The 261,068-nt window shown below is 35.6% G+C and overlaps 14 protein-coding genes, 1 non-coding gene and 4 pseudogenes across 20 annotated transcripts in view; 9 read left to right on the top strand and 10 right to left on the bottom strand.

Moving 5' to 3' along the window:
* Positions 1 to 554, bottom strand: part of LOC145634158 (transcription factor MYB36-like) — a 1,746-nt gene extending 1,192 nt beyond the window's left edge. The window contains exons 1-2 of the mRNA XM_081685567.1: positions 322 to 554; positions 1 to 109 (exon numbers count right to left, since the gene is read on the bottom strand). The exon at positions 1 to 109 is cut by the window's left edge and continues 21 nt beyond it. Of these exons, the coding sequence (XP_081541693.1) occupies positions 1 to 109; positions 322 to 457 (245 nt within the window). The 5' untranslated portion in view covers positions 458 to 554. The remainder of the gene's footprint in view (positions 110 to 321) is intronic.
* A 22,184-nt stretch (positions 555 to 22,738) lies between these two features.
* LOC145635484 (large ribosomal subunit protein eL33y-like) lies at positions 22,739 to 24,437 on the top strand. The gene is made up of 4 exons (XM_081686770.1): positions 22,739 to 22,895; positions 23,284 to 23,512; positions 23,601 to 23,662; positions 24,226 to 24,437. Exons 1-3 carry the CDS (start codon positions 22,828 to 22,830, stop codon positions 23,640 to 23,642), a joined length of 339 nt encoding a protein of 112 aa, XP_081542896.1. The 5' UTR covers positions 22,739 to 22,827; the 3' UTR covers positions 23,643 to 23,662; positions 24,226 to 24,437.
* Positions 24,438 to 24,939: 502 nt separating this feature from the next.
* Positions 24,940 to 35,055, bottom strand: LOC145635483 (RAF-like serine/threonine-protein kinase 20). 2 transcript variants are annotated; one of them, XR_014113851.1, is made up of 9 exons: positions 31,979 to 35,055; positions 31,778 to 31,879; positions 31,277 to 31,429; positions 29,616 to 29,779; positions 29,298 to 29,445; positions 27,859 to 27,981; positions 27,700 to 27,787; positions 25,620 to 26,015; positions 24,940 to 25,228 (listed from the first exon to the last, which is right to left on the bottom strand). XR_014113851.1 is itself a non-coding variant. In XM_081686769.1 (9 exons), exons 1-8 carry the CDS (start codon positions 34,427 to 34,429, stop codon positions 25,849 to 25,851), a joined length of 3,396 nt encoding a protein of 1,131 aa, XP_081542895.1. In that variant the 5' UTR covers positions 34,430 to 35,055; the 3' UTR covers positions 24,940 to 25,228; positions 25,820 to 25,848. The 2 variants fall into 2 exon arrangements, 1 of the variants encoding a protein (XP_081542895.1); XM_081686769.1 differs by having other exon boundaries at positions 25,820 to 26,015.
* Positions 35,056 to 38,385: 3,330 nt separating this feature from the next.
* On the top strand, positions 38,386 to 48,287 carry LOC145635482 (26S proteasome regulatory subunit 4 homolog A-like). The gene is made up of 6 exons (XM_081686768.1): positions 38,386 to 38,995; positions 40,223 to 40,468; positions 46,575 to 46,744; positions 46,851 to 47,067; positions 47,174 to 47,314; positions 47,929 to 48,287. Exons 1-6 carry the CDS (start codon positions 38,519 to 38,521, stop codon positions 48,010 to 48,012), a joined length of 1,335 nt encoding a protein of 444 aa, XP_081542894.1. The 5' UTR covers positions 38,386 to 38,518; the 3' UTR covers positions 48,013 to 48,287.
* Positions 48,288 to 52,444: 4,157 nt separating this feature from the next.
* LOC145635481 (uncharacterized) lies at positions 52,445 to 62,413 on the bottom strand. The gene is made up of 15 exons (XM_081686766.1): positions 62,116 to 62,413; positions 60,581 to 60,660; positions 60,254 to 60,371; positions 59,957 to 60,135; positions 58,376 to 58,458; positions 58,118 to 58,302; positions 57,318 to 57,379; positions 57,038 to 57,146; positions 56,847 to 56,966; positions 56,380 to 56,499; positions 55,193 to 55,313; positions 54,952 to 55,108; positions 53,583 to 53,655; positions 53,063 to 53,190; positions 52,445 to 52,934 (listed from the first exon to the last, which is right to left on the bottom strand). Exons 1-15 carry the CDS (start codon positions 62,189 to 62,191, stop codon positions 52,812 to 52,814), a joined length of 1,734 nt encoding a protein of 577 aa, XP_081542892.1. The 5' UTR covers positions 62,192 to 62,413; the 3' UTR covers positions 52,445 to 52,811.
* A 3,052-nt stretch (positions 62,414 to 65,465) lies between these two features.
* Positions 65,466 to 66,071, top strand: LOC145636044 (uncharacterized). Its single transcript, XM_081687480.1, has one exon. The coding sequence runs from the start codon at positions 65,466 to 65,468 to the stop codon at positions 66,069 to 66,071; it is 606 nt and encodes a 201-aa protein (XP_081543606.1).
* A 5,596-nt stretch (positions 66,072 to 71,667) lies between these two features.
* LOC145634157 (pathogenesis-related protein 1 pseudogene) lies at positions 71,668 to 72,329 on the top strand (annotated as a pseudogene).
* A 392-nt stretch (positions 72,330 to 72,721) lies between these two features.
* Positions 72,722 to 73,706, bottom strand: LOC145634156 (pathogenesis-related protein PRB1-3 pseudogene; annotated as a pseudogene).
* Positions 73,707 to 76,120: 2,414 nt separating this feature from the next.
* Positions 76,121 to 101,997, top strand: LOC145635479 (uncharacterized). Its single transcript, XM_081686764.1, has 10 exons — positions 76,121 to 76,883; positions 78,608 to 78,675; positions 78,934 to 79,004; positions 79,144 to 79,422; positions 99,829 to 99,992; positions 100,081 to 100,136; positions 100,237 to 100,289; positions 100,404 to 100,524; positions 100,857 to 100,954; positions 101,632 to 101,997. Exons 1-10 carry the CDS (start codon positions 76,477 to 76,479, stop codon positions 101,701 to 101,703), a joined length of 1,389 nt encoding a protein of 462 aa, XP_081542890.1. The 5' UTR covers positions 76,121 to 76,476; the 3' UTR covers positions 101,704 to 101,997.
* Positions 101,998 to 103,392: 1,395 nt separating this feature from the next.
* Positions 103,393 to 106,555, bottom strand: LOC145635480 (CBL-interacting serine/threonine-protein kinase 21-like). The gene is made up of 12 exons (XM_081686765.1): positions 106,243 to 106,555; positions 106,082 to 106,144; positions 105,896 to 105,967; positions 105,704 to 105,811; positions 105,325 to 105,396; positions 105,172 to 105,225; positions 104,796 to 104,921; positions 104,618 to 104,707; positions 104,411 to 104,539; positions 104,218 to 104,325; positions 103,748 to 103,996; positions 103,393 to 103,653 (listed from the first exon to the last, which is right to left on the bottom strand). The coding sequence occupies exons 1-12, from the start codon at positions 106,402 to 106,404 to the stop codon at positions 103,621 to 103,623; spliced, it is 1,266 nt and encodes a 421-aa protein (XP_081542891.1). The 5' UTR covers positions 106,405 to 106,555; the 3' UTR covers positions 103,393 to 103,620.
* A 2,228-nt stretch (positions 106,556 to 108,783) lies between these two features.
* LOC145635477 (xylose isomerase-like) lies at positions 108,784 to 116,051 on the top strand. 3 transcript variants are annotated; one of them, XM_081686762.1, is made up of 21 exons: positions 108,784 to 108,970; positions 109,996 to 110,073; positions 110,170 to 110,271; positions 110,393 to 110,467; positions 110,570 to 110,699; positions 110,783 to 110,874; positions 111,104 to 111,154; positions 112,937 to 113,013; positions 113,094 to 113,148; positions 113,234 to 113,335; positions 113,574 to 113,625; positions 113,792 to 113,837; positions 113,927 to 113,982; positions 114,352 to 114,403; positions 114,521 to 114,600; positions 114,682 to 114,752; positions 114,834 to 114,874; positions 115,252 to 115,351; positions 115,444 to 115,515; positions 115,609 to 115,686; positions 115,817 to 116,051. In XM_081686762.1, the coding sequence occupies exons 2-21, from the start codon at positions 110,014 to 110,016 to the stop codon at positions 115,850 to 115,852; spliced, it is 1,428 nt and encodes a 475-aa protein (XP_081542888.1). In that variant the 5' UTR covers positions 108,784 to 108,970; positions 109,996 to 110,013; the 3' UTR covers positions 115,853 to 116,051. The 3 variants fall into 3 exon arrangements, with proteins under 3 accessions (XP_081542888.1, XP_081542887.1, XP_081542889.1); XM_081686761.1 differs by having other exon boundaries at positions 109,993 to 110,073; XM_081686763.1 differs by lacking the exon at positions 108,784 to 108,970 and adding an exon at positions 109,753 to 109,880 and having other exon boundaries at positions 109,993 to 110,073.
* Positions 116,052 to 117,215: 1,164 nt separating this feature from the next.
* Positions 117,216 to 126,495, top strand: LOC145635476 (ADP-ribosylation factor 1). The gene is made up of 9 exons (XM_081686760.1): positions 117,216 to 117,374; positions 117,473 to 117,660; positions 117,779 to 117,817; positions 117,947 to 118,009; positions 122,930 to 122,948; positions 125,399 to 125,510; positions 125,729 to 125,776; positions 126,034 to 126,164; positions 126,256 to 126,495. Exons 2-9 carry the CDS (start codon positions 117,558 to 117,560, stop codon positions 126,287 to 126,289), a joined length of 549 nt encoding a protein of 182 aa, XP_081542886.1. The 5' UTR covers positions 117,216 to 117,374; positions 117,473 to 117,557; the 3' UTR covers positions 126,290 to 126,495.
* A 6,301-nt stretch (positions 126,496 to 132,796) lies between these two features.
* On the top strand, positions 132,797 to 134,234 carry LOC145637734 (25S ribosomal RNA; annotated as a pseudogene).
* A 10,681-nt stretch (positions 134,235 to 144,915) lies between these two features.
* Positions 144,916 to 145,071, bottom strand: LOC145637387 (5.8S ribosomal RNA). The gene has a single exon (XR_014114178.1). It is a non-coding gene; the product is annotated as a 5.8S ribosomal RNA (ribosomal RNA).
* Positions 145,072 to 145,709: 638 nt separating this feature from the next.
* Positions 145,710 to 147,114, top strand: LOC145637733 (25S ribosomal RNA; annotated as a pseudogene).
* An 8,624-nt stretch (positions 147,115 to 155,738) lies between these two features.
* LOC145635475 (zinc finger protein CONSTANS-LIKE 3-like) lies at positions 155,739 to 157,769 on the bottom strand. 2 transcript variants are annotated; one of them, XM_081686759.1, is made up of 3 exons: positions 156,784 to 157,769; positions 156,495 to 156,673; positions 155,739 to 156,177 (listed from the first exon to the last, which is right to left on the bottom strand). In XM_081686759.1, exons 1-3 carry the CDS (start codon positions 157,639 to 157,641, stop codon positions 156,159 to 156,161), a joined length of 1,056 nt encoding a protein of 351 aa, XP_081542885.1. In that variant the 5' UTR covers positions 157,642 to 157,769; the 3' UTR covers positions 155,739 to 156,158. The 2 variants fall into 2 exon arrangements, with proteins under 2 accessions (XP_081542885.1, XP_081542884.1); XM_081686758.1 differs by lacking the exon at positions 155,739 to 156,177 and having other exon boundaries at positions 156,203 to 156,673; positions 156,784 to 157,768.
* A 20,151-nt stretch (positions 157,770 to 177,920) lies between these two features.
* On the bottom strand, positions 177,921 to 183,768 carry LOC145634155 (putative receptor-like serine/threonine-protein kinase At5g57670). 2 transcript variants are annotated; one of them, XM_081685565.1, is made up of 9 exons: positions 183,604 to 183,768; positions 183,240 to 183,358; positions 182,989 to 183,107; positions 182,180 to 182,688; positions 179,836 to 180,090; positions 179,472 to 179,629; positions 179,136 to 179,357; positions 178,832 to 178,981; positions 177,921 to 178,480 (listed from the first exon to the last, which is right to left on the bottom strand). In XM_081685565.1, exons 1-9 carry the CDS (start codon positions 183,740 to 183,742, stop codon positions 178,319 to 178,321), a joined length of 1,833 nt encoding a protein of 610 aa, XP_081541691.1. In that variant the 5' UTR covers positions 183,743 to 183,768; the 3' UTR covers positions 177,921 to 178,318. The 2 variants fall into 2 exon arrangements, with proteins under 2 accessions (XP_081541691.1, XP_081541692.1); XM_081685566.1 differs by having other exon boundaries at positions 183,240 to 183,355.
* A 49,860-nt stretch (positions 183,769 to 233,628) lies between these two features.
* LOC145635474 (diacylglycerol kinase 4-like) lies at positions 233,629 to 243,749 on the bottom strand. Its single transcript, XM_081686757.1, has 12 exons — positions 243,053 to 243,749; positions 240,973 to 241,095; positions 240,120 to 240,257; positions 239,870 to 239,955; positions 238,629 to 238,716; positions 238,314 to 238,389; positions 237,537 to 237,619; positions 236,754 to 236,824; positions 236,242 to 236,319; positions 235,982 to 236,069; positions 234,891 to 235,007; positions 233,629 to 234,065 (listed from the first exon to the last, which is right to left on the bottom strand). The coding sequence occupies exons 1-12, from the start codon at positions 243,464 to 243,466 to the stop codon at positions 233,907 to 233,909; spliced, it is 1,521 nt and encodes a 506-aa protein (XP_081542883.1). The 5' UTR covers positions 243,467 to 243,749; the 3' UTR covers positions 233,629 to 233,906.
* Positions 243,750 to 258,004: 14,255 nt separating this feature from the next.
* Positions 258,005 to 261,068, bottom strand: part of LOC145634154 (uncharacterized) — a 4,491-nt gene continuing 1,427 nt past the window's right edge. The window contains exons 4-9 of the mRNA XM_081685564.1: positions 260,705 to 260,900; positions 260,516 to 260,608; positions 260,026 to 260,085; positions 259,841 to 259,915; positions 258,902 to 258,982; positions 258,005 to 258,437 (exon numbers count right to left, since the gene is read on the bottom strand). Coding sequence (XP_081541690.1) covers positions 258,066 to 258,437; positions 258,902 to 258,982; positions 259,841 to 259,915; positions 260,026 to 260,085; positions 260,516 to 260,608; positions 260,705 to 260,900 — 877 coding nt within the window. The 3' untranslated portion in view covers positions 258,005 to 258,065. The remainder of the gene's footprint in view (positions 258,438 to 258,901; positions 258,983 to 259,840; positions 259,916 to 260,025; positions 260,086 to 260,515; positions 260,609 to 260,704; positions 260,901 to 261,068) is intronic.

Here is a 261,068-nt window from a genome sequence, read left to right as displayed (position 1 = left end):
AGACTGAGAATGATGTTGTCTTCCTCCTCGGTAAAACCACCATGTTTGATATTAGGCCTTAAGTAGTTCAACCACCTTAGTCTACAGCTTTTTCCACATCTCTTAAGCCCTATAATCAAAAAGAACAATTCAATACATAAATGACAAGAACCAAAGTCAAAAAACACCAACTTTTGAGATAATTTTTCCTAGCTAATATGTATTATTGTTGTACTATTATTGTTTCTTTTTTTTAAATAAACTACTAATTAATTAAGTTGTAATTAGATTAAATACGCCGTAACAAAGATAATTAAGACGCGATTAAGAGTAGATACATACCGATCTTTTGAGGAAGCGCGATCCAATTGCCACCGGTGCCATACTTCTCAATGTAAGCCTTAAGCTTAACATCTTCTTCAGGAGACCATGGACCTTTCTTCACATTAGCTTTGTCACAACATGGAGCTCTTCCCATCTTTTTCTTTCTTCAAAATTTTCGATCTTCTTTGATTCTTCTTCACTCTCTCTAAATTTCTTTCTCTTGAATGGTTGTTGTTGATTTTTGCTGATGCTTGTTGTTGGTGTTTATGAAAAAATGGAGGAAGAGAAGACCTTGTTTTATAGGTTGAAAAATGTGACTAATTATTAGGAACATAAAAAGTCTTAAGCATATCTCACCTTCTCCTTTATTTTCATTTTTTTTTAAATCTTCAAACATTGCATTAAAATAATCTATATAATTATTTTTTTCTTCTAGGGTTTGTATCATTTTATGCATTAATTTATTAATTAATTAATTAAACTTTGAAATTTGGATTAGTTAACGTAATAATAGACTAAAATAAGATGACGTACAACTCCTCACTCCTTTAATTAATCATAAAAGTAATAACAATAATTAATTAAATTAAGTATTATATAAGTGTTTTTTTTTTTTTTACATAGTAGTAATCATATAATTAATATAAAAATGCATGGCTTTTTAAGCTTTTGAGTTGTTTATTAGTAGGTAGTAAGAGAAAAATGTAACCTATTAAGTTTGTCCTTAAGTAAGATTGAAAATGTTCCTAAATCTTTTTTGAAATCAATTAGTAGCTGCCTTGTACTGTCTGCTGTATTCATGCTTGCATTCATTGGATGAGTTTAATTTAAAGGATAGAAAGAATAATCCATATTCACAACAGCTCCAAAGTCTAATTAAACCATTTACAAGAATCCAATCCAAGTGATTAAAAATTGCTTAATTTGGGATGCGATTTTTTATATGCTTGTGTTTGTGGGAGCTGTGTTGGTTATGTTTCAATTCAATCTGTTAAACGTACACTGGCCTTGAATCATAGATAACAAGGCGATCATGTTCAATTACGAATCATATATAGTATTCGAGTTTTTATTTTTATTTTTCAATTGAGTTATTGATTCATTCACGAAAATTTTGTATATATTACTATATGCCATGCATGAGAGAATTGAAAATTGACACGCATGCGTAGAAAACGCATTTCCATTTCGATGTTTATATAATACTAAAACGACATTCGTTATTGTTATAATGGATGTAAGAAAGATTAATAAAAACAACAAAAACATACAGTTAACGTGTTGATTACGTATATTTTAAACGATCAATTTTTAATATAACTGAAATTGATTTGATATGTTGAAGATAACATGGCCTATGCCTTACTTTTATTGACCAATGTGGCAAGCCTTAAATTGTAACCATATGCAATATTATTAATACTATTAATTATAAAACTCTCTATAATCACCAACTTATTGGTCTTACATGTTGACTTTTAATTAATTTTTGTTAAATCATATTGCTTTTAAACCTAGCCCGTACAATTATATGCATATCATTAATTATTTTACATTCACCTTTTTCCTCTTAGCTTGCTTTGCTAAGTCAAAAGTAGTTTAAATTAAATTGAATGAGAGATAGATGGATTACTGAATTTATCACGACATAGTACAAAGTTGAAAGATGGTATCTTGGACTAACCTTTCCTTTGAAAAATGTTAAAAGGACTCTTTAATTGATAATATCGAAACTTATTTCTAATAATGGATCAGAAAGACAATAAAAGAATTTACTCCTCGATCATTAACATAGTTGACTCATATATATACTCTTTAGGAAAATTTGCTAAAAATAACACCACCTTTCACCGGTCTTCCCTAAATAACACCACCTTTTGATTATTCCACAATAACACCACCTTTGACACACATCTGCCAAAAATGAAACAAAAAACCGGTCACCTATTTTACAGGTTACCCTGGGACACGTGTCCTAGTATGATTTGTCAGTTTTATTTTTAATTTTTGATTTAAAAAAAAACCTAAAAAAACTAAAAAACTAAAAATTAAAAAAAAAAAAATTTAAATCCCCCATCTTCCCCCTCCCCAGCTAGCCTAGCCCCCTTTTCACCGAGAACCACCACCCCCACCAAACCATCCCACCTGAAACCCCCCTCCTTAGCCCCCCTTCCCAGTTTCAAACCTCCCTCCCTTCTCGTCCCCTCCCTTCCCTGTTCCCAATTTTAGCCCTCCCTTACTCCTCGTAGCAGATTTGACCCCCATCCCTTCATTATCCCTTGGAACCCTTCCCCTTTAAATAACCATCATTTCTGGCGAGAAGGTTTCGAGGAAGGAGAGAGGTGGTAAGCTCGAAATGGAGAAGATAAGGAGAGAGGAGGGGCACCACAACTGGAAGGGAAGGGGACAGCGGAAATGGAGAAGATAAGGGGAAGGAGATCGAAAATGGTAATGTAAAATGGAAGGGGCCCAAAAACAAGGACGGGAAGGGGAAGAGGGGGTCAGAAATGATGACGGAAAAGGGAAGGGGGATCGGAAACGGGGATGGGGGCTAAGATGGGGTGGTTTCAGGTGGGCTGGGTCGGTGGGGGTGGTGGTTCTGGTAAAATGGCGGGCTGGCAGGGGGGTTAATTTTTTTTTATTTTAATTTATTAGATTTTTTATTTGTTTAAATCAATATTGTGTAAAAAAAAATGGCCAAAGATATTGTGACACGTGTCATAGGTAACCTGTTTTACAGGTTACCAACCGGTCATGTACCATTTATGGCGGAAGTATGTAAAAGGTCGTTTTATTTTGGAATAATCGAAAGGTGGTGCTATTTTTGGAAGACCGCTCAAAGGTCGTGTTATTTTCGACAAATTTTCCTACTCTTTATACTCACATTATAGAATACGTGTTTTGTAGGATGTCTTTTAATTACTATGACAACGATTATATGAAATTACCTAGCTAGCTAAGCTTGATCTAGTGGGAAAGATTGCACCTCCGGGTTTAATCCCCACTAGATCGAAGCACTTTGAGGGTGGGGATCCCTTACCCATCCCTCTTTTTTCTCAAAGTATCCGACCCGTAAATATTAAACCAAAAAATTGTGAGAGTTAAGATTCGGTCAGGGTCAAAAAAAAAAAAAGATGATATGAAATTAGAACCCCCATAAGATAATTTCATGTTATGTACTCTAAAATTACAATTTTTCATGGTTACACATAAGACTTATACATTGATTAGAGATCAACTTAAGGTGTGAGACTTCCAAATACTCAATCATTTCATCTCAAATAATTCTATAAAATGTTAATCAAAAAGCTCTTTTTATTATGAATAATGGAGTACAAGTGTACAAGTAGAAGATATATTGGCAAAACCATACGAAAAGTAATCTGATAAATCCAAAATTGAGGAACATAACTAGTTAACTACATAAGTACCGTTAGGGCGTTAGCTAAAAAGACTTAAATTATCTTCAAATACTTTTTGAGCATAGGTAGGATTTTACATTTAAAAGCATAGAAGGATATGCGCAATTTGTGCACTACATTTCTCAGCTCTTTGGGGAAACTTTGTCATACAATTTTACAAATGTACGATAGTTTATGAATGGATTTTTTAATTAGTTACTTCTAACATTATTTGATGGGAGAGCTTAAGATATTGACAACATGATTAATAATAAAGACATAAAGGGGTAGTTCAGTTTGATACATACGACTAATAATGTAGAATCACTTCATAGGTATCTACAAATACGAGAGGTTGAGACACCCTCTGAAAAGTTATCATTGATTTTAATCTAGGGGCTTAATTAGGTTATACAACAAGATTGATCCTTTGTCCGATCATTGTTCTAATACAAATAATACTTCCTCCGCTATAATAATATCGCAATAAGGATGAAATTACGCATCTTAAATCACATTTTATATGTTAAATATCTATAATTGTATAACAGTAAAATTATATAAAGTTGATATTGTGAAAGTATTTTATGAGATGAATCTAACAAGATCCTACGTGACTATATTTTGCTTAACGTAATAATCATATTATATGGCCAAACAAGAGTGATGAATAGCACAAAAGTCTCATTGTTGCAATATTATTGCAACAAAAGAAGTATTACTATTCCTTTTATTTCATGGGCAAAAATTATTTTTATAATCTAAATTTTGGTCAATTTACTTTTAATAATATCAACTTTCGTTTATTCTAAACGGAATAATCTCAACTTTCACTTGCGTTTTCTTAACTTGCAAAAATAAACTTTTATTTGGTCAGGTGTACATTGATAAGCTTAATTAACTTACTACACTCACATCCCCTATAGGGATACTTAGAACTTTCAAATAGTGTAGCTTTATTGAATTCCGAAAAAAAAAATAAAAAATAAAAAACACTAAGGGAAAAGGGTCGGAAATAGCCAAAAATCTAGAGAAATTTGGCTATTTCCGGCTTATGAAACACTTTTTGAAAGAACCCTAGATAGAAAAAAATAGGGAGGGGAATAGGGTTTTAATATTCAGTATAAATTATTAAAGTTTAGTAAAATTAATTTTAATATAGTTCAATTGAAACAAATTAACTTTAGCAAAAATAAGTTAAGTCCAATTCAATTAAAATTTCATAAGTTCAAATCTTCTACGAAGTACAATTAATACAAAATAAAAATTAAAGACTGTATTTATTTATTTATTTTTTTTTTTTTTTTCAAAGGTAGGCAACATGTTTATCTGAGGAAGGAATGAAGGGATAAATTTGTGAAATTCCCTTAATAAAAAACAATCATACCCTACAATAATGTTCTTTTCTTTTGAGCCAGTGATGAAATTTAGCTTATGTTGTTCTTCATTTTCTTACAAGTGTCATTATTGTCCAATTATTTTAATAAGCCCCATTAATATATATGGCCAAATAAAAGGGAGAAAGATATGAAAAACTAAATAAATAAATTGTATGCCAAGTTGTATAATCCTACTTTACTAAATAAATAAAGTTTTCAAAAAAATCAAAGCTAGTGAATATTTTAATTCTAGCAGAAAATAACAAAAGGAAAACCCCCAAAATTTTCAAACTTATTTGCACCACTCATTGACCTTGGTTTAAATTAATTTAATACACTAATTTGGACTAATGTTTCTTGGCTAATTAATTATTATTACTATATAAATTACTTAAGGTCAAGAACATATCCCTACATGAAAATATACAAAATAGAAGCTAACAAATTTTAAAAAGCACTCACTCCCACAAATTAACATTTTATTATGTTTGGGTTTTGTTTTATTAATCCTCAAATTGACTCGGATCTTTAGGAAGAATTAAACATGCTTCTGTTTGTCTTTTTTCTAATTCCTAGAATCTATGTTATTGAGGCTTCTAATTACATCATCATCAAAGACCAAACTTATTAGGTTCTTCGTTATTTTTATTAAATTAATTTAGGAGGCAGCTGGTAGAGGTTGTCTTGATAACAAGATAAGCTTGAAATTATAGTATTCATTTGAATAGTTTTATTAGTATAGTTCAATGTATATTATGTTGAAAATGTAGCCATATAGGAGCTAGGCTTGGGATACCTTATACATTTAAGGGAGTTTTTGGGATTTGAGCTTGAGGGATTATGAAACAAGCTAGGGTGATGAGTTACCTTGGGTAATAATCTTAGCTCAGGAATGTTTCTTAGACAATGCATGAAGTCGAAACACACGTATTTTCAAGAAAAATAAAGTAAAGAGAACGGGTCTAGAAATTACTATACACTTGTAGTGCACATGCCTACGTTACTATTCATACAGTACATGCATTGTTAGAACAAAGTTATGTTGTTTGTTTTAGTGCGATAAGAGATGGTAAGGATGTCCTGACGACTATGCTTGTGAATTATGACTTCTAACGAGAGCATGCACATCTTCCTCCAATTATATTGAAGAATGGGTTAATACTATTCAAAAAAAAAAAAAAAAAAAAAAAAAAAAAAAAAAAAAAAAAAACCAGTATGCATAAATTATAGATGAACTCTACAAAGTAGACATACATACATATAAAAACAGTCCATTGGTGTAAAAGCCTTGTTCAATTCAACAAAGTAAATATGTTAGTACATCAATGAAATTACAATAACGCATATACTACTTCCGTTACAGGTTATGTGCAACGATTAGACATTTTTCCTCTCTGCTTTATGTTGCAAAAAGAATTTTACGTTACACACAAAATTAGAAACTTCAAAGAAAATTTATGTTGATATGAACAAGGCTTATACACCATACCGATGACTGATATTATCTTACGCTAACATATATACATATACTACTTTCATTTCATAATGTTGATTATATTTCTTCTTTATATTATATTATGATCTCCCTTACACATTTCTGACAATTAATATCTTTAATTTTGTACAAGTAAAAATTATATTTATAAAATTTAGATTTTGAATGCTAAAGTTTTAAACAAATGTAACAAAATTATTCTACATTATTTTTTCTTATTTATGGTCAAAGTTTTCTTTCTTTGACTGCAAGAGTATAAAACGGTAGTACATACATGGTGTGGAATAGAACTATAGAGGTGATAGAACCTGTTATCAAAAAATTTGATCCTTATCATGCTGATTTCATGTTAAATTTTAAATTTCAAATAAAACACTTCAATTTGTATATCATAATAATCTTATCATTGACCTTAGCTTACTACTAAAAGAGTATTTCTCAAAAGAGATCAACATTTAATTTGTTAGACATACAAAAACTAACTTAAAATCCCATCTATCCGTTGGTGATAAGCTATTAAATCCCTAAGCTAGTGATAATCACGATATTAATAAAGTTTAATAGCATTGACTTAATTTGTTATAGTGATAAGATCATATTAATTAAGTCAAAAGGCTCTATATTTCATCACGGAAGTTGACATAGATGCTGTATAAGCTGAATAAAAACAGCAAGTACAGTCCATATTTCCTCAAGCACTCATTTATCATGATGACCTAATCTCTTTATAAATATCTTGGCTCCTTAATATATATTATACTTCTTAGCTAACTTCTAGATATCTTGATGAGTAGCCTTTTAAGTAAATATTTGTGTACTTCTTTATAAGTAACTGGATAATTTCTTGGTTGAAGTTACTGTTTCGAGTGAAAACAATGGGACCTTGCCGAAGGTCCAATGAAGTGGATGAAGACTTGTCCGGTCCAAATAATACTGGGCCGAGGGTTTCCTGCACAGCAAACACACGTAAACTGGCCTCGGGGGTGGATCCGAGGAAGACCCCTCCGATGCCGAAGTCAGATAGTGTTTAGAGAGAGAAAGCTATGCAAGAGATTTAATGCTTGAGGCTTTAATGTGTATGAATGACAAATGGTGTAATTGAAGGCTTTTATACCTTGGCATGACAAAGGGAGGAGGATGATTGGGCCGGATCAAGTCATGGGCTGACCATGACAATTTGGACCAATTGACACATAGCTGACTTGGCTTGCTTGGAGGCTTGGGCCTTGACCTTGGAATATTGGATCATTTAATGACTAGGCCCAATTAGCTTAATTGGACCCAAACAACTTGCCCCCCAGACCCGATTTGGAAGGATGACGGGTCGGGTTTGAATCCAATAAAAAATGGAGGGAAGTAAATGATTTAATTAAATCAAAAGATTTAAATTTTAAACAGTCATTAACTAAATAACTGTAATTAGGATGATTAATGGGAAGTTGAGTGGATAGTGGGCGGTTAAGTAAGGGAGATAGTGTTTAACGGTTACTTAAGGAGGCTTTTAAGAGAATTTAAGCATTTTGGCTTTCTGAATTCCCATTTTCTGGAAATATAAACCAAATTCGCCATTTCTTTCCTCATTTCTTCACCAATTCACTTTCGAACTCCCTGAAAACCCATTGCTTCCGCTTCGAAAACCCGTTCCACACCCGAGACCAGAGCTTGGTATTCGATCCCGCTGCTCCGACCCATTGAATCGGCAAGTTTCGGTCCTCATAAAGGTAATTTCCTTCGAATTTCCCTTGATTTTCTTAATTTTTTCAAAGAATTCCTCTTTTCCCGACTTCCTTTCTTGCGAATTCATTAATGGCTCGCTTAAGAGGTCGACGGACTGTGAGGCGAGGCCAGGTCAGGGACCCTAGGGTCCGTGCCGATGTATGGAATGGGGAACGCGTCGAAGAAGACCCGAAAAGGGGGATTCCGGCGGTCCCCTTGAACGCGGCTGCCCCTCAGCAGGGTGCAGAGGCTGGGGTTGCCGAACAGGAGGGAGATTTGCCCCCTGCGCTGTGGGATCTGCTGCCTGGGCATGCTGAATGGCAGGATGTCGAAGCCCAGAGAGCCATGTCTGATAATATCCCTTATTACTGGTGGGTTCGGCACGCCGAAGCTTATCGGTTTGCCGAACAAATCGAATTACACTATGGCATCCTTGAAGAAGATGGGTATTGGTGCCGAATGCCTTCGCCTACTGACCAAATTCATCGCCCTCCCCCTGGATATGTGGGGGTATACACTCGGCAATTGCAGTACGGGCTTCGGTTCCCCTTGGACCCATTCGTCAGAGACATTCTGATAAAATACAGGATCTCTTTATGCCAGTTGACACCCGTCAGTATTCGGCGGGTGATGACGTATCTCTGGGTATGCAGGTTCTTTGCTGTCGAACCGACTCTGCACTGCTTCCGAAGGATGCATCAGCTGGTGCAGAACACCCAGAGTGTGTATGGTCAGCATGGGGCTGGATGGTGGCGAATTGAGAGCCATCCCCAATATTTGACCATGTGGCCGAATGATTCTTCGGATAAGGACTGGAGAGGCCAGTGGATTTGGGTAAGGGCTCCTGTTGATCCGGAGCATCCCTACTTTTTCGGGGTCCCTCGCTACCTCTCTAGGCCCGATCCGAACATGCAAGATTTGGGTCCAGAAGACCCTGATGCTGCCAGCCACCCGAGCTACGTACAGATGAACTTCTTTGGGAAGCAGAAAAATCCTGGGGGGACTGGCCGAATGAAGTTCCTCCCAGCCCGATGGCTTCCCGATAACCATTACGTCTTCCAAGAGAAAATGTTGGCAGTTGTCGGCCTCAGCCGAAAGTATAGAGACGGTAAGTATCTTCGGCAGGGGCCGGGGACTTTATTTTGTTATTGCCTTATTTGTTTTGTCTGTTTTAGGGCTAACCTTCGACTTCTCCTTTCAGAGTTGAGCGAGGCTACCTCTGGCATTGACTACGGTCGGCTGGGAGTGAACGCTGAAAGGGTCATCCTAGACCGAGCTCCAGCTATCACTGCTCCGAAGGATCGTCCTCTGCACCTACACTCGACGGGCCTTCAGATCGAGGCTGCTGCAGATTATTTGAGGCAGAAGTCTCTCAGCGCTTGCGCTTCTTTTTTTTTTTGATGATCCCTTCTTGCTCCCCCACTTCTGCAGTCTGAGGAAGAGGGCAGAAGAAGAGAAGGAAAGAGTCCGGCATCGTCAGACGACCTTTCAGAGTTAGAAACTTCAGACTCTGACGATATGGACGATCAGCCACTGGAGCAGAGGAAGAGGAGAAGGACGGGCCCAGCTGTTATGGGTCCGGGAGAGTTTACGCTGGGGCCGAGGCCTGGCGTAGTAATAAGGGAACCGGCTGCTGGACTGGGCAGGGTTCCGAGAAGTACAGGGGGTCCTCCGCCCCCGGTTCAACCACCACCGCCAATCCCGTCGCCGCCGAGGACTCCTCCTCCAGCTGCTGATATGGAGGTGGACCAGCGGACTCCTGATCCGAAGGCGGGGGTTCCTGAAGCGGTTTCCAACAGGGGGAGTGCTGCTGAGCTCCCTGAGGTTGAGATTGCTGAAGTAGCCGAGGAGGCGGCTAGTGCTGTAGACGGGGCCCCTAGGGGCTTCACCGAAGAGATCCAGCGGGAGGTTGACGCCTTGATAAGTCAACCTCTCGGCGGGGCTGAAGGGGTCCAGGCTGGAGGGGACCAGACTGAAGGAGGGGAAACGACTGAGCCCGAGAAAGCTGATGAAGTTCCGTCAACTTCATTCCCCTCTTTCAAATCCTTCCAATCTAGGGACATGGGGTTCTCAGCCAAGAAGTGCTATATCCCTGCTGGCGTTAGGGCCGAGATTTGGGGTAAGCACAAGGAAAGCTCTGAGGCTTATTTCGACGTGTGCTCCGACTTATCTGAAATGGAGCAGGTCCGAGAATGGTCTGTTCGGGCCACTGCTGGAATAGCCGAACCTGGTCCCTCAGTACCAGATCCTGCCCGAGACAACCAGAGGCTGCTGATGCAGGTATGCAACAAAATTCTGCACTTTCAGCGTCCCCCAATTTACTCCATGCCACTTTTGTTTGACTTAGATTTAATTTTGGTGCTGTAGGTTGTCTACAACCACACCATGACCTGTGAGATGATTGACACGCTCCAGGAAAGGGTGGACATTGCTGAAACAGAGGCAAAGCTTGCCCAGCTGAAGCAAGAGAAAGCCGAGCACAGGGCTCAAGTTGTGATTGACTCCTTCAACACCTTCTGCGCTGAAATGGAGCAGGACATCCTGCCTCAAATGGATGAAGGTGAGGCCCTGCTCAAAGCCTTCGGCGCGGTTGATGTTCCCAACCTCAAGTCCAAGATCCAGCAAAAAATTGACACTGAGGTCAAATCTCAAGTGCTGGCCCGAGATGAGATATCTCGGCAGAAGATCAAGATCTTGGAGGGTAACGTCAAACAGCACCTTGAAGCCTACAAAGTGAGGGAGAAGGAGCTGGTTGAGGCTGGGATTCAGCTGGAGTCTCACTGGCAAAGCATCACCGGTCTGGAGGTTCAGCTGAAGAACCAGGAAGAGCGCTTTTCCCAGGCCCGAGCCCAGGCTGAGCAGACTGAGCAACGGCTTGCTGATGCCGAGGCCCAGTTGAAGAGACAACAAGAGTCTTCCCAGAAAGCCATGGAGGAAGTGCAGAAGAAGCTGGCCGATGCTGAGGCCCAGCTAGCCCTCAGGGTTTACACCCAGGAGGAGTACTCGACTGCCTACCTCAACGGTTATGGGGTAGCTCGGAGACTGGCTCTTCATGCTGCGCCTGACTTGGATTGGTATCAATGTGAATTCTGGGATGAGGACCCCGCGGATCCTCATATGCAGCAAGCCAGTTAGGCTGAAGTTGACTTGCTGGCTCGCCTCCAGGCCGAGGATGCTGAGATGAGGGAGGCTGAGCTAAAAGAAGCTGAGATGAAGGAAGCTGAAGTCCAGGCTTCAGTTCGACCTGCTTCTTCTGCAGCTGGGGCTGATGTCGCGCTGGATTCCACCCCCATAGGGATGCCTGACCCTCCAGCTGAAGCCTAGGGACTCGGGCAGTCGTCTTCAGAATCTTGCGGATCAACGTGCTCTTAAAATGAAAGATGTCGCTTTCTGACTGTTTTTTGCCTTTGTTTTTGCTTCAGCTTGCCTCAGTGTACAAACTATTTATCTTTTGTCTTGTACGCATTTCGGCAGCTGTTATTTCCGCTTGTGGGCGGCTGCCGATATTATATTACTTTGCTTGAACATTTGTGCTTTGTAGCTCGTAACGTATTTATGCATTTGATATTTCCCTCGTACTACTTTGCTTTGAACTTGCTTTTTTTTTTTTTTTTTTTTTTTTTTTTTGCTAAGTACAAAGCTTCAGCTTAGAGGTGTCAGCTGAGGCAGTCTGCACTTGTGCTTCTTGCCCTCCCAGGTATCTGAAGACTTGTTCTTCGAACTTCTGAGGTTGTTATCATTTTCCTTGTCTATTTTCTGCCGGTTTATGCTTTTGCTCTTGATTTTTCGTCTGCCTTAAAAATGGATATCTCAAACACAGGCCCAACTGAAGGCAGTGTTTCAGATAATGGCTATCTGGGATGCAGAGCTCAGTTAAGGCAACATCCCAGATTTGTCCATGGACTCATTGCCTTGCAGAACAAGTCCTATTGGGGTTCCTACCCCAGCTGAAGGACCAGAGTTCCTTAAAAAGGCGAGTTTATCGGCAATCCGAAACCTGATGCTCTGAGAGCGAAGGTTTCGGACAGGGCCGAAGGAAACCCTTAAAGAGTAGACAATATAAAGAAAAGCAGAAAACATTGCAAATGTTTGTAGAAAATAGTGGCTCTGAGGCCTTTCATTAATAATTCAAAATGTACTTACAACGATTGTTCTGCCCCAAAGGGTTTACACATGATATTTTTTAAGTACATCAGCATTCCAGTGATTTTTCAACTCAGTCCCATCCAACTGCCGAAGTCGGTATGTTCCTGGCTGAAGCTCATCATAGACTTCATAGGGTCCCTCCCAGGCCGCTGAGAGTTTCCCATGGATTCGGTTTTTTTGCACTGCGGCAGCATTCCGAAGGACGAGGTCTCCAATTTTGAGGGGCCTCGCTTGGACTCTTCGGTTGTAAAATTTGTTGATTCTCTGTTTGTATGCAGCCATTTTGACTCGGGCTGAGTCTCTCACTTCATCGAGAAAATCGAGGGATTCCCTCATAAGATCCTCATTCTCAGCCGAGAAGTGATGCACTCGCAGGCTTTCTGTACCGATCTTCACGGGGAGAACGGCTTCGGCGCCATACACCAGTTCAAAGGGTGAGTGGCCTGTTGCCTTTTTTTCGGTTGTCCGAAGGGACCAGAGGGTTCCTGGGAGCTCCTCCAGCCACTTGGACTTCTGATCTTCCACCCTCTTTTTGAGGGCGTTCAGGATCTGCTTATTTGCAGCTTCGGCTTGTCCGTTACTTTGCGGGTGGAATACCGCTGAATATGCCAGTTTGATGCTGAACTGATCTGTATACCGCTTCAGTGGCAAGTTATCGAACTGCCTCCCATGATCGAAGACAAATACTTTCGGGATGCCGAAACGAGTGATGATATTCTGCCAGATAAATTTCCTGACAGTCTGCTCTGTAATGTTTGAGGCTGCTTCGGCTTCAATCCATTTACTAAAATAGTCGACACCGACTATCAGCCATTTTTTCTGGTATGCGGCATCCGGAAATGGGCCCAGGATATCCAGTCCCCATTGGGCGAAGGGGAGTGGGTTCAGCACAGGCTGAAGCTCTTGGGCTGGCTGATGGATGACTGGTGCGAATTTTTGGCATTTTTCGCATTTTCTGACCAGTTCCTTAGCGTTTGAGATCATGGAGGGCCAATAGTACCCCGCCCTTAATGCTTTGTGGGCTAAGGTCCTTCCCCCAATGTGGTTTCCACATATGCCGAGATGGATTTCCCGAAGGATGTAATATGCATCCGTCGGTCCCACGCATTTCAGAAATGGGGCTGAGAAGGACTTCCTCAGTAGCTCCCCGTTGAAGACAATGAACCTTGAACCCATTCGTTTCAACTTGGAGGCTAAAATTCTGTCTTCGGGAATTTCTCCCCGAAGCTTGAAAGCCAGGATGGGATCCATCCAGCTTGGCTCTTGATCGACGCAGCACACTTCAGATGCTTCGTCGACACTTCTTTCTCGGCGCACCTCCACATATACAGGCCGGTTCAGCTCAGTGAGAGTTGAACTAGCAAGTTTGGAGAGTGCGTCGGCTTGAGCATTCTGACCCCTGGGGATCAGCTGAACCTCAAAAGTTCTCAGCTTTGCAATAACTGACTTGATCTTGGCAAGGTATGAAATCATTGAGAGCTCTTTGGCCTCGTAGCTGCCACCAATCTGATATGCAACTAGCTGAGAGTCTGTCTTCAGAAAAACGTGTTCGGCTTCCAGCGAGATGCACAATTCTAGGCCGGCTATGGCCGCCTCATATTCGGCTTCGTTATTCGAAGCTTTGAATGAAAATTTTAGTGCGTACTCGAAGGTTTTGCCTTCAGGAGAGGTTATGACCACCCCTGCCCCCGAACCGTTCATGGTGGAGGATCCATCCGTGAACACGGTCCAGGTTTTCTTTTCGTCGTCCAACGTTTCCTGGTACGAGCATTCAGCCAGGAAGTCTGCTAGAGATTGTGCCTTTATTGCTGCTCTCGGCTGATAGCTGATGCTGAATTCTGTGAGCTCAAAAGCCCATTTAGCCAGCCTACCAGATTTTTCAACCTTGCCGAGAACTTTTTCCAGCGGTTGATCGGTCAAAACCACTATATGATGACAATCAAAATAGGGTCTTAACTTCCGAGCAGCTACCACCACTACATAAGCAACTTTTTCGAGTAAGGGGTAGCGGGTCTCGGCATCCGTCAGAGTGTGACTGACGAAGTAGATCGGTTGTTGAACCTTATTTTCCTCCCTCAGCAGCACTGCACTGATGGTGGCTGGGCTGACAGCCACGTATAAGTACAGGGACTCTCCTTCCACTGGACTAGCCAGCGTTGGGAGTTGAGCCAGGTGCTCCCGAAGCTGCTTGAAGGCTTCTTTTTGCTCGTCTTCCCAGACGAGCTCTTTTGTTTTCGGGAGTTTCAGGGCTTTGAAGAAAGGTAACCCCTTATCCGAGGCCCTGAAGATAAACCTCGAGAGGGCTTCCATCCTTCCGGTGAGCCGCTGAACATCCCTCTTTGTTTTCGGCTCGGGAAGATCGAGTGCTGCCTGCACTTTGGCGGGATTGGCATCGATCCCCCTCTTGCTGACCATGAAGCCAAGGAATTTCCCTGACTTCACGCCGAAGACACATTTCTTCGGATTCAGCTTCATTTGGTGCTTTCTTAAGGTGGCGAAAGTTTCGGCCAGGTCCTTAACATGGTATTCGCCTTTTTTGCTTATGACGATCGAATCGTCAACGTAGACTTCCATGTTTCGGCCCTTTTGCTCGGCAAAAACTTGATCCACCAGCCTCTAATATGTTGCCCCCGCATTTTTCAATCCGAAGGGCATCATTTTGTAGTTGTACACCCCGACGTTTGTAACGAATGCCGTTTTTGCTCGGTCGTCGGGGTGCATGAAGATCTGATGATACCCAGAAAATGCGTCCATGAAACTAAGCAAGGCGTGGCCACTTGTCGAGTCGACTAGCTGATCGATCCTCGGCAAGGGATAAAAATCCTTCGGACACGCCTTATTTAGGTCCGTGAAGTCAACGCACATTCTCCAGGTGCCATTTGCCTTCTGAACCATCACCACATTAGCCAACCATTCTGGATACTGACAGGGTTCGATGAAGCCTGCATCCAGTAACTTTTTGACCTCGGCTGCGATGTCTCGGTTCTTATTTGCGGAGTAGTTCCGCTTCTTTTGCTTAACTGGTCGACACGTGGGGTCGACATTAAGCTTATGGGAGATGAGGTCTGGACTTATCCCAGGCATGTCAGCTGCCGAGAAAGCAAACACATCTCGGTTGTCCCGAAGGAGTTGGATGAGTTCAACGCGGACTTTCGGATCAAGGTCCAATCCGATTGTAACGCATTTTTCAGCGTCTCCTTCGGTCAACTCGACCGTTTCGGTCTGATGGTCCAGCTCCATCGCCATGGGGCTGGACTCCTCATTTTCTGGTCTGCTGTCTATGTCACCAGGAGTTCCAGATTTTTTCCTATTCGGCTGGCTCTCTGAGTCTTTCGGCTCAGATGATGAGCTAGCCTTTTCTTTCCCTAGCCCTTTTTCCTTGGCCAGGTCTCCTTGAGCCGAAGCGCTTAGGCCCTTCGGCTTTTTCGCGCTCGTCTGATTATCTTTCTCCTCCTCAACCTCGTCGTCCTCTTTTGTACGACTGGTGGACGGCTTGAGGTAGTTGCACCTTCGGGCCTCCTTTTGGCTGCCCTCGATCCTTTCGGGGTAGCCAACGTCCGAGACATATATCATCAGCTGATGGTATGTCGAGACTACCCCCTGGATCTCATGAATAATGGGTCTCCCCATGATCACGTTGTATACAGAAGGAGCGTCGATGACCAAGAATTCCGTCATGACGTTCCTGGCTGCCTCATCGCAGCCGATGGTGATAGGAAGTGTTACCTTCCCGTCTGGATAAGTTGAGGCCCCGTTGAATCCGGATACCGGGTAGGGTACTGGCGTGAGGTGCTTGGGCTTCAACTTAATTTGATTGTAGGCCTTTCGGAACAGAATGTTTGCCCCGCTGCCACCATCAACAAGAACTTTGCTGACGTCGTGGTTGGCCACCGTGGCGATGATCACCAACGGATCCTCGTGAGGGAACGTTACCCCCCGGTAGTCGGCGGCTGTGAACGTCATGTTCAGCACCGGCGACTGAGGAGGCTGAATGCTAGCATTGTTCACCTGGTGGGTCAGATCCCTAAGGTGTCGTTTGTGTTCCCTCCGAGAACATATTCCTCCCGAGATAACATTAATTGGAGGGAATTTTCCCTCCGCGTTTTTACTGTTCTTCCGGGGGAAGTCAAGCTCCTGCCGAGAGTCCTTTTCGGATTTCTCAGCCTCTTTTTTCTCGCGGTGATCCGCGATGTATTTTTTCAAGTACCCCTTCCGGACCATATCTTCGATCTGGTCCTTCAGCTGGATACACTCTTCAGTGTTGTGTCCCGGTGATTCGTGGAACTCACACCACTGATTTTTATTTTTGCGCTGATACCACTCGGGGAGTGGTCTCGGCTTCCTATAACTCTGCTCTTCCTTCGTTACGCTGTAGATCTTAGCGCGCGGAAGGGCTAACGGAGTATAAGACTCATATCTGCCTGTAAACGGGGCAGATTTTTCCTTCTTCGGCTCGTTGGCCGAAGATTGTTTCGAGGCTTTCGCCTTTCCTTTCGTCTTCTGGCCTTGGCCTTCGGACGATTGTTTTTGCTTCCCATTCCTGGATTGGGGTTGGGACTTTGTTTTGTTCCACTCTTCGGCTCGGATGAATTTATCCGAGGCATTCAGAGCTTCCTCCAAGGTCTGCGGGGTGTGCATGACCATGAAGTCTAGGAACTTTCCGGGCTGAAGGCCGTTCTGCATTGCAAAAACTGTCAGCCCTTGGTCCAGCTGAGAAACGCTGGATGACTCGTTGCTGAAACGGGTCAAGTAGTCCCGGAGACTCTCGGTCTCCCCTTGCTGCAGGCCCATGAGCTCAGCAGTGGTCTTCTCTCGGCGGTTTGCCGTGGAGAATTTGCTCTTAAACTTGGTGGACAGGTTGTCCCACCCCGTTATAGAGCCTTCCTTTACTCCCTTGGAGATCCACGCTTGCGCGACCCCCTTGAGAGTGGTGGGAAAATATTTGCACCAGGTCGCTTCGGACCTTGGGCAGAGATGCATGTGCCCCTCGTAGGAGGCGATATGGTCCTTCGGATCTGAAGTCCCATCATATGTAATGTGCGACGGTATTTTAACCGTAGGCACATGCTCTTCCAAAATCCATTTCTCGAATTGAGAACTGATGGGTAGCATAACGGCCTTGCCTTTGTTCCTGGTCGAAGGGACCGCGCTCCGCCCTCTTAGAGAGGTAGGAGTGGTTTTCGTCCCTGGCTGGGAAGTTTGGGCCTCGGCTATAGGGAACGAGAGGCGGCTGTGCACGCTCAGCTCCCTGCCGCCGAGTCGGTCGAGTACGCTTCGGCGAACAGTCTCAGGTCGCTCTCGGTGGGCAGATTCCGGCCGAGAGGCTGAGCTGCTGCTCTTGTGCGTTTCTGGCCGAGAGGTAGAGGATCCTTTGAAAAATTGAGGGTTCTTTTTCCTCTCTCTTTCAGTTCTCCAGGTATCCTCTTCCCACTCTTCCAGCTCCCGGAAGGAGGGAGGCTTCCCCCCATCATGGTCTAGCTTCCTCCGCTGATGCCTGGTATGCGGGGGAGTTCGATCACAAGATGGAGGCATATTTTGTGCCCTCATTGCCTCCATGAGTACCACCAACGCTCTCGCCACTTCTTCCGAGCTGGGCCCTGTCAGAGGGGTCCTCGGCTGAGTGTGAGAGTGAGAGCGGATGGTCAAAGGTTGGCTTTGGGGCACTGATTGAGTCCTACGATCGGACTGACTTCTGTTAGACCGAGGGGGACTCGGTCTATGATGAGAGTTGTGAATTACGGGAGAAAGTGAATCCTCCCGGTATGATCCTCCCCCCGAACTAGCACCCTTCGAAGAGTTCCGGTCCGGCGAAGGTGACGGTGTAGGAGTCTTAGGCCTTTCGCCTGCTCCTTGACTTATTCTTCTGTTCTTGCGATTCTTAGCCATTGCTACTAAGATGATTGCAAGATGATTTTGATTGGCTTAGAGATTTTTTGAAAGTCTTCCCCACAGACGGCGCCAAATTGTTTCGAGTGAAAACAATGGGACCTTGCCGAAGGTCCAATGAAGTGGATGAAGACTTGTCCGGTCCAAATAATGCTGGGCCGAGGGTTTCCTGCACAGCAAACACACGTAAACTGGCCTCGGGGGTGGATCCGAGGAAGACCCCTCCGATGCCGAAGTCAGATAGTGTTTAGAGAGAGAAAGCTATGCAAGAGATTTAATGCTTGAGGCTTTAATGTGTATGAATGACAAATGGTGTAATTGAAGGCTTTTATACCTTGGCATGACAAAGGGAGGAGGATGATTGGGTCGGATCAAGTCATGGGCTGACCATGACAATTTGGACCAATTGACACATAGCTGACTTGGCTTGCTTGGAGGCTTGGGCCTTGACCTTGGAATATTGGATCATTTAATGACTAGGCCCAATTAGCTTAATTGGACCCAAACAGTTACTTTCCATACATGATACATACAATAATTTGCGCATGTTAATTATTATGCAAGTGAAAACAAATAGAGAAATATGAGTAGTGAATGTGGGATCCAACTAAAAAAAATACATACAATAATTATATTTTTGTAAAAGGAGAGATATATATTGAGTTATTGACACCTTAGAAGGAAAATAATGAAAGTAAAAAGAGACTAAGGTAGTATCAGAATTAGAATGAGAATTTGTTAGAACTATATATTGATACAAGCTTATGATTTTTGTTTAAATGTACGTAATCACAAATTAATGAACTTATTTGAATTTATTTTCCACAAACTATTGTGTCAGTCCAACTTGATATTTCGTCAGTCCAACAGGTGTTTAATTTGTTGTATACCAATGATAGCTCCCATTGGCGGCATTGTTATTGGCGATGGTATCGTCAATGACAAGAAACTCGTTGATTGTTGATTATATTTGTCCACGATTTATGCTTGGAATGGCTTGATAATTGCTTGAGATTCTCGAACATTTCCGAACATTTCGAAAAATATATACCCAAAAAAAAAAAATTAGATTTGGGTCTTTCTTGTGTGATGTATAATTGTTGTAATTGATTGTCCTATGTGGTTGTATGTTGAATTATGAGCGTTTTTTATAACAAATGCATGTATTTTGGTTGAGAAATGAGCATGTTATGTTGTACCTATGGACTTAGTACAACACCTTTAATGGTGGTTCCGCCATTGTTGACCTTTTATTATTTTTATAAAATAAATTCTATTGTCTAGATTATATCATCTATAATAAGTTGGATGATATCTTCTATAACAGGATGTGATATTATGTATATCAGCTAACAAAATGAACATATATTAGCTGACAAATGAAGCATATATATCAACCAACAAACAGAACATATATAACCGCTAATAAAAGATAAATATCATCTAACAAAACACATCAGCCAACAAATGAAGCATATAAGCCAACAAAAGGATGAAATCAGCAAACAAAATCAAGGAAAGCCAACATATTATAAATATCCTCCATCAAATAATATATATCCTCCAATAAACTTACATATCCTCAATCTATTAAGTAATACATATCCTCTAACAAGTTGTACATATCCTTTAATAAACTGTACGTATCCTCTGACAATTAACACATATTCTTCACCAAATACTTCATCATATCCTCTAACAAATTGAACGTATCCTCTATTAAAGATAAGTTGTACATACATATTCTCTATCAAATACTACATATCCTATAGCAAACAATAAATATCCTACAACAAATTGTACGTATCCTCTATCAAATAACACATATCCTTTAACAAATTGTATATATCCTCTATCAAATAATACATATCCTATATCAAATACAGAAATACTGCATATCATACTACCTCCGGTCCAAATTACTCGCAACTTTGGGGGTATTATTTATGAGATATAAAATATTCCAAAATTGCGAGTAATTTGGACCGGAGGTAGTATATACTTGACGCACGAATTATTTAATTGGTGCGCTTGCTACGCCCAATACCTTCTCTTTATTTTCCCAATTGTCAAATCTATTGAAAAAACTTAGCAACGCCATTACAAATAGTACATATATTCGTGCAATGTACTAAATATAACATGTTGGGTTGCACTTTAATTAATAGTACGTTGGTAGTATAGTGTGTCTGCTACTAGTCAAAGTTTGAAGTGCTGGATGCACCCAAGCTATAGTTTAGCTAGAGTGTTGAGGCCAATTTTGCCTTAAAATTTTCTAACCTTATTTCTTAAAAGTAAGTTAAAAAAAAAAAGATAAATAGAAAATAGCCTTGGACCTTGGTTACATAATGCCCAATTGCCAATTAGGGTATGCACATGAATAATCTATCAACTTTTCTTTGATGGAACATCTGAGAGAAGTTATTTCATAGCAAATCAAATTTCGCCAAAGAATTTAATTTGGGAGAGAAAGGCTTATCAACAAACCCAAAAGAGTCAAATTAAAATCGATATATACATACTAGTTTGTTAAAGACAATCTTGTTTACCTCCCTAGGATTCCCTCTCATTTCACAACAAACTCCTCTAGAACTATACAAGACACAATACCTTAAGAAACAAGCCAAACAATTTGACTTAGGTCTAATAAAATACATAAGGTCCAAGTATTAGGTTAATCATCATCAAATTTATAAATCAAAAGGTACCACGGATTATTATAGACGATGACTTTTTTTTTTATACAAACATAGTTTTTCTTGGCCATGATAATGACCTACATACAATATACTATAATACCTATTAAAAAAACAATGCAAGGATTTTAATTAAAAGAATCATAATCATGCAATTTAAACATTTCAAAAATTCAACGTAAAAAATTGGAATCATGCAATTCAGCAAAAAGTCAACTCGAGTTTAAACAAGAAATCAACAATATATAACTTCATTAGTTAGATTACAAAATCAAAGTATATATTCACCTGCAACAGGGAATATAAATGGGACCATTTGATTGATTTATATTCACCCTAACAGCTCCATATAACTAAGCTTGCACCGGCCAATATGGCGTTTTCCTCTTCTTCCTCTAATTATTTTTGCAATAGTAGTAAGTGTTACTATGTGCCCTTTGTATACATGTAAAACATACTTCCGCCATTTCTTCTTTAAATTATGTCTCAATGTGGTGTGCTGTTAAAAGGAAGTAGATCGAAGAAGTATACATCAATGTTTGTATATTATGTTTCACGACTCATGTAAATGATATAGGAGTTATGACAATAAGAATAACAAGTAGAATTGAGCAAAATTGAACATCTATCATTTTACCATAAAATTAAATCTGGTTGAAAACAAACAAAAAAAACATCATCATGATCTACGGAGTACTCAAAAGAAGAAAAAAATGTGAGCTAAATAGTTACTTACATGCATTGAAATGTCGATAATACACATTAAATTTATTTCCAGCCCTTTGAGAAGTGGAAGAAGAAAATAATATCCCCATGCCCTAAGTAGTAAGTACCATGTAACTTTATATGCATGATATCAAAGGGTGTACTCAGTTATATATACACAATGCAAGTATGTTAGAGGGATCATAGTAGAGGGATTTTGATTTCCCATTACACATCATGGTACGTATAATGGATGGTGAGATTCAAGTAACAAACAACACAAAATAATTAAAATCAAGGTAATTAATTTCCTTTCTTCAAACCCCCCAAACCAAACCAAACGTGCCAAGCCCCAAGAATTTGATGATATGATATACCTAAAGTTAAAGAATTTGATATACATGATCTTACACTGATAATTACTTACTTGATATTATTAGAACTTGATATTCAAAAGTCAAAACTTAACAACTTTAATTTGAGATCGATTACAATAAACGTGATTTATACACGGTCCCTAATCCTTATAATATAACTTGACCAGTGTTAAAATATACTCTCTTAGTTCAAAATTACATGCACCATTTCAACCTTATGCACTATTTACACATCTACTCTTACCCCCTTTTTCTTAATATGTGAAAGTAAATATTACTCGTACTCCGTACATCGGTGACAAAATCGATCCCAATATTTTCTAGGATCGGGAAAGGAGCTCTAACCACTTGACCTATACCTCACTCTCAATGGAGAAATGATGTTAGACACTCAAAAAGTTGATTTTGTCACACCTCTTTATGTAAAGAACATTAAAAACTGCCCACGATAGGTGTGCCACAATAGAAATGATTTTAGCACACAAAAAATTGACTTTGTCACACCTCTCTATGAAAAGAGCATTGAAAACTTTCCACCATAGGACTGCCACAAAAGAAGTTAAGGCCCTTTTTTTGAGCTTGTAGACAAAATTGACTAACTCTAGAACATGGGTTAAAGCCCATACCCGGATTATAAACATACCTCACTTAGTCAATAGTCACTAGGGTTTATCTTTATCGCCTTGCTCATTCTCCTGTAACACAAGTTAAGAAACCGCAAAAATGGTGAAGGGACGTCAAGGTGAGCGTGTAAGGCTGTATGTCAGAGGATCAATTCTTGGCTACAAGAGGTAATCTTTCTCTCTCTTCAAATGATTCTAATTACTGGGTATTGCTTAAAATCATCTTATAAATTGACAATTACTACAAGATGTGTAATTTCTGTATCTTCAATTTGTTCTAATTACTGGGTATGCTAAATCATCTTCTAAATTGTAAAATACTACAAGATTTGTAATTTCTGTAACCTCGATTGATACTAATTACTGGGTATTGCTTAAAACCATCTTATTAAATTGTATAATACTAAAAAGAGTATAATTTATCTCTTCAATTGATTCTAATTACTGGGTATTACTTAAATTGTAAAATTCCAAAAGATGTATAATTTCTGTCTCTTCAATTGATTCTAATTACTGGGTATATTCTTAAAATAATCTTTGAATTGTAAAATAATAGGTCGAAATCAAACCAGTACCCAAACACATCGTTAGTACAGATCGAAGGAGTAAATACACAAGAAGAAGTATCATGGTATTTGGGAAAAAGGATTGCTTACATTTACAAAGCTCAAATTAAGAAGAATGGATCCCATTATCGTTGCATTTGGGGTAAAGTTTGCAGACCTCATGGTAATACTGGTGTTGTTCGTGCTAAGTTCACTTCCAACCTTCCACCTAAATCTATGGTATATCTCTTTTTCATTTTATTCTATTTGTTTTATTATTTTTGGGTTGAATTAATGATTTGATTTTTAATTTTTGATATTATTGCAGGGAGATAAGGTTAGAGTTATGATGTATCCCAGCAACATCTAAGAAGCATCTGCAATTGTTAGGTATTTGTGATTTTTTATTTTATTTGATTATATTGATCAATAATTTGATTTTGTTGGGTGATATAAAATTTAGAAGTATATAGTTGTACTATGTGAATGTTATGAAATCAAATTTACCATTGTTACTGATGTTTTGATTGATGTGCTTAATGTGATGAATTCACTACTTGTCCAATTTTCCTCCAATTTCTAGGATTTTAGATTTTAAATTGGATATCTCTTTGGCCCTTTTTTTGTTCTTGGTTATTAAGTTTCAATCGCTTAATTAATGAGTTGTTTATGTATAAATTCTATAATATTTGATTTCCAATTTCATTCTTGTATGATTAAGTGCTCTTGCCCTCTTTTCAGCAAGCAAGCCCTAGCTCATCTGGTAGATAAACAGTATAATGCTCTTATATGATTCGCCAATTTATGGTTTTGTTAATAAGAAAACAAGTAAATTAGACAATAGTATGATCTTTTGGTGTGATCGCAGGGCTTGTTGTGTTACTTTCAGCTAGTGATTACTGATTACTTAACTAAATTCAGGTACTAACTGAATGCTAAATGTCCTCTTGCAGATCGAAATTGCATAGGCAGGACGGTGAAGTGATATTTGACTAGAGCTGTTCAGTGTTCACTAGAGTTTCAAGCCAAGTCATTTTAGATTTTATCTAGTTTGTTACAAGATAATTCTGTGTTTGAGTTAAAAAAATTGTATTAGGTTCTGAAACCTGAAGTTTTGGATCTAATTTTTCACACTCAGTATACAAATATTACTGGTTTTGTTCAATGGTGAAGAGTTATTGCCCCAAGTTAATGATGGTTGTTTATTTGTCGTTCTCAAATTCCTGATTGTTATCTAATGGAGGGAACTTAGTTGCTCTCTAAATTTTGTTGTTGTAGTTATGCAACTGCGGATCATCTATCAAGGTAAAAAATGTGAGATGTTAGTTCTTATATTCACCTCAGACACTCAGTTTATGTCTTTGACCTCAACTGTTACGCGCATTCAAATCGATACTTGCATGATTGGCTTTTAATATACAAGAACATGCTTTTAAAGTTCAAGGTTAATATTTCTTAAAATAAGACACTTGAGTGATGATTTGAAAAAAAATAAGAGGAAAAACATAAATAAGGTAATTAATCAAAAGTTCAAAACTGCCAAGGTGTCAATTGAAATCTCACCAGGTTTCACAAAAATTATGCCACAATTTCTTTTCAGCTCAGCTCTCCTCTCAGACATCTACCATAATGCTCGACGAGTATAAGATGTCAATACATCAGTAGTATGAACTACAAAGAGCTGTTGAAGCAAAAATCATATGTACTTTTTTACAACAGCATACTAGATTTAATGTTTTACACAATTTATTCCTAATCTACAATATAAATATAAACCAAAAGAACTTGACCACTTTAGCGATCACAACCTAGCAAGTTATGGTACTATTTGTTCCTTTATGGATCATGCTATATAATATATTGGCTTATATATACAACGGAATCCACTACTTCAGCTTAGAAATCAAAGAGCCCTTCTCTCTACGAATTGACCACCAGTATTGTAAGCATGACATTCTGCAAAAAGGGGATGCAATTCGACAATCAAACTTCAAAGCATAATTAAAGGTTCTTTAGTGTGTTTGGATGGAAGGATATTAAAGAGCAGGGAGGAGAGGGGGAATGCAGGATTAATTCTCTCATGTTAAGAAAAGGAAATGGAGAAGGGATGGGAATAGAATCACAGGGATACACTTTCCTTCCTTTTTTTTAATAAAACAAATCCTCTCAAGATTTGGAAGGAAAATGCAACCCGCAGTACTATCTCCACCCTTCCATTCCTCATCAATCTCCTGTCTTCCCCTCCTCATCCCCTCCACATTTTTCTAGCAACACACACAATTAGTCTAGCTCAGAATTTTAGAATAACGGTATAGCCCATATAGGTCTTGCACACAGGAACACTTACATTCGGTTTTGGGATGGCACTCCCAACTTTCTGATCTTTCTGAATGTCAGCTAGAGTGTGCGTAGTGACACAAAAGAATTATATATGATGAAATGCTAAAACTATTATACTTCTTCATAGTTGTGTCTGAAGCAGAATGCAGCATAATAATTAGCTTTCCAAAACTTGAGAGATCGGTGTCAAGCTAATAGACATCAAACCTGGAAAGTTCATGAACTGCCTAGTGCCCTCATTTGACATTCATTGCTGCAGCCATACTCCTTAGCTTTTGGGAAATCTCTGTAAATGATGGCCTATTGACCGGGTCAGGTGCCCAACAGCTTTCCATCAAAGACTTCCATTCAGGATCACACCAAGTTGGAATTTGGGGACGCAATGTATTGTTCACGATACCACCTGGAAGCAACATGCAGGGTTCGTCAAATGTCTACAGCTACAGTCATCTAGTGATATTCACACTCGGACAATCCCAGTCAAATCAAACCGATGTCTAAGTGCCCATTAAAACTATGGAACAAATATACTTTAAAAACCTTAACTAATAAAACAGAAAATTATGATCCCTCTTTATTCAGATATCAGTCCTCTACAAATACACCTGGCCATATCAAGATGGCTCAAGGTGTACAGAGCTCCCTGGGCCTGGTGATGAACGATGATTTTTTTAACCAGAAAAACAGATTAATTCTCCTTAGCTGCTACTGCATACTGCTGTCAACCATGCTTAACGGTGACGAAAGGAACGCCGAGGGATTTAAAAACAAGAATGATCCTGTGTTTAAATAACAAATTTTGGTGATAAAAGTGTGGGAGGGAAGAAAATGTTGGGACATGAAACTGACAGCAATCTCTTTCCAGATCTGGAAGGATTTGATATTATTATTATTATTATTATTATTATTATTATTATTATTATTATTATTATTATTATTATTATTATTATTATTATTATTATTATTATTATTATTATTAATAATAATACAAGGATAATAAAACCTCCCAAGTTCCACCTATTCCTTTTCTTCCTCTTCCCCAACCCAGCAAGTAAAAAAGGGAAAATAGATTCCTCACTCTCCCTCCCTTTCCTCCAAAACCCCAACTCTTATCCACTCTCAAAACTCTTAACTCCTTTTCTAAAGAAAAATCCTTTCAACCTTCAGTAAAAATAAAAAATTTAGAATATATATACATGTGATGAGTTTGTGTGCTTTTTTGTTGGACTATTGGCTACTATAAAATCTGATAGAAAGGAAATATGCAGAGAGAAGACTATGGTCACTGTATAACTCACCTCCCGTATTATAAATGAGCTACAGGAACCAAAAAATATATACACTTTAAGGGAGTTAACAGGTTCTTCAAGTGGATGCTGAATGAATTTGGTTCATGACAGAATTGCACTATACGAGTAAACGGGACTACAAGAGCAATCTTTTGCCGAAGTAGGTCATCCTTTCACTAGAGACCAGGAAACACAAAGCTGCTAGGGAAAAGGCTATGGTAGACTCATATGTTGGTATAGCTATTCAGCGTACTTAAATAAACCCATACAAAAACAATTCTCGGCTAACAAAGGCATGAATTTTGCCTTACAAAGAAGGAAAACAATGAACTGAATTATAAAGAATAAGAATATCTCTCGTAATCCTACAGTCTGAAAAAGGAACTTTGATCCTATCAACCAAGCAGCATAAGAAAGCCACCTTTTCATCCAAGTGAAAATGACAGAAAGTCAGTAGATGAATTTGAAAGAACCATAACAAGAATGTTTAATCAGTTAAATTTTTGGGAGATAAGAGGTAAACATTGTCATTGCACCATACTGGACTTATCTGATATGTGATTTACATGTTCCAAACACAGAGCACAATCATCATTATAATTCCACGGGAATTAATAACATTACCATCTTTAAAGCATCATTCTTCTTGTCACTTAAACATACATCAGAATACAAATAAGCATTTCAAATTTATATCAGAATACAAATAAGCATTTCAAATTTATATCAAAAGGAAGCAGCAAAAAAATTAACAATCGTAGTAGTAAAGCACATAGAGCGTCTACAAGATTTACGTACCAATTATTGAAGCACAATGCATATCTGAATAAGGTTCCTCCCCAGTGAGCAACTCCCACATTACGATCCCAAATGAGTACACATCAATCTACATCACACAAGTGTAAGTAAGGTTAATATCAAGGAGAGGATTTAACAGGGAATAATTCCAATACTCACCTTTTCAGTCACCATGTTACTCTTTCCACTGAGAAGCTCAGGGGCCATCCAGGGTAAAGTTCCACGAACACCACCTGACACTAATGTATGTTGCTTCACCTTTGACAAGCCCAGATCACCAATCTAGGATACGAAAAATAAGGTCAAATGCTACTCTACTCATCTTGATATTAGGCACAATTGGTGCAATACACAATCTTAGTTATTCCCTGATTACTAAAAATGACAAACTACTGTATTAGCACCATAAAAGCCAAACAAGTTCACTGCCTTTCTCAAGTTTCACCCAGTATAGAGAGAATTCTTAAGAAGAATTAATGATAAGAAATTACAAAAGGGAGGACAAACCAGGGGCACTCAAATTTAGACTAATAAACCGACAAAAAAAATGCAAAGCAAGTTAAAACTTTGATTTAAACAACATTCTGAATAAACCCCAGAAACATGAACTAAGAGAGGCAGGGAAAGCCAAGAAATTAAAAGTACGATTTTACAAACATATCATCAGATATATACTACCTCCATTACAGGTTATGTGCAACGATTTGACATAAAGCAGAGAGGGAAAATGTCTAATCGTTGCACATAACCTGTAACGGAGGTAGTATATAATAAAAAAAAAACAAAATAATAAAAAAAAACTAAGGCACAGAAAAATTACAATGTTCTAAAACATCTCTTGTTAAATACTATTTCAGATTTTCACAAGATGCAGGCTGTGAAGCCGGGGCACAGCCATCTTTTTATACAATCCGGTCCCCATAAGTTGTATATTACCATATATATCCTCTAAATTCTTGGGTTTGCAGGTAGGCTCTAAAAAATTCAGCTATGAATCCATCACCATAGATACATGGTGCAATGATTTTTCAAAGAGCTTCCAGCATCTCTTATTAAAATCTACTTTAGATTTTCACATTTAGATGCAGGCGGGTAAGCCAGGGCAAAGGCCCAGCTTCACAGCCATCTTTTTATACAATCAAGTCCCCATAAGTTGTATATTACCATATATATCCTCTAAATTCCTGGGTTTGCAGGTAGGCCCTAAAAAATTCAGCTATGAACCCATCAACATAAATATAAGATGCAATGATTTTTCAAAGAGCTTCCAGCATTCGTAAATAGTTATTTTGATAACAATATATATATATATTCCTTTTTTCTCTTGCTAGCGGATCACATCAAATAGTTAAAGTAAAGTCTTCACAACAGATCATCTAAGAACTCAGGTAGGCATGAAATAGAGATGAAGGGAATCAAATTTCATGATAAAATTTTCACATTTAACTGTGCACAGAAAAAAGAAAAAAGAAAAAAAAAACCAACAGAAACACGGCCAGTCCAAACGTAGCAGGCATAAAAGAAAATTATAGTATTAACTCTCTCTAGAAACCTCATTAAAAGAGCATAAATGATCAAGATACACAAGAAGCACATACCTTACACACTGGTCGATGAGGATCCCTCATGTTGACAAGAAGATTTTCACATTTCAAATCAAAATGCACTATGTTCTTCCCATGCAAATACTCCATTCCAAAAGCTGCATCCATAGCTATGATTAGCCTTTTACGCCGATCAATTGTTCTGTATAGAAAAAGAAATTTTACTTATTAATTACTGAGAAATAGTCCAAAAAAAGCATCAAAATTTCTCCTTCCCTATCCAAAGAGTGAAAATTGTAAAAGTGCAGTCTACACACTCCAGAACAACTAGCTCAATACTATTGTGGATCAGTAGTCATAAGTTGTAAATACCTGTCCTTCTTTTGCAAGTACTGTTTCAATGATCCATTAATCATGAATTCGGTGACAGTTGCTAATGTCCCATCAGGGCCATCACGTACTATACCATAAAAGGAAACTACATTTGGATGATGCAACGAACTCAATAAGAAAGCCTCCTTCCAAAAGTCCGCGATCTATAATAAAATCATTAATTAAGTCATCAGTTTCTTAGATACTGCAATTTTATATAAAGTACAAATATACTTGAAGTCATAATGTGCAGGCCAGCTCGCAAACTAAATAGTCAAAGCATGCTCATACATAAATAAATAAAGGGTGTTTTATTTAAGATGCCAAAATCCATTATCTTCTAGCGTTCGACCATTGACTTGTTACTCATTTATTAAAAAAAAATATTGATGTACATATGGTAACAAATTATCGATAAAATGTGTTTTAAGAAAATACTCAAACAATTGCACTTATATAATCTTTTACGTTATCTTCCTTAAGAGTGTGTTTGGATTGAAGGAAATGAAGGGAAGGGAGTATCTTTTATTTGGATAACAAACTAGGGATGAAGGGAATTGGAGTGGGGGAGAAATGGAGGGATTAAATTCTAAGAAATTGATCCCTCCAACAATAGAGAGATTTGGAAGGAAAACTCATCATTCTTCCCTCTCCTTCACCTCCCTCCCCTTCTTTTCCTTCCCTTAACATTACCCAAAAAAACTGTAAATAAACTTTTAACTTTTCTTTTTTTCACTTTCTCTCCTCCTACATTTAGTGACGTATAATTTTATGTGATGTACCTTGAAAGAAACAAAGGGAGTATAATAAAACAAAGAAACAATTCCCTAAGTATGACTTGCAACAATCCATGTAAGTTGATTTTAGGGGATGAAGGAATAATTAATTGCCTTAATGTGATTGTCCAAAAGAAAATTTTAACAAAGCATACACATAAGGTAAAGCCAAAGGCGGTGAGGGAAGGGACGAATATTAAATCCACGACAATAACTTAATATGGATCCCAATCACCCAACTTCCAGTAGGGTTTTACTGAAATTTGTATACATGCGGCCTTACCCCTGCCCTTGCTGAGTCAAAACAGGGGGGAGAGGGGCAAAACCAAAAAGAAATTAAGCGTGTGCCCATTAAAAAAAAAAAAAAAAAAGACTAAAATGGTTAAAGTAACCAAAGTTAGAACGGATAAAAGAGTGCCAAAGTAAGAGCAATTTTAATTTCTTTCAAAAACAAGGAAAATGGTAATCATAAAGTAGCAGTTAAGATAAAATTTAATAAGGGTAGCAAAAAAGAAAATTTCAATAGTTATACAACAATGAGGGTTTCACATTACCTTTTGCAGATTTCAAGCAATATATTAGGCACATCCTCCGCATATTACAAAAATCTATTACTCACTTTTCAATATTTAATCCTAATTGCTAAGTTTATAGCTAAAATTTCATTATTATGCCTAAAAAAGAAAGCTATACATTCTCAGTAAATCAAGCACACCCATAAAGATCAAGATTACTGTTTCAGATTCACTGATCTGCTTCATTCATTATTGTTTCTGTACAAAAGGGCATCACAATATAAAAGGGTCAAGGTGACCAAAATTTATCACCACAACATATAAAATAAAATAATACTGATAAGGAAATTCTTAAATGGAAATAACATACAAGACGCTCTCTTTCAGAAGGTCTTCCAGCAAAGCAACTAGCTTTGATTCTTTTTATAGCTACATCAGAACCCTTCCACTTCCCATGGAAAACAGCACCATATGTACCAGAACCAAGCATACGAATCTCTTCGAGATCATCATTGAATATTATCTGAATCAACAAAAGTGAAGAGTTAAGTGCTAGTCATAAATTATATTTCACAATCAGTAATTACAACGCATTCCATAGAATGTCTATCAAATCTAATGATTGCAAATAAGTAATAGCATGTTTAAAGGAAAAATGTAGGAATGAAAGCAACCAAAGTCCTGAGCTCAACCAAGACATTTGATAATAATGGCTTTCACCCTAAACAGTGACATAGGCGAAAGCACATTGCCTGGATACTCTGCTACTCTGCTGGAAGGACTGATGCTTGAAGGTCTCTATTGCTATTCTTCTCAATAAGGAGAATTTGTAAAAACAGAAGTAAAAGAGAAGGGGTTAATAAGAAAGCACCTGAAGTCCTTTAGCAAGAGCTTCATCTTCAGCCTTTGTGCGCTCAATCTTAGACGTATCAATGTTTTCGTCAGAGTCACGCTCAGAATTACCTTCAACATCCTATTACACAGCTCGTAAGTTCATCATAGAAGTAATTGAATTAAGAAAACTTCCACATAGATGTGATTTAAACAAAAATCAAGTCAGTCAAACACTGACCGGTGATCCTGTTTCATTAATATTAGCAATTTTTGCAGGACTGTCATGCAAGATAGCAGGATTGCCACCTTCCTGAGCTCTGGCTTTCACCCTTTCGACACTTTCCAGTTTAGCTTTCTTGGCAGAGGCTACCAATTCAGGCAAGAAACTCAAGTCTGCCTTCTCTACCTGTGGGCAAGTATTGGTTTCTCCCAGTTCAATACCATATTTAATATCTTCACCACCAGGTCTTGTGTTATTTACCTTGACAGTATTAAGTGAAGCCACATTGTAATTATTCTCTGCATTATTTTCTTGAGTACAGATGAAACCATCTATATCTGGGCGCTCAGCTTTTCTCAAGTGAGTAGTTCCATTGGATTCATGATGAATGTTTCTTTCATCTAACCTGACCACAGCATTACTAGCATCTATTCTTTGTACAGGAGTGTGATCTCTAGCTCCAGAAGAAAGCATATTATCATTCATTATAGTTGAAGGTCTCAGAGATTCAATAGGAGAAATACTACTGATATTAGGTGTGTTTCTTAAAGGATCTTGAGGATATGTTGGGTGAATTTCCTGCATAGGAGCACCAGCACTCAATTTTGAAAAATGGCCATAAGGACTTTCTGGTGTAGCAGATCCTTCAACTCCTAACCTACTCCGGGAAGATTCACCCCAAGGACTTTGATCAACTCCAACGAAGAATCTGGGACTGGCTTCAACATTAGCCCTGGGAACTGATGGGCTAGGCATACCATTTCTCAGCTGAAGATTAGAAGGGTCATACACTGGAGGCACATGCACTGGGGTTGAGACATTCCTCCACATAGCCTGTGAAGACGGATGGCCATGCAATACTTGGTGAGGAGTATCTGTGCCATAAGAGTATGGCAAGTTTGTAGCATGGACACCTCGCTCCTCTAAAGGAACATGAGCTTGTGAACCAGCAGCAACAGTTTGGCCATGGAAAACCTCACCTCCCAATTCAGCACCAGGTCGGGGGTAGCGAGAATCTTCAAGGGGAGCATAAGGTGGTGGCACAAGGTGCCCCTCAGGTAAGTTGTTTGGTCTCATAGTGATGTTTGCACCAGGACCATCTAAGTTATAATGTTCACCCATCCTTCCAACTCCAGCTATGCTATGCTGCAACTTTGGATCCGTGTTCAACATAACAGGTTCCCTCTTTGGAAAGCATTCAACACACTGATTTGCAACATGAGGATATCCATTGGCAACAGCTGACTGTTCCACATGACTCTGACCTTCAGGCCTCCACTGATAGTCAGAAGCAGCTGGATTCCTTTGAAAAGTCATTTTGCAATTCTCACAGACGCTTGGTCTATCCAGAACGCTATGCCCATTAAGTATATTGCCAGGGAACCCACCTCTATCAATAGGCATACCTCCAGGGGGCATCCAGGCTACATTGTCAGAGTATTGCTGTTGAGGATCAAATGGGATTTGACCATTTCCTTGTTGAAGAGAAGACTCATCTGGCATCCTATCCACACATTTATCTGGCACTTCTTGAAATGGCATACGATAACGAGCAGATGACGGTGAAGATGGATACTCAGTATAAGTGCGTGTATCATGAGGTCCACCACACCTTGGGGAATAGAAAGCCGGACTCCACGGAGTTTGAGTTTCCTCATTATACCGTTGTGCAGCATGACCCAAATGCTGCCCTGAACCCATACTAGGAATGGCAAGCTTCCTTAGATTATACTGTGGCATACCCATCTCAAAGTTCCTCTGATTATGCACACTCCCCTCCAGATTCATCGAACTAAACATCTGATCAGCAATATGCACCTCATCAAGAGGAGTCATAACCGGGGAATCATTAAACTGTTGTAGTCTCCTACACTCAGGGGACTCACACAGGCTATTCAAAGCATCCACATACCGCCTCTCCGTATCCCTCTCATCCCCATCCATATAATGCAACGACGAATCCTGCTCCGGATGAGAAAACAAAAATATCCTAAGCCTCGTAAACCCGTCCCCAGACCCTAACTTATCATACTCCTCCATCATATTAGTAACATCATCATCATTAACAACCGAAACAAGTGCATCTAGATCCTCCTCGGGTTGCTGATACTTAAAAATCGCGGTTGCCTCGTACAACTCCCTCATCTTCCCCATCAATTCCTCATATCTAATATCTCTTGGTACACTCACAATCCTCGTCTCTCCCCCAACATACCTAAGCTTCCCATCTTGAGGTCGCGGCAATATACTCCCCCCAAAACTACACAGAAACTTAACCCTAGATGCCGAAGATTCATCATTCATATTCAGATTATTAAAATTATTACTACCAATAATACTACTATTATTATTATTCTCCATTGCAACAAAAACAGCCTGATTTTGCAGCTGATTATTATTATTAGATTCAATTAATAAAAACTCTTCTCCCAAACATTCAACCTCTTTATTATTACACATTAGTTTCATACAATTCCCAGATTTTCACCATTGAACTCAACAATACAACCAAAATCACGCTAATTTTACACAATAATCTTACAATTAAACCAGAAATTTCCAAAATCAAATTACCTGACAAGTGAAAACTCGATTGAAACCCTAAAAAGCGAAGTTTTTTTTCGTTTTTTTTTTTTTCAAGAATCAAATTGTCGTCATCATCACTATCATCATCAAAATCAAATCAAAATTGATAAAATTTTGACTCAATTTAGAACATTTGAGAAGATGAAAATGAAGACATTTGCAGAAAATTATGGTGATGATGCTGATGATAGAGGTTTTGATTGGAGGAGAGAGAAATGACCGCCATAGCTTCGCTCCTTCGTTCGTCGCTTATGGTGGTTTTTATTTTTATTTTCTATTTTTTTATTTTCATTTTTATTATTTTATTAAATTTGATTTAATTTTGATTTTATTTTGCTGTGCGATGAATGAAGCTCTGAGAAGATGCGATGCTTTTATGCCAGGTGGGGACACACGTGGCACTTCCTGGTTTACTGGAACATTTTAGTACGTTTTTTGAAACATTGTTTACGCGCTTAAATAGCGCGTGTTGTTTGCGTGATCAGTGATTGGTTAAAATGGCGCGTGGATTTGAGACTGTTTTTTTAAAAAATAATTGATTTATTGGGGTTTGCGTCATCAGTTACAAGTAGTAGTCACCACTAAAAATGTTTGATTGTTAAATTGTTGTGTAATTGAGAATGAATTTGGGCCATAACGATTTTGGTTGAATTTTGTTTTTAGAAACTTGATAAGTGTAAATGCCCAACATAGGGATGGACAATTTGGGTAAAGGATATTCCTTTTTGGTCCCTTGGTTGAGTTTCTTGGGTGGCGTTCCTGTTTGGCACGTTGTACGTAGTTCAAGAAAAAAATAGTGTGTGGTCGAGCGATGTCCCGAATTGCTAGTTTTGTACTTGTTTAACTTGCTAATCAAATTCGATTGTTTAGATAGTAAGACTTGTTGGGTTCAAGTTTAAGTCTTGCTATAAATATTTTTAATTGTCAAACTCAATCAATACATAATGGAAACAAATAGTATAATAACACACGAATTAACTTATCTAAGTTAACTACTAAGGGGCCGTTTGGTTGGGGTTAATCATCAAAGGGAATGGGAATCAACTGGCCCCATTCCCTTTGTTGTTGTTTGTTAGCCCATTTTTCCCATTCCCTTTACCCCCTTCATTCCCCCAAATCCCTCTAACTTCATTCCCCACCCCCCCCCCTTAGGTATTTCCATTCCCTACCCACCTTCACATCACCACATCACCACCTTCACACCACCACATCACCACCGGAAAAGTAGCCCAGACCACCGCCGCCCCTACCCTTACCATCGCCGCCCCTCCTCCGACCACCGCTGACCCTCCCCCGAGCCTCGCCGCCCTCCCCTCCCCCGAAAAAACCTCCCCAAGCCCCGAAAAACCCTAACCCCGATCTCCCTTGACCCCGAAATCCGCCGCCCAGCCCTCCCACCACCCTCGAAACCCTAACGGCTAGGGTTTTGAGGGTGGTGGTGGTCAAGGCAGTGCGGCAAGGGGTGGTGGTGGCGCGGCGAAGGGGGGGAGTTGTGGAGGAGGTGCGGCGAGTGGGTGGAGTGCCTAGGTGGTGGCCAAAAATGGTTGAAAGTGAAGGAGAGTGGTGGTGGTGTGGTGGTTGGACTGGTGGTCTTCCATTCATTTCATTCCTTTGTTATTCAAAACAAGCAACACTCCAAAATTGGGGGATTTTCATTCCATTCCATGTCTTTCCCTTTGTTCATTCCATTTCGATTCCCTCATGCGAACCAAACGGCCCCTCAAGGGGTTGTTTGATTGGGGTTAATAATCAAAGGGAAAGGGAATGAACATGCCCCATTCCCTTTTGTTGTTGTTTGTTAGTCACTTTTAATCATTTCCTTTACCCATTTATATATTTGAGTTCACCCAAAACCCCTCTACATTGATTCCCTACCCCCTAGACTGTTCCATTCCCTTCCCTTAGCCACCATTACACCACCATGCCCCACATCCGTCACCACCCACCCTACCCCCACCGCACAACCAAGGCCGGCCCTTATGGTGTGCAGCCAGTGCGGCCGCACAGGGCCCAAATTTAATTGGGGCCTCAAGTGGTAAAATGGATAGATAATATGTGCTGCATTAGATATACATACCTAATAATTGTGGTCTAGTGGTTAATGAATTCTAGTGTATTGTTGGAGACAGTGACCCAGTAGCAACTTTTTTTATTTTTATTTTCTTTTATTCCAAAGCATTCTTTTTCCAAAGCATTCCCACTAAAAGCCTTAATTTTCAATATTTTAGCAAAATGTAAGTGACAATATCCTTTATATTTCATTTTTGATGATTATCACATTTATATATTTGTTTTTTAAAGGGCGGGAAAAATAGCGATTTTGTTTTCTAGTATAAAAAAAAAGCCGAGTAGAGAAATTTCATGTAGTACCAAATTATATACTTCATACTTGCACAGGGCCTCCAAAAAGGTTGGGACGACCCTGCGCACAACCACCACCTAGCCACCTCGCCACCCATGCTTCGCCTCTCGTCGACCCTCGATAAGCTCGCACCTCCCTTAAAAACCTTCCCTGACCCCTCCTCGAAATTCATTGCCCCTGTTAGCACCTCCTCTATCCCTAGTCGGAGGTCATCGTACCTCCCTCATCCTTCCCCTACCCCATAAAATATCTCCTTTCCCGAAAAACCAATGAGCGAAGTTCGGATAATTGGGGTTTTTGTCGGGTTTTAGATGATGGATAATTAGGGTTTATGGGCGGGTGGAGGTTTTCCGGGGAGGGGAGGAGTTATGGAGGTGCGACGGGCTCCGGGGGATGCCGATGAGGTGGTGGCTCAACGGTGGGATTGCTGGAGAAGTGGGATTAACGGAGAAGTCAAGGAAAAGGGGGTTATGTGGTGGTGTTGGTGGTGGTGATTCCCTTTGTTTTTTGTAAAACAAATAACATGCTATATGGAATGGCTTTCATTTCATTATCTTTGAATCCCTTTGTTCATTCCATAATGTTTATCTTGTGCGAACCAAACGACCCCTAAGTTTATTATTATTTTCAAACTAAAATTTTATAAATTTTGATTTTCATACCGTCGCTAGTTTGACATCTTACCTTCACTATCAACTGTATGAAAGTTATTCTTATGCTCACAAGATCAGTTTCAACTACCAAATAGTGGTCGGATAGCTATTTGCAATACCCATAATCGCTAGTTTTTTCAACTAGATTAGTGCTAAAATATTAAGAGTGGTACCCACCTATTTAATCCAAGTATCTAACACTTGATATTGAATCCCATCTAAAGATGGCTCTAGGTCGTGCTGATTTGATCCTCGGGTCAGGCCAACGTGCTTAGGGTTAGTTAGGCTCGTGCACGACCCAAATCCACAGGCCATCGCGTCGGGCAAATTGTGCGTGCCGGGTAGTGCCAAGCTTGCGTGCCTAAGCAAAATTGCATTGATTTTAGCATGCTTTTGTTGTGCCGGCCTGGCCATGCCATACCTTATCGTGATTCTCCCAAATAAAGGTGGACCTAGCCCGGCCCACACGCACAACATCGTGTCGTGCGGTACTAGGCTTCGGGCTGGCCCGACCCAATGCCATCTTTAATCCCATCTACCTGCCATAATACGTCGTAAATCTTTATAGGAGTCTCGGAGGTGTCAAAATTTACTCGACTAGCCGACCTGTTCTGACCCAAAAAATACCAATTAGAAGTTTGACTCACATGAACATACTTTAATTTGACATAATTTAATTTTAAAATAAACTCGACCGACCCAACTTCAACAAACTCGACCCAAATATCCGAATTGAGACCTCTCTTAACTCACATTGGAGCGTTAGTTGGATTCCTCCTCAAGAAACCAGTCCAAAGACCAAAGCAATACACTCTTCCCCTTAAGGCCCTAATTCCCAAAGTTTGCCATAGAAAACCCCTTTCTCTTCACTATTCTTTTCTTCTCCAACAGGATTCAATTCAACCTCTCTCTTCTCTCTCCTCTCTCACTGCAACAACACTCAGACACTCCACAACAATGGGTCAAGGACCATCGGGTCTAAATCGCCCTCCAAATTCCGGCGACAAAAACCAAAACTCCGACAAGAAAGACAAGAAATTCGAACCCGCCGCACCCCCATCTCGTGTGGGTCGAAAGCAGCGCAAGCAACGAGGCCCAGATGCCGCCGCACGGCTTCCCGTCGTAACCCCACATACCAAATGCAAGTTAAGGCTTCTTAAGCTTGAAAGAGTCAAGGATTACTTGTTAATGGAGGAAGAATTTGTCGCTAATCAAGAAAGATTGAAACCCCAGGAAGAAAAGACTGAGGAAGATCGATCTAAGGTTGATGATATTCGTGGCTCTCCTATGAGTGTTGGGAATTTGGAGGAGTTGATTGATGAGAATCATGCTATTGTTAGTTCTTCTGTTGGGCCTGAGTATTATGTGGGTATTATGTCTTTTGTTGATAAGGATCAATTGGAGCCTGGATGTTCAATTTTGATGCACAATAAGGTAGTTTTTTTTTTTACTTAATCTATTGAATTATTGATTAGTTGTGATGATCTTTTATTGGTGTAATTTTGGATCTAGTATATTATGGAAAAAGTAGAAGCTTTCAATTTGATTTTACAATTAGGTTTTATGTTGTATTACTTTGCTTGGGAGGTGAGGAAGTATGTGAATGCGATTGAGGTATTGGAATTGATACGGCCAAATGGTATGAGTTTGAGGGGGTGGATGAACTACATTGGTGGGGGATATTTGAGGTGAAAAGCATTAGTGTCTAGTGACTTGAGGTGCATTTGTATGTTTCTCTTAGGTAAAGTGGAAACATTCAGTTTAGTGCTTTTATGTTGTATTAGTTTGCTCTGGAGGCGAGGCGGTTGGAATTGTATGTGAATGAGGCTATGTGTGCATATTTTAGCTTTAGGGCCTTCGCGTGAGGTTAAAGGGTTAACTTATGCTCGGGTCATAGGGATTGGGATTCAAATTGAGATTGAATATGGCGAAATAGATATGAATTTGAGGGTTCTTTGAATTATATCAGGGGAGAAACTTGGGATAGTCTAAATAACTTTGGTTGGTGATTTGAGTTAAAGGAATTTTTTGTTAAGAAGATTTTTGAATTTTATGATGATTTGATTTCGAAGTAAAGGAACTGGTATGTAGCTCCATTCTTATTCATCAGTATAAATAATTATTTATGTAGTAGGAACTATAACATAGGGAGGATGCGCGTTGATCGAGGATCGGATTGGGTGTTGTTAGTTGTTATTTCTTTGTCAAATTTGAATTGTCAATGTTTCGAATCATATTTGAGGCTTGGAGTTAGGATTTGGGAACTTCTGTTTGAAACAGTCTTAACATATGGTGGAGCGATTGGCTTGTGTAGTTCAGTTAATATTCCAGTTAATGAAAGTTTGTGTTAATAGTTTTTCATTGATATAACTAAGTGATGATTTTGATACATCATCTTAGCATGTAATGCATGTGGTTATGACAATGAGATGGAACTTCATATTTTTGGTCTGAGTAGCACAGCTCTTACATTTTCCAAAAAAGAGATGGTTTGGAGAATCAAAGTATAGGTAGATGACATTTTGATGGAATTCTGTTTTAACTTGGCTGCTTTGGCAATAATAGTGTTTTCTCATTACTCCATCTATCTGATATACTCTTAATGTTGTGACCTTGTTTCTGAATTTGTGTGCGTTAATCATGTCAAAATTTCTATTTTAGGTCCTTTCAGTTGTTGGAATTCTCCAAGATGAGGTGGATCCTATGGTGTCTGTCATGAAAGTTGAGAAAGCTCCATTGGAGTCATATGCTGACATTGGTGGGTTGGACCCCCAGATTCAGGAAATCAAAGAAGCAGTAGAACTTCCCCTTACTCATCCCGAGCTGTATGAGGACATTGGAATTAGGCCTCCTAAAGGGGTTATACTGTATGGAGAGCCTGGTACAGGGAAAACTTTGCTGGCCAAGGTAATTTTTATGCCTGACTGCTGTATTATTACGTATGTTTTCTTCAGAGTAGAGATTCTTGTTTAAAAGCTATGACAAAATTTTATTTTCTATGTGTATCTTCTTTCTGTTATTGTTTCTAGTCACAAAACTATGCAAGGTGAACAACCCTACTCATGATATTTGTCATTGCATATTGTTGTGTCCTCTCTCCTTTGTTTGAAGTCCTGCCTTTATAAAGTCTCCACATACAAAGTAAAATTTTAGATGTTGTGAATGAGTTTTTTGTTTTGTAATGCATGGGCTAAAGGTTTCTTTCTTATTGAAATTGACTCTGGCATAAGAAAGTAATTTTTTTTTTATAAGGGTAGAAATATGGTGTGGGTTTCTAAAAAAAAGCTACTCTTTCCAAAAAAGCTCGACTTTGTCCCAGCCATAGTTATCTTTCTGACACTAAATTTTATTGGGGAATCATGTCTACTGATCTGTAAGGCTTAAAAATCACTTCAAAAATCTTCGGGCTTCTGTAATATTAAATTTTTCCCAGTGCACGCAAATTTCTGAAGAATTTTTTAAATACGAGGAACCAAATTTAAGGGACCCTTGGTATTTAGCACCTAACCTTTGGTGTTCTTCATAAGCCATAGCATCTATGAAATTGTCAAATAAACTTTGCTACACACAACATTTTCATCTTGATTTTGTATGATGGCTTTTGATCAATTGTATTTCTTCTGATATATTTCAAAAAGGTTCGTACTAATTGTACCACACAAAGGTGGTTTATCTGGCAAGGCCTAAGCTAGTGAGATGCAACATCGTTTCTTGTTGAAGCCAAATGTTTATCCAGTAGATTTTTCCTTCAGTAAGCAAATGGTAAAGAGGGAAGGTTTTTACTTTTTATTTATTTATTTATTTATTTTTGGATTAGAGGTTTGTGGTGATTAGTGAGGAAGTTGGTGGTAAGGTTGATCTTATACAGATTGAGTTACTTAAAAATTTAGGTGGGTTAAATATGTGGGAAAGTTAGAATGAAGCTATCATATACTAAAAGCTATTATGTAAGGATGTGTTGCAGCTTTTTGGAAACATCATATATAGGCAAGTGTTACATTTATATGGAAGTAGAGGAAACAATTATTATAGCCCCCGTTGTCCCCAATATCACACGTTTGCTGGATAATAGAGATGTTATGTGTATAAGTGTATTTTTAAAAGAATGCGGTGAGGTAGGTCTCTTGGATTTTCTTTTAAATGAGATCTCTAAATTAGTTTCATAAGGATTGATATCTCCTTGATATGCATTACATGTAATCTAAGCTTATTCCTTAATTGGCATAGATCTCAGATGAAGAGGAAGTTTTAAGTCACTATCTATTATCTAAGAGTCATCTTGGTACGTCCATCATCTGTTTGCTTTTGAAATTGGTGACTCTCCTTTATGGGTTTTAATTTAAGTTTGAAAGTTGTGGTTATAATGTCAGGTGGTATTTGGATGATTCAAATTTTGTTCAGGGAGATGGAGGAAGTAGATGTTAGTGTTTGAAGTGGATGCAAGATAAAATGACGAGTGAAGATTCAATGACTTAGAAAGACAGGAAGATAGTTTCTTTAAGGTTACTATAGAGATCATGTAGGATGCGATGAATATGCTGTAGGAGATCTAAGTGAATTAGTGAAGTAGTTGAAGAAGTTTCTTCCTCCCTTATTAAACATTGCAACATGTGGTGGATGCACCCACAACCTCATACACATTATGTCTCATCATTTAGATCTCTATCTCGGGAATTTCTAGCATCTGGTCTAATATATCATTACTTTCAATCACATTGTTTACCAACACATTAATCATAATACCCAGAGAATTTTGAGACCTGGACCAGAGCACCTTGGACAACCAAGCCTATTCAACTAAAGAACCTTTTTTAATCATTGTACACTAATGAGGAGACTATTACACATAAGATTTAATCCTAATAAATGATCTTTCTAAGGAAGGAAGGCGATGAAATGACATTCATAATTTTTTTATGAATATCACTATTGAAACAAACCTTTTGGAAACCTCAACTAATCAGTTTACCCCCACATTTCTAGAACAAGGCAGCATGAAGAAGGTTTATGATAAAGGGAGCTTAGTTTTTGAATGATAAATTGGAATATTAAAATTTTTGGGTAGGTGGATCATCTATATGTTACCAAAACTTCGAGTAAATTGGCAGTTTAGTAGAAGTTTTGTACAAGTTCTTATCCATCTACAGCAAGTATATTTATCCGCTCATTCTATATGTACAGAAAGTACCTTGTGCCTTGTCCTTGATCAAAGGCGTAATGTGGCATGCACCTTGGCTAGTCTTTTTAATTAGTGCAGTGCCTGGCACTTTGTTTTGTTTTGTTTATTTTTTTTCCCCAGCTCTGTCTTTCCTATCTCCTAGGCACATGTTTTGGGATTGGGCATACCTTTTAGAACTATGGGCTATCTGGATCTTGAATCAGCGTGGGTGGTTTTTCTCGTTACTTTTTTGTCTTTTCCCTTAGCTCCTCTATGTTGGCCAAACAGGGTTGAGTTCTTTGTCCTTTCCTCTTTTCAACCTTGCTTGGAATCTTATGCTCTTGATTTGCTGACTACTTGCTTCTTAAGTGACTAATTGTCTGTGCCCCTTGTCATGTATCATGCACTTAATATTGTTTTGAGAATGTCCTTTATTTCAATTTGAGTTGTTGCTTACCTTTCGAATAGGTAGCTTGAGGTTTTTTAAAATTGTTTGGTGTGTTTGGGAATTGGGAGTTGGTTGTTGTAGTTACTGTAAGCGATCTCTTTGGAGTTTTTGGTGTTATCTGTATGAATGAGAAATGTAAGAAAATTCCTTGGAGATTGATACTTATAGCCTTTGTAGGTGATAGATCTCCTGATCGTTTAGTGGCAGTAGTGCACACACTCTTTTTAATCGTTACATTTGGAGATACCTTGTGGAAATTACAGACTGTGTGTTGGTGGCCATGGATAAGCTCATTGGGCATAGGCTTCTGCTGGCTCTTAAATGATTGGAGGCAATATTTGTTGTCATGGCTGTGGGCTGATTTAGATTTAGGGGAAGGGCTATAGCCTATAGCCTATAGGTGGGAGGTAGTTGACAAGGGAATAAACGTGTCGTCAATCGTCTATCCCTAGATCAAATACAATTTATACAACCTAAACAAACCTAATACGAGTATAAGGCAAGCATAGGGGTCAAACCACAGAGAACGGATAAACACCACCAAATGTTATCGACAATTAAGCTAGTCTGGAATAGGAGATAAATAAACTAAAGTCTAAAGATGCTAAAACAAGAAATAAAACATTAAGGCACCAAGGGAAATGGGTAGGTGAAGTTGACGCTTGATCATGCAATAACAAAGTAGCATATCAATGGTAAACTAAACATGCATGAATATCGAAGTAAAGGGTCCAATCTAGCCGCCTTCCGGGGTCAATTGGCTTCTCCTAACATAGCCTCTATGTTTCCATATTAGAACCATATACTAGGAGGTACTATTAAATAACAATCGATAGTAATGAACCTCAACTAAGTAAACTTCCGTTACTTGTTAGCAAAGACTCATCTTTGATCAACTAACAAAGTGCACAAGTGCACTTGCAAGAAGACCAAAGAATATCAAGCATGCAAAGACTTTAATCACCATTAACATAACCCCAACATTAAAAGCATGAACAATTAGCAACTACACCATCCCCACACCCTTGGCTAGGTGACTACTCACAAATCATATTGAAAACAATATCAATCATCAAATCAATAAGCATCAACATGATTAATAAGCAAAGAAGAAAAATCAAAGCAAATAAGCAAAATAAAAAACAAAGGTAAAGAGAAAGAGTAAGAGATTGCTCATTAATTGAAGATGAAGGTCTACAAAGGATTGAACAAGCTCCTTCTTCAAAATCCAAGTTCATCAATGAAGAAAACCACACTTTCTCTCTCTACCAATGAAGACTAATCCTAACCTAAAACTAATTAGAGAGTAGAATAGATAGTTATTGAATGTTTTTTCTTTCTAATTACCCCAAAAATGGGTATTTATACTAACTTAATAAAACTAGGAAAAATAGAAAAAAGAAGGAAATAAATAAAGAAAGAAAAGGAAATAAAAAGAAAATAAAAGAGAAAAGAAATAATAGAGAAAAGAAATAAGAAAAGGAAAAGCAAAAGAAATAAAAATAAAAGAAAAAGAAAAAAAAACCCACAAATCCCCCAAAAACCATCAGACCCCGATTTCCCCTTCTTCGAATTCTATGGCTGCTGCTATCATCATCGAACAACCATCATCAACGGCTCAAATCACCTTATCAAAACACCATCATCACCGACATCTTCATCAACCAGCAATCAATCAAGGCCGTTCAATTTTCATTAAACATCATGTGCGAGTCTCGTGAAATGGTTCGATCGAACCGATGGTTGGTTCGACCGAACTACGGGGTTGGTTCGGTCGAACCATGGGTGTGTTCGACCACTCCTCTTCGAATAACAAAACCTCCAAAGTCTCTGACTCGTACTTCGACCGAACCCTCAACGGTTTGCTCGAACCTTGAGAATTTGCTAATTGCTCTGATTTTTGGCCGTTGTGCGAATTGGTGGATTGATGTGGCGCAAAGTGCTGCTGCTGGTGATTGTTGCGAGTGCGGCTGATTGTGGGTGTAAATTGGGGCGGTGGTGAAGTTGGTTGCTGCGGTTTGGGCTAGTGGAGATGCGGCTGCAATTGGGTGATGGTGGTAGGCGTGGGAGGCGCAGCAACTGCTGCGGGCTGCTGCGGGCTGCTGCTATAGTAGCTGTTGCGGTGATGATTGCTGGTGGTCAGGTGCGTGTGAGTGGAAGTAAAAGGAGCAGGGGATGTTGATTGGTTTTGGTGGGCTGATGTGTGTGTCGATTTGGGTGGCTAAAGGTGGAGATGTGCGTGTGATTGTTACGGCTGCTGTGTGGTGGTGTTGGCGGCAGCAGCTGGTGGTTGAAGGTTGGACTGGTGGTGAGTGGCGTTGTTGGTGGTGAGGCTGGAATGCGTGGTGGTTGATGCGTGAGTGAAGGAGAGGGAGCAGGGGAGTGAGATGCTGTTGCTTGGGGTGGTGTAGGATAGTGAAGGGTGTGGTGATGGTTAAGATTGGGCAGCAACTTTGGGGCTTGAAAGCTTCTTGGATTGACACCTTTGACTCGAGCCTTCGACCTCCGAGCACGATCCTACACAACCAAATAAAAACAAGGGAGAATCGGGACAAAGATAAAATAAAATAAAATGAAAATAAACAAAGGACGAAATAAAACAAAACCACGACAAATAGAATAAAATAAATAAAATAGAAATAAATAAAATAAAATAGAAAATAAGAGACATAAAACTAAACTAAAAACAATTAAAACTACGCAAGCAAATAAAATAAAATAAAATACGAAAATAGACTAAAACTAATAAAATAAAGAAAATAAACTAAAATGCTCCAAAATTACCAAAATAACTAGAAACTTTATTAAAGAGAAAACAAAAGAATAAAAGGAAAATAAGGGAAAATAAACACGGAAAAGACTCTAAAACTACTCCTTAGGAGTGACATAAATGTCACTCATCAGTAGTAAGAGGCATTTCCTTGAATTTGTCCCTGCAAGTTATCTTTCTGACACTTAATATTACCGGTGAATCATGTCTACTGATCTTTTGGCTCAAAAATCACTTCAAAAATCTTTGGGCTTCTGTAATATCATATTTTCCCCAGATCTATGCTGTTATCAGATATATGGCCAAGTTGTTGAATAATAGATAAGACATACAGTGCAAATTCGGCTAAATGGCCTAAATATATGGCACTGTTTGGTTTTTAAGTTGCCATGGTTCTTTGTGATGATTGGAGTTTGTGTTTATACACTCTTTTTACTACCTAGCCACTGTCTGTATGTAGTAATTGTAATTGAGTCAGACGTTTAGGAAGGAACCATTCTCAAAATCCTTTAGTTGAAGAGACATACTATATAACTCTTTATTATCTTACATCTTAATATTAGCAGATGGCATCATCTCTCTTATTTATGTTTTTGTCCTCTGCTGTTATAATTATGATGGATGTTTTCTTATTTAGGCTGTAGCAAATTCAACTTCTGCCACATTTTTGCGTGTCGTGGGAAGTGAATTGATTCAGAAATACTTGGGTGATGGTCCCAAATTAGTGAGGGAACTATTTAGGGTTGCAGATGAACTTTCACCATCAATTGTTTTCATTGATGAGATTGATGCGGTGGGCACAAAGAGGTACATATCATTCCTGGTTTATCTAGTGCTGTAAAATCAGTTGATAATCATATATACTGTTTTTTTTCCTAAATTGTGTTGGTTTTTCATTTGATCAATTCTGCAGGTATGATGCTCACTCAGGCGGTGAGCGTGAGATTCAGAGGACTATGTTGGAGTTGCTGAACCAATTAGATGGATTTGATTCTAGAGGAGATGTGAAAGTCATTCTTGCAACTAATAAAATTGAAAGTCTTGACCCAGCATTGCTTCGTCCTGGGCGAATAGATAGAAAGATTGAATTTCCTCTGCCAGATATTAAAACCAGGAGACGAATTTTCACGGTACTTGTCTAAACCAAGAAAATGTTCATCTGTAATTAACATTATATCTTTATGTATTGGAAGCCTGTAACATGTGTAATCACAACTGTGTTTGCTTTTAATATAGATCCATACGTCAAAGATGACATTGGCTGAAGATGTCAACTTAGAAGAATTTGTGATGACAAAGGATGAGTTTTCTGGAGCAGACATTAAAGCAATCTGCACAGAGGCTGGATTGCTTGCTTTAAGAGAACGGCGAATGAAGGTAATGCTTTTATACTCTATTTGGCGAATGAATACTTCTGCTTTTGGTTTGTGTTGTCTGGGACTCTGGGAAATTATTGAACCTGTCAGTTATCTCATATGGATGATTTTGTCTTTTGCAATGTTGCTGTAGTGCTCTATAATTGGCCATTGGTTGACCATTTGGGTAGGCGGTGATAAACGATTAAATTATGCTAATTGTAATGAATTGATATGTTTTTTGCAAGTCCCATGCCAATGTTCATGGCAATGCAACTATGAAGAACACAAGTATTAGATGTAGAAGCATAGCCATGAACATTGGCATTAGACTCAGAAAATTACTTATGTCGATGTACTCCTAACCATTTTTTACCGCCTATCAAACGGGACATATAAGTGCTTCTATTTTACATATCTAATTGTCACTGGCCTGGTTCATGCAGCATTTGTTGAATAGGTTCTAATATCTTAATGTGGTTTAGTATTATTATCACAGTGAACTATAACTATACAGGTGTGGTTATTTTGAAAGTCTTCTTTTTAACGGGTCATATTCTTGTACATAATTCTGTGCTGCGATTCACGTAACGCTCAATAAGGTTGCTGATTAGTACATATAATAATATGGTTCAGGTAACCCATGGCGACTTTAAGAAAGCCAAGGAAAAGGTGATGTACAAGAAGAAAGAAGGTGTTCCAGAAGGGCTTTACATGTAGAGTTGTTTCTGGAAATATTATTTCACAATTTATGGTAACGTGCAGCTGTTATCGAGTTTCATCATTATTACACCATTATTTTTTTTCTTCTCAATACATTGCAATGTTTTTAAATAGATTATTAACTCTCATTTAGATGAAGTTTACATTCGTAAAATCAGCTGATTGTTATACCATTTGAAATGTACAAATTTTCTTAAGATGAATTTTGAGCATCTTAATGCTCATTTTCTACGGTAGATCTCTCAGTGGTTCTTTTACTATGATTATTTTTACATCAGTGTATTGTATTTTGACTTTTTCCTATTTCCTTCTTCCTCCTCTTTCGTCTTCTACCTTCGATCTCCAGCTATAACCAACCAACCTCCATCTTCTTCCTCCAATCCCAACCCATGACCACCTCCATTGAAGCTGCTCAGGCTTTCCTCTCAAGAATTACCAATTCTACCACCATAAGCCGAATTAAACTAAAATCATAAGAAAAAATGGTGAATAAATGGCTTAGTTAACCTCGAAGGGTAATGATATCATCCTACTCCATTGACGAACATTGTCATGTTCATTTTTTCCATTAAAGTTTACTTTTTTCTACATTGACGTTCTTCGTTTTCCATTGAAGCCTTGGATTTGTTTTTCCTTGAAAATTCAGTTTTTCTACAGATTAGGCTCGTCTAGTTTCAAAGAAGCTCTTCTGAATTTTTTTCATCGGTAATTACTACCATTTCTTTAAATTGTTCTTATTTGGAATCTTTATACATGTTGCTTTTCAGTTTTCACAGTTTAACTTTGATTTATGATTTGACAATTAACATTCACATCTTACATACAAGTAAAAGAAGTAAAACTGATGTTAACGTTAATCTATTTACATACACATTGAAACAATTCAAATAAGAGAGATGTCCCAAAAAATTTTTTTTATTAAATAATCTTGATGATAATTCATCTTCAAAATTTTATAGAGGGAGTACACTTTATTCAAAAAGAGATATGTAGGTTTACATATATATACATACATATCCCTAACTATACAACCTCAAAATTTAGGATAGTAGAATAAACAAAAAAAGTGTTACATTTGATATTATTAATATTATTACATAGTAGATTAATAAATATGCTACATATTTACTATTCTACTATATATACTACCTCTGTTAATTTTTATGTGTAACTTTGGGGTATTATTTGTGAGATAAAATATTTTAAAGTTGCACATAAAAACTAACGCAGGTAGTATATAATTTGTTTAATAAAGATAAAAATCCTTAATTCATAGTTCCTTGTTTATCACCTTTAACTGGAGCACTATTTTGATCATCTCCCGGATTTTTACCACATTGGGTACCCTTTTCACATCCTCGAGTATATTTGTTAGCGGGACCACCAAGTTGTTGATTTCCTTTTCCGTAAATTTTATTTCCTTTTCTAATTGCACCATATGACACAAAATTATTTGCTTCACATATTATTGAACTAAATAACACCATTACTATGATTATTGCAACTATATTCTTTCTTGAGATACCCATTTTCTAGATTTTGCTACCTTTTTTTTTTTTTTGGTAAATTATGAGATGGAATCTAAATGCTTGTGTTTTGATGGAGAATGTTTTATTTGTTATTACAAGGACGAAAAAGATTTTCAATTTATAAAGGAAGAATGTAGGCTAATTACGGCGTTGTGGAGTGAGAAATGAGGTGAAGCAATTTATTCGTTAATTCGTTAATGCATAAACTAAATTTATGCGATTTTATCTTTAACTAAAATAAGGTTTGTCTATAATTTGGTGAATGGTATATTTAGTTTAGGCTTTTTGTGTTTTTTTTTTTCATCATAACTTAGTATAGGGAGTAGGGTAGATTAATATAATGCACTTAAATTTAAGCACAAAAGTCATAAATATTGACAATCTAGAGAATTACAACTAACATGGAGGATAAATAACTAATCTAGACATGAACAATTAGCAATCAAAACTATAATCATATGATGCATTTAAAAAAAAAAAAGAAGAAAATAACTGTAACGGTGTAAATAAGTAAACACTACAAATAACAACCCTAAAATTAATTAGCACTAAACAAAGGAAAATAAGCAAAATAAATAGTCACAATAACATGTATGTATATGTTAGAGATATCGGAAAATATATGTGTGATATATTTTCCGTAGATATCATTTAAGAGAATAATATATTTAATTAGGATATTTATGTTAAGATATTATTTTGAGAATATATCTTTAAGGTTTATGGTTAGACATATATCTTTTAGGAATATTGTTTTCTATCTTATGAGCTTAGGTTTTGTATAAATACTCAAGCCATTGATGAATAATAATCAAGTCATTCTATTCTATTTCTCTCTAATTTGTCATGGTATCAAGAGCAGGTTAAATCTTGGGACCGCTCAAAAAAAATTTCCCCCCTGCCGGTGGGTTAGAAAATTATACTCACCGGCGGGATTCATAAATTTTACCGAAAAAATTCCGCTGTGCAAATTTATTTTTTTGTGAGTTGATTCGAGCATGATTTTGCTCTTTTGGATATGAGTTTGGTTTTACTCTAAAAGACCAATAAGAGAATTGAGTGTGGTTTACTCTGAAAGACCAATAAAAGATTTGAGTGTGGTTTACTCTGAAAAACCAAGATTTGAGTGTGGTTTACTCCGAAAAACCAATAAAAGATTTGAGTGTGGTTTACTCTGAAAAACCAATAAAAGATTTGAGGGTGGTTTACTCTTGAAAAACCAATATTTGATTGGAGCTCGGTTTTGCTCTAGAAAAACCAAAAATTGTTATATTTACAGGTTCGAAAAGAATGACGTTCCTGTTTGATTGAAGACTGATGAGTTCGAAAAGATGAACGTTCTCATCATTGAAGATTTTTTTTTTGAAGGGGGCATCACAAGAGTGTGCATCTCGACTTCAACAAAGTGAAGAATTTCCAATCGCAACGTTCGTGTTACTGCCGTTACGATTGCGGGAGGGTGTTAGAGATATCGGAAAATATATGTGTGATATATTTTCTGTAGATATCATTTAAGAGAATAATATATTTAATTAGGATATTTATGTTAAGATATTATTTTGAGAATATATCTTTAAGGTTTATGGTTAGACGTAGATCTTTTAGGAAGATTGTTTTCTATCTTATGAGCTTAGGTTTTGTATAAATACTCAAGCCATTGATGAATAATAATCAAGTCATTCTATTCTATTTCTCTCTAATTTGTCAGTATAGCTCATAGGTAAAAGTGAGGGTGAGAAGGACTAATTGATACAATTTGTATGTATAGACCATAGGTAAAAATGAGGGTGAGAAGAACTCATTGATACAATTTAGATACGAGTATGTGACCATTTTAAATGTTTTATGAAGCCTATAACTGTAGTTTTCGACGATTAGTAGGATAACGTCATGAAATTAAATAGAACAATATAATTTTTAAATTAAAAATCTAATGGACAAAAGGACATAAATTTGCGTTACTAACCTTTAACTAATTTTTTTGACTAGAATAAATTTTAAAAATTTAGCAATGTAAATTATTAAAAACATAATATGATTTAGTACATAAATTTATTTAGTTTGTGATATTAATTATATGTAATTGAAGTTATCATCAAGCATAAATCAGTTTTTTTTTTTTTTTTTTTTTTTTTTTGATGAGAGAACAATGAAGATAAAGGTAAAAAGGTTAATAAAAAAGAACCCAATAAATTGTTCGTTTTAGAGAAAAAACGTACGAAAAATAAATAAAGTTTTTATTAAAGGTGTTGGTGTAATTTTTTATTCTTCAAAACCTTCTTTGTTTAAGGTTATTTTCAAATTTATTTAGCAGATGCTAATATACTATTAGTCTATTACTTGATTACAAATTTTGGCCAGTTACATCATTAGTTAATAGTATGACCATTTTACAAAGAAAAAGTATTGTGTGAATCGAATTAAAGGTATCCACCCCAACACTCAAATAAAATTGACATTAATAATTGCATAATTTCCTGTAACAAGTGAAATTGTCAAAACAAAGCCCAATTCACACACTTTTCTCCGTCTCCTACAAACTGTCCAAGGAATTTCACGTTCTTAACACCACTGCCTCTGGACAATCTCCGGCAACCCCCACCACTGCCACTTGGCCCACCAATTGCACCCCACTTGGCTTGCGAGAGTATCATGTTCAATGTCGTGAAAAGTAAGTGGTTGTTTGATTGACATCTAAATACACAAGAATTACAACTTCAAAATTAAAAATTGTAATCCTTGGTTTATTAAGAGATTTTAAAACAAACGAAATTGATAACTGACCTAAAAAAAGTAAAAAAATAACTAGCTTCAGGTGTACCAGTTCCAAGCCATACAACTAAGAATTTGTAGACAATGATGTAGTTGAATTTCATTGCGGTGAATAGTAAACAAAAGAATAGCAAATAGCAGCAGTTCCCTTAAATTAGAAACGTGAAGCAAGAGTTCATAAATCTATCACCGCGAAAAGTAGGTACTAAGCTTTACATAACCCGTTTCCTTGTTATAACTATAATCAATAAGTTAAGAAGGCAAAACCAGCAACGAAGAACAAAACAAACTGGCTATACAGTAAATAAAACCCCAGAAAAGAAGCAAACTAATAAACGAGTGAGAAAAATTAAGAGGAAAAGGAGAAAGTGAAATGTACAACTCCATATGGTAAACAATTCCTTTTGAACACGAAAGTGTGTATGAGCAAGGAAGTCACAAACTTATAAGCTCAGAAGGACTCTCGTCTCATAGCTGAAGATACTACCATACCACCTAAGCCAAAGCTTCAGCAATGATGGACCGATATGAGACTTGTTTATCATAAAGGTCACGGAAAATCCTATACTTCGCATCGTGGTACTTGTTCACATTGGGATCTTTGGATGGATTAATGACCTACAACATTAAAGGGTTAGTACTAGCAGAATGAATCAATTGTCATACATGGAAAACATGCATGAGTGAATGAGTGATGGGCATATACACCTTCTTATTATTCCAAAGCAATATACATAAGTTCCTACCTGGCCTGCTGCATTCAGTGCCTTCATTGCGTCATGTAGGCTGGGATATTTCTTTGCTGCAACAGCACCCAGAATAGCGGCACCCAATAATACAGACTCATTTTCCCGAGGAAGAATTACTGGGTATCCTGTGCAAAAAATTGATTTTTTTACAGACTATTTTAATAAAGTTGATAAAGTACTAGAGAATATCAATATCATTATATCACTTCGTGTGTTCATTACTATAGGAAGAATATAAACACAGTTAAACACACTCTGCTTTACAATAAACAAACATAAAGGAGTTAGCGGTTCTACTTTTCATCTCCAACTTCCTCTTTAGAAAAAAGTGAAGGGAATTAGGTAGGTTCGACAAATTCAGACAAAGAACAGACAATACTAGTTTGATCCGATTACCATTAAGCAACTAAATAAATATATCTGGAATTTCAGAAGGCTTGTAGCATATATTTACTGAAAAAATTTATTTAGTTTTTAGGGAGGGGGAGGAGGTAGAGAAAGATAATCAGGTACAAACCAGTAATATCAGCATGCTCTTGTATGTACAAAGGATTCTTTGCTAGTCCACCACAAGCAAGAAGTGTGTCTATCTGTTGAAAGGGAAAATTTAGATTTAGGAGCATAGCACATCCTGGGAAAGATCATAACAAACCAAAAGATTATCAAACAGGAATAACAGCCACGGCAGTCAGCACACTAGAAGGTGTTTCCAACAGAAGTCCATGCGAAACACATTCAGGCATTCAGCTAGCTGAGTCTGATAACTTGAGCAACAAGAAAACAAGCCCTCAACTCTTTGAGCAACAATAAAATACATTATGTCAGTTGGCATATCTTAAGCAGACTTTCCTCTTTTTCAAGCCATTTATCCTCACTAAAAGTTTCCCATACACACCTCTAAAAACCACAAATTTTCTTGGTATGGTCAAGTAAACAATATCCCATAATCATCATATTACAATAATGAAAATGATGATGATTGATGATGATGAATATTCACATAAAACACTCTGATAAGCATTGATACTCCAAAAAACTAGAGTTTACACTATATACCCAGCTATAGGTGGTTAAACAAATACGTGAAAAATATGCATATAAATATATTGACCATAGCCTAACAAAGGTGCTTAGCATGAACATAGTTTGTAAATTACCCTATTGGAACGCTAATACATTGTATAACTTTATTTATAAAATTAATTGAAACTTGAACAAAAGAAAACAAATTTCTGAATTGTAGAAAAAAAAGTTAAATAAAAGAAATTGACCCAACAACCTCCTGTACTCTACTGCCTATCACCTGATATATGCACAGTGCACACTACCCCATCCTCACTCAGTTCCCATCTGCAATTATAACAACCCTTCAACTTCACTATCCCTCTCTAAATGTCCCTAGAAACCACCAGTTTCTGAAAAAACACAATTACTAGCCCACCCAAACTATCCACCACCTATATCCTAACCAATCTAATAACTTTACCTCCGTCAAACCCTCCCTCCCCCCCCCCCCCCCCCCCCCCAAAAAAAAAAAAAAAAACAAACACAAAACTGAATATATTTACATTGATTAGGGTAAATTAACAACTAATTATGCGTATTGACATATTAAGGTCATTAAATTCACTTTTGTTCACATTGTTGATAGTTGAGATTAATTTTCCAAATTGTGTATACATTTGTAGTTTGTTCTCGACACATGGTTGTATATATGCACATCACCTTTACATATACCCGGGGTTATAAAGTAATACAATCATATAGTCCCACAAAGTGATATCTTATGAGTATTACACTCATGAAAGCAGTCTCATAAAGTAGTATAAAGCCCCTTTTATGTTGCAATTTGGGATGTTAAACGACGACAAAATATACATACTTACTTTATGGCCATTGGCATTGCATTGCTCAATGATGTGACGGGTGCCATACGCAATACCTTGTACAGTGGCAAGATATAAAAGAGCAAGTTGCTTTTCACTTGTGTCAAGTGTTAGACCACTGACTATCCCTTTTGCGTTAGGATCTGCAATAGGAGACCTGAACCAATATGCAAATTTAAAGATTTATATTCTTAGGTACCCATAAAAATTAGAAATCAGACTTATTTGCATTCTGATTTACCTATTCCCATGAAAGTCAGGAAGGACATGCAAATCCTTTGTCAGAGCAGAAAGAAATGAAGCATCAAGCTCCTGCATCATTGATTCTAACATTTTGTTTAGAAGTGCAAACACTGTGGTCCCTGAAAGATAAAAGAAACCAGTCAATCACCAAATTTGAACTTGAAAAGGCTGATTGTGATTAAACCAAGATTAAATAATCAGCATGACCCAAGGTTAGTGAGGTGTGAGATAGGGAATGGTTGGCGCATTCATTTTTGGGAAGATATTTAGAGAGGAGATTTGACTATTTGTTCTGGTTTCCAAGGTTTTTCATGTGTCTATTGACTCTTCCCTCCATAATGCACCGGTGTCAATTTTTATCGCAATAAGCAGATTACAATATATATATATTTATGAAGGCCACTACATGATAGGGATTTAGAGGAGCTTTCTTCCTTAATATAGATTTGGGAGATTCTTTTAGCAGATGTGGTGGATTCTAGGGTGCGATAGGAAACTTGTCAGGATCTTATACTAGTAAATCGTTTCTTTTCTATTTGACTCAACCCCCTCATAATCCAGTTTGTCCATCAGAAAATTTGTGGAAGCCAAAGGTTCCTCTTTAGGTGAGGTCTTTTGTGTGGGACTTTGGCATTGGCTAAGAAGGTAATATTAATACTTATGACAAGAACGGAAGACCGGTTTTGGTTATTTCACCTGATATTTGTATGCTTGTCGAGCTACTGGAGTTCTGGTGAGTCTTGTTTTCATTTATTTACTTTGTGACGTGGAAAGATAAATCTAAAGGAGGATGTTATCTTTGTATGAGGATTCTTATGTTTTACTTTTAGAGGTTGTGCATTGGCAACAAGTTAGATTTCAAGGATTTGGAATCAAGAGAGGTTGAGGCACAGTGCTATTACAAAAATAATGTGGCGTATTTTGTGTGTATGGCTGGAATTCAAGGGTATTTTCAGAAGTCTCTTTGTCTTCTTAAATATTATGGAAAACAGTAACTTATTAGGTTCGTTAAGGGCTAAAGTAGCTGAGACTTTTAAGAGTTGTTCAATTAGGGAGGTTCAAAGAAACAGGATTAATATGCACTTTTGGTATCAGTTTAGAAGACTGTTTGTCAACTTATTTTTAACTTCTTATTACATCTGATAAATATAGTTTATTTATTAGTTAAAAAAAAATCAACATTACCCTGAGAGGCAGTACGATTTGCCAGATGTGGAGAAGCTACATGGTTCTCAATTATGTGATCCAAGAGTGCCCCAGTGGCACTTTGACCGCCCTCTGTAAGCCAGAATTGAGGTACCATTGCTGAACATGCGGAAAAGATAATGCGGAATCACCTCTCCAATTTTCAGATAGACAATCAAACAGCAATAATCAACAATAGAAAAAATAAGTCTTCCACACAGAGGAAAAAAGATTTTTGTGTATATAGTATATGCTGCAATCTGCTATATTATGACACATTGACACAAGATGTTTATGAAACACGATGGAAGTAAAAAAACAAAAAATTGATTCTGCAAAGCAATAATTAACATGAAGTATGAACATAGCGTCATAGCTTCAGCCTGGAAAAGAGACCTAGCACTAGAAAGGTTCAGCAGGTAAAAAAAAAACTAAGGAAATAACATGGTGAAAACTGAAAAGCATACCAGACCAAAATGGTCCCCAGACCCCTGGAATGAACAACTTGCTCTGAGACACAGCCATGTGGCAAGTAGATGTTCCACAAACCAAGACCATACGATGGCAGATTCCATCCTTCTCATCAGCTGAACAACTAAATTTTTATCAGACAGTGTAGTCTATGAGCTAACAAGACTGTTAGAAGAGCAAGATGTACCTTCACATTTCAAGTCAGATGCTGGCAAGCTTTCCATGACCCCAACTCCACCTGCATGGGCATCAATTAAAGATGTTCCTACTGGAGTGCCAGCTTCCAAACCTAGTTCCTGAAAAACAAATATTCCTGAAAAAATGAAGCAGCAACACTTATCTACAATGAGCACGTAGAATTTCCTCCCAAGCCCACTAAAGGAATGTAGCTACATATTATGTTGAATGGATTCCCAAGGAAACAGCACTTGAAATCATTGTGAACTCTTCAGGACAAAAAATCTTGCCTTTGCAGCAGTTGGTGTCAGACCAGAGCCCAAAGAATGCCCAGGGAAAGCAACACTCCGCCCTATTAGAAAATTAAGAGAGCAATGTAGGGTTCATAAGATACTACATATATACAAATAGGAAAAAGAAAATGAACATAAACCTTAAAAAGTAGTACTTCCTCTGTTTTTTTTTTTTTTTTTTTTTTTTGTTTTTTTTTCCCAGTTGCATCACTTTCCTAAAACGGAAGTTTCAAATTAGTTGCATCACTTTCATTTTAACAAATAAATTCTCTCTATCTCTCTCCTTTCACATGGGCCCTATCTATCTTTTCTCTCCACCTCTCTCTACCTTTTAACTAATAATTGCCCTATCTCTCTCTACCTTTTAACTAATAGTTGCCTAGGAGTCCATGAAAACCAAAGTGACGTAACTAAAAAAACAGAGGAGGTATTAAAAAAAAATTAAAAAAAATAAACTACATCAATAAATGTTTACCAAACAAGCCTAAAATACGTGAATGACTGTACAGGTATATAATGCACATATCCAGAGGGAATTCTTCGATTGACTTGGTAGTGTAGACTATCAGGTATCACCTTAACTTTGTTATTGACAATACAGAGATGAGAAACTTTAGACAGGAAGCTCACCCTGTGCACTATTAATACACGTATTATATTCTAATCAGCATAAGTAGTCTAGGTCTTAAGATTACTAAGTTGATATGTTCAATCGAAAGGGTTTTATAAATTCATAAAGCAGAGTGAAGTAGTAGCATTAAGCAGTTTGGCACAATAAAAAGAAGCATGAAGTATACCAATCTTGGCATGATGTCCATCGACCAAATCACCTAAGCCAATCTCCTCCCAAAATTCATCATCCCAACCACAAGCTTCCATATCACGGGAATCATTCTCATTCAATTGCTCCAGGTGTGCATGACCCAGATATGTCCATTTGCAAACAGTGGTGCAAAGGCTCCTCGTATCATCACCAGTTGCTCTAGAAAGATATGTTAACTAAGAATTAATTCAATGTTAAACCACACTAATATAAGAACAAAACAGCCAAGTACCTATAGGACAGCCAGTCACTTAAGTCCATCCACCGAAAAGCCATTGACCAGGATTCCTTGAGGTTTTCCTTAACCCACAAAAGCTGCAGAAAAGCACTCTTATAAATCATGTCCCACATAATTCATAGCTTAAATGTGATGCATTTCAGGAGAAAAAAAAAAGGTTCATAAGCTGATTATTTTTGCTAAAATTTGACTTTGAAGCTAATGCATTGGGTCAAGGTAATCCAAAAGCAGGGAAAATAACAATTCTGGTATTTTTTAGCAGCTCTGTCCCTCAAAAGATGCTCTAAAGCACTGACATTAAAAGAATAAGGATATCCACTATTTATACAGTTTCAATACAATATAGCTTAATCCCCATAACTTCCACAAGTTCCACCTTTGCAAATCTAATTGCTAATATTGATCTCGACAGAATTGAAGATACATGGTCAATTCTATAATTCTATCTCCCCTATCTCTCGAGTATCTCAAATTCATTATTCATATGTGATGTTCGGTTGATTCTATACCCATAACAGCTAAGGCTTGGTCTCCTCACAGTCATTGCTCAGCTAGCATCCTCAAGTAGCTATAGAGCTTGTTGATTGAGTATATTTTTCAGCTGTACCAGTATGCATTAATCCACTTGCTAAATAGAAGATGCTAAGGAGCAAAGACCTTCAGCAATTAGCATAACTCGCAACCATTTTGTATCCCAATAAAATTATTTGTCCCATGCTGTCAAAGGAAATATTAAATGAGCCCAAAATACTATCAGCCTCAATAGGCAATTTGTAGCCACCATTTTTCAATTTTTCAGTTGGCTTGATGCTTCGAAAACTTTGGTCCACAGCCCACTTCAAACACTTTTAGTTTCACAATATAATATGCCGTCTGAATGAATGATCCACAAGGAGAACCCAGATAAATATTATAATGCTGCAGAAAGCCAGAAAGGTGTTGGGAAAAAGGACTACTAGATTGACTATCAGTCTAATCCTAATGTTTGTAGTATCTAATTGGGATTCGAACAGAGTTCCCTAAGTTGTTCAGACACCTTATATTGTCAAGAAGATGCTGCAAGGCTGCAAAAACAGTTAGCAATGCATCTAGAAGTAGCAGTATGTTAACAGCCTAATGGCCCTAATGAAACTGAAGCATTATCTAGAACCTTAAGCGATGGTTAAAGAAATTATCTCCAAATAAAGAAAAACCTAAAAATAAAATAATAATCTGGCATGTTTGAGTCTTTCAGGCTCAGCATTTGTTTGTTTTACAATCCTCATACAGCAGTGGCAGTGTGGCACACAAAACAGAATATTAACGACTCTTATAATAATGTTCCTCTAACTTATCTACATAGATGCAGATATACTTAATTCTCTCTTCTTATTTAACTTTGGAAAAATAAACCTTTTAGCACAAGCTCCTATATGGTGGGAGTGAACCATGCCTGTTTGCAACATGGATGCTAATTACAAGTTTTTCTGAAAACCAGATTCAGTGTGAGGTTTAAGCATCAAAAGAATTTCACAAATTTGCTGCCCATGAAGGGTATTGCACACCACAAAAAGAATATATTGAACAAGCAGATACCTTTGGTGGTTCCATCTCAGGAGAAAGAGATCCCCCACAGTATTGCAATACAGGTGAGTTAGAAGCATTGATCCTTTCAGCTTGCTTTACAGCTCTATGGTCCATCCAAACAATAACATTTCTTCTAGAATCACCACCCCAAGAAACTGTAACTGGGGAACCATCAGAATCTACAGCCACTGGAGAAAATAAGCGACATTAGTCAAATTTCAGAAAGTAACTATATAAAGCAGTAAAACCTAACCTTAGTTTTCAAAGACAAACTGACAAAGTACAATTATGAAACATTTTACCCACCAAGGGAACACGTTGCTGCAAACCCAATCCCCACTACTTCTTTTCCATCAACATTTGCAAGAGTGCATGCTAATTTAACAGCTGAACAGACAGCAAGCCAGATATCGGTTGAAGATTGCTGGATAAAATCAGGAGAATTAAACCTCCGAAAAATAATAAATAAAAAAAAAAAAAACCTTGAATGTAATTATAAATAATATAATGTACTCTGTATCTCATACAACTTCTTTATAAGAATTGCAACACAGATTTTCACCAATTAGACACCAAGTAACAAAGAGAAAAGATGGTGTTGGCTTACTGTTATATCTAAGATAACTTTCTCACCTCAATACAATCACCCTCCTTCCAAATTTGTATGGGACAGTTTCCAAAACCTAAAAGCTTACCATTCGCATCAAACAAACCTATATCAGCACAAATGTGTTAGAAACAGCCTAGGATAAAGAGCTAGACTACATTAAGCAACAAATTTATAAGGAAACTTTGCTATACTTTTTACAGTAACTAATAGAAACAATGTAAATTTACAGCAACTAATAGAAACAAAGTTATAAAGTTTGTTGATTGGAATCATGGACCCTCTGAAGCAATGTAAATTTCTACATCTCATTGATGATCTTTCCTCTTATCTCATGATTCTCATCTAGAACAACAATTACATGACAAATAGATATGAACTTATATTCAGTTATTTACAACCTAACGTCACTAAACTGATGCCATTTACTAGTTTATAGAAAAAAAATAATAATCTACTTGAATCCGGCAAGGATATCTATAAAGGCCATCAGATATCAGATTGTTGAGGTGCGTAGCATTTTTGCAGATTTCCTCACTTATCTACATTAACATAAAACGAGAAAATATTGAAATATAACTAGAGACATAAATCCCTAAAAGAGTTTGATGTTGGGTGATGAAAGAGCAAAAGTCTCTCCAAACCAATTTACTTGCTATCAGAATCCTAACCAATACAAGCATACACAAATATGTAGTCTAAACATTTCGATCCTTCAACTTTCAAGTCTACAAGTTACGCAAAAATTCAAAAACATGTTAAGCGGCAAAACAAAATCATATACTCCATAAAAGCTACATTCTTTAAAATCTCCTAGTAAGCAATGCCTTACTATTAGAGATTTGAATGATTAACTTAAGAGCTTGTACTTTTTGCACCTATCAATAGTTTTTATTTTTGGTAAATTAAAAGGCTTTTAGGCAGCATTTTTAGATATATTGAGGCTGAGGGCCTGAGGCACAAGGCGTTAGGGGTCATGCGTCTTTTGTGGTCTAGGCAAGGCAATTATGATGCCTTGGTGCGCCTTGAGCCTTTTTATACATCGGTCCATACTTCCATGGTTCCGCTTCACTCAAATAAATAGTTGATCAAAGAAGAGAGCATAAATTGCAATTTTTGCAATTAACCTATCAAAGCTTAAAATAGCAAATAACAAATGTCTCTTCATTGACTTATCCACCTAAACTAACTCAAATCACTAACAATAACACTATACAGCACAATATCAATACTAATCTGTACAATTCATTGACCTTCTCATTTCATATGAATCACTAAAAACAATGTTCTTATACCAAATGTATATCCTATAGTTTATTTACATGCAATCAAAAATTAACTTAAGCATTACAAATTAGCAGCTAATGCAATAAAATCAACAGCAACAAATTAAAAAACAGAAAAAGTGAAGTAAAAAAAATACAAAATATTCAAAACAAAGGCATTTTACAATTTACAATAAAAACAGTGATTACATTGAATTATTTAAAATAAATTAGTGTATGATCGCATATATAAGAAGGAAACGACGTCGTAAGGAGGAGAGAGAGAGGAGGAGAACCTGCGCGAGCGCTGCCGGTGCCGACGTCGACACCGAGGAAGACGGAGCGAGGAGGGGCGTCATCGGCGCCGGACATTTTATTCACGACGGAGTAATAAAGCGTTCAAGGGGTGGCGTTGGTTCAATTACGGGGTTGTTGATTATTTTTGTTTTTTTTGGCCGTACATTATTATTTATTATTTTTTTTTTTGGAAATGTTCTTTTACTTTTATTGTATTTTTAAAAATCATTAAATGTATGTATATCTTCCTATCTTATCTATTGTGATGGGGATTGATGACGAGATTATTGATTAATGACTATTTAAGTTTTTTTTTTTTTAATCACTCGTTTTATTCAAGTTCCAATCAAGTGTAAATATAAAGTGAAACTAAGAACATAAGGTTATTTTCTAAAAAAAATAAATAATAAAAAAAAAAAGGCTAACAAAGTAACAAGGTTATACATTATATTTCCTCCATTGTTATAATAATTAGGACACTATGACTAACATATATGTCAATGCACAAAATTAATTATTAATATTTGTAATTAAATATTTTAAGAAATATAAAATGTTAATGTAATAAAAATATACTTCATACAGAGTATGTTTATATGAAAATATAACGATGAAAGATATAGTCTAGACAAGCATATAAATAGTGCAAAAATCAAACTGTTACAATTATTATGAGACAGAGGTAGTATAAGTTTAGTTTGAGTGAATAAAATGCACCTTAGAATGTTATTTATTAGGATATTGAAAAGAAAAAAAAAATTAGTTTTGGAAATTTGAGTGATTAGGTTAGTTTACGTTACTCATGACTGATATTATGAATTTTTACAATCTTATAAAAATGTACCATGTTATGCTTTGTAAGTTCAAAATCTTAACTTGAGAATATGTAAATTTTAGCTAAATTAAAAATATTAATTGCTCCAAAATTCCTAAAAATAGTTGATGGATTGATAATTAATGAGATGGCTCAATTCGTTTTGAAAATTAAAGTTTGGGTAGCTTCAAAAATGTTTCTTTAGGCAAAAAGACATGCTTTTGCTTAATAATAATTGATATATATGAAAGAATCTCTAGTGAGAGAAAGAAGTTCTAGTGAGAGAAATACCTCTCTTTCTTTTCTTTAGTTCGATAGATAGATCAAACTCAAAATTCAATTGTCTACCTTTTAATTCCGGAATAACTTTCCTTCTATCTCTTAGTATATTTTTCTGTCCTCTTAGTTTGTTAACCTCTTGCTAATCATGTCTGATAGAATTTTTCCTCGTACCTTTGTCTACCCTCATGTTATAGGAACCTATGAATTTCCTCCTCCTTCTTTTGAGGAAGGGAATTTTGACTGGCGATGTACTGTAATAGGTAAATTCTGGGATTCTAGGAAATTTTCAGTAGCTCTGGTGCAACGTTTGGTATCTCGTTTCTGGCATCTACGGGGTCCGGTCAAGGTCTATGAATATGGATCAGAATTTGTTTTTTGCTGTTCAAATTCGTTTGACGCTGATGAATTAGACCAGAGAGGCTGGGTTCATTTCAAGGGTAGTTTGATGGTCATTCAGCGCATACCGGGACATGAGGTTCCGGAGAATATGAACCTGAATTTGGTGCCGATGTGGGTTCAAGTTCAAGGTCTTCCGATCCGCTATTCAGTACCTCAAGTGGCCTCTTCAGTTCTTAATCGGGTTGGTGATCTACTTATGGAAGAAAATCATAACGGTCAGTTTCCTATTCCGAGACCTAGAGTTAAAATATTAGTTGATTTGTCGTTACCATTGATTGCGGGTTGTTTCTTTCCAACCCACGACAATCATGTAACATGGGTCAGGTTTAAATATGAAGGGATATTTCGCTTTTGCAAAAAGTGTGGTTTTGTCGGACATGGTCGGGCAACCTGTCCCAAATCATATGAATTAAGTAAGTTCCTCTTGGAGCGTCGCTTTCGTAAGCTACACGAAAACGGCGCACGTGTTTTATTTGGTCCAACGGATGCTTCTCTATACACCAATTTGATACGGGGTATTGCTCCAAACCCGGACAATTGGACTACTGAATTGTGGTTTGGAGATAATGATGAGGATGACCCATTTGAATATCCTGCTGACTCTCATCCGTCGGACTGGGATCAATTAAGTGATATTATTGACACCTTTTCTACAGGATCAGTGAGTTCTCCTTCTCCGCCTGCTAGGAATACTATTCCGGGTTTATTCCTCGGACCACCAGGCAGTGGGTTTCGCAACTCCAACGATGAGGTATGGCGGCGGGATTTGGGCATCAATCGGTGCATCAGGGAGGATCTCGAAGTTGATGAAGTTCAGCCACCTCCTCCTTCTCTGCAAAGACGTGGCAATCATGCAATCAACCCACGTGAGGGGTGGCATCAAATTCATAACTGGGAAATGGGGGCACGTGGTATAGGTGATAATTCTGAGACTCAGATTAATTATCCTAATCCTATCCCACGTGCTACTACTCTGCTACCCCACCAAATTTACCATGGGCTGCCTGCACATCAGATTAATGCCACGCCCATTAATCCGGATCCACCTCCTAATGGGCTAGCCCGAAATGGAGTGGGTGAGCCGGATCCATATTTAACAGCTTCAAGAATTAGGCTTTCTCGTCCTGGACCTTGTGCTGAGCCTCAATATCGTGGCATTTTATTTCGTGATTTGGGTAACCAGAACCTTGAGCCCACTCCTATGTTTTCTCCTCCGCCCTTGGGGCCTGGTGGGCCAATCTACCCTGATCCATTTGGTGCAGGTCCAAGTAATTGGCTGGGCTCAAATGTTTCTTCTGTTGCCAATCCAATATTACAGATCGAATCTCCTTTACCTTCACTTGGGTTATCTTTTCCATCTCATAATGAGGCAAACTCGGGCTACCAGCAAGATTCATCTTCCGGGGGTGTTAATTTATCTCTTTCGCCGTCATTTATTCGCTGTGAACCGTCGGAAACTACGGTGGAATCAGCGGGGGAACTTGGTTCTGACTCCGGTGAAGCTGTTTCTATGGAGTGGTCGCCTCAGCATGCTCAGGCTAGTCCAATTAACTATGCTATTTCTCCTATGTCTAAAACAGAGGTGTCGGGAAAGCGTACAGCTCCATTAAAGCTGAAAATGGCTAAGGGTAAAGAGAGAGTTTGGCAATGGGTGAAGAATACTTGTCCTTCGAAGCGTATGGCTTCAATCTCTGAACCTGATACTCCACCTGCAACGGCATCTCAGGGATGTTTTCCTTGTCTTAAACAAATTAAGCGTCGTAAGGGCTCTATGGGTGAACCGATTTCTGACAGTGCTTCATCTCCCTCTGACCAAGGTTCGGTGGCTCACCTTCAAGGGCCACCTCGAGGGCCATGAATGTTGGTGCCTGGAACTGTAGGGGTCTTGGATCGGCGGACTCCCCGAAAGTTCCGTATGTGGTTTCGTTAGTCCGCTCCTTGGGTGTAGATATGATGTTTCTCATGGAAACCTTAGTTTCTGTTGATGTAGCTGTACAAAAGTTAAACTCGGTTAGTTTTGATGGTTTTTGTGGTTGTGATGCGTTAGGCCTTAGTGGAGGTTCAGTTGTGTTTTGGTTTGCTCCACTAGTAGTAACTCCTTTAGTCTTATCTCCTAATGTAATTTTTTGTAAAGTTGTAATCCCTGGTCAAGCAATAAAATATATCCTCTTTGTGTACGGTTCGCCTCATACTTCAGTCAGACATTTGGTTTGGGAAAAAATCACCAATATTTTAAATTCAGTTCCACATGTAGTTTTAGTAGGTGATTTTAATCAGGTTGAATATATGGATGATAAAATTGGGGGCTCCCTTGAAATTCCGGGTCGTCATCAGTTTATGGAATGGAAATTGCAGAATGATCTTATAGACATTCCGTTTACGGGACCCCATTTTACTTGGACTAATGGACAGATCCAGAATCCCACCTATGAAAGGTTAGATAAGGGTTATGCGACTTAGGCATGGTTTGATATGTACCCAAATGCTGCTATCTTCCACCAGCCAATTCTATTCTCGGACCATGCTGCTATTGTTTTACGGGAAATTGGTTCTATTTCTGCAAGACGAAGTCCATATAAAATTGAAAACTGGTGTCTGGGTATCAAAGAGGTTGCTACTATATTTAATTCTGACTGGCAACAAGTTCACCCTGGTTCTTTTATGTTTTCGGTCTCTCGAAAATTGGATGCAGTGAAAGGTCATATGCTTCGTTGGTGTGCTACTAATAAGCGGAAATGGGGTATAGATTGGCAAGATTTGGAGAATTCTGTAACTTCTAATTCTCTTCATCTACAGAGTGATCAGCAAAGATCTGACTTCCTTTTGTTGCGAAGACAAGATTTCCAGAGCCCAGACAGCTTTTCTTTTTTGGAAACAACGGTGCAAGATTCGTTGGGATGCGTTAGGTGAGTCTCATTCCAGTCTCTTATTCCGCTCGGTTCAAGCTCGTCGCCGAAGAAACAAAATTATGAGCCTTAAAAATGGTAATGGTGTTTGGGTTTCTGATCAAGCTGGGATTGCTTCTGTCTTGGTAGATCATTTTACCGAGCTCTATAATTGTCAGGGAATTCATTCTTCTGCTTCCCCATGTAAATGGGAGGATTTGGATCTTCCTACTATTTCGGAGCTAGATTTCCAGGTCCTTATGAATCCTTTTTGTGACAAAGAAATTAAGGAAGCTATGTTTCAAATTGGGAATGATAAATCTCCTGGTCCAGGTGGCTTTACTTCGGCGTTTTTTAAACTTCATTGGCCTACGGTTGGTCCCCAAGTTATTGAGGCAGTTCAGTTTTTCTTTGTTCATGGTTATCTGCTAAAAGAATGGAATCGTACCTTCTTGGTTCTTCTCCCAAAGGTGGATCACCCTGAATTGGCATCCCAATTTCGTCCGATTGGTTTATGTAATGTGGTGTACAAGTGCATTGCCAAGTGTATTACTAATCGACTTCGGAAGATTTTACCATCTCTAATTTCTGAGTCTCAGAATGCTTTTGTGCCAGGTCGGTTAATGACGGACAATGGGTTACTAGCCCATGAAATACTTTCATACATGTCTTCTTCGCCATCTAAGACGTGTTCTGCGGCTTTAAAACTAGATATGAATAAGGCTTATGATAGGGTTAACTGGGATTTCCTCTGGGAGGTTCTGCGGAGGTTTGGGTTCCCTCCTTATTGGGTCCATATTTTACAACAATGTGTTACTACGGTTTCGTACCAGCTCCTGATTAATGGTTCTCCTTCGCAACCTTTTATTCCTAAATGTGGACTCAGACAAGGGGACCCTCTTTCTCCTTACCTTTTTGTTTTATGCATGGAAGTTTTTTCTTTAATGCTGCGACGTGATGAAAGCCGAGGTTTATTTCGTGGTCTTCGTGTTTCTCGAAGGGCTCCTACTGTTTCGCATCTGTTTTTGCAGATGATGCTCTGCTTTTCTTTCAAGTTTCTCCCGAGGCTTGTGATAATGTGCTTTCGGTGATAAATGAGTTTTGTTCGAATTTTGGTCAAATGGTTAATCTTCAGAAATCCTTTGTTAGATTCAGCTCTAACACTCCTGATGATTATCGAGATTACCTCGCAACCACTCTAAAGATGAAGGCCTGCTCATCCATTGGCACTTACTTAGGTCTTCCTGTGGATATTGGTCGTAGCAAATGCAAAGAGTTTCAGTTTATGGTTGATAAGTTGGTTCGGCGATTATCAACATTTTCCTCTCTTAGACTGTCGCCTGCGGCTAAGTTGGTTGTTATAAACTCGGTTTTTATTGCTTCTTTTAACCATATTCTTTCAGTGTTCAAGATCCCCTCGACAATTTGTGACAGGTTGAATTCTCTTCTTCTGCGGTTTTGGTGGAAGTCTGGGGAAGCTGCCAAGGGTCTGGCTTTGGCTCCTGCTGCTTCTGTTTTTCTCCCGAAAGGTTTAGGTGGTCTTAGAATCCGTCATCTTCATTCCTTTAATGTAGCTTTGCTTGCTAAGCAGGCTTGGAGATTGAGACATAATCCTCAACTTTTAGCTTCTCGGGTTCTCTCAGCTAAGTATCCGAATCTTCTTCAGCACAGGTCTCACATTTCTGGGGCCCGTCCTTCTTGGGGAAGTCGAGGGCTTATGGAAGGTAACTTAGCTATCTCGGAAGGTGTTGCTTGGAAGATTGGTTCAGGGAATAATATAAGTATTTTAAATGATTGTTGGCTTCCCAATGTTAAAGTGGAATTCAAGGAGTCGACTCTAGTTAATGATAGACCTATTTATGTTTCGGATCTTTTAGCCCCTTCCTCTTTCTCCTGGAATCCCTCTAAGGTTCGTTCTCTTTTCCCTCAGCAGGTGGCTACAGCTATTTTGAGTTTAGAACGTCCTACGAAAGCGGTTGATGATTTTGTTTACTGGAAATATACTCGGGATGGAAGATTCTCCACAAAATCAGCCTATTTACATGTTTTATATCAACACTTTAATTCCCCAGTTACTGTGCTTCTTCCTACCTGGTGGAAACGCCTGTGGGGATTACCAATCCTTCCTAAGTGGAAGATGTTAGCCTGGAAGATTGTTCACAATGCTCTTCCTTCTATGGAGGTGCTATCCAGGAAAGGTATTTCTGTAGATTTAACTTGTGTTTTCTGTCACAATGCGGTGGAATCAAGGGATCATTTATTCCGTGATTGCCCCTTTGTTGGGTCTTTATGGCCTTCTATAGACTGGGGTTCTTTTCCTGCTCCTGATTTCCACCTTTCCTTGAGTGGTTTACAGGTATTGTCTCTGGACTTAGTTCGGCCAGATTGTGGACTATTTTGGACTATTTCTTTGGAATCTGCTGGGCAATTTGGTTAACAAGAAATAATGTTAGATTCCGATCTGCGGTTTACTCTCCCAATTCAATCTTAGCTTTGGCCTCTGATTGTAGCCTCAGAAGTCAGAATGCTCGTATTCTACTTTCTGATTCGACGGGTAGGCCTCTGGGTTTTCCATCTCCTTCTACTACTTATGTTCTTTGTGGTGCGCTGACTGACATTTGTGAGCTTTCTATGCTATTTGATGGAGCCTGGGATAGGGAGACTAACAATGCTGGTACTGGTTGGTGTTTTTGTGCTTCCGATTCGATGCAACCTATGGCTGGAGGTGCCAAGGCTTGTGTTGCTGGGTCGGCTCTTCATTCAGAACTGCTTGCTTGCTTGTTTGGTCTTCAACAAGCTCGACTGCGGGGTTTTGCTCGGCTTCTGCTTCTTACTGACTACTCTATTATTTCTACGTTAATTTTGTGCCAGGAAGTGAAGGATATAGCAGTAATTTGGACTATTCAGGAGATTCGGAACATTTTGTCAGATTTTACTACCTGCCTTATTCGAAAGGTTCCAAGGACTTCTATTAGGGAGGCTCATTCCCTGGCTGGAGCGGCACGTTGTAGAGATCTTCTTTCTTTTGTTTTTTAAGTTGTTTTTTGTGTTCCCTTTGTCAAAAAAAAAAAAAAAAAGACATGCTTTTGCTTGGAGAATTGTTGCCATTTTGTCTTTTTTGAGTTGACATGACTCTTTGCACTGTTAATCTAACACATTCTAGTGTTTGTTCAAGTTTAGTTCAAAATTTTTCAGCAAATGAACATATTTAGTTCCTACATAATTTTTATATACTACCTCCGATTTTTTTAAGTTGTAACTTTTAAATATTTTATATCTCACAAATAATACTCCAAAGTGCAACTAAAAAAAATCGGAGGTAGTATATATAAAGGTAAGAAAAATAAAAAGGCATTAGGAGACCCTCCTCACAAGGAAAACTCTTAATTCCTATAGAGGGCTTGAACTCTAATATAAAGGAACCTCTTAGTTGAATAGTAACCATGTAACATGTAAGATCTTTAGTATGGCTAGCAATGCTAATAGTAGCAACATTAAGTCAATGCTCACATTGCTAGATTTTTTTTTAAAAAAAAAAAATTTATCGAAATTGTTACTTTGTTTATGTCTTTTTTATGGTGTTTAGAAAGCCGTAAAAACAAGTGATGAGAATTGATTTCAGAATCTCTTAAAAACGGTTAAGAATCTCTAACCACATAAGCTATCCATCACTTTCTGTTTCTTGGTAGGTGTAACATGAGGATGAGGTGTGTGGACTAGTTTTATTGATTACAAATTATTTTTTTTTTTTTTTTTTTATTTTTTTTAGGGATGATTTTTGTTGGATAAAATAAAGTAACTTTTACTTGTTTATTTATTGCTTTTTATTACATTTAAAAGGTTGAGACCTCATTGTAGTATTCCATATGGGAGAAAGATGAGAAAATTTAATGATCTCTTAATAGCTTTGAGGAGTTATAATATATAGTCACTAATAGCAATAAAATATATTGTTAAATGTGTATCTATAGAAAGCTTCATAATATTAACTTTTTTTTATTTTTTTTTATTTTTTTTATATTAATCATATGTATTACTTTAAGGTTAAACTTGTGTTGACATATGTACTAAGTGTGATTGTATCAATTATTTAGGTACCGAGGAAGCAATTAAATTAAACTTAACAAAAATACTGTACTTGGTAAAATAAAGTAAAACAAAGGATTAAAGTTGTATGCTGAAAAGTTAATTGGTGTGTTTGACAATAAGGGTGTTGCATGTTGACATTATCTTACAACACAATTTGTGGCCCTCATCACGTTACATAGATAGGTTTACACAATTTATTTAAAAAGCTATCAAATCATCGGCGTGATAAACTCCAAATTGGAAACTTGCGATACATAAAATTCTTCCAAATACTCATGAATGCTCACTACTCACTAGCTTAGGCCGATTATAATCTGCATGTGTTGTGTTCTATCATCTTCTTTTAGTCGCTTTTTGATCAAGTACTCTGCCCTACTTCTATACTTCATATAATTTGTTAAACTTATTTTAATGGCTAATTTGCAGCTAATTTACCAAGTTAAGTTTGGTCTAGTGGGAAAGATTGTACCTTCCAATCTTGAGATTGGAGGTTCAATCCCTATTAGAGACACTTTGAGGGTAGAGATCTCTTACCCTTCTCCCCTCAATAAAAAATTGCTCTTAATTTAGTATTAAGGGGTAATTTTAGACTTTCCTAACCAAAAGTTATGTATTAGATTCATTATCAATGTTACTTTTTATTAGTGACTCAAAATGGACTAAAGATAACGTACAAGCAGTTAACTAAAAAGAATTACTATTAAAATACTTGTTTATGTTATTGAACAACAAAATAAATCATTTTATCACCCTAAACCGGCCAAATTTTTTTCCATGTTGATGCATGTTGGAACTTTGACATAATTATCTAGCAATTGGGTTTATCATAATTAAAGGAATAATCAATAATATTTTATAGGTTAAATTACTTTTTAATAGGAAATAAATTAAACGTCAAACCCAATTTGTATGAAGAAACGAATCACATTAATCTCAATTTGACATAAGGTCATACTAATCCTGAAAGAACATGGGTTGCCACTAAATGCTACAGTTTTTACTTTGACAAATTATCTTACACCTTTGCCTTTATATAAGAGCAACATAATTCTAACCTTCTTCATAAACCAAAACCAAAACCAAAACCAAAACCAAAAGAAAAAAAACTAAAAATGTCTACTAACATTTTATGTGTTTCTATCTTTGTTCTTTTACTACTCTCAATGTCATCTTATGCCTATGAAAGCAGAACATATAGTTATAGTCCTTCACCTTATCATGGTTCTCCATACATATCTCCGGCCCAGCCCACGAGCGACATTGATCTTTACATGAAGGTTCAAAATGATGCTCGAAATGTTGTTGGGGTGCCGCCTTTGTCATGGGACAATCGGTTGGCTGCCTATGCCCAATGGTGGGCTAACCAAAGGCGGTACGATTGTGCCCTACAACACTCTAGAGGTCCTTATGGGGAGAACATATTTTGGGGGAGTGGTGGTAGTGATTGGTCACCAGCCTTTGCAGCCCAATATTGGGTTGATGAGAAAAAGTGGTATGACTATAATTCCAATTCTTGTGCTTATGGCAAGGATTGTGGACATTATACCCAAATTGTTTGGAAGAGTTCTACTAGAGTTGGTTGCGCTAAAGTAGTCTGTTATAATGGTCTTGGTGTTTTTATTACATGCAATTATGATCCACCCGGGAACTATATTGGTTCAAGGCCCTACTAAGTACGTAGAGCCTAAATAGACCCAATTTCAATGACAAAGCCTAGTACGTTGTCTTGGTCCAATCTATTGTGTAATAAGTAATAACTGACTTATTAAGAACCACAAGATGTGCTTGGTGCTTAATTATAAACTTTGATTAATATTTTAATTTACTTTTGCATCAATTAAACTAGTTTTATTGATATGACAATGTTTGTAAGTTGAAATTGTTTCTTGTACTGATGGGGATATCTATTAGATCAACGAGTATGAACTCTTGGGAGATGTTTATTTGCCCTATGAAAGCGGTTACTCTTAGATGAAATTAAAAATCCATTAATGCTAATCACTCCGTATTATGTAACTTTATTTCTTTCAAATTCTTGATGATCAATTATTTTAGTTGGTCAAAGTCTTGAAAGATTGTTTGGCAAAACTAGCCGTTGTATGGATTATATAGCTATAAATTGTAAGTTTATGAGTATAAAAATCGAAATCATAGTTACTGGTAAGTTGTATTTATTAATTCAAGTAATCTTCACTTATATGTTCCAATCAACTTCTTCATTCATAGATTAATTTGCTAGCAATGTAGCGTATAGATAAGGGTGTTCATTGATCACTATAAACACAATAAGCTAGCATACAACACATTTCAATCCAACACATATATTATGACTTTAATGAGTTTGACATGTAATAGTACAATATACGTAGTACATATAATTGCTATATATTCAAAATATATATGCCCTTTGCTTATATATTTGCCTATTTGGGTTTATAATTTCTTGAAACCCAAATAAAATCAAAGCTAAACCCGAGTTAATAAGGTCGTTCACCCACATAATTTCCAGGAGGATAATAATTACAGGTCATAAACACGTCCCCATTTTCACAAACGCTCCTAGCACATCCAACACTCCTTGTTTTACTCCAAACAATTTGTGTATAATGTCCACACATTTGGCCCTCAACACAAGTATTTGAACCATAATCATAATATTTCTCCTCATCAGCCCAATCTTGAACAGCATCCCTAGCCCTCCATTGTGATCCACTCCCCCAAAATATGTTCTCCCCTAAGGTAAACCCGCCCTCAGGGAACGAATGTTGTAACTTACAATCTTGGTACCTTTGCCCTGCCCACCACTTGGCGTACTTCTCAAGTTTAGTGTCCCAAACAAGGGGGAACTCAAACTTTTTGGCTCGTACGAGGTTTTGGTACGCTAGGAACTCTAGGGCTTCTCCGAGGCAGCCCCAACATAGTTGCTTGGAGAGGTTGTACACTTGTGGGAAGTTGTAGTTAGGGTTTAGTGGGGTGAGTTCTTGGGTGGAGAATGATGGTTTTGGGTAGGAAGTGAGGATTATTAGTAAGGTAAAGAAAGAAAGGAAGAAATAATAACAAGGTTTCATGGCTTTTATTTTTTGGAAGTTATATGTGCCAAAATGCCAAAAAATATGGTTAGAAATAGAATAATGTTGGAGTTGTATATATATTGGTCGAGTAGCTATATTATATGGTGTGAAAGTAATATTTGGTGTTTGATATGTGGAGTAGAAATATTAATGAAGTATAAGATAAATTGGATTTTATTCAATGCACGAGAATGTGGTCGTACGGTTGTGTTAGATGATAGTGTATTATTGATAGTCACATGCTTAGAAATGTTAAGTCCCTTTTATAATTCTTCATATAAAGTACATATAATAAGGAATGATGTAGTTGCCGGTTTGCCACCTTTAATTTGGTCCAATTAAGAACTAGTGTCACGAAAATAGAGTCATGAAAGGTAATGAAATAGATGAAATTTGATTAGCGATCATTGGTTTTAACTCTTTTAAGTATATATTACTCCAGAATATTGATTAAGGATGTTATATAAACTTATTTAATTAACGATTACCCTTAATTTTATGTTATAGGTACAATTGTTTAGTCCTGATTAAAATTAATTAAACTTGAAATTTGTTAATCTTTTGTAAGGTGAACTAAGCACACCCTAAAATAAACTAATTAATAGACATTTAATTCATTATAAAACTTGTATATATATATATATATATATATATATATATATATATATAGTGGAGTATTTTTTTAATGCATGTATAAAGATCTATAAATGATGATGATAGAGACGAGATTTCATAAAAATAAAAAAAAGATAAAGACAATATTTTGATCAATTTAATTTCTGATTTAGTTATTAATCCGTAATATCTCATTTACACGACTTTATCAAGATAGTTGACAACCACAAAAACTGAAGTACATACGATTGGTGGTGGGACGGCCGTAGGTGCCAACATATTCTCTCGTGATTGCGAGTTTGTAAAACTATAAACCCGTGAAGCTCTACAATGTTTTTTTCTTAAGACATCATGGACCACCTACCATTAACAATAACAATAACAATCTGGAAGACTCTACTCATCACATGACTAATAGAATTCATTAAATTAGTATCCAAACACATAAACGCTAATTAGCTAATTATGTGGTTTTGTTTGATTTGTCGTTAATTCTTTTAATAATTATAGACGAGAATAATTAGTTGAAACATCAGTACATTTTTGTTCACAGCTTAATGGATCCTATATGCGTCAACTTCGAGCTCTACTTGTTTAAGATCTTTGCATTGGTCTAATCTTTCTTTCCCAAAAACTAAAAATAAAGAAGCTTTAAAAACCATCAATACGAGAGTGAACAATAACTTAAATGGTTAGATCTTTTCTCTAGTTTTAGGAGATTTTGAGATCGATTCTCATCACTCGCCCTTGTGACTCTTTTAAACACCAATACGAGAAATGACAAGTCTATTAGGATGTCATCATCTCGAGAGATACACCTTAATTGTTCTTGTAGGGCATCGAGAGGATTTGCAGGCTATTATATTGTATATCTACACTTTTACGTGTCAAAAAGTGCTCCCAAAAATAAAGAGGGAATAACCTCAACAATTCCAAGACAATACAACGGTACGAGTAATGGAAAATTCAATTAGGATGTCATCCTCTTGAGAGTTACACTTTAATTGTCCTTGTAGAGCATTGAGAAAATTTGCAGGCTATTATAGGTATCAATGTATATCTAATTATATATACTTTATATATTAAAAGCGATCCCGAAAATAAGGAGAGAAAAAACTTAACAATTCCAAGACAATTGAACATTATTATTATTATTATTATTATTATTATTATTATTATTATTATACTAACATTATGTATTTATATATTAAAGGCATTCCTTCCTTCAAAAAAAAAAAAAAAAATTTGCTAAAAATGTCTGTGTTCTACGTGTACTCCTTTTTACACTAGCATCACAGCACATCATCTATCTTTCAACAATTTTTATCCATGAGATCATAAACTAAAAATGGATATAAAGAATTTTGAACACCAAACCTCATAGAATGAAAACCATATATATTACCATTTTAGCTAGAAATTATCATGAGTTAGATTAAAAATAATCCAAAATAATTTATTGTGTCATTATATTCTAATTTAATTAACAAGTCTTTTTAAGCGTAACGTAAAAAAGAATTATTTAAAGCATATCCGAGAGCAAAGCGCGGTTCACACCCTAGTTTAAGAAATTATAATATGTATGTTATCGAATTTAGTGCTCTATTGGTTTCTCTATAATGATTTATTTCTGAATGCTCGAACTTTTGGAGAAGTATCTTTATGCTAACGAGGATGCTTTGGATCAAATTCCAATAAGACCAAATTCCTTGAACTAAATTTACCATTATTAGATCGTCGCCTTCAATTCTTCTATTACAAGTCTTAATAGATAAATCATTCACGTTTTATTCTATTCGTATTGTTGTTAACCGAAACGAACAAAACTAAAAAATACCAACTTTATATGAAGTAGATCATATGCAACTCAAAGTCATCAAAGAATCAAATTCTCTCTATTAACAGAAGAATCTAATTCGTTAGTGTTAGAAATAGAATTGGTCAAAAATTACTCAAATCCTAATGTTTATGACAAGATCTTTGGTAAACTTGATATTCACACAAACTAATCATCATACATATCGTTCAAGCAAAGAGACTTTAACAAAAAAAAATTGCAGTCACATTACAGTGCCACCATCTACACTCCACTCTTCTTCCACCACTTTCTAGTTGTCACTTCTTCAGAATTCCTCAATTTTATCTTTAATTTATTTATTTTTAATTAATGTACCCTTCTTCTTACTTTCCCATTTTGTGTATCTCATGATATTCTTGTATCCAAGTTCTGCACTTTTAATCAAACCCTCAAATCCCATTTCATGGAGATCTGATTGTAAGCTTAAAAACAGCAAAAACCCAGTTCAATTTCCTGCTTTAACACCCATTTCTTGCAGATTTCAGCAGAAAAAAGGGTTCTTTCAGCACAAATTTTTAAGCATTAGCAGTAGTAGTATACAGAAAAAATCTGATAGTTTTTTGATGATGGAATTTCTTAGTAAATTGGGAATTGGGTGTTTTGGGAATAGGAAAGATAAGCAATTGCAACAATTAGGGCAGAAGACAGAGACTGAATCTGTTGCTGGTGGGCAGGATATTGTGGATTCTGCCATGGTTGAGTTTAACCTCTCTCCTAAGCATCTTGTTGTCATGGTTAATGGTCTTATTGGAAGGTCCTCTCTCTCTTCTCTCTCCTATTCCTTACATTTGTTTTGCAATTCTTTTAGTGTTCATTGATTATAGTAAATTGGGTGTTTTGTAATGATATGATGGATGATATTGCTAGGTTGATGATTAATCCATTATTGCATAATATGTTAGAGGGTTAAGTTATAGTAGTGATTGTTTTTGAGGGTAGCGACTAGGGAGTAACTCAACTGAATTATTGAACTCGTTTGTAAGCTCTAAAACTCGAGTTTGAGAGTTTGTACCATGTTGAAGAACCAATTTTAGCTGAAAATTTTAGAGAGCCAATTACTTATTGTGCGTATATCTTGCTGAGAGAATGTAGTCGCAAGGGATTGCTTGATGGCAATGCCAATAGGAAGTTGGATATAAATAATGGGAAGTTGAGGATAAAAGATATTTACAAATGCTAAGAATGTGCTCGTTGTAATTTTGATGATAAAAGGGTTTTAGGAAGCATATCAATCCTTTAGTGGAAATCTTATGAGACAAATTACCTTAATGTGCTTATTAAAATTTGTTTGATAAAGGATTTTGGTGCTTTTAGTCAAGAGAATCATATGTTGGATGATAAGACAACTTTTTGTAGTGTTACATTGTTGAAACTATGAATCTTGTGGTGATGGACCATCAATTTGAAGTTATCAAAAGAAATAGGAAGAGGGAGAGTGATGTGAAGGGGGGTAGTAAAGATAGTATTGGTGAATGGGGTATGCCTTTATGGCCATTTCCTTAAAAATTGAGTTAATGTGAAGATGAGAGTGATTTAGATATACGTTTTCTTAAAGACCTTGTGAAGGATGAAATAGAAGGCTCCTTTTATTGGATTAGGGCCAAACAAATGAAAAGAAATGAGTCCAGTTCAGTCATTTGAAGCAGGGGATAATAAGTGCAACTTTAACTAGTTTAGTAAGCAATTTTGTAAGTAATCTGGCTGGCCATTATTTGGTAGGTGACAAAATGACATGTATGAGGAAATTATGGGAACTAAAGAAATAGCTTCTAGGTCTGTTAGTTGACACATAGGATGAGATATTTTTGTTTGGTGTTATGTTATATGGAGTATGTATGAGCAGACAATTTTTTTCAACTGATGTCAGCGATTGGGCTGTGTTCATGTTTTATTTTCTTACATATTATATGTGCTTTGCAGCCTTCGCTAGAAAGGTTATTTCACTCTTTTATGAAATAGCTTCTTTTTGTAAAATTACTGATACAAAATCATTTACGTGTGTTTATCGGCATCAGTGGTTTAATGTGTACTTGAACCACTGACTAAGTGATAATATGTATGAATTTGTTATTCCTTGTCCCACAAAATGAAAAAAAAGAAAAGATATTAACTGAGAAGATTGAACCTTCCATCATGCCTTGTCACCCATTATCGCTTAGTGCTGAATTAGCCAAAAGATAGTAGTTGTTAATATCTTGTTTTTCTACCCTTCTATATGCCTCTATAATCCTATAACTCACTATTCTCTATCTGTATAAGGTGCTTCAGTTCCATTGTTACAGTTTTGTACTGCTAAAACTTGTAAGAAATGTTTCACCATGCATATTGGTCACATGCTTTGGCAGCTTGTTTTTTTGTTTAAAATTTCTCCATTCTGAAATCTATAGTACTTAATAATATATATTTTTTTGGTGTCCCTATGTATAATTATACACTTGCTACACATACTTACTTGACTTGTGAACACTTATAATGTAGTGCCACTGACTGGAAATTTACTGCTGATCAATTTGTGAAGCAGCTCCCTGACAAAGTAATGGTGCATTGTGAGTTCTATTTCGCCCCTCCTGCTTCATACTTAAGTAACTTTACTTTACAGGGAGGTGTCCTACTCTAGTCATATTACTGATCTATCCAGAAATTATTATAAGCTTTTCTTTTTTAGACATGAATTGTTACCACTTACCAGCCTTTCATCCATTCATATTAAAGAGTTATTATTTTTTTTTTTTCGATAGGAAGCTATTTTACTCTTTATATTCACCAAAATGATTTGCCAAAGTTCACATTCGTCTTTGCTGCAGGTAGTCAATGCAACACCGCTACATTGACATTTGATGGTGTTGATTTGATGGGTGAACGTCTTGCTGATGAGGTATTTGGGTAATAGCTATTTCATCCTCATAGCCTAAGTTACCTGTAATTGTTTGCCTTGTCTTCCTTGTGAATAGCCTATGCTTTCCGCTCCTTACAAGACTTCAGTGATGATATTTTCATACTTTGCACAACTGCAGGTATCCACTGTTATTAGCCGCAGGCCTGGGTTGCAGAAGATTTCATTTATTTCACATTCTTTAGGGGGTCTTGTTGCAAGGCATGCTATTGGAAAGCTGTATGAACCTCAGGAAACATCGAACATTTTGGTTGCAAAGGGAAACTACTTTGAAGATGAGACTTTAAGTTGTAGCGTTGAAAAGGTTGGAGAAGACTGCCAAGGTAGAATTGCTGGACTGGAACCCATGAATTTTATCACTGTTGCAACTCCACATCTGGGTTCACGAGGACACAGACAGGTAGGTACTTTAGCTAGACTTGCATAATGTTTCTTCTTAACTTGTGCGTACTGTTATTTCTCATATGAATTCCTCAATAGCCATTTAGAATGTTAATTTGAGCTTGTGAGTTGTGACTACAAAACAAGCCTGATATTAGTATATGTTGAGCTTACTTTTCAGTTTATAGTTCAGGAATGCACTGTGAAAACTAAATAGCACTTTTGACCATCCGTGTCTTGACACTGTCTTGCTGCAGTCATATTATGTGGCGGAGCCAGAAAATTTCAAAACGGGGGAACAAATAGACATCGTTTAGTATGATAAAATTGTTGGAACAAATAGATACTTAAATAAATAGTTGAAGCTCTACAACTCAAAAAAAACCAAAATATGGAGTACTTAGTCAAAAAACCTACATTATATACCAATTCTTCCTCCATAAAAGTATTTGATTACGGGTTCAGAATTTTTGAAAAATCCAAACATTAAGAATGATTGAAAAAGTCAAACATTAAATTATATAGCTTCATATTGCCCTATTACAAGTTTACAACCTTAGTTTGGGGTAATGACGTAATGTTCATGGTACAAATAAAGAAAGTAAAATTGCAGTATCAAGGATTGAACTCTAATCTGTTGTATATAAGCTCATGTCAGTTGAATGATTGTTGTAATAGTCCTGTGGATTGTAAATTATATTTAATCATTCTGTACTTATTAAAAAATAAGAGATGAAATGAAATACCGTGGGATTTGATCCCGCATTCACGAGGCTCTACAAATGCTACTTTGACCTCTGATCCATTTCATTTGGTATAAATCATTATGCACAAAATAATCTATTTGAATGATTTTTTTTTTGAAAAAAAAAATAAAATAAAAATAAAAATAAAAATAAAAATTGGGGGGACAACTGTCCCTCCTTGTTCCACGTTGGCTCTGCCAGTGGTAGGATGTCTGGAGTCATTTTTACAACACTGTCGTTGGATAAGCTCTTCCTCTTTTCTTTGTCAAACTTGGTGGATGTCATGCCTATTTTATTGGGTGCTCTGTGCCTAAGGTTGAACAGAATTCAGTTTAGAGTGTCATACAAAGTCTATGCTAAGATGTTGGCTAGCATATATGTTTAGTATATATTTGCATAGTAAGTCTGCTGTATGGAGTAATGTTTATAAAGACCTTGTATGTGTTGTTCTCCAGAATACTCCTTTTAGGATACTATCATTTCTTGATTCGAATCTTAGTTCTTTGTCTTAACTAAGTACGTAGACCAAGGCCAACCAAAGTTCATGATTTGGTCATTTAACTCCCATGAACATTCATATTATGATTCAATTTAGGAGTCCTGCTAGCATATTCTCTTGGATGATTTGACTTTATACCGTGCTTGAGACCTTGAGAGATTTGTAAGCATATGTTGTCCTTTTCATGTTATATGAAATTATGAACATTATAGAAGGAAATTTTGAATTCATCTCATGGAAATTTCTTTTTGCTCTATGTTTCTTACCTCCAATGTTGAACCTATGTTGTACAAAAATGGATACGGGGACAAAAACGGCACTGGTCTGGAGACGGGGTACGGCAAAATCAAAATTTCTAAAAACGGGTACGACAGTAGTAGTGCTGTCAATTCGGGTAAACGGGTCGGGTTTGAGTGGGTCGGGTCAACTCAGTCGGGTCAATTCATATTAATTCCATAACTTATGCGGGTCATGCTTGAGTCGTGTCACGTCGGGTCATACTTCTTATCGGATTTGGGTTGGGTTTAGGTCGGGTTACATTCGTGTCGGGTGAACAATGGGTCGGGTTTAATTCGGGTTTTCACGGATTAAAACGGGTTAAGGTAATTCTCGGGTTCGAGTCGGGTTCGGTTCAAGTCAATAATTTGCAGGTAAGAATCAGGTCAGGTCATTCTCGGGTTTGAGTCGGGTTCGGTTCAAGTCATAAATTTGCGGATTATAATCAGGTCAGGTCATTTTCAAGTCGGGTTCGGTTCAAGTCAATAATTTGCGGGTTATAATCAGGTTGGGTCATTTCCAAGTTGGGTCATTCTTTGATTCAAGTCGGGTTATGTTCAAGTCAATAATTTGCAGGTTACAATTAGGTCGGGTCATTTCCAAGTCAAATCATATTCGGGTTCAACTGACTATAAATAAATAATTATCATTTTTATCAAGCTAATTATTTTCTTTGACTATAATATATATGGCAATATACTAGGGAACTATAGTCTATAATTTAGGAAGATAATTATCACCTTTGACCATACAACAAATATATAATATATTTAACTCTTAAATTTGAGGATGATGCTCCTTTCTTTTGCTGCCTGGACAACTTGGTCTCCCTAGACAAAATATTTTGATCAACAATAATAAGGTGGTCTAAATTACATGTAGGGTGATTTGACATCAGGTGAGGAACAACTTGGGTTGAATTTAGGTTGGGTCAATAACAAGTGTTAATTTCGAGTCGGGTTAGAAACAGATTGGGTTGAATTTGGGTTGAATTTGGGTCAGGTCAATAACAAGTCAGGTTGATTTCGGGTCGGTTTTATAACAGGTTGGGTTTAATTCGGGTCAGGTTAGGAACGGGTCGGGTTGAATTCAGGTTAGGTTAGTAACAAGTCCGGTTAAATTCGGGTTTTGAAAGGTTAAAACGGGTTTGGATTAATTTCGGTTCAAGTCGGGTTCGGTGCAAGTTAATTAAATTGGCCGTTGTAAACCGGTAAATCTGTGCTAGTTGTAAACCGGTAAATCGGTGCAACTTGTAAACTGTTAATTGGCCGTTTAAAAGCAAATTGAATGGTTCCACACACCCAATTGAACTCCCGGAGGATATAAGAGACCATGGCAAACATTTCGGCGTTTTTAAATTCCGGGCAAAAAAAGTCAAAAAATCCAAAATTGAAATATCCACGCTTTTTGAGAAATTTTGGAGGTTTCGGGGCCCGGTGTCGAAAAGGCTTGAGATTTTAGGGGATACATCTTGGGGCCATATAATGTTGTTTGGAACCATTTATGATCATTATTTGTTGTCATAAATGTTCGTGGTAGGCTTAACTTAATGAAATCGGTGCAAGTCGTAAAACGGTAAATTGGCTGTTTAAAGGCAAATTGGATGGTTCCACCTAACCAATAGGACTCCCGGAGGGTATTAGGGACCATAGTAAACATTTCGACATTTTTTCTTTCGGGATAAAAAAAGTAGAAAAATTCCAAAATTGAAGACTAATATCCACACTTTTTGAGAAAATTTTGAGGTTTTAAAGCCCGGTGTCGAAAAGTCCTGAAATTCTAGGGGATATATCTCGGGGTCATATAATGCCTATTGGAACCATATATGATCATTATTTGCTGTTATTAATATTCGTGGTAGGCTTGAGTTAATAAAATTGTGCAAGTTGTAAATCGGTAATTATATTGGCCGTTTAAAGGAAAATTAGATGGTCCCACTAACCCAATTGGACCTCCGGAGGGTATTAGGGACCGTGATAAACATTTCTGCAATTTTTATTTCCGCGCGAAAAATGTCAAAAAATTCCAAAATAGAAGTCTAATATACACGCTTTTTAAGAAATTTAGGAGGTTTTAGGGCCTGGTGTCGAAAAATCATGAAATTTGAAGGGATACATCTCGGTGTCATATAATATCGTTTGGAACCATTTATGATCAATATTTGTTGTCTTAAATGTTCGTGGTAGACTGAAGTTTAAGAAATCGGTGCAAGTTGTAAAACGGTAAATTGTCTGTTTAAAAGCAAATTGGATGGTTCCACCCAACCATTAGGACTCCGGAGGGTATTAGTGTAACACCCCCAAAATTCGAGTCTTTAAAAACAATAAGAGTAACCTTTAACTTTCAAAAGCCCAACCATCGAACTCTGGAAGTGTTACTGCTACACTTATTTTCCGTAGAAAATAAATGCAAAGCAAAAATAACATGATATTTAAAATAACTAAGTGGTCTAAGTTGTGGCAAAATAAAATAGGCATTACATCAAAACTGCAATTATTTGAAACCAATAATTGAGAGGAAATAATTAAATTCGGGGATAAACTAAATTGTTTTAGCTACGTGATTATTCTAACGTCTCCTCACACGTAACCGAGTGCCCTTTTTACCAACCTGCAAAATAAATCAGAAACAAGAAAAGAGAGAAGACTCCCAAAAATCAGATAAACTGAGTAATTCCAACTCCATCCCGTAAAATAAATAATTTTAGTTCAAAACATTTTATACATAATATAGTCTCATAAATATTTTAATACTGAACCAAGTTCAAATAGTCACATAACATATTATTACTTTAGTTAAGAAAGGGAAAGAGAACGCCAGTAAGCCGGGACTAGTCCCTGTCACCACCTACTTACAGAGGGTCGCGCGTAACCTTAATTGGCCACAAAATAAGACAGAATGTCCCTAGTGTGCACACCCCTCACTAATACCCAGTGATTAGGAGGAAGACTAACAACAATATACAATAATTTTAACCAACTAGTAGCAACCATCACTACTAGTGGGCAACCTGTTCTTCACCCTTTCGGGTTTCATTTCCCTTCTTAAATTAAATTTCACTGTACATTTTATTAGATTATATCATCCAATTACACTGTACACAAGTATTGCACAAATCAATTTAATTTCAAGTAACAATACTTCAATTTCAGTATTATTAGACCATGGTCATCCATATAGACCGTCAATCACGTATAATCAATCATCCAATACCCAAGGTTATATTTAAAAAAAAAACTCATACGATAACAAATAATCATATTTTCGAAATTACATATACTAGTACACAAAATAGAAAACTCATATATAATATATGATTCCATAATATCATACGATAACACACTCATCACATATAATTACATAAGCACGTATTTGACACATAATATTTCAAAACAATTTCCTAACGGGATTCTAAAGATGATGGACATTGAAAATTACCTTGATCGTGCGTAAAACTCAAGGTAATTAACCTCCGAACGTTCACCTACAAGCCTCCGTCTACCAATAAACCAATAAATAGGTCCAAGTTAGTCTTACTATATTATTGATCGAAATAGTTAGTCAATTAGTAGTTTATAATACCAAGTGCTAGAATCCACTAACGTTGTCAATACACTACAATATGGGTGTATGCATGAATTTATTTAACTAATTAAAACAAAATTATTTTTTTTTTCTATCAAATTCATTTGACTAAAAGCTGCAACTTCATGACTTTATTAGAGAAGAAGGGTAGGCGGCATGGGCATGGAGAATACAACGAAATTGACGATCGATTGCAATTCATATTGGTGAACATAATTCTGCCAACTCGTATTGCAATTCTTTGAGTTTGTATACAATGGATTAAGAAGGTAATATATATTGTAGAAGATTTCCTTTAGAATCATGGATGGAAAGAGGAGAAGAAACATGATTTACCTTTATACCAAGACAACTATGGTGATGGGTTTTAGCGAACAACGCAAGATAGAGTAGGAAAATGGCTTCTTGAGAGTTCAATGGTTTTCTCACGGCAATTGGGATGGAGTGGTGTATTTATACATAAAGTATGGTTAGGGATTAATTAAGTATCTAGAAGGCTCTTATGTAGGATAAGATTAAATTTAAGATGGAGTTGTTTTCTTTTTTTTTTTTAAAAAAAAAAAATCCAAAAATGAAAATAAAAATAATAGTCATACAATTTGAAAATAATAACAATTAGTTTAAAAGTTTATTTTTGAAAAGAAATTTGACTAAAAAAAATACTCCAAAATTAATACTCTAAAATTTGGGGTATTACAATTAGGGACAATGGTAAACATTTCGGCAATTTTTATTTTCCGGCCAAAAAAAGTAGAAAAATTCCAAAATTGAAGGCTAATATCCACATTTTTTGAGAAATTTTAGAGGTTTCAAAGTCCTGTGTCGAAAAGTCCTGAAATTCTAGGGGATATATCTCGCGGTCATATAATGCCTATTGGAACCATATATGATCATTATTTGTTGTTATTAATGTTCGTGGTAGGCTTGAGTTAATGAAATTGATGCAAGTTTTAAACCGGTAAATTGGTCGTTTTAAGGCGAATTGGACGGTTCCACCAACCCAATTCGACTCCCGGAGGGTAGTAGGGACCATGGTAAACATTTAGGCAATTTTTCTTTAAGGGCAAAAAATAGTCAAAAAATTCAAAAATGAAAACTAATATCCACGGTTTTTGAGAAATTTTGGAGGTTTTTGGGCCCACTGTCGAAAAGACTTGAGATTTTAGGGGATACATCTAGGGGTCATATAAGGTCGTTTGTTACCATTTATGATCATTATTTGTTGTCATAAATGTTCGAGGGAGGCTTAAGTTAATGAAATCAGTGCAAGTTGTAAAACGGTAAATTGGCTGTTTAAAGCCAAATTGGATGGTTCCACCCAACCAATAGGACTCCCGGAGGGTATTAGGGACCATGGTAAACATTTCGACATTTTTTCTTTGGGGCTAAAAAAGTTAGAAAAATTCCAAAATTGAAGACTAATACTCACACTTTTTGAGAAATTTTTGAGGTTTTAAAGCCCGGTGTCGAAAAGTCCTGAAATTCTAGGGGATATATCTCGGGGTCATATAATGCCTATTGGAACCATATATGATCATTATTTGTTATTAATATTCGTGGTAGGCTTGAGTTAATAAAATTGTTGCAAGTTGTAAACCGGTAATTATATTGGCAAATTGGATGGTCCCACCAACCCAATTGGAATTCCGGAGGGTATTAGGAACCACGGTAAACATTTCTGGAATTTTTAATTCCGCCCGAAAAATGTCAAAAAATTCCAAAATTGAAGTCTAATATACACGCTTTTAAAGAAATTTAGGAGGTTTTAGATCCCGGTGTCGAAAAATCATGAAATTTTAAGGGATACATCTCGGGGTCATATATTTAGAGAGAGAAAGTAGAGAGAAGGGAGAGTAAATGTGGGGGGCATTGCCCTTGGAGAGAGAATTGGATCCCCTGAAACTGATGTAATGATCAGTATTTATAGAGTATTGGGATATGTGCCTTTTAGGTTATTTAACCTAAGTAGATTGGCTTCCCACCGTTTTACGGTTACTAGGGTTGTGGGCTTAAAGCCCATTTTCACCCTTCTATCATTGAGTGACACGTGTCATGCTCTAATTGGCCCATTGAGCCCTGAGCTTAGGGACACGTGTCGCGGTGGCATTGGTCCACATATAGGGGGTATTTTTACCCCCAAACATTAGCCCCTCAGAAGGGGTAATTTCTCTTTCAAGAGGAATTACTCCTTTCGAAATCAAGGCTTTATTTTCCGCTTGTTCAAAATCTCTATGGGCGGCATATGTCCAGTTCAATAAAAGAGAGATTTGATTAACTTGGAAAATCTGATACCTTAAATGGTATGATATTTTCTAAGTTAATCAATCATAATAATGATTGCCGCCTGAACTAGGCGGATGACGACTTTTATTTCTTTTAGCCTCACTATGGTGGTCATATGACCTTTGGGAGACTTAGAATATTTTTGAGACGTTTGACATCCCATAAGGCAGGAGGCAAATGGCCGCCTGGGGCAGGAGGCAAGTGGCCGCCTGACTCTTCACAGGGCAGGAGGCAAATGGCCGCCTGACTATTAATAGGGCAAATGGCCGCCTGACTATTAATAGGGCAGGAGGCGAATGGCCGCCTGACTATTAACAGGTCAGGAGGCAAATTGCCTCCTGGACTCTTCACAGGGCAGGAGGCAAATGGCCGCCTGACTATTCACATGGCAGGAGGCAAATGGCCGCCTGGGGCAGGTAGGAGGCAAATGGCCGCCTGACTCTTCACAGGGCAGGAGGCAAATGGCCGCCTGACTATTCATAGGGCAGGAGGCAAATGGCCGCCTGACTATTCACAGGAGGCAAATGGCCGCCTGGGGTGTTTGTAATCCAATTATACTTTCAATGTCTTTCTACACCATTGGGAGGACTTGTATAATTTCGGAAGGTAATCTAGGTTAGAACTTTGGTCGATCACCGGCTGATGTCTTTTGGACATCCGGTGTTCCGAAAACTTAGTCGTTCTTTAGACTGTTCTGGTCAGACGGCTATGAGTTGACCAATTTGGTCGTTCAATCTTTGCCGTCTGCATAGGTACGTAGAGCAAGCAAGTAGGCTGCTCTCTGCGACGATTGCACCCGGAGGGGTGTTGTCGGACGCCATTGTCCATGTTGGGACAGACGATTTTATGAAAAAAGCAACCATCCGACCATTGGCCTCTGGTCTAGGTTGAGACCGGCTGTATAGCCACTAAGCGGTTTTGTGCCTAGTTTAGTTATCTGGCCATTGGCCGCATGTCACTCAGACGTTGAAATCGCTACTAAGTTTCAAACTTAGTTTATTATCCGGCCATTGGCCTCACGTCACTTGGACGTTAGTTTAGCTTCAAACTTAGTTTATTATCCGGCCATTGGCCTCACGTCACTTGGACGTTAATTTAGTAGCTACTAAGTTTTTAACCTAGTTTATTTTAATGCATCAACATTATTTAGAGGAGAGTAAGTCAATTGTTACCTCAAATATTCAATGCTTGATGCTTAACCCATGTAATTGGGTAGCTTAGCCCTTGAAGAACCTTGGAAGGCCGGCTGCCGAGCTTAACCAAATGCGAAGGGTGCTCGACACTTATGCCGCCTGACCATTATACTCCCAAAGAGTCGATCTCCATTGTTGCTTTCAACATCATCATTTTCCGACTCGGAGGAGCTTAAGCTTAATCATAAGATAGCATGGGCTTTGATATGATGCCGCCTGGCTGGTGACATGCAGCTTGAGACCAAGAACTCAAGTTCACTATTTTTTTTTTTATTTTTATTTATTTATTTTTTTTAAACAAAATAAAAATAAATCATAATAATGATATTTCATGATAAATATTATCATGAACAAGTGAACAACACTCAAGCGGCCTTTTGAACAGGTAGTTGTCCAGCCATATTCACATTAGCTCTTGACATGGTACTTGGTACCATGGTCGGATGTATGCCTTGCTCAATCGTGCCGGCTTTTAAGCTAAGATTCAGTCACCAAAAATGCCGTTTGAACAAAACAGCCCTTACAGCCGGCTTTGAGGGTGAACAAAGCAGCCATGGCAGATTGGCAGCTGGCTTTCAGGTTGAACGAAGCAACCATCACAACCGGTTTTGAGGTTGAGCAAAGCATCCGCTAATTTTGATGCATACAACAACCCCACAGTTGGCTTGATTGATAAATAAAACAGCCCTGCGACCGGCCTTAACTTGAGAGCAAAGTAGCCTTGCAGCCGGACTTAATTGAAGAACAAAGAAACCCCTTCAATCGGCTAAATTGACGAGCAATGCTGCCCCATGCCGCCTGCATTGGAGTTGGCTTGGGCTGTGGTTGAGGGACGCTTGTTGTAAGAAGTAGCAGACATCGAGAAGCTTGCCGACGCCTATGTAATACATACAAGCTAGCTAGTAATACTGTCCATCATATTGCAAGCAATCTATGGCTTGACTTGTATATACATAGCCGGTTTTACAAGCGGCTTAAATGATCATTCTTCGATTCCACTTATACTCAATCAAAAATGGCTCGATTTTGCTTGTTGGCTATGCTTGCCGCCTGTATGCAAGCTTCCGGCATGATACTTCATATTTTCATATTATAATCAAAATAATGATGATTATTGGCTTGAACAAACCTCAAAAGGCCACCCAACTCATGCACAAACTCTTAAACGCTGGTCGGCTTTGATGACCGTCTCATGAGAACTCAGCAATAAGTTCTCCGCATGATACAGCAACACCATGGCCGGATGCTTTCATCTCCGCATCTCGACCTCTTGGTTTTTAAGAACCGACCATTTGATACAGCAATAATTATCAAATCTTTTTTTTTTTTATTTTTTATTTTTTATTTTTTAAATCATAATAATGATATATATTGACGTTAACAAAACTCATACGACCATGCCTTCATGAGACTCTGGTTGTTAGTGCCTAGCAGCTTCCGCATGAACTCATTCGCCTCAGTATTAATACCGCCTAACCATTATACTCCCAAAGAGATATATACAAGTGGCGAGGCTTCTTTAAATGCTCATATAGCTGCCTATCTCCACTTATACATGTGAGCTTCTTCAATGATAATACAACCGGTAATGAGGAACGACTCACTACCTTGCTCACCCTACAATTTTTGGGTGAAAAGATGACCAGACAGCCCCTTCAGGCGGCTTTTGAGGATGAACAAAGCAGCCCAGCAGCCGGGCTTGGTTGAGACAGGTAACAACCCCTACAGCCGGAATTAGTTGATGAGCCTGGGTGCCCATACAACCGGGATAAATTGATAAGCATGGATGCCCCTACAGTCGGACTTAATTGACGAGCAATTGAGCCATGACAACCGCTTAATTGAGGTAGAAAACAACTCGGCTACCACTGTTCATAGCTCTGACCGGCTGCCACCATTAATAGCGATCACCGGCTGACACCATTGGAGCAAAGCTGCCCCATGCCGCCTGAGTGCACTAATGTAAAAGATGATAGTAGCCGGCTGTATGCACTATGATGTGCAAGCTCACTATAATAATAGTGGTGTACATAGAGCTGCCATATAAGTTTCATGGTCGGTTGTATCAATTAGGCATCCACTTTCTAAGTGTCGCCTGACTATCATTGTATAAGTCGGCATATTTGCCGCTTGATCAAGATTACCATCGAGCTCTTGCTAACTTACATCACAGCCGTTTTTGAGGTTGAAAAAAGCAACCATGCCGCCTGACTAGTTAGACATTCCAACTTTTCGACGGATAATCGGCAATGAGTACCTGACATCATAATAATGATAAGTAATATATATCAGCCATTGCAACCGGCTTTGATAAAAGAACCGAGCAGACATGGCAATCACTCAATTGAGGCATGAAATAGCCATGCTTAAGTGATGCATACAGCAGCCATCACAGCCGGCTTGATTGATAAACAATACAGCCATGCGGCCAGCCTTAACTTGGGAGCAAAGTAGTCTTGCAGCCGGACTTAATTGGAGGACAAAGAAGCCCCTTCAGCCGGCTAAATTGACGAGCAATGCTGCCCCATGCCGTCTGAGTGATTTAATTTAAAAGTTGACAACGGCCGGCTGTATGCACTTTTGATGATGATGCTTAGCCGGCACAAAATCTGTCTGCATATGCTAACACAAGAACCGCTTGTGTATGCTAACACAAGTACCGCTTGAGTATTCTAACACAAGAAAAAACTTGGCCGCTTGTGTATGCTAACACAAGAAAGAAAGCTTGGTCGCTTGCGTATGTTAACACAAGAAAATGCTTGGCCGCTTGTGCTCATTCTTAAATGATGAGCCATCATGATCAGGTGTCGGCTGCCGCTTATGTTAATCAAACAATCAAGCAGCCAGCTTTGAGGTTGAACACATCAGATATGGAAGCCGCTTAATTGATGAATAATTGATGAATATTGCAGCCCTTACGACTGAGCTTGGTAGGAGCGCAAAGCAGCCCTGCAATTGCCTGATGACCTTATTAATAATGATGTTCGGCTGCCACCATTGATGGTGGTAACCGGCTGACCTTATTGATGAAAGTAACCGGCTGCCACCCTTGGTTGATAAATTGATGTCGGCTGACTTGTTTGCACTAAATTTAGTCATGCCGCTTGTATTTTAATGGTGGAGCAGCTAATTTGTGACGCTTGGTAGCTTACTTGCGTGTGAAATGATTCCCACTACAAGTTGGAACTTCCTCCTCTTTCATAGATAATGAAGGAGGATTGGTCAGCTCCTGCCGCATGCATACGATAGTGCTTAACAACACTATTAGTTTAGTTAAAAATCTTTGCTTTTTATTTCTCTTTTTTACAAAAGATAAATATGCTTGTTCCGTTAGTTGTCAAAACTAGTGGAATCTATAGAATGCCGGCTGTATGCATCCGGCTGCATAGCATGCGACCAACTCATTAAATGAGTTGGTTTAAAATAGTGGAGTTGGCCAATTTAGCCGTCTCACCCCTGATAAAACTTAGATTAAACGGCATTTCCCTTTAACCTTTAAAAGTGCATGACTTAGTCTGACATGCCTTTTTGGCCGCCTGACCCTCGATATTCAGCCTCATGACGCCTGCTGTACTTGACATCCGGCCTCATGACGCCTGCTGCCTCCTAAAGGAGGCTCTCTCTCTTGAGTCGGTGATCCACCGTTGTGCCATTACAAATGTGTCTCCCCACAGACGGCGCCAAATGTTTTGGGGTTTTTAGTACGTACCCGAATGGAGGGTGTGTACGTCCCTCGGGAGACAGATCTGCAATGCAACACTCGAACGGCCCGATCACCTGCAAAACAACGGACCCCGGGGGGGCCGGAGGTCCGCCTCCGACGATCAAGTCAGTGACCGAAATAATGTATTTTAGAGAGAGAAAGTAGAGAGAAGGGAGAGTAAATGTGGGGGGCATTGCCCTTGGAGAGAGAATTGGATCCCTGAAACTGATGTAATGATCAGTATTTATAGAGTATTGGGATATGCGCCTCTTAGTTTATTTAACCTAAGTAGATTGGCTTCCCACCGTTTTACGGTTTCTAGGGTTGTGGGCTTAAAGCCCATTTTCACCCTTCTATCATTGAGTGACACGTGTCATGCTCTAATTGGCCCATTGAGCCCTGAGCTTAGGGACACGTGTCGCGGTGGCATTGGTCCACATATAGGGGGTATTTTTACCCCCAAACAATATCCACGTTTTTTTGAAAATTTTGAGGTTTTAGGGCCCGGTGTCGAAAAGTCTTGAGATTTTAGAGGATACATCTTAGGGTCATAAAATGTCGTTTGGAACCATTTATGATCATTATTTGTTGTCATAAATATTCGTGGTAGGCTTAAGTTAATGAAATCGGTGCAAGTTGTAAAACGGTAAATTGACTGTTTAAAGGCAAATTGGATGGTTCCACCCAACCAATAGGACTCCTGAAGGGTATTAGGGACCATGGTAAACATTTCGACAATTTTTACCTTCGGGCCAAAAAAAGAAGAAAAATTCCAAAATTGAAGACTAATATCCACACTTTTTGTGAAATTTTTTAGGTTTTAAAGCCCGGTGTCGAAAAGTCCTGAAATTCTAGGGGATATATCTCGGGGTCATATAATGCCTATTGGAACCATATATGATCATTATTTGTTGTTATTAATATTCGTGGTAGGCTTGAGTTAATAAAATTGGTGCAAGTTGTAAACCGGTAATTATATTGGCCGTTTAAAGGCAAATTGGATGGTCCCACCAACCCAATTGGACTCCCGGAGGGTATTAGGGACCGTGGTAAACATTTCAGCAATTTTTATTTCTGCGCGAAAATTTTCAAAAAATTCCAAAAAAGAGGTCTAATATACACGCTTTTTAAGAAATTTAGGAGGTTTTAGGGCCCAGTGTCGAAAAATCATGAAATTTTAAGGGATACATCTCGGTGTCATATAATTTTGTTTGGAACCATTTATGATCATTGTTTGTTGTCATAAATGTTCGTGGTAGACTTAAGTTGAAGAAATCGGTGCAAGTTGTAAAACGGTAAATTGTCTGTTTAAAGGCAAATTGGATGGTTCCACCCAACCATTAGGACTCCGGAGGGTATTAGGGACAATGGTAAACATTTCGACAATTTTTATTTTCGAGCTTAAAAAAGTAGAAAAATTCTAAAATTGAAGGCTAATATCCACACTTTTTGATAAATTTTGAGGTTTCAAAGTTCTGTGTCGAAAAGTCCTGAAATTCTAGGGGATATATCTCGGGGTTATATAATGCCTATTGGAACAATATATGATCGTTATTTGCTGTTATTAATGTTTGTGGTAGGCTTGAGTTAATGAAATTGGTGCAAGTTTTAAACCGGAAAATTGGTCGTTTTTAGGCGAATTGGATGGTTCCACCAACCCGATTCGACTCCCGGAGGGTAGTAGGGACCATGGTAAACATTTAGGCAATTTGTTTTAAAGGGCAAAAAATAGTCAAAAAATTCAAAAATGAAGACTAATATCCACGTTTTTTGAGAAATTTTGGAGGTTTTAGGGCCGAGTGTCGAAAAGGTTTAAGATTTTAGGGGATACATCTTGGGGTCATATAATATCGTTTGGAACCATTTATGATCATTATTTGTTGTCATAAATGTTCGTGGTAGGCTTAAGTTAATGAAATCGGTGCAAGTTGTAAAACGGTAAATTGGTTGTTTAAAGGCAAATTGGATGGTTCCACCCAACCAATAGGACTCCTGGAGGGTATTAGGGACCATGGTAAACATTTAGGCAATTTTTTTTAAAGGGCAAAAAATAGTCAAAAAAATTCAAAAATGAAGACTAATATCCACGTTTTTTGAGAAATTTTGGAGGTTTTAGGGCCGAGTGTCGAAAAGGCTTGAGATTTTAGGGGATACATCTTGGGGCCATATAATGTTGTTTGGAACCATTTATGATCATTATTTGTTGTCATAAATGTTCGTGGTAGGCTTAACTTAATGAAATCGGTGCAAGTCGTAAAACGGTAAATTGGCTGTTTAAAGGCAAATTGGATGGTTCCACCTAACCAATAGGACTCCCGGAGGGTATTAGGGACCATAGTAAACATTTCGACATTTTTTCTTTCGGGATAAAAAAAGTAGAAAAATTCCAAAATTGAAGACTAATATCCACACTTTTTGAGAAAATTTTGAGGTTTTAAAGCCCGGTGTCGAAAAGTCCTGAAATTCTAGGGGATATATCTCGGGGTCATATAATGCCTATTGGAACCATATATGATCATTATTTGCTGTTATTAATATTCGTGGTAGGCTTGAGTTAATAAAATTGTGCAAGTTGTAAATCGGTAATTATATTGGCCGTTTAAAGGAAAATTAGATGGTCCCACCAACCCAGTTGGACCTCCGGAGGGTATTAGGGACCGTGGTAAACATTTCTGCAATTTTTATTTCCGCGCGAAAAATGTCAAAAAATTCCAAAATTGAAGTCTAATATACACGTTTTAAAAGAAATTTAGGAGGTTTTAGGTCCCGGTGTCGAAAAATCATGAAATTTTAAGGGATACATTTCGGGGTCATATAATATCGTTTGGAACAATTTATGATCATTGTTTCATTGTTTGTTGTCATAAATGTTCGTGTTAGACTTAAGTTGATGAAATCGGTGCAAGTTGGAAACCGGTAAATTGTCTGTTTAAAGGCAAATTAGATGGTTCCATCCAACCATTAGGACTCCGGAGGGTATTAGGGACAATGGTAAACATTTCGACAATGTTTATTTTCGGGCCAAAAAAAGTAGAAAAATTCCAAAATTGAAGGCTAATATCCACGCTTTTGAGAAATTTTTGAGGTTTTAGGGCCCAGTGTCGAAAAGGCTTGAGATCTTATAAGATACATCTTAGGGTCATATAATGTCGTTTGGAACCATTTATGATCATTATTTGTTGTCATAAATGTTCGTGGTAGGCTTAAGTTAATGAAATCGGTGCAAGTTGTAAAACGGTAAATTTGTTGTTTAAAGGCAAATTGGATGGTTCCACCCAACCAATAGGACTTCCGGAGGGTATTAGGGACCATGGTAAACATTTCGACAATTTTTACTTTCGTGCCAAAAAAAGAAGAAAAATTCCAAAATTGAAGACTAATATCCACACTTTTTGAGAAAATTTTGAGGTTTCAAAGCCCGGTGTCGAAAAGTCCTGAAATTCTAGGGGATATATCTCGGGGTCATATAATGCCTATTGGAACCATATATGATCATTATTTGTTGTTATTAATGTTCGTGGTACGCTTGAGTTAATGAAATTGGTGCAAATTTTAAACTGGTAAATTGGTCGTTTTAAGGCGAATTGGATGGTTCCACCAACCCAATTCGACTCCCGGAGGATAGTAAGGACCATGGTAAACATCTAGGCTATTTTTCTTTACGGGCAAAAAAAGTCAAAAAATTCAAAAAATGTAGACTATCCACGCTTTTTGAGAAATTTTGGAGGATTTAGGTCCCGGTGTTGAAAAAGCTTGAGATTTTAGGGGATACATCTTGGGGTCATATAATGTCGTTTGGAACCATTTATGATCATTATTTGTTGTCATAAATGTTCGTGGTAGGCTTAAGTTAATGAAATCGGTGCAAATTGTAAAACGGTAAATTGGCTGTTTAAAGGCAAATTGGATGGTTCCACCCAACCTGTAGGACTCCCGGAGGGTATTAGGGACCATGGTAAACATTTCTAACAATTTTTATTTTCGGGCCAAAAAAATAGAAAAATTTCAAAATTGAAGACAAATATCCACACTTTTTGAGAAATTTTTGAGGTTTCAAAGCCTGGTGTCGAAAAGTCTTGAAATACTAGGGAAAATATCTCGGGGTTATATAATGTCGTTTGGAACCATATATGATCAGTATTTGTTTTCATAAATGTTCGTGGTAGGCTTGTATTATTGAAATCGGTGTATGTTATAAACCGGTAAATTGGTCATTTGAAGGCAAATTGCATGATTCCACCCACCCAATTGGACTTCCAGAGGGTATTTGGGACCAAAACTGAAGAATAATTCCAAAAGCGCTGAGATTTTAGGGGATACATCTCGGGGTCATATAATGCCGTATGGATTCATATATGATCATTATATGTTTTCATAAATGTTCGTGGTAAGCTTGAGTTAATGAAATCGGTGCAAGTTGTAAATCGGTAAATTGGTCGTTTAAAGGCAAATTGGATGGTTCCACCCAGCCAATTGGACTCTTGGAGGGTATAGGGACTATGGTAAACATTTCAGCAATTTTAATTCTGGGTGAAAAAAAGTCAAAAAATTTCAAAATTGAAGTCTAATATCCACAATTTTTGAGAAATTTTGGAGGTTTCGGGTAGAGCTATAGTCGGGTCACGTCGGGTCATAATTCTTATCGGGTTTGGGTCGGGTTTAGGTCTTGTTAATAACAGGTCGGGTTACATTCGGGTTGGGTTTTGACGGGTTAAAACGGGTTATGGTAATTCTCGGGTTTGGTTCAAGTTAATAATTTGCGGGTTAGAATCAAGTCGGGTCATTCTCGGGTTTGATTTGGGTTCGGTTCAAGTCAATAATTTACGGGTTATAATCACGTCGGGTCATTTTCAAGTCGGGTCATTCTCGGGTTCAAGTCAGATTCGGTTCAAGCCAATAATATGCGGGTTATAATCAGGTTGGGTCATTTCCAAGTAGGGCGGAGTCAAGTCGGGTTATGTTCAAGTAATTTGCAGGTTACAATCAGGTCGGGTCATTTCCATGTCAGGTCATATTCGGGTTCAACTAACTATAAATAGATAATTATTATTTTTATCAAGCTAAATATTTCCTTTTACTATATATATGGCAATATATTAGGGAACTATAGTTTATAATTTAGGAAGATAATTATCTCCTTTGACCATACAACAAATATATACTATATTTAACTTTTAAATTTGAGGATGATGCTCTGGACCGACTTGGTCTCCCTAGACAAAATGTTTTGATCAACAATAATAAGGTGGTCTAAATTGCATTTAAGGTGATTTGAAATCGGGTTAAGAACAATTTGGGTTGAATTTAGGTCGGGTCAATAACAAGTCGTGTTGTTTCGAGTCGGGTTATTAACAGATCGGGTTGAATTTTTGGGTTGGGTTGGTAATAGGTCCGGTAAAATTCGGGTCGGGTCAATAACAAGTCGGGTTGAATTTGGGCCAGGTCAATAGCAAGTTGGGTTGATATCAAGTTGGGTTGATATCAGGTCGGGTTTGTAGCAGGTTGGGTTTAATTCGGATCGGGTTGAATTCATGTCAGGTCGGGTTGATATCAAGTTGGGTTGATATCAGGTCGGGTTTGTAGCAGGTTGGGTTTAATTCGGATCGGGTTGAATTCATGTCAGGTTAGTAATAAGTCGGGTTAAATTCGGGTTTTGACGGGTTAAAACTGGTTGGGTTAATTTCGGTTCAAGTCGGGTTCGATTCAGGTCAATAATTTACGGGTTACATTTGGGTCGGGTCATCTCCAAGTCAGCTCATGTTCGGGTTCGGGTCTCACATACTCGGGTCAACTCGGGTCTAGGGTTGGTTTTAGGTCGGGTCAGGTCGGGTTTGGGTCACCAATTTTTTGGGTTCAGATAGGTTGGTTAATAATCGGGTTTGAGTCTTTATTTCGAGTCGGGTCAACTTTTGACGGCTCTAGGGAGTAGGCTGGTTCAGTTTGACCCCTTTCTCTAGGTGATGCCGAAGAAAAGCTAGCATGGTTGTTCCCCATGCATAAGTGGCAGATGTATTTGGATCACTTAGCATTTAGCCCATCAGTGCACGACATTATGAAGCACCACACGATGAGCATCTGCCTCTCTCAATTGAGCTCTTTGTTGTAGATAATCTTATATAATTTGGTTGGTAACAAGAGTGATCTCCTCATCTTCTAATACAACAATATAATGCTTATTACTGTATTGTTGGATGAGCACTGGTTTGTCGTCAATGGGCAATTTAACTAGAAATGACACATCTTGCAGTGTTATTCCTAGTTTTTGCCCATGAATGTCAAAGGTGGTGGAAATGTGATTGTAATAACTCAAACACCTTTGACACAAAAGACAACAAATTTGACCTTGGTTTGTTTGATCGATTTGTCTTTAATTTTGTCATTAATGCCTTAATGGGAAATTCAGTCAAATAAATCGATTTTCCCTTCAATTTTGTCATTAAAGGGCAAATCGGTCAAACACACCTGGGTAAAAAATTTGTCGTTTTTTGTGTCAAAGGTGTTAGGGATATTTCATACTTCCAGCACCTTTGACATTAATGGGCATAAACTAGGAATAACAGTACAAGATATACTCCTACTTAAATTGCCCATTGATGGCAAATCGTTCCTTATCCAATAATACAGTAATAAGCATTCTCCTACTATATTCGAAGATGAGAGATCACTCTTGTTTCATCAGCCAAATTGTATAAGATTACTTCAACAAGGAGTACGACTGGAAGAGGCGGAAGATGGCACTATTGATGCTCGTTAAATTGTGCTTTATAATGTCATTCACTGATGGACTAAGTAGGTATGTTCCCTTCTTTGAAGTGCTTAGTGATCCAGATACTACATCTGTCACTTATGCATGGGGAGCAGCCATGCTAGCTTTTCTTTAGCATCACCTTGAGAGATGGGGTCAATTTGAGAGGGATAATAATATAGCTAGTAGGACAAAGTAGCATGGCTAGTACTTCGTAGATCACTAAGATTGATAGAGGTAGCTAGTAGGCTGGTTTAGTTTTCAAGCTAAGTTTACCTTTTCCGGTGTGACCTTGAATTGGCTTAGTCTAGGTGTAAACTCTTAAGTTAAGGGCTAGATCCTGAATATTGCCCGGATGATGTTAGTCTAAATACACCCACCTGAATATAGGTTGATGGATTCAAACTTTATAGAACGGGTTATGAATTACATTAAAAAAACTCAAGAAATGGGATAGATAACCAAAACTCAAGAACACACTCAAAGTTATAGGATCTTAGGCAAGAAATCAAGACACACTCAAAGCTCACCCTAATCTTATAACTCAAGAATAAACTCAAAGCTATAAGGAAACACTAAAAACACTTTTTTTTTTTTTTATTATTATTTTTTTTTCAATAATCAAAAGTTGTCATTCTCTTATTATCGCCCAATTTATAGGAAATATGGGCAACAAGGCAACTGAAAGGTTACAACTTAACATCTCCCTAAAACCGCCCACATTCAACAGTTACAAAAACTAAATAAAACTCTCTTAATTCACTCCTTTGTAACACCTATTTAAATGGATAGTAACGAATCAGCAATTAAGAGTTACACTTACTCTTAATCACACATAATCTTACGGCTAAATAAGAGAGGAAGTTAGTAACTCCTCTAAGCCTTATTACAACCTAAATAAAAGATAAAGCAAACTAAATTATATAGCCCAAAATAGCAAATGGCCATGCACACATAAATAGCACTCCTTTGTGGGCTTCAAGTGATCTCCCAAGTGAGCAAATGGACTAAATCCAAGAGTTTCTAACACAAGGACAACTCGTTCTTGATCCATAGAGCTTCTAAGTGGATTGCTTAATCTTGGATCACTGGATCAGCCTAGGGCCCCTAGGCACAACCTGGTTCATTGGACTGTCTTTTTAAAATATTGAAGGACTTGGGAAAAAAAAAAAGGATAAAATACCCAACCTCAAGGGTCTGTTGAGGCCTGGTACTGGTCCAATTCTGGTTCAGTGTGTTCTGAACCACCCAGTTTTGTACCTTGTCCATCTAAGTCTAGGGCTCTGTGTCCTGCTATGCTGATACATTTCTTGATTTGTTTTGAACATTTTTTTGAGAGCCATCTAGAGTGTAATTAAAAACCTTAATCTCATCCACAACTTGTTTTAACCACAGTTGCCTTTCCTTTGTGGCGTCCTTTTCTTGGAGAAACAAGCTTCACAAACTGCGCACTTGATTGCTGGAAGGTCTGGAAAGCATCTCTTTCTAACTGATACCGAAGAAGGCAAACCTCCACTTCTTGTTCGTATGGCTTCTGATTCATATGAACTAAAATTCATGTTGGTATATCATTGGTTGTCTCGTGATTGACATGTAAATATTGACTTTTTCATCAGTATAATCTGGTTATTTTTTGGACCTTCACAGTTCTGCTTTACGATCTTTCAAGCGGCGTGTTGCTTATGCCAATGTTAACTTTGATCGTATCCTTCCCTAATTAAAATTTGATTTTCCCTTCTTTTGTTATGTGAGCTATATAAGCCATTGGATGCAATTATTCTGTTGTTCCTGACTGCTTCTTAGATGTAGTTGGGTGGAGCACCTCTTCAATCCGCAGGCGGCATGAACTACCTAAGGTTGATGTTTCTTTGTCCTGAATCTCCTTATCATATTTCACTTTTACCAATATATTCATTAGTCTTTGATAAAAAAAATGTGTCACTAAACTTACTTTTTCTCTTTATTTTTAGTCTAATTTACTCGCAAACGATGACAAGTACCCTCATATTGTTTACGTTGAGCATGACACTCCGGATAATGGTCGCCATAAAGTGTCTTCATATGCTGATAACCAGACACTCGACTATGAAGGTCTGTTTTAACCTGCAATTTGGATATTAGGCTCTGTGCTGGATAGATCCCAGCTAACGGTTAATTCAGTTTTTTGAATGGAACTATTAAATATCTCATCATATACACATAATATTCAAGGACATTATTGATTCTTTTCCTATGTTAAAAAAGGACATTATTGATTCATAAACTTTTTCATACCTGGGGGCAATATCATTTGCAAGATTTTTCTATTAACGAGTATGTGGTTCAATACTGAGGGCACATTGTTTAAAACGAGCGAGTTTTCTTTCTTTTCCTTGTCAGTTTCTTATTCTTTTTAATTTTTTATATTTTCTGGCCCCTTATAGAGGAGATGATCAGAGGTCTTAACCAAGTACCTTGGGAACGTGTAGATGTCAGCTTCCATCAGAGCAGACAGCGATACATTGCACATAACACCATTCAGGTAAGTGACAAACCAAATGCATGTGCTGCATTCTCAGTCTGCTACTTAGTACTGTTGTATTTATCCTCTCCATTTATGTTCTACTCAGTTATTGTAGATACGCAAGTTAAGAAAACTCTCGTATTGAAGAATGTGAGTGAGTGTAATATAGAGTAGGATAAAGTAAGAGAGAATGCAAAAGGTGAATAAAGTAAAAGAGTGTATCTAAAAGTAGATGTGGTTTCAAATCTATTGGAACTCTGGTAAGGGTTTATACCATATCCCCTGGCGGACCCTATTATCAAGATAGATTGAAAGAAGTTATATGTGAAGTTCTGTTTGAGCTTGACCTCCGCTGATATTTTTTTCCTTCTTCTGTTTTCCTGGAGGGAGTGCTCCGGAACTGTAATTGCTTCTTTAAAAACTATAAAGCTGAAAGGCTAGTCCGGATAAATAACATATACTACCTCGAAGCTGACTGTAAAGTGCTCACTATTTATTCATCTTTTTTTTTTTCATGATTTTTTTTATTCAATTTTTTGTGGAGTGCATAAATCTTACAATGGTCAATCATTACATGGAATAATCAAATTTGGTTCATGTAGCCGACCCCACTTATGGGATTAAAGCTTTGATTGATTAATGATAACTCTTACAATGGAATGGTACTAATAGTTGCATGTCTTCGATAAACATAGGTGAAGAGCTATTGGTTGAATTCTGATGGTGCGGATGTTATCTACCATATGATCAACAACTTCCTGGTTTAATCTCCGTCAATATCGCTCCTTATCTTGCACTCCATGGGTTTGTCTGAATTGTAAACTTATAATGCTTTACTCTGCATTTCTTAGACTAGATATAGCTGCTCATGTTGTATTTTACTGAAAATTCTGCTCATGTACATCTATTAGACGTCATTTTTGGAATTTAGAACGCTCTTACTCTCTATTAGTATTAGTATATGATCTTTGTAATTATTACCTTTCTCATCTATCACAGCCAGTGTTATGCAAGAACCTAGAGCTCTCACTTTTCCTGCAATAGAGCTGTTTTTTTTTTTTTTTTCTCTTTTCCTGTTCTCTCTCATGACAGTATAACTTAAAGTATTCAATATATATAAAGATATGTATTTTCTGATGGTGTTGAATTTTTGATATGCAAGGATGACTCGGACAGAATATACGACTTTGTAATGTGTCTGTGTTGGTTATGGAGAATTGGAGAGAGTAGGAGAGAGAGTGTTTAATTGGAGGCAAAAGTGAGTGAATTTAGGAAAAGGGGGTGTCATTAGGAAATTAGTAATCACGTGAACATCAGTCAATGTTGGAAAGTGGGACTTGGTTGTCTAGAACCAAAAAAAAAAAAAAAAAAAAGTTTAAAATTGGTTTCTCCTAGCCAATAGTTTTTTAAAAGGTTTTCTGAACAAAAAGGTGACTTTACTAACATAAGGATCACAATTTTTTATATGCTGCCTACCGTAACGTGCGACAGGGGTTACTTGAGTTTCTTGATCAGGGTTACTTGAGTTTCTCGATCATGGGTTACTCGAGTTTCCGGGATTACTTGAATTTCTTGGTCAGGGGTTACTCGAGTTGCCGGGGTTACTCGAGTTCCTCGGTCAGGGGTTACTTGAGTCAGAATTTTTTGTATGCAGCCTGACGGAGAAACTCGAGTAACCCCTAACCGAATAACCCCTAACCGAGTAACTCGACTTCTCGAGACCAAGTAACTCCTGACTGAGTAACCCTTAACCGAGTGAACCCCTTGAGTAACCCCTAACCGAGTAACTCGACTTCTCGAGACCAAGTAACTCAAGTAATTCCTGACTGAGTAACCCTTAACCGAGTGAACCCCTCGAGTAACCATGTCCGAACCCTTCAAGTAATACTTGGCCTTCTAACTCAAGTAACCCCTGACTGAAACTCAAGTAACCCCTGACAAAAAAACTCGGGTAATCCCTACCGCATGATGTGGCCTGCTACACCAAAAAATTGCTTATTCTTAAATTAGAGAGTAATTTCAGAATTTGTTGGTGCAGAATTTGATATAATGATGAGGGTAATGGATCCAGGCTATAAGCCTGGTTTAAGTTCAGCAATGGAACCAGGCGTAAAAGTTATATCGAACTTTATTTATTTATTTTCTGAAATTAATCCTTTAAAGTTATCTTTTGTTGATCGTTTCTCCACAAATGGCTGAAGCTTTGGAACCAATGCTGCCACTATTTGGATTTTGTAATCACGTTGATAGTGTAACATGGAGTACAAACTAGCCATTGAACGACACGGAGGTCGGAAGGAGTAATCAACACTCTAGAACCTGCTACGGTCTTAAATAATCACTGCAAAGATCACACCAACTTCAGTTGGACGAAGTAGTTCATTCAACTTACTGATTTTACCTTGCTGCCAATAGCATTAGAAGTTGGAATATAATGAACCAGAGAACATACTAAATGGATCAACTGATCAAGCTTAGTTTTATTTAATAACTGCCTTTTACTCTCATTTCCTTGACTGTCACAATACAACTTCACTCAACTACAACATAATTAATTCCCGGAAGCTTGAAGCTATCAATCACTTTGGAGTCGATATCAAGTGATCCATCTTCTACGCGTTTTTTTCCTTGAGCTAGTGGTGTTTTTATCATTTGATACCTCATAATAGATGTTGGCCTGATCCTTATGTCAGCAAAGTAGACAAACTTCGACAAAACTGTTTCAGAACATATCAAATATTGTTAGTTCAGCATTTTTCAAAGATATTAAGTTACCCTGAGAAAATTTCACAGTTAGAATCCTGAAATTACCTCTTGATATAGTTCTGATTCTCCAGCAGGTTTCGATACTTCCACAACACAATCTGTTGGTGCCACTTCAACCACCTCTGCCAACAGATTAAAAAATGAACGGAACTTCGATTTTAGCTTTATTTGCATCTTGCTGTTATTCATCCTTTCAACTGAAAGACTCGCATTGTTTGCAGCCTCCTCTATTTTGTGTACAGTTTCAGTGATTGTGTATTTGGATCCCAGCATTATCCTGTTCTCCTTGTCGCCCTGTTTTTATAGTTAATCAACAAAAGCGGTTTGAATCAGTAAAAGAAGTTTCAGTCGAGTAAAATTAAGGGAAGAGAACAAGGCCTAAGACTGCTAATTTACAGTTTCTTTATGTTTTTTTTTTTGAAGGATTTCTTGCCTACTTCAGCCAATAAGAAATATGCATCTTTTTTTCAAATAATTTATTGTCTTGCTCATATTGTTAGTGTAGATGAACTTGCCTGCTCTTCAAACATTGCTGATAGATCAAGGTCGCATGACATTGCTATTAGTTGGAAGGCATTGATAAATCCTTTAGTTTCAGCGATGGTTACATCTTCTGAACTTTCCTGCAAGGTAGCCTTGGCTATTAGCTGGTATGTTCTTTTTATTGTAATTAGTCAATCGCGTTTCTTGTATTGGCATTGTCATTACCTTTTGTGACTCAAAAAATTCTCGAACAACACCATCTGTGTTGTTCTTTCCTTGGAAGTCCATTCCTGCAGTAGGCTGATAATCTTTCTGAAACCACTCATCTTCCAAGATTTCTGCTACTGTAATTCGCTGCAAATGACAGAAGATGAGGCTGATTAGATTGACCTTTTGTTTTCAGTGCTGATATATGAAGATTAATCCGCTTACCTTCTTTGGACGAGGATTCAATAATCTTCCAATAAGGTTCTTATGACTTGGTGTAAACCATTTCGGACATTCATACTCAGCTCTCAATATCTATGCAGAGGAAAATATGTCAGATGAAGATTTCTTATGTAATACCAGAATTTTCATTCTTGCTTTCCTTTTTTGTGAGGGAAAATACCTTTGTGTACAGATTCAGTAGATTGGCGTCAGTGAATGGTAGATAGCCAGCGCGCAGCTCAAATAAGATCACTCCACAAGCCCAGACATCTGCAGCTGCCCCGTCATAGGTTTTATGGTTCAGCAGCTGTCAATTAAACAAAATTAGAGCTCTTCTTTCAATCGCTTTTGTACATGTTATCACTTCTCAGTCATCTATATTTGTCTGCTATGTAAATTGATAGTTGTAGTAGTTCGCACCTATTTTTGATTCTAAAGTCTCATTAAGGTTTAGGGGTTCAACTTGTGAGAAGGGTTTCCTAACGTTTTTTCCCTTACAATTATTTGTTTGAAAAATTTTATCTTAGCAATCGAGGAATATAATATTTTGCTCTTACCTCAGGTGCAACGTAGCTTGGAGAACCACATGCTGTAGATAATAAGCTTCCAGGCTATCAGCATTAATTAGAGCTTTAGTAAGTTGAACAAATCAAACAATAATTCATATATTATTCCAGAAAAAAATGATGATACACCATTTAAATATGTACCTTTTGTAAAGCACTGAGTCCAAAATCTGATACTTTGAGGTTTCCTTGGCTATCCAAAAGCAGGTTTTCTGGCTGCATAATATATATAGAGACAAGTCAAACAGGTCGGTCAGGTTGAGTACATATCAGGGTCAGTTAATATAAGTATTGGGATTTTGACAGGATCAGTCGGGTTACTACATATATGCTATTCTTTTCAGGTCAAGATCAGATTAATCAATCTCAATTTCTGGTTTAACATGTATTTTCTATGTATATTTTATGGGAATTCAGGCTTTCAGTCAGTTTGGCAGAATTTTTTTTAAGACAAGGTGAATTATGAAAAAACTGATAGTTTTCAGAATTCAGAATAGGTACATCTTGCAGATATTCGCGTTACCTTTAAATCTCTGTGATATACTCCTCTGGAATGGCAATAGTCTACTGCATCAATCAACTGCTGGAAGTATCTTCTTGTTTCCTCCTCACTTAAATTCTCCGCGTAAGTCTTGACAATCAGGAACAGAATCAGGTAACCGAGAAATAATCGAACTGAGAACTAATTACCAAGTTAACTAAGAAGTGTTCTCACCAATTTGTCTGAGAGCTGCCCTCCTGCAACATATTCCATGACTATGTAAATCTTTGTCTTTGAGCCAATAACCTGTGACAAATGGTTGGTGAGTTAAAACTTTGTTCTTTTCTCCTAGGAAAAACACATGTAAATCATATGAAATAGGGGGTGTGAGTGTGATGAAAGGTACAAACGAACACTTGCCTCGTGTATTCTTACAATGTTCGGATGATTCAAGAGCTTCATCGTTCTGATTTCTCTCTGCACCTGTTGCAAACATGTTTATAAATACCTTAATCAGTACTATAAACGTAATGATTCTTGTAAATATTATGCATGATCCAAAACTTTGTTAGGAAATTCACCTGAGACATAAGTTTCTTTGACAGGACCATCTGCTTGTCAATGATTTTAACAGCAACAATTTGATTGTTGGTGATGTTTCTACCGAGCTTAACCTTGGCAAAAGTCCCTTCACCAATCGTTCGACCAAGTTGGTACTTCCCTATAGTCTTTGAGACCACCATCTTCTGTTATGGTACCGTAAATTTCCCTCCTTGTACTTCCTCCTGATCAGCTCACACTAATATACAGATTTTAAGCGCGATTTTTGAGTAGCTAATGTTCAATGTTATGACCCTTATATCTGAAAATTTTCTCTGTTGCATTGGCCTACTAAGCATTTTAGTTTTTTGGCTTTCAGTTGACGTCTAATTAAGCCATTTTCTTGCAATTTCCTTGTCAATTTCATGAAGATGTTTATGGTGGTAGGGACTATTTAAGGAAGTTTCCTATATAGGTGTAATGAGAGATTTTTGCATGAAAGTTGAAAGGCTGGTGACTTTGTTTGGCTCTGTGTTAGTTTGTCTTAACTGCATTGAATGGAAGGTAAGGGTAGCTTCTAGTTTTCGCCTCCTACCAATATTTCCTCACACTATTTTAACGAAAGATATATTTTCCTGTTTGCAGAGGTGGTTAACAAGTCAATTGTTTCTTCGAATTAGGTCAATTCTAGGTTAATTCAATTTGTGTCGTATTAAGGTGTGATAAGCGGAGTACTCAAATTGAAATCATAAAAAATGTATGGCATTAGAAATTAAATTGGTAACTATATTTTTTATGTCATGTTTTATTTTTTTGAAATACAAAATTTAGATTTTATGTACTCATAATTTCTTTCAAAAAAGTTACTTTTATTTTTAACTTCCTTAACATACATTTTTTAAAATTATTTTATGAAAAAATGAGACATTTTTTAAGATTATTTCAACAATTATACTTATTTTACTCCGTATTATGGAATATAACCATAATCTAGATGATGTCCTAATATAAATGAATTTTTTTTAATTCATATTCTAAAATTCAGGATTCAAGATATTCGAAGTATTGATTTTGCTTAACCTTTTTTTTTTAAAACATTCCAATTAAGAGACAATTCTTGAAAATAATATGGAGTATATTTTTTCCATATTATTTTAATACACACTATAATGATAAAATAAATGGAACTTTTCCTAGTATAAGTGATTCCTATTTTATTATTCTTTCTAAAACTCGGGTTTTGACATTGTTATTAAGGCTAGATTTTTTTTAGGAGAGATTGTTATTAAGGCTATTTGCATACTCCCTCTGCCAATGACTTTTTTGAGGAGTTTTCACAGGTATTAAGAAACTTAAATGAGAAGTACAAGTGTATGAGGAAGCTAATATAATTACATTAGAAAGGTAAATTTACATGAAATTTGCAAAAGAAGTAAAGAGAAAAGGTAATAAAAGTACATGGAAAATACAAAATTTACAAGGGAAAAATAATTTTGCACAAATATTATTGTGAAGTGGAGGGTATTTAATTTCAAATGGAATAAATATTTTGAGACTAAAATTTGACTAAGGGCCTGTTCATATTTATTGAACTGAGCTGAACTGAACTGAACTGAACTGATTGGAGCTGAACTGAATTGAAAAATTAAAATGCATAAAACTGAACTGAACTGAACTGATTAGAACTGAGCTGAATTGAACTGAACTGAATTGAACTGAACTGAAATTAGTAAATATGAACAGGCCCTAAACAAATCATTATTTTAGGGACGGAGGAAGTATAAGTAATTATCTATTTTGACATTTACCATTGTCTTGTTGCTACCATTTTTTTTTTTTTTTTTTTAATGTGAAGAATAGGGACACGTCCTTCACCACATGCATAAAATCATAGTGTAGCTTTCGCAGTCTTATGTTTTTATTTATCTCTAAACACACATAGAATTAGGCTATGTTGGAAGTTTGTAACAAGACCGGATATGGTCACATTATTTTTTATTTTTTTTTTGAGGAAATGGTCACATTATTTTATATTGCCTCTAAAGGAGTTAAGAGTACAATTAGGTACTCAATTCTTCTATTTTTTACCTTTTAGGTACTGACTTTTTTTTACTCACCTTTTAGGTACTCTAATTTATTTTCAGGCCAATTAACTCACCACTAACCATACCTAATTAAAAAAATAATTTTTTTTTAAAAAAAGAAATTTTCTTATTTTTTTTTCCCGGGTTCTTAGAGAGCCATAGATTATTAATTTCTTTTAAAATTAAATAATTCAAATGCCATATAAGCAAAATTATCGAATGAGATTTTTAAATTTAAATTATTTAAATATAAAGTACTCCTTATTATCTTTTGATATGAATTTAGTTGGTATGAAATCTATGAATTTATCAATATTATCAAAGGTGCACGAAAGATATGTGTGAACTTATCCACGTCATTAAATGAGTATGCATTTTGCATTAAAAGATAACCTCTAATCCTCTATATTTAAAAAAAAAAATTAAAATAAAAAAAATTAAGAGCAACGGATAAACTTTCGGATTAATATAAAACTTTTGAAGTATATCCTTGTTTCAACTGACTGATTAGTGATCACCTCGTATAGCTTAAAAAAAAAAAAAACTCAAAATATGCCTGATAAATTGGTTGAAACTGATAAACCAAATCTATCTTTATAAATTCTCTCTTTCTTCTCAAAATCTCCTATTTGGCTATTTATAATTTGCTTTCATAATTGATTATACATTTATATTAGGTTGATTGGTAAGTTTTACCTTTTTCTCTTGGTTAATTATTTCTATTATTGGATTTTGCAGTAAACGATTCTTGGTGGGTTTATTTAATTCGTGTGTTTTTCTATGATTTATGTTTCTGGGTATTTAAAATAGAAATTTCTGCGAGTTGATTCCATTAAAAATTTAGTCTTTTGATTGAATTTTTATGCTTTTTGTTCCCTTTCAGCTATTTCAGGTGTTTGATTTGATTAAAATTATCATCTTGTTGTTTGTGTATATGTTCCCTCCCCGAAATTAATAATAGTCGCGTTAATAGTGTAATTTGATCTAGTAACGTGACAATGTGACCAAGTATTGAACCACCTACCTCTTGTGGGGGTTTGTTAGGTTCAGTAAGCAATGTTTCTAAATTTAAGGGTTTTAGAGATATTTCTTTGTTATTGTTGATTGGTATCATGTCCAGTTATGAAAATTAAGGTAAAAAATATCTCAAAAATATCTTTCTTTTTCACCCTTTTGTCTTTTAGGCTTTAGCTGCAATTTCTGATTGTAATTCAAGTACTGCTCAGTAGTTGTTATTGGTTCTAATATAGAATTGGACTGTGTTTTGATTTGCTTGTTACCGTGACATTAATGATTCGAAAGCGAGTTTATAGCAATTGTTGTATGAGTTCATTTTCACGGTATAAAGGACTGACTATAGTCTGTAGGACAGACTTACTCAATGCGGCCGAAATGTAGTTGGATCAATTTTTGTAGTATCCATAGTTTTGAACTTTTGATCTTTTGATGTTGGCTTTAATTAATTTCGTTTTTGAATCATGAGGAGCACCTAGTAATAGAAATTGTTGTGCTGGAATCTGTGCAGTGAGCTTTGTTTGTGACCTTTTTCCTTTTTAGCATACTGTTCTTGATTCGTGCTAGGATCATCTAGGAGAGTAGGGTTCTTCTCTTTGTCTAATTCTTGTCATTGTAAATTCCTATTTACTGCAACTTAATTTGTGATAATAGTTTTTTTTTTCCTGATGATTCTTGTTGCTCTTATGGCAGAAGTGTGCGAAACTGATCAGAATGGGGTTGCGAATGAATTTATTGCTCCTATGTTGTTTAAATCTGGCTTTATCTGCAGTGGTAAACACGCTGCTCACTTTTAACTTTTCATATGTTTTTCATTTTCAGATTAATTAGTATAGCTATCTTATTCACCGTGTTTATATTTGTATGTAGATGGCAGTCGGTCCACCAACTTGTCCTGCTGAGGGCAGTGGGTGTGATACTGATGAGTGGGTAGGGGAGTTCTTCCCTGAAATTCCCAAGATTAAGTATGAGGTAAGTTATTAGTATTTGTGTGAATGCAAGCTTAGATATCATAGTAAGTCTATAAGTTGTTCTTCTTACACCTGTTATGAAAAACAATGCCTTAAGCTCTTTGTATTTGCGCCACTTTTAGGGACCTAACAGCAAGAACCATCTGGCATTCAAATATTACAATGCTGAAGAGGTGATCCTAGGAAGGAAAATGAAGGTTGGTTTCAACTATCTTCCAAATGTTAGGTTTATAGACCTTAGAAAAAGGAAAATTTTGTATATATAATGTGCTCCTAATTATTCTTTAATGAATTTACAGGACTGGTTTAGATTCAGTGTTGCATTTTGGCATACATTCCGTGGAACAGGAGGTGATCCATTTGGTGCTCCCACAAAACATTGGCCATGGGAAGATGGCACCAATTCTTTGGCCATGGCAAAGAGAAGAAGTAACATTGATGCACTCTCTGCCTTCTAATTTGGATCCTATATCAGAGGTCAAATTAGGCTAACATTGCCTTCTTTCTTGCAGTGAGAGCTAACTTTGAATTCATTGATAAGCTTGGAGTTGAGTTTTGGTGCTTCCACGATAGGGATATAGCTCCAGATGGTAAAACTTTGGAGGTACACTAACTTTCTTAGACCTGGATATGAAATTGAGTCTATGGCTTGATACTAAATAGGGCTGTCAAAAATGTTGGGCCTGGAGTGAAACAGCCTAAGTTTGATGTGCAATTTTCTAAGATTAATAATAAACCTATATGCTAGCTAATTTGGAGTTGCTGTATGTTTTTTCTTCTTTATTTTTCTCTGTTTCATTTGGAGATTTAAAGATTTCAATTGTTTGTTTCAGGAAACTAACAAAAATATGGATGAAATAGTAGCTTTAGCTAAAGAATTGCAGGTATGTTGTATTGAGTCTTTGGCCCTCTTTTTCTGTATGCTAATTCGTACTATATGATTCAGGGATAACTAATGTTATGCAAATTGGTTTTGAGGGTATCATGAGAAACATAAAATGACTTGAGGATATACACTATGGTAGACTAAAGGAAGTTAAACTTCTGAATTCTTTTGTCTGATGTCTTAGTGAATTATATTGCATTAATAATCTGCCTCAGTGGCTAGCAAGTTGCTGAGATGAGGCACAAATCTGCTCAAGCCACACTTGATTGATCAATTATTTCAAATATTGCAACTTAACAATGTGGCTTTCTTAAGTTGATACTTATATTTACTAATATGATCTCTAAAGTTTCATGTAACCTTCCACTCATGTGTCACGTTGAAAATATGTGAATATTTACCGCAAACCTTTTAGAAATCATATCCTGTAAACTTATTTGATGAGTCTTGGCTCAATTTTCAACAGGAAACATAGTGTATGGTTCTTGAGTGTGCTTCTATCACAACAATATATGTAAACTAATCTGCTCATTGAAAAGAAGCCTTACCTATATCAATCTATTTCTAGTCGAAATGACATTGACTTCTGTAATGATTTGAGGGAATTTATTGTTAAAGGAAAGGTCATATACAACATATGTTCTGCTTAACTTATGTACTTGTGTAGGAATGTATTTTGCTTTGTTATTTTAATTAGTAGGAATGTATTTTGCTTGTGTAGGAATGTAAACTAATCTGCTCATTGAAAAGAAGCCTTACCTATATCAATCTATTTCTAGTCGAAATGACATTGACTTCTGTAATGATTTGAGGGAATTTATTGTTAAAGAAAATGTCATATACAACATATGTTCTGCTTAACTTATGTACTTGTGTAGGAATGTATTTTGCTTTGTTATTTTAATTAGTCAGTCTGTCCATTGATTAACCCTGTACCAGTTTGCACATTCCAAAAGTTATTTACCTAGGGACTGGTGGGGTGTGGAATGAACTGGATAACTAGGAGCTACAGTTGGCTCCTTTGTGTATTTCCCTAAAGTGTTACGTATCCACCATCTTACAATCATTGATCCTCAGTTAAAGCAACAGGGTCTAGTAGTTTACTACTTGTGCTGTAACATTAAATCCATCACCCATGTAGAATTTTATTCACTGGTTAATTCGTCCAGCATCCTTCATTTAATGTGTATAGCTGTCCAGAATCTATAATTAAAATAAATCACTTTTCAACTATTTGATGTTTTTCATGCTGATCTGCTACAGCCTATCTCCTGACTTTATAAACATGTTTTTGATGTATTAGTTTCTTTGCATCATCAATCTTTGGCTCTTGTATCTGTTTTGGAACCATTAAAAACTGTATTTTCTAGCCAACAGCTTAATAAATACATTCGGAGTGTTACATTTTTCGCTTGTTGATGGAGAATCGTATCTGTGCTTACTGTTGTTATACTAGTCTGTAATTTCCCAATGATTTCAATGATCATGCCTAGTAGGGGTCATTAAATCTATAGCAATTACTCAATTAGTCTGTTTTGAAGATTCTTATACATAGAATCTCATTATATTTCTGATATGTCAAAAGTATTATATTATAGTCTTTGTTGTGCATGCCCTCCATATAATTTTGTTATGTTTGAGTGAACTTATCCCTATACTGTTGTCTTGTGCAAAATATCTGTAGACTGTTATTCTTGATTATTAAATAGTAGGACCAGCTGGGGAGTCTAGTTGGCATTCAAAATCTATGGGTTCTGATTGACTTGTATCTGAAAAGCAGGGTTCCAAGATTCATCCCTTGTGGGGTACAGCTCAATTGTTTCATCATCCTCGTTACATGCACGGAGGGGCTACAAGGTATGAATAACCATCTTCCTCATTTATGTTTGTTAAAAATATTTGCTGCTACCTTCACAACTTTGAGCCTCTCTTTGCAGTCCTGAAGTCGGGGTATACGCATATGCTGCTGCTCAAGTAAAGAAGGCGATGGAGGTGAGTGATTGCCACAATATTGACAGGAGAAGCTGTTAGGTTTCAATTTGGAGAATCGTGCTGATATCGCATTTACATGATACAGGTGACTCATTACTTAGGTGGTGAAAACTATGTTTTCTGGGGTGGCCGTGAGGGTTATCAGACACTTTTAAATACGGATATGGGAAGAGAACTTGATCATATGGTACGAGACATAATCTGATTATCAACTTTTGTTTCTACCTTTTAATGGTTTCTGTTCTTTTATTTGTCATACAATATGATCTTCATTCAAATTTTTGGTATGGGACGTTGAAAATTGCACATCTTCTTCCCCTTTTTTCATTCTTTTGTGTAATTTCGTCAGCATCCTATTGTTTTTCCATTTTCAATCACTCACTTCGGGAATAGCCATTGATGCACAATAATCTCCTGTTTGACAGGCAAGGTTTCTTGAAGCTGCTGCCAACTATAAGAAGAAGATAGGGTTTAATGGTAATGTCTTGTTTGTTTACATTTTTTAGTCTAGAACAAACGAATACTTGATAAATATATGTAATTAATCTTTTTATATGTACATCATGTCTTGCATTTGCTCTATCATCAATAATAATTTTCATGTTTGCCATGATGCAATCTTTTTTGTACTCTTTTCTGGCAGGAACTTTGCTTATTGAACCTAAACCTCAGGAGCCTACCAAGCATCAGTATGTTTTTCACCTAGACTTCTACTCTCTCTCTCTCTCTCTCTCTCTCTCTCTCTTTTTCCTGGCATCTGAACAAGAATATCTTTTAGGTATGACTGGGATGCAGCAACCGCAGCTAATTTCTTGCGTAAATACGGCCTTATAGGTGATTTTAAGATTTCCTTTTCTTTCAATCTCTGGTCTTTTAGCTTCTTCTCATGCAGAAAACCTAATATAAGGGTTCTCCTTTGCCATTGAAGATGAGCAATAAAAGAATCTTTTTGCCAGTTTCCGTGCTTGTCCCTGAATCATACATAACTTGTTGCTTTAATACTTAAACTGGATTTCATATCTATTTTGCTTTGTTTCTGATGTCTATTTTATCATAGTTGTAAACAAAGAAGTACTCGACTAATCTTAGCAAGGTTTAATTTGTTTTGGATCTGGATTTTTGGTGGTTTGATGGCTGGAAATTATCGTTGCATATGTACATGACTTGACGATACTGATACATGGATAATATTATTTTTGACAGATGAGTTCAAACTTAACATTGAATGCAATCATGCTACACTATCTGGTCACAGGTATTTCATGAATTATTGATTGATTTGTGTCTGTAGAGTGTAAGATTTCATTGCTCCTTTGAATAGCACAAAGGCATGTATAAATTTCTTGTTATAATATAATGCGGATGTTTGCAGCTGTCATCATGACCTTGAGACTGCTAGAATAAATGGCTTGCTTGGAAATATTGATGCAAACTCTGGAGATCCTCAAACTGGTATAGCTTTTTTGTTTGTTTGTTTGTTCATATATACGTAAAGATAATTTTGTTGCCTCTCTGTGAATTGGGTTGTTACAGGCTGGGATACCGATGAGTTCATGACAGATATTGCAGAAGCTACCAAGGTTATGCTCACTGTCGTAAAAAATGTAAGTCAAATGCCTCCTAGACAAATTCGTGTAGGAATTAAGAAGACCTGTTAGTGATCTGACCTTTTTTTTCTTCTATAGGGTGGGTTGGCTCCTGGAGGATTCAACTTCGATGCTAAACTGTAAGTTATTCTTGTTTGTTTTTCAAAAGGGAACTTTGTGTACCCTTCTTTGTTGAATTCAAGACTATGTTGTACAGAATAGAAACATGAAGTAATTAAGATCTAAAACTGAACTGGAGGCGCATCATTTTCTAAACTTATAGGTGAAGGAAAATTCCTGGAACTGTTTTGTAGGGGATATATAGGTTTATATAGTACATTAATTATATAATAATGTTTAAAATTGACTTTAGTAGTTATTATGACTAAGAAAAAGACAGAAGGCAAAAGTGAATACATGAGATCAAGCGGTCCATGTAAAGAAAGATTTTCCGTGCATTGTTGGGTTTAATATTTTGGCCGATCTTATTAATGCTTGATGATTTTTTGTATTTCAGCCGAAGAGAGAGCACAGATGTGGAGGACTTGTTCATTGCACATATTAGTGGAATGGATACAATGGCTCGTGGACTCCGAAGTGCTGCCAAGTTAATTGAGGTAATGGTGCAAACTTATGCATTCTACGCTTGTTCATTTTCTCTTTACCTGTTACACCTAAGCAATATTGTGGTTTATATTTCATAATGAAGGATGGAACACTTGACAACTTTGTGAAGAAGAGATATCAGAGCTTCGACTCAGAGATTGGGGCTTTAATAGAGGTAATCTTTCTTCTGTAATTGTTAAAACGGAACATCTATCCTGTAGTATGAATATGCATCATTCAGACATTAACTTGACAATCCCTCATCCAGGCGGGCAAGGCCGATTTTGAGTATCTTGAGAAGAAGGCCATTGAATGGGGTGAACCTAAAGTTCCATCTGGCAAACAGGTAACTAAGCCATTGCATTTCTCTTTTTTCATGGAGTGATTTTTTCTTGTAATTTTGTGGTTCTTTAACCAATCATTCATAGCTTTTATTCTGACATGTTGCTCCTTTGTTATGTTGTCTGATTTGGCAGGAGTTCATTGAGATGATTTTCCATTCCGCGTTGTAGAGTGTATAGGAGAGGCCGAAAGAGCATTCTACACCTTGTCTATTTAGAATAACACATACGTAAGGGTTTAGAAGAGTTAGGGAAAAATGCATCAAATGTATGTTAAATCGTTGATCGACATTGCTCTTGGCAGAGTACTGTGAAATAAATATTTATGTTCGCTGGTTTCAAAAAAAATATTTATGTTTCAGTCTCAAAATTGTTTATGATGCTGAACCTTCTCAGTTTTATATAGATTCATAACATAACTAGGGTCTCAGAATACAGAAGCAACTAATTTATGCAACTTTTGAATTGGTGTTTACACATGTCATCTCCCAAATGAGGCCATAAGGGTTTATAAAAAAAGGCTAAAGTAGAGATAAGTTTATGCAAGTGAAAGTCGGTCAAATAGGACTGCACCCTACTAGACTACTACTCGTGACCGATCAAAGACCTCTGATATAGCTAACGGCAAGTTATGGCCCGAATAAGTTGGTTGGGTCGTCCACTAGTACACTACTACACTCGATAGACTACAAGGTCCATCGAGAACTATGGACACACCTTATTTAGATAACATATTTTTGGACTACACCATATATGATTGTGCACATTGATAAAGTACTTGTTGAATTTAAAGCAATTTCACACCACACCGGCTTCTCTCATATTATCAACAACTGCTTTGATCTTACCATGATACTTGTATTCTCTCTTGAAGAATATTCCCAATTTTTAAGGCAGCTGCCACATCACGCGTGATGCCCATGTTTGATCTCCTGTGAGCTTGCAGAAGCAGCCACTGTGGCTGTTGGAGAGTGAATAACTTGTTCGAGCATGAACAAACATTTTTAGCATGTATGGCTTCAAAAACTCTACGATTCTAACCGGTAGAGGGATCACCATCTTGCCCTGCAATAATTTATGCTACTCATCACTCATTACCAGTATCAAATTAACCAAGTAACCACTGTGGCACTTGGGGCCTTGGGGGTGAGGATCATTAATTCTTTCCCCTCACTTTTGGTTTGTAATGGTAGATATCAATTTCCTTAAAAAAAGAAAATATATCACATTTTATTCCTTACTTTTAACATTCATGTTTCTCTTCCTATATGACTTTTCTGTCATGTTGATAAATCAATAAGTCAATTACATAAGTTTCAATGTGTGGACTATAGAGTCATACTCATCTAATATCAATTGTTTCGAAATAGCTGTTTGGATAGATCACGGGTATAATTGTCCATTATCATTCAAAGTTAAATACAATTCAAGCACGAATAGAGTAATTCGGATTAAATTGGATTCATCGGTCTAAAAAACACATGTTAAACAAATGGAAAATAAAATTAAAAAAAGAAAAAAATACTCCGTAAGAGAGAGGGGATCAGGGGAATAGAATATAGAGGAAAAGGAAGAATTTGGCATTTTTCCACACTTCCTTCCTTTCATCTTCCGATTCTATATTTTCTTGAATTAATTTCTATGATTTGCAGAATTCTTCTGCCCAGATCACCAGTCTCTGTCTCTCACTCAGGCACACCCTTTCTCCTTCAACATTTTTCTCATGCAATTTTATTTAATCTCTTTTATTCTTCATTCTCACTTGATTGCTTTCTATTGATTTTGTTGCAGTGGCAAGAAGATAAGATACCCAAAGAATTTCTGCAATTTCTTAGATCTATCCCATTTGATGCACTGATTTTCTGCCAATTTACAAATGGGTATTTTGTTTACTCGTCTCTTTTCTTCTCTCTTCGGCAATAAAGAAGCTCGAATCCTCGTCCTTGGTCTTGATAATGCTGGAAAAACCACCATTCTCTGTATGTTTTTTTTTCCTTAATTTTTATTACAACCCATGTTCTAATTTTCAGTTTTGTGATCTGGGTAGTTTTTAATTTTCTATATTTTGATGTTTTGTGTTTGATCTTATAACCCCAGATCGGCTTCAGATGGGTGAGGTAGTTTCTACTATACCAAGTAAGTGTTCTGCTCTTAATTTATCATGATTTATGCTTTGATTTGAGTGTTTATTCTTGTGATTAGTGTTTAATCTTGTGATTAGAGTGTTAATTGAGATTTGGTTTTTTTGGGGATCGTCATTTTCAGCTATTGGATTCAATGTGGAAACAGTGCAGTACAAAAACATTAAATTCCAAGTGTGGGATCTGGGTATGTGACCTGCTCTATCTTATTATTATGTTGTCATGCCTGATTTCGTGTCGTTGCATTGTTTAAGATGGGTGATTAGAGTCAGTGGTGGGCTTATCAGTTCACAATTTGAATTTTTTTGACCATTGATTTAACAATTGAAGGAAGTAATCCAAAATTATTATTTATTGCTTCATGAATCATGTGTGTATCAGTGAAATATTATACTAGGGTATTTATGTATAAGATGAAGCTACTGCTGTTCTTGCTGAGGTATGGTCCTATTGATGATAAGCTTTAAGTAGCTAACCGTGCTGGTTTATACATTCAATGTAGTGACTGAGGAATAAGAATAACAAGTTCAATGGTATTTGATGAAGATTTACAGTTTTCATTTTTCTACCAATTTACCGAGCAGTAGTTACAAGTTTATTGCACTATTTATATTGAGTGTTTGAATCCAAACATTTACTCTTGTTTCATTCTCTTTTTTTTTTAAAAAAAAAACTTGTACAATTGAACCCTCGGAATATATGAATGATAGATGTAAATATTGTAATCTCAATGCCTCAAACATTTTGAAACAATATTGTTGGGATTAATATGCTGCATAACAGTGGATGCAATATATGGTGTAATAGGAGAATTGCAGAAATTTTATTGCCTGCTATATGGGATATTTTTCATATCTGGGATGTTAGCTGACACATTTCAAGGATTTGTAGAAAATAACAACTAAGTGAGGCCTGATTTCAAAATCACCCTTAACTGAAATGAGTTCATGTGGAGACAATAGTGGGGTGATGTGGAATGGAAATTGACTTTGGAGTAGATTGTCAAATAAATTGTTTTGGATGGAAACTATCATTCGTAAAAAAAAAAAAAAAAAAAAAAATCGATGAAAATTTAGAAATTAATTGTCACATTGTCAATAGAGATTGCCTATGGTTTTGATCTTGTATTGGCCTATCATCTTTTTATTTCTAAACTGATATTATAGTTTTTGCATCATCAACATAACTAAATTGAAACTCAATCATCGTGTAATCATGTATATTGAACGACAGTGTTTCATTCCTATGACTTATGTATTTTGCATTTTCAATGTAATTGTTCTCTTTTGGGATCCATATTATTAGTGGCATGTGTATATCTTAGAAATTCATTGGCATTTGTAAGTTGCCATGACTGAGGGGTTTTTGGAGTTATAAAAAGTATAGGTAGGAGTGGTTATGATGTCTGTGTATTTGGTGACTTTAGCATCATATATGGAAGTTTTAACTGAAGGAGATAATGAGGGAGCTATATATAGAAGAGATCCTGACTAAAAATGATGGGAAAGGATAGGAAGTTTTTATGTGGCGGACTGGGGTTCTTTTAATAAGTCAAATTGTGTGAGTATTATGGTGCTGGGAATTAGGTGATAGAATTGGGTGAATGACCATGGTGGATGATCGAAAGTTGAATTGTTAAGGTTGATAGCTTTAAGGTTTGGCTATTTTGGAGTAACAAAAAATGTTTTTGGACAATAATTCATGAAGCACATATATACACCATACCATAATTACATGGTTTTTATTTTAAGCATAGCTATGTCACTATGTGCAAAGAAAGTAGCCATGTTATTGGAGAGTGAAGGTACCAATCTATATTTTATTTTTCCTTGGGGTGAGGAACATAGATTATAAGGTGACAATCATGATGTTTGGATTGAAATTCAAAGGAAAGACTAAAAGGCTACTCCAAATTATAAATGGTGTTTTGGGTTACAAAAATAAGTTTTAGCACAAGGGTTAATGAGTTTGCGGAAATGTAGAGCTGGTATGTTAAGCGAATTGATGGTATAGATGAAAAGGAATTGAGGGAGTTTGAGGGAAAAACCAGTATTAAGTTATTAACCAAGGATTGAGGCTTTATTATTTGAGGATCCTGTGATTCTTGATTTGGTATACAGGACCAAGCATGACTTTATAGGTTGAGTGGTTTTGGTTTGAGAGACTTGTAAATGCTTTGATCTCTTAATATTCTGACCCTAGCTCTCCTTGTGTATATGGTTGATAGTCCTAAGAGGCACTAAAGCGGGGACGGGGACAAAAAACGGGTACGGGGACAGAAAACGGCAAAATTAAAAATGTAAAAAACGGGTACGGCAAAAAAAACCTAAAAATATAGAAAATTAAAACTATACATAAGTCATTACTACAAATTCAAGATTAAAGTTTTTGACAAAAGCATGTAAAAAAACAAAGAACATCATTCTTCAACAATCAACTCGATTACCAACTCGGGCTCATCAAGTGAGAGTTCCTCAAACTCTAAAAACCCCACATCCTCCTTAGAATCAAATGCATCTCCACCAACATCCCACATCTTCGTGTTATCATCTCCATACTCATTGGAATTTCTTGAAGCGAGACGAAGGTTATTGTGGATGTAAACCAAATCTTAGGCACGACTTGGATTTAACTTGTTCCTCTTAAGTGAGTGAATGAAGTTGTAAGTACTCCAATTCCTCTCACAACAAGAGGAAGTAGGCTGTCCAAGTAGTTTAAAAGCCAAAGATTGAAGAAGAGGAGTTTCCGCACCAAAGTTAGCCCACCAACTCCTAGGCTCCATAGTATGCATTCTTGAAATGCAAGTTTAATCCTCAAAAGGGCCACTCTTCATAGAAAATTGTGCGAATTCATCCATCACTTTGTTTTGATCATCAAGAAGTGGAAATAATCTACGAAAGCACTTCCATCACTGACCCACTAACCGTGCTACTACCAACATTATGAGAGGCCATTAAAAAAAAACACATAAATAGGCTGAAAGAACAGATTGAAAGAAAGAAGAAAAAAAAAAGTAGAAAGAACAGATCGAAAGAAAAACAGAAGCAAAAGACAAAAAAAAAAAAAAAAAAAAAAAAGAAACCAGAGAACTTACCGGTCACCGCGGCGCCGCCGAGCAGATGGAGTGGTGGGGGTTCGGCTACTTCAGTCTTCAAGGTTTCAAAGAGAAACTATAATGACTAATGAGTGCCCTAGTCCTGCTCCCTTAGATTCAAGGAGTAAGTGGTTTTTTTTTTTTTTTTTTTTTTTTTTTATAAATCTGGGCCCTTCTTTTTCAATTATTTTTTGAACTGGGCTTGGGCTTTCAAAGTCAGAAAGTTCAATTTGCTCTTGGGGACATCTAAAATAGTAAAATATGCTGAACCGTACCCGAAACGTCTCCAGATTTAGCGTGGGCCGTACCCAAAATTTACAGCCGTACCCAAAATTTTGGAAACGTCCGGGGGACGTATTTTTGCCGTCCCCGTACCGCACCCTGTACGGGAAACGGCCTACAACAGCCGTACCCGTGCTTCCTAGGTTGATACTGCCCTTGGTGTAAACTAATAATCTGTATTATTCTTTTCCTTCCAAATTCTTGATATATAAGGAGGGAAAATGGTAAGAATTGGTACGTAGTTCCTTTGCATTTTTTTTAATCAGCACAAAACAAGCTCTAAGTATGAATATGGAATCAATTGGTCCAAATGTGAAATTTATTGGAGCCTACCCCAACTTCTGTGATAATTGGTCAAGATCTTAGTAAATTTTTTCTTATTTCTTTTCAAACACGACTTCAGGCCAACTAAACTACATATTAGTCATATAGCCTTGCACCATCACCAAAATACAAGGGACCCGACTTTATATGGTTTTGTTTGTTTCAAATCAGAGCAATAATATATTTTAGTGCTTTCTGACATTTTAATTAAAGTTGGAAATAATGCGTTAATATAGCCACATTTGCTTCCTGATTTCAAGAGCCATTGTCTAATACTCTAATGTCTAATCAGCATCTTGAATGAGCTAGTAGAATTGTGGAAATAATGATATCTATCTTATTACTACCTATGTTTCATATTAGTTGCAACTTTGGACTATTATTTGTGACTTGTGAGGTATAAAATATTCCAAAGTTGCAACTTATATGAAACGGAGGTAGTAGTTATTGATAGTGATGTGGGTATAAATGAAAATTGTAAGGACTTTTTTTTTTTTTTTATCATCTTCTAATTGAAATATTAATCTGGTTTCAATGCCTGTTGAATTTATCTACTGGAGTATATGTTTTTTCTTTATTCTTTAAATTTTAGATAATAGGACTCTGGATTCAGTAACCTCATTCACGAATCAGATGGTCCTTATTATCTACGTTACTTCTGTACCTCCCTGATTGGCACACACGCCCAAGACATTATTAGATTTTTCTCCTTTGTGTCTTCCAGTACTTTCTTTATAACTTGCTGTTATTCCCCATAATGTGCAGATATCAGTGTGATCACTTTGATTTACTTACTGACAATTGCAGAACTTATGTTCTATTTCTTGATGATGTCTTTAATATCCCCCTTGAGTAGAGTTTGCTTCCTTTAGCTGACATACAGTAATATTCATGTCACATTGAGTATCAATTCTTATCTTATCCATAATAGTACTCCTATTTTTAACTTTCTTGTGGGTTCATATTCATTTAAGCTTTCAGACTTTGACTCTATGGCTTGCATCTTCTGAACCATCTTTGAGCAAATTTGGCAATTAAAGCCAGGATGAATATCTCTTTTCGCTATTAGATTCACAATTTGCCTTAATATTAAGCTTGTTTCTGTTTGGTGAGATAATGGAATATGTAGAACCAAATCATCTTTTTCGTTTATTCTTGGCTGAGTTTTGTCTGCACCTGTGCTGTATAGGATGTACAATTTAAGAAATTTCTTCAAGTATGTATTCTGGAACATGTTAATAGCTTCTTGTTGGACCTCTTTTTGTTAGTCAGAAGCTGCAATAGTACTTTTACAGTATGTGATTTATGCATGTATATTGGTATTTCATGCATGTTTTTGTTGGTCAGAAGCCTATATATTTTGCTGAACTTCACCCCTGATATTTGTTATTTTTCCTGTTGACACAGGTGGGCAGACAAGTATAAGGTACCTCCTAATACCCGATCTCTATGTCATAAAGCTAAAAGATTTAGTTAAGTATATTAGTGATAATGACTCCTGTTTGTCTGTATGCATTGAGTAATATGCCCTTTTATGGTGGCGCTGGAGGAGCATTTCTTAGTCTTTAATAATTAGTGTCATCAATGACTCTAATAATGCTTGTTGGTATGAAATTGTATTTAGATGGTATTGTTTAATACCAACAAAGAGATCTAATGATACGAACAAAACATTTTTCTTCTGTTGGTATTAATGAAGAAGTATTTTGGTATCATGGTAATTCCATCTAAGCACAAATAAAACCAACAAAGCATTATTAGAGTCATTCATGACTCTAATTATTAGAGCCACAGAATTTCTTGGCACTGGAGATCAGTTTCTGATGTTACTGCAAAATCAGACAACTTGTTAGTTTTTCCTTGTTGACGGCTAACTATATGAAAGCTTCAGATATGTCTCTCTGTTTGTATAAGGGCATGCTTTCTGGATTTTATGTACTATCTATATCGTTGAACTTCAAATAATCTTAAAACCAAAAATTAAAAATTGGCAGTAATAGTTATTAGGCTCTAAGGTGTCAAATATATATATAGAAACTTGACAGTATATTTTATTACTAATAAAAGGGTAAACTTCTCTATAAAAATGCTGAGCTTGACCCCTTGGAGACACGCATCAGTAATTGACACTACCAGCTGACTTTGAACAACATAACCTCCACTCCAGTTATCACTGTCATTAGTGCTTCCTGCAACGGCATTGCCACTTCTAGCTCCCACTTCTCTTTGCATCTTTCACTAAGTGCACCACCACCATGTTCTCTTATTTCCAAAACTGCCATTTAAACTGTCGCTGACATTGTGGGACACTGGCATATCTATCTGCACTGGTGTTCCAGTGGAAATTCTGCCAACATTATTATCATGTTTGAACTGATTGAATTTTGTTGTTGGGGCTTTGAGGATGAGAGAAACAAGGAACCTTGATCTTAAATAATTTGGGAGTGGGCCAATATAAGTTCAGTGAGAAAGATGAAAAGTGGATTTTCAAACTGGACAAAAGTGGATTTTCAAACTGGACAACTCTGAGCTTCTCTACGGTTTCACCCCCTTATTTTACTAACTTGGGATTAGGATGTGTCTTGTTAAATCAAAAGTAAAGGACATTTGTGCCATTCAATTTTGTAATTGGAATGGGTGATTGGGCCTACACTTAATGTATTTAATGTCTTTTTTTCTGTAATGTAATGACATTTGCAGAATATGTGGCTCCTCTGTAGTGTAATGACATTTACTTGTAAGGCTATCTACATTTGAAACCATTTTATGTGTCCAGTGTCCTAAGTGGGAACCTATCTATAGGCGTTCTGGTAACACTATGATATACTTGGCAGTCTAAGTTAAAATGTATTAGAGTTGGTAGAACCTTATTGAAAGTTGGTTGCCCAGTTAGGCTTGAAGAATCATGTATCTTTTAAAGTTCAACCTTGCACTCAATACCAAAGGAAAGCTAATTGGAAATTGCTTGTCCTCATTTCTTCATAAATTATAACCTGCTGCTTACTCAGTATTATGCCCCCTTCCGGTCTGTATGTAAGGTAATGGGCTTTATGGAAAATCTGAAAAGCTATAATAAAAACCTTGTGCTCGATGCATATCACAGGATTCACAGCTTGTAACTAGTGCCCATCAATTCATCATCATATTAAACCTGCTTTATTTGACGTGCAGTCATCAACTCATCGTGAAGTTTTAATCCATCTAAACAAAAACCTAGTTTGAAGTCCATTCATCACTGTTTTTGATTTGGTCATCGTCTCATTATTCCAACTTAGAAGATGGGTGTAGAAATAAAAAGAAGAAACTAACTAGGGGATAACTTGCTGTAAGGGCATTGTTTGTGCCCATCTTGCTGGAATCCCTAGATACATCAGTTTTAGCATGCATTGGAAGAGGGAATGCACTTTATTATCTCATGTTAAGCAACTCTATTGTGTTTGGCAGAAATAGGCATGGATAAAGAAACTCGTAATGCTTTATTTTGAACCACTCTGTCAAAATTAGTTTATACATCACCTGCTTAACTAACACTGCCTTACTGACTAATATTTTCAGAAGGTAGTATTTATTTTTGAGAATCCCCTCCAGAAATATTTCCTGCTGTGTGCAAGCTTTAATATATTTACTAATATACTTTCAGAAGGTAATATATTGGACACTATCTCGAAATTGTTTGGTTTGCTTTAAATGCTGTATTCTTTTGGCACATTATGATATTTTCCGATTGAATTTTTGTACACTAAGCTTTTACAGGAGCCAAAAGAAATTGTTTTGTCTAAGTTTTGCAGTTTCAGTTCTATTGACTTTTAGAGTGTGACATGCTCACATCTTATTAATTTTCTTATTTTGTTACTCTATGTGCCCTTTATAAACCAGGCCTTACTGGAGATGTTATTTTCCAAACACTCAAGCCATAATCTATGTGGTGGACTCAAGTGATACTGATCGGCTTGCAATAGCCAAGGATGAGTTTCATGCAATTTTGGAGGTATTGTCTCTAGTTATTAAATTTTATGTATATTGTTGCTACTATCATATACTTAAAAGGATGTGAAGTTGAAACTGATGGGATTGTGTAATCTTGTTAGGATTTATAGCAAGCTGCTACATATCTTTCAGATGTAATATTTTTTTGATTTATTTCTGATGTTGAAGTGACTTGATGAAGATTTATAAATGCAAATCATGAGCTCCATTCCTTTTCAGGAGGAAGAACTGAAGGGCGCCGTGGTCCTAATTTTTGCTAACAAGCAGGTTGGTTGTGTTACCCTGCTCTTGGTTATCAATAATGTGTCATTTAATCATCTTTAAATGGTTTGATTTTTCTGTATAGATTGCATAGTAGTTATTATAACTAAATTGAGATAACTAATTTGTACGGTGGGTGATTCTACCAAAACTAATGTTGCCTTGTTTGTCTGCTGTAATTTAGTGGCCTCAAATATACTTGAATTCAAAAATCACCAGCCACTTATCTAAGTTTTTCTTCCCAAATTTCTGTTGCATGATAGGATCTGCCGGGTGCACTTGACGATGCTGCTGTCACTGAGGCATTGGAGCTTCACAAGATCAAAAGCCGACAATGGGCAATCTTTAAGACTTCTGCCACTAAAGGAGAAGGCCTTTTTGAGGGCTTAGATTGGTATGCTTTTGCTTTTTATCTAATGAACTCTTCCTTTTTCAGCTGTCGACACGATATTTCTGATTGTAAATATTCTCTTGACTCTTTTTAGGTTGAGTAATACGCTGAAATCTGGAAGTGGTTAACTTCTCTTTGAAAGAAGGTACTGGAAAATCATGTAGCTGAAGCAAAAATGAGATTTTATTCGATAGGGAGTGTTACTTTGTGATCGAAATTTGAGACTGGAGGAGGAAACCATTATTGTTCATCTTTGGTGAATTTCACCACCAATAGACGTGTATAATTTTTTTGTCACTTATATATGAAAAGAAAAACATGGGAGATTCCATCATTGATCGCGGTCCATAACCATGGTTGTTGCTTTGCCTTAAATATTGGTCTAATGGTGCATTGCTCTAATGAAGCTATACATTATTCCAGCATCTTGCCACCTAGTTCATTAACATAAGTTGCCAATATTGCCGTATCATGTAGGCCCACACACATGACCTTCTCACAGTAACCAACCGAAGCTCTCCACACGGCCGTGCAGAAGCAATGTCTCTTAGCTCAATGAACTAACAATTGACAAACGCCAACAGACAGACTCCACTAAACCCAGCACCAATAATTAAGCAATGTTTGGCCTAATATGCCTAATACTAATAGATAAGGTTTAATGTGAAATTGTGTGACCAAATTTCATTATAGGGAATTTTTGATTGGGAAATGCCCTTAACTCCCCTCCCCTCACTTTCAACTTTCAAGGGACCTCAAACTAATCTACTATTACCAAAATTTAAACTCAATATGACATACTCCATATTTATCCAATAAAGTAATACTCTATACTTCAAGATATGAAATTGAATTGACTCTTACAACATATACTCATACAATAATTCCGTATCGTCTAACTCTTTAAAATCCATATTTTCAACTTGTAAACATATTCAAACAAAGTTATTTTTAATCAATTAAAAATTAATTTAAAATAGTAGCAAATCAATTAAAAAAATCATTTTTAATTCACTACAATCAATTTTTTTTTTGAGGATCCATAATAATCAATTATGAATAAGATGAATTGAACCGAGTCCGATGTCATTAATCCTATCCCCCATTACAATAACAATATAATTTATAAGAAGATAATAATACATTAATACATCCAAAGTTTAGAGTCTTAAAACGTTATCAAACTCACCTAGTCACCTATATCAAGGGTTTGATAGAATAGAAAACAAAATTTAAAAAAAAAACAATTTACGAGATGAAATATGGGGTAAAGCCAAAACCCCATAAAAGGCACCTAACTTAAAGAAAAAGTTGAGTTGTAGTATTTCAACGGCTTCAAAAAGCAACTAATTGGATTATCTAAAGCAATAGTCAAGTAGAATATGCTCATTATCGTGATTCACTTCAATTTTTTAATTGCTTTACTATATTGGTAACAAGACATGCATCTACTTCCTTTATGCACCCAATTATCCTTTCTTTCAAGGGAAACTCTCTTTTTCTGGAACCTTCCTTAACTAGCTTCATCCCTCTTTACTTTAAGGGGTAATCATATGATTAGTTGAGTATAAAATATTTAATATATTTCTTAAACTAGGATTCGTTATATATATACTGAAATTTAGTCATATGTCGCTTCGATTCGTCCCTCCCCCAACCCTATTCCCTAAAAACACCTATATTTTGGAAAACTAGATTAGCGTTGCTTCTCATATGCTAAAAAATGCTAAGTAGTGGATTGAGACAAGTGACAAAGCCAAAGTGTTAAGGTGTGAGATGGTGCAAGGGGGGGGGGGATGTGTGCATGTGCACAAGACATGTGCACCCAAGGACAAGGCATACAAACAACTAGTTTTGTTGTTTGAGGGTATGCCATCATATCGTTGCCTTAAGACATGGTGATTAAGGATGAATTAGATGGTTCTGGGCATCATCCATGACTCCCAAGGCCCTTTGGGAACCCATGGAAGTACTTGGATGCATAATCTTGCCGGGTGAAAAAAATGATGTACGGAAGCCAAATTTGAAGGCTATAATACACGAAATCGGAGCAATTTAGTAGGTGTCCGGACCCGGTGTCTAAAATTCACATAATTTTACGGGATGCATCCCGAGATCATATGATGTTGTTTAGACCCATATACAACCATAAGTCGGCAACATAAAGGCTCCATGAAAGCTTATAGCCAATACAAGTGGCGTGTACGAAAACTGGTAAATTGGATGCTTAAAGGCAAATTGGATGGTTTAACTCACCCAATTCGACTCCCGAAGGATATTAGGGTCTATAGGTAGATTCTTGTCAATTTTTGTTTTCAGGTCAAAAATAGTCAAAAATTGGCAAAATTGAAGGCTATAATACACGCTTTTTGGCCAATTTCGGAGGTTTCGGGACCCAGTGTCGAAAAGTCTCGAGATACCAGGGGATACATCCCAGGGTCATATAATGTCATTTGGAATCATATATGATCATTATATGTTGCCATAAATGTACGTGATATCCTCAAGTTTATGAAATCGGTGCAAGTTGTAAACGGGTAAATTGACAGTTTGAAGGTATATTGGATGTTTTTACCCACCCAAATGGACTCCCGGAGTGTATTAGGGTTTATGGGAAGCATCTCGGCAATTTTTATTTTCGGGTCTAAAAAAGTGAAAAATTATCTAAAATTGAAGGCTATAATACACGATTTCGGGTCAATTTTTGACATTTTTTCGAAAAGTGAACATAATACGTGGGGTGACTCCTGGGCTCATATAAGGTGGTTTGAAACCATAATACACTTAAAAAGATGTCTATAAAGTACCAAGAATGAGTTATGTTTCTATTTTGAAATTTTGGAATATAATTGTAGGGAATATTTCAAGCATCCCACACTTGAGCCCCACTATGATCATACACTTAAGCATGGTGGCGTCCAAAGGGAAAGAAGCTAAAGTAAAAGAGTCGCCAACAAGTTTTAAGAACTTGTAAACCGTTCACATGGTGAAGGTTACACCCTTTAACGATTTAGGAGATCATTAACTCCAATAGGTCTGAAACTATGACTGGAAGTTCGGGGATAAAGGTACAAGTCCAACCTAAAAGAGATTGAACTTGCCATAAAAATAGGCATCTACTTTATTCTTCTCGTTTTCATGTGCGCTTTTTGACTAACATGCAATCAATAGATTAACCCTAAATCTGTTTATCTATGTTGGTTGAATATTAATGCACAAACAAATCTATTATTGGCGATCACTTGAATTACAATCATATTAGCCTAAACAAGATTATTACTTATCTTATTAAGCGTGATTACAAGTACAAATTCCCTTTAAACATGCATAAAAGGCGTGATCAAGCAATAACAATAAATAATATCAAGCAACAATATATAATCATGTTAAAAATAAAGCATAATAATATTAACAAGTAACTAGGCATGATACTAGCAAGATTAATAACAAACCCTAGCATGTCACTAAACATTAAAAATCAAAGCTTTATCCCTAATACGATACTAACATGATAGAAGAATGAAAATAGGAAACATCATACATAATATCAGAAATATTTGTTAACCTTAAACATGATACTAGGAAGCAATAAAACATTCTAACATGATACTAGAAATCAACATAATCTAAGCATGATTTCTATATCAAAAGAGCAACAATTAAATTACTTACTTGGATGCCTCATATCTCTTTCTAATACACGGGTTAGTAACTTCAAGGAAAATAAAAATCAAACAATTAAATTAAATAATTGAAATACAGATTTGGGACCAAACCCTCAGAAATTATTAAACGTTTCACGTCTAGGGCAAAGGCAACTTCGAACTTAGCTAGGTGTGTCTAGAACTAATGAATGTGGAATTTTGTGAGAGGGAAGGTTTAGAAAAAGAATTGAGAGAGAGAAAGCTTCTAGCCTTAGAGAAAGAATAGAGAGAGATGATTGTTGTGAATGATGAAAAACGGGGAGATACGACCCCTATTTATAGAAAAAATAGCTCGGAAACGAATCAAGTCATATTCGGAATAAAATACCTCCCGTCACCAACGACAAGAGTTAGCGCTAGACGACAGGAGCAGCGCCAGGAGCAGAGATGATTGTCATCTCGCGCTAAGTCAAAATTAAAACGCTCTTTGTACGCAGAATCATCTTCTTAATACGATTTAGCAGCTAATTCCGTGTTAAGCATATTAAAATCATATTTGTGACAAATCACATATTATATTCAAAATAAAACATCTTTAAAATATAATTATCAATCCTAATCTTATTAGAATTAAAAAGAACCTTCTAGATATTTCTAGAAGATTAAAATCAATCCTAATAACTTTAAGAATAATATTTAATAGGCCCTCATCTAGATCATTGGGCCACACATAAAATCATTTTTTGTCAAATCTAATTTAATCCATAACTTCCTCATTATTCATCGGAATTGGGCTTATAATATATCGTTGGAAAGCTCTTTTCGAGCCTAATCCAACTTACACTATTATTGGATCCTTATCACGGACCAAGATAAATTGGACTGGCTATTTTCATTAATAGAGTAAGAAAAGAAACATTTTTGAAAACAGAAAGAGAGATATTTTAATTGTTAAATTGTGACTAAAAATCTAGTAAGGTTGACTTTGAACGCAGATATATCTCAAACTAAAACTTATTTTGAAGTGATTCAAGTTGGAGGTGATATCTTGGTTCAAGACCTTTCCAACTATAGGTCATATGCCCAATTCCAATAAGAAACGAGAAAGTTATGACCGTTTTAAGAAAACCTGACGAAGCTGGAAATTTGCAACGAGGCTGCGAGTTATAGCTCTATGCGAGTGAGCTATAGCTCGGCCCTATGAGGACTTTCGGCAGGCATGAGCTAGCTTCCGAGCTATAGCTCGGTAGTTAGGTTATTCTAGGATAATTTATGGAATATTTCCTGAAATTATATCTTTTCTATGACGGCTATTTGATTATACATGGGGAACAATCTTAGGGTTTTATTAGGGTTTCCTTGTGTTATAAAAGGACCTTTTAGTTGATCATTTAGATTATACCTTTTTTGAGCCATTAGATTTAGGACTACTTGTATTATTCTCTTGTTTCTTTCTCCATTATAGTGAAGAAGCTATCGAATCCCCCACCCGTGGATGTAGGTCTATTTTGACCGAACCACGTAAATCCTTGTGTTGTTTGTTTATCTTCTTTATTGTTTTTCTCGTCCTTAATTTCATTGACTTGTTCCTTATTAATCAAACACAATTACACCCTCATTTCCTAACATTAATAAAAAAAACATCCACATCACTAGTCTTTTCACATTTTCACTTCGTTCGATAATCAAATGACGTGAAAGATATTCATCACTGGGTTTGGTTTTGGGGAGACACATTTGGGTGTCTACAATAATGATGTCACAAAAGTATATTAAAGTGATAGTACTTGACAATAATGATGTCATATGAATATTATTATGTCATATGAATATAATGATGTCATAAAAGTATATTATGATGTCATAAAAGTATATTAAAGTGATGTGACTTGACAATAATGATGTCATATGAATATAATGATGGAAGTGATTATAATTTACCATTCTTTGATGTCTTACGAATATAATGATGGAAGTGATATTACTTGACAATAATGATGTCATATGAATATAATGATATCATGTAAGTATATTGAAGTGATGTGACTTGACAATAATGATGTCATATGAATCTAATGATGTCATATTATGTAATTATATTTATAATGATGTAATGTTATAATATAATGGGACTTGACAATAGTGATACGATGTGACTTCACAGTTCACACTATGGTTTGGAATTGGAAAAGAACACATGTTATATATAATGTAACTATGAATAATCATACTACTATTCCATCACGAGTGCAACTAGGCGCATAGCTCCTATATGTTTAGGATTCATATAGGAGGATTAATTGGTAAATTCACTTAGTTTTTGAGATTTTTTTATTGCTACAGTGGTATTTTTAATGTACCATTATACTTATAGTGGAACGTTTAAAGTACTAATAGAGTATAAGCTATTTTACTAGTACTATTACAGCTATTATAGGTAACAGTGGTACAAATATTGTACCACTAGGGAAAAATAATAATTCACCACTACTTTGTCGTATAGCTGCTATTTACTAGGCATGTAAATAGCAGCTATGCGACAATACTTAACCTTCCATCACATGTGTGTTAATTGATGTGTCGATTGATAGACTATGGATAGTAATTATACTTTTATGGAATCATCATAGCAGTACTATTCATGTTTGTAATCTAAGTATCATATCTCATCTCATATTCTATCATCAATTAACACAAAATGTCCCTCAATCTCCATGTCCCGGGGTCAATTGGCACCTTCCCTATATTAAACAACATCGAAAAATGAGCAGTAAGGGTAATATGGGATGTACCAAAGTGTCAAAAATACATCCCCCCTACCATTCCAAACCTTTTTCCCATCTTTAGGGGTTGTTTCAGCAACTTTTCCAAGTTTACAACTTGCACTGATTTCATTAACTCAAGCCTACCACGAACATATATGACAACAAATAATGATCATATATGGTTCCAAACGGCATTATATGACCCCAAAATGTATCCCCTATAATTTTAAAACTTTTCGACGCCGGGCGCCAAAACCTCCAAAATTTCTCAAAAAGCGTGAATATTATACTTCAATTTTGGAATTTTTTTGATAATTTTTTCGCCCGGAAATAAAAATTGACGAAATGGTTACCATGGTCCCTAATAGCCTCCGGTTTCGGGGCCTTTCCCGAGCGTCGAATAGTCAACTCAGAACTAGTACGGACAAGGGGAATCCGACTATTTAATTAAAACAAAGTATTGCGATGGTCCCTACGGATGTTAACGCAAGGTGAGTTCTGCCCAGTGCTCTAAATATCAAAGTGAAGAAATTCAACCAAGTGCGGGTAAACAGTGGGAGTAACTATGACTCTCTTAAGGTAGCCAAATGCCTCGTCATCTAATTAGTGACGTGCATGAATGGATTAACGAGATTCCCACTGTCCCTGTCTACTATCCAGCGAAACCTCAGCCAAGGGAACGGGCTTGGCAGAATCAGCGAGGAAAGAAGACCCAGTTGATTTTTACTCTAGTCCGACATTGTGAAATGACTTGAGAAGTGTAGGATAAGTGGGAGCTTCGGCACAAGGGAAATACCACTACTTTTTACGTTATATTACTTACTCCTTGATTCGGAAGCAGGGCAATGCCCCTCCTTTTAGACCTAAGGTCCGCTTTGCGGGCTAATCCGGGAGGAGGATATTGTCAGATGGGGATTTTGGCTGGGGAGGCACATTAATTAAAAGATAACGCAGGTTCCTAAGATTAGCTCAACAAGAAAAGAAATCTCGTGTGGAACAAAAGGGTAAAAGCTCGTTTGATTCTAATTTTCAGTACGAATACGAACCGTGAAAGTGTGGCCTAACGATCCCTTAGACCTTTTAAAATTAAAGCTAGAGATGTCAAAAAGTTACCACAGGGATAACTGGCTTGTGGCAGCTAAGCGTTCATAGCGATGTTGCTTTTTAATCCTTTGATGTCGGCTCTTCCTAACACTGTGAAGTAGAACTCACCAAGTGTTGGATTGTTCACCCACTAATAGGGAACGTGAGCCGGGTTTAGGCAGTTGTGAGATAGGTTGGTTTTACCCTACTGATGATAGTGTCGCAATGGTAATTCAACCTACTACGAGAGGAACCGTTGATTCACACAATTGGTCATCGCGCTTGGTTGAAAATCCAGTGGCGCGAAGCTACCGTGTGCTGGATTATAACTAAACGCCTCTAAGTCAGAATCTGGGCCACAAACGATACATGCGCCCGCCTCTCGATTGTCGTCCTATAATAGGGACTTCGGCCCCCAAGGGCACGTGTCGTGGTGTTAGAATCCAACTTCTTTTGATGTATTAGTTTTCCTTTAGGTGCTCTCTTATAGTTTAGTTTATGTTTTCTTAGCTTGAGGTCCCGTTATTGTGTTACTGTCAGTTCAGTGTTCACTAGGGATTCTCCTTGTAATCAAATTAAAGTTCTTTAGAGGGTGAATGATTAATGAAATCTTAAGCCTTCTACCAAGTGTTGCTTTGGTTTTATGCTTGTTTGTTGTTAGACCTTTATAGATATTATGTCTTACTAGCATACTAGCTCCCCTCCAAACCAACTTGATGCATTGAGAACTCGTGGTTCAGACCCGCTTGTGCCCGCCTTGAAGTATCGGCCGTCACAAGCTCCGACCACCCGTACTTCGTCACCCAAATAGACATGAGTGCTCCTTTGATTTAATTGCCCGCTTGTGTTGCTTTGTGCTCACAAGCCCCTCTTTCGCTCAAGACTAGCGTTCTTGCAGCCAAAAGGCTAGAGCGCGCCACATGTTTCGGGGTTGTTTACCAATGTCCCTAATACCCTCCGAGAGTCCAATTGGGTTGATGGAACCATCATATTTTCCTTTAAACGGATAATTTACCGTTTTACAACTTGCAACGATTTCATTAAATCAAGCCTACCGCGAACATTTATGACAACAAATAATGATCATAAATGGTTCCAAACGACATTATAAGACCCCTAGATATATTCCCTGAAATCTCAAGGCTTTTCGATACAAGGCCCCAAATCCTCAAAAATTTCTCAAAAAACGTGGATTATTAGCCTTCAATTTTGTAATTTTTTTTATTTTTTTCGCCCGAAAATTAAATTTGCCAAAATATTCACCATGATCCACAATACCGTCCTGGAGTCCCATTGGGTGGGTGGAACCATCCAATTTGCCTTTAAACGGCTAATTTATCGGTTTACAACTTGCACCGATTTCATTAACTCCAGCCTACCACAAACATTTATGACAACAAAATATGATCATATATGGTTCCAAGCGACATTATATGACCCCAAAATGTATCCCCTAGAATTTAAAAACTTTTCGACACCGGGCCCCGAAACCTCCAAAATTTCTCAAAAAACGTGGATATTAGACTTCATTTTTGAATTTTTTGACATTTTTTTGCCCGGAAATAAAATTTGAGGAAATGTTTACCATGGTCCCTAATAATCTCCGAGAGTCCAATTGGATGGGTGGAACCGTCCAATTTGCCTTTAAACGGCTAATTTATCGGTTTACAACTTGCACCGATTTCATTATACTCAAGCCTACCACGAACATTTATGACAACAAAATATGATTATATATGGCTCCAAACGACATTACATGACCCTGAGACGTATTCCCTGAGATCTCAAGGATTTCCGATACCGGGCCCCGAAACCTCCAAAATTTCTCAAAAAGCGTGGATATTAGCCTTTATATTTGGAATTTTAAACTTTTTCACCCGGAAATAATAATTGCCGAAATATTTACCATGGTTCCTAATACCATTCGGGAGTCCAATTGGGAGGGTGGATTAATCCATTTTGCCTTTAAACGACCTATTTACTAGTATATAATTTGCACTGATTTCATAAAATCAAACCTAGCACGAACATTTATGACATACATATAATGATCTTATATGGTTCCAAACGTTATTATATGACCCCGATATGTAGTTCATAAAATCTCAAGGCTTTTCGACACCGTGCCCCGAAACATCAAAAATTTCTCAAAAAGCGTTTTCGCTCTGAAATAAAATTTGCCGAAATTTTTACCATGGTCCCTAATACCCAACGGGAGGCCAATTATGTAGGTTAAACTATCAAATTTTCCTTTAAACAGCTAATTTACCAATTTACAACTTGCACCGATTTCATTAAATCAAGCCTACCACGAACATTTATGACAACATATAATAATCTTAATGGCTCCAAACAACATTATATGACCACGAGATGTATCCCCTAGAATTTCAAGACTTTTCGACACAAGGCACTAAATCCTGAAAAATTTCTCAAAAAGCGTGGATATTACCCTTCAATTTTGTAATTTTTTATTTTTTTCGCCCGAAAATAAAATTTGCCAAAATATTTACCATGATCCACCATACTGTCCTGGAGTCCCATTGGGTGGGTGGAACCATCCAATTTGCCTTTAAACGACCAATTAACCGGTTTACAACTTGCAAGGATTTAATTAACTCAAGCCTACCACGAACATTTATGACAACAAATAATGATAATATATGGTTCCAAACGGCATAATATGACCCCAAAATGTATCCCCTTGAATTTTTAGACTTTTCGACACCGGGCCCCAAAACCTCCAAAATTTCTCAAAAAGCGTGGATATTAGACTTCAATTTTGGATTTTTTTTTTTAAGTTTTTCGCCCGGAAATAAAAACGGACGAATTATTTACCATGGACCCTAATAACCTCCAAGAGTTCAATGGGATGGGTGGAACCATCCGATTCGCCTTTAAACGACCAATTTAACGGTTTACAACTAGCACCGATTTCATTAACTCAAGCCTATCACGAATATTTATGACAACACATAATAATTATATATGATTCCAAACGGCATTATATGACCCCAAAATGTATCCCCTAGAATTACAAAACTTTTCGACACCGGGCCTCAAAACCTCCAAAATTTCTCAAAAAGCGTTGATATTAGACTTCAATTTTTGAATTTTTTGACATTTTTTTGCCCGGAAATAAAAATTGAGGAAATGTTTACCATGGTCCCTAATAACCTCCGAGAGTCCAATTGGATGGGTGGAACCATCCAATTCGCCTTTAAACAAATAATTTAACGGTTTACAACTTGCACCGATTTCATTAACTCAAGCCTATCACTAACATTTATGACAACAAATAATGATCATATATGATTCCAAACGGCATTATATGATCCCAAAATGTATCCCCTAGAATTTCAAAACTTTTCGACACCGGGCCACGAAACCTCCAAAATTTCTCAAAAAGCGTGGATATTAGACTTCAACTTTGAATTTTTTGACATTTTTTTGTCCGGAAATAAAAATTGAGGAATTGTTTACCATGGTTCCTAATAACCTCCGAGAGTTCAATTGGATGGGTGGAACCATCCAATTTGCCTTTAAACAGCTAATTTATCGGTTTACAACTTGCACCGATTTCATTAACTCAAGCCTACCACGAACATTTATGACAACAAAATATGATTATATATGGCTCCAAACGATATTATATGACCCTGAGACGTATTCCCTGTAATCTCAAGGCTTTCCGATACCGGGCCCCGAAACCTCCTAAATTTCTCAAAAAGAGTGGATATTAGCCTTTATTTTTGGAATTTTTAGACTTTTTTCCCAAAAATAAAAATTGCCGAAATATTTACCATAGTTCCTAATACCAATCTGGAGTCCAATTTTGGATTTTTTTTGAAGTTTTTCGCCCGGAAATAAAAACTGACAAATTGTTTACCATGGACCCTAATAACCTCCAAGAGTTCAATGGGATGAGTGGAACCATCCGATTCGCCTTTAAACGACCAATTTAACAGTTTACAACTAGCACCGATTTCATTAACTCAAGCCTATCACGAATATTTATGACAACACATAATGATCATATATGATTCCAAACGGCATTATATGACCCCAAAATGTATCCCCTAGAATTACAAAACTTTTCGACACCGGGCCTCGAAACCTCCAAAATTTCTCAAAAAGCGTGGATATCAGACTTCAATTTTTGAATTTTTTGACATTTTTTTGCCCGGAAATAAAAATTGAGGAAATGTTTACCATGGTCCCTAATAACCTCCGAGAGTCCAATTGGATGGGTGGAACCACCCGATTCGCCTTTAAACGAATAATTTAACGGTTTACAACTTACACCGATTTCATTAACTCAAGTCTATCACTAACATTTATGACAACAAATAATTATCATATATGATTCCAAACGGCATTATATGACCCCAAAATGTATCCCCTAAAATTTCAAAACTGTTCGACACCGGGCCCGAAACCTCCAAAATTTCTCAAAAAGCGTGGATATTAGACTTCAATTTTTGAATTTTTTGACATATTTTTGCCCAGAAATAAAAATTGAGGAAATGTTTACCATGGTCTCTAATAACCTCTGAGAACCCAATTGGATGGGTGGAACCATCCAATTTTCCTTTAAACGGCTAATTTATCGGTTTACAACTTGCACCGATTTCATTAACTCAAGCCTACCACGAACATTTATGACAACAAAATATGATTATATATGGCTCCAAACGACATTATATGACCCTAAGACGTATTCCCTGTAATCTCAAGGCTTTCCGATACCGGGCCCCGAAACCTCCAGAATTTCTCAAAAAGAGTGGATATTAGCCTTTATTTTTGGAATTTTTAGACTTTTTTCCCAAAAATAAAAATTGCCGAAATATTTACCATAGTTCCTAATACCAATCTGGAGTCCAATTGGGTCGGTGGAACAATCCATTTTGCCTTTAAACGACCTATTTACTGGTTTATAACTTGCATTGATTTCATTAAATCAAACCTAGCACGAAAATTTATGACATACATATAATGATCATATGTGGTTCCAAACATTATTATATGACCCCGATTTGTAGTTCCTAAAATCTCAAGGCTTTTCGACACCGTGCCCCGAAACATCAAAAATTTCTCAAAAAGCGTTTTCGCTCGGAAATAAAATTTGCCGAAATTTTTACCATGGTCCCTAATACCCAACGGGAGGCCAATTATGTAGGTTAAACTATCAAATTTTCCTTTAAACAGCTAATTTACCAATTTACAACTTGCACCGATTTCATTAAATCAAGCCTACCACGAACATTTATGACAACATATAATAATCATAATGGCTCCAAACAACATTATATGACCACGAGATGTATCCCCTAGAATTTCAAGACTTTTCGACACGAGGCACTAAATCCTGAAAAATTTCTCAAAAAGCGTGGATATTACCCTTCAATTTTGTAATTTTTTATTTTTTTCGCCCGAAAATAAAATTTGCCAAAATATTTACCATGATCCACAATACTGTCCTGGAGTCCCATTGGGTGGGTGGAACCATCCAATTTGCCTTTAAACGACCAATTAACCGGTTTACAACTTGCAAGGATTTAATTAACTCAAGCCTACCACGAACATTTATGACAATAAATAATGATAATATATGGTTCCAAACGGCATAATATGACCCCGAAATGTATCCCCTTGAATTTTTAGACTTTTCGACACCGGGCCCCAAAACCTCCAAAATTTCTCAAAAAGCGTGGATATTAGACTTCAATTTTGGATTTTTTTTGAAGTTTTTCACCCGGAAATAAAAACTGACGAATTGTTTACCATGGACCCTAATAACCTCCAAGAGTTCAATGGGATGGGTGGAACCATCCGATTCGCCTTTAAACGACCAATTTAACGGTTTACAACTAGCACCGATTTCATTAACTCAAGCCTATCACGAATATTTATGACAACACATAATGATCATATATGATTCCAAACGGCATTATATGACCCCAAAATGTATCCCCTAGAATTTAAAAACTTTTTGACACCGAGCCTCGAAACCTCCAAAATTTCTCAAAAAGCGTGGATATTAGACTTCAATTTTTGAATTTTTTGACATTTTTTTGCCCGGAAATAAAAATTGAGGAAATGTTTACCATGGTCCCTTATAACCTCCGAGAGTCCAATTGGATGGGTGGAACCATCCGATTCGCCTTTAAACGAATAATTTAACGGTTTACAAGTTGCACCGATTTCATTAACTCAAGCCTATCACTAACATTTATGACAACAAAGAATGATCATATATGATTCCAAACGGAATTATATAACCCCAAAATGTATCCCTAGAATTTCAAAACTTTTCGACACCGGGCCCCGAAACCTCCAAAATTTCTCAAAAAGCGTGGATATTAGACTTCAACTTTTGAATTTTTTGACATATTTTTGCCCAGGATTAAAAATTGAGGAAATGTTTACCATGGTCTCTAATAACCTCCGAGAGTCCAATTGGATGGGTGGAACCATCCAATTTGCCTTTAAACGGCTAATTTATCGGTTTACAACTTGCACTGATTTCATTATACTCAAGCCTACCACGAACATTTATGACAACAAAATATGATCATATATGGTTCCAAACTACATTATATGACCCTCAGACATATTCCCTGTAATCTCTAGGCTTTTCGATACCGGGCCCCGAAACCTCCAAAATTTCTCAAAAAAAGTGGATATTAGCCTTTATTTTTGGAATTTTTAGACTTTTTTCCCAAAAATAAAAATTGTCGAAATATTTACCATAGTTCCTAATACCAATCTGGAGTCCAATTGGGTCGGTGGAACAATCCATTTTGCCTTTAAACGACCTATTTACAGGTTTATAACTTGCATTGATTTTAGGGCTGGCAAAAACTGACCCGACCCGAAAACCCGACCTGAACCCGACACGAAAAAAGCGGGTTAGGGTTGAGATTTTCGACCCGAAATTAAATGGGTTAGGTTAAGGTTGAAAATCTCAACCCGAAAACGACCCACTTAACCCGAAATAAATTTCAGGTCAAAATCAGGTCGGGTCAACCCGAACCCGACCTGAAAACCCGAAATATTTTAAGTAAAAAAAAAATCGTAAAAAGCTTTAAAATATAAATAAGCCCAGCCCAAATTCCTAAGAGGCTTCTACATATAAAATGAAAACCCTAAATTTTCATTTTCTATCCTCATTTTTTATCAGCCGTTATACCCACTTCTTTATTCTCTCTCTGTAATTTTCTCACTCCTCAAAAACGGAACACTCAAAAACATTAAAAGGCTAAAATCACTTCACCATTGTTGATTCATTCATTCAGAGTTCTTCAAGTCTTCACAATTGTTGAATTCGACTACAATTGCTATCTTCTCACTCTCATACGGTATTTTTCTTGCTTATTGTTCTTAATTTATGAGTTTATACGAATGATTTTGTTATTTTACAAGTATATAAAAATTGATTTATGCAAATTTATGCTGGTTTATGTAATTATACGAGTTAATTTTTGGATTTATGCTAATTTATGCTAGTTTATGTAATTATACGAATCGATTTATGCACATTTATGCTGGTTTATGTAATTATACGAGTTGATTTATGGATTTATGCGAATTTCTGCTAGTTTATGTAATTATACGAACTGATTTATTGATTTTGTTATGGATTATACGAATTGTTTTTCTTGTTTATTTACAAGTATCCAATTTTTTTGATGATAAAAGAAGTAATTCTAGTTAATGTAATTTGGCAGGAAGTAAATGTCCAACAATATTCAAGAACTTTCTTCCGGAGACGAGGAAGAAATTGATTCAACAATGGATAATAAGACAATGTATTATTGATGGTAACTTGTTTTTTTTTGTGTGTGTTTTGTAGATTCTATGGATCCTCAATTGGAAATGCTTTGTGGATCAATTATGAAGCTCGAGATGGAGAACAAGAATGATACGCCACATACATCACCCGAATTTGAAAAACTAGAAAGCCCTTTTGAATCCTCTAATGTTATTTGAGAACTTGTATATTTGAACTTTGGTTTGTAATTTGTTAGTACACTTGGTTTGTAATTGATAATTAGGTAATGACTTAGACTATGTTGTTTTATGTTGGACTATTTCCTATTTGTTAGGTTTGATTGTTTGAACATTTATTTTTTGTGGTTTGAAACTTGGTTGTTCACATGTTTAGGTCAGTTTAAGGTCAAATTCAGGTTAATTTCAGGTTCAAATAACCTTATTTAAACTCAAAAAAAAAAAAAACAGGTCAAATAAGGTCATTTTCAGGTTGACCCGAACCCGAAAAAATCAGGTTCAGGTTGAGGTTTTCAACCCGAAACCTTAAATGGATCAGGTTCAGGTCAGGGGGTAACTGACCCGAAATCAGCTGACCCGAACACGAACCCGACCCGACCTAATCCGATTGACAGCCCTAATTGATTTCATTAAATCACACCAAGTACGAAAATTTATGACATACATATAATGATCATATGTGGTTCCAAACGTTATTATATGGCCCCGATATGTAGTTCCTAAAATCTCAAGGCTTTATGACACCGTGCCCCGAAACATCAAAAATTTCTCAATAAGCGTTTTCGCTCGGAAATAAAATTTGCCGAAATTTTTACCATGGTCCCTAATACCCAACGGGAGGCCAATTATGTAGGTTAAACTATTAAATTTTCCTTTAAACAGCTAATTTACCGGTTTACAAATTGCACCGATTTCATTAAATCAAGCCTACCACGAACATTTATGACAACATATAATAATCATAATGGCTCTCAACAACATTATATGACCACGAGATGTATCCCCTAGAATTTCAAGACTTTTCGACACAAGGCCCTGAATCCTCAAAAATTTCTCAAAAAGCGTGGATATTAGCCTTCAATTTTGTAATTTTTTTTTTCGCCCAAAAATAAAATTTGACAAAATACTTACCATGATCCATAATACCGTCCTAGATTCCCTCTGGGTGGGTGGAACCATCCAATTTGCCTTTAAACGACCAATTAACTAGTTTACAACTTGCAAGGATTTCATTAACTCAAGCCTACCACGAACATTTATGACAACAAATAATGATCATATATGGTTCCAAACGGCATTATATGACCCTGAAATGTATCCCCTAGAATTTCAAGACTTTTCGACACCGGGCCCTAAAACCTCCAAAATTTCTCAAAAAACGTGGATATTAGACTTCAATTTTGGATTTTTTTGAAGTTTTTCGCCCGGAAATAAAAACTGACGAAATGTTTACCATGGTCCCTAATAACCTCCTAGAGTTCAATTGGATGGGTGAAACCATCCGATTTGCCTTTAAACGACCAATTTAACGGTTTACAACTTCCACCGATTTCATTAACTCTAGACTATCACGAATATTAATGACAAAAAATAATGATCATATATGATTCTAAACGGCATTATCTGACCCAAAATGTATCCCCTAGAATTTCAAGGCTTTTCGACACTGGGCCCAAAAACCTCAAAAATTTCTCAAAAAACGTGGATATTATATTTCAATTTTTGAATTTTTTGACATTTTTTTGCCCGGAAATAAAATTTGAGGAAATGTTTACCATGGTCCCTTATAATCTCCTAGAGTCCAATTGGATGGGTGGAACCATGCGATTTACCTTTAAACGACCAATTTACCGGTTTCCAATTTGCACCGATTTCATTAACTCTAGCCTACCACGAACATTTATGACAACAAAATATGATCATATATGGTTCCAAACTACATTACATGACCCCGAGACATATTCCCTGGAATCTCAAGGCTTTTCAATACCGGTCCCCGAAACCTCCAAAATTTATGAAAAAGCGTTGACATTAGCCTTTATTTTTTGAATTTTTAGACTTTTTTGCCCGGAAATAATAATTGCCGAAATATTTACCATGGTTCCTAATACCCTTCGGGAGTCCAATTGGGTGTGTGGAACAATCCATTTTGCCTTTAAACGACCTATTTACTGGTTTATAACTTGCATTGATTTCATTAAATCAAACCTAGCACGAACATTTAGTACATACATATAATGATCATATATGGTTCCAAACGTCATTATATGACCCCGATATGTAGTTCCTAAAATCTCAAGGCTATTCGACACTGTGCCCCGAAACCTCAAAAATTTTTGAAAAAGCGTTTTTGCTCGAAAATAAAAATTGACGAAATTTTTACCATGATCCCTAATACCCAACCGGAGTCCAATTGTGTGGGTTAAACGATCAAATTTGCTTTTAAAAATCTAATTTACCGGGTTACAACTATCACCGTCTTATGGGTTCCGACAGTTATTCTCTCACTCAAACCATACTCAGAAGACAGTTATGACGTACGGGTTTACTCGCCCGTTAACTCGCACACATGTCAGACTCCTTGGTACGTGTTTCAAGATGGGTCGAATGGGGGGCCCGCAGGCCGACGCTCGAAGCACGCAGGTGCCGAAGCACGTCATGACAAAGCGCGCTGCCTACCACAATCGAGAGGACGATGCTCCCGGAAAACCGAGGTTTAGCCACCCTCCCAATCCGTGTCGGTCCGCACTCCGAGTTGATCAGCGGACCGGCTATTGGCCTTTCCATATCCGACCGGGGCGCATCACCGGCCCATATTCGCTTCCCTCCCGAAAATTTCAAGAACTCTTTGACTCTCTTTTCAAAGTCATTTTCATCTTTCCCTTGCTGTACTTGTTCGCTATCGGTCTCTCGCCAGTATTTAGCCTTGGATGGAATTTACCGCCCACTTAGGGCTGCATTCCCAAACAACCCGACCAGGCGGCAGCGCCTCGTGGTGCAAAAGGATCCTGGCACGACGGGGCTCTCACCCTCTCTAGCAGCCCCTTTCTTAGGGACTTGGGCCCGGTACGCCGCAGAGGACGCTTCTCTAGACTTCAATTTGGACGACGAAGCCGCCCGATTTAAAAGCTAGGTTGTTCTCTGTTCGCTCGTTGTTACTAGGGGAATCCTTATAAGCTTCTTTTCCTCTACTTATTGATATTCTTAAAATCAGTGGGTAGCCCCCGCCTAACCTGGGATCGCAACGATTTACCGCCCCTAAGGGCGGACAAACTAAGGGTCCTGCGAGTCCTCAAGAGCCACAAAGTGTGGGATTGCGATGCATCCTAGGCTAGGCCGTATCTACCACCTGTCGTCGCGGAACTTCTTAACCGGGGGCTCCGTATTTAGGCCATCCACACCCGGTAAGGCTTAGGAGGCCATCATCCTCTAGACCTCCCACTCAAGCTGGGTGGGGGGAGACGCGACGGGTGACGCCCAGGTAAGCATGCCCTCAACCTAAAGTCTCCGAGCGCAACTGCGTTCAAAGACTCTATGTGTTCATGGGATTCTGCAATTCACACCAATTATCGCATTTCTCTACGTTATTCATCGATGCGAGAGCCGAGATATCTGTTGCCGAGAGTCGTTCAATGTTATAAACGACTTGGTGCTACCTATACAAATTGTCGAATTAACTAGCCTAGAAAATGGATGGCGCTGAAACGCGTGACCTATACCCGGGCGTTAGCGCAAGTGCTAGACCCCAATGAGTAGGAGGGCACAGCGGTCGCTGAAAAACCTGTTGCGTGAGCCAGCGCAGAGCGACCGTTGGTGCAGATCTTGGTAATAGTAGCAAATATTCAAATAAGAACTTTGAAGGTCGTAGAGGGAAAAGGTTCCATGTGAACGGCACTTGCACATGGGTTAATCGATCCAAAGAGACAGGGGAAGCCTATCCGAAAGCGCGTTTCACTCGACTACTCGAGCTTCGAAAGGGAATTGGGTTAAAATTCCTAAACCGGGACCTGGTGGTTGACGACAACGTTAGGAAGACCGGAGACGTCGGCGGGGGCCTCGAGAAGAGTTATCTTTTCTGTTTAACAGCCTGCCCACCCTGGAATCGGCTCATCCAGAGGTAGGGTCCAGCGGCTGGAATAGCACCGCACGTTTTGTGGTGTATAGCGTGCCCCCGGTGGCCCTTGAAAATCTGGAGGACCGAGTGCCGACCACGCCCTGTCATACTCATAGCCGCATCAGGTCTCTAAGGTGAACATCCTCTGGTCGATGAAACAATGTAGGTAAGGGAAGTCAGTAAAATTAATCCATTACTTCGGGAAAAGGATTGGCTCTGAGGGTTGGGCACGGGGGTCCCAGTCCTGAACCCGTCGGCTGTCGACAGACTGCTCGAGCTGCTTCTGTAACAAGAGCGGGTCGCCACTTACCGGCCGAGGGAATTCTACTATTAAATTAACACGAAGTATTGCGATGGTTCCTGCGGATGTTAACGCAATGTGAGTTCTGCCCAGTGCTCTGAATGTCAAAGTGAAGAAATTCAACCAAGCGCGTGTAAATAGTGGAAGTAACTATGACTCTCTTAAGGTAGCCAAATGCCTCGTCATCTAATTAGTGACGTTCATGAATGGATTAACGAGATTCCCACTGTCCGTGTCTACTATCCAGCGAAACAACGGCCAAGGGAACGGGCTTGGCAGAATCAGCGGGGAAAGAAGACCCTATTGAGTTTTACTCTAGTCCGACTTTGTGAAAAGACTTGAGAGGTGTAGGATAAGTGGGAGCTTCGGCGCAAGTGAAATACCACTACTTTTAACGTTATTTTAATTACTCCTTGAGTCGGAAGCGGGGAAATGCCCCTCTTTTTAGACCTAAGGTCCGCTTTGCGGCCAATCCGGGCGGAGGACATTGTCAGTTGGGGATTTTGGCTGGGGCGGCACATCTGTTAAAAGATAACGCAGGTTCCTAAGATGAGATCAACAAGAAAAGAAATCTCGTGTGGAACAAAAGGGTAAAAGCTCGTTTGATTCTGATTTTCAGTACGAATACGAACCGTGAAAGTGTGGCCTAGAGATCCTTTAGACCTTTTAAAATTAAAGATAGAGGTGTCAAAAAAGTTACCACAGGGATAACTGGCTTGTGGCAGCCAAGCGTTCATAGCGATGTTGCTTTTTAATCCTTTGATGTCGGCTCTTCCTAACATTGTGAAGCAGAATTTACCAAGTGTTGGATTGTTCACCCACCAATAAGTAACGTGAGCTGGGTTTAGACCGTTGTGAGATAGGTTAGTTTTACCCTACTGATGATAGTGTCGCAATGGTAATTTAACCTAGTACAAGAGGAAACGTTGATTCACACAATTGGTCATCGCGCTTGGTTGAAAAGACAGTGGCGCGAAGCTACCGTGTACTGGATTATGACTATACGCCTCAATCTAAGTCAGAATTTGGGCCAGAAACGATGCATGCGCACGCCTCTCGATTGTCGTCCTAAAGTAGGGGCTTCGGCCCTCAAGGGCACGTGTCGTAGTGTTAGAATCCAACTCCTTTTGATGTATTAGTTTTCCTTTAGGTGCTCTATTAGAGTTTAGTTTATGTTTTCTTAGCTTGAGGTCCCATTATTGTGTTACCGTCAGTTCAATGTTCACTAGGGATTATCCTTGTAATCAAATTAAAGCTCTTTAGAGGGTGAATGATTAATGAAATCTTAAGCCTTCTACCAAGTGTTGTTTTGGTTTTATGCTTGTTTGTTGTTAGACCTTTATAGATATTATGTCTTACTTGCATACTAGCTCCTCTCCAAACCAACTTGATGCATTGAGAACTCGTTGTTCAGACCCGCTTGTGCCCGCCTTGAAGTATTGGTTGTCACAAGTCCCGACCACCCGCACTCCTTCGCCCAAATAGATGTGAGTTCTCCTTTGATTTAATTGCCCGCTTGTGTTACTTTGTGCTCACAAGCCCCTCTTCTGCTCAAGGCTAGAGTTCTTGCCGCCAAAAGGCTAGAGCGTGCCGTACGTTTCGGGATTGTTTACCACGGTCCCTAATACCCTATGGGAGTCCAATTGGGTGGATGGAACCATCTTATTTGTCTTTAAACGGAAAATTTACCATTTTACAACTTGCACCGATTTTATTAAATCAAGCCTACCGCGAACATTTATGACAACAAATATTGATCATATATGGTTCCAAAAGACATTATAAGACCCCTAGATATATTCCCTGGAATCTCAAGGCTTTTGGATACTAGGCTCGAAACCTCCAAAATATCTCAAAAAGCGTGGATATTAGACTTCAATTTTTGGAATTTTTAGACTTTTTTCGCCCGGAAATAAAAATTGACGAAATGTTTACCATGGTCCCTAATAACCTCCGTGAGTCCAATTAGATGGGTGGAACCATCCGATTCGCCTTTAAACGGCCAATTTAACGGTTTACAACTTGCACCGATTCCATTAACTTAAGCCTATCACAAACATTTATGACAACAAATAATGATCATATATGATTCCAAACGGCATTATATGACCCCAAAATGTATCCCCTATAATTTCAAAACTTTTCGACACCGGGTCCCGAAACCTCCAAAATTTCTCAAAAAGCGTGGATATTAGACTTCAATTTTTGAATTTTTTGACATTTTTTTATCCCGAAAATAAAAATTGACGAAATGTTTACCATGGTCCCTAATAAACTCTCAGAGTTCAATTGGATGGGTGGAACCATCCAATTTGCCTTTAAACGGCTAATTTATCGGTTTACAACTTGCACCGATTTCATTAACTCAAGCCTACCACGAACATTTATGACAAAAAAATATGATTATATATGGCTCCAAACGACATTATATGACCCTGAGACGTATACCCTGGAATCTCAAGGCTTTTCGATATCGGGCCCAGAAACCTCCAAAATTTCTCAAAAAACGTGGATACTAGCCTTTTTTTTTTTTTTTTTTTGGAATTTTAAACTTTTTCACAAGGAAATAATAATTGCCAAAATATTTACCATGGTTCCTCATACCCTTCGGGAGTCCAATTGGGTGGGTGGATTAATCCATTTTTCCTTTAAACGACCTTTTTACTAGTTTATAACTTGCACTGATTTCATTAAATCAAACCTAGCACGAACATTTATGACATACATATAATGATCTTATATGGTTCCAAACGTTATTATATGACCCCAATATGTAGTTCCTAAAATCTCAAGGCTTTACGACACCGCCAATTGTGTGGGTTAAATTATCAAATTTGCCTTTAAACAGCTAATTTACCGGTTTACAACTTGCACCGATTTCATTAAATAAAGCCTACCACGAACATTTATGACAACATATAATAATCATTATGGCTCCAAATGGCATTATATGACCCCGAGATGTAACCCCTAGAATTTCAAGACATTTTGATACAGGGCCCCAAATCCTCCAAAATTTCTCAAAAAGCGTGGATATTAGCCTTCAATTTTGAAATTTTTGATTTTTTTTCGCCCGGAAATAAAAATTGCCAAAATATTTACCATGATCCACAATACCGTCCGGGAGTCCCATCAGATGGGTGGAACCATCCAATTTGTCTTTAAACGACCAATTAACCGGTTTACAACTGGCAAGGATTTCATTAACTCAAGCCTACCACGAACATTTATGACAACAAATAATGATCATATATGGTTCCAAACGGCATTATATGACCCCGAAATGTATCCCCTAGAATTTCAAGACTTTTCGACACCGGGCCCCAAAACCTCCAAATTTCTCAAAAAACATGGATATTAGACTTCAATTTTAGAATTTTTTGACTTTTTTCGCTTAGAAATAAAAATTGACGAAATTTTTACCATGGTCCCTAATAACTTCCGAGAGTCCAATTGGATGGGTGGAACCATCCGATTCGCCTTTAAACGACCAATTTAACGGTTTACAACTTGCACCGATTTCATTAACTCAAGCCGATCACGAACATTTATGACAACAAATAATGATCATATATGATTCCAAACGGCTATATCTGACCCCAAAATGTATCCCCTAGAATTTTAAGGATTTTCGACACCGGGCCCAGAAACCTCCAAAATTTCTCAAAAAGCGTGGATATTATACTTCAATTTTTGAATTTTTTGACATTTTTTCCCCCAGAAATAAAATTTGAGGAAATATTTACCATGGTACCTAATAACCTCCGAGAGTCGAATTGGATGTGTGGAACCATCCGATTTTCCTTTAAACGACCAATTTACCGGCTTACAACTTGCACCGATTTCATTAACTAAAGCCTACCACGAACATTTATGACAACAAAATATGATCATATATGGTTTCAAACGACATTATATGACCCTGAGACATATTCCCTGGAATCTCAAGGCTTTTCGATACCGAGCCCCGAAACCTCCAAAATTTCTCAAAAAGCGTTGATATTAGCCTTTATTTTTGGAATTTTTAAACTTTTTCGCCCGGAAATAATAATTTCCGAAATATTTATCATGGTTCCTAATACCCTTCGGGAGTCCAATTGGGTGGGTGGAACAATCTATTTTGCCTTTAAACGACCTATTTACCGGTTTATAACTTGCACTGATTTCATTAAATCAAACCTAGCACGAACATTTAGTACATACATATAATGATCATATATGGTTCCAACTATCATTATATGATCCGGATATGTAGTTCCTAAAATCTCAAGGCTTTTCGACACCGTGCCCCGAAACCTCAAAAATTTCTGAAAAAGCGTTTTCGCTCGAAAATAAAAATCGACGAAATTTTTACCATGGTCCCTAATACCCAACGGGAGTCCAATTGTGTGGGTTAAACTATCAAATTTTCTTTTAAAAAGCTAATTTACCGGTTTACAACTATCACCATCTTATGGGTTCCTACAGTTATTCTCTCACTCGAACTATACTCAGAAGACAGTTATGACATACGAGTTTACTTGCCCGTTGACTCGCACACATGTCAGACTCCTTGGTACGTGTTTCAAGACAGGTCGAATGGGGGGGGCCCGCAGGCCGATGCCCGGAGCACGCAGGTGCCGAAGCACATCATGACGAAGCGCGCTGCCTACCACAATCGAGAGGACGACGCTCCCGGAAAACCACAGGGATAAGTGGCTTGTGGTAGCCAAGCGTTCATAGCGATGTTGCTTTTTAATCCTTTGATGTCGGCTCTTCCTAACATTGTGAAGCAGAATTCACCAAGTGTTGGATTGTTCACCCACCAATAGGGAACGTGAGCTGGGTTTAGGTTGTTGTGAGATAGGTTAGTTTTACCCTACTGATGATAGTGTCGCAATGGTAATTCAACCTAGTACGAGAGGAACCGTTGATTCACACCATTGGCCATCGCGCTTGGTTGAAAAGCCAGTGGCGCGAAGCTATCGTGTGCTGGATTATGACTAAACGCCTCTAAGTCAGAATCCGGGCCAGAAACGATGCATGCGCACGCCTCTCGATTGTCGTCCTATAGTAGGGGCTTCGGGCCCCCAAGGGCACGTGTCGTAGTGTTAGAATCCAACTCCTTTTGATGTATTAGTTTTCCTTTAGGTGCTCTCTTAGAGTTTAGTTTATGTTTTCTTAGCTTGAGGTCCCATTATTGTGTTACTGTCAGTTCAGTGTTCACTAGGGATTCTCCCTCTAATCAAATTAAAGCTCTTTAGAGGGTGAATGATTAATGAAATCTTAAGCCTTCTACCAAGTGTTGCTTTGGTTTTATGTTTGTTTGTTGTTAGATCTTTATAGATATTATGTCTTACTTGCATACTAGCTCCCCTCCAAACCAACTTGATGCATTGAGAACTCATGGTTCGGACCCGCTTGTGCCCGACTTGAAGTATCGGCCGTCACAAGTCCCAACCTCCCGCACTCTGTCGCCCAAATAGACGTGAGTGCTCCTTTGATTTTATTGCCCGCTTGTGTTGCGTTGTGCTCAAAAGCCCCTCTTCCGCTCAAGGCTAGCGTTCTTGCCGCCATAAGGCTAGAGCGCGCCGCACGTTTCGTGGTTCATACTCCCGGACCGTGACACGTAGGCTAAGCTCGCGCGGTGGATGTGCCGTGAAAACCGCCTTGAATTACAATTCCTACCGAGCAACGTGTTGAATCCTTTATAGACGAGTTAAATACGCGACATGGTATTGTAAGTGGTAGAGTGGCCTTGCTTCCACGATCCACTAAGATTCAGCCCTATGTCGCTTCGATTCGTCCCTCCATCCTACCCTATTCCCTAAAACACCTATATTTTGGAAAACGAGGTTTTCGTTGCTTCTTATATGCTAAAAATGCTAAGTAGTGGATTGAGACTAGTGACAAAGGCAAAGTGTTGGGGTGTGTGGCATGTGCACAAGACATGTGCACCCAAGGACAAGGCATACAAACAACTAGTTTTGTCATTTGAGGGTATGCCATCGCTGCCTTAAGACATGGTGATTAAGGATGAATTAGATGGTTCTGGACATCATCCATGACTCCCAAGGTCCTTTGGGAACTCATGGAAGTACTTGGATGTATAATCTTGTCGAGTGAAAAAATGATGTAAGGAGGCCAAATTTGAAGGTTATAATACACGAAATCGGAGCAATTTAGTAGGTGTCCGGACCCAGTGTCAGACATTCACAGAATTTTACGGGATGCATCCCGGGGTCACATGATGTTGTTAAGACCCATATACAACCATAAGTGAGCTACATAAAGGCCCCGTAAAAGCTTATAGCCAATACAAGTGGCGTGTACGGAAACTGGTAAATTGGATGCTTAAAGGCAAATTGGATGGTTTAACCCACCCAATTGGACTCCGGGAGGTTATCAGGGTCTATAGGTAGCTTCTCGTCAATTTTTTTTCCGGGTAAAAAAAAGTCAAAACTGGCAAAATTAAAGGCTATAATACACGCTTTTTGGCCAATTTCGGAGGTTTCGGAACCTGGTGTCGAAAAGTCTCGAGATACAAGGGATCATATAATGTCGTTTGGAACCATATATGATCATTATATGTTTCCATAAATGTTCGTGGTAGCCTCGGTTTTATGAAATTGGTGCAAGTTGTAAACGTGTAAATTGACAGTTTGAAGGTATATTGGATGTCTTTACCCACCCAAATGGACTCCTGGGGTGTATTAGGGTCCATGGGAAGGATCTCATCAATTTTTATTTTCGGGTTTAAAAAGGTGAAAAATTGTCCAAAATTGAAGGTTATGCCCTAATACACGATTTTGAGTCAATTTTTGACATTTTTTCGAAAACTGAACTGAATACATGGGGTGACATCTGGGATCATATAAGGTGGTTTAAAACCATAACACACCTATAAAAATGTCTATAAAGTACCAAGAATGAGTTATGATTCTATTTTGAAATTTTAGGGTATAATGATGTCACAAAAGTATATTGAAGTGATAGGACTTGACAATAATGATGTCATATGAATATAATGATGTCATAAAAGTATATTATGATGTCATAAAAGCATATTGAAATGATGTGACTTGACAATAATGATGTCATATGAATATAATGATGGAAGTGATAATAATTTACCATTCTTTGATGTCATGAATATAATGATGGAAGTGATATTACTTGACAATAATGCATGATGTCATATGAATATATATAATGATGTCATATAAGTATAATGAAGTGATGTGACTTGACAATAATGATGTCAATATAAGTATAATGATGTCATATTATGTAATTATATTTATAATGATGTGATGTCATAATATGATGGGACTTGACAATGGTGAAGTGATGTGACTTCACACTATGGTTTGGAATTGGAAAAGAACGCATGTTATATATGATGTAACTATGAAGTATGAATAATCATACTACTATTCCATCACGAGTGCAACTAGGCGCATAGCTCCTATATGTTTAGGATGCATATAGGAGGATTAATTGTTAAATTCACTTAGTTTTTGAGATTTTTTTATTACTACAGTGGTATTTTTAATGTACCATTATACTTATAGTGGAATGTTTAAAGTACTAATAGAGTATAAGCTATTTTACTAGTACTATTATAGCTATTATAGGTAACAGTGGTACACTAGGGAAAAAAAATTCATCACTACTTTGTCGTATAGCTACTATTTACTTGGCAGGTAAATGGCAGCTATGCGCCTATACTTAACCTTCCATCACATGTGTGTTGATTGATGTGTCGATTGATAGACTATGGATAGTAATTATACTTTTATGGAATCATCATAATAGTACTATTCATGTTTGTAATCTAAGTATGTATCACATCTCATCTCATATTCTATCAACAATTAACACAAATTGTCCCTCAATCACCATCTCCAGGGGTCAATTGGCACATTCCAGGTATAAAACAACCTCGAAAAACGAGCAGTAAGGGTAATATGGGATGTACCACAGTGTCAAAAATACATCCCCCTTACCATTCCAAACCTTTTTCCCATCTTCTGGGACTGTTTCATCAACTTTTCCGGTTTTTCCAATAACCGCCTTTTTCCCGTATTTTCCACATATAATATATAAAAAGCATTTATTAAAAATCATATGATTAGTTTGTGTACTATTATTACATCACCTAGTCTCTTACACTATCCACACAATTTTCTTTCATCATCTTTCATGATTTATATGTGAAAAAATATAGTCGTGAGGAATCTAGTTAAATTCATCGATATCTACTTTTCAATCATCATTTTTTTTTTAATTTTAACTAAATTTATTTGTTCCAAAACTCAAACTATAATTAGAGATATCAATGACCAACTTAATACATTAACAAACGTGAAATCACTATTAGAGTCTGTTCACATTTACTAAACTAAGTAGAGCTGAAATAAACTGAACTAATTAGAGCTGAGCTGAACTGAATAGAGATTAAATGAATATTTTATGAGAGAAGGAAATTAGAAGTTGAACTAAACTGAACTGATTGGAATTGAACTGAACTGAACGGAAATTAAGCTGAAGTGAACAGGCCCTTAGTGCAGTTTAAAAAAAAATAGAAGAATTATCATTGTATAAAATTATACTTCATTTTTTTACACTATTCATATATTTTACCTATGATGATTTGTAGTTATGGAAAAAAAAATACTTATATGTTACTTGTTAGATTAGTCTCAATGTATATGTTTTAAATATCAAATTTTTATACTTCCTCATATATTTTCTTTGAAATACAATACTTTGACTTTTGAACTATTCATATACTCCAATTTAACCAGCTTTGTTAATTTATAGTTAAAATAAAAATCACCTGGGTTCTTGTTATATTCATCTCGGTACTTTTAATCAAGTTTTTATAATTTTTACACGTTAATAATGAAATATATTAATGGTTAAAATATCACATTTACAAGTCTGTGACTACAAGTGTTGCGTACTTGCATTTAAAAGAAAATAGAGGAATATACATATAATTAAATATAAGAGTAATTGAAACAAGACATTGATACGGTTTCAAAAAAAAAAAAAAAAAAAAAAAAAAAAAAAAGGACATTGACATTTGACATAAGTGAAATGAGAAATATTGCTAGCTAGTAAAAATTACACAGTAATTTTTTTTTTTAAATTTGCTTTTGTTTGTTGAAATATGGTCAATACAAGACATATGCGGCAAAAGTCAAATTGAAACAATTAGTACGTACCAAAGATGGAGGCAGTACCATATAAGGTGGAAAATTAGTTTATTGTGGAATTAATAGTAAAAATTAGTTGATGTTGTTAATAGTAAAAATTAGTTGATGTTGTTTCTAGCTACTAGGATTTAATTTTAGAAGTTGATGTTGTAATCCTTTACGCTATCTATTAGGGTTTAATTTTAGAAGTTAGTAGTCAAACTATGTTTTAAATGCGTGCTTTGCGCAATTAGTTGTTGAAGTGTTGAAATTGATTACTTTGTTTTGTATCGATACGTTGTGTCAAATTACAAAGTATCATCCTTCTCTCTTTTATTTCCATTTTGGAAAGACAATTCCTCCCTCTTATTTATTTTAAATACTAATATTCTTAAAAACTCATTTTTGTAGTTTTTAAAAATACATCATAAAAAAAAAATCAATAATGCTTTGTTGAACACAACTTATTTACAACATATGAAACAAATGATGGTTTGTTAAACACAACTTAGAGTAAATATATGACTATACAAAACTACAATATATTTTCGAACACGCTTTGTAGCAGATGTATGATTGAGGGAGAAAAGTAGTACTCCGTAGTACTCAGTGAAAGATTTCAGAAGTTACCACCATCTTGAAACAAGACAACATAGCCTTACCTTCAAATAAAGTTCTCACTTGTTACAAACAATAATTGAAGTTTTTTAAGTTACATGATTGAATTGAATAATGCTTTCAGCAACAGTAACCTTATCTTGGTTAGTCGACATAAATTAAATATATTACATTTAAAAAAAAATATAATACACCTATTAAGTCTAATACATCTTCATCATCATCATCATCATATAATAAAGACAATAAGAAAATAACAATTGCCCTAAAAAGCAAGTTTCAGCCAATAAGAATCCAGCAATAGATCCACCCTCTCTCGATTAAGTACAGCCACGAAATAGAAGACCAGTTTTTTTTAAAATTATTACTCCGTATTATTAATAATTAATACTATTACATAAAATTCCGTCATAGTCCCTTTACACTTCCAAGGGACAATTTTTAATTACATTTATTTAATTTAATTTCTTTCCGATGTGGACCTGCTCCTTCAATCCAATCAACAGCGAAAAAACCCGCTGAAATTAAGAGAGAAAAATAGTGTTACATAGAAGATTAGAAGGGTCGAGAACTTTCTTTCTTACTTTTCTTTTTCTAAAAAGAAGAATTAACACTTTCTTTTTTATAAACTTTTTTGTTTTTTTTTTTTTAACAATTAGTACTCGTATATAAAAATAAAAACAATTGATTTAAAAATCAAAATGCTGGAACGACGCCGTATCCACCATTATCAACGCCGAAATCAATCTCCGACGTTTCGTTAGAATCATTACGTTTCGCGAAACGTCCTTTGACTCTAGGACGCGTTTCGGCATAAGCCTTTCTAGAAGCGTACCGAATCGTCTTCTCGAACTTTCTGTTCTTCCTCTTCTCTCTGTACCTCAACACCCTCGCTTCTCTGTTCATCGTGGGACCTCCGTCCGGCGCCGTCGATTTCGCAAAACCGTACGAAACCTCCGAGGTCATCGATGTTGCGCTTCCGTCTGGAACTACTCCGATATCCGATGACGAAACCTATAATCACAAAAATAAGTAGTATCAATTGACCATCCATAGCAATAAGCGTTTTAACAATAAAACAAACACCTGTATAAACATAAAATAGATTATGTATATATAATTACCGAGTAATTGAATGAAGGCGAAAAGAGGTGAGATTCGTTGTTGTGGTTCTTCTTGTGGTGTTTGTTTGGTTGAGTGAAATCGATGTTGAAGCAATTATCGAACAAACTGTCGGAGTTCACGTAATTGATACTATTGTTATTAATAGCAAAGTTGTTGTTGTTGTTGTTGTTGTTGTTGTTTCCCTGCGATTGTGAAGGAACAACGCTATCTGCAAACGCGTAATTACGAGCATCGTCATCAACGATGATTTGCGGTTTAGTGTCAATTTGTGGCTGAAACTGAAATTTCGAACAACCGAAGTCATAATTTAGGATATCAGATTCATTGTAGAGGAAGCTGTTATTCGGATTCGGAATCAACCAAGCGTCCGCATCATCGCTGCTGCTGTCATTCGTCACGGCCGTGTTGCTGTTGTTGTTTCCGACTACAATATCACGGCTAGCGTCGAGGTTGTCCGGGACGAGGAAAGCGGAGGAACGGGCAGCAACGGCGTCGATGGGTGATTCAAGAAACGGGATAACAGCAACACGCTCATGGCGGCGAGCCAGCGGGTTTGCCGAGTGGATGTCATGGTCACAGGAAGAGCAGAGGTTAGCTCCGTCCGCCTTACAAAAGACGAGAGCAGGTTGTGACTCGCAGACCTCGCAAACCCAAACACGTTCGTGACGAGGATATCGGGTAGTAGGGTGAATTTTGGCATCGCACGGGCCGCACAAGAAGGCGGAGTCGGTGTTGCAATACAACAATGAATTGGCGATGTTGCAATTGTCGCACGGCTTGCCCGTGAGAGTGAGGCCCCACCCGGTTAGCAACCCCTTGATGCTGTTGTTGTCGTCTGTAGTAGGAGTCGCTGCCATAAGTGGTGGTTTTAGAAAGTAGAGAGAGAAGCAAAATGAAGAGATTATTTGAGTGAAAGAATGATTATATTGGGAAGTTTAGTTTAAAGAGGGGGTGTTAAAATGAGAAAATGTTAATAGTGTTGTAATGTTGTTGAAGTAGTAGTACAAATTTACCAAAAAATGGGGGGAAGGTGATGACGAGGTCAAAAGGACACGTGGAAGAATAATGGCCAAGTATGATGATTTGGGAAAATCAATTTCTTGGTTTTAGTTTAATTTTGATTAAATTAAGTTAATTTTAAGAGTTGATTTTTTAATGAATTTATCAATTGGGTTGTTTACTTGGGAAAGAGGGAGGAGGGGTTGTAGCTATCATGGATTCATGGGGCTGTGCCGACATAAGACATTTGTAGGTCCCACAAAAGCTTGGCAATTTGGGCTAAGATTGGGATGTTGTCAATTTGTTTTGCTATTGCTCGGTAATAATTTTGGGGTTTTAGGAATGTGAGTAACTTAATTTTGTGTTGTTTATAACTATTTGTTGATTGTGATATTGATGGTAAAATGGTAAGTAATTTAGATATGGGTTGATTGTCATATTGATGGTAAAATGGTAAGTAACGAATATTAATTGAATTACTATTTTTGGTAAAGTAACGAATATTTAGAATGTAAATAAGTTAATTTTGTTTTCATAAGAAAGGTAAAATTCTTTATTTAAGGTAAGGAAATGTGAATTATTGGAATAAAATCTCGCATAAGTTAACTTAACTGAGTTAGCAAGCAAGATTCGTAAGAGAGGAGGAATAAAGGTAGGAAAAACTCCTCCCAAAAAGTATTTTTAGTGGAGATTGATTACAAAGTCTCGCGTAGATTTGTTTGAAGAATTGTTAACATGATGGTGTTTGAGAACCTAAAGTTAGGAATATGATTTATATTCTTATTAATGTCTTAAAAACTGTTATTATACACTTTGATGTGATTTATAAAATCTCTAATTTCTTGGACATTTTTTTTTTCAAATTTTGGTCTAACTAGGCACAAGCACAACAAGTCAACCCTCTTATATTTTACGATGAATGGGTTAGAATAAATAAAGAATTGTATATGAAATAGAAGAATTCTTATTAGTTTCGCAACCAGTTATGTCATTAATCGTACCCCTCCCCCAAAATAGTGATGTACTTTAATTTTCTCCACTTAAAGGTCGTGTTGTTGAGCGCACCCGAGCAAATAGTTGAAAAACCTATAATATTCAAATTTATTTTTTGAAAACATACTTAAATTTATAGTTGACAATAAATATAAGGATGAATCAAATCTTTGATAGTTTTTTTTGTATGTATAAAATTTATTTTTGGTATGAAATTTTTTTATAAAAAAAATATTAAAAAGATAAGGGACAAACTAAGAAATGACACGTGTTATTGGTGTGTCTTTTAGTATATATAATATATAATATATATAAAGTATTGATTGATAACACCCCTGTAGTGTTATTGGTTAAAAGATTATATTGATCTAATTATTTGGGAATAATTGATTAATACTTCAATCTCATCCTTCTTATTATTTATGTTCGGAATATTTTTATCTCTATAATTTCTCCAAATATGGCTATAACTAGAGCTTTGTGATTAGTTAAATTTATTTATATCACTATTTTTTTTTTCTACTTTTTTTAACTCAAAATAATTTTAATTCATTTCATTTTTAGGATTGATGAGTGTGTAGTGGAAATAAAGATGTATGGATTGAGAAAAATAATAAGTTATAATAATTAAGCAAGACAAGTATTTAAAAATTAAGGCGAACACACAGTTACACGTCGAAAAAACCCTCTTAAGAGGTAAACAACCCACTAACGACGAGCATTGAAATCCACTTTATTATAAAATAGGAGAGTACTATAACCTTTAAAAGGGTGAGTAATGAACTAATAATGGAACTCTTAGTATAAGAACTCACAAAGGCGTATTACAAGAAGATAATACGAGTAGAAAATTTGTAGAATAGATGGAGCTTATGTGAAAGGCTTATGTGAGTATGTGTCGCTTCCTATGCCCCAATTGAATGCTCATAACCTATATTAATAGTTGAAGATGGAGCTTAGAAGAAATAAACGGAAAATTTTAGAAATTCCTTCATCATTCTTGGAGCCATAATATTCTAGAATGTTCAAAAAATGTATTTCTAGTTGCTTCCATGCAGTGTTAAGAATTTTATATAGAACGGTAAAGTAGATTATTCTAGAAAATTGATCGAGCACACTCGTCGCTTAATTTTTTTTGAAACCTTTTAGAATATGCATAAATATTCCTTCAAAAAAGGGCTTATAAAATTTGGGCCACACCTTATATTTCGGCCCCATTCACTTCACCTTATTTTTGCTGAATTGGAATTATTTTTAATGAACTGAAATTAATTTTGCTAAATTGAAATTATTTTTGCTGAACTGAAATTATTTTTTACAGATTCTATGTTATATTTCTTCTTTGAATTTACTAATTTTTTTCTGAACTGAAATTATTTTTACTAAACTAAACTTATTTTTACAAAACTAAACTTATTTAATTATACTAAACTGAACTTATTTTTGCTGGATTGAACTTATTTTTACGGAACTAAAATTATTTTTATTTAATATTATTGAACAGGACCTTACAATTTTCAAAAAGTAACATTTTAATTTATATTACAATACTAATTTCCCAAAATACTTTATTAAAATTTTCAAAATTATTGGGAAAACAAAGAGTATGTGATGGAGGGTGAAGCAACTTGCAATGCTATGACAGCACCTACGCATTTCGTTGCACGGTGCTTTAGGGCCGGTTCCGATTCCGATTTACTAAAAACAACTTAATTGAACTGAAATGAAGAACTGAAATGAATTATTTATGACAGAAGGAAATTAGGAATTGAAGTGAATTGAAATTAAGCTGGACAGAACAAGCCTATACTGAGATTTTTTGGGTGATGGTTAGGTGGTATATTCCACAAAACTAACTATAATGTTGAGTAAGTTCATAGGTTAGAGAACCTACTATTGGACTTTAACTATTACAAATATATGGTTGGAGAGATAGAAATAAGAGGGGTAAGGGGGGGGTTTCTTTTTTTTTGTGGTTGGCCACACCATGTGGCCAGGATTATTCGAGTAAATCGGTCAGGGGTTACTCGAGTTACTCCTGACCGAGTAACCCCTTAAATAATCACTGACCGAGTAACTCGAGTAATCTTGTCATACGGTAAGGCCAGCCATGCATATACAAAAATTTGTCTCCTTCTAATCCCCATCCCACTAATTAAACACTACTTGTCTTCTATCACTACTTTTTTATCCTTATTCACCTCCTTTTATCTCCCTAAACAAAAACCCTCTTAGTTTACACTTTTGCATTGATTGAACGAATTGGATTTGTAATTGATTATCCTTTTGTATACCTTAAATCTTATCTATGCATATAAGGAGTTAAGAAAACTACTCAGATCTTGGTAGCTAGAATAATGTTTGTATAGTGGACTTCACACATTCTGAGTGGAATAACTTTATCAGACCTAATATATTGAAGTTCCAACTTAATTAATTACAATGATTACTTGATCGTTCTTCAAAAATGAAATAAATTACAAAAGTGTAAAAAAAAAAAAGAAAAAAAGGTTATTATACATTCATACGTCAACGAAATTTAGATTGGTACGTCAGTAACGAAATAAGGTTTACAACAGATTGTTAGGCAAATGATGTTTATATGAATCATTTTAGGCCTAGTATTTAAGATAATGCATTGCCTAATGTTCCTTTAAAAAAAATTAAATAAAACAATTATTATTACATTGCCTAATGCATGTTATAAACCAGCTTTGTCCTTATTCTTTTTTAAGCAAACAGAAAATCATGTCATTAGTTAGGCATTAATTATGATAATACCCAAGTCAAAATTCATCGCATGAATGCACGATAATACGATATTAGAAAGCCATAGCTTTGTCCTTTCTCAAATACGAAGTACAAATTACTTGTGAAGTTCGTTGTGTACCTAAACTAGAAAAAGAAACCTAAAATCATGACATATTGTAGATGACACATGCATGTATTACGTAGATAAAAAAAATGGTAAATTAGACCGGATTTTAGTCTCTAAGTCGATACGGATAACTAAGTCGAGTTTATTTGAGTCGGATCGGATCAAGTCTATTTCGAGTTTTGCGTCATACTAAATCATTGTTAGAAGTTGATAATTGTATATAAAATGAGTTATTTGTGAATCAATTAAGTTAGATTGGATTACTTTTTGACACTTATAATCTCACTTACTCCGTAAATAACATACCATATGTATGTACAGTGTTGGCTCAACATTGACCTATACATATACTTCGTATATGCCGGTGAAGCTCTTTCCCGAATTTAATTAGGAATTAAATTATGTTAGTAACTCCTCAAATATATGAGGTAAACTAGGGCCTATTTTGATCTACTAAAAACAATTGGATAGCACTGAACTGGACTGATTGAGGCTGAATTGAACTGATCATAGCTTAAATAAATTGTTTATAAGAGAAAGATTAAGAACTGGACTGAATTATTTGGAGCTGAATTGAACTGAAATTAAGCTGAATAGAATAGGCCCTAACTCTCATCATTTCTAACTTTTGCAAACTAACGTAGTAACGTCATATGAGCATGATATCTGAATAATCTTTGTGAGTTTCTCTACACCAAAAATATCCCCTTCATACGATTTCTAACCATTTTAGAGATTTTTTTCCATTCATAGGAAACCTTTGAAATTTGACCAATTAGTATTATTAAGTGGGCCATGAAATTAATGGTCTAAGTCCAGGCATAAGACACTATGATCAGGACAATTGATCCAAATTACCCAATAATGTGGGGCACTTGTAGAAAAATTCATAATTGTAGCAAGATGATATGGGACAGTAGTACGATAGGAATTGACTAGGAATACTACATTACTAGAACTACATAGCTGCCAAACAGCCTACAAAACTTCATTTACGTTCTATTACTTCTCTTGTTTTGGCTGTCCTAAATTTACATGTAATAGTCCTTTTCAAACTTTAGATATTAAATAAATAAAGACGCATTTTATTGTATTATTTTTTAAAAAACAAATAATTCATTAATAAAAAAGTCATTCGACATATACAAATGAAATCTAAATTAAATTAACAAATACATAAAAATGAATCAAATTAGGGTTTTCTTCATCAAAGCTACGATACGGTCGTTGAAAAGACTAAAGTACGACATCTCTCGCACACATCCCTGGAATATACAGTCTTTTCAAAGAGACGGTCTAACGATTTATTGTAGTCGTAAGAATGATTTTCATCTGATTCGCTTAAACGCATATGAAAACTTGACAACCATTGCAATCTCGAACAAATCTTTACCAATGAACTGACAATAGAGCTAACACACAAACAAACCCTAAACGTAAACAAACAACTAGGGCTTGTTTGGCATTGTTATTTGTTTTCAGTTTTTTGTTTTTTTGAAACCAAAAAACCAATAACAGGAAACAAAAAAAAAAAAAGTGTTTCCACTTTTCTGTTGTCAGTTTTCAAAATTATCATGAGATTAATAAATTTAACTAATTTTTTCTTACTGATAATAATCATAATATGACATATATCAAATGATTCTGAAAAAAAAAAAAAAAAAAAAAAAAAAAAAAAAAAAAACAGAAAACCACAATGATGCCAAACGAACCCTAAACTAACAAAAACTAACGACTTCACCATAGGGAGACGGACGAAAATCTACACTACTTGTGTATATTCATTGAAACCTAAATTGCAAAACCAAAGAAAATTAAGAGAAAACGGTAAGAAATTAGATTATTTCGGCCTAAACGGCCAATATTTTGGAGAAACCCTAGAAAAGAAAAGGCGAGAAGAGGAGAGGAGATTTTTTATAACTTATGATATTTTCTTATTGTATCATAAATTAAACTAAAATTAGACATTGTTAATACTCGTATAAAACTATCGAGTATTAATTGAATTTACAAACATCATATTTCAATTTAAAAGCACAATATTAATACAGTAATAGGACATGTTACAATTTACTGAAAACAACTGAACTGAAATAAATTAGCAAAATAAACGAATTGAACTAAACTGAACTGATTGGAGCTGAACTAAACTGAAATTAAGCTTAACAAAACAAGCCCTAAGTTGAGTAACAATTTATTCATTTGAGTGAAAAACAAATTTAAAGAACATGGCCTAAATTGAAGTATATAAATTTCCTAAAGTACAATAATGATATAATCGAATTTTAAGTAAGATCTTTGGTTATGAAATGGCATCTTTATATTCCCTTGGAAGAAATGGGATAGTATTCATGTATGTGTCAGTTCTTTGATTTGAGTAAGATTGTTGGCTTGAAGATCTTGATAAAACATCCTTTAATAATTAAATAATATGGGGTATAAAAAGTTTTACATAACATAACATGATTAAATTAGGATAAATTAGTGTGGATTTAATGGCAAAAAAATGGCCTTTTCTTGCCAGATTCATGCACCGTACCCGGTCATGAGGGTTTGTATATAGCTGCCATTTACTCATGCTTGCCACTTAAGCACGTACGTAACCTTTAGTACGTGTATATGCTCATTATATTGTAATTTTGAAGACCCTTTCGTATAAGACATTTATAAGCTTAGCCTAATGGTAAGGTTACTTATTCCTTTATTTTCACACACGCGGCCACCAAGGGTCGAGCTAGGATAGAATTATAAGAAATCAAGTCAATTTGAATCAAGGATTTATTATATTGCAATGTCAATTTGAATCAAAGATATATGATATAGTGATGGTGTAATTCTAAAGGTGGGTTATGTAGTAATGTCATGGTGACTGACTCACTGGTGAGAGGTGAAGAAAATGTTTTGGGGATCTGATGATAATTATCCGAGGGCAAAGTGAGGGTAATTAATACCTTCATTTCTCTCTTTTCCTCATGTTACAATTGTCTTATTTTATTTATAAACACCCTTTCTCAAATAACATCACCTCTAATCACTTTTATATGTTTTCCTAGCTAGTTTGACTTGTATTATTCTTTTAATTTATTTACCTCCAATCGAAGGATGACCTTAAATTTTCTCCAAACATGGCCATAGTTCAACCCTAACAAGACGTTACAAAGTACATTCATAAGTAGAGCGAATGTAATTATCTGTATCGAACAATAATACGAATATATAAATTAGTACAATATAGTTTGGAATTACCAAGCCTCATTTGTAGGAGCTCACATTTCTAGCCAATAATACATGTTTCATTTATTTTTAGTTGCTACGGAGTAAGTTTCCATCAATACATGCATAATTACAAACACTATTAATTTGATTAATCACTAATAATAATATCTCACATGATTTTATAATTAATTAAGAATACATCACTAATGATAATAAATTAAAGTAAAGCGTGTAAACAGTGTAAAAGTTAAAATATTATTGTAAGGTTATAACCTATAATTAAACAAAGGAAGTAAATAGTAATACAATAATACAATGGTTGAATTTTCAAGAGTAGGGCAGGGATCGGATATGGGATGTGGGGAAAATTGATAAGAGTAATAAAGAAAAAATAAAGACGAAAAAAGTTGTAATTAATAATGGGGGCAACGAAAATAAGCTGGCAACAATGAGAGTGAAGTGTCAATTGAAGATTTGTTGGTATTTTGCTACTTGCATTTTGCAGATCCATCAATTTAATTATTATGTCCTTCATTTTGTGTATGCATGTGAAATTAATGAGGGAGAAGAGATATGTATCAATCTACTTCTCATCCATTTGCTCTTCTTTGTTAGGCTACGACAACAACTATGATACCAATTTATCAGGTGATTCTATTTATTGTACTCTTTATCATTTTGGTTTGTAACACTCAATTTCATTATATCCAACAGTCTCTCGATCTTAAGTTTTAAATCTAAACTAGAATATTTGAACTCGACACCAGGGGCGAAGCCAAGGGGGGGCTGGCGAGGGCCTTGGCCTCCCCCTTGGCTCAAGATATTAATTAAATTTGCTCTTTCTTGTCATTAATTTTTTTTTTGATGCAATTCTTGTCATTAATTTTGATGTAGAGGAGTTGGTTTTTTCGTATGCAAGTTGTCAAGGGATCAAATCTTGTAGCTAACAATTTGTTTTTTTTAAAAAAAAAAAGTAAATGTAATACGTAAGTATAATTTTGGCCCCCCTCACCTAGAAATTCTGGCTCCGCCACTGCTCGACACAAAACTTAACTATTAGTCATAATGGGAATCGGATTATCTTGATTGACGTTGGTTCAAGACGAATAACTCAATACCAAATAAAAGTCTTTTACTTGACCAATTAAGAATAACTCAAAGTTAATATGCGACCCCTTAAATGAATAATTCACATATATCATTATATCAATCATCCTTTCGCGGAATCACGGGATTTGCTTATGCTCGTGCATTTTACGTTACATCTTTTTTCTTTCCACAAATAGTATCCTTACTACTTACGTTTTTGCTTAAAATATTATGGAGTATCTTTTAATAAAATAAGAATAGAGTTGCTATTTTAAGTAAGTAATCTTATCAAGATTGATTCACTGTATATGTCAAAGTCAAGTCCACGTCTACATTTGATCCATCTCCTGCAACACAAGTCCGTTACGTGTCTGCCCTAATTATATAATTAATGGAGTATTATTGAATTAATCAATATTATATAATAGTATATGTATTTTTTTATTGGACTGCAGCAAAAATCTAACTGTAATTGTGGTTGTGTGGCACATGCATCATGCCAAGATGTACCAAATTAGACTCAATGCTTAGAGAAGATAAGTACGAAGCTCGTTGTCGGGCGATAAGCAATGGTTTCATTTCTATTTTCTTTTCTTCGCTTGAGAAATTAGAGAAGGAGGTTGTTGCATTGCTGAAACGGATTCAGAGGTTCTCGACAACGCAAGATATTGGGGCTCGTGCTGCAGCTCATATGTTTACTAAGGTAGGCTTTGCTATAGCTAGAAGAGTAGGGGCCCAGATTGTATCTCGGCTTCCCACTAATTTATTGTAGGTTTTATGACTGTTGTTTTTGAGATATAATAATAATAAGAACAATAATAATAATAATAATAATAATCGATATTCAATGTGTATTTAATATATATTGAAAATAAATGCCGTATATATTAGGGTTTAACATAGAAGTCGTTAACATGTCAATCATTTGTAAAATTAACGAAGTATAATTTTTGTTGTAAAGCCTGTGTGATGTTGTATACAAGTTTTTGCTAAAGTTTAGCCCTTGAAAATAATAGCCTTTTTATTGCTTAAGAATCAAATTAAATCATTACACATCCAAAATAAGTATGTGAATTTGAAGAGTAGAATCACATAAATGCTTTTTTTTTTTTTTTTTCTCATTGGGTATTGCATGGAAAAAATGGAGATTAGGTTATGATTTATTGAAATTGCATATAAACTGTAAACTATAAACGAATTAAACATTGTGTTCTATTATGAAAGAAAGATTCAAAAATGTGTTTATTTTCCTAATTAACCTACTTGATGTTAGAGCTGTCAGAAGTTGACTCGACCCGAATAACCGAATCAAACCCGATTATTAACCGATCAATTTGAACCCGAAAAAATGGTGACCCAAACCTGACCAGAAACCAACCCTAGACCCGAGTTGAGCCGAGTATGTGAGACCCAAACCCGAACATGAACTGACTTGGAGATGACCCGACCCGAATGTAACCCGTAAATTCACTACTAGAAAACAGGCAAATAGCGACGGACTGGTTCCGACGGACCCATTATTCCGTCGGAAAAATTGAAATTTCCGACGGATTATAATTCCGTCGGATATTTCCAACGAATTTTACAAATCCGTCGGAAATCCGTCGAAAATTTCCGACGGAATAATAATCCATCGGAATATATGTGCTTTCCGACAGATATTTCCGTAGGAAATTATTTTTTCCTACAGATTTATAGTTCGTCGGAAATTTCCGACGGAATATTCCGTCGGAATTTAATTTTAAAAAAAAAAAAAAAACCTGGTTCCAACAAAACCCTAACACCCATGTTCTATTTCCCTCTCTTCTCTATCAGCCGCCTCTCCTCTCTTCTCTCTCCTCTCCTCTTTCCTCTCCTTCTCCTCTTCTCCGTTCTCACTCCTTCTCATTCTCCATCCCTCTCGTTCTCCTTCTTCTTTCTCGATCGTTCCCTGCTCCTCCTCTCCCTCGTTTTCTTCTTCTTTCTCTCTCGTTAACATGCGCCTTCTCTCCAACCACCGACATCAACAAAAACACCAACAACACCGACATCAATAGCACCGGCATCAACATCAACAACAATTTTCATCTTTCTTGCCCTTTCTCTCTCTTGTCATGCTGAAAACAAAGGGTTTCAGGTCAAATTCGACCATGAAAACTCTGGATCTAGAGTTTTTATGGTCGAATTTGGCCTCTTAAACCCAATTTCGAGGTTATATGTTGTTGAATTAAGGTATGTATTTATTTTTTGGTTATTTTAGATTTTAACACCTCACAAAAACACGAAAATTGATTTTAACACCCCCATAAAAAAAAATTGATTTTAACACCAGATAAATTTACAAAAAATTGGTATTACCACCACTTAACGGTTTCCATCCAAAAATTCCGTTAAGTGTGGCCCACATTAACACGTGTCAGCATTTTATTTGTTCAAAAAAAAAGAGAAATTAAAAAAAAAAATAAAAACCTAAAACTACCCAGCCACCACCACAGCACCACCCCTGCGCCACCGCCGGCTTCCCCCCAACTCACCACAGCCCTCCTCGAAACCACCACTCGTGTCGCACCACCACCCCCAACCCACCTGAACACTCCCCCTCCCTTTCCCGCAACCGTAACGCCCCCAAAAACCACCAAACCCAAAACCCTCGTTCCCCCTAAACGGCCACGAATCCGGCCTTAAAAGGCCGAAATCGGCCGGTTAAGGCCACTAATCCCTAAAACTGGCCATTTTTTGCCAGATTCGTGGTCGTTTTGGGGAACAAGGGTTTTGGGTTTGGTGGTTTTTGGGGGCGATACGGTTGCGGGAAAGGGAGGGGGAGGGTTCAGGTGGGTTGGGGGTGGTGGTGCGACACGGGTGGTGGTTTCGTGGAGGGATGTGGTGAGTTGGGGGGAAGTCGGCGGTGGCGCGGGGGTGGTGCTATGGTGGTGGCTGGGTAGTTTTAGGTTTTTATTCTTTTTTTTTTATTCTTTTTTTTTTGGCCAATAATAACACGACACGTGGATTATGGACCCACTTAACGGATTCCTAAACAGAATCAGTTAAGTGGTGGTAATATCAAATTTTTAGAAATTTATCTGGTGTTAAAATCCATTTTTTTTATGGGGGTGTTAAAATCAATTTTTGCGTTTTTGTGAGGTGTTAAAATCTAAAATTTCCTTATTTTTTTTCAATTTTGATTTTATTTTGTTGTTTTATTGGATTTTTTTTTTTTTACGATTTATGGTGGTGGAAGGTGGTTATTGTTGGAGTTCGGGTTTTGTGGGTAATGGTTAAGGATTTTAATTTTTTTTTTTCTGTAATTTTTTTGCTTAGGTGGTTTTCGGTGGTCATAGTGGTGGTTTGCTTAGGTTGGGGGGGTTCGAACGAATTGGGCTTGGGTTAGGGTTAAAATCTGGGTTTGGTTTGGGTGGGCTTGGGTTAGGTGGAATGGTGTTGTGCGGTGGTGGGGGTAGTGGGTGGTGGTACGGGTTAAGTGGGCTTGTGTGGGGCTGGTGGTGTGGGGTGGTGGCTAGTGGTGGGGGTAGGCTTTTTTTTTTTGTTTTTTTTTAGCATTTTCCGACGAATTTCCCGTCGGAACTCTCTGGCGGATTATAGTCCGTTGGAAATTTTCGACGGACTTTCCCTGGCCCGAAAACCTCTTCAAACGGACTGATTTTCGTCGGAAATTCCGTCGAAAAAGTGGTTTCGACGGAATTTTCGTAGGAAAAGTGCGTTTTTCCGACAAAGTGTATTGCGACAACCAGTTCCGATGGAATTTCCGTCGGAAACCGGTTTTTCGACAGAAAACGGGGTGTTTTCGATGGAAAATTTCCGTCGTAATTTGACTGTTTTCTAGTAGTGATTATTGACCTGAACCGAACCCGACTTGAACCAAAATTGACGCAAACCCATTTTAACCCGTCAAAACCCAAATTTAACTCGACTTGTTACGAACCTGACCCGAATTCAACCCGACCCGAATTTAATCTAACCTGTTACAAACCCGACCCGAAATCAACCCAACTTATTATTGACCTGACCCAAATTAAACCTGACTTGTTATTGACTCGACCCGAATTTTACTAGACCTATTACTAACCCGACCCAAAAATTTAAGCCGATCTGTTACTAACCCGACTCGAAATCAACACGACTTGTTATTGAACCGACCTAAATTCAACCCAAATTGTTCCTGACCCAATTTGAATTCACCTTAAATGCAATTTAGACCACCTTATTATTGTTGATCAAAGCATTTTGTCTAGGGAAACCAAGTCGGTCCAGTCCAACAAAAGAAAGGAGTATCATCCTCAAATTTAAGAGTTAAATATATTATATATTTGTTGTATGGTCAAAGGAGATAATCAATTATCTTCCTAAATTATAGACTATAGTTCCCTAGTATATTGTAATATATATTATAGTCAAAGGAAATAATTAGCTTGATAAAAATAATAATTATCTATTTATAGTTAGTTGAACCCGAATATGACCTCACTTGGAAATGACCTGATCAGATTGTAACCTATTTGAACATAACCCGACTTAAATCTGAGAATGACCCGACTTGAAAATGTCCCAACCTAATTATAACCCGCAAATTATTGACTTGAACCGAACCCGACCTGAACCCGAGAATGACCCGACTTGAAAATGACCCGACCTGATTATAACCCGCAAATTATTGAATTGAACCGAACCCAACTAAAACCCGAGAATGACCCGACCTGATTATAACCCGCAAATTATTGACTTGAACCGAACCCGACCTGTGAAAACCCGAATTAAATCGGACCTATTGTTCACCCGACTCGAATGTAATCCGACCTGTTATTAACCCGACCCAAACCCCATAAGAAGTATGACCCAACCCCAATCTAACCCGCATAGGTTATGTAATTAATCCGAATTGACCCGAACTGAGTTGACCCGGCCGACTCTTACCGACTGAAACCAAACCCGTTTACCCGAATTGAAAGCTCTACCCGAAACCTCCAAAATTTCTAAAAAAGAGTGGATATTAGTCTTAAATTTTGGAATTTTTTTGAATATTTTTCACCCGGAAATAAAAATTACCAAAATGTTTAACATGGTCCCTAATACCATCCAATTTGCCTTTAACGACCAATTTAACGGTTTACAACTTGCATCGATTTAGTTAACTCAAGCCTACCACGAATATTTATGACAACATATATTGATCATATATGGTTACAAACAGCATTATATGACCCCGAGATGTATCCCTTAATCTCGCAATGCTTTTTAACACCAGGCCCCGAAACATTCGAAATTTCTTAAAAAGCGTAGATATTAACCTTCAATTTTGGAATTTTTTGACTTTGTTCACCCGAATTTAAAAATTGCCGAAATGTTAACCATGGTCCCTAACAAACTCCGAGAGTCCAATTGGATAGCTGGAACCATCCAATTTGCCTTTAAACGACCAATTTCCCGGTTTAACACTTACACCGATTTCATTAGCTCAAGCCTACCACGAAAATTTATGACAACAAATAATGATTATATATGATTCCAAACGGCATTATATGACCCCGAGATACATCCCATAGAATTTCAAGACTTTTCAACACCAGGCCTTGAAAGCTCTAAAATATCTAAAAAAGTGTGGATATTAGCCTTCAATTTTGGAATTTTTTGACTTTTTTTCGCCCAGAAATAAAAATTGCTGAATTGTTTACCATGGTCCCTAATACCCTTCGGGAGTCCAATTGGGTGGATGGAACCACCCAATTTTCCTTTAAACGACCAATTTACCGGTATACAACTTGCACCGATTTCATCAACTCAAGCCTAACACGAACATTTCTGACAACAAATAATGATCATATATGGTTCCAAACGGCATTATATGACCCTGAAATGTATCCCCTAGAATTTCAAGACTATTCGACACCGGGCCCCGATATTTCCAAAATTTCTCAAAAAGCGTGGATATTAGACTAGCTTCAATTTTGGAATTTTTTGGTATTTTTTCGCCCGGAAATTAAAATTGACAAAATGTTTACCAAGGTCCCTAATAACCTTCAAGAGGTCTAATTGGATGGGTGGAACCATCCAATTTGCCTTTAAACGACCAATTTAACGGTTTACAACTTGCATCGATTTCATTAATTTAAGCATATTACGAACATTTATGACAACAAATAATGATCATATATGATTCCAAACGACATTATATGACCCTGAAATATATCCCCTAGAATTTCAAGGCTTTTTGACACCAGACCTTTAAACCTCCAAAATTACTCAAAAAGTGTGGATATTAGCCTTCAATTTTTGAATTTTTGGACTTTTTTTCGCCCGGAAATAAAAATTGCCGAATAGTTTACCATGGTCCCTAATACCCTCCAGGAGTCCAATTGGGTGGATGGAACCACCCAATTTTCCTTTAAACAACCAATTTACCGGTATACAACTTGCACCGATTTCATCAACTCAAGCCTAACGCGAACATTTATGAAAACAAATAATGATCATATATGGTTCCAAACGACATTATATTACCCTAAGATATATTCCCTTGAATCTCAATACCGGGCCCCGTAACCTCCAAAATTTCTCAAAAAGCGTGGATATTAGCTAATATTTTTGGAATTTTTAGACTTTTTTGCTTGGAAATAATAAATTGCCGAAAAATTTACCATGGTTCCCGATACCCTTCAATTCGGGAGTCCAACTGGGTGGGAGTAACAACCCAATTTTCCTAAGATATATTCCCTTGAATCTCAATACCGGTTTATAACTTGCACCGATTTCATTAAATCACACCTACCATGAACATTTATGAAACACATATAATGATCATATATGGTTCCAAACGTCATTATATGACCCCGATATGTAATTCCTAAAATCTCAAGGATTTTCGACATCGTGCCATGAAATCTCAAAATTTTCTCAAAAAGTTTTTTCGCCCGGAAATAAAAATTGCCGAAATTTTTATCATGGTCCTTAATACCCTCCGGGAGTCCAATTGTGTGGGTTAAAATACTACCTCCGGTCTAAATTACTCGCAACTTTGAAATATTTTATATCTCACAAATAATACCCGGCCCCAAAGTTGCGAGTAATTTGGACCGGAGGTATTATCAAATTTTCCTTTAAATGACTAACTTACTGGTTTACAACTTGCACCAAATTCATTAAATAAAGTCTACCACAAACATTTATGACAACATATAATAGTCATAATTTCTCGAAAAGGCATTATATGATCCCGATATGTATCCCCTAGAATTTTAAGACTTTTCGACACTAGGCCCTGAATCCTTCAAAATTTCTCAAAAAGCGTGGGTATTAGCCTTCGATTTTGTACTTTTTGACTTTTTTTCTCCCAGAAATAATAATTGCCGAAATATTTACCATAGTCTCTAATACCCTTTGGGAGTCCAATTGGGTGGGTGGAACCATCTAATTTGCCTTTAAACGACCAATTTACCGGTTTACACATTGTACGGATTTCATTAACTCAAGCCTACCACGAAAATTTATGACAACATATAATAATCATAATTTCTCAAAACGGCATTATATGACCCCGATATGTATCCCCTAGAATTTTAAGACTTTTCGAAACCGGGCCCTGAATCCTTCAAAAAATTTCTCAAAAAGCGTGGATATTAGCCTTCGATTTTGCAATTTTTGACTTTTTTTCGCCCAGAAATAATAATTGCCGAAATATTTACCATGGTCTCTAATACCCTTCGGGACTCCAATTGGGTGGGTGGAACCATCTAATTTGCCTTCAAACGGCCAATTTACCGGTTTACAACTTGCATGGACTTCATTAACTCAAGCCTACCACGAACATTTATGACAACAAATAATGATCATATATGGTTCCAAACATCATTATATGACCCTGAAATGTTTCCCTTAGAATTTCAACACTTTTCAACACCAGGCCCCGAAACCTCCAAAATTTCTCAAAAAGTGTGGATATTAGACTTCAATTTTGGAATTTTTAAAAAAAATTTCGCCCGGAAAAAAAAATTGACGAAATTTTTACCACGCTCCTTAATAACCTCCGAGATTCCAATTGGATGGGTGGAACCATCCAATTTCCCTTTAAACGATCAATTTAACGGTTTACAACTTGCATCGATTTCATTAATTTAAGACTACTACGAACATGAATGACAACAAATAATGATCATATATGATTCCAAACGAAAATATATGGCCTTGAGATATATCCCCTAGAATTTCAAGGCTTTTCGAGACCAAGCCTTGAAACCTCTAAAATTTGTCAAAAAGTGTGGATATTAGCCTTCAATTTTGGATTTTTTTGACTTTTTTTCGCCCGGAAATAAAAATTGCTGAATTGTTTACCATGGTCCCTAATACCCTCCGGGAGTCCAATTAAGTGGATGGAACCATCCAATTTGCCTTTAAACGACCAATTTACCGGTACACAACTTGCACCGATTTCATCAACTAAAGCCTACCATGAACATTTATGACAACAAATAATGATCATATATGGTTCCAAAACGACATTATATGACCCTGAGATATATTCCCTGGAATTTCGATACCGGGCCCCAAAACCTCCAAAATTTCCCAAAAACCATGGATATTAGCCTTTATTTTTGAAATTTTTAGACTTTTTCGCCTGAAGATAATAATTGTCGAAATATTTACCATGGTCTCTAACACCCTCCGGGATTCCAATTGGGTGGGTGGAACCATCTAATTTGCCTTCAAACGGCCAATTTACTGGTTTACAACTTGCACGGATTTCATTAACTCAAGCCTACCACGAACATTTATGACAAAAAATAATGATCATATATGGTTCCAAACAGCATTATATGACCCCGATATGTTTCCCTAAGAATTTCAAGACTTTTCGACACCAGGCCCCGAAATCTCCAAAATATCTCAAAAAGTGTGGATATTAGACTTTAATTTTGGAATTTTTTGACATTTTTTCGCCCTGAAATAAAAATTGACAAAATGTTTACCACAATCCCTAATAACCTCCGAGAGTCCAATTGGATGGGTGGAACCATCCAATTTCCCTTTAAACGACCAATTTAACGGTTTACAACTTGCATCGATTTCATTAATTTAAGACTACTACGAACATTAATGACAACAAATAATGATCATATATGATTCCAAACGAAAATATATGGCCCCGAGATATATCCCCTAGAATTTCAAGGCTTTTCGACACCAGGCCTTGAAACCTCTAAAATTTCTCAAAAAGTGTGGATATTAGCCTTCAATTTTGGAAATTTTGACTTTTTTTCGCCCGAAAATAAAAATTGCTGAATTGTTTACCATGGTCCCTGATACCCTCCGGGAGTCCAATTGGGTGGATGAAACCATCCAATTTTCCTTTAAACGACCAATTTATTGGTATACAACTTGCACCGATTTCATCAACTCAAGCCTACCACGAACATTTATGACAACAACTAATGATCATATATGGTTCCAAATGGCATTATATGACCCCGAGATGTATCCCATAGAATTTCAAGACTTTTCGACACCGGGCCCTGAAGCCTCCAAAATTTCTCAAAATGCGTGGATATTAGCCTTCAATTTGGAATTTTTTGACTTTTTTTGGGCTGGAAATAAAAATTGTTGAAATATTTACCATGGTCTTTAAAACCCTACGGGATTCCAATTGGGTGTGTGAAACCATCCAATTTGCTGTTAAACGGCCAATTTACCGGTTTACAACGGCCAATTTAATTAACTTGCACCAAACCCGACTTGAACCGAATTTGACCCTAATCTGTTTTAACCCGTCAAAACCCAAATTTAACCCGACTTGTTACTAACCTGGCCTGAATTCAGCACGACTTGTTCCTAACTCGACCCGAATTTAACCCAACCTGTTACAAACTCGACCCGAAATCAACCCGACTTGGTATTGACCTGACCCAGATTTAATCCAACTTGTTATTGACCCGACCCGAATTTTACCAGACCTATTACTTACCCTACCCAAAAATTTAATCCGATCTGTTACTATCCCGACTCGAAATTAACACGACTTGTTATTGACCCGACCTAAATTCAACCTAAATTTTTCCTGACCCGATTTCAAATCACCTTAAATGCAATTTAGACCACCTTATTATTTTTTATCAAAGTATTTTGTTTAGGGAGACCAAGTCGGTCCAGGCCAGCAAAAGAAAGGAGCATCATCCTCAAATTTAATAGTTAAATATAATATATATTTGTTGTATGGTCAAAGGAGATAATTATCTTTCCAAATTATAGACTATAGTTCCCTAGTATATTGTCATATATATTATAGTCAAAGGAAATAATTAGCTTGATAAAAATGATAATTATATATTTATAGTTAGTTGAACCCGAATATCACCTGACTTGGAAATGACCTGACCTGATTGTAACCTGCAAATTATTGACTTGAACATAACCTGACTTAAATCCGAGAATGACCTGACTTGGAAATGACCCAACCTGATTATAACCCGCAAATTATTGACTTGAACCCGAGAATGACCCAATTTGAAAATGACCCGACCTGATTATAATCCACAAATTATTGACTTGAACCGAACCCGACTCAAACCCGAGAATGACCCGACCTGATTCTAACCCGCAAATTATTGACTTTAACCGAACCCGACTCGAACCCGAGAATTACCCTTACCTGTTTTAACCTGTGAAAACCCGAATTAAACCCGACCTATTGTTCACCTGACCCAAATGTAACCCGACTTGTTATTAACCCGAATAAACCGGATAAGAAGTATGACCCGACGTGACCCGACTTTAGCATGACCCAACCCAAACCCGACCTGCATAGGTTATGGAATTAGAATCGACCCGAGTTGACCCGACTCACTCTTACCCAACTCAAACCCGACCCTTTTACCCGAATTGACAACTCTACTTGATGTTTACAACCAAATAGATAAGGTAACTTTGACCCGACAAAATTAATTGCAATTGGAACTTGGAATACAGAAATTTGTTATTATAAAACTTAGAAAGGGTTAGGCTAGAGATTAGGCTCATGTTCCATCTCATGTTGTCAAAAGTTAGAGAATGAATATTTCTGTATGTTGTATTAGCTTATGCACAAAGTATATAATATACACCCTAAGAAAAGAGATTAGGCCTTATAAACATAAACCGGCCCATTAACTAAATACAATACTAAGTACAATATTAGGCCTTAACACATGTCTTCGGATGTAACTTTGATGATAAGCACAATTGATGAACTGATTTGGGCTAGCTAATTGGCAGCTAGGTTTGTAATTAAGGACAATTAAAAGCTTAAAATTGGAGATTAGGTTATGATTTATAGAAATTCCCATATAAACTGTATATTGTGATAGTGATAGAGCTAGGAAAAAAAAAAAAAAAAAACTAGGATTAGGAAGCAATCTCACAACCTTAATGATTGAACCTTGTTAGGTAAATGATCCGCACTTGAATAACAAAAAATAAATAGGCTTAACATAATACACAACACAGTAGCTCAACAGCCTAAAAGGCTAAAAGATCACAGATACAACTAAGTAACAAAGAGTTGGTTCGCATCAAAAGTTGGGTAATCACAGGGCCTTAAGCCCATTTTTAAATATGTTATAAGGAAAGCCCACTTCTGCAAATGCCCCAAGTAAAACATGTTTGGTTTGAAGTTGCTTTTGATACATCATACATGCCCCAAGTATTTTGCCCAACAAAAGATCTTTGCTTATACAAAGCCAACAACAATCAAACTAATTCATGTAGTGCATTTTTCAATTCTACTTTATGTCAATGTTACAAAATAAATTGTCAAAGGCCACGCTAAAAAAAAAACCTAAGAATCATGTCAAAAAATTAACTTAACCAAAAGTCGAAAACAACTTGCAAAGGTATTAACAATCATTTTCACAATTGCTGCGGTACGTTACAAGGCTACAACTCTTTCTACTTTATTCGTTCCTTTAATAATGTAAAGTTGCACAGTTAGAAATATGTCGTTAATGACATGTAGAACATGTGGATCATCCGGTTATTTGTTCCAAATGACTATATTGGCTCTATGTTGTTGAAAAAAGTTTGGACAAAATTAAAAAAAAAAAAAAAAGCCTAATAGTAATAATGACCAGTGTATTAATATATATATAACAAGGTTTAAGCTAACAATCTTACACTAATTTATCATGAGTACAAAAGATAGCTAGAATATCCGATAAAGGAACAATTAAGTCACCCTATCTCACAAAATGAAATACTAGTATTATAACAAATCTCATGCGAAATTTTGCCCATAATGCATTTCCTATATTTACAACGGTTTTTGCTCAATACCATTGCGTTAAAATCCTCTAAAACAATAAGTTTATTTACTTATTATACCATAATTAGAGTTTATAAATCTTCTAAATTTCAAGTTCTGCTATTGCTTTTTCTAATTCCTTATCAATAGGGACATTATAGCCAAAAACCATAGAATAATCATCTATTTCGTCCGATGAACTCTTTTGAACACCCCATATCCGAGCAATTTCAGAGTTTTGGCCTTCTGATAACAACTCCAACACCTACACACGTACACAAAATAACCAAATTAAGATTTGACGGGAGAAGAAAATAAAGCATGTTTGCTAAGAGTATTTTTAAGGATTCATTAAAACTATTATTGTTACCGTGTGTTTGGTTAGAAGGCTTGGATAACAATTACCATTACATAAGGGTAATGGTTTCCACCTATTTGCTACCTATCTAAAAGCCAAGCTAAGGTAACAAATACATTTATCTTTATCGATCAAACAAAAAATAATGAGAGTTAGGTTTAAGTGATTAATTTTCTTGTTTAAACCAAACAAATAAAAAAAGGTAACATTGCAATTTTTATACCAAGCGCCCCCTTAATGTATTGTAGCTTAATTTACCTCATTCATTGAGGGACGCCATGTAGAGGAATGTCTCACACAACAAGAAGCTGTAAGTAGAATTTTGTGTAATTGGTCTTGGTCATATTCACCCTCTAATCTTGTGTCAACTAGCTCTGCGATTTTCCCATTCTCCATTAATGGCATAGCCTAGAAGAGAGACACAAACATATATAAGGTAAAACAGGTTTAATTTGGGTTTAACAAATCAACAAACATATAAACCCGCAATACCAAATGCTCTAACAAATTAAATCCATTGCTTAGTGTTATTCAATTATGCTTAACTAAATAATATAATTACCCATAATAGAAGACTTTGTGTGGAAGAATCAATAGGTCTTCGACCGGTGATAATCTCAAGAAGAAGAATGCCAAATGCAAAAACATCGGTCTTTTCATCCACAATTCCATGCAAAAAATATTCTGGTGCTAAGTATCCAAATGTGCCTTCTATTGGTAAAAATGCATTTTGATAACTTGACTTATTGCTTGGGACCCACTTTGCTAGCCCAAAATCTGTAATCTACATCACCCAAAGTTTATAAATTTAGAAATGATTATATTGTACCAAGTATTTATTATTAAACTTTGCTTAATAAACAATTTAAACTGTGGTTGGTAATATAATATATCTTACTTGTGGTTCATAATCTGGTCCAAGAAGGACGTTGGAAGCTTTGATATCACGATGTATGATACGATGTTTGCAACACTTGTGCAAGTAATGGAGTCCTTTCGCTATACCTATTGCTATTTTGTACCGCATTGTCCATTCTAATGACTTTCTTTCGTCATCTGGTAAAAAAAATAAAGGCAAACTTTTATAAAATGTATAAAAATAGTTGTCACATTTCTTAGTAAAGTCGAAATCATGTAAATATCTTCGAATTTTCAAATATGTTATCCCTCTAATAACTATACATACATTAGTTAAATCATGGTTGTATCCTAATTATAATGAGTTTTAACAAAATGATATACAGTTGAAGAGTTGAAATTACCGTGAAGGGCATCAAAGAGGTTGCCATTAGAGGAGAAAGGGAAAATGAGATAGAGACCATTTTCGATACAGTAACCAATTAATGAAGCCGTGTTCGGATGAGAAACTTGAGTAATAATACCCAATTCAATAAGAAATTCCTTCTCTTTGTGTGGATTAGTGTTGTCTTTGGCTAATCTTTTAATTGCTATGCTCTTTCCATCTTGCATATCTCCCCTATATACCTCCGAATATCCACCTTGTCCTATCATGTTATCTGCATCATTTTTTATGACTCAAGATTATAAACTATTTAAACTTTAGTAAACATAGAACATATGTAATACAAATTTATAATAATGTCGGATAGTTTTCAATAAAATATGGATCTAATATACGTAGTAATTTTTCTCGTAGCATGCATGCATCTTAAGTAGTCCAATATGGAGTATAAATTAAAGGTGGTTTTTCATGAAAAATTGTCACTATTATTAAGAAAATTTCTTTAATTCAATACTATAAAGAAACCTACGAGTACTTTGTATTAAACAATACATAGTAATTTAATGTGAAATCGATTTAGACGTTAATTTAACCCTATTTCCTTAGATCCATTATTCTTAATTTTAGCGTTAATTGTTGGGATACAGGCAAAATTAAAATACCGATTATCATAAATTTTATTTTGTACTCGTAAATTGTAATGATGCAAGAAAGAGAAAGAGGGTAAGAAGGTTTGAGAAATTCCCGAATTTCTGTCATTGCTTGCAACACACACTACTTGTCAACTTGATGTTATTATTGTTTTTAAACAACCCTTGTTTATGATACTCTCAAATGGACATAAGATTGCATCCAATATACTAGAATGACCAAAATTTAATCCCTAATTAAATTCATCGGTTTGTGATGTATGCAACTTTAATGGAAATCTATAAACTATGTATAAACAACTACAGTACTTCGTTTGTTATAAATTGATATTAACTAAAGAATTTATGACAAAATTATGTGTTGATTGATGTTAACTATTTTTTGTTTGTAATGCTTGTTTTTTATACTTTTAGTGTCTTATGCAATTTTTTTATAAGGAAAAAATAAATAAATAAGGGTTCGTTTGGCATCACTGTGGGTTTCTATTTTTTGGTTTTTTGTTTTCAAAATCATATGATACATGTCATATAATGAATTAAAAATTAGCTAATTTTATTAAAATCATAATAACTTTGAAAACCGACAGAAAAGTGAAAACACATTTTCCTTGTTTCCTATGTTTGGTTTTTTGTTTTTTTTTTTAAAAAAAAAAACGATGCCTTAAAGGTTTTTGAAAGTTAATTATGGCATAATTTAGAGGCCGTAGTGGTAGATTAAGACATTAATTGACCTTTTGCTAAAGTGTACAAGTAGATTTCTGTTTTTTTAATATGGTGGTCAATGTTTATAGATGTCGGTAACATATCAAATTAATGTACCATGAAAAAAGAATGCATCACGTCTAAATCGATCTATTTTTGTCATTGTAATGATGCATTATTTATTTAAGGTACAATGGGAGAAGTAGAAGACCCTTAAACATCTCAAATGATGAAGACATTCTTGCCAATGATAAATGTGCTTCTTTGATACTACTTCGAAAGGTACGTACAACGTTGCATATATTTTGTGCATTGCCACTATTAGTTAGTGTGAGTGTGTGACATGCATTTGTGTTTTATAAAAATCGATAATTCTTAGAGAACATGATACAATTATGTGTCATAAATTATATCAGATGGTACAAAATCACCACATTAATTTTTATAGAAAAAATACGTATTACTTTATTATTTACTCCGTAAGAGATAGTAATCCTAATAATATATAAAGGCCATGTTTGGTAATTGGCTTTTCAATGGCTTTTTTGTTAGCTTTTAGCTTTTGGCTTTTTTAGGTGGTCAAACAACCAAAAAATGTGTTTGATAATTGGCTTTTTAGTCAGCGAAAAAGCTGGCTTTTAAGCCAAAATGAAAAAGCTGCTCTGAGTAGCTTTTTTGTTGGCTTTTGGCTTGTTGACCCACAAATTATCTAATAAACAGCCAACAACCAACAATTAATTTACCAAACACTTTTATAAATAGCCAGCTTAAACAGCCAATTTCAAAAGCCATTATAAACAGCCAAACATTCCAGCTAGTCAAACAAGCCAAGTGAACCAGCCAACAGCCAACCGCCAACAACCATTTGCCAAACAGGGCCAAAGTAATAATTATTTCGACTTGTTAAGCCAAACATAAGAAAATAAATAACAGAAAAATTGAAACGAAAAATAATTGCTTAAGAAGAGAAATAAAAGGCTAAAAATTGATCTATCATTTAAAATTAATTACCTGGATGAAAATCTTTGGTAGCTTGTGAGATCTCATCATAACTAAAGTATTTTAAGGAAGGTTGTGGGAGCTTTTCTACTCCATCAACACCAATGCTACATTTCTCATTATTTCTTCTCCTTCCACTTGACGTGTTCTTCAAGAAAAATGACGCTACACGTCTCAAAGGCGACTCCTTAAACTTGGTCGTTGTTGTTGTTGTCGTCGTTGTTGTTTTTGTTTTTACTATTGTTGTTGTCGTTGTTGTTGATGTTGTTGGTGATACAGGTAAAGATGATTCGGAGTTGCTACTCGAATCATCAAAACTAGAGTTATCATCTTCGGTACTAGGAGCACTTTCCCCTTCAACACCATTCAAAACTGTCCTAGGAGACTTCTCTTCTAATGTACCTTCCTTTAAGATTGATGATGAATCCAATATTGCTTCTTTTTCTAGTTGCTCAATTGAGATAATTGAGCAACCTTTTGGTGCATATTTCATGCAATACTTTGTAATTTCCCCTGTTGTTCTATTCGTCATATAGATTCCAAAAAAAAAAAAAAAACATCAGTAACTTACATAGAATATTAATTTAATTGATATCATATGATATTATGATCGATACTTCTATCATGAGTAACGTATCATATTGTATATGAACTTCTAATAAAAAAGTACATAACATCATTTACAAAATTACTTGTTTGTTTTACAAGATCGAATAAATTATTTCTCACATCTTCCAATGAACCTAGATAACTAAAAAAAGTCCGCATAATTGAAAATTTTGAAATCCAATCAAATAAAAGTATTATGTTAATATGTTTACCTTTTTGGTTCAAGCTTTGATCCTTTGAGAACTAGAAATTCCGCGGTAGTTCTCTTAGCCTCGTCGATTAAACCACTCCCTATACTCGAGCTATATACAACTCTAGCCTCCAAATGCACCTACAATTTATCATTCAACACGATATAATAAAAAATGGGAAAAAGAAACACATATATGTGTAGAACAATAATAAAGCCATATAATTAATATTGGATGATTTTAAGCAATTGGAAAAGTATATAGATAGGTACCTGTTTACACTGGCAAGTCTCGGCAAACTCTCCCATGACAGAAAGAACAAAAGATTTAGCTCGGCGAAATCGTCTATAATCTCTTGATTTAGGCACAAGTTTCTTAGGCTCCTTTCCTACTGTTACATATATACCACACATTTCATTATAACAAGCTAAGAGATCAATATAAACTAAGGAAATTAAACAATATCACATTCAACTACTCCATAGTAACAAGATAAGATATCAAAATTTGCATGAACTCAGCAAATAAATTGTAAGAAATATACTTATAATTAAACTTAACATAATTTTTTTTTTTTTTTTGACAAAACTTAACATAATTAATCTAATATATATATATATATAAAAAATGACAAACCTATAACATGTAGTGCTATAATGGTGTCGTTGGGATGAGAAAGAATGTTGATAGCCCAAGAAAGAAGATCTTTTGCATCATCAAATTCTAATGAAGTTGCAACTATTATTGTTGCTGGAGCTGTTGAACAAGGGATCATCACAATATAATAATAATAATAATAATAATAATAATAATAATAATAATAATAATAATAATAATAATAATAATAATAATAATAATAATAATAATAATAATAATAATAATAATAATAATAATAATAATAATAATAATAATAATAATAATAATAATAATAATAATAATAATAATAATAATAATAATAATAATAATAATAATAATAATAATAATAATAATAATAATAATAATAATAATAATAATAATAATAATAATAATAATAATAATAATAATAATAATAATAATAATAATAGTAATGGAATTAAAGGGTGTTTAATTGAATTTGTTACTTTGATTTCTTTTTGAAATTAACTTGGATTAAAATTATGAGAAGTACACGAGTGGAAAAAGAATGAAGTTTGAAATTTTATTTATGTGCATGAAAAAGAGTAGATTAGGTATAGTGGGGAGGCGTGAGACCACCACCTTATTTGCTTGCCTCACTTACTAGTCATTCTTCTCATACAAGCATGTTTTTTGTTTTTTTTTTTTTAATAAAAATAAAAAAAACTTACTCAATTGATTTCTAAGAATGAATAACTAACAAGAAGGGTTATAACCACTTTTAATGATGATAATCATGTTTGATATAAATGACTAGTTTTGGAACTTTGAATATAGAAGGAAATTGAGTTGTACTTCATGTACAATCATTTGCCTTTCAAGACTCAAGTAATTGGATTGAAAGTATTATTGTTTGTGTTAAATTTTTTTTCCGTTTAATATCGTTATAGATTTTTTACACTTTAAGAGACATCATATATGTGTTGATCATAAAATGAATAAGGATGTATCTTATCTTAATGAAAAAATAGATAGTTTAGATCAATAGTTGTATGTACTTTGTCCACACAGAAATGTATGCCATATTACATATTATGTCGAGTAGTTTCAGAGAATTTATAATTCAATTTGTAATTGGATGAAAAAATGTTAAATAATTAAAAGCTAAAAATGCATAAAAATGATTTTAGAACAAACTAATTAGAAAAATTCGAACTTTATATAGGTATAAATTGGTTTCATTCAACAACTACAAAGGTTTCCTAGTAAAAAGAACGCATCCATTGAAACAAAATAACAAGTTACACCGTCCATGTTATAAAAATTTGTAATGCATATTATTGTAGCACAAAATAAAATGAGAAGTTCAACAACATGCAATATTGTCCTATATTATGATGCCTACTAAAATTTTCTATAACGTGTAAACTTCATAAATCTAATAGTCGTAAATCTAAAAGATAATATAATTGGCTAGCTAATAAAATATGATCAATTAATATATTTTTTTGGGAGAATGGTTAAGTGTTACAGGTAGGGTGCTTTAAGGGGTAAGCAAAGGTGGTGGGATTACAATGCAATTGCAATTAAATTATTTGATTATTTTTTCTTGCTATGAAAGCGATAAAATTGAGAAAAGCCTCATCTCTTACTGGCTACAAATTAAATGTTTGTAATTTTACTATTCTTTTCTAGGGTTTGGTAGAAGAAGAGCAGATTGATGATGTGGCACTAAAAAAAAGAAAGAAAATAAACTTTTTAATTTTTTTAATGAATGAACAGTTGGAATAGGATGTAACTGACGCATATGATGAAGACTTTAGTTAATTAGTTAGATTGAGAGATAAATTAAATAAAGAAGGAAGAAATAAAAGGGTGATTTATTTTAGTATGATAAGGTAAATGATTGCTCTTGGAAATTGTTTGTCTTAGACTACATGTTAAGTGTTGCACCAACACATCATCATTGTTGTTCTTGTTATTATAATTATTATCATCTATAGATTGCTATTGTTCCTATACAGATCCATTTGCCAAATTTTCATATTGGATTCTCTAAGTATTGATATTGAATTCACTTTTTCTAAGGGCCTGTTCGATAAGAGAGATATGATTTGTAAGCATTCCACCCATAAAAGGGCATTTTGGTAATTTATGAGGATGATGAATTACGGGAGGTCTACGTTGAAGAATGTAATTGTGTGATTAGGCTTTCACCTTATTCCAATTGCACTTAACATTAATGCATATGTACTCAAATAAATTATCATGTAGTCATGTACTCGTGTTGAGCTAAATTAATAACGACTTATGGGTCAAATCTAGTCCAAAATTTTCCATACTAAAATGTTGGTACCTTTTAAAAATAAAGCTAAATTGTTAGGAGCTTCTCTATCAATAATATGCACAACCTAGGTTTTTAAGTGGAAAGCAATAAAAACATAAAATATCTTACGGCTATTTCACTAAATGCCACTGAGTACTTACAAAATTCACCAAAATCCATCATGGTTTTCAAAATTCACCAAATGCCACTAACAAACCATACAATGACACCTCGTGCCACTAATAGCATATGAACGTTAGTTTTCCGTTAATGCAATTCTGTTTTCACCAAATGCCATTACTTTGGAAAATTATTTCACCAAATGCCATTACTTTTTAAAATTAATACACAATAATTATTTATTTTAATGAATAAAATTAATACCTTTTTTCAATTTTCGTGACGAATATTGTTCAGGTAAGGTTTTGGTGGTCATTTTGACCTTTTATGGGTACAAATTAAACTCGAAATTAGCAAAAAAAAAATGACGTAAATACCCTATTTCGCATTTTTTCCCGAAAAAATTACGATCTCGACATACAAAATGGGGCATATATGTTTTTTTTTTTTGTCAATTCCGAGCTTAAATTGAACTCATAAAGGATCTAAAGACCCCCTAAACCTTACCCAATCAATTTTCATGGTTAAAAAATAATGACACCCTAATCGAAATATTTTTTAACACGTAAAACGGAGCATTTACGTTTTTTTTTTTTGTCAATTCTGAGCTTAATTTGTACCCATAAAGAACAAAAATGACCCCCAAAACCTTACCCGGTCAATTTGATGGTTAAAAAATAATGACACGCTAATCGAAATATTTTTCACAACACAAAATGGAGCATTTACGTTATTTTTTTGTCAATTCCGAGTAATTTGTAACCATAAAGGATCAAAATGACCCCTCAAACTATACCCGAGCAATTTTTGCCACGAAAATCAAGAAAAAAGTATTATTTTTATCAATCAAAATAAATAATTAAAATGAACCAATCTTATCTTGACACGTGTCATGATTTAATCTTAATGACAAACGGAGTTAACGACCGTTAGTCGTTAATGACATTTAGTGAATTTTTTAAAAGTTCGATGACATTTGGTGAATTTTGAAAATCTTGATGGCATTTGGTGAATTTTTTAAGTAGTTAGTGACATTTGGTGAAATAGTCGAATATCTTATTTACGAAGTAATTCTCAATACAATAGAATACTGGAATGATAATTGACATTGGGCTGGGTCAGAAAGCCCATGATATGCCTCATCTATCATATAAATGTCCAGACCTGGCCCAACTAGATCAGTCCATTTTTATATTTAATGGTTTTAAATTCCACTTGTTCTGCTACATCTTTTAACATATTTAGCGTTACTTGTTTCGGGCCAATAATTTTGGCACCCTTGTATAGAATATCTCAAAGTTGAATTTTGAAATAGAGAATGCATCAACCTAATCGTATTTGGTGTAGTTGATATGGAGTCGTTTAGCAGCTCTTATAAGAGCTATAATTTGAAGGTCGCTTAATTCAAGAATGTAAATTAAAGCTCATTGCATTAAGTTATATCTAGTAATAAAATCTTAAACTTGTGCATTGTTCTTGTAATTTCATTGTGTTGAGATTGAGCTTCTCGAGATCTGAATGTCGAAATGTTCAATAATACTCATCCAACATGTTGACAGCCTACATGCAATATACTTGGGCTCTACAATCTTACGTACCTTATCCGCTTATCACATGTAGTTCCTCTTTGATGTGCATTATTTTGTCCAAATCATTAATTCCAAACCATTTACTACCTGAAATCAAAACAATTATTGGGTATAGAATGAAATTAATGACAAACTGGCCATTGGAATTGAAAATCGATTTGACATTATAATTTATTCAATGGTTTAGAAGAAACTCGAGATTGAAATTGATCCATAGATCTCCGCCTTGTTCTTTTAGTTCGGCCTAACCATGTGGCCCAATTTAAAATTCTATAGAAAAAAGTAACATGAATAATGTTTGAACATTTTCGAAATATCATAATAATTACTCAATCTGTAAGTATGACATTTGACTTAAAGATGTTTATTAAGTTAGCCTTAGATTTTTAATGTACTTTAGATCAAAATATCTACGGATGGAGCATGATCAAGCTAATGATAAGTCTTCGAAAGATATGGATATACATAATCCATCGTATTGATGTTCAGAAGAGTGTGTTATGATTTTACAAGTCGTTTTATGATTAGGTTGTTTTCAATCAATGATATTTTTTGTTTCAATTCCTTGATTTCTAGCGCATTTTAATGAGATTTTTTTCACAAAAAAAAAATATAGTCTTATTCTTAGATAAATAGTAAAAAATTGTGGGGGCAATAGTCATGAGATGGACTCCATCAACTTTTTAAAAATTCAATCAAGAACAAAACAAAACATATACTTGTATAATTTGTGCATGATCAATATATGTATAAAATGGTCATTTACAACCTAATCATGTAGTACAATAGTACAAAACTATGCTTCCAAAAAAAAAAAAAAAAAAAAAGTGAGTGGGCTCATAAACATACGTACGTACTTGGGTTATTTTGCAAAGGTATGGAATATATTTAGCTGTATTTAAACTTTATCGTGCATACAAATAAAAATAAATGGACCTATCTATGTATAGTTTTCAATCTTTTACCTTTTTAAAATAAATGGAAAGCTACAATTGCTTGAATCCCTTAACTTTATCTATTCAATTTCTTCCTAATTTCTCTCACCTCTTTTTGTTTTGATATACTTCGTAGTTTAATTACATTATTTACATTTTTGTATTGTCTAGTGAGCATGATGTGACGAAGATAGTGTTAGACCGTAAATATATGTGTATTATTGATATATATTTGCTTGTTCCACTACGTACTTATTTTTTCATGGAAAATCATTGACTTCTTATATTTTGGGCACTACAACTAAAATCATTCTAGGAGATGGGTTTTTATCATATGTCCGCTTCAATTGAAAGTATTGAGAAAAGTGTGATTTATATCAAAAAAAGAAGACATTTTTGTTATGAGTTAATACATACGAGTACTTCATATGGTATAAGGTTTTTCTGCGAGATAAATGTGTATATTTATCTTTGGGGTATTTTTGTCATTTTCGATTTTAGTATGTGAGTAGAGTTGTAATTTACCATATTTCTTGGTTTTATAAGTTAACAAAGTTTCTTAATTAAATGTTATTTAGCTTTAATTTAATGGAGAATTTGAAGCTCACTTTTTAATGAAAAATACAATAATACTCATGCATGAGCATCTTCAATGGAGGAAGACGACATAAAAACCCTATCATTTGGGGGTTAATAATCACAATGGAAAACTGATTGTTAATCGATCATTGAAATTCATTTTGTGTTAAATGATTATACTTGGTTATTTTCACCTTATAATTTGTTTCTTTTGAAAAATTAAATCCAATAAATTCAACATAACATTAGATAATCTAAGGGTCTGTTCACGTTTACTTAATTTCAGTTTAGTTCAGTTCAGCTCCAATCAGTTCAGTTCAGCTCAGCTCCTAATTTCCCTCTCTCATAAAATATTCATTTTAGCTCAGTTCAATTCAGCTCCAATCAGTTCAGTTCAGTTCAGCCCAATCAGTTTCGTTCAGTTCAGTTCAGCTCAGTTCAGTAAATATGAACAGACCCTAAGACTATATTCTCCACAATTATTTATAACAGTACATTTTAATAATTTGTAATAATTTTTTATTTAATACGGAGTAGTGAATTATTTAACCTGTCAGGCCACACCATTTAAATTTCTATTGCAATAATAGCCTATGGATCCCATGAGAACGCACTTTCTTTCTTTGCTCTTAATTTATTACTCGTATTTTAATTTTTGAGTTATTGTTCCATATTATCCATCAACAACATAATGATTCCAAACTTCTAAAAGATATCAAAGATGAAGTCACGCCAAGAATCCAACAATGCCATCGTCAATATAATAACTATGATTCTTTATCATGTTCTTAATTATATTATCTATTCAATCAATTACAAATAATAATAATAATTTCAATTAAGGTGGCCTAACTAACGCCTAAGTGTGTATGATTCCTTAATCTAAAGTGCTCCGTACACTTTCTTTCATGTAAATAAGGTGTGGAATTTTCAGGTGTTTTTTGTGATTTCTTATTATGTGAAATTAAATATAATCGTTTCTCATCTAATTATGTACGTACTTTATTTGGGACTAGGGTGCTCAAAAATTGGCCCGGATCGAAATAAAAGGACTGAACCGTGGACCCAAATTAATCGGTTTGGTCTCCGAATCGAGATATTTATTTTTTCGGTCCGGTCTTGGACCGATGAACAGGCCTATGTGAGACACCGAATAAACAATATAATCACCAAGAGATCGATTAACTCTATTCTCTTATTTTCTTCATTATTATTATGATCAATTTGTTATATTTCTCGAGAAAACACGAAATTAATTGTAAATCGTGTATCTTTTCTTTTTTTTTTTTTTAATAAAAAAGCTGTCACTATTCCTTATTATTCTTAATGCATAAAGGTTTGGCTAAAATATTTGAATTTCAGTTGTTGATTTTGCTTTTCTGTTACGAGTGGAACAAAGACCAGCCTTTAATTAGCTATGTAAAATTTTAGTGATCGAACCAGGCATAACTATACTAACTTTATAAAAGTGTGTGGTTTTATTAAGAAATTTTAATGTAAATGCTTATTACCACATTTGATAACAAGTTCAAGTTTAATGTACTCAATAACTTCTGGAGCATTAATAGATAATGAAAACATTGAATTGAAGAAAAAGTACATTTTATAGCGAGGACGTACAAGTATTACTCTTGAAATTGACATAAACAAAATGCAAAGTACTAGTAGTATATCTTTATGAACTACATATAAAATCCTTTACTTTTTAAAGAAAAATATCTATTACTAAAATTAAAGCTAGGAAAATCAGTCATGCAAGTTGAATGAATTAATTAAAGTAGAATATCCTAGTGTTGTTTATGACAAAATGCAAAAAAAGACAAGGTAAAGTAGGAAAAATCACCTTTCTTTGTATACTAATATTAATCGTTAGTTTTTTTGTTGGTTTGTTTAATTAGTGGGATGACATATAAAAGCACTATAAACGTCCTTTAGCCAATGATTGTATTTTGATAACATTATTAGGCCTTAATTTAATTTAATGGATTGTTACTCATATTAGGGATAGGAACAATTGGAAGATAGTGATTCATTACCTGCTAATCTAACTAACTTCATTATATATGGGACTTTCTGTAAATGTAATAATTTAATACTTTATAGTAAGTCATATTTTTATTTGTTGGTTGATCAATTAGGGGAAAATTCTTAAAGCAATTATACTTATTCGACATATAAGACAAATTAAGCTAACAAGTTAATGTCACAAACTATAGTTTATATCGAATTGGGTATAATTTCATGGAATGCTTCTTAACTTTATGAGTTGAGAAAATTGATTGACTCAAAGCTATTGCAATATCATCTAATTTCTATCCCACACTCAAGTTGTATATTACGACCCCTAATTATACATTTTCCACACGAGTGCAGATCGATGTGCCTTCAGTAGTATAGTGTATGACTGTAAAATGGACACAACGCAAAACTTGTATATATAGCTAAAAGACAAAATAATAGGATATCAACTATGGAGTACAATAGTTCAGTTATATATATATATATATAGGGCATGTTTATTTCAACTTAATTTCCGTTCAGTTCAATTCAGCTTCAATTAGTTTAGATCAGCTCCTATATATATATATATATATATATATATATATATATATATATATATATATATATATATATATATATATATATATATGTAATTAGGGCATGTTTATTTCAACTTAATTTCAGTTCAGTTCAATTCAGTTTCAATTAGTTCAGATCAGCTCCAATTAATTCAGTTTCGCTCCTAATTTCCTTCTCTTATAAAATATTCATTTCAGCTCTATTCAGCTTCAATCAGTTTAGTTTAGTTCAGTTCAATAAATGTAAATCAACCCTTAGTGTAAAAAAAATTTTTAAAAAAATTTAATTGTACTTGTTTTTAAGTAGAAAAATAACAGTTCGTATTTTGTTGGTAGAGAATGTAAATACATTATTTAAGGTAGGCTCGCATCTCTAGGGTGGCGGATATTTGATACCCGGAGATGAGAATACGCAACAAGTGAAGTGCAAGGCAGTATCGGCTCGCCGCAGAAAACATTGGAACTTTCAACGCCTTAACAACAACAATCTTCCTCATTTTATTTTTTATTACTTGTGTTAGAATTAAAAATAATTTTCTAACTTGATATAAATTTAATTTTAAGACTAAACTATTTTTCTAAATTAATGTTTTTTTTTTTTATAAGCTTCTTATATATAGCATTTTCCCATTTTTATCTAAATTTTTTTCGAGTTTCTTCTCTTTGATTAGTTGTAATTATTTTCATGTATGTCATAAGGATCTTACCATTCCATCTATTACTATTGTACATCATTCACATTTATTCTAAATCTAAACATCATAGAAGTTATTATGATTTTTTAGTTTCAACAAAATTTGTCTCATTTCGTAACCAACCCAACTGATCGTAATATCCGGCAGACATTAAAAGAAAAACGAACAAAGCATGCTTAACTTTTGCACAATTTCATGAAATCTCTCTTTTTCACTTCAACCTCTATATAGCAATTAGCAATTTGCAACCACTTTAACAAGACAAAACCGAAAAACTTACCTATGTCCCTAAAATACTTTAATAAATGATCAAATCTAACCGCCTATCTATCTCTATCATCAGCAACTAAAACGAAAAGAAAAAACTCCCTCCATCTGATTAACCTGTTACATAACTCTTCATTCCAATAAAAAAAAATAACCAAAAAAAAAAAAAAAGAGTTACCTACCTATAAACCTTTGTACTTATGTACCTAATCCTCTCATTCCAAACCTAATTGCCTTTACTAATACCACCATATAATTTCTTTTTCTTGATTTTCTCTTTTTTTTTTTTCTCCTCCAAAAAGATTTTTTTTTTTTTTTTTTTTTTTTTTTAGGGGTAATTTAATTTATGCATGGGGTCCAACCTTAATATATCCCATGACATACCTGAGCAATAACAATAATTAACAAATATTGACCCACCACAACATACACCCTTCACTATACCTTCCACCAACATACTCAGGTTGTCCTTTCTCTACTTTTCTCTTCTTCACCGCCCACTTTCTCTTCCCCGCCACCGCCATCGCTTTCGCTACCACTACCATTTGTTCCTCCGCTACTACAACTCGCTAACGAAGAAGCCTTACTACTCGCCGGCATGGCCAAGAACGTAGGTTTCGCCTCCCCCGCCATGATCACCAATACACTACTCGGAATCACCGTCATGTTAACATTATTTTCCTTGAGTTTCTCGTCTCCGGCGACCTCGCCGGAATCCTCGCCGGCGTCAAGGTAGCCGGAGAGTTTCCAATACGAACAAGCGAGGATAAGCAATGCAAAGGCGATTAACCCGAGCATGGCGGCTAGGCCTCCGAATAGGTATGGCACCGGGGACTTCCACCCGGCTGCAGGCGGTGTTACATGGTGGTGGTGTTGTAGTGGCGGTGTGTGTTGTTGTGGTCCAAATGAACCTCCTAGATGTACTATTGTAACCCTTGCCCTCATTTTTATGTTTTAGAGAGAGAGAAAAAAAAAATGAGAGTTGGTTGAGAGGTGATTAGTGAGTGAAAGTTGTTATTTATAGAGAAAAATAATAAGGGGTGTTTTTCGTGATTAATGGAAGTGGTGTCATCTTTTCATTTTATGTTATGTTATTGTTAGTGTCTCTTATAAGATATGTTTTTTTTGGGTTAGGAGACTTGCTTAAGAGTATGTACATATTTAGGGAAAAGCTATCAGATTTTTTTTAGTGGTTAAATTATATGGGATTATTCGTTGATTGACATATCGATAATGATGTATTGACCTCACGCATCTCTCTTTTGGTAGGTGATAATAAATGTGTGTGGAGTGTGATGAAGCTAATGGTAAGTAATCAATATACCTATACTAAAGGCGAAACCAGAAATGACACTTGTCATAACCTGGTTAAAAATTTTCCCTCCAAAAGCTGTTTTTTTTTTGTTTTTTTTTATTTTTTATTTTATTTATTTATTTTTTTCCCAAAGCTTCTTAAAGAAGTGTTTAATTTAATACTTACTTTACAATAATATTTCTTTTCTATTTGGCAAGTATATTCATTTTTACACATTTAACAAAGATTTATTTGTTTATTTTATGACGGGAACAAAGTCATATAATACAATAATGTAATCTTATCTATAAATTTGTAATGTAATCCATAGTTATTTTCATTAGTCGTGCATACATTTCTTCCTCTGTTTTCTTTAATGATTTAAAAAAAACTGTGATTACAGAACTTTCATCCTATTTTGCAATTTAATATTATGTTTTACAGTAAAATAATTGTATTAAACTAATGATAAATATTGAAATTATTGTGCATGGCACGGGATCTAACCTAGTAAAATTATATGAGTGGATTACAGAAATAAAAATATTCTAACAATCCAATAAAATGAGTTTTTTTTTTTTTTTTTGAAAGCAGAATTTTTTTATACTTAATTAATCCAAAATTTAAAATTTTCTTTTAAAGTTTATCAATCCCGTATTTACTCCCTTCTCTATAGATTTTTTTTCCTTTTAAATTGATAGCTTGGCGAAGCCGTTGAAAACAATTTAATCACGTTAGACAAGCCGGACTTCTATTACTATGTACATTTGTCATGTAAGGAAATCTTATGCTTGAAGCTAAGAATGTTGTTCCTCCTTTAAATTTGTTTTTAGGATTTGCATTGAGGGAAGCTAAGGGATGAATCAATACAAAAATTATATATTGTAGGATTTATTGGATTGTAGAGAATTAATTGGTGATAAATGAAAATTACTAAAAAATCATAAGGGTTGAGATACGAAGATATTTTCTCCTTAATTACCCTTTAGAATATGATGTAAAAAAAGGAAGTACTACCTCCATTACAGGTTATGTGCAACGATTTGACATAAAGCAGAGAGGGGAAATGTCTAATCGTTGTACATAACCTGTAACGGAAGTAGTAATTTTTTTGTTTTTTGAAATCTAGACTTTTTTAGTCAATCACTTAATTGTACAGTAGATGCATGGGCTGATGGGGTTACACTTACACATATATTAGAGATCAACATTATTTCAAATTTTACTATATAGATTCTTCATATCTTAATTATTTAAATCATGTTACAAGCTACTCATAATTTAGGATTATTGAATAAATAAAGAAGAAAGGATGTAAAAAATGCCACGTCAAGTTTCACAAAAGAGGAGTTGTGTACTGAATAGTATTTGTTTTATACGCATCATCGAGGCACACAGAAATGGATAACTGCCTTTTCTTTCTCTTGTTGGTTCGTTGCTCTTTTCACTCTTTATTGTGTACTACGGAATAGTACGTACATTTTACTACTGGCTTTTTTTTTTTACCTACCTGTAATTTTATGTCAACATGTATAGCATGGTTTTACATTAACTTTGTAGTTCGTACGAGTACTCTTTATTAATTAATTAATGTAGTGTGTATATATGGGTTTAATGTATTTTTTAGCCTATATTTTATCTCAAATATATGTCGTATGTGTACTAACTTAGTTTGAATATTAGAAGATTCACTTCAATATCTCAGAGGTGACCCCGACAAGGCCCTAACTACCTAAAATTGACAACAAGAGTCAAGAGGCAATATAATTGTTGATCCAAAAATGCTCAACAAAATTGAACAGCAAATATATTTATTATTCCTTACTTGTTATTGTAATATTTACTAAGTAGGACATCCGCCCATATAAAAGATGATATGATACATACCCTTTATTTCTTTGCACAATATAAATTAATTGTAGGAGTACTAATGTAATATGCAATAATAATAATAATTCTTTATAAAAGATGAAATTAGCTCAACATCATCATGATGCTACGTCGTACTAGTTACTATTATTATATGGCTTACATTATTAATGTGTTGCGTTTTTCGGATAAAATTATAAATTTCTTTAGTAGTTGGTGGATAATTGCCTTTGTTTATATGTATAATAAAATGTGATTAATGAATGTTATATCAGTCTTAACTAATAAAGTAAAGGAATGGTTCACCTTTAGTATCCTTTAGTATTTTTTTTTTCCTTTGGATAATCTTCTCTTTTTGAAATATATTTTTCAATAAGGTATAGTACTTGCAGAATTGGTTCAGGTGATTCCAACAACCAATTAGGAACATAGTGGGTGACGGTATCGAGCCTAACACTATTATTATTCTCAACTTCTTGAATAGCATATATATAATATTCAAAAACTTATCCGGTTTACACTAATATTAGTGTACATGCATCGAGCAATATAAGGGTAATTTTTACCTAATTTTAGGGTAACTTTTACCTAATTTTAGGGTAACTTTTTGTCTTTTTTTGGGTAACTTTAAATATAATACAATTTTTATATAAATCAACAGCAAGAAAAGTTTTATAAAGGTAATTTAATTACATTCAATCACTAATAATTGATTTTTAGTCATTTAAAATTTGGTTCTTTACTAAAAAGCATAGATAATTTTATTTGAATTGGGTTACTTTAACTCATATTGGGGTAACTTTTATTCATTTCAGGGGTAACTTTTAATCACTTTAGGTTATCTTTATAATGGATGTACAATAATTATTGTACACCCGATTTTTTTAAAAGTTTGTGTATAATATTATATATATGCTCTTTTGTCCAAATAGATTACTACCTCCGGTCCAAATTACTCGCAACTTTGGGGTATTATTTGTGAGATATTAAATATTCCAAAGTTGCGAGTAATTTGGAGCGGAGGTAGTATTAAAGTTGGCACTCACTCATTACCGAGGAAGGATATAATATAATATATTAGTATGACAGACTCAACATATTTTAGGTTCAATAAAAGACTGTCATCATATTTAGAAATTTAAGACGCTTTGATCACGAGTGAACTAGTGCGAGTTCTAGCTTACAAATTCATGGGATGGAATACTTTTAGAGGGATAAGAAATTCATTTTATAACATGATTTGTGTTAAGAGTTAATTAATTTAGTCAAGGTGTGAATGTCCACACTCCAATTTCTTCATTGCATTTAATGTAGTAGCCAACTCTAATTGCCACCCTCTAAGGTTATAGCCCACAATGTAATAGTGGTTCTTACTACTATAAATAGCCATGTAATTTCACTTGTATGATACACAAAAATATTACCAAGAGTAATACATAAAAGTAGTAATACTTCTCTTATTACCTTCTTCTCTTAATCCTCTAATTTCTATATTATTCATAACACGTTATCAGCACCATCTTCAATCAGGTATACTTATACCGATTATCCAATTTTTACAAAGATTCAATTTCTTTCACAAAATATATTTTGAGGAGTATGCTCTATAGTTGCCCATATGGGATCCTCTATACCAGAAACTCACAATATATTTCTCCACAAAATTACTCCACATAATTAGCCATGTTGATTAAAAATGAGGATATCAATACATACCTTATTTATGATATTTAGTTTAGTAACTCTCATGCATGGTTATAGAAAGTAATATATAATTACTTTTGCATGTGGAAATATTTGTTGTATGCATGTTAATAGAGTAAATTTCATGGTCACACAAATCATGTTTATACTTACTTACTTGTGCATAATTACTGAAATGAAAAAAATGATGCAGCCTTTATATTTATTTAATTTTTAGATTACACACTTTTATGTTTCTTTCAGTTTTCGAACCCTTGACCTCATGAATAGATTAGGGTTCTCGGACCACTACGGCTTGCATCCCAGTGTGATACTTATTTACGTTTGTAAATATTAATAGTTTGATTACAATTATTTTACCAGTCTACTAGAACATTGTATGATATTTTTACAGTAGTGTAAAGCTGAAACGGATAATTTACCCCCCTATAAAAGGCGGATTACACCCCCTTATTTCACCATACAAACCTTATCCCCTCCTTAAACTTTACCCAAATTATCTCCTCTTCTTCCTCCTCCATTTACACCGGTCACACACCATGTTCCCCGTCGACAACCGACAACCACCACACCCCTTTACCTTTGAAGAAGATTTAAGGAAATTAAAACTATATTTAGTTTTAATTATGGCCCTAGTAGTTTTATTAATGGCAATGATGATTTTCATCATTTTACATAAGTAGCGCTCGGTTTTTCGACAAAGGGAATTCATGCATGTAATCTCCGTAGTACTTCAAGTTTTTTTTGTCTTCTAGGTAGATTATAAGTGCATTTTGTTATAATAAATGTTTCTTTTGTCTTATCATTAATGTATGTCATTAATATTATTATTATTATTGTTGTTGTTGTCGTTGTCGGTGATGTAGTAATAGTAGTAGTATTTATTGTTATTGTTATTATTATCATTGTTATTATTGTTGTTGTCGTTACTAACGTAATTATCATGTTTAATTTTAGCTTAACTTTATGTACATCATAATAATAACCCAAGGGGGAGAAGCAAATATGTTTTAAATGGATTATTATTATGATTACAATTTGATTACTTTAATTATCACTTGCTTAATTGGCTTAATAATAATTACCTATTTGATTGTAGTTAAAATGGGAGACTTGATGAAAAGACAATTTGACGTATTAGACTTGTCCGGACATAATTATCTTGAATGGACAGTTGATGCCCAAATGAATTTAAAGGCTCAGGGATTGGAACATACAATCAAAGAAATTACCATCCCAGGAAACGAAAAAGATGCCCCTGCTCAAGTTAAAGTTCCAACTGATCAAGAGAAAGCAAAAGCTATAGTTCTCTTAAGGCATCATTTACATAACAGTTTGAAAACTGAGTATTTAATGGCGGAAAATCCCAGAGAACTATGGGATAGCCTGAAAGGAAGATATGACCACCATAAAAGGGTACTCCTTCCTTCAGCACAATTTGAGTGGACAAACCTGAGATTTCAGGACTTTAAATCTGTCAGTGATTATAATTCATCACTATATAAAATCGTATCAATATTGAGATATTGTGATCAACCAGTCACTGAAGTGCAAATGATAGAGAAAACACTCTCTACATTCCATGCTAACAACATTGTATTGCAACAGCAATACCGTGAAAGAGGCTTTGCAAAATATTCTGAGCTTATTTCTACATTATTGGTTGCTGAAAAGAATAATGATCTTCTGTTGAAGAATCACAACCTAAGACCAACTGGGTCTCAAGCATTCAATGAAACAAATGCTGTAGAAAGCTCAAATCCACCTGAGACAAATGTTGCTCATAGAGGTGGACGTGGAAAATATAATAACCGTGGCAGAGGTCGTGGAAATTTCCGTGGACGTGGCCGTGGACGTGGTTATGGCCGTGGTAGAGGCCAATTTCCCCCTAGAAACAACACTCAAAGGGGGCATCAACAAGGAAACAAAAATCAAGCCACCACAAAAGGAAAAGACACATGTTATAGATGTGGCATGACTGGACATTGGGGACGTACTTGTCGTACGGCCAAACATCTGGTAGAACTATACCAGGCTTCCATTAAAGGGAAAGAAAAACATGCCGAAACAAATTATGTTAATGAAGAAAATGTCCCTGGAATTAGCCTTGATGTGTCTGATTTCCACATAGACAATGGTGAAGCTGGTGGTGAATTTATCTTTGGAGAGAATAATCATGTTTAGATAATTCATCAATTACTATGATATGTATTATGTTTTCATTATGTACTTTTCTTGTATGTTTTTTTTTTTCATGTTCAAGTTATGTACTCTTAATTTTTCATCATTAATAAAGTAAGTCCAGTTAAATTATCTTAAACTAATCTTATACTTATTATTTTATGAAGATATGGATCTGCCCGAAGTTGGTTCCAAATTTCAATGCCTTTTGGACAGTGGAACAACACACACTATTCTGAAGGATAGAAAATATTTTTTAAAGTTAAGATTGTTTCAAGCAAATGTTAATACCATTTCTGGGTCAGCCAAGCTAATAGAAGGTTCTGGAAAAGCTTGCATAATACTCCCAAATGGAACAAAATTAATCATTAATGACGCTTTATATTCGAGTAAATCTCGAAGAAATCTTATAAGTTTTAAAGATGTGCGTCAAAATGGTTTTCATTTAGAAACAATGATAGTGGATCAAAAGGAATATTTATGCTTCACGGCAGAAAAACATGGCAAGAAACATGTGTATGAGAAATTGCCAGCATATTCTTCAGGGTTATATCATATAGATATACGACCAGTTGAAATAAATTCGATATCTAACCAGAAGTTAGATAATAAGAATCTGCTAAATTTATGGCATGATCGTTTGGGTCATCCTGGTACAGGAATGATGCACAAGATTATAGCAAATTCAGTAGGACATTCAATTAGGAATGTTAAAATCCCTCGATCAGATGAATTAACATGCTCTGCATGTTCACTTGGCAAATTAATAATAAGGCCATCTATGAACAAAATTGCTACTGAATCTCCAACATTTTTAGAGAGGATTCAAGGAGACATTTGTGGACCAATTAATCCTGCATGTGGACCATTCCGATATTTTATGGTATTAATTGATGCCTCAACTCGATGGTCACATGTAAGTCTCTTATCCAGTAGAAATGTTGCTTTTGCAAAACTCCTTGCTCAAATTATTAAACTAAGAGCACAATTTCCAGACCATACAATAAAAAGAATAAGGCTTGACAATGCTGGGGAATTTACATCCCAAACATTTAATGATTATTGTATGTCGATTGGAATTGTTGTAGAACATCCAGTAGCTCATGTTCATACACAAAATGGACTTGCTGAGTCATTAATTAAGAGACTACAATTGATTGCAAGGCCATTATTGATGAGATCAAAATTGCCTTCATCTGCTTGGGGTCATGCCATAATACATGCGGCAACTCTAATTAGATTGAGACCAACTGCTTATCATAAGTTCTCACCACTACAATTAGTTTTTGGTCGAGAACCTAATGTCTCACATCTAAAAATTTTTGGTTGTGCGGTGTATGTTCCTATTGCTCCACCCCAACGAACAAAGATGGGTCCACAAAGAAGGCTGGGAATTTATGTTGGGTTTGAATCACCCTCCATAATTAAATATCTTGAACCAATGACCGGTGATTTATTTACGGCCAGATTTGCCGACTGTCATTTCAATGAGACAGTATTCCCAGCCTTAGGGGGAGAGAAAGTGCACCCACGAAAAAAAGAAATAGAAATCATTTGGAATGCAACACAATTGTCAATGTTTGATCCACGAACAAATATGTGTGAACAAGAAGTTCAAAAAATTGTTCATTTACAAAGCATTGCAAATCAGCTACCTGATGCATTTATAGATGCAAAGAAAGTGACAAAATCACATATACCAGCTGAAAATGCCCCTGCACGAATTGAAATTCCATCTGGTGATAAGATCATTGAAAATGAATCTCTAGCACGCCGAAAGCGTGGAAGACCACTTGGTTCAAAAGACTCTAAACCAAGAAAATTAAAAAGACCTGATGAGATCAACAATATTCCCCTTACAGAAGGTCAAGAAAGATAAAGTACAGATGAGAATAGAGAAAAAGATGATAATCCGAAAGGGGATGAACAAGATGACCATAACATCGATAACAATGAAACTTCAATAAATTTTGTTTCTACCAGGAATTATTGGAATAGAAATGATGTTATCGTAAATGAAATATTTGCATATTCCATTGCAATTGAAATGACATCTGACGAAAATGATAGTGAACCAAGAACAGTGGAAGAATGTCGTTGCAGGCATGATTGGCCAAAATGGAAAGAGGCAATGCAGACAGAGTTAAAGTCACTCGAAAAACGAGAAGTGTTTGGAAAAATAACCCTTACACCAGAAGGTGTAAAGCCAGTTGGATACAAGTGGGTATTTGTGAGAAAACGAAATGAGAAAAATGAAATTGTTAGATACAAGGCAAGACTTGTAGCCCAAGGTTTTTCTCAAATTCCAGGGATTGATTATGAGGAGACATATTCTCCCGTAGTTGATGCAACTACGTTAAGATTTCTGGTAAGCTTGACAGTCTCAGAAGGACTAAAGATGCGATTGATGGATGTAGTGACCGCATATTTATATGGGTCACTCGATACAGATATTTATATGAAAGTCCCAGATGGACTAAAATTACCAGTAAACCACAAGCCTAGACATTTACTTTCCATAAAATTAAAAAGGTCACTTTATGGATTAAAACAGTCTGGGAGGATGTGGTATAATCGTCTTAGTGAATACCTTATGAAAGAAGGGTTCAAGAATAATCAAATCAGTCCTTGTGTTTTCATTAAGAGATCACAATCAGGGTTTGCAATTGTTGCAGTTTATGTTGATGACTTGAATATCATTGGAACCCCAAATGAACTTGAAAGAACTGCAAAATACTTGATGAAAGAATTTGAGATGAAAGACCTTGGACAAACTAAATTTTGCCTTGGATTGCAAATTGAGCACTTAAATAATGGTATTTTCGTCCATCAGTCTAACTACACCGAAAGAGTGTTAAAACGTTTTTTCATGGACAAAGCGACCCCAACAAACACCCCGATGATTGTTCGGTCTTTGACTATGAAATATGATCCATTTAGACCTCGAGAGGAAAACGAGGATGTCCTTGGTCCTGAAGTACCATATCTAAGTGCAATTGGGGCTCTAATGTATCTAGCTAACAATACTAGACCAGACATAGCTTTTTCTGTGAATTTGTTAGCCAGGTTTAGCAACGCACCAACGAAGAGACACTGGAAAGGAGTAAGACACTTACTACGATATCTACGAGGAACAAAAGATCTTGGTTTGTTTTATCAATCAAGGCAAGATGCCACCCTCATCGGATATGCAGATGCTGGATATCTATCAGACCCACAAAACGCCAAGTCACAAACTGGATATCTGTTCACCTATGGTGGAACTGCAATTTCTTGGAAATCAACAAAGCAAACCTTAACTGCGACATCATCAAATCATGCTGAGTTGATTGCCCTTTATGAAGCAGGACGTGAGTGTGTATGGCTAAGGTCAATGATCGGCAATATCCAAGAAGAATGTGGGATGAAAGAAGTAACTAAAAGTCCAACCATCATTTACGAAGACAATACTGCATGTATCGCACAAGTAACTGAAGGATATATTAAAGGTGATAGGACTAAACATATATCCCCAAAACTGTTCTTTACACACGATTTGCAGAAGGAAGAGAAGATAAATGTCCAACAGATCCAATCATCTGATAATCTTGCAGACTTGTTTACTAAGTCCCTACCTTCGAAGAGTGTTGAGCGGTTGGTCCACAAGATTGGGATGCGTCGTCTTCATAAACTATGTTAAAATCAGGGGGAGCATTATATGCACTGCACTCTTTTTCCCTTCGATCAGGTTTTTATCCCAATGGGTTTTTCCTGACAAGGTTTTTAATGAGGCAGTACACTAAAGCATATAGTAATATATTGTTGTACTCTTTTCCCTTAACTATGGCTTTTATCCTAAAGGGTTTTACCTAGCAAGGTTTTAACGAGGCAACATATACCCTATTCTGTATGGACATTCAAGGGGGAGTGTTAAGAGTTAATTAATTTAGTCAAGGTGTGAATGTCCACACTCCAATTTCTTCATTGCATTTAATGTAGTAGCCAACTCTAATTGCCACCCTCTAAGGTTATAGCCCACAATGTAATAGTGGTTCTTACTACTATAAATAGCCATGTAATTTCACTTGTATGATACACAAAAATATTACCAAGAGTAATACATAAAAGTAGTAATACTTCTCTTATTACCTTCTTCTCTTAATCCTCTAATTTCTATATATTTCATAACAATTTGGTCCTTTTTTGAATCAATAGTAGCATTTAACTTTCTTCATTTTAGGTTTGAATTGAATGGATGAATTGAATTCCACAATTCATTCTAATGTTTTCGTAACAAGCTGCCGAACCTTTTATATGATAAAAAAATTACAAGCTTTATGTATTATAAATATAAAATATTGTTAGAAGTTTATATTTACTTTATTGATAGCGGACGTAGCAAAATAAGAGCATGCTAGCTAATCGGAAAGTTGACAATTAATTAATTTCATGTATCCAAGAAGTCAACCAATTCATGAATCTCTATAATTCAGTTGATAACCATGACGAAAGGTAGGATAAATACAAGGTAAAGCTAGTTGAATATGTATAGTATTACAATTCAATTTTGGACCAAATGTTGGGGTTTTTTTTTTTTTTCAAAAAATAAAAAATAAAGAATTTTATTATTGTGGTAGGAAGAAAAAAAATTAAGGGTATCACCAAAATTTCCACAAACAACATAAATTATATTAAGTCGGGAGATGAAGTAAATATTAAATACGTATAGTGAGTCAAAATTAATATTTTTTTTTTCTTATTTGTAAAATAAATAAAAAAATAAAGAGAAAATGGGAAGAGGCCGGGACACATGACACTTGCAGTTATACTTCACTAACTCACCAATTATAGATCGATATGGTTATATGAGAAACTTAAAACAAACACACATTTAATACTTAGTTGTATATACTTAACATACACTCAAATTTAAAGAGTAGTGATATAAATGAGATTTGATCTTAGTTTAAGATATTTGTATGAGTTAATAATAAAAGGCAAAAGCTAACAAACGCCTCTGGGACATTGGATAAGATGACTAATTAAAAGTAGAAATATTGAAAAAATAAATATTATTTACACCAATTGACGCTTGAGAAATTATTATAATTGGTGCTCTAATTCCTTGAGGACGCTTGTTAGCGAGATCCAACCCATGATATTTTTAATAATGATATATGATAAAAATCCACTAATCCAAGTAATTATAGCACTCATTATGTACATAAAAATGATTCATTTGATTGATTGCATGGAAGTAAAGTATCTTTAGTTTGTAGATTAATGGGGTGTGAATCTTTGATAATTAAAGGAGTAATTAGGTAGTACGTCACTTATTAGATTTGGTGTTTTTCTAATAGTCTAATCACTAGTGCTTACGTGAACTTTGGGTTTAACATGCATGTAAGCATGTTACATGTTGTTCATTAATTAGTGAATATGGAATGAATAATAAAACAATTTTTAATTATACTATATAAATTATTATATAATGCTCTTGCCAAATCTTCAAATAATTGCCATAGGTGTAGAAAAGAATAATAAATTAAAAATTATGAAGTGTACAACTTTGATTGCAGTAAATATCTTTTTTTTTTTACGAACAATAAATATCATTTTCACTAAACCAATTCAAAGGCAATTACAAATTTCCCAATCCACATAAGACACCCAATAAGACTAAAGTATTACTTAATTATTCCCCTCAAAAATAAGTATTATTTAATTTATAAATTAAACTAGTGGCCATTATAAGTTGCTTAGTTCTTGTCATTAACTTTAATTTATTTTACTCCCTCTGTCCCCAAAACTTCGACCCTTTTAGCCTAATTTTAGTCCCCAAAATGATCAACTCATTTGTATTAAAATACCCAACAATTTACAACAATATTTAAGCAAAATTAGTTTTTCCATATAAAATTTTATTTTTTCATATATTTTTAATACTTTATCTCTCTATTTTTTTTACAAATCCCATGTAAATTTTACAAAGTAATGGGCTGTAAATAATACTTCCTCCGTTTCTTTAGTCACGTTTGTCAATGCACTTATTCAATCATTAATATCTTTAATTATCAATAAACAAAAATTATAAAAAATTGATATTTTGAAAGTATATAACGTGACAAATCTAACAAGATATCACATGACTATATTTTTCATCACGTATAAAGCACAAAACACGGTCAAAGGGAGGTGTGTGAATAGTGCTAAAGTCAAAACGTGTCAACTAAATAAAAACGGAACACGGTCAAAGGAAGGTGTATGAAACTGTGAATAGTGCTAAAGTCAAAACGTGTCAACTAAATAAAAACGGAGGTACTACATACACAATCAAATTACCTAAAATATTTATGTACTCGTACCAAATAGGTAAGAAATTTATAAAATATGGAATAAAGTGTTTTTTATTAAATATGAATTTATGGTGGTAGGTAGGTAATGAGTCCTAAATCTCCTAATACTTCTAATGACTTGCTCAATCTCAACATACATGTGTACGGACTTGGAAGAAAAATTAAAATTTCCAAATCCGACCTTCTTTTTCAAAGGGCGGCTTAAATTAGATAGATGATAGGGCTCAAATAATTGATTCATCTTAAATAGTTAAATGAAAATCTTTTTATACAAGCATTAATATTGGACTTATTTTCTTAATTAAGAACTTATTATTATTATAAAATTCTTGTAAATAGATTAAACTTAATAATTAATTGATTTTTTTTTTTTGGACGAAAATAATTAATTGATGTTGAACCTCATTAAATTTCAAATAATTTACATAACATTATCAAATACAATAATGGATATATAAGCATCATCATAATTCATGATGACATACTATGAATATAATGAAAGGTACAAAAGTACTTAATCCTGTGTCGAGACTACTAAAAAATGATTATGTTGTGTATAATCATATAAAAACAATTTATTTATTTTGTTTCTTTCTTCAGGAATTTATTCTTCTTTTGAATATAAAATAAAATCAAAAAAGGGATATGATAATAATAAAAAGTATTTACAAAACCGGAGAATCCTCTAAAATTCACATTATTAAATTCTTATACCTATTTCAAATAAAGAGACATATATAAGTGGATAGGTAGGAAAAGCATGACCCACCAATCAAATTTCAAGGTCTATTAAGTACAGTACTAACTTAACTAAATGTTTACAATATAAAAAACCTCTCCTCTCTCCTCCTTCCCTTCTCCAAAACCCTAGCCTCCATTGTTAAATTTTAAAGGGGCTTCCATCGGTTTTAACCGGTGGAAAGTTTTTTTAGGTTTTATAATAATACTTCCTCCTTTTGGGAGGAACTTTTCATCCTCGAAAGAAAGGGTTTCCGATCTCCTTCGAAAAACAAGGGTTTTTCGACCTCCTTCAAAAGACAAGGTTTATCTCCTCTTTTCGGGGGAGAAATTTCTTACTTTTGAATCCATGATATTAGATCTAATGGATTGTCGTGAAATTATTTCTTTGGTGAAAAAGTTATCAAGTTTCCGAATGCATACAAATGAATCAAAAGAAAAACTAAAATTTCTATTATACACCCGGGTGTACCATGCTCATAGTACACCCACTTAGAATACAAGAGTTATATAAACGCAGAAAGAACATCGTGTGCAAATACAAAGTACACGAGTGAAAAAAATAAAATGATTCTCTCCTTGATTTAAGGTATTGGTTTGTTACTTATATTCCTTGATTTATGAAATTGATTTATTATTTACATTCTATATTACTTTTAGTATATATTTCATTTTTTTTTTGTTAAGAGAGAGAAATGTAGTTTTTATAGAGAGATAAGCCACGATAAATTTTGGTTTTGAAGTGATTTAATGTTATTACCAAGTTGATTTTATCATTCCCATGAATAGGTGTAATTGACGAATTCGTTGTTGAAGAAAAGTATTTTTCACTTTTTTTTTTATTTGGTAATATTTTCAAAGGTTGAAGATGATGTTCTTCATATTATGATGAATGTTCTTTTATCATTTTTTAAAATGGAATCAAATATGTTTTGGAGTCTAATCATGTAATACCCGAATATTTTGTGATTTTATAAAATTTAAAACAAAAGTTTTCGTATATTTCAAAATCTATCTTTTATTTTAAACAATTATAAAGCCCTATTTTATATTTAGTTGGACTCTTATTTACAAAACTACTAATATTTATTTCAACCCTAATTATATACTTCATAATGGCCGTTCGTGCGCCTGTTTGTGGCTCTTTGTTAATCATGGTTTTGATCAATTATCACCTACCCTTGATACTTACATCATCAATGCAATTGTGAACCAATTTTCAAGAGACCAATCTCATTAAAGCCTTTCATGCATATGCTATGAGTGTAATACCATCGTCTCCCTAGGTAATCACCCTATCTTAATTAATTTTTTTTTATTTGTTTGATTATAAATTGTTAGTATTAATTGCAATCCGTGTTGTTATGTGTAAATTTTATAATTTGTGAATTATATATGATCATGATTTATATGTATATGATTAGTGTGTGGTATTATATGATTTAATTGCCGCATTGATTGATTGTATTATTTATAGGGTTTTAATGTTGTTGTTATAGGGAGTATTGTTTTATCAAGGTTTTAGGGTTGTTAATGCAGAGTATTATTTTTGGGTTAAGATTTGATTATATTTGGGTTATTAGTATGTGTTTTAAGAGTTGAGATATTATATAAATCGAATTGTTATGTTATTTGGGAACATGTGCCAATATTGAGATATTATAAATTAATTTATGAATGGTTATTTGATCGATGTGTGAGATCAAAAGGTTGAGAATTATTATTTTGTTATTGGTTTGAGGCTCGGCGTTATAGACCTAGTCCTTGGTGTGTTGGTAATGAGATAATGATCATGAGTTAAGAATGAGGTACAATCTTTATTATCTATTTTTCTATGGTCCCCCACTACTAGAAAACTGCTTAATTCCGACGGAACCGTTCCGACGGACAAGAAAATCCGTCGAAAAGTACGAAATTTCCGACGGAATTTTCTGTCGGAAATGGTATAATTTCCGACGGAATTAAATTCCGTCGGAAATTTGCGACGGATTATAACCCGTTTCCGACGGAATTTAATTTAAAAAAAAAAAAGGAAAAAACCCCAAAACCCTAATATTAAAACGGCGCCCCAACCCCCCTCATTCAAAATCCGCCTCTTTCCTCCCTTTCTCTCTCCTCACGCTCTCTGTCTCCTCCCTTTCTCTCTCCTCACGCTCTCTCTCTCCTCCTCCTCCTTCTCTTCTCACGCTTTCTCTCTCCTCTCCTCTCCTCCTCCTCCTTACTCTCTTCTCAAGCAAGCTCTCCTCCTTTTATGTCGTTTATGGTGATGTTAGTCAAATTAATGGTTTTTAAGGTCAAATTCGACCATGAAAATCCTAGATCTAAGGTTTTCGTGGTCAAATTTGGCCTTGTTAAACCAAGTTCGTGGTTAATTTCGAAGTTTTTTTTATCTTAAGGTACGTTCTAATTTTTAATTTTGATTTTTTATTTAATTTTTGGATGATTTTCGGTGGTGGTGGATCTAAATTTGGGTGATTTTTGGTGGTGGCTGTGGTTTGGGTCGTATTATGGTGATTTTCGTGGTGGTTGTGGCTTGGTTAGTGTATTCGGTCAGGGTGGTGTGGGTTTTGGTGGGGATTTGTTAGGGGTGGGTAGTGTGGGCTCGGTTAGGGGTGGATGGGTTTTGGGTTGGGTTGGGTTGGGTTTTGCGAAGTTTGGTGTTTTGGGGTTATTGTGTGCGTGTGGTGGTGTCGATGTGAGTGTGGTGGTGTGCAGTGGGGTGGTGTCGGTGTGAGTGTGGTGGTGTGCAGTGGAGTGGTGTCGGTGCGAGTGTGGTGGTGTCGGTGTGAGTGTGGTGGTGTGCAGTGGGGTGGTGTCGGTGCGAGTGTGGTGGTGTCGGTGCGAGTGGTGGTGTGCAGTGGGGTGGTGTCGGTGTGAGTGTGATGGTGTACGGTGGGGGCTGGTTGGGTGGGCTGGTGGTATGGGGTGGTAGCTGGTGGTGGGGGTTGGTGGTGCGGGCTTTTTTTTTTGTTTTTTTTAATAAATTTCCGACGGAATCGGATTCCGTCGAAAATTTTCGACGGACTTTTCCAGACCAGAAAAACCTCTTTCGACACTAAATTCCGTTGGAAAAGTGTTTCCGATGGAAATTCCGTCGTAAAATGTCGATTTTCCTACAAATACTTTTCCGACGACACCTTCCGACGGAATTCCGTCGAAAACACGGTTTCCGACGGGAAACATGGTGTTTCCGACGGAATTTTTCCGTCGAAATTAAGCTGTTTTCTAGTAGTGCCCTACAGTGGGAATTGGCCCGTATGTGGTTGGTTTAAGGTGTTTTCTAATTATTGGGAGTATTCAAGTTTTTATACTTGTTGGTTTTATTCGAATTATCCATGTCCAAGGCTAGGTATAGAACAAAGAGCATGGCACACTATTGGTTATGAGTTGAGTAAAGAATTATTATTATTCGAGGTTGAGTTGATAAAGGTTATTTTCAGAGTACAATGTGTTATGTAGTTTTGAACTACATTATTTAATTGAGCTAGTAATGTTGATTATCCTATTATACTCTATATTCTGATATGTGGTGATTACTCAGCTTTTTGCTGACGTGTGTGTTATTTTGTTGTGCTACTTGTGTTTGCGGCCATGTCTTTTTCTTATATATGGTGGCCTTGCGACGATCTATTTTGGAATTTGTCCTTAATGGTGAGCAGTCAAGATTGTTTAAATAGTTTGATCAAGTGATCGTAGCTTAAGGAGCTCAAGTGATCGATTAGTTTGTTTATAACAAGTTTGTAAAGTTGTTTTAATAGCCCACCTAGTTTATTGGGTTGTAATTATTGGGATTTTGTAAGCCTTAACACTTGATAGTTTGTCGAGTGTGGCGGTAATACCTCCGATTTAGGTGTATGCTTCCGCTATTTTATTTAAAGGTTTTTTATTTTTCCTTTAATTCTTATTTATTTTCAGTTAGTAAATCGGGGGTGTTACAAATCAATATGTTTTTTGAGTCCTAACTATATGTTCTTTATATTACAAACAATGTTCTTCAAGGTATATAAATTAAGTATGCTCTTTACACTTGAATATATCTAAATGATTTGACATTAAATTTTTGGTAAAACTCAATTAGTAATTATTTTTTACCTTTTTTAAATACCATTTATCATAAATTACTTTGTTCTTTATATTTTAGTATATGTTCTTTTATAAATTCATGATGTTCTTTATAACTATATATGATGTTCATTCTGCTTTAATCCAGGTGTACCATGCGCATGGTACAGTACACCTGTGTGTATGAACCACTAATTGAATAAAAACATCCTCACGACTACAAAGGATCGTCAGATTGTCTCTTCAACAAGGTTATCTGCAACTTTGAAATTTTTTATATCTCACAAATAATACCCTAAAAGTATATATTATTATTTTAGCCGGAAAGTCATCTAGTTAATAACAAGGTTTCCTTTATTGATAATTTTCACCTCCCTTGCTTTTGTTCTCAATATAGCATATTAATGGAATGTATGGTAGTGCAATCCATTTGAGTTCAACTATCCCTTAGCTTAGTTCATACTAATATAATCTCAACAACATTATAGAGGATTTGAGGGACCAACAATATAACCTCAACTATGTAGTGGATAACTAGTGTAAAAGCAAACTCAGTGTCAACAGTGTCCTATCATTATTTCTATTAAATTACTACAAAATACATAATATATTATAGAAATATCTATACAAAAATGACTTTTATAAAATTAATCAATACAAATACAAAAGTATGCAACTTTTCTTAATTTAATAAATAATTTAAGGACAATTCTATCATTATTTTTCCCCAAGCAGTACAAAATAAAGGAACATGCCCTATTAATACGTAGGAATGTAGGATATGAAATTATGAATCGAAGTAGGTAGACAAGAAGTTGTAAGATATTTATAAGATGAGAATATGTTTGGCTAATCATGGCACATTTATCGTACAATTAAAATATATTGTGCACCCAAAATTTACTTCGTTAATGGCTTACATTCTTGACATGAGAAGTGATGGTAGTGGAGAATATAGTTTACCTCGTGTCGATTTTCTATTATTTGCAAAGCATGATTTAGTTTTTAAAAGGGATAATAGAATTTAAAATTACATTATAAAACACTTGTATTAACATTGTAAAGAATGATTTATCGCCAACTAGTTAGTGGCGGTGATTTTTGTATTTACTTAAGAAGTAATAATCTGCCCACAAGATGTGAAAAAGTAATAGTTATGATTTATCGTCAACTACTTAGTTGAATTTCACTAATTTTTACTATTCAGATAAAGGTTTTTCTATCGACTGGATGAAATTATTTTAATATAATTTAAATCACACATACAAGTTTTGTTTTTATTTATTTATTTATTCATTTTTTTTTTTTAAGGCACACATTCAAGTTACTAAACCCATTAAACATTATTGCACATGCTTAAGAGAATGAACTAACTAGAGCAATAAGATGATATAAAGTAGCCAATCATGGAATGTTGTGATGCACATTCCGCATTATCTATCGTACTAAGTTGGTAGTACAAATTAGCAACTTGCAAGTGCTTCTTGTGGACTATGGCCCCAAATATTTAAGCAACCAACATCTCAAATTCTCCAATAATAGCTCACCACTATAGTTTTGTTGGTAAGTTTGCTGGATTATTAAATTGGTTTTGCACACACTAATTCACAATTTAATGGGAAATTTCCTGTTTTTTACGGCTGAAAGGAGTATTTTATGTCTTTTATTTTCAGTATTTTTTTTAAGGAAAATTTTTAAATTACCACCCAAAAATGTATCTATTTTCGAACTAACCACCCGTTTAATTTTTTATTTTAAATTACCACCCCTTAAATTAAATAAATGCTCAGATTACCACCCATTTTCAAAATCCGGTGGATTTTCCGTCTGTGGGCCCCACCTAACGTTTATTTTGACCATTTTGACTGATTTTCCCCTCGATTTTTCTCTTTAAAAACATTCTCCTAACTTCAATTCACATTTTCTCTTTGAAATTTGGTAGAATTTGGTGAAGGAAATGTGAATTAAAGTTTAGAGAGCGTTTTTAAAGAGAAATTAAAATCGGGGAAAAAATCAATTAAAAGGGTCAAAATAATTGTTAGGCGGGGCCAATAGACGGAAAATCCACCGGATTTTTGAAATGGGTGGTAATCTGAGCATTTATTTAATTTATGGGTGGTAATTTAAAATAAAAAATTAAATGGGTGGTTAGTTCGAAATTGATTACATTTTTGGGTGGTAATTTTAAAATTAACCTTTTTTTAATAACTCCTTATTATATTCGATTATGTAGGATTTCCGTCCATATTTGATAATATAACTAACAATTAGACATGTCAATAATTTAGTTATTGTTGGCATTGTTGCATTATTTACTAAGATATTTTTATAAAGGCTCACTTCATCGGCTTAATTTCAGTCCAGTTCAGTTCAGTTCAGCTCCAATCAGTTCAGTTCCTAAATTCCTTCTCCCATAAAATATTCAGTTCAGTTCAGTTCAGTTCCTAGTTCCTTTCTCTCATAAAACATTCAAATCAGTTCAGCTCCAATCAATTGATTTTAGTTCAGTTAAACTCGGTAAACATGAACAGACCCTTAAAGGAGGAGATCGATATTAGACATATTATTAGAAAACGGATACTAGTAACTAACAAAAAATCTAAAGTATTTACGCACTAAACACACAATTCAATCAATGTATGATTTAGAATTGCAATCATCGAGCTTGTGGAATTTGTTATATACACCCTGGTGCACCGTACCCCATAAGTATTTTGTTCTCATTTTGATGATTGTTTTTATTTAATTATCATATGAAAAGCAAAAACTAACCTTGGATTAGTTGGTTGTACGGTACACCTGGAAGTATATAACAATCTCTTTCGAGCTAAATTACAAGATCGATTGATTCAATGAAAAGTTTGAATTATTAAACAATTGGTTTAGGTTAAAAAGATTTCACTCTAGCTAGCAATCTAGCATGCTAGGCTCAATAATTATCCCTCCCTGCCTCCCAATTAACCTACAAATAACTTTCTTCTTAGGAGGTATAGTACTGCCTAAGCGGTAAGCTAGACAACTCTCTTTAGTGAATTCGATCATTTCACTCCTATTACTATCCATCCCTCTATAAACTGAAGGTCATGCAACCCTAGATTCAAAGGACAATTAGACAATTGTATGACATTATTGATTATAAGATTGGATGAATTGCAAGGAGGATGTGGTTGGAGCCTCAAAGTGTAAGCAAAAGGTCGGATTGTGTAGCTAGTGTAAGATAATGTAAATGGATGTAACTAACATAATACGGAGTACGAATTATGTAAATTAAAGATGAGATAAAGATATTATTTTACAAAATGATGTATTCCAAGTGTGATACCTGATCACTAGTTCCTTACACAAGAACACATACAGAGTGCATGTGTATAGTGTATAAACTAAGAATTCTCAAAGTTAATTGTATAGTAGAGTAGAGTCTCAACTCGAGTTTACAATAGATCTTTCAATACATGCAGTGGTGCCTCGTTCGCTACTACTAATCATCTCATATATCGAGTATGAGTATCAACTCTGAGTTCACAACATGTGATTAACTAGGACTACTATGTGACATCTTTGTTGTTTACTCTTGCATGTATTACATCGATGATATTCATTCTCAACTTACATAAGTGAAGAAACATCGAACTATTATGAATAAAATGGAAGTGGAGTAAAAGTTGTTGTCCCACTATGGAGACACTTGATATGATGCAACCAAATTGTCTAAAATCAACCTAAGTAATCATTTAATTATCCAATCAAAGATTCAAGTGGACCATTAATGAATAATAATAATTGCAATCATATTCTAGGACTCCACAACCAAACAATAAATATGGCAAACGTCATCATAAATTAATTCAATGATTGGAATTGATGTTACTATTTTGGATTAAAACTAAACATACTTGCCATGATTAGCACTATTGAATAAAGATTACTTGAGATTACTCAAAAAATAAAAAAAACTTGATCTTTTTATGGAAAATGAGTCACCCCTCAATTACTCTAAGTCTTCTTATTAATCAAACGGAACATTATGTGATTGTGGGGTAAGTATAGTGCAAGTACTTGTAGTAGACTAATAGTACACACTAGCTTAGTTTTCCACTTAATTAACTCTTGGGATTTAGAATCCTTGCAAATTGTTAACAATGACCTACGTATTAGTTGGTTTTGAAATAATAGATATTTTGTGGACTTGATATTCAGTTTCTCAATTTAGTTTGACCAGTTTCTTCTTATAATTTTATTCAAATCAGATTCATTCAATTTAGTTGGTTTTAATATCTTATAGCAACTTATCTTCATTCATATGCATGAAGCACTCTTTTGCTAGGTGCAAGGTGCTTTTACAAGCGAATACACACTCGGATCCATCTTTCATTTACAATCATTCCTTCCACGGTCGGGGTACTGAATTCAAATCTCACCAGGAGCCAAGACAAGACGAGATACGAGTAAGTAATGATTAGGTGTCATATAAGAGAAGTTTAATTAGGAAATTAGAAAGTAATTGCTCAATCCCTGAATCTAGATGAGAAACTCACTTGGGATTTGAGCAAGAATTTCATCATTCTTTATGGTCCCATGGGCATTAGTCCATCAATGATGAAACCCATTCCACAAGTTGAAAATAAATAAGGGGGCCCTAAAACATTCAAATAATAACAAGTCATTTTCAGATAAAAACAACCTGGGGCCTTTGCTATGTGCTGTCTACACTCTTTCTAGTTTATACCACCTAGAATATAATGGCTTTCTTCCACTTGACTCCTCTTTAGTGGATAAATGTCCTTTTCTTTTTTCCTTTCTTAGATTTTCTTAATCTTTCAATTAAAACTAGTAGCTTAACACGAAAACAATAATATGAAAAACTTTTTAAAAAATATAAAAATTTAATTGTTACGATTCAACATAATATAAGAGTACTGTTAAAACTTATGAATGATCAAAGTAAGTGTAAATAAAATCTGATATCAAATCCTGTCTCTGTTATTGTTATTTGTGGATTTTTCTATGCTAAAAATGAACTCCAATTATACGAGAGTATCAACTTTACAATAACATTATAAAAAATAGTACATTCATGAATCATCATGATAGATGATGCAGTAATGGTTGCTAATTGCTACAGTTGACAATTATTAACACCAAACAATATATTTAGGGTCAATATGATTCATTACAATCAATAATCAATCAATAACTACAGTATATACGGTAAGACACACCAACAATGTCACATGTAATCTTTTGGTGTTTTTTTTTTTTTAGTATCTATAAATAAAATTTTAACTTTCAAGACAATAAATGAGTTAACTTTAATAATACCATTTTAAATTGTAAGGAAAACATAATATTTTCATATAATATCTTACTACTTATTACAAGAAGATGGAATATGGCCTAAAAAAAAGAGATATTATTTGTAAGGAGTAATATAAATTAAAGTTATTAAAAGTTGACCCGACCCGAAATACCGACTCAAACCCGATGATTAACCGACCCATCTGAACCTGAAAAAATGGTAACCCAAACCCAACCCGAAACCAACCCTAGACTCGAGTTGACCTGAGTATGTGAGACCTGAACCCAAACATGAACTGACCTGGAGATGACCCGACCCGAATGTAACCTGTAAATTATTGACCTGAACCGAAATTGACCCAAACCCATTTTAACCCATCAAAACCCAAATTTAACCCGACTTGTTACTAACCTGACCTGAATTCAACCCGACCCGTTCCTAACCCGACCTGAATCTAACCCAACCTGTTACAAAACCGACCCGAAGTCAACCCGACTTGTTATTGAGCTGACCCAAATACAACCCGACTTGGTATTGACCCAACTTGAATTTTACCATACCTATTACTTACCCAACTCAAAAATTCAACACGATCTATTACTAACTCGACTCGAAATTAACACGACTTGTTATTGACCCGACCTAAATTCAACCCAAATTGTTCCTAACCCGATTTCAAATCACCTTTAATGCAATTTAGACCACCTTATTATTGTTGATCAAAGCATTTCGTCTAGGAAGACCAAGTCGGTCCAGGCAAAAGAAAGGAGGATCATCCTCAAATTTAAGAGTTAAATATAGTATATATTTGTTGTATGGTCAAAGAAGATAATTATCTTCCTAAATTATAAACTATAGTTCCCTAGTATATTTCCATATATATTATAGTCAAAGGAAATAATTAGCTTGATAAAAATGATAATTATCTATTTATAGTTAGTTGAACCCGAATATAACCTGACTTGGAAATGACCCGACCTGATTGTAACCTGCAAATTATTGACTTGAACATAACCCGACTTGACTTCGAGAATGACCCGACTAGTAAATGACCCAACCTGATTATAACCCGCAAATTATTGACTTGAACCCGAGAATGACCCGACTTGAAAACGACCCGACTTGATTATAACCCGCAAATTATTGACTTGAACCGAACCCGACTCAAACCCGAGAATGCCCGACCTTATTCTAACCCACAAATTATTGACTTGAATCGAACCCGAGTATTACTCTAACCCGTTTTAACCCGTGAAAACCCAAATTAAACCCGACCTATTGTTCACCCGACCCAAATGTAACCCGACCTGTTATTAACCCGACCTAAACCCAACTCAAATCCGATAAGAAGTATGACCCGACGTGACCCGACTCAAGCATGACCCAACCCAAACCCGACCTGCATAGGTTATGAAATTAATCTGAATTAACCTGACCCGAGTTAACCCATCCCACTCTTACCAACCCAAACCCGACCCGTTTACTCAAATTGACAGCTATACCCGAAACCTCCAAAATTTCTCAAAAAAGCGTGGATATTAGCCTTAAATTTTGAAACTTTTGACTTTTTTTCACCCGGAAATAAAAATTGCTGAAATGTTTACCATGGTACCTAATATCCTCTGGGAGTCCAATTGGCTGGGTCAAACCATCCAATTTGCCTTTAAACGACCAATTTATCAGTTTACAACTTGCACCGATTTCATTAACTCAAGCTTACCACGAACATTTATGACAACGTATATTGATCAAATATGGATCCAAATGGCATTATATGACCCCGAGATGTATCCCTTAAAATCTCAATGCTTTTCGACACCAGGCCCCGAAACATTCGAAATTTCTCAAAATGCATGGATATAAGCCATCAACTTTGGAATTTTTTGACTTTTTTTCACCTGGAAATAAAATTTCCCGAAATGTTTACCATGGTCTCTAATAAACTCTGGGAGTTCAATTGGGTGGATGGAACAATTCAATTTGCCTTTAAACGACCAATTTACCGCTTTACAACTTGTGCCGATTTCATTAACTCAATCCTACCACAAACATTTATGACAACATAAAATGATCATATATGGTTCCAAACGGCATTATATGACCCCGAGATGTATCCTCTTAAATCTAAAGGCTTTTCGAAACCGATCCTCGAAGCATCCCAAATTTCTCAAAAAGCGTGGATTTCAATTTTGAAATTTTTTTACTTTTCTTCACCGTGAAATAAAAATTGCCGATATGTCTACCATGGTCCCTAATATCCTTCGGGAGTCCAATTAGGTAGGTGGAACCATCCTATTTTCCTTTAAACGGCCAATTTACCGGTTTACAACTTGCACCGATTAAATTAACTCAAGCCTACTACGAACATTTATGACAACATATAATGATCATATATGGTTCCAAACGACATTATATGACCCCGAGATGTATAACCTATAATCTAAAGGCTTTTCGACACCGGGCCCCGAAACCTCCAAAATTTCTCAAAAAGCGTGGATTTCAATTTTGAAAATTTTTGACTTTTTTTCACCCGGAAATAACAATTGTCGAAATGTTTACCATGGTCCTATTCCGTAATACCCTCAAGGAGTCCAATTGGGTGGGTGGAAACAACCAATTTGCCTTTAAACGGCCAATTTACAGATTTACAACTTGCACCGATTTCATTAATATAATTCAAGCTTACCACGAACATTTAAGACAACATATAATGATTATATATGGTTCCAAACGGTATTATATGACCCCGAAACGTATCTCCTAAAATCTCAAGCCTTTTCGACACCTGGCCCCGAAACATCCAAAATTACTCAAAAACCGTGGATATTAGCCTTAAATTTTGAAATTTTTTGACTTCATATATGGTTCTAAACAACATTATATGACCCCAAGATGTATCTCCTAAAATCTCAAGTCTTTTTGACGACAGGCCCCAAAACCTCCAAAATTTCTCAAAACCCGTGGGTAATAGCCTTCAATTTTGGATTTTTTTTTACTTTTTTACACCCAGTAATAAAAATTGTCGAAATGATTATCATGGTCCCTAGTATTTTCCGGGAGTCCAATTATGTGGGTGGAACCATCCAATATGTCTTTAAACGATCAATTTACTAGTTTAAAACTTGCACTGAATTCAATAACTCAAGCCTACCACGAACATTTATGACAACATATAATGATCATTTATGGTTCCAAAATGACCACAAGATGTATATTATAAAATCTCATTTCTTTTCGACACCGGGCTCGAAAACTTCGAAATTTCTAAAAAAAACATGGGTATTAGCCTTCAATTTTGGAATTTTTTGACTTTTTTTGACACGGAAATAAAATTGCCGAAATGTTTACCATGATCCCTAATATCCCCTGGGAGTCCAATTGGGTAGGTAGAACCATTCATTTTCCCTTTAAACGACCAATTTACTGGTTTACAAGTTGTACCGATTTCATTAACTTAAGCCTACCACGAACATTAATGACAACAAAAAATAATAATGATCATATATGGTTCCAAATGATATTATATGACCACGAGATGTATTCCTTAGAATTTCAAAACTTGTAGACACTGGGCCAGTGTGGATGTTCGTCTTCAAATTTTGAATTTTTTGACTTTTTTCGCCCGAAAATAAAAATTTCCGAAATGTTTACCATGGTCCAAAATATCCTTCCGGAGTCAATTGGGTAGGTAGAACCATCCAATTTGCCTTTAAGCGGCCAATTTACCGATCTACAACTTGCACCGATTTCATTAATTCAAGCCTACCACGAACATCTATGACAACATATAATGATCATATATGGTTTCAAACGACATTATATGACCCCGAGATGTATCCCCTAAAATCTTAAGGCTTTTCGAAAACGGGCCCTGAAACCTCCAAAATTTTGGAAAAGCGTGGATATTAGTCTTTAATTTTTGAAATTTTTTACTTTTTTCGACTAGAAATAAAAATTGACAAAATATTTACCATGGTCCTTAATATCCTCCGGAAGTCCCATTGGGTGGGGTGGAACCATCCAATTTGCCTTAAGACGACAAATTTACCGACTTACAACTTGCATCGATTTCATTAACTCAAGTCTTCCACGAACATTTATGACAACAAATAATGATCATATAAGGTTCCAAACGGAATTAAATGACCCCGATATATATCCCCCAGAATTTCAAGACTTTTCGACACCGGACCCCGAATCCTCAAAAATTTCTCAAAAAGCGTGGATATTAGCCTTTAATTTTGAAAGTTTTGACTTTTTTCGCCCGAAAATAAAAAATATCGAAATGTTTACCATGATCTCTAATACCGTCCGGAGTCCCATTGAATGGGTGGAACCATCCAATTTGCCTTTAAAAGACAAATTTACTGGTTTACAACGTGCACTGATTTAATTAACTCAAGTCTACCACGAACATTTATGATAACAAATAGTTATCATATATGGTTCCAAACGGAATTATATCATCCTTAGTCTGAGATATATCCCATAGAATTTCAAGACTTTTCGACACCGGGCCCTGAAACCTCCAAAATTTCTCAAAAAGCGTGGATATTAGTCTCCAATTTTGGAATTTTTTGACTTTTTTTCGCCCGAAAATAAAAATTTCCGAAATGTTTACCATGGTCTCTAATACCCTCGGGGAGTCCAATTGGGTTGATGGAACCATCCTATTTGCCTTTAAACGACCAATTTAATTTTCGGTTTACAACTTCTACGGATTTCATTAACAAAAGCCTATTACGAACATTTATGACAACATAAAATGATCATATATGATTCCAAACGACATTATAGGACCCCGAGATTTATACTCAAAAATATTTATATATACTATTTTACACCCGTTCCAAAACCTCCAAAAATTCTTAAAAAGCGTAGATATTAGCCTTCAATTTTGAAATTTTTTGATTTTTTTCGCCCGAAATAAAAATTACCAAAATGTTTACCATAGTCCCTATTTCCCTCCGGGGGTCCAATTATGTGGGTGGAACCATCCGATTTGCCTTTAAATAACTAATTTACCGGTTTACAACTTGCACCGTTTTCATTAATTCAAGCCTACCACGAACATTTTTGACAACAAATAATGATCATATATGGTTCAAAACGACATTATATGACCCCGAGGTGTATCCCATAGAATTTCAAGACTTTTCGACATCGGGCCCGGAAACCTCCAAAATTTCTCAAAAAGTGTGGATATTAGCCTTCAATTTTGGAATTTTTTGACTTTTTTCGCCCGGAAATAAAAATTGTAGAAATGTTTACCATGGTCCTTTATACCTTCTAAGACACCAATTAGGTGGGTGGAACCATCCAAATTGCCTTTAAACGACAAATTTACTGATTTACAACTTTCACCGATTTCATTAACTCAAGCCTTCCACAAACATTTATGACAACAATAATGATCATACATGGTTCCAAACGGAATTAAATGACCCCGAGATATATCCCCCAGAATTTAAAGACTTTTCGACACCAGACCCCGAATCGTCCAAAATTTCTCAAAAAGTGTGGATACCATCCGGGAGTCCGATTGAATGGGTGGAACCATCCAATTTGCATTTAAATGACCAATTTACCGGTTTACAACGTGCACTGATTTCATTAACTCAAGCCTACCACGAACATTTATGACAACGTATAATGATCATATATGGTTCCAAGTAGCATTATATGAGCCTGAAATGTATCCCCTAAAATTTCAGGATTTTTCTACACAAGGCCCCGAAACCTCCAAAATTTCTCAAAAAGCGTGGATATTAGCCTTCAATTTTGGAATTTTCTGACTTTTTTTCTCCCGGAATTAAAAAATGCCGAAATGTTTACCATTTTCCCTAATACCCTCCGGGAGTCCAATTAGGTGTGTGGAGCCATTTAATTTGCTTGCTTTTAAACGGACAATTTACTGGTTTACAACTTGCACCGATTTACCGGTTTACAACGGCCAATTTAATTAATTCTCACGGAACCCGACTTGAACCAATATTGACCATAACTTGTTTTAACCAGTCAAAACCCAAATTCAACGCGACCCGTTCCTAACCCGACCCGAATTTAACCAAACCTGTTACAAACCCAACCCCAAATCAACCCGACTTGTTATTGACATGACCCAAATTCAACCCGACTTGTTATTTATCCGACCCGATTTTTCATACGTATTACTTACCCAACCCAAAAAATCAACCCGATCTGTTACTAACCCGAATCGAAATTAATACGACTTGTTATTGCCCCGACCTAAATTCAACCCAAATTGTTCCAGCCCCGATTTCAAATCACCTTAAATGTAATTTAGACCACTTTATTATTATTGATCAAAACATTTTGTCTTGGGAGATCAAGTCGGTCCAGGCCAGGAAATGAATGGAGCATCATACTCAAATTTAAGAGGTAAATATAGTATATATTTGTTGTATGGTCAAAGGAGATAATTATCTTCCTAAATTATAAACTATAGTTCCGTAGTATATTACCATATATATTATAGTCAAAGAAAATAATCAGCTTGATAAAAATGATAATTATCTATTTTTAGTTAGTTGAACTCGAATATGACCTGACTTGCAAATGACCCGACCTAATTGTAACCTGCAAATTATTGACTTGAACATAACCCGACTTGAATCCGAGAATGACCTGACTTGGAAGTGAACCAACCTAATTATAACCCGCATATTATTGACTTGAACCGAACCCGACTTGAACTCGAGAATGACCCGATTTGAAAATGACCCGACCTGATTATAATACGCTAATTATTGACTTTAACCGAGCCCGACTCAAACCCGAGAATGACCCGACTTGATTCTAACCCAAAAATTATTAACTTAAACCGAACCCGACTCGAACCTGAGAATTACCATAACCCGTTTTAGGTCGTGAAAACCCAAATTAAACCCGACCTATTATTCACCCGACTCGAATGTAACCCGACCTGTATTACCCCGATCTAAACCTGACCCAAACCCGATAAGAAGTATGACCCGAAACAGCCCATATTTCTCAAAATGCGTGGATTTCAATTTTGAATTTTTTTGACTTTTTTTCACCCGAAAATAAAAATTGACGAAATGTTTACCATGGTCCCTATTCCCTAATACCCTCCAGGACTCCAATTGGGTGGGTGGAACCAACCAATTTGCCTTTTAACGGCCAATTTACCGATTTACAACTTGCACCGATTTCATTAACTAAAGCCTACCACGAACATTTATGACAACATTTAATGATAATTTATGTTTCCAAATGGCATTATGTGACCCCGATATGTATCCCCTAAAGTCTCATTTCTTTTCGACACCAGCCCCGAAACCTTCGAAATTTGTCAAAAAGCATGGACATTAGCCTTCAATTTTGGATTTTTTTTTCGCCCGGAAATAAAAATCGCCTAAATGTTTACCATGGTCCCTAATACCCTCTGAGAGACCAATTGGATGGGTGGAACCATCCTATTTGCCTTTAAACGACCAATTTACCGGTTTACAACTTGCACCAATCTAATTAACTCAAGCCTACTACGAACATTTTTGACAACATATAATGATCATATGTGGTTCGAAACAACATTACATGACCCCGAGATGTATCCCCTAAAATCTCAAAACTTTTCGACACTGGGCCTCGAAACATCCCAAATTTTTCAAAAAACGTGGAGTTCAATTTAGGTATTATTTTTCCTTTTTTTCGCCCGGAAATAAAAATTGCCGAAAATGTTTACCATGGTTCCTAATACCCGTCGGAAGTCCAATTGGGTGGGTGAAACCATCCAATTTTCCTTTAAACGACCAATTTACTGGTACACAACTTGCACCAATTTCATTAACTAAACCCTACCACGAAAATTTATAACAATGAAAAATGATCATATATGGTTCCAAACGGCATTATATGACCCCGAGATATATCACCTAGAATTTCAAGACTTTTTGACACCGGGCCCCGAAACCTCTAAAAATATCACAAAAAGTGTGGATATTAGCCTTTAGTTTTGGAATTTTTTGACTTTTTTTTTGCCCGTAAATAAAATTGCCGAAATGTTAACTATGGTCCCTAATACCCTTTGGGAGTGCAATTGGTTGGGTGGGACCATCCGATTTGCCTTTAAACGGCCAATTTACCGAGTTACAACTTGCATTGATTTCATTAATATAATTCAAGCCTACCAAGAACATTTATGACAACATATAATGATCATATATGGTTCCAAACGACATTATATGACCCCGAAATGTATCTCCTAAAATATCAAGTCTTTTCGACACCTGGTCCCAAAACCTCCAAAATTTCTAAAAAAAAGTGTGGATATTAGCAATAAATTTTGAAATTTTTTTACTACATATATGGTTCTAAATGACATTATATGACCCCTAGTTGTATGTCCTAAACTCTCAAGTCTTTTTGACGACAGTCCCCGAAACCTCTAAAATTTCTCAAAAAGCATGGATAATTAGCCTTCAATTCTGGAATTTTTTGACTTTTTTAACATCCGGCAATAAAAATTGCCGAAATGATTATCATGGTCCCTAGTATCCTCAGGGGAGACCAATTAGGTGGGTGGAACCATCCAATTTGTCTTTAAACGACCAATTTACCGGTTTAAAACTTACACTGAATTCAATAACTCAAGCCTACCACGAACATTTATGATAAAATATAATGATCATTTATGGTTCCAAACATCATTATAAGACCCCGAGATGTATCCAATAAAATCTCATTTCTTTTCGACACCGGGCTCGAAAACTTCGAAATTTCTAAAAAAACACATGGATATTAGCCTTCAATTTTGGAATTTTATGACTTTTTTCGCCCGGAAATAAAAATTGTCAAAATGTTTACCATGATCCCTAATACCCCCACGGAGTCCAATTGGGTAGGTGGAACCATCCAATTTGCCTTTAAACGACTAATTTACCGGTTTACAACTTGTACCGATTTCATTAACTTAAGCCTACAACAAACATTTATGACAACAAATAATAATGATCATATATGGTTCCAAACGACATTATATGACCCCGAGATATATTCCTTAGAATTTCAACACTTTTAGACACTGGGCCCCGAAGACTCTAAATTTCGCAAAAGCGTGGATGTTCGTCTTCAACTTTTGAATTTTTTGACTTTTCTCCCCCGAAAATAAAAAATTCCGAAATGTTTACCATGGTCCATAATTTCCTTCCGGATTCAATTTGGTAGGTAGAACCATCCAATTTGCCTTTAAACGACCAATTTACCGATTTACAACTTGCACCGATTTCATTAATTCAAGCCTACCACGAACATCTATGACAACATATAATGATCATATATGGTTCCAAACGACATTATATGACCCCGAGATGTATCCCCTAAAATCTTAAGGCTTTTCGAAATCGGGCCCCGAAACCTCTAAAATTTTGGAAAAAGCGTGGATATTAGCCTTCAATTTTTGAAATTTTTTTACTTTTTTCGCCTGGAAATAAAAATTGATGAAATATTTACCATGGTTGCTAATATCCTCCGGGAGTCCCATTGGGTGGGTGGAACCATCAGATTTGCCTTTAGACGACAAATTTACCGATTTACAACTTGCACTGATTTCATTAACTCAAGCCTTCCACGAACATTTATGACAACAAACAATGATCATACATGGTTCCAAACGGAATTAAATGACCCCAAGATGTATCCCCCTGAATTTCAAGACTTTTCGACAACGGACCCCAAATTCTCAAAAATTTCTCAAAAAGTGTGGAAATTAGCCTTCAATTTTGAAAGTTTTGACATTTTTTCGCCCGAAAATAAAAATTTTCGAAATGTTTACCATGATCCCTAACACCGTTCGAGTCCTATTGAATGGGTGGAACCATCCAATTTGTCTTTAAACGACCAATTTACTAGTTTGCAACGTGCACCGATTTCATTAACACAAGACTACCATGAAAATTTATGACAGCAAATAATGATCATATATGGTTCCAAACGGCATTATATCACCCTGAGATGTATACCATAGAATTTCAAAACTTTTTGACACAATGCCCCGAAACTTCCAAAATTTTTCAAAAAGCGTGGATATTAGTCTCCAATTTTAGAATTTTTTTTACTTTTTTTTCGCCCAAAAATAAAAATTTCCGAAATGTTAATCATGGTCTCTAATACCCTCCGGAATTGCAATTGGGTTGGTGGAACCATTCTACTTGCCTTTAAACGGCTAATTTAATTATCGGTTTACAACTTGTACGGATTTCATTAACTCAAGCCTACTACGAACATTTATGAAAATATAAAATGATCATATATGTTTCCAAACGACATTATAGAAACTCGAGATGTATCCCCAAAAATATTAATACTATTTTACACTAGGCCCCAATACCTCCAAAATTTCTAAAAAATCGTAGATATTAGCGTTCAATTTTGAAATTTTTGATTTTTTTTTCGTCCGGAAATTAAAATTACCGAAATGTTTACCATGGCCCCTAATTTCCTCTGTGAGTCCAATTAGGTGGGTGGAACCATCCGATTTGCCTTAAAACGACTAATTTCCCGATTAACAACTTGCACTTATTTCATTAGTTCAAGGCTACCACGAACATTTATGACAACAAATAATGATCATATATGGTTCCAAACGGCATTATATGACTCCGAGATGTATCTCAAAATTTTCAAGACTTTTCGACATCGGGCCCCGAAACCTCCAAAATTTCTCAAAAGCGTGGATATTAGCCTTCAACTTTGGAATTTTTTAACTTTTTTTTCGCCCGGAATTAAAAAATGCCAAAATTTTTACCATGCTCCCTAATACCCTCCGGGCAGGGAGTCCAATTGGTGTGTGGAGCCATTTAATTTGCCTTAATACGACTAATTTCCTACTTTACAACTTGCACTGATTTCATTAATTCAAGCTACCACGAACATTTATGACAACAAATAATGATCATATATGGTTCCAAACGGCATTATATGACCCCGATATGTATCCCATAGAATTTAAAGAATTTTCGGCATCAGGCCCCGAAACCTCCAAAATTTCTCCAAAAGCGTGGATATTAGTCTTCAATTTTGGAATTTTTAGACTTTTTTCGCCCAGATATAAAAATTGCCGAAATGTTTACCATGGTCCCTAATACCTTCTAAGAGACTAATTAGGTTGGTGGAACCATCCAATTTGCCTTTAAACGACAAATTTATCGATTTACAACTTGCACCGATTTCATTAACTCAAGCCTTCCACAAACATTTATGACAACAATAATGATCATATATGGTTTCAAACGGAATTTAATGACCCCGAGATGTATCCCCCAGAATTTCAAGACTTTTCGACACCAGACCCTGAATCCTCTAAAATTTCTCAACAACCGTGGATATTAGCCTTCAATTTTTAAAGTTTTGACTTTATTTTGGCCCGAAAATAAAAATATCCGAAATGTTTACCATGGTCCCTAATACCATTTGGGAGTCCCATTGAATGGGTGGAACCATACAATTTGCCTTTAAACGACCAATTTACCTTTTTACAACACGCACCGATTTCAATAACTCAAGCCTACCACGAAAATTTATGACAACAAATAATGATCATACATGGTTCCAAACAGCATTATATGACCCCGAGATGTATCCCATAGAATTTCAAGTCTTTTCGACATCAGACCCCAAACCTCCAAAATTTCTCAAAAAGCGTGGATAAAAGCCTTTACTTTTGGAATTTTTTGACTTTTTTTCGCCCCGAAATAAAAATTGCTGAAATGTTTACCATGGTTCCTAATACCTTCTAAGAGACCAGTTAGGTTGGCAGAAACATCCAATTTGCCTTTAAACGACAAATTTACCGATTTACAACTTGCACCGATTTCATTAAATCAAGCCTTCCACAAACATTTATGACAACAAATAATGATCATATATGGGTCCAAACGGAATTAAATAACCCCGAGATGTATCCCCCAGAATTTCAAGACTTTTCGACACCAGACCATGAATCCTCTAAAATTTCTCAAAAAGCGTGGATATTAGCCTTTAATTTGAAAGTTTTGACATTTTTTTGGCCCGAAAATAAAAATATCCGAATTGTTTACCATGGTCCTTTATACCATTCGGGAGTCCCATTGAATGTGTGGAACCATACAATTTGCCTATAAAAACCAATTTAACGGTTTACAACGTGCACCGATTTCATTAACTCAAGCCTACCACGAACATTTATGACAACATATAATGATCATATATGGTCCAAGGCAGCATTATATGACCCTGAGATGTATCCCTAAAAATTTAAGTATTTTCGACAACGGGCCTCGAAACCTCCAAAATTTCTCAAAGAGCATGGCTATTAGTCTCCAATTTTGGAATTTTTTGACTTTTTTTCTCCCGAAAATAAAAATTTCCAAAATGTTTACCGTCTCTAATTCCCTCGGGGAGTCCAATTGGATTGGTGGAACTATCCTATTTGCCTACAAACGGCCAATTTAATTACCGGTTTACAACTTGTACGGATTTCATTAACTCAAGCCTACTACGAACATTTATGACAACATATAATGATCATATATGGTTCCAAACAGCATTATATGACCCCGAGATGTATCCTCAAAAATATTAATACTATTTTATACCAGGCCCCAAAACCTCCAAAATTTCTTAAAAAGCATGGATATTAGCCTTCAATTTTGGATTTTTTTTATTTTATTTTTATTCGCCCGGAAAAAAAAATTGCCGAAATATTTACCATATCCCTAATTCCCTCCGGGAGTCCAATTAGAAGGGTGGAACCATCCAATTTTCCTTTAAACGACCAATTTACGGTTTACAAATTTCACCGATTTCATAAATTCAAGCCTACAACGAACATTTATAACAACAAATAATGATCATATATGGTTCAAAACGGCATTATATGACCCCAAGATGTATCCCATAGAATTTCAAGACTTTTTCGACACCGGACTTCGAAACCTCCAAAATTTCTCAAAAAGCGTGGATAAGCCTTCAACTTTGGAATTTTTTAACTTTTTTTTCGCCCGGAATTAAAAAATGCCGAAATGTTTACCATGCTCCCAAATACCCTCTGGGAGTCCGATTGGGTATGTGTAGCCATTTAAATTGCCTTAAAACGACTAATTTTTCGGTTTACAACTTACACTAATTTCATTAATTCAAGCCTACCACGAACATTTATGACAACTAATAATGATCATATATGGTTCCAAACGGCATTATATGACCCCGAGATGTATCCCCCAGAATTTCAAGACTTTTCGACATCAGACCCTGAATCCTCTAAAATTTGTAAAAAAGCGTGGATATTAGCTTTCAATTTTGAAAGTTTTGACTTTATTTTGGCCCGAAAATAAAAATATCCGAAATGTTTACCTTGGTCCCTAATACCATTCGGGAGTCCCATTGAATGGGTGGAACCATACAATTTGCCTTTAAACAACCAATTTACCGGTTTACAACGTGCACCGATTTCATTAACTCAAGCCTACCACAAACATTTATGACAACATATAATGATCATATATGGTTCAAAGCAGCATTATATGACCCTTAGATGTATCCCAAAAAATTTAAGTATTTTTCGACCCCAGGCCCCGAAACCTCCAAAATTTCTCAAAGAGCGTGTCTCCAATTTTGGAATTTTTTGACTTTTTTTCTTCTGAAAATAAAAATTTTCAAAATGTTTACCATGGTCTCTAATACCCTAGATAGGGGAGTCCAATTGGGTTGGTGGAACTATCCTATTTGCCTTTAAACGGCCAATTTAATTACCGGTTTATAACGTGTACGGATTTCATTAACTCAAGCCTACTACGAACATTTATGACAACATATAATGATCATATATGGTTCCAAACAGAATTATATGACCCCGAGATGTATCCCCAAAAATATTAATACTTTTCTACACTAGGCCCCGAAACCTCCAAAATTTCTTAAAAAAAGCGTGGATATTAGCCTTCAATTTTGGAATTTTTTGATTTTTTTTTGCCCGGTTTTAAAATTGCCGAAATATTTACCATGGTCCCTAATTCCCTCCAGGAGTCTAATTAGGTGGGTGGAACCATCCAATTTTCCTTTAAACGACCAATTTACTGGTTTACAAATTGCACCGATTTCATTAATTCAAGCCTACCACGAACATTTATAACAACAAATAATGATCATACATGGTTCAAAACAGCATTATATGACCTCGAGATGTATCCCATATAATTTTAAGATTTTTCAACACTAGGCCCCGAAACCTCCAAAATTTCTCAAAAAGCGTGGATATTAGCCTTCAATTTTGGAATTTTTTGACTTTTTTTTCGCTCGGAATTAAAAAATGATGAAATGTTTACTGTGTTCCCTAATATCCTCCGGGAGTCCAATTGGATGTGTGGAGCCATTTAATTTGCTTTTAAACGGCCAATTTACTAGTTTACAACTTGCACCGATTTCATTCTCAAGCCTTCCACGAACATTTATGACAACAAATAATGAAATATATGTGGTTCCAAACGGAATTAAATGACCCCGAGATTTATCCCCCAGAATTTCAAGACTTTTCAACACCGGACCCCAATCCTCCAAAATTTCTCAAAAAGCGTGGATATTAGCCTTCAATTTTAAAAGTTTTGACTTTTTTTTTCGCCCGAAAATAAAAAATTTCAAAATGTTTACCATAGTCCCTAATGTCGTCCGGGAGTCCCATTGAATGGGTGGAACCATCCAATTTGTCTTTAAAAGACCAATTTACCGATTTACAACGTGCATCGATTTAATTAACTCAAGCCTACCACGAACATTGATGACAACAAATAATGATCATGTATGGTTCCAAGCAGCATTATATGAGCCTGAGATGTATCCCCTAAAATTACAAGAATTTTTCAACACCGGGCCCCGAAACCTCCAAAATTTCTCAAAGAGTGTGGCTATTAATCTCCAATTTTGGAATTTTTTTACTTTTTTCGCCCGAAAATAAAAATTTCCGAAATGTTTATCATGGTCTCTAATACCCTCTGGGAGTCCAATTGAGTTGGTGGAACCATCCTATTTTCCTTTAAACGGCCAATTCAATTACCAGTTTACAACTTCTACAGATTTCCTTAACTCAAGCCTACTACGAACATTTATGACAACATATAATGATCTTATATGGTTCCAAACGACATTATATGACTCCGAGATGTATCCCCAAAAATATTAATATTTTTCTACACCAGGCCCCAAAACCTTTAAAATTTCTCAAAAACGTGGATATTAGCCTTCAATTTTGGAATTTTTTCACCTGGATTTATAAAATGCCGAAATGTTTACCATGCTCCCTAATATCCTCCGGGAGTCCAATTGGGTGTGTGGAGCTATTTAATTTGCTTTTAAACTGCCAATTTACTTGTTTACAACTTGCACCGATTTGCCGGTTTACAACGGCCAATTTAATTAACTTGCACGGATCCCGACTTGAACCAATATTGACCCTAACCCGTTTTAACCCGTCAAAACCCAAATTTAACCCGATTTGTTACTAATCTGACCTGAATTCAACCTGACCCGTTCCTAACCCGACCCAAATTTAACCCAACCTGTTTCAAACCCGACCCGAAATCAACCCGACTTGTTATTGACCTGACCCAAATTCAACCCGACTTGTTATTTACCCAACCCAAATTTTTCCATACATATTACTTACCCAACCCAAAAATTCAACCTGATCTGTTACTAACCCGACTCGAAATTAACACGACTTGTTATTGACCCGACCTAAATTCTACCCAAATTGTTGCTGACCCGATTTTAAATCACCTTAAATGTAATTTAGATCACATTATTATTATTGATCATAGCATTTTGTCTTGGGGGACCAAGTAAGTCCAGGCCAACAAAAGAAAGGAGCATCATCCTCAAATTTAAGAGTTAAATATAGTATATATTTGTTGTATAGTCAAAGGAGATAATTATCTTCCTAAATTATAGACTATAGTTCCGTAGTATATTGCCATATATATTATAGTCAAAGAAAATAATTAGCTTGATAAAAATGATAATTATCTATTTTTAGTTAGTTGAACTCGAATATGACCTGACTTGCAAATGACCCGACCTGATTGTAACTTGCAAATCATTGACTTGAACATAACCTGACTTGAATCCGAGAATGACCCGACTTGAAAATGACCCAACCTAATTATAACCCACAAATTATTGACTTGAACCGAACTCGACTTGAACCCGAGAATGACCCGATTTGAAAATGACCCGACCTGATTATAATCCGCAAATTATTGACTTGAACTGAACCCGACTTGAACCCGAAAATGACCCGATCTGATTATAATCCGCAAATTATTGACTTGAACCTAACCCGACTCAAACTCGAGAATGACCCGACTTGATTCTAACCCACAAATTATTGACTTGAACCGAACCCGACTCAAACCTGAGAATTACCCTAACCCGAATTAAACTCGTCCTATTGTTCACCCAACTCGAATGTAATCCGACCTGTTATTAACCTAACCTAAACCCGACCCAAACCCGATAAGAAGTATGACCCGACTTGACCCGACTCAAGCATGACCCAACCCAAACCCGACCCGCATAGGTTATGGAATTAATCTGAATTGACCCGAACCGAGTTGACCCGACCCACTCTTACCCAACCCATTTACCCGAATTGACAGCTTTAATATAAATAATATTCCTTTTTTTTGTAAGTGCATTACTTTGACTTTCGCAATATAGATATAATTGTACTAACTTTGATTAAGTAACATATAAATATGATTTAATTATGTAAATGCTATTGTATTAGTCAATGTCTTTTATAAAAAAACATTTTTTTTTTATTCATGTTTTTACTAATGAATTTAGAAGATATTATTGATGATCAAAGTTGTGTATTTAGCAAATATGGCGGTTAAAGTGGTGCACTTAAAAAATTGTGGGAGTATGTGTTGTTAAATGTTATCTAAATTAATAACGAATAACTTTAAAATAACCGTGCAAGTACAGGACCTAAACTAGTAATACAATGACATACAAGACCATACTTTTTTTTGAAGCACATACAAGACCATACTAATTGTCTTCTTAGTTACCGAAGTCAAGTCCAGATAGGAATTTAGGATCACAATGCCAGTCTTTGCACATCAAGCCATGAGTCCAATGAGCCATGATAGTGTGTCACGGCCTTTAGATGATAATCCCCGCAACCATCCATGCAGATCACCTGTCGTGCCGGGGTTGGCAGGCTGCACGGCTAGGACGCCCATCTCATCCACCATTGGTGCCATTTCGTGGACTGCATTATAAAGCCAATTGCATCCCAACTCATCCACCATATCTACGTTCTTTCAATGACTGCATTACAACAAAACACTCTTCAGATTTTCTCCAAGCAATGCCCACCATTTCTACATTCTTTCAATGACTGCATTATAACAAAACATAGTTCAGAATTCTCCAAGCCGATGATCTACACTCAAAGATTCAAGCTCAACAGGCAGAAATGAAGCTAGAATCAATCCATTTATTGTCACCCATATATATATGCCTCCTTCATAGTGTTTTTACAACATCTGATGCTGAATATCACGCTTGGTTTTACTCTGGTTCCCCACGTCAATTGAGAACTACACTGGCAAAGTAATTTACATTTACAACAATCGTTACAGGGTACAACTATCACATCTCTCATATAAATTACAACTACTAACACTTTACAAAGAACTGATTTGCAAGAGAAAAAAATTGAAGATCAATCACGAGCTTCAGTGGATAAAAAGTATTATTCGCCTCGTATCATTAGGGACTGAAATGGCACCCGCTTAATCTCCACAAATGTTGAATACTCTTTGTCTAGTGGCTGTCTCCATGGCTCCCCATCTGTCTGCATAAACGATTGTTTCCACTCACCACCTCTAACTTCAAATCTAATCGCAGCAGCCTGAGATACAACAATAAAATTTTAACACATTGTTGTAATTTCTTCTCAGGCAACTTAAACACCTCAATTAGTCAACAGCACTGTCTCCGCCAAATGAACAAAAGCTAGGCATTCGGAAATCACCAGTCTTGGACCAAGCCTATATGCCTTTTCCAAACCTTTTGATAGTATTTTTCTGCTCAACTACTTTTTAATTCTTTAAGTACGGTGTTTTAACAAGAATAAGTGGCCTCAACTCTTGTTTCGGTAATTACTAATTAGCTTGAAAGTGTCATGTCAGGAAAAAAAATACTTGTCTGGTGCATCTTTTGAGTAATTATGTTCTCTTTGTTTTCGGGTTGTTTATACTTCGTATTTTGGAATGCTCAATGTCTTGTAAGTTATGATCCAAAAATGTTCTAAAACTATTAAATTTAAATCATAACTACTGACACAAAGAATAGGCAACTAAAATGGCAAGGCTTATTCAATATTACTTGACCTCAAGTTCAGGTCTTTGTATAAATGTTATATTACTGTCATAGGTAATACATGTTACTAAATGGTTTACATGACATGTTTATAGTGCTTAAACAGTGACACATGGAACATAAATAATCCTAGGAGCCCTATTTGTTCCAACCAAAAAATTGAAAAAACAAAATTGAGCCTCAAGGGAAGCCTGAGCTTAGTTCGATAAGCTTTCAGCAGCTATTTTGGTCAGGCTAAGCTAAATTCATTTACATGAGTTGCCCCACTAGTTCTTCAACAAAAAATCAGTTAAGATTCATAATAATAATAATAATAATAATAAATTTAAAAAAAAAAAAAAAAAAAAACACTAACCTGGGCAATGTGCTTGGCAGATATTAGTTCTACCATAACAAAAGAAGCATGCCATCCATGTTTTAAACCAAATATTTCAAGAAGACCATCATCAGCATTGGCCTCAACAAATCCTTTCTGCAGAATTAAGAAAGCATTCGCAAGTGGCCACATATTAGAATAAGACATAAATTACAATTTAGAAAAAAAAGCATTGAAGGGTCAGCTCCATACAACTCTCATTGTTAGAAATTAACAGTCAGTCACATACTGTTTCAGAAAGTCCAGAAAAACGATCATATTTTCTAATAGTCAGGGTTACCTATTCTGTATTAACTTATTAATATTTTTGTTCCAATACTCGATACTTTAGCCGTTTTGCATATTAATACTCCCAAAAATACATTAACAAGGAGGGGTAGTGGAGAGTAAGAATAGATCAGCAAGGGTGGGGTTTCTTTATTTGTCACCATTACTCCAACCAAACACCATAGCGGCTTGGCTTGGGGGTTTCGTTCATTTGCTTCCCTTTTTGAGTTTGCTTCTTTGCAGGGTTACCTAATAGGCTAATACTCCCCTCCCATCCGTGAACTCCCGATTTCAATAAACCTTAATATTTATTAGGGCGTATTATTTATATCGTATTATAACCCCAAAGAGCGTATTACAAAAAAACCTCAAACGTATTACAATACTCCCACCTAGCATATTGCGAATTCAAACTCGTTCTGCGCATTAAAGCGTACTACATATTAGGTAACCCTGCTAATGTGGAGAGAAAATGCGAATGAAATGATTACTATGTAGGACATAAAAGTGATATCATGTGAGTCCTAATACTATTGGGTTTAGGAGACTAACAAATTATTCCGAAAGGAGAAAGTAATTAATATTAAGCCATAAAGAAAAAGCATCACAGCAACAATGGCATATGATGAATTCAAATTTATTTATTTTTATTGATTTTGTAACATATCAAGATTGTCCTATAATCTAACTACATGTCTTAATATGCAACTGACCAACTCGTGTCAGCCATGCTAATGATATAACTATTATTACCTTTTTTTTAACTAAGGAGAAATGAAGGATAAAGGAAGAGGGGAAATTACCTTTTCCAAGTATTCTGGTCTCAAATTACCCCATGGATGTCTTCCACTTGCATAACTATGAAGATTCAATGCAACTATTGACCTTACACTGGAAAATAGAGGACAAATATGAGCAAAAAATAGAACCTTTAGACAAAAACAAGCCACATGCTATCACTAAACGACTAACACGGCAGATTGAAACATACTGTAAACTAAATAGCTTGACAAACAAAAGAGTCATATAAACCAGTCAAGGTTACAATATCTCAGATAATTACTTTGATGGAACCCGAATTTGCTCCCATTCTGAACTGTTGATCTTTTTTATATGAATCCTCAAGATGTTATTGAGTCCCCTGCAAACATACAAGTACTCCCACATAAGAAAAGTCTACATGGAAAAAGCATGATATGATGCCACCTCATATATTTATGATCTAATATCAGCAATGGTAAAATACAACTTCAGAAACAAAATTAATCAGAGAAAAATTCCAAAAAAACTTGGCATTTAAGGCAAAGCCACACTTTGAAAGCGGACCTATCAAAAGCATATAATATAAACTTGAAGACTGTGTCAGATAACTTGAGTTAAAATGATATTCAAAGGCAGCAGTAGAAAGTATATAGCTTATAGTAGCTTACAAAATATCTAAAGCATTCAAAAGGCATGATAAAAGTCGTCAAGGATAGTGTGCACTACAGATAGGAAGGGCTAAACTAAAAAAACAGCAGCAGACTAACATCAGCATACTGATAATGAAAATCAGCAATACAAAGAAAGTCGTACCTTAAGCTTGGATCACTAACACATGGTGTGAAGAACCAGCCCTGGGTACAGCTGTATCCAGAATATATCAGCTGCAACATGATGAAATTTAATTAAACAAAAGACAAAAGAAAACAGTGTCAACATCAATCTACATTAAGGCAATCAAGAATACTTCAACTAATAATTATTTAAGTTGTGGGTGATACATCAACTACAAAGATTAAACTGTGATAATGTCTGTAAATTCAGTTTTGTAGACACCAAATTTCAAACCAAAGGTGAACTGATGTTTCAGCATGATCAAATTGGACCAACAATTGTTTGTGACGTCTAGTTTTTCTAAGGTTTTCATGTATTTTCAAATTATTCCTAGTTTTGAATCATTACACCCACGTCAGACACATGTAAGGCCATGCTGTATGCAAGCCAGGTAGGTATATATTATCAATAGCAACAAAAAATGAGCCATGAGTCCAGGGGGGGGGAAAAAAAAGTGACTACTGTTTGCAATAATGACGAGGAACCAAGAATGCAATTACTTTCATGATACTCTTCAGATTTCAGAAAGTTTGCAGACATATCTTATAAAAGAACTTATTCTCCTCTTTCTTTATGATGAAACAACAAGATCTAAAATCACAGAACTGGGTTCAGAAATTGAGTTATACAGATATGACAGGCAGACAGGATATGTGCCTAAGCAATTAGAGAAACCATTTATTTTAAACATGATGATCAAAACACAATAAAGAGAAATTGAGAAGGAAAACAGTTGATACGACATCAATATATTAGTCATACCTTATTTGCAACCGGACCCTGTGCAAGATACGGCTTTTCATTACGCAAGGTATGGAAACCATAAGCAACTTGTGCATCCATACCTGTAAAGACAAACAAGAGTAACTAAGATCTGCCGAAAATTTTTCACAAAATTTATCCAAAAATGCATGACACTTGATAGAATCTAAAAGCCTTTTTTCCAAGTAGCAGACAAGTTTATGCAAGGTGATCCATAATTGATAAATTTCAGCAACCCTAGTAAGCATAGTGTTGGAAGAAAACTAAAAAAAGAGTGATTAATCCTTTATAATTATCTTGTGAAACATTCTATTTCATTACAAATTTAGTTAAAAGAGAATATTTCAGTCTGTCGTTCCCATTGAACTGTCAAGCAAGCAGACCAATCCACTAATCCAGATAATGCTACAACTTTTTTTGTAAATTTATCCAATCACTTTTCTATATTTACATACTAAGAAACTAATTTCATGATTTTTGAAATATCTTTCACATTTCATTGCCACTTTCTGCAATTTCACTAGTAACTAAAAGTGCTTCATTAACAGAAATTACAAAGATTCACAGCATAATTGATCAAGTAGGCTTGTACTCAACTGTCAAATTGGGAACAATTGTTGCATTATTGGCAAAATGAAACTAAAGAGGAATATAAAACCAAGCAGCAAGCTTGAAGAAATTGGGGGTACAGTGGTCCTATGAACAGCTTAAAATGACTACATAACTGCTAATGAAAAACAACTAATAACTGCACAAATTATAGCTAAAGGAATTTACCAATGCTAAAATAGTTGTAGAACACTCCATCATAACAAGTCACTTTCTCAGGAAGACGGCCAGCAAGCAAAAAACCCTGCAAAATCCCAAACTTCAACTCGGGAAGAATATGAAAACACTCCAACAGGCCCAATTATTACAATAGGAATCTATGCATGTAGTCCATTGCTTTTTTGGGCTTTCCATTATTTATTTTTTTCTTCAAGGTAGGCAGCACTTAAGACATTGAAGTGTATTGAAGAGACAGGAAAGTCAAGGAAATGAAAAAAAAAGTGTGCAAGAGACTAATAATGCAAAGATAGCTGGATTTAAAACCTGATCCAGAGTGCATTCTCCTGTTGACTTCAACGAATGAGGAAGCTCCATAGCTTCTCCAGCAGGCATTGTTATTGACACATGCCAACTGCAGAATAATAAAAAAAATAATAAATACACACATACATAAAATGATAGCAGGAGATAAACAATAATGCTGATCACTTGTAACATAAGTCCATTGGACCTTCCTTATTTGCAAGCATTAATAATAACCAAAACAACCATACCTTCATCACAAATCATTGCATCTTAAAGGTTACAAGGGTACAATGCCAACCAATTCAAACCCCCCCACCCTCCTCTCTCTTCTCTGTTGCCCTCTCTCTCTCTCACAACCCTAAGATCACCCATGTTCCTTTAACAGTATATTTCCAAGTAATCCAGCACAAAGACAGCCAGCGAGTTAATCTCTTATTTCAGGTATACCAATAAGTCATCAAGTATTAACCAGTAATCAACAAGGACAGATACATACACTAGTACTGAACAGCGGCAGACATACCAATACTATCAGGCATTAAGCAATCACTATACCTCAAGCATAACTGCGAAGAAAGTAAGAAATCAAGATGCAATTTGGCAATTAGGTCCTATTCTCTTCATCTGATTAATACTGAACTTTTATAGTACTGGCCTTAACTTGTAATTTACTGGCTAGAACTGAAATTTTACTGATTCACTGTTGACTTTGCTCTTTGAAGTTACTTATTTTCTACTTAATAAAACTAAATTTCACTAAATAAAATTTATTTTTACTGATGAATACATATAAAAACTTTTACTTGCTGATTTAAGCTTTAATATTTTATTTCTGGGTGAAGAGAACAAAGCCATGATGTCTGGTCCTCATGATTCTACAAGCTTGCTATGACTTTCAATAGCATGACAAATGTTTAGTAAGAATGAAATGATTATTTCAATAGAACAGCTACTGGCATTCCAAGGACACCGCCAGTAGTTACAAAAGGTCAAACTATAATGTATGATTCATACAGAGCAATGTTAGAAAATTTTATTAACTTCCGAAATGTGCATGTCCACTAACAAACCAAACAATAGACCCCAATGACGGTGTCACACTCATAAGTTAAATTTATATTTCTAACTGAGTTGCAGCCAAGCACAACCATAGTTACAAGGACTTACAACTTACAAGTTGATTCCAAACATAGGCGAGAAATTGCATAATAAATATAAATCAAACCGTAAACAAGAAATTCAAAGTGGAAAACAATTACCTGTCTAAACGAGAAACAGTGCCAATGCTAGCCTTTTGAAGAGACCTTTTGACAGCTGACTTCCAAGCAAATGGAAATGAACCACCCTGTTAATAATTGATCCGAAACCAAAATAGGGGGCACAATCAACAAGATGCTCTTCTTAATATTATTAAACAACTTTTATAAAAAGGATAAAATTAAAAAAAAAAAAATTTTAAAAAAAAGGCTCCATCATGAACTGGAAGATGGGAAAGAAAAGAGGATTTACCCAGCCAAAACTTCTGGACAGATCATTCCCTGTGCCAAGGGGAATGACTGCCACTGGAGGAACCGGAGTTCTAGACTCTTTGTGAAGTTCACCCAGGCATCCAAGTACCCAACCAACTGAACCATCTCCCCCAGCAACCTGCCGAACAAACGAAGCCAAATTAGTTACCGTAAAACAGACAGGTGCCATTAATGCATCATTGTTTACAATAGAAATGAGGAATCCATGATCAATGCATCCATGGAAACAACAATCCATCCCAAAATAGTGTAAAATGCAAACCACTTAAAGCAATCTCTCTTATACCCTTTGCTTATCATTTACTTGCTTCAGCTATTTCACAACAAGAACCAGGTTTCAGTGAAAATTGAGACATGTCACTCACTGAGCATGTCTCTTTAATTATCTAGACAAGTCATCCTCAGAAAATGGAAAATTTGAAACCAGATAAGAAGCTAACACATAAACTACTATGTAACCCAAAATTATTAGGACTATAGACGAAGCTCTTATTACCAAAATCAGATACATGTGAGGAGTCATATGTCTTTTGAGAATCCTAATTTGCATCAATCAGTCAACTTGTAACTAATTAACACCATATGGTAACTTGGTAAGACACTTTAATGTTAACCGTTCTCCCTGACACACATACACACTCTCACATCACAGTCACACGTTTGAATTTCTGCCTGTGCAGCTAAAACCTGTGAGCCACATCTTAGCCACTATGTGCAGATAACAAAAGAGTATACATTCTTGCCTCAAAAAAAAAAAAAGTATACATTCTTCCACAAAAGAAACATAGATTGATGATTTGAGAACAGCTGGAAAGCTTCAAAGGTAAACATACCACGACTCTCAACCTATCACGAATCTCTTTCGCACAGGAATCACCCACGCTGGCCAATTGCTCAAGACAAGCCAATCCATACCGCACGAACTCGTTAGGCTTAACATCTGAAAGGTCAAATACCTGAAATAACCAATAACCAACAAATAGAAAAAGGTTACTATTATAGAAACAATCTTAATCACCAAAAGAGCCAACCAAAAGCACCTCCATATATATATATATATACTTTTTTTTTTTTTTTAAATGATGCTTAAAACCATCACAATTCACGACAATCACTTACCAAGTATATTCTTAGCTAGCAAATCCAAACAATTATTTCAAACAAGTATACAGCACAAAAGGCCAAAGAGTAAATAGTGCCAACAAGTACATCAAACCAATAGATAACTTTGTCTGCTCAAAATCTAGCTGGGTAATCTAGAGAATTACTTAGTAAATAAAATCTAAAAATCTAACATTCTGATGAACAAAACTACGAATTGTTGAGCTTTTTAGTAATCTTGCCAGCACAGTTTAGAGGCAAATCATTACAATATCAGTCGTTACAGCCTGAATTCAGCATTTCATCAGCCACTCAAATCTTACAGCGTTGCAGATAAATCCAACAAAACCTAATAAATGTTGTCATAATGAAACTTTTTTTCTAGGCACTCAAAGTGATAGATATCCGCCCCTTGATTAGAGGGACGGAAAGAGTAAGATAATAAAGCATCAATTCATCAAATACGATATCTTAACTTCAAACAACCATATATCCACTAATACAACACAAACCTAGCCAGTATCTTTTCAGAAAAACAAACCTTTCAGGCTCCATTAATTCTCAAGAACCATGGTGCACCACAATATATCACAGTGAGCTGCTTTACAGCCTTGAAAGAGGCACAGTGATTAAATGATTCAGATAGATTAACTTCAACCTGAACCAGGGTTAAAGGTTACAGGTAGAGACGATAACTATCCAACATAACCACAGATTCTCCACTAGCCTGCAGAACCATATAACTATCCAATCTCCAAGATCTTGACTTCTATGTACTGCATACTCTTTACAGGTTATCTTAAATGCCAACTCAAAACAAAATTGTAAGTCAACGTAGTGTTCGATCATCTCTTTCACCTAATTAGTAAGATCTAATTGGTTCCTTTGAAACCCAAAATATGCACACTGAATGCCAAACATAATGGATGAATGTATCTCATTCACAAAGGAGTAAACAAATTCATCAATCAAAAACCCACAAATCCATGTCAAGTTAGGTAGCTAGTGGTTCACCAACTAAACTCTTCCAGGAATCTAACCATAAAAACACTATATAATCCTCTGATAAAACCCAGAATCATAGTTCCATTCACCTCGAAAACCCGATCCAACTTGCAGCAACTTCCTCCCAAGAAGACTCACAAAGACCCCCCACAAACTTTACAAACTCATAAATCTATAGGAATCCAAGAATTAAATCATCTATGCATTATAAAATAAACCTCTCAAAAAAAAAAAGGAAAAATTACAAAAACCAATATTACTCACTGATAACACATGAACACCGAAAAGCTCATGAAAAACACTTCATATCATATCAAAATTAATCCATAAATTCACACATGTCATCAACCATCATCTTACAGCACCACCGACACCCACCAACCAAATACCAGTAGTTTAAAAAAAAAAAATTAAAAATTAAAACTTTCTCTTCCCTCCAATCTTAAAATTTCAATCACACTTCAAAAAACCTTACTTCCCTCTCTTTCTCCACATATCAACTCCAAAGTCCAATCCATACTTAATACCCCTATTTAAAAAATACTCCCTCTGTCCCATTATAATTGGAAAACAAACAAGAAACACTCCCTTCATCCCAGAATAATTGGAACACGATGTACAAGTACAATATTCAATCAATTTTTATTTTTTTAAAAAAAAAAAAAAAAAAAAAAACCAACCCAATTCACTAATTTATCAAAACCAACACAAAAACCAAATTTAAACAAAACCCAACTCAAAAAATCAAAACTTAATCAAAACCCCACAAAAAAAAAAAAAAAAAAGTGAGGAGAGGGAAAATTAGACCTGTTCTTCACTCATTAATTGTTGAAGCCGTAACATAAGTTCAGGACCATGTCTCCCACCACTTCTGGAATTAATAAACACAACCATCGGAGCAACCGGCGGCGTATGAACTTCTTGCGCCGCCGCTGATTCAACCCCAGCAGAAATATCCTTCGAATTAATCGCACGACGCATTGCTAACCTTATATATTCGGGGATCAAAATCCGACAACGAAGCTCCTCTTTATCAATTCTAATTCCAGATAATCCGCAACCTCTTAATGAATCAATCATTGATGATCTTGCTGCGGTTGTTGTTGTTGTTGATGATGATGATGATGTTTTGCCGCTTGAATCTGTTACTGACCCACCTTCGCCGGAAACCACCGAGTTGGTGGCGGAGGAGGAGGTGGTGGTGGTGGTTGTGGGGTCCATTCTCTCTCCTCCAAACGTCGTCGTTTTGGGGGAATGAGGAGAGAGAAAATGGGGGGTTGAAATGGGGTTTTTGATTGGGTTGTGATGGAGGATTGGTGACAGCCCGGTGAGAGAGAGAGGGGATGAAGATGGTAATGGTGGTTTTCACTTTCAGTTTTTTTTTATTGATATTATTATTATAATCTATAATTTTAGAATTTATATTTAATGTTTTTGATGATGAATTTACTGTTTTGCCCTTGGTAGTTGGAAGTTATTACAATGGAAAATTGATTAGTACCGTTGAACATTTATATGGAAGCGAATCCAGCTACAGTGTGGTGTGGTTGTGGCTTGTGGGGCCATTTTTGCTTAAAATTCTTTGATTTAAAAATAATTCGATTTGTTAAGAGTTAATTAATTTAGTCAAGGTGTGAATGTCCACACTCCAATTTCTTCATTGCATTTAATGTAGTAGCCAACTCTAATTGCCACCCTCTAAGGTTATAGCCCACAATGTAATAGTGGTTCTTACTACTATAAATAGCCATGTAATTTCACTTGTATGATACACAAAAATATTACCAAGAGTAATACATAAAAGTAGTAATACTTCTCTTATTACCTTCTTCTCTTAATCCTCTAATTTCTATATATTTCATAACACGTTATCAGCACCATCTTCAATCAGGTATACTTATACCGATTATCCAATTTTTACAAAGATTCAATTTCCTTCACGAAATATATTTTGAGGAGTATGCTCTATAGTTGCCCATATGGGATCCTCTATACCAGAAACTCATAATATATTTCTCCACAAAATTACTCTACATAATTAGCCATGTTGATAAAAATGAGGATATCAATACATACCTTATTTATGATATTTAGTTTGGTAACTCTCATGCATGGTTATAGAAAGTAATATATAATTACTTTTGCATGTGGAAATATTTGTTGTATGCATGTTAATAAAGTAAATTTCATGGTCACACAAATCATGTTTATACTTACTTACTTGTGCATAATTACTGAAATGAAAAAAATGATGCAGCCTTTATATTTATTTAATTTTTAGATTACACACTTTTATGTTTCTTTCAGTTTTCGAACCCTTGACCTCATGAATAGATTAGGGTTCTCGGACCACTACGGCTTGCATCCCAGTGTGATACTTATTTACGTTTGTAAATATTTATAGTTTGATTACGATTATTTTACCAGTCTACTAGAACATTGTATGATATTTTTTACAGTAGTGTAAAGCTGAAACGGATAATTTACCCCCCTATAAAAGGCGGATTACACCCCCTTATTTCACCATACAAACCTTATCCCCTCCTTAAACTTTACCCAAATTATCTCCTCTTCTTCCTCCTCCATTTACACCGGTCACACACCATGTTCCCCGTCGACAACCGACAACCACCACACCCCTTTACCTTTGAAGAAGATTTAAGGAAATTAAAACTATATTTAGTTTTAATTATGGCCCTAGTAGTTTTATTAATGGCAATGATGATTTTCATCATTTTACATAAGTAGCGCTCGGTTTTTCGACAAAGGGAATTCATGCATGTAATCTCCGTAGTACTTCAAGTTTTTTTGTCTTCTAGGTAGATTATAAGTGCATTTTGTTATAATAAATGTTCCTTTTGTCTTATCATTAATGTATGTCATTAATATTAATATTATTATTGTTGTTGTTGTTGTCGGTGATATAGTAATAGTAGTAGTATTTATTGTTATTGTTATTATTATCATTGTTATTGTTATATTTGTTGTTGTCGTTGTTTACCTAAAGTAATTATCATGTTTAATTTTAGCTTAACTTTATGTAAATCATAATAATAACCCAAGGGGGAGAAGCAAATATGTTTTAAATGGATTATTATTATGATTACAAATTGATTACTTTAATTATCACTTGCTTAATTGGCTTAATAATAATTACCTATTTGATTGTAGTTAAAATGGGAGACTTGATGAAAAGACAATTTGACGTATTAGACTTGTCTGGACATAATTATCTTGAATGGACAGTTGATGCCCAAATGAATTTGAAGGCTCAGGGATTGGAACATACAATCAAAGAAATTACCATCCCAGGAAACGAAAAAGATGCCCCTGCTCAAGTTAAAGTTCCAACTGATCAAGAGAAAGCAAAAGCTATAGTTCTCTTAAGGCATCATTTACATAACAGTTTGAAAACTGAGTATTTAATGGTGGAAAATCCCAGAGAACTATGGGATAGCCTGAAAGGAAGATATGACCACCATAAAAGGGTACTCCTTCCTTCAGCACAATTTGAGTGGACAAACCTGAGATTTCAGGACTTTAAATCTGTCAGTGATTATAATTCATCACTATATAAAATCGTATCAATATTGAGATATTGTGATCAACCAGTCACTGAAGTGCAAATGATAGAGAAAACACTCTCTACATTCCATGCTAACAACATTGTATTGCAACAGCAATACCGTGAAAGAGGCTTTGCAAAATATTCTGAGCTTATTTCTACATTATTGGTTGCTGAAAAGAATAATGATCTTCTGTTGAAGAATCACAACCTAAGACCAACTGGGTCTCAAGCATTCAATGAAACAAATGCTGTAGAAAGCTCAAATCCACCTGAGACAAATGTTGCTCATAGAGGTGGACGTGGAAAATATAATAACCGTGGCAGAGGTCGTGGAAATTTCCGTGGACGTGGCCGTGGACGTGGTTATGGCCGTGGTAGAGGCCAATTTCCCCCTAGAAACAACACTCAAAGGGGGCATCAACAAGGAAACAAAAATCAAGCCACCACAAAAGGAAAAGACACATGTTATAGATGTGGCATGACTGGACATTGGGGACGTACTTGTCGTACGGCCAAACATCTGGTAGAACTATACCAGGCTTCCATTAAAGGGAAAGAAAAACATGCCGAAACAAATTATGTTAATGAAGAAAATGTCCCTGGAATTAGCCTTGATGTGTCTGATTTCCACATAGACAATGGTGAAGCTGGTGGTGAATTTATCTTTGGAGAGAATAATCATGTTTAGATAATTCATCAATTACTATGATATGTATTATGTTTTCATTATGTACTTTTCTTGTATGTTTTTTTTTCATGTTCAAGTTATATACTTTTAATTTTTCATCATTAATAAAGTAAGTCCAGTTTAATTATCTTAAACTAATCTTATACTTATTATTTTATGAAGATATGGATCTGCCCGAAGTTGGTTCCAAATTTCAATGCCTTTTGGACAGTGGAACAACACACACTATTCTGAAGGATAGAAAATATTTTTTAAAGTTAAAATTATTTCAAGCAAATGTTAATACCATTTCTGGGTCAGCCAAGCTAATAGAAGGTTCTGGAAAAGCTTGCATAATACTCCCAAATGGAACAAAATTAATCATTAATGACGCTTTATATTCGAGTAAATCTCGAAGAAATCTTATAAGTTTTAAAGATGTGCGTCAAAATGGTTTTCATTTAGAAACAATGATAGTGGATCAAAAGGAATATTTATGCTTCACGGCAGAAAAACATGGCAAGAAACATGTGTATGAGAAATTGCCAGCATATTCTTCAGGGTTATATCATATAGATATACGACCAGTTGAAATAAATTCGATATCTAACCAGAAGTTAGATAATAAGAATCTGCTAAATTTATGGCATGATCGTTTGGGTCATCCTGGTACAGGAATGATGCACAAGATTATAGCAAATTCAGTAGGACATTCAATTAGGAATGTCAAAATCCCTCGATCAGATGAATTAACATGCTCTGCATGTTCACTTGGCAAATTAATAATAAGGCCATCTATGAACAAAATTGCTACTGAATCTCCAACATTTTTAGAGAGGATTCAAGGAGACATTTGTGGACCAATTAATCCTGCATGTGGACCATTCCGATATTTTATGGTATTAATTGATGCCTCAACTCGATGGTCACATGTAAGTCTCTTATCCAGTAGAAATGTTGCTTTTGCAAAACTCCTTGCTCAAATTATTAAACTAAGAGCACAATTTCCAGACCATACAATAAAAAGAATAAGGCTTGACAATGCTGGGGAATTTACATCCCAAACATTTAATGATTATTGTATGTCGATTGGAATTGTTGTAGAACATCCAGTAGCTCATGTTCATACACAAAATGGACTTGCTGAGTCATTAATTAAGAGACTACAATTGATTGCAAGGCCATTATTGATGAGATCAAAATTGCCTTCATCTGCTTGGGGTCATGCCATAATATATGCGGCAACTCTAATTAGGTTGAGACCAACTGCTTATCATAAGTTCTCACCACTACAATTAGTTTTTGGTCGAGAACCTAATGTCTCACATCTAAAAATTTTTGGTTGTGCGGTGTATGTTCCTATTGCTCCACCCCAACGAACAAAGATGGGTCCACAAAGAAGGCTGGGAATTTATGTTGGGTTTGAATCACCCTCCATAATTAAATATCTTGAACCAATGACCGGTGATTTATTTACGGCCAGATTTGCCGACTGTCATTTCAATGAGACAGTATTCCCAGCCTTAGGGGGAGAGAAAGTGGACCCACGAAAGAAAGAAATAGAAATCATTTGGAATGCAACACAATTGTCAATGTTTGATCCACGAACAAATATGTGTGAACAAGAAGTTCAGAAAATTGTTCATTTACAAAGCATTGCAAATCAGCTGCCTGATGCATTTATAGATGCAAAGAAAGTGACAAAATCACATATACCAGCTGAAAATGCCCCTGCACGAATTGAAATTCCATCTGGTGATAAGATCACTGAAAATGAATCTCTAGCACGCCGAAAGCGTGGAAGACCACTTGGTTCAAAAGACTCTAAACCAAGAAAATTAAAAAGACCTGATGAGATCAACAACATTCCCCTTACGGAAGGTCAAGAAAGACAAAGTACAGATGAGAATAGAGAAAAAGATGATAATCCGAAAGGGGATGAACAAGATGACCATGACATCGATAACAATGAAACTTCAATAAACTTTGTTTCTACCAGGAATTATTGGAATAGAAATGATGTTATCGTAAATGAAATATTTGCATATTCCATTGCAATTGAAATGGCATCTGACGAAAATGATAGTGAACCAAGAACAGTGGAAGAATGTCGTTGCAGGCATGATTGGCCAAAATGGAAAGAGGCAATGCAGACAGAGTTAAAGTCACTCGAAAAACGAGAAGTGTTTGGAAAAATAACCCTTACACCAGAAGGTGTAAAGCCAGTTGGATACAAGTGGGTATTTGTGAGAAAACGAAATGAGAAAAATGAAATTGTTAGATACAAGGCAAGACTTGTAGCCCAAGGTTTTTCTCAAATTCCAGGGATTGATTATGAGGAGACATATTCTCCCGTAGTTGATGCAACTACGTTAAGATTTCTGGTAAGCTTGACAGTCTCAGAAGGACTAAAGATGCGATTAATGGATGTAGTAACCGCATATTTATATGGGTCACTCGATACAGATATTTATATGAAAGTCCCAGATGGACTAAAATTACCAGTAAACCACAAGCCTAGACATTTACTTTCCATAAAATTAAAAAGGTCACTTTATGGATTAAAACAGTCTGGGAGGATGTGGTATAATCGTCTTAGTGAATACCTTATGAAAGAAGGGTTCAAGAATAATCAAATCAGTCCTTGTGTTTTCATTAAGAGATCACAATCAGGGTTTGCAATTGTTGCAGTTTATGTTGATGACTTGAATATCATTGGAACCCCAAATGAACTTGAAATAACTGCAAAATACTTGATGAAAGAATTTGAGATGAAAGACCTTGGACAAACTAAATTTTGCCTTGGATTGCAAATTGAGCACTTAAATAATGGTATTTTCGTCCATCAGTCCAACTACACCGAAAGAGTGTTAAAACGTTTTTTCATGGACAAAGCGACCCCAACAAACACCCCGATGATTGTTCGGTCTTTGACTATGAAATATGATCCATTTAGACCTCGAGAGGAAAACGAGGATGTCCTTGGTCCTGAAGTACCATATCTAAGTGCAATTGGGGCTCTAATGTATCTAGCTAACAATACTAGACCAGACATAGCTTTTTCTGTGAATTTGTTAGCCAGGTTTAGCAACGCACCAACGAAGAGACACTGGAAAGGAGTAAGACACTTACTACGATATCTACGAGGAACAAAAGATCTTGGTTTGTTTTATCAATCAAGGCAAGATGCCACCCTCATCGGATATGCAGATGCTGGATATCTATCAGACCCACAAAACGCCAAGTCACAAACTGGATATCTGTTCACCTATGGTGGAACTGCAATTTCTTGGAAATCAACAAAGCAAACCTTAACTGCGACATCATCAAATCATGCTGAGTTGATTGCCCTTTATGAAGCAGGACGTGAGTGTGTATGGCTAAGGTCAATGATCGGCAATATCCAAGAAGAATGTGGGATGAAAGAAGTAACTGAAAGTCCAACCATCATTTATGAAGATAATACTGCATGTATCGCACAAGTAACTGAAGGATATATTAAAGGTGATAGGACTAAACATATATCCCCAAAACTGTTCTTTACACACGATTTGCAGAAGGAAGGGAAGATAAATGTCCAACAGATCCAATCATCTGATAATCTTGCAGACTTGTTTACAAAGTCCCTACCTTCGAAGAGTGTTGAGCGGTTGGTCCACAAGATTGGGATGCGTCGTCTTCATAAACTATGTTAAAATCAGGGGGAGCATTATATGCACTGCACTCTTTTTCCCTTCGATCAGGTTTTTATCCCAATGGGTTTTTCCTGACAAGGTTTTTAATGAGGCAGTACACTAAAGCATATAGTAATATATTGTTGTACTCTTTTCCCTCAGCTATGGCTTTTATCCTAAAGGGTTTTACCTAGCAAGGTTTTAACGAGGCAACATATACCCTATTCTGTATGGACATTCAAGGGGGAGTGTTAAGAGTTAATTAATTTAGTCAAGGTGTGAATGTCCACACTCCAATTTCTTCATTGCATTTAATGTAGTAGCCAACTCTAATTGCCACCCTCTAAGGTTATAGCCCACAATGTAATAGTGGTTCTTACTACTATAAATAGCCATGTAATTTCACTTGTATGATACACAAAAATATTACCAAGAGTAATACATAAAAGTAGTAATACTTCTCTTATTACCTTCTTCTCTTAATCCTCTAATTTCTATATATTTCATAACACGATTCATATTTATTTTTTAAATTTTTTGAGAAATACTTTCACATTCCCCTTGATATTGTAATAGTTACTCGTACTATTTAACAAAGTTTTACAAATATTACTCCCTCCGTTTTTAATTACTTGCTTCATTTCTATTTTTTGCACTATTTATTTGTCCTACTTTGACTAATGTTTGTGATTTATACGTAAGAAAAAATATAGTCTTGTGGGTACTAGTTGGAATCATCTCAATGAATAGATTATTAATTTTCAATTGTTAGAATTTATACTTATTGATAATTAAAGATATCAGTGACCAAAGATTAGCATCGGCATGTGTGTCCAAGAGAAATGGAGCAAGAATTTAAAAACGGAGGGAGTACAATTCAACAATACTAGTATACTTCCTCTGTTTCTTTTTAGTTGACACGTTTCTTTAGTCACGTTTGTCAATGTACTTATTCAATCATTAATATATTTAATTATCGATAAACAAAAATTATTAAAAGTTGATATTTTAAAGGTATATAATGTGACGAATCTAACAAGATCCTACTTGACTATATTTTCATTATGTATAAAGCACAAAACACAGTCAAAGAGAGGTGTGTGAATAGTACTAAAGTCAATACGTGTCAACTAAATAAAAACGGGGGTAGTATATATGTTTATATATATGCACATGTGTATCTCTCTCCTTCCCACTTGGATCCTTACTTCCTAATTCCTTTAAGAGTGCTAATTCAGCGAGTCAGTCATGAGTAGAGGGTTGCTCAACTCATGGGTCCAGCTGAATCGATCACGAGTTGCTTGTTTTAAGGTTTAGGTCTCTTGAATTTCAAATATTTTTGGATTATATTTTATTATATTTATATAATTTTTCCTACTTAAGCTTATTATTTCAAAATTATAAAGTGTTAAGGTAAATTTTTGTTTTTAAAAGATAAGAGAATAGAAGAATATTGAATTTTTTTGTACACTTATCGAGTTTCAAGCAGATTCGAGCGAGCACGAGCAAATTCGAGACGAGTTTTGATCGAGCGTTGACCAAGTCCGGTAGCACCCCTAGCCTCTATCTTTAATTCTCTCTATCTCTCTTCCCATCTAAATTCCTGTTGTTGCAATATTAATAGAACGGATAAATTATACAATTAGTCCGTAGGATTCAAGAGGTCCTTCTCTCGAGAGGAGCAATGGTGTATCATGTTAGAAAATTAAGAGTTGTGGATCAACATAAGATAATCAATATGCTGTTTTATTTGGTTATATATAAAAATGATGAAGTTCCAATCTTCCATAATTCTAGAAGAGGTTTATAATGCCAATGATGATGCTATGAGTCTCCCATACAAACGAATCTACTACGTAAATACTTGACTTTTTAAAAACTCGGGAAAAAACTATATATATAACCTGTAAATAACCTGTCTAATTGTTGCACATAACCTGTAACGGATGTAGTATATTAGATTTGTGTGAGATATTGCTTGGAAAAATAATACTTCCTTCGTTTTTTTTATTATTGCACCATAAGAGTTTGGTGCAAATATTTTGGTAGTGGAAAAAAGTAAGAGAGAGAAAGGTAAAAATACAAAATTGTTCATGTGACATATTGATAAACTAAAAAGTAAGTGTGAAAAAGCAAGGGTATGTTGGGTATTTGTAGTGTGAACACAAATAATTTTTTTCCTAAAGAGAAAATGGTGCAATATTTGTGAAACTTCCTAAAAAGGCAAGTGGTGCAATAATAAAAGAACAGAAGAAGTATTTTGTCATAACAAGGTGGTATCTAATGAAAGGTTAGATCTGTCTTGTAAGTGTCAAATCATGTACATTACAAAGTAGAGTACTTTAATTTAGTACTCGGTACTATTATTGTGAAGTGATCAATCTAAAAGGATAACTCGAGACCAGTGGCGGATCCAGGATTATCATGTAGGGGTAGCACCATACTAGAAGCTAAATTTTCTATTAATTAGAATTTAAGTAACCTTCTTCAAGCAATAAGTCAGATGAAAAATATCGAAAATTTTCAATTTGAGTCAAGAAATTTTCTTTACAAGTGTGTGAGAATTAAACCAAAAAATAATACAATAAATTTTTGGTATTGATGTATTGTAAATTTGTAACTATTCATACTTTGCCTCACAGTTGTTCAAATCATCCCTATTTAATTTAGGTTTAGCCTTGTTTAATCTATAAGAAGTTAATGTGTGAGGTATCGAACTTGCAACTACTTGTCAGCCATCTCCCACCATCAACCCAATTCTACCGCTGCGACAATAGTAAAAATATAACTTATTTTTGCAAAATTTAATAATTATACTAAAACAAATTTTTTTTTAAAAAAAACCAAGGGTAGCACGTGACCCCCCTGGTTCCTCAGTAGATCCGCCAGTGCTCGAGACATTAATACTTGAAGTTTAGCTACAAATACTCAACAGGGACAGCTTATTTAGAGTGAATCTACATTATAATTGAAATTTAACTACAAATATACTAAAAAAAGACGGCTTATTTAGAGTGTATCTACATCATCATCTACTATATATCACTCTTACTTCAATAACAAATTCTAGTGTGGTGTCACTAGTGTGTATCAGTAGCTACATTTAATTAGATTTTACCTAAAACATTTAATGTGAAGACAACTTAGAATATGAATATATATACATCATAAATATTCTATGCAATATAATTTTGGTATATTTTGGGAAATGATGTATTTCCCACACAATACTAGTGATAATGTATAAACAATACAGAGTACCACGTAATTGTTTATAGGAGAAATTGGTTTTAATAATTTTAATTTTGACCGATTTTCTTTAAATAGACCCAACTTTTGCTGATTATTCTGGAATAATCTCAACTCTATAAATTATAGATATCTTCTTATAATACTCCGAACATTTATTTTTGTTATACATAATGTTAATAGTCCCAAAAGAAATTAATAAAAGCAACAAAAATAACATTCCGGATTATTTAAGGAAGATACCTATATAGTTGAGATTATTCCAAAATAATCAAAAGTTGGGATCATTTGAAGAAAATCGGTTAAAATTGGGATTATTAAAACCAATTTTTCTTGTATATTATGATAATGAGCGTATGAGCAATTTTACTATACGCACTTTTATTTTATTCAACTTAATTATTGTCGATTTTTGTTCAACTATATAATTACGGGATCTGAGTTGTGGGGGAGCCTGCTCGCCTGGTCAAACTGAGTCCTGCAAAACAATGAAAGTCAACTGCCTCGGGGGGTGTTCCCGAGAAAGCCCCTCTGACGTTCAAGTCAGTCAACGATATTTAGAGAGAAAGTTTGTAGAGAGAGTCGATAAAATTAATTACCTCGCTAATCTGTGAAGATTAGTATTTATAGGAGATGATTAACTAACTTGATTAGGGTTTCTGGACGTTGTGGGATGTATTACGCTCAGTTGGGCTATATTAGGGTTATTAAGACTAGAATAGACCCAGTCTACAATAACTTATTAGGGTTTCTCAGAATGCGTGTTGTGCATGATTATGGAGTGTTCTCGTTTAGGGTTTAGTAAGGGTATTTCGGTAATTTCTGTATTTCATGGGCGTGGGCCCACAAGGACGTCCAAACACTTATTATCTCCGATTACATTCAATTCTCCATTAATCGATTGAATAATTACAAATATTTTCTTTATACTTTAAACTATTTCATGTATGAGATAATATTTTTCACATTTATTTTATCATACGTACATCTAATATTCTAATAGTCTTAATGATCTATACTTGTATCCTTTATGGTGTAATCACGAACAATTCGTAATAAGGGACTACTTACAACATGTTTCCATGTTGAATATTGGAAATTTTGTGTTGACAAAAAAGAGAAAAAAAAAAAGACTAGTCTTTTAAATTTTTTTTTTTTTGGAGGGAATTTTAGAATAGTCTTTGTTGCATGAATTCCCTTTTCTTCTCGAAGGTCCCTATTAAGGACAGTGACGGTTTAAATGGAGCATTGCAATTTGCAGCTATTGGCCTATTATATGGTCCCAAATAGCCAAAATTATTACTCCAATGATAGTGATTTTATTGTTAATTATTCACGTTTATCTTGATTTTTTTATTACTTATTATATTTTCATTATTAATATAATACAGTTATTCAGCATTTCATGCATTTTATGCCTAATATAATGAGTTGTAGTAATTGGTATTATTTGTGGGACGTCTTTCCCTGTACAGCAAGTATATGTATTTTAAGGTGACCCTTTGTGTTATCGGAGATTAGCTTGTGGTCCCACGAGGCCAAATGATGTAATTAGTACTATATAACTACCCAATTGTTCTTTAATACTTGTATTTTAGACTAAATTAGTGTCATCATTAACGACTAATTTAGTCTGGAAGATTTAAAACAATTATCAAAATGACCATTTAAAATAAATTATGTTGGCCTCATGAGAAATTAGGATCAACTTTGGCTATTATTATTGACTTGACCAATGATGAAGCCGCCATGTGGTTGTTAGTTGTTACCCTTGTTAGTACATTTAAGACCACTTTGTATATTATTTACTCCATTGATAAATATGGAGGCATAATGCAATAGAGTGCAATATGGGTTTAAAAAAAAAAAAAAAAATAAAATAAAAATTAATTTTTGGTCCCACGTGAGAAGTTGGGTGGGTAGTAGCATAATAGCATGCCCGGCAACCGTATCTCGGGTTTTCAATTTTGATACCATTGCATTTGATACCTTACCCACCTAGTCTTCTCAACATTTACAATCTTTCAACTTTCCTTAAATTAAATATTCAATTCTTGATCTCAATTGATTATATGACCTACATAAAATACTCATTTCGCAATACAATCTTAACCTCATTCCTGATTACGTACTCATATCACTTTGCAAACCAGACGTCCAATAAACGTTCAAAATAATTGTTTTGCAGAGTAATTGCATGTATTTAACCAACTAAATTGATCAAAACTCTTTTTAGCAAACAACTAACTCATAATTATTACTCCAAAACTTGGATAGAATCTACCTGATGAAGTGCATTGTGGAAACTCAATACTAAAGAAAAAGAAACATCATAAAAAGAGATGATAATAGGGCACATGATCAAATGTGTTGAAACTTGAAAAGATCCACTTAATATTGTCACAAACAGTGAAACAGGTACAAGTTTCAACATTGTATGGTTGATGACTTGATGATGGTACGCAAAAATAAATACGGAGTATAGCAGTATGATTCTTCTTTGAAATTCCTCAAAGTTTAGCTTTATTAATTACAACCTTCAGCCAGATCCAACCGACTTGCAGACTAAATTAGTACTAGTAGTTTAGATTACACTATCATTGTGTGATGATAAGTGTTTTCGATAAAAAAAGGAGTATTGGTTCCCAATCAATAGTTTAAATCATACGAGTACCATAATTTTGTGATGACAAGTATTTTCAAACAAAGAGTTTTAACTCTCGGAAAAAGAGAGTATTGGTTCATAATCAGTAGTTTTAGGGCCTATTTCGATTAACTGAATTGAGCTGAACTGAACTAAACTGAAATTTTTAGAACTGAACTGAACTGAACTAAATATTTTATAAGAGAAGAAAATTAAGAACTGAATTGAACTGAAAATAAGCGGAAGAGAACAGATCCTAAATCATACGAGTACCATAATTTTGTAATGACAAGAATTTTCAAACAAAGAGTTTTAACTCTCGAAAAAAGAGAGCATTGGTTCACAATCGGTAATTTAAATCAAACTAGTACCATACTTTTGTGATGATAAGTATTTTCAAACAAAGAGTTTTAACTCTCGAAAAAAAAAAAGTATTGGTTCACAATTAGTAATTTAAATCATACGAGTACCATAATTTTGTGATGACTAGTATTTTCAAACAAAGAGTTTTAACTCTAAATTACGGAATAGTAATTAAGTTGCTCTATCATTATGTAAAGACAAGTAATTTAGAACAGAGAGATTATTAATTCGCAATCATGATTAGTCTTCTAATTAAATAAAACAAAATTTGCAGTTGGTCATCATAGTTGGCTGGCTATTGAAATTGTAAGTTAATGACTTGATGTTTTCTTGACAAAGAATATGGCCACCTTAAAAAAGGGGCCAGAAGAATATTCTTGTTCATTTCAAGATAATTTGTATTACATTTTTGTAATCTAGTTATATACTAGTATTTCTAATGCCATTTTCCTCTCCCTTTTTGTATTTGATTTTTTTCTTTAAGACTTTGAAAATAATATTTTTCCTAACTTGGGGGCAGGGGTTAGAAGACTTGGAACTTAGAAGGCAATTGACAATAGGTGTTTTTATATCTCTAGTTTTAGCAAGCTAAATTTCTAGAATATAGGAAAAATTCTAAACTAGATTGCGAAGTAACTTTTGATTCATCAAAAATAAGGGGAGAAGTAAAACAATTCACAAAATGAGACACATTATATATGAGAACATTATTCTATCCGGCTAACTTGTAGATACTTTTAAGAGACGTATAGATGTTGGTTAATAACTTTGTATCGATTTACTATGAAATTCAACCTTGAAATTTAGTATACTGATTGATTTTGATCTAAGACTGAAACTTATCCCCGGCCCTTACTATGTTTGGCTTAGCCTTTCGGTATTAGAAAAAAGCAGCCATCTCGAAGCTTTCAAACACAATCAACTTGTGATGCTTCAACCTCTTCCACACTAGATCAGGGTAGGAGTAACTGCTTGTCGACGAGTTTTCAATCCTGATGAAAGACAAGGAAATTGTAGTTGATTCTTTCCTAAGAGTTTATCTAACCGTGGCCTTAGGAAAGGATTGTGTATGCATAAGTTATTCAATGACTACAAATCTGGTGTAAATCTTTCTATTACAAAGACTACTTTTTTGCTCAATTGTCATAAACAATAAAGAAGTTGCGGAGTATCTATCATCAAAGAGAGGAACAAGCAAGAGGTTGAAAGTGCATTTCTTTCTTTCAGAAAAGATGCCAATTTTTCCTCCAGCGGCCCAAGTAGAAAGATTAACAAACATCATTCATTTTGAGCTTATTAATTAAAAAGGCTCTTTATTATTATTACTCCGTGTGTGTGTATATATATATATATATATATTTTCGGTAAGATGGTCCAGAGCAAGGGAAAATCTTTCTCGAGAATCTTATACTGTCCAGACCTGCAATCAAAATATCATAATATTTCCAACATCACAACAATTTATAGGAAAACAGACTAAAGGATAAACAACATAAGATGTTGTGTGGCCAGGGAGGCAGATAATTATATACTCGTGATACTAATCACGAGCTAAAAACAGCCTACGACCTGTTTCTGCAGTATCCTTGCAAAGTTGTCCAACCATTGTGTTAGTATAATAGGAAAAACTAATGAAGACTGGAAAGCATGACTAATCATCCAAGTTTGTCCTTCCACATTGTATAATTGCACCGGTTTTGATTACTTCTAGGAACATTGGATGCAGGTGCCACACTGTCTACTAGAACATTGCCCTCACAGTCTATCATATAGGATATGTCTAAGCTTTCCAAATTAAGATGATAAACAATAAGACTAGGATCACATATTTCGCTTACAGGATTGGGGGTTTCTTCACCTTCACCGTATTCTCCATTTGGAGAAATTTTGGCTGGTTCTACATTTCCTACTGTCAATATGGATTTATGAGGTCGGTGTCTCTGTGATGATGATCGTATGTCCCATGAAAGAACCTGCTCAATCAATTTCTTCATCTCACTCTGTGATGAATACAAACTGCTTCTCTTCTGAAAATAGATTAGAAAAAGTCAATTACATTGGAAGACTATGCAACTCAAGATCATGCAGACAAGAAAATTACAATTCTGGCATTGACAAGCACTTTTATCTATAACTGAAGTAAATTACTCAGTTTCCGAAAAGGCAAAAAGTTGTCAACACTCAGTTTCCGTTGGGCCTACAGCATTGCCAAAATAAAGACAGGCACATTCTAATCCCAATAAACACGGGGTACCTAAGAGCAATTTTGGAGATAATCTAATACTCGTAATCCATTTTGCGAGTTCATAAATGGAGAAACCCCAGGAATATTTAAAACAATCAACATCTTTTATATTAAGTACTTGTAAAGTTGTAATCAACTAAGCTGTTCTCATAATGCAAGAAGCTTTTCTTATCTTTTAGGACTATAAAGCTGACAAGGTTACCAGCATAGAAATAGTATTTTTTTAGAGATGATGGATATACATACCACTGATTCCCAACAATCTGCAAGAGCAGAGTGGAAGCTCTCAGAGAAAATAACAGAAGCCACAGCTAATAAGCTGTCTTCCTGCAAGATCAAGGAGAGAATTAGGATGGTTTTAATCAAATCATTGACATATATATTATGAAGATGGAAGGACACACAACTTAAACAAAATAAACTCATATGTTCAGTATGCCTCTGATATCTCAAAGTCATATCAGAGATTACAGTCAGAAAAAAGGTGCTTACATCAATACAATCAAGGATCTCATAGATACAATGCCAATATTTTAGTAACCAAAGCACATTTAATCTAAAACAAGGAGAACTAGTGACAGCAAACTTGGAAAAAGATTATAACATTCATCCAGCTAATTAGTAACATGCAAAATTCAATTGTTTACTCTCTAGCACGCTTATAATCAGAAAAATGACTAGGACATAAAATGAACCAATAAGGGACTAGTAAAGGGGATGGTAGCCTTTCTATGTAAACCAGAAAATTTTCAGGAGTCAAGAATCTCATATCTTGCATGCCAGCCATGTGTAACTTGAACTCATGAACAGTCAACAAGCATAACAATTAGCATGGAGTAGCAGGGTTGAAACTTGAGAGATGAAAGCAGTAATCTCATTTTCAGGGGCACCAGGAGAAGAGAGATTGTCAGACCTGTCAGTTTAACTAATATTAAAATGCCTCAATTCCTAAAAACTCCTTCCAGACTAATCAGCCTATAAGATAACTATCCTCACTTAGGTCTAAAGATAAAATCCAACAGTGACTAAGGACAGAAATATTGTCTTTCAAGATTTAGCCTTGAAACCAAACAAAAAACCAAAGCAGGACCAGATGATCATATATAAAATTTCTAGTTCCTCTCTGAGAGTCAAGAAGATTAACATTTTCAAAAATATGTAAGTAAACCATCAGAGAAAATTTACCTTAACCCATTCTGGCACCATTGAATCTTGGATGCTGTCACAATATGGAAGATAGGGCTTCACATCCAGTACTGGCTGTCACAATTTTACATAAACTCAAATGCCACACTTAAAGCCACCAAAATCTTTAACCACCACCTCAGGCCCTCAGCCCTAGCAGAAAATGCGAGGATTGTAGCACTTACTGTTCCATCTACCAAATCAACACCAGAAAGTAAAATCATGTGTCCTTGTACAGCCTCGATCTGGAGAATGAAAACAATTGCTACCTAAGTTAGCATGTGCTACTCAGTTCAGTTACTTGCAGAATTGAATCGTATTAAGGCCTAAGGACATAAATATTTAACCTATCCTTCTCACTCTACCAATAAAATCATGTTTGTTGACTTGCTTAATGTTTCTAGAACATTTAGAAAGTTCTTGGACCTAGCAGGGGATGCAGAGACTATGTAACATTTTCCTCAGGGAGGATACAATCATTCAAATTTCCTTCACAATGTCTTTGACACCTCTTTGGCTAATGAAACTTATACTCTTAAAATAGTTTGCAACCAATCCCTATATGTTTTGTTCCCTAACAATTTTGTAGATACTCTCTTTGAACATTGTTCATGCATCTATCCTAAATGTTCCTCTTAAACAAACAGAACTACATTAAAAAGGGAGGATACTTGCCTTAGCAACAGTTAGACCAATTGGACTGGGACGATGGGGGGTTCTTGTTGCATATACTCCTTTTTTGCCTCCTTTTAATCGTGGCACCCTCACCTAATCGTTCATATAACAATTGTTAAATACTGAGAGGGGGGGGGGGTGTTGGAGCCATAACTAACGTGGTGCCGGTAATATATATATAGTGCGAACCTTGGCTTTGATCTTCGATCTGGAAGGCTCTAACCACAACTTATCCAAATCAGTATTTAAGTGGAACACATATATAATCCAAATATGAGAATACTCTTCAAGACCTTCCAAAGATGCCGGAGGAACCCTCATTGGGTCAAACATCAAACATGCTCGAGCAAGTGGCACCAGCAAAGGTTGTCTAGGCGTACCATTCCTACAGTAATTATGATTGGTACTGTTATTTAAGTTAATGGTAACTAGAAGCATATCTCACAATTTCGCTACACCAGTACACCTTAAAAGATCATTTGAGTTTTGCCGATACTTGATCACCAAATCCTACGCATAACTCATACTTGCAACTTAATAGTTTCTACAGCAG

Source organism: Chenopodium album, chromosome 6 (genome assembly GCF_948465745.1).
Source record: "Chenopodium album chromosome 6, dcCheAlbu1.1, whole genome shotgun sequence".
Classification (NCBI taxonomy): domain Eukaryota; kingdom Viridiplantae; phylum Streptophyta; class Magnoliopsida; order Caryophyllales; family Amaranthaceae; genus Chenopodium; species Chenopodium album.
This window is presented reverse-complemented; position numbering and strand designations above follow the sequence as displayed.

Excerpts from the sequence above, each read along its gene's own strand:
- LOC145636044 (XM_081687480.1), top strand. The coding sequence starts at position 65,466 with ATGAATGTTGGTGCCTGGAACTGTAGGGGTCTTGGATCGGCGGACTCC.
- LOC145634155 (XM_081685565.1), bottom strand. The coding sequence starts at position 183,742 with ATGATCCCTTGTTCAACAGCTCCAGCAACAATAATAGTTGCAACTTCA. Across the intron at positions 183,108-183,239 it reads AGACTTGCCAGTGTAAACAG|GTGCATTTGGAGGCTAGAGT; the intron begins GTACCTATCTAT and ends GATAAATTGTAG. Across the intron at positions 179,630-179,835 it reads CCTCTTTGATGCCCTTCACG|ATGACGAAAGAAAGTCATTA; the intron begins GTAATTTCAACT and ends TTTTTTTACCAG.
- LOC145635479 (XM_081686764.1), top strand. The coding sequence starts at position 76,477 with ATGATATTCTTGTATCCAAGTTCTGCACTTTTAATCAAACCCTCAAAT. Across the intron at positions 100,137-100,236 it reads TGCCAATGTTAACTTTGATC|ATGTAGTTGGGTGGAGCACC; the intron begins GTATCCTTCCCT and ends ACTGCTTCTTAG. Across the intron at positions 100,955-101,631 it reads TTGCACATAACACCATTCAG|GTGAAGAGCTATTGGTTGAA; the intron begins GTAAGTGACAAA and ends CGATAAACATAG.
- LOC145635475 (XM_081686758.1), bottom strand. The coding sequence starts at position 157,641 with ATGGCAGCGACTCCTACTACAGACGACAACAACAGCATCAAGGGGTTG. Across the intron at positions 156,674-156,783 it reads CGCCTTCATTCAATTACTCG|GTTTCGTCATCGGATATCGG; the intron begins GTAATTATATAT and ends TTGTGATTATAG.
- LOC145635476 (XM_081686760.1), top strand. The coding sequence starts at position 117,558 with ATGGGTATTTTGTTTACTCGTCTCTTTTCTTCTCTCTTCGGCAATAAA. Across the intron at positions 117,661-117,778 it reads TGGAAAAACCACCATTCTCT|ATCGGCTTCAGATGGGTGAG; the intron begins GTATGTTTTTTT and ends TTATAACCCCAG. Across the intron at positions 125,511-125,728 it reads AGTTTCATGCAATTTTGGAG|GAGGAAGAACTGAAGGGCGC; the intron begins GTATTGTCTCTA and ends ATTCCTTTTCAG.
- LOC145635477 (XM_081686762.1), top strand. The coding sequence starts at position 110,014 with ATGGGGTTGCGAATGAATTTATTGCTCCTATGTTGTTTAAATCTGGCT. Across the intron at positions 110,468-110,569 it reads TCCTAGGAAGGAAAATGAAG|GACTGGTTTAGATTCAGTGT; the intron begins GTTGGTTTCAAC and ends ATGAATTTACAG. Across the intron at positions 114,601-114,681 it reads CTCTGGAGATCCTCAAACTG|GCTGGGATACCGATGAGTTC; the intron begins GTATAGCTTTTT and ends GGGTTGTTACAG.
- LOC145635484 (XM_081686770.1), top strand. The coding sequence starts at position 22,828 with ATGGTGAAGGGACGTCAAGGTGAGCGTGTAAGGCTGTATGTCAGAGGA. Across the intron at positions 22,896-23,283 it reads TCAATTCTTGGCTACAAGAG|GTCGAAATCAAACCAGTACC; the intron begins GTAATCTTTCTC and ends GTAAAATAATAG. Across the intron at positions 23,513-23,600 it reads ACCTTCCACCTAAATCTATG|GGAGATAAGGTTAGAGTTAT; the intron begins GTATATCTCTTT and ends ATATTATTGCAG.
- LOC145635474 (XM_081686757.1), bottom strand. The coding sequence starts at position 243,466 with ATGGACCCCACAACCACCACCACCACCTCCTCCTCCGCCACCAACTCG. Across the intron at positions 238,717-239,869 it reads ACTGTTTCTCGTTTAGACAG|TTGGCATGTGTCAATAACAA; the intron begins GTAATTGTTTTC and ends ATTATTCTGCAG. Across the intron at positions 237,620-238,313 it reads CTACAACTATTTTAGCATTG|GTATGGATGCACAAGTTGCT; the intron begins GTAAATTCCTTT and ends TTGTCTTTACAG.
- LOC145635481 (XM_081686766.1), bottom strand. The coding sequence starts at position 62,191 with ATGTCCGGCGCCGATGACGCCCCTCCTCGCTCCGTCTTCCTCGGTGTC. Across the intron at positions 57,147-57,317 it reads TGACACCAACTGCTGCAAAG|GAACTAGGTTTGGAAGCTGG; the intron begins GCAAGATTTTTT and ends TTTGTTTTTCAG. Across the intron at positions 53,191-53,582 it reads AGAGCATGCTGATATTACTG|GATACCCAGTAATTCTTCCT; the intron begins GTTTGTACCTGA and ends TTTTTTGCACAG.
- LOC145635480 (XM_081686765.1), bottom strand. The coding sequence starts at position 106,404 with ATGGTGGTCTCAAAGACTATAGGGAAGTACCAACTTGGTCGAACGATT. Across the intron at positions 105,226-105,324 it reads GACTCAGTGCTTTACAAAAG|CCTGGAAGCTTATTATCTAC; the intron begins GTACATATTTAA and ends TAATGCTGATAG. Across the intron at positions 104,708-104,795 it reads TACTGAATCTGTACACAAAG|ATATTGAGAGCTGAGTATGA; the intron begins GTATTTTCCCTC and ends TCCTCTGCATAG.
- LOC145635483 (XM_081686769.1), bottom strand. The coding sequence starts at position 34,429 with ATGAAACTAATGTGTAATAATAAAGAGGTTGAATGTTTGGGAGAAGAG. Across the intron at positions 31,430-31,777 it reads CTCTTGCTAAAGGACTTCAG|ATAATATTCAATGATGATCT; the intron begins GTGCTTTCTTAT and ends TTGTTGATTCAG. Across the intron at positions 27,982-29,297 it reads CTCATCGACCAGTGTGTAAG|ATTGGTGATCTGGGCTTGTC; the intron begins GTATGTGCTTCT and ends TTCGTATCCTAG.
- LOC145635482 (XM_081686768.1), top strand. The coding sequence starts at position 38,519 with ATGGGTCAAGGACCATCGGGTCTAAATCGCCCTCCAAATTCCGGCGAC. Across the intron at positions 38,996-40,222 it reads CAATTTTGATGCACAATAAG|GTCCTTTCAGTTGTTGGAAT; the intron begins GTAGTTTTTTTT and ends TTTCTATTTTAG. Across the intron at positions 47,315-47,928 it reads TAAGAGAACGGCGAATGAAG|GTAACCCATGGCGACTTTAA; the intron begins GTAATGCTTTTA and ends AATATGGTTCAG.